This window comes from Ahaetulla prasina, chromosome 4 (genome assembly GCF_028640845.1).
Source record: "Ahaetulla prasina isolate Xishuangbanna chromosome 4, ASM2864084v1, whole genome shotgun sequence".
Lineage (NCBI taxonomy): Eukaryota > Metazoa > Chordata > Lepidosauria > Squamata > Colubridae > Ahaetulla > Ahaetulla prasina.
The window spans coordinates 51,709,696-51,998,053 of record NC_080542.1 but is presented as its reverse complement, the minus strand read 5'-3'; the positions used below and the strand labels follow the sequence as shown (position 1 = coordinate 51,998,053).

Sequence of the window (288,358 nt, the reverse complement as noted above, 5' to 3'; positions counted from 1 at the left end):
CGAATGGCGCTGGCGGTGTGTAGCCGGACATCGCTGCTTTCCGCCCTTGTTTTGCTGGGTTCGCGTCTTCCTGGTGAGTTCAGCTCTTTTCCTGGCGCTCTTAGCCTCGAGATCCCACCTTCGTCGCCAGTGTTAGATTCGGGCAATAACGAGGCAGGAGACCAGGATAGTGACAACAGCTCTTTACTATATGGTGAACCCAGCAGCCAGTGCTGGGGAAAACCTCTCTTTATATACAGTTTAACCGGGGGCTTCAACCAATCAGCAACGTGCTATTTTCCCGCCAAAACTTTTAAAGATACATTACAGGTTTGTCAAAAACAGATCATGCCAGATGATTTTTTAAACAAAATAATTAAATTAGTGGACCTGTGAAATGCTGCGGATCTAGTATACTTGGACTTCAGTAAGGCATTAGGCACACAACCTACTTCTTGGTAAAATAGAAACATGTGGGATAGACAGCACCAGCACCAGATGGATTCATAAATGACAGACCAGTTATGAACTGACTAGCTATCCCACACCTATAGGGAGAGAAGCATGCAGTGGGATACTCTTCAAAATCTTCATAAGCAATTTAGGCGAGGGAATGGAAGGTGAACCCATCAAGGACACCAAGCTGCGGGGAATGGATCTAGATCTATTGCAATGTCCTTCAATCACAACAATACAAGAGCAAACAATAGATTTAAACTTAATATTAACCACTTCAGTCTTGATTGCAGAAAATATGACTTCTGTAACAGAGTTATTAATACTTGGAACACACTACCTAACTCTGTGGTCTCTTTTCAAAATCCCCAAAACTTTAACCAAAAACTGTCTACTATTGACCTCACCCCATTCCTAAGAGGTCTGTGAGGGGCGTGCATAAGAGCACAAACATGCCTACCGTTCCTGTCCTATTGTTTCCTTTCATTATATCCAAATAATATAGTTATTACATACTTATGCTTATATATATGCTTATATATTATATAGTTATTTTCATGCTTATGCTTATATATACTGTTGTGACAAAATAAATAAATAAATAAAATAAAAATAAATCAGTGGTAGTCAACCTGGTCCCTATCGCCCACTAGTGGGCATTCCAGCTTTCCTGGTGGGCGGTAGGGGTTTTGTCCGATACCAAATCACTTTCCTTTTTTTTAATTTAATTGACTTTTTAAAAAATTTTCATAGCATTATTTAAAAACATTTTAAAAAATTCCCTGTGACAATTTAAATTTCTGAAAATATACTATTTGTATCACTCACGCTTAAGTTTAGTTCACGTAATAGTTCATAAGTGAAACTAAATGGTGCTATAGTGCGACTGCAAACAAAAGAGCCTCATCCCAGAATAGCTTGCGCATCTCCCCCCACACCACCCAGCTGTAACAGACAAGCAGAGCTGGTAGCCGGCGCCCCCCCGCCCTAATCCACAATGCGTGAGAAGCATGCACAGACACCGATACACGGCGCATTACTGTGGAACCGGTGGGCGGTTAGAAAATTTTACTACTAACAGAGATACAAAAGTGGGCGGTAGGTATAAAAAGGTTGACTACCCCTGATCTAGATGGACTAGAACACTGTGCCCTATCCAACAAATGCAATTCAGTGATGAGGAAAATGTGGTTCTACAATTAGGTAAGAAAAACCAAATGCTCAGGTATATAATAGGTGGTTGGTGGCTCAACAGCAGTAATTGTGAGAGGGATTAGAAATCTAATAGAAACCACTCTGTACTATAGCTGCCAAAAAAGGCTGCATCAACAGAGGAATAGTATCAAAGTCATAGTATCAGAGTTGTTACCACTTTATGCTGCTTTACTAAGACCACACTTGGAATACCATGTCCAGTTTTGGTCACCATGATATATATATAAAAAAAGATGCTACAGGAAGAGTACAGAGAAGAACAACAAAGATGTTTAGGTGGCCGGAGGCTAAAACATATAATGAACAGTGGCAGGAATTGGGTATATTTAGTCTAACAAAGTACTGGGATAACATGATAGCAATCTTCAAATATTTGAGGAGCTGTCACAGAAAAAAAAGTCAACCTATTTACCAAAGCACCTGTGGGCAGGACAAAAAGTAATGGATAGAAACTTATCAAGAAGAGATCCAACCTAGAAATAAGGAGAAATTTCCTGACAGTGAGAACAACTAATCAGTGGAATGCCCTGCCTTCAGAAATTGTTACATTACTAGAGGTTTTTCTGAAGAGATTGGACATCCAGTTGTCCAAATGGTATAGGTTCTTCTGCTTGAGCAGGTGGCTGGGCTAGAAGCCCTCCAAGGTCCCTTTCAACTATTATTATGTATTCCGATTACTATTCTATAAAGCATTGACTTTGTAGTCTCTGGCTCTAAGGAAACTATATTGTACCCTACAAAAAACTATATTTTACCTCAGTCTATCGGCTGAAATGACTGGGATGCAATCCTTTCCTCAAGCTCTTGGGTTTCAGGCCCTTCTTTGTCTTAGCTTCAAGTTGCAATTCAGAATCTGGTTGGGCCAGGTTGTTTTCCTAGGGCCTGATGGGGCAAGATAATGGAGTTGGAATGGGCCATTTAGAACATTGACTCCAGTACCTGGTTGGTGCACCTATCCATTTTAAGCAGAAGAGTGTCTATAGTCTTCTCCACTTGAACGTATCCAAGTCCATCAGCTTCTGGATAATTTTCTGACTTGCACTCTGGAGTTAAAACAGATCTTGACTTTTTTTTGCTAAACATTTTGAAGATTTTGGCAAGAACTAACACACACAAACACACACACACATATTATGTGCATAGTTATTCATGCCCTTGTCATCTCCCACTGGATTACTGCAAGTTGTTCTACATGGCGCTGCCCTTGAGGAGTATTCAGAAGCTACAACTAATACAGATTGCAGCAGCACTGACAGTTCTGCAGGCCCCTTAGGTGCCATATGTAAGTCTGTTGTTACATGAGCTTCACTGATTGCCAGTTTCTTCCAGATACAATTCAAGGTGTGGGTCATTGCCTTTAAAGGTCTTTTATGGTAAGGGTCCAGGGCATTTGAGGAATCGCCTTACCCTGATGTGACTAATCTGCCCCACTCATTCCAGTGGAAAGGGCCTACTTCAGATCCATTGGCCAAAGAATTTCAGCTGGCAGAGTCCAGGAGAAGAACGTTTTCTGCTGTGGCCCCCTTCCTCGGGAATATACTTCTATCAGGGATGAGGGCCATCCCTACATTCCAGAGCCTAAAAACTTGCTCTGCTACATGGAATGGGTTCTCAACAGGAGCCTGCTATATTGGGGGTGGCTGACATGATAGAGAAGATTCTCACCTCAGGTTGTCCATCATCTTGGTCCTTAGGTTTTAATATTTTTATTCTAATTTTAATTGTTTTTAGCATTGTTTTTAGCATCTTTTCATGAGACCAACAGCATAGAAATTTAATAAATAAAATAAATAATATATTCCCATAAGCTTTTCTCTAAGCTAAATGTACCCACTGGTCTCTCTCTACAGACTTTGGTCTTTTTGCTGTTCTCTCTGTTTATTCTAAATTTTCAGAATCCTTCTTAGAGGATATGTATTCCATTTGTAATCAATGCGAAACTGAAATTATAATTTCATAAATTAAAATAGTTGTACTTTAGATATCTGTACGCATCTGGAAATGTAGTTACCGTGTAATCTTCAACTTGTGTTATTTTGAAATCAATGCATTTTATTTTCATTCTCAAATTAACAAATTATGGGCCAGATCAAGAAAATCTTTTGGGTCTGGTTTGATTTGAGTATTTGGGAATGGGGGTGAAACTGACAATGGTTTTAGTAATTTTCCTTTCTAGTCTCAAAATAGCCCAACTGATCAGCATTTTACTTCATATTTCATATCTCACCTCATCAGTTCCTGTTTGGGAAATCTAGTTCTTGCTATCCTATTCTACATTGCCAAGCTAATTGCCCAGTCCTGACACAGATCTGCCTATCCCTTTTCTGAAACCATATCAACCTTAGTGTTTCCTCATGTTTTTGTTTTTAGTTCATTCTATTTTAGTTCAAGAGTTGCTCAAACGAGATAGGGAAGGAGAGTCTTCAGCTTTGAGAAGACTCCTCAGTTCAGAATGCCTCCTTCTCCACTGGTGAATGTTTTCTTCTATGATTAGGTGTGGAGAGTGAGCAGCAGCAAAACCAGGAGAGAAACACAGTCACCTGACTTATAATGACCAGCACATTCAAAGAATAGGCAACATCGTTAAACAGAGCAGATATAATAAAGTAGGAAAGGAACAACTGGCACCAACTTAAGGATGGACAATATGATGGCCAGCACTTTAATTCAATCATTGCTTTTCCAGTGGGACTAAATAATTAAAACTTAGAAGTGTCATTGCCGGGTGCATTGCCTGCTCTCAAAATGACTTGTTGGGACAGACTTAAATGGAGACTCATGCGAGTTATACAGTGCGTGTTAGGAATCACCTATCCAAAGAATATTATTTAGATAATGTATTTATTGCACATGTTAGGTTTCATTTTTCTCCAATCCAGTAGTTGCTGCACACAATATATTGTTTGTAAAATTGTGTTAGCCATACTAGGTAGACCAAATAGGAAATGGGATCAGATAAGTAATTCTGCTTTATTTTAAAGTTGCATTAACAGTATTTTGCAAGTCTGAAAATACAATTCTCCCACCATCTCCTTTACAGCTCAAGAAACTAGGGAGCCTCTTATGAGCCTCTTGTCCTACCAACTATGAAGTTGTGGCTTATGCAGTTTCTTTTGCAACTGTTCTGTAGCAGCATCTCTTGGCCTTGTCTCCGAAGGTCTTTTCACATACCACTATAGATGACTAGCTTAACCTGTGACACCTGCTTCATGTATGACCCAAAGAGCCATCTAATAATAAATATTTTGAAATACTATTCTTTGGACAAGTGTTAGTTTAATATTTCTTGTATGTCATAAAAAACCAAACAAGCTTATGTCTGCAAATTTACTTCCTGGCAAATATAGCTAATAGGGAAGTGTACTTGATTCATGAATTTAATTTCCAGCAACTCCTGTTTTATGCAAAACAGGGGAAGGGGAGAAACAGGTAATAAATATCAGATGCAGTGACTCCAAATAATATCTCATCATTGTTAATCTCCATGCATTTCCCTTTTGACAGTACATGCTTTTTAAAGTATCTCATAGTCCCATTTTTTTTGGGTAAAAACAAAACAAAGGAAATAATTTAAAACTGACTTCAATCTGTCAGAACACAAATAACATTCTTTTGAGGAAGGAGCCACTTTTCTCCATTTGATAAATTTATTCATATTCATGCACCTTTGATAAATCCTAAATTGCTCTAATTCCTGTCCAATAGCCAGCCACTAGCAACTCAGTGATATATTGCAACTTCCCCAAGGTGATTTTGCCCATTGCTCTGTCAGATAAGCAAAACCCTTAAAAAGAACTGTTATGTAAGTGAACTAAGCCACGTGCTATTCATAGGAAAAGGTGATTACATTAAATGATCAGAAAATCTTGGGATTTAAACTGCCCAAAACCTTTTACATAAGAGAGAAACATTTTCTTTCTTATCAGAGCCTCAGACAGGGTTCCCAGGATTTTGCAGGATTTTGGAGTTAAATGATTAGTTTATTAGTACACTCAATAATCTAAATTGTTTGGATCGACTGCAAAAATAGTTACTACATTGAGAGCAACAAAATATTAAAATATATTCACATGCAGCATAGAGGAATGAAGCAAGAAACTTCTACTATGAACCTGGTCTAGTAATAAAAGACTGTTTAGGGAGTACTTTACTAAGGCAGGGGTATCTGCAGGGGGAGTACAAAATAAATATTGAGATCGGGGATACAATGGATGATGATGATGATGATATCTGTGTAATCATGTCTAATGCCATATCTGATTCTACAGACCAGCTCTGTCCATGTTTTCTCATTTTCTCTGGCTTTTTTCAGTTGCTTTATGCTCTGGCTGGTTCAGAGCCACAATGTTTTTTGGGAATCTTTTATGACCTTTGAGTCATAAAAGTTCCAGGAATTTATAAATGTAAACCCACATCTAGAGCTCCAGGGAGAAGGAAACTGTTCTGGCAGGAGTTGGTAAATGTTTGTAAATTTCATCAACATGAAGAGGTGTAAGCATACTGTCCCAAAATGCTCCCACCCACAATGCCCCCCATCCCTGAAATGGTTATACATAGTATTCCACCTGTTAAATTTTCTTCAATACAGTAGAAAATTATTTCACCATTTAAAATAAAATAACAACAACAGAGTTGGAAGGGACCTTGGAGGCCTTCTAGTCCAACCTCTGTCCAGGCAGAAAACCCTAAACCATCTCAGACAGATGTTGGTTATCCAACATTTTCTTAAAAATTTCCAGTGTTGGAGCATTCACAACTTCTGCAGGCAATTCGTTCCACTTATTAATTGTTCTAACTGTCCAGAAATTTCTCCTTAGTTCTAAGTTGCTTCTCTCCTTGATTAGTTTCCACCCATTGCTTCTTGTTCTACCCTCAGGTGCTTTAGAGAACAGCCCGACTCCCTCTTCTTTGTGGCAACCCCTGAGATATTGGAACACTGCTATCATGTCTCCCCTAGTCCTTCTTTTTATTAAACTAGACATATCGAGTTCCTGCAACCGTTCTTCATATGTTTTAGCCTCCAGTCCGCTAATCATCTTTGTTGCTCTTCTCTGCACTCTTTCTAGAGTCTCAGCATCTTTTTTACATCGTGGCGACCAAAACTGAATGCAGTATTCCAAGTGTGGCCTTACCAAGGCATTATAAAGTGGCACTAACACTTCACGTGATCTTGATTCTATCCCTCTGTTTATGCAGCCCAGAACTGTGTTGGCTTTTTTAGCAGCTGCTGCATACTGCTGGCTCATATCTAAATGGTTGTCCACTAGGACTCCAAGATCCCTCTCACAGGTACTACTATTGAGCAAGGTACCACATATCCTGTACCTGTGCATTTTGTTTTTTTGGTCTAAATGTAGAACCTTACTTTTTTCACTGTTAAATTTCATTTTGTTAGATAGCACCCAATGTTCTAGTCTGTCAAAAACTTTCTGTATCTTGAGCCTGTCTTCTGGAGTGTTGGCTATTCCTGCCAGCTTGGTGTCATCTGCAAATTTGATGAATTCCCCATCTATTTATTATTTATTTATTTATTTATTTTATTAAATTTTTATACCGCCCTTCTCCCGAAGGACTCAGGGCGGTGTACAGCCAAAGTAAAAACAAAGATATATACAGTTTAAAACAACAATTAAAAAGAGCAAATTTTAAAGGCCAATTATTAAAATTTAAATTAAAAAGTTAAAAAATATTAAAACCCCAATTAAAATACATCACTAAATTATGCCAGTCCCGCTTTAATGAATAAATATGTTTTGAGCTCACGACGGAAGGTCCGAAGATCGGGCACTTGACGCAGACCGGGGGGAAGTTCATTCCAGAGCGTCACTGCCCCCACAGAGAAGGCCCTACTCCTGGGGCCGCCAGCCGACACTGTTTGGCGGCGGCACCTGAGGAGACCCTCTCTGTCTTGAGCGTCTGGTCGGTGGGAGGCAAAGGTAACAGCAGGCGGTCTCGTAAGTACCGGGTCCTAAGCCATGGGCGCTTTAAAGATAGTTACCAAAATCTTGAAGCGCACCGAAGACCACAGGAAGCCAGTGCAAGCTACGGAGCAGCGATGTCACGTGGGAGCCACGAGCGGCTCCGTTACTACTCGCGCAGCGCATTCTGGACTAACTGCAGCCTCCGGGTGCACCTCAAGGGCAGCCCCATGTAGAGAGCATTGCAATAATCCAGCCTAGACGTAACCAGAGCGTGAGTGACCGTGCATAAGGCATCCCGATCAAGGAAGGGACGCAACTGGCGAACCAGGCGAACCTGGTAAAAGGCCCTCCTGGCGGCGGCCAGGTGGTCATCAAAGACAGCCGTCCGTCCAGGAGGACACCCAAGTTGCGAACCGCCTCCTTTGGGGCCACTAACTCGCCCCCAACAGTCAGCTGCGGATGCAGCTGACTGTACCGGGATGCCGGCATCCACAGCCACTCCGTCTTGGAGGGATTGAGCTTGAGTCTGTTTCTCCCCATCCAGACCCGTACAGCTTCCAGGCACCGGGACAGCACTTCGACCGCTTCGTTGGGGTGGTCCGGGGTGGAAAAGTACAGCTGAGTATCATCAGCGTACAGATGGTAACTCACCCCGAAACCACTGATGACCTCACCCAGCGGCTTCATATAGATGTTGAACAGGGTGGGCGAGAGAATCGACCCCTGAGGCACCCCACAAGTGATCTATCCCCTTGTCCAAGTCATTGATGAAGATGTTGAAGAGTACTGGGCCTAAAACAGAGCCTTGGGGTACTCCACTGCATACTTCCCTCCATGTGGATGTAGTTCCATTGAGGACTAACGTTGAGTGCGGTTGGTCAGCCAGTTACAAATCCATCTGGTGATGGTGCTGCCTAACCCACATTTTTCTACTTTATCTAATAGTAGGTTATGTTCTACTTTATCAAATGCTTTACTGAAGTCCAAGTAAATTATATTGACAGCATTCCTCTGGTCTACTAATTTTGTCACTTTGTCAAAGAATGCAATTAGATTAGTCTGGCATGATCTGTTTTTGACAAACCCATGTTGGCTTTTGGTTATTACTTGGTTTACTTCTAGGTGTTCGGTGAGTCGTTGCTTGATTATCTTTTTCAGAATCTTTCCTGGTATTGAGGTCAGGCTGATAGGTCTGTAGCTTCCTGGATCTGTTGTTTTTTTCCTTTTTTGAAGATGGGAACTACATCAGCTCTTTTCCAGTCCTCTGGCAGCTCCTCTGTGCTCCAGGATCTTTGAAAGATATAGTTCAGTGGTTCTGAGATCTCGTCTGCCAGTTTCTTCAGAACCTTGGGATGTAATCCATCCGGTTCTTCTGATTTGAACTCATCTAGGGTAGACAGATGTTCTTTACCATTTTCTTGCCTATTTTAACTTGTGTTCCTAATCTGTTTTTTGTAGTGCTGTTTTTGATAGGTTGGATTGTTTTTTCCTTTTGTGTAAAGACAGATGCAAAATATGAGTTAAGTAGATCTGCTTTCTCCCTGTTGCTTGTCATCTTCTTGCCACTTTCTCCCAGCAATGGGCCAATTGTTTCCTTGACTTTTTTCTTGTTTTTAACATGTTGGAAGAAGCTTTTTTTGTTATTTTTTACTTTTGTCGCTAGCCTTTGTTCATTGTGAGCCTTAGCTTTCCTCACTTCATCTTTACAGGCTCGGGCTATTTGCTGATATTCTGCCTTAGTTATTTGCCTCTCTTTCCACTTTTTATATTTATATTTGTACTTTTTGTCTTTCAATTTGTCAGATAGTTTTTTATGCATCCATGCTGGTTTCTTTTGAGATCTATTATTTTTCTTCTTCATTGGTATTGTGCTAGACTGCACTTTTATAATCTCACTTTTCAAAATTTCCCAAGCTTCTTGAGTTGTTTTCCCCTTAAGTATTCTCATCCATGGAATCCTTCTCAAGCTCTCTCTAAGTTTATTGAAATTAGCTCTCTTAAAGTCCAAGACTTTAGTTTGACTTTGTTCTACTTGTATTTGTATTTGCTTAATGTCGATTTCCAATATTGGATGATCATTGCCCCCTTGGCTAGCTTGTGAAGGCAGGCAAGTATGGTAGGGCTGTGGGGAACTAGCAGCTTATTCCCTTCCCTGCAGCCCTGCCATGCTTGCCTGCCTTCCACGATGACTTTCCGGTGTCATGGTGGCCAGCTTGTGAAGGCAGGCAAGCGGAAGGCCATGTGGAAGGCAGGTAAGCATGACAGGGCTGTGGAGCTAGCAGCGTACTCCCTTCCTCACAGCCCTGCCATGCTTGCCTGCCTTCCATGCTGCCTTCTCGGCAGTCCCCCATGCTGCAGGGCTTGTCTTCTGAGGTCAGTGTCTAGCTAACCCTAACCCCACACAGCGGCTGCTACCTTTGCCTGAAATGCCTCTTGCATCTTTCGTAAGCAAGGTGGGAAAGGGAGAGAGCACCCAGCAAAGTCCAGGAAAATCCAGGAACCCCCTCCCTCCCTCCACTACCCCCCTTTCTCCAGTCTGGCTGGCAAGAAACAGGGCGTGGACAGCCACTGCTGTACTATTCTACCTACTCTGCAAAACTGCTTCACGGCTCCGCTCGCCTCCAGAGCCCCAATGCAATGCCCATGGCTTGTGTGGGGCAGACCATGGCAGCTGCAAGGCCAAGATGCTGCCTGTTCAAGGGGGGGGGAGAATGCAGGCATCACACCAAGCAGACCTCCTCCTCCTCCTCCTCCTCTTCTCCTTCGTCAGTTTCAAGGCTGGGCAGGGCTAAGAGGAGCAGCAGGAGGGAAGGCAAGGCGACTACGACTTTTACCTCCTCCTCTTTGCCGGGTTCATTGAGTTTGTTTTGTAAGCTCACCCGAGGTTTGCAACTTTACATGGCCTTTGGGGCTTTTGTCCAGCAAGCCCCCCTCTAATACGAGTTTTTAATTCAGGAGAAAGGAAGAGAAACCCTCCCCATCCCACCTGAGGACCGATTAGTTTTTCTTGTCACTCACAGCGGGAATCCAGCCTTTGCATGGGAGAGTGGCTTCCCACTGGCCCAATGGCCCTTGTGGGAAACACAACCATTGCACTGGGCCTGAGAGGGGCAGCGCCACCAGTGCTGAGCAGGGCCATTCACTTTCTTCTTCCTTCTCCCGCAGCAGCCGCTGCTCAGACCAGATGTGTGTGTATGTGCGTGTATGTGTGTATGTGTGTGTGTGAGAGAGAGAGAGAGAAAGAGAGAGAGAGAAGAAAGAAAGAAAGAAAGAAAGAAAGAAAGAAAGAAAGAAAGAAAGAAAGAAAGAAAGAGTGACATGAGTGATGTTATGTTGGCCATGCCCACCAAGCCACGCCCACAGAACCGGCGGTGAAAATTTTTAGATTTCACCACTGATTGTATGCCATACACCAAATAAATAAAAATGTTAGTGTATATAATTATGAGATTCAGGAAACCCACAAGACTTAAGAACAGTTTTCAAAATCCTTACTTGATAATATATAAATATTGTCATTTATATCCTACCAGGGATAGGAGCCACACGCAGTGTCCATGTTAGCATAAATCATAGATAAACAAAGTGGTATCTATGGGCCATAGAGGTCCATAGACATTTTTCTTGGAATTTTACAAATTGTATCACAGGGCTTAATTTTTTGAATATTGTTTTAATTCAGTCAAAATGGAATGAGAAATTATTTATTTATTTATTTATTCGATTTTTATACTGCCCTTCTCCCGAAGGACTCAGGGCGGTGTACAAATAAAACAACATAAACATGAAATTAAGCACCAGGTTCATATCATCTTTCTTTGCTCAAAATATCTTTTGGCCCTTATATGCCCAGTTGGTATTCTTAGAAAGTAAAAAATAGTTGATGCATCCCAATGCTTTCTTTGAAGTTTTCCCACTTGCCCAGAAGATAAAATATGAAATAGCCCATTGTTTGTTGAGAAGACATTTTGAGGAAGAAGATGATTAGATAAAAGCAAAGTACTGCTGATATGACAGAGGTTCTGAACCGGGGCATGATACTGTTGTTAAGTACCAAAAAGAGCGTGTATCAGTTATCATTTATTTTTCCATTTATGTATTAAGTATTTACAACAGAAGACAATCTGTTGTACTTGGAATACAACCAAGAAGTTCCACTGTTCCAAAAAAGCCTAAAAAAAACTATCTGCCAGTAGTGTTCCAAGTAGGGTCAGACTGAAGTCAGGCTGAAATCAGAGAAGGCCTATATACATGATTTATCTGAATTATATTTTTCCCCAAAAATGAATGACTCTGGTGATCTGAATGCTTAGTTCCACACAACTAGGATATGTTTTGCCTGAAGTATCTTAAAGACACTGAATACTATAGTGAGGAGTTTTACCTTATATCATTACAAACACATTTAAGCATTCCATCCAGCAACTCAAGTCATCCAATAAAGAATTCTTGGGAAAAGAATTTCAGACATATTGTGCAATCTTCCTTAAAGCCCTTGTTCCCAGCCATGTCAAACTACATTTCAAAGTCCTTAAACTGACATAAACATATGGCAGGATAATTTGCATTGCGCTGATTGCCAAGCACTAATCTGACTCAGTAATGAGGTATATGAATGGCCCTGTCTTTACAGCTTTACTGTAACAATCTGTATAAGAAGCAATTGGTAGATTGCTGAAAGATAAGTAAATTTAAATTCAAAAGGGTGGAGGTTGTTAAAAGGAGGAAGAGTGTAAGGAGAAGGTGGGGGGAATTTGTACAGGTAGACCTTGCCTTAAAACTATTTGTTTAGTGACTCTTCAAAGTTATAACTGCACTGAAAAGTTACTTTTTAACACCTACAACCATAGCAGCATTCTTGTGATGATATGATAAAAATTCATATGCTTGGCCATTGGCATGTATTTACAACACTTGCAGTATCCCGGAGTGATGTGATCATCTTTTGCAACTCTCTGACAAGCAAAGTAATTGGGGAAGCCAGACTTACTTAATAACTTTTTTACTAACTTAGCAACTGTAGCGATTTACTTAACAATTGTGGCAAGAAAAATAATAAAACACAGCAAAACTGATGTAACAACTGTTTCGCTTAGCAATGGAAATTTTGGGCTCAATTGTGGTCATAAGTCGAGCACTACCTGTACAGGAGATCCATCCCACTATATTAGAATAAGCAAAATGTCAATTCCCTTTCAAAGTAAGAACAGTAGAAAGCATGGCTTCTGTTTTGTTGAACAGAAGCAGTTGAATTCTGGCGATGCATCTACTTGGAACAGAAGTAGCAAAACAATTCTTCCCACTTTACAAAGTCTTCTTTTGGAAGACAATTCATATATGTTTAATCTTTGGTCTAATAGTCTTCCAAAGTACTGGTATGCACGTAAGACACCTACAGAATGCCCATGGTATTCACAATATATTCGCAATATTCAGGTCAGATACTATATAGGTTGCAGAAACCAAGGGTTGAGCCAAAAATGGACCATGGAAAGGATTACTAGTGAGGGAAAGTCCATTAGCAAATAGGAGTCTGGCAAATGCTAATCCCAGATCATCAAAATTTTATATCGGCACCATAAACACTACATTCAGAAAGAATTGTCAAAAGACAATGGATAAAACAACTTTAAAACCAGAGCAGCTGAGAATGAATTTAGATTGCCTGTGCTATGGTCTGGGAATGATAAATATAGGTAGTTACGGCTACTGCTAACATTAAACCAGCTGTTTAATTGTTGCGTCTTCAAGCCATGCCATTGCTAGGCACAACGCAGAAGCGTCTTCCATTGGCTAAGCCATGCCATTGCTAGGCACATCCGCAACAGCTCAGCTGGCGGGAAAATAAACGTGTTTTATTTAAACTGTTTGACAGCTGCTATATAAATAGCAGCTTCACAGAAAGTTGTCATTGCCGGTTCCGCATTACTTGTTGCATGTTAATTGTTATCCTATTAAATGGAATTTACCTTGAAAACCGCCTCCTCTCAGTTTCTAGCCACCCTTGTTCTCCCGAACAGAACACTAATGACCATTTTTAGTTATGATGCCTCATAAGATAGTTTTATAGCCCATAAAGCACTTCCAGCCATCATAAAACATCACACAGTGTTCCCCACCATCACATGATCACATTTCAGACATTTGGCAACCTGTTTCCATTTACAAGCAGTTGCCAAGCACCTTGTGATCACACTATTTGCAATCTTCTTTTCCTTAGAAAGTCATTGAGGAAACTGGCAGGGGAAATTGCAAACTGTTGCTTGCCCAGAGGATTTCCTTTCATCTCTGGGGGTTGGCTAAAAGATATGTCAAACAAAGGAAACCTCACATCCTTCTATGAGGTGCAGAAATTAAATTTATATCATGAAGATCTAAGCTCCACTTCTGCACCCCGCAGTAAGATATCACTCTCTTTCCTGCATAGAAGGGAATTCCTCTGGTAGAGTGCAGAAATGAATCTTAAATCATGAAGATGTAAGGTCCCTTTCTGCATCCGATTGAAGAGTTTCTTCTGTGCATGGAGAGAACTATAAAGCTACTTTTTTGAGGGGGCTCCGGAAGAGTTCCCTTTCATAAATAAAGGAAAGATGACATCCTTCTAGGGCAGGGGTGGCCAGGGGCCACTAAATTAATAATTTTAAATCCCACTAATATGATCTGCCTAATGACTGGCTGGGTGGGCGTGGCAAGGTGGCCATGTGACTGGGTGGGTATGGCCAACTCAATGTCACTCACGTCGAGGGGCACCTTGCCAGCCTCTACTCGCCACTCCTTGCCTGCCCACCTTGGCTCCTTAGGGCCCCAACAGGAAGCAGTTGTTGGAGCTAACCATGAGCCACCATGAGAAAGAGTTGGCAAAACAGCTCAGTTCAAATTGGATCTGACCAAGAAGGAGGCTCAGTAGAAACACCTCACTGAGGTCTACGAGCATGGGCTATCCAAACAGAGGAAAGACCTGCAGGAGTGCAAGGCCAGGTACTGATACCTGGAGGCTTAACGGGCTGAGATGGTCAGCCAGTTCCAGGCCATGATGCAATCCCATTGGAACAAGGCCCTCCGGCTCTTCACCACCAGCAGCACTTCCCCCAAAGCCCCACACCAGGAGGCTGAAGCAGACCCCTAGTCAGAATTTCTGCCCCCGTCCGACCCACATAAAAAGGCCCCAAAGGGGGAGTTTCTTTACAGCAACACAAATGTTCATTGCACATATCCGGCCCAGGGGCCGTAGATTGAGGACCCCTGATTTAGTGCAATATAAAAAATGCCAAAAAAATTCTGCAGACCACCAATATTTTCTCGTGGACTACCAGTGGTGGTGTTTTAGGGGGTGAAAAAAAAACTTATGTCTTGATAAATTAAGTTTTTGTTCTGTACACCACCTTCCATGTATGAAGGAAAGCCAACCTCTTTCCTTAGCATGCAGAAATGGACCTTATTCTCTTGCTCACTATGCCTAGAAGGGACAGGAGAATGGTGCTATCCTGCAGAATGGTACCACCTGACTATAACAACCTTGACTGAATAGGTGTGGAAGGAAAGTAGAACAATGTATATGCATTGGTGGGCCTTGTAGTTGGTCGAGGCCTCCTGGCCCATGGCAGCTTTGCATACTTCATTGAATCCTGTAGCCAACCAAGGGCTCCAGGGCCTGGTGGGCTGGGGAACAGGTTAAGGCCCCCCCGGGTCTCCCACAGGGGTGAAATACTCTTGGTTCGGACCGGATCACCCAATCAGGTAGCAATGGCAGCTAGTGGTTTGAAGAACCGGTAGCAAAAATCCCTGGCCCCGTCCCCTGCCCCTGCTAAGCCGCACCATTATCAGAGGGTTTTTTTTTTTACTTTTAAAAGTATTTTTACTTTTAAAAGTCTTCAGCCAAAAAAATGCTTTTAAAAGTAAAAAAAAGCCGAGCATGGCTCAGCTGGGATCATCAGAACCCTTTAAAAGTTTTTTTTTTAACAACCTCTTCGGCCAAAGAGGTTGTAAAAAAAAAGCTTTTAAAAGGCTCCTCTGGCATTCCCAGCTGAGCTGCCTGATCACAAGAACCTTTAAAAAACATGTTTTCTACAAGCTCTTACAACAGCCCCTGCCCCTGCCCACCCAATCGCCCCATCCACTTACCTAATTGCTGCTTGTTGCTAAGCCTTGCTTTGCTTCAGCTGCTGCAATCAGCTGCATCAGCTAGCAACTGAATCTGCCTGCCTGCAATCCATCTCCTCGGTGAGCGACTCAATTTGCCTGCCTCCAATTGGGTAAGTAAATGTGGGGGGGAGCTTTAAAAATAATTAATTGGGATTTTTTTTAAGGAGTTTTTTTTTTAGACAGCAATTTAAAGTTAAGGAAGTTTTAAATTTAGCTGTTTTTATCTTAAATTTAGCTGCTTTTATCTGGAGACAGGGGTCTTCAACCTTAGTAACTTTAAGGCTTGTGACTTCAACTCCCAGAGTTCTTCAGCCAGCTTTGCTTTGCTTTGCTTTGCTTTGCTTTGCTTTGCTTTGCTTTGCTTTGCTTTGCTTTGCTTTGCTTTGCTTTGCTTTGCTTTGCTTTGCTTTGCTTTGCTTTGCTTTGCTTTGCTTTGCTTTGCTTGCTGAGGAACTCTGGGAGTTGAAGTCCACAAACCTTAAAGTTACTAAGGTTGGAGACCCCTGATCTAAAAAATATAAATAAAATAAAATAATAAAATAAAAATTTGTGCAGCTTTTTGAGATTTGGGGTGTTTCTGTAGTGTCTCACTCTAACTACACAAAAGAAAAAAACAATCCAACCTATCAAAAACAGCACCACAAAAAACAGATTAGGAACACAAATTAAAATAGGGGAAAAAATGGTAAGTGAACATCTGTCTACCCTAGATGAGTTCAAATCACCAGGACCAGATGGATTACACCCCAGGGTTCTGAAAGAACTGGCAGACAAAATCTCAGAACCACTGAACTATATCTTTCAAAGATCCTGGAGCACAGGGGAACTGCCAGAGAACTGGGAAAGAGCTGATGTAGTTCCCATCTTCAAAAAAGGGAAAAAAAACAGATCCAGGAAGCTACAGACCTATCAGCCTGACCTCAATACCAGGGAAGATTCTGGAAAAGATAATCAAGCACCGAATCACCAAACACCTAGAAGCAAACCAAGTAATAACCAAAAGCCAACATGGGTTTGTCAAAAACAGATCATGCCAGACTAATCTAATTGCATTCTTTGACAAAGTGACAAAATTAGTGGAACAGAGGAATGCTGTCAATATAATTTACTTGGACTTCAATAAAGCATTTGACAAAGTAGACCATAACCTACTACTAGATAAAGTAGAAAAATGTGGGTTAGACAGCACCACCACCAGATGGATTCGTAACTGGCCGACCAATCGCACTCAACGTGTAGTCCTCAATGGAACTACATCCACATGGAGGGAAGTATGCAGTGGAGTACCCCAAGGCTCTGTTTTAGGCCCAGTACTCTTCAACATCTTCATCAATGACTTGGACAAGGGGATAGATGGGGAACTTATCAAATTTGCAGATGACACCAAGCTGGCAGGAATAGCCAACACTCCAGAAGATAGGCTCAAGATACAGAAAGATCTTGACAGACTAGAACATTGGGCGCTATCTAACAAAATGAAATTCAACAGTGAAAAAAGTAAGGTTTTACATTTAGGCCAAAAAAACAAAATGCACAGGTACCGGATATGTGGTACCTTGCTCAATAGTAGTAACTGGTAGTAGTAACTGGTGAGAGGGATCTTGGAGTCCTAGTGGACAACCATTTTGAGCCAGCAGTGTGCAGCAGCTGCTAAAAAAGCCAACACAGTTCTGGGCTGCATAAACAGAGGGATAGAATCAAAATCACGTGAAGTGTTAATACCACTTTATAATGCATTGGTAAGGCCACACTTGGAATATTGCATTCAGTTTTGGTCGCCACTTTATAAAAAAGATGTTTGTTTTTAATTAATTTTTTTATTACTTTTTTATAACGTTACACACACACAAAAAAAATACATTTATTCCACCTTTATGCTTATACATAAAAAAAAAAAAGGAAGATTTGGGTCTTCGGATATGTCCTCATAATTGTCAAAATCCACGTTTTCAAGGTACAGGTACCGAGGCGTCCAATTTTCCAAGCGCATAGTCCACAAATGGTTTCCAAATTTTCCAGAAGATATCTTCTTTATACACACCGCTTCTAATTAATACCACATATCATTTTATCATTTAAAGCTAATTTCCACATTTCAGAATTCCACTCTTCTATTCTAAAAATCACATCTAATTTCCAATATCTATCTATTATAATTCTAATCAATTCTTTTTCATATTTTGTTCAATATTATTACTTTCCCCATCATTTCAAATATCATTTTCTTCATATCTCCAATAATTTCTTTTTTTCTCAAAATTAAAATCTAAATCCACCATAATTTCTACATAATCAGAATCTTTAAAAATTTCCACATCTACCTTATCCACATTATTCAGCAACATCCACTACACTGTTTCGAAGCATCCACTTATTTAAAATCCCCATTTTATTTGCTCCTCCACAGCGAGTGGGGTTAATACTATCTATTTTATCTCTGATTAAGTTAAAATCCCCAGACAATTACTTTCCTTTTATTTTTTCAAAAAATTCTCTTTGTTTCTCATTCAATAAATATAAATTAACAAGTGTCACTTTTTCCTCACTAAAATTTCCCACAATTATTACATAACTTCCATCCTCATCCAAAATTACTTAATGTTTTTCGAAATACACCCTTTCTAATATCAATGTTACAACTCCTCTGGTTTTTAAAGTTCCAAATGCTTTCATATATTTGCATACCTTTTATATACATTTTGTTTGAATCTTCAGCTTTCTGATGGATTCCCTGTACCCTTCAAATTCCATAACATTATTTTTATGACTTTAAACTGTAAATTTTTCAATCCTATTCCCACCTCTCCCTTTCTATACCCAAGTCCCAACATTGAACTCCTAACAGACATTTAACATAAAAAAAAATAAGATAAAAAAATAAAAAAAGACAAAACAAACAATAAAAAACAAACAATCTTCTTCCCCCACATCCTCATCGGATCCGCCTCTATAAAGAGAATGGGGGAGAGGGGACGTGCCAATGCCCGGGTCACTTCTTTCGGGCTATCTATTTAAATTCGTCACTCAAATAAAAAGAAAGTGGTAACTCTCTCCCGCATTCAGCTTCGTTTCCAAGACTCTTATCTGCTTCTTCTCCTGCTGTATCCTCACGACTTTTCTTCTGTTCGACCAACACAGGTGAGATTTCTTTCCTCTTTAACCCTTTAGAGTCTTGCCCAATAGCCCCTTTTTCTTCTTCTGGAGTTGATATTTCCACATGTGTTCCACCCATCTTAAGCATTTGATCTTTTATCTCCATTAAATCCTCCTCCTTGATCAGTCCAAGTTTCTGTAAATATAATATTGCATCTATGTCTGGGGTAATTGTGCGCATCCTTCCTTTATAAAAAAATTTCAATTGTTGTGGTGGCCTCCAATTATATTTAATTCCATTATTTCTCAAAACCTTTGTAATTGGTTTTAAAAAAAATCTCCATGCCCTTTCTTCTCTTGATATATCCGGGAAGACTTGAATAGTCTTCCCTTCAAACTTCAAAGCATCTCCCATCTCTCTCACCTTGGCCATAACTTTCAGCTTATCACTAAGATTTGCAAACCTGACAAGCACATTCCTGTTAGAACCATTTTGCGATCTATATCCAATTCTAAAAACACTTGCCAGATCTGCTATTGTAAACGTAATTTGCATGTCGAGATCATTAATCCATTTTAAAACTCGCTGTTTCAAATTATCTACCTTTTCTTCTGGAATCCATCGAATAACCAAATTATATTTCCTCATCTCTTCTTCCAGGAGACAAATTCTCTTGTCTTGTTTCTCATTTTTGTAAAATATTTCACCAATTTGCCGATCCACTTTTGCCTCATGTACATGAATCTGCTCAAGTTCATCTTTAATAATTGTCATTTCCACTGTTTGCTTTGTAAAATTTTCATTCATTTCTTGTTTCATTTTTTTCATTTCCAATGTCATTTCCAATGTCATTTTATCCATACGCTCCGATAATCCTGATATTTTTTCCCCAATTTTGTTTAAAGCTGCAGCAACTTGCTGCATTTCTGAAAGTTGTTGAGTCATTTTAAAAAGTTTTAAAAAGTTTTCAAACTAGTGTTTCAAACCACTTTTGCAGAGGGTCTTAATGAAGATCAAGGGCTAGCAATTTTTTAATTGAAGCCGAAGCGGCTTATTTTGCACTCGAAAGTTTATCTCTTAACAGCTTGTGACTCATAGTCACTCCACAAAGAGCACAGATAACTTCACAGCTTTTAAACAATAATCAGCGCCATTTTTTCTCCACGTCAGCAAAGGAAAAAGAAAAAGAATTACTGCTTCATTCCAACTTAAACTTCAGAGAAAAATCCTTCTCCTTGACAAATTCAGCAGTAAAGCACAGAACACGATATTTATAATAACAAAGCAAAAGACAGCACTTTATTCCAGACTTAATCGTGTTTGCCGGCCGGCTGGTCACCCCCACGCTGTAAAAACTCCATAATTCAAGCAGTTTCAGATGACCTACCGGTTTTAAATTCAGTCTGCTGGGCTGTTAACCCTTTCACTTCACGATTTATTAACTTTCATCCATATCGGTGCATTCCAAACACATAAATCCTCATAAATCTTCATTAATAAGCCCTGTGAAGTGAAGGAAAGGTCCTTACCCCACCACGGTCATGGCCACGCCCCTATAAAAAAGATGTTGAGACTCTAGAAAGAGTGCAGAGAAGAGCGAAGAAGATGATTAGGGGACTGGAGGCTAAAACATATGAAGAACGGTTGCAGGAACTGGGTATGCCTAGTTTAATGAAAAGAAGGACTAGGGGAGACATGATAGCAGTGTTCCAATATCTCAGGGGTTGCCACACAGAAGAGGGAGTCGGGCTGTTCTCTAAAGCATCTGAGGGTAGAACAAGAAGTAATGGGTGGAAACTAATCAAGGAGAGAAGCAACTTAGAACTAAGGAGAAATTTCCTGACAGTTAGAACAATTAATAAGTGGAACAACTTGCCTGCAGAAATTGTAAATGCTCCAACACTGGAAATTTTAAAGAAAATGTTGGATAGCCATTTGTCTGAAATGATGTAGGGTTTCCTGCCTGGGTAGGGGGTTGGACTAGAAGACCTCCAAGGTCCCTTCCAACTCTGTTGTTATTACTATTATTATAAACACACAAAATCTCACAAAGCTGCATGTGGCATTTTGTGTGTGTGTGTGTGTGTGTGTGTGTAAAGTGTGAAAGTTGGTTTTTGAGCTTTTTGTGGCTGTGTGAGCTTCTTGCTTGTTGTAGGAGCCATTTTGGGTGAAGTGCAGCTGCTTTTACATTGTGTGTGAGTCAGTTGTGTTGTGTTGTGTGTGTGTAAAGTGTGAAAGTTGGTTTTTGGTACCACTTATTGTTTTGTATACTTTGTTTATTATTTTTATTATTTATTGTTATTGGCCACACCCACCCAGTCATCTGATCACCAAGCCATGCCCACCAATTAAGCCACGCCCACAGAACCAGTAGGAAAAATTTTTAGATTTCACGCCTGGCCTCCCCCATCCCTGAAGCATCCCTTTGTTCTGCTTAAGGACCTGCCTAATTATTTAACAACCAGAACTGGGAGAACCAGGGTTGCAGTCATTGATTGAAGCGGTCGTGTGTGTGTCTCCCTTAACCACCATTTTGTACAATGACTTAGATTCCAGTCCTAATTGTGGTTATAAGTGAGGACTACCTGAACCATAAAAACAATGCCATGGTTAATGGACTATGAGCATAAATTCAAAATGTGTATGAGGATATATATTTATTAAGTTCGATACAGACATTTGTATTTAAAATACAGTAGGTTATTGAATCAGTCACAAATAATTTAGCTCTCATTTAGTAAGGTATATAACATACATTTCAATTGATTTCAGTTGATTTTCTGCCTATCGAGGGGAAATGATGTAGATTAGGCCAAGGTTAGAAGTGATTCAATGATGGAAAACCCCCACCATCATTACCACCATCACCATCAAAACTGCTACAGTGAATGCATTGCTGCATCTTCATAAGGTTATCTAACAACACAATAATAAAACTTTTCAGTCATGAAAAGCGAAGTTAATCTTTCTCTTCTCTTCCTCTTTTCTTCATTTGCAATTGCTCCTACAGAGGAATGTAAAGGTAATTTATGATTCTGTTTTTCTGCGATTTTACATACCAAGTTGCCAGCCAGTCCACAAGTATATTTTTTTAATATATTTTAAAAGCAAAGGGGAAATAAATAAATATGCGGCACATTCAGAACTCAGCTTATACGGTAAAACAGTCACATGGTGGTATTGTGTTATCCCTTCCATCTACAGCAAGGCAGTGCCTCGCCCTTTTCAAGGGTGGTGCCTCACCCTTGAAAATATCATGAGAGCTGTTTTCAACGCTGACCTTGTGGTAAAGACACAGCCCCGCCCCCTTTCCTCACAGTTTCCACCCTAACTGCTTTTTCTGGAGAAAAGCTTTGATCTCTGGCTGAAAAGAGATAGGTAAGAGATCTACAGTTTTTTTTGGAAAAAAGGGTTAGGTTAGAGATTGTGTGGGGAAAGGGGGATGCGTCTGAACCTTGGGAGATGTGATAGGACTTGGAGATAAGGGGTTCAACCACATTAAGAACTTGCAGTCTGCAGAGCAAAACCTTCTAAAGGTGAGTCAGAACTGTGATCTGGATGTTACCCTTATCTGATCATAGTTAAGCAGAGCCATGTTGGCTTGTTACTATACATCACCCAATGCCAGTCTGCCACACTCAGATTTATGGGTGCATATCTGCCATAATGCTTTCTGGGTGTGGTAAGATTTTTAATATAACCAATTGAAGGTTCCATCTTGGAGAAGACTGATGTAGAACCACTTTCTTTTTAAAAATAATTTAAATCCAAATGGTCATCAGCTAATGACACGAGTACTGCTATTCTCTTAGTCTAAGAGAAAGGAAGCATGCCCTGTTTAACTAATTCTACTTTATAAGGTGTGCAGTGGTAAGGGCCGTGGTGGCTCAAGGCTATAAGAAGCCTGTTATTAAAACCAGCTGCCTGCAATTACTGCAGGTTCAAGCCCCACCAGGTCCAAGGTTGACTCAGCCTTACATCCTTTATAAGGTAGGTAAAATGAGGACCCAGATTGTTGGGGGGGGGCAATAAGTTGACTTTGTAAATATACAAATAGAATGAGACTATTGCCTTACACACTGTAAGCCGCCCTGAGTCTTCGGAGAAGGGCGGGATATAAATGTAAACAAAAAAAAAAATACTGCAGGCTACTTCAGCTAACTGCTAGCTGCAGTTCAGCAGATTGAATCTTTTTATTTTATTTATTTTATTTTATTTTGTCACAACAGTATACACAAGCGTCAACATAAAACAACAACACATCATAAGCATATATATAAGGAAAAGTATGCAATAACTATATTAATTTGATATAATGAAAGGAAACAATAGGACAGGAACGGTAGGCACTTTTGTGCTCTTATGCATGCCCCTTATAGTCCTCTTAGGAATGGGGTGAAGTCTATAGTAGACAGTTTTTGGTTGAAGTTTTTGGGATTTTGAGAAGAGACCACAGAGTCAGGTAGTATGTTCCAAGCATTAACAACTCTGTTACAAAAGTCATATTTTCTGCAATCAAGATTGAAGCGGTTAACATTAAGTTTAAATCTATTGTTTGCTCTTGTATTATTGCGATTGAAACTGAAGTAGTCTCTAACAGGAAGGATATTGCAATAGATGATTCTGTGTGTTAAACACAGGTCTTGTCGGAGTCGGCGGAGTTCTAAATTTTCTAATCCCAGGATTTCAAGTCTGGTGGTATAAGGTATTTTGTTGTTTTCAGAGGAGCGGAAAACTCTTCTTGTAAAATATTTCTGGATGCGTTCAATTGTATTAATGTCAGAGATGTGGTATGGGTTCCAGACAGGTGAGCTGTATTCAAAAATAGGTCTAGCAACTGTTTTTTATGCTCTGGTTAGTAGTGTAGAGTTTTTGGAAAAGAAGCTACGCAAAATTAGGTTTACAACTCTTAGAGCCTTTTTTGCTATGTAGTTGCAATAGGCTTTGGCACTTAGATCATTTGATATGAAAACTCCAAGGTTTTTAACAGGGTGGAGGTCATCTGTAAGGTAATGTCCATCAAGCTTGCACTTAGTGTTTGGGTTCTTTTTTCCAATATGTAAGACTGAGCATTTTCTGGTTGAGATTTGGAGTTGCCAAGTTTTAGACCAATCGGATACAAAGTCAAGGTCTTTTTGAAGGGTAGTAGTATTGTTGGTGGTGTTAAATAGTTTGACATAGTTGGCAAAGAGAACACAATAACTTGAGTTAAGGTCACAGCGATCATTAATGTATAATATGAAGAGCGTTGGTCCAAGAATGCTGCCTTGAGGAACGCCACTTTTGACAAGAACAGGATTTGATAGAGCATTGCCAATTTTGATCACTTGTTGTCTGTTTGACAGGAAAGCAGTTATCCAGTTGTGAAGAGGTCCTGAAATGCCATAGGATTTTAGTTTTAGGAGAAGTTTATCATGTTAGGGTATGAACTTAATAGCATAGGTTGTAGGCTTAACTTTTCAGAGGTTTTACCAGTACATAAGGAACAAAAAGGTAAAGGCCAGCGTGTAGTGGAGTTTAATGTGTGGCTAAAGGAGTGGTGTAAAAGGGAAGGCTTTGGTTTTATTAGTCATGATGTCTGCAACTGGTCCAATGAAAAATTGTACAAAAGAGATGGATTGCATCCATCAAAGAAAGGGACTGAGTTACTTAGCAATACATTCACAGATTTTCTGGATAAACATTTAAACCGAACAGTGGGGACAGAGAATTAACTGATATAGAAAATTTCTGTCCCCAGCAATCGAAAACTAAAAGGGTTATCAGTGCATGTAACATAGATGTCTGTATGGGTAAGACTATCAACCATGCTATCAAGCAAAACCAAGCATTTAACAGTGAGTGCCATACCATGTGCACTAAACCAACAGGTGGCATGAAAGTAGGGGCAGTCAACACAGGTTATGTAGACAGTAAACACAAGATCAATCCAAATGGACTCAAATGTCTATACACCAATGCACAGAGTATGAGGAATAAACAGGGTGAATTAGAAATCCAAGTAAATGAGGGTAGATATGATATTGTTGCCATTACGGAAACTTGGTGGGATGAAACTGACAAATGGAACATACAGCTAGAGGGATATAAATTATTTAAAAGAAATAGACCAAATAAAAGAGGAGGTGGAGTTGCACTATATATAAGAAATAACTACATCTCTACAGAAATAGAGCACAACAATGATGAAAATCATCTTGAATGTATTTGGGTCAATATAAAAGGGTGAAAACGATATTGCCATAGGTCTATACTATAGGCCACCCAACCAAACAGAGGAAGTAGATGAACTTTTTGCTAGTCAGCTAACTAAGGTATGTAGGAAGCACATCACAGTAGTAATGGGGGATTTTAACTACCCTGACATCAACTGGGAAACAAACTCTGCACCAAGTGGAAGATCCAACAGGTTCCTAACAAACCTAGCAGACAACTTTGTTTCCCAAAAAATAGAGAAGGTGACAAGGGGATCAGCCATATTGGACTTAATTCACACTAACAGAGATGAAATGATAGAAGGTGTTGAAGCTACAGGAACCTTGGGGGCAAGTGACCACGCAATATTGGAATTCAACATTAAGCAAATACAAGTAGTAGAACAAAGTCAAACTAGAGTCTTGGACTTTAAGAGAGCTAATTTCAATAAACTTAGAGAGATCTTGAGAAGGATTCAATGGATGAGAATCCTCAGGAAAAACAACTCAAGAAGCTTGGGAAATTTTGAAAAGTGAGATTATAAAAGCACAGTCTAACACAATACCAATGAAGAAGAAAATAGTAGATCACAAAAGAAACCAGCATGGATGCATAAAGAACTATCTGACAAATTGAAAGACAAAAGGACAAATATAAAAAGTGGAAAGAGGGCAAATAACTAAGGCAGAATATCAGCAAATAGCCGAGCCTGTAAAGATGAAGTGAGGAAAGCTAAGGCTCACAATGAACAAAGGCTAGCGACAAAAGTAAAAATAATTAAAAAGCTTCTTCCAACATGTTAAAAACAAGAAAAAGTCAAGGAAACAATTGGCCCATTGCTGGGAGAAAGTGGCAAGAAGATGACAAGCAACAGGGAGAAAGCAGATCTACTTAACTCATATTTTGCATCTGTCTTTACACAAAAGGAAAAACAATCCAACCTATCAAAACAGCACTACAAAAACAGATTAGAAACACAAGTTAAAATAGGGAAGAAAATGGTAAGTGAACACCTGTCTACCCTAGTCGAGTTCAAATCACCAGGACCGGATGGATTACACCCCAAGGTTCTGAAGGAACTGGCAGACGTGATCTCAGAACCACTGAACTATATCTTTCAAAGCTCCTGGAGCACAGGGGAGCTGCCAGAGGACTGGAAAAGAGCTGATGTAGTTCCCATCTTCAAAAAGGAAAAAACAGATCCAGGAAACTACAGACCTATCAGTCTGACCTCAATACCGGGAAGATTCAGGAAAAGATAATCAAGCAACGAATCACCGAACACCTAGAAGCAAACAAAGTAATAACCAAAAGCCAACATGGGTTTGTCAAAACAGATCATGCCAGACTAATCTTATCGCATTCTTTGACAAAATGACAAAATTAGTAGACCAGAGGAATGCTGTTGATATAATTTACTTGGACTTCAGTAAAGCATTTGATAAAGTAGACCATAACCTACTACTAGATAAAGTAGAAAAATGTGGGTTAGACAGCACCACCACCAGATGGATTCGTAACTGGCTGACCAACCGCACTCAACGTGTAGTCCTCAACGGAACTACATCCACATGGGGGGAAGTATGCAGTGGAGTACCCCAAGGCTCTGTTTTAGGCCCAGTACTCTTCAACATCTTCATCAATGACTTGGACGAGGGGATAGATGGGGAACTCATCAAATTTGCAGATGACACCAAGCTGGCAGGAATAGCCAACACTCCAGAAGATAGGCTCAAGTTACAGAAAGATCTTGACAGACTTGAACATTGGGCGCTATCTAACAAAATGAAATTCAACAGTGAAAAAAGTAAGGTTCTACATTTAGGCCAAAAAAAACCCAAAATGCACCAGTACCGTATATGTGGTACCTTGCTCAATAGTAGTACCTGTGAGAGGGATCTTGGAGTCCTAGTGGACACCCATTTAGATATGAGCCAGCAGTGTGCAGCAGCTGTTAAAAAAGCCAACACAGTTCTGGGCTGCATAAACAGAGGGATAGAATCAAGATCACGTGAAGTGCTAGTACCACTTTATAATGCCTTGGTAAGGCCACACTTGGAATATTGCATCCAGTTTTGGTCGCCACGATGTAAAAAAGATGTTGAGACTCTAGAAAGAGTGCAGAGAAGAGCAACAAAGATGATTAGGGGACTGGAGGATAAAACATATGAAGAACGGTTGCAGGAACTGGGTATGTCTAGTTTAACAAAAGAAGGACTAGGGAGACATGATAGCAGTGTTCCAATATCTCAGGGGCTGCCACAGAGAAGTGGGAGTTGGGCTGTTCTCCAGAGCACCTGAGGGTAGAACAAGAAGCAATGGGTGGAAACTGATCAAGGAAAGAAGCAACTTAGAACTAAGGAGAAATTTCCTGACAGTTAGAACAATTAATCAGTGGAACGACTTGCCTGCAGAAGTTGTGAATGCTCCAACACTGGAAATTTTTAAGAAAATGTTGGATAACCATCTGACTGAGATGGTGTAGGGTTTCCTGTCTGGGCAGGGGGTTGGACTAGAAGGCCTCCAAGGTCCCTTCCAACTCTGATGTTATGTTATGTTATGTTATGTACTACTGAGTCAAAAGCTTTGCAGAAGTCTCAGGCTCTTTCACCAGGCTCAGGCTTGACTCAGCCTTCCATCCTTCTGAGGTGGGTAAAATGAGGACCCAGATTGTTGGGAGCAATATGCTGACTCTGTAAACTGCTTAGAGAGGGCTGCAAAGCACTGTGAAGCAGTATATAAATCTAAGTGCTATTGCTATAAGGTTACATTCAAGAATTTTGCAATCTGAAAGTACTTCTCCCCTCCCCCACTTCCAATTCCCCATTATAGCCCCAGAGACTAAGGACGTCTCTTCTGAGACATTTGCCACATGCACATTTCTTCTGTGAGCTAAATTGTCTCTTATTTGACTTTTCCCCTGCTTGTGTCTCTTCCCCCTGTCTCCCAAGGTCATTCCCACATACCATTAAACATTACTAATCTTTGAAAAAAAAATCAGAATGTCTGTCAGTAGGCCTCAGATTTTGAGGGGGAAAAGCCATCCTTAGTGTTCATTAATCATCTTTACAGTACTGATTGGTTAAAAGAGCAACACACTTAGTGGATATGAAGCAGAGAATATAGAAGAACAGAGTTGGAAGGGACTTTGGATGTCTTCTAGTCTAATCCCTTGCTCAAGCAGGACTATTTTGGACAAATGGCTGTCCAATCTCTTCTTAAAAACCTCCAATGATGGAGAATCTGCAACTTCTGCAGGCAAGTTATTCCATTAATTGTAATTAACACTGTTAATTACTGTTAAATGTTTATAAATTATATGGGAATATACTATTTGTGGGTCACAATAAGTACATCGACATCCATTTCAGTTTCTTTTCTTAAAGCTGATCTTTAAGCATGTGCTGTTATCCACACAAATGAGGGAAGAATACATAAGTGTAGACATTCCCCTAAAATAATCAAAATCAATCAATATCTTCATTTTAGCCTTTAGGCAACAGAACATTATGACTAAAGTACATAAATAAATATATATACTTTTATTAATAATTATTAATAAAACTAAAAAGCCGATATGAACTACAATAAAATACATAAAATAAATTAATATTGTATCATTAATGCAAATATCAGTGGCAATCACTATGATTAGCAGTAATATTCAGTCATAGGTAGAATGAACTAAACAAATAGCAGGCACAAAATCAGGCCATATGAAAAGATAGATCTGAACCCTGGGTGGACAGAAAAAGTGAAAGACAAATGTGGTCTCTAGCAAGGAAGGTATTTAAAATGCGGTTTAGATATGTGTTCTAAGAATCTTGGTAAAATGAGCAATAAAAGAGCAGTACCTTAGGGTATACCACATACCCATAAATGCTGCTAAAGAAGGATATTTTTATAATGGTCCAATAGCATTGTGGAGGGTAATAGGTAGCTAAATCGAAGTATTCAGAATTCAGGAGAGATAAGATGGTGGTTTATTAGAGCTTAATTTACTTCATGCCAGGTCAGAGAAGACTGATTCTGTTCTCTATCCTCATGTTCCTTAAATTGGGTGTTGAAGCAAGAAGTAGATAGAGTTTGGTTTTGCTATTGTTTCTACCACTAGATTGAGTGGTTAGAAAGCCAGAATTAACAGTTGTTTAATCCTCCCCTCCCCACTGGGTTCAAACGGCATGCAGTGTAAAGGTTATAGTAATTTCCTTGATAACCTGCTTCAAAATAAAGTACAAGCCAGAACTGTAATGAAGACTCTTTGTTTTAATCACCATCTTAATTCAGATGATGTGAGAAGGCAATTATTTTACTGCCACCTAAAATCAATCTGAATTTTTAATCCTAGGTTTCTCTTTGTTGCCACCAAATTATTGTCTGGATTTTTGCAGACTAAAAAAGGTCACCCTGCCTAAACCTGATATGGTTAAATCAGATCTCTCTGTCTCTCCACCAACAAACATTATAATATTATTACATTTTTCAAAAGGATTCATAAATAAAACAATAGACTAGCATTGAAAACGTATTAATTAAAATATTAACATTAAGTAACTGTTTATATCTAACAAATATACTGATCACTGAAATTAATACTGAAATTATTTTTTCAGCTATTGCAATGTCTTATAATTTAAAGGACCACATTGTAAGATTTAACGTATAAAATTTCTTTCAGTTGGTAGCAATATAAATTATGTTGTAGTAAACGTCAAATTGAAAAGTCTTTTAATTTTTTCCTTATATCAGTTTAAGTAAAAATGTTCAATAAAATAGTTGTTAAGTTTGGGCAATGAAGAGGCAGGAGACGACACAAGTGACAACAGCTCTTTAGTTTATTGTGACCCAGTGAAAACCAACAGGCAAAAACCCCTCTTTAAATACTATTTTGGCTGAGACATCAGCCAATCAGCAATGTGCTTGTTCCCGCCCAAACTTCCCTCCTAAAGTTCAAATACATAACACTCCTCCCCTCCCAGAACGCATTGTACCACTTTTTTGCATAGAATTTACATGTTATTTTTCCATATAGTCACGCAGGTAGACAGGGTGTTTCCTAACTCTTTCTGACCTGCGCAATTCATTCCCTGGAAGTGAGTCGAGCTGGTCGGAGGGACTGTTTGTTCCTCCCAGCTCCTCCTCTGGGCCCTCCGGCCCTGGATTATTTGCAGAATCGTCCCTGCAGTCTTCTGGAGGAGCCGGTTGGTGTCGCTGGACTTCTTCAAACTCAGATAAGTCCTCCGATCGCCTCGGGGTTGAGTTAGCTGTTGGTTCAAATATTGGGTAGTCAGGGTCTGGCTGTTTGGTTCCTGGATTGTTTTGTACTCTTTTTTGTAATTGATCTATGTGGCGTCTCCACACTCAGCCATCCCCCATGTCCACTATATATGATTTTGGTCCTGTTACTCCTGTGATTGTTCCTTTTAGCCAAGCCGGGCCTTCACTATAGTTATGTGCCCATACTAAGTCACCCGTTGTCATTTCTCTGGTTTTTCCCTTTATACCTTGGTACCCGTCAGGGGAGTATGTTGGGTTTAAATGATCTAAGGGGCACCTGAGTTTCCTACCCATCAATAATTCTGATGGGCTGCGGCCTGTGGTTACACAGGGGGTTCTATGTTGTACCACTAGGAAGGTATCGATCTTGGCTTGCCAATCACCGGGGGTTATTCTAGATAGCGCTTCCTTGGCACTGCGAACGAATCGTTCTGCAAGTCCATTCGTCGCCGGGTGTAAAGGCACTGAGAGGACATGTCAGATGCCCTCTTCTGCTAAGTACCCCTCAAATTGGGTAGCCGTGAATTGCGGGTCATTGTCGGACACTAGGGTGTCGGGCAACCCATGTGTTACAAAGAGATGCCATAATGCTGTGATTACGGCTTCTGCTGTTGTGGATTTCATGAGCAGAATTTCTAGCCACTTCGAATAGGCATCTACCACGATTAAAAAGGTCTGCCCATGGAATGGCCCGGCAAAATCTATGTGGATTCTGGACCAAGGACCCTGGGGTTTCTCCCACTCCCTTATGGGGGCTGTCGGGGGTAGTGGCCTTGACTCTTGGCAGGCTTGGCATTTTCCTACCCTGTCGCTAATGTCTTTATCCATTTGTGGCCACCACACATAACTCCTCGCCAGGCTTTTCATCCTCACAATTCCCGGGTGGCCCACATGTAACAGTTCCAACACATGCTCTCGCAATTTCTCCGGGATAACCACTCTATCCCCCCATAACAGACAACCCCCTTGAACCGACAGTTCTGAATGTTTTTTTGTAAAGTCTTTGAATTGATCCCCTGGTGCAGCGGGCCATCCCCTCTGCATCCAACCGATTACAGTCCTTATGACAACGTCTTTGTAAGATGCCCTAGTCACTTCCGTAGACGTGACCGGGCCAGAGTCTAGAGAGTCAATTAGTAAGACAGGCGTCCCTGGGGTTGGGTCTTCGATAGTCTCTGGTAAGGGGCATCTACTTAGAGCGTCTGCATGTCCTAGATCCTTGCCCGGGCGGTGGGACAATTTGTACAAGTATGCTGCCAGGAATATAGTCCAACGGGTCAGCCTGGGTGATAGCGAAACCGGCGTTGGACGGTCCCCCGCCAGGAGTCCCAATAATGGTCTGTGGTCCGTTACTATTTTGAATTGTCGCCCAAATAGGTATTCATGGAATTTTTTAACTCCCGAAACTATGGCCAGGGCCTCTTTGTCTAGTTGGCTGTAGTTTCTTTCTGCTGCTGACATCGTGCGGGAGAAGTATGCTATGGGGGCTTCCGATCCGTTCAGCAACCTATGGCTGAGGACAGCCCCTACCCCGTAGGGCGATGCATCACAAACTAATACTAGTGATAATGTCCCATTGTACTGGATTAGTAGGCTATCGCTGGACAAGAGATTCTTAACGCCCTCGAATGCCCTAGCCTCAGCCTTGCCCCACGTCCAAACAGCTTTTTTCGCTAACAATTTATGAAGCGGTTCGGCTACTGTTGCCTTATTTCGCAAGAAAACCGCATAGAAGTTTACAAGCCCTAAAAATGCCTGTAACTCAGTCTTATTTTTTGGAGCCGGAGCCTTTCTAATGGCTCGCACTTTGCTCTCCGTGGGGTGGATGCCTTCTCTGTCTATCCGATACCCTAAGAATTCTACGGATTCGACTCCTATCTGGCATTTGTTAAGTTTAACCTTAAGTCCTGCAGACCTGAAAATGCCCAAAACCTTCTGTAGTTTGACCCCTAACTCATCTAAGTTCTCTGCTGACACTAGTACGTCGTCGAAATATGGCACGACCCCCGGTATTCCCTGTAGCAGACGTTCCATTAGGTTTTGGAATAACCCTGGGGCTAGACTGACTCCAAACTGGAGTCGGGTGCATTTAAAGGCACCTCGATGTGTTACAATCGTCTGCGCCTCGGCAGTGCCATTGTCTACGGGTAATTGTTGATAGGCTTGAGCCAAATCGAGTTTGGCGAAAACCTGTCCTTGTCCCAACGAGTGTAACAGATGTTGCACTACGGGAACGGGGTATGCACTCTTTTGCAATCCTTTGTTAAGCGTTGCCTTGTAATCAGCGCAAATCCAGACTGATCCGTCCGGTTTGACTGGAGTCACAATTGATGTCTCCCATTTTGCATGGTCGACGGGGACTAGTATGCCCTGGTTTACTAGTTTGTCTAATTCCTGGTCAATCTTGGGCTTAAGGGCGAAGGGGACCCTCCTAGCCTTTAACCTAATGGGGGTCACCTGGGGATCCAAATTAAACGAAATAGAGGTCCCCACGTACTTGCCCAGGCAGTCCTGGAAGACGTCCTCGAATTCTTTCAGCAATTCATCCTTCAGGCTGACTCCGCTCCTGTGAACCCCGGTCACTTCCATCCCCAAGGCCTGAACCAGTCCAGGCCTAGCAAGCTGGGTAGGTCTCCATCTATGATGGTGATCGGTAGGGTTTTCTTAAAATTCCCGGATCTCACTCTGACGGACGTGACTCCTCGGACAGGGATTCGGTTTCCCTGATAGTCTTGCATCTCAGCTTTTGGGTTTGCAGCTGGCGTTTCGTGACATCTGGCAGGTCCCTCACAACGGTGTCCCAGGACATGATCGTGATTGACGAGCCGGTGTCCACCTCCATTTTACACGGCACTCCTTCGATGTGTGTCCTGGTGAATATCTTCTCTTTTTTTTTTTGTTTACATTTATATCCCGCCCTTCTCCGAAGACTCAGGGCGGCTTACAGTGTAGAAGGCAATAGTCTCATTCTTTTGTATATATCTTTTTTTTACAAAGTCAACTTATTGCCCCCCCCAACAAACTGGGTCCTCATTTTACCTACCTTATAAAGGATGGAAGGCTGAGTCAACCTTGGGCCAGGTTTGAACCTGCAGTAATTGCAGGCTACTGTGTTCTAATAACAGGCTCTTAACAGCCTGAGCTATCCTGGCCCTTTTCTAGTCGCGTCAATGCGTGGCCCACTTTTATAGTGGTCTGGTTCAACTTCGCGCCTCTTTTGAATGGGCCAATCCCTGGCCGTTTCGTTGGTCCAGCGCTCTGCTGATTGGCCGGTTTGAATTTTGGGCGGGAAGGTTATGGGGCTTGGCAGGCCTGAGCGATGTGCCCTTTCTTTTCCATCGCCGGCAAATTGCGTCCTTGAATCTGCAATTTTGACGTTGGTGTTGGCTCCGCAGCTCACGCACTCATCCCGGTCGCCTCTCTCTGGCCTCCCGGTATGGAAAACCTCTTCTTCTTCCTCGCCCTCTGATTCGTCCTGGACTTCCTCGCTGTGGACTGGCATTGTTTTTGCGCCGGTATTCGGTGTGATCGGCTTTTGTAGGGTCTCTGCCGCTTTGGTGGACATCTCGTGCGCCCTGGCCTCATTCAGGGCTATTGCTAGGGTTAGGTTGCTTTTGGACAGCAACCGCCTCTGTAATCGAATGTCCCGGACCCCACAAATAAGTTGTTCTAGTAACGAGTCCTCCAAGTCTCTGTACTCACAGTGGTTCGCGGCTTTCCTCAACGCCGCCATGTACACGCTTATTGATTCGCCTTCTCTTTGAAGTCTCTGCCTCAGCTCGAAATGCTGAACAAACCTTGATGGCACCGGAGCGTAGTGTGCTCGTAGTGTCGTTTGCAGCATTTGCCATGGCACCGACTGTACCGGCGTTGGTTCCAACAGCGATTCGGCGGTATCGAAGACCTCTGGTCTGCAGTGGCTCAGGAAAGAAGCGCGCTTCCGATTATCCGAGACTCCTTGCAGTTCATTCGCTTCGAGGAAACACTCGAAACGAGCCATGTACGACCCCCATGTACGACCCTTGGCTGGGTCAAATGGCGCTGGCGGCGTATAGCTGGACATTGCTATCTCTCCGCTCCCGATACTGGCTGGGTTTGGGAATCCTTTACTCCTTCAGCTCTTTTCCTGGTCTCACTGCCTCAATATCCCACCTTCATCACCAATGTTAAGTTTGGGCAATGAAGAGGCAGGAGACGACACAAGTGACAACAGCTCTTTAGTTTATTGTGACCCAGCGAAAACCAACAGGCAAAAACCCCTCTTTAAATACTATTTTGGCTGAGACATCAGCCAATCAGCAACGTGCTTGTTCCCGCCCAAACTTCCCTCCTAAAGTTCAAATACATAACAATAGTCCTCCACTTTCAAAAGTTCACTTAATGACCATTCAAAGGTACAACGGCACTGAAAAAAGTGACTTATGACAGTTATGACCTTTCCAGCATCCCATGATCATGTGATCAAAATTCAGATGCTTGTCAACAGGTTTATATTTTCGAGCATTTTTGTTTCCCAAAATTATGTGATCACCTTTTGCAACTTTTTGACAAGAAAAGTAAATGGGGAAGCCAGATTCACTTAACAACCAGGTTACTAACTTATCAAATGCAGTAATTTCACTTAAAAACTGAGGCAAGCAAAGTTGTAAAATGGGGCAAAATTTACTTAACAAATGTCTCACTTAAATCTTTGGGCTCAATTGTGGTCATAAATTAAGGTCTACCTGTAAACATAAAGCAGGATTAGATGATACTTTGACACAGAGACCATTAGCAATTTCTTTACATATAATGTTCTGGAAATGTGCAATGACCAGGCATAGTTTAGTTACAAGGTTTGCCTTGTCAACAAATGCAGGAAATAGATCTCATATATACAAGCAGGATAGGGATAGACGGGCAGAAAATTTCATGCCATAATTATTTTCTCCTGGCTGAAGAACTGGGAGAGAGCAGTGGTAAACTCTTAACTCCTCACCTGATTGTAAATCATTTTGAAACAAAGAACTGATTTCCTGGTTTTGTAAATTATTAATCTGGACATTTCTGGAGAATTTGAATTTGAAAAAAAGGTGTGGTAAAGTGCGTAAAATGTATATTCTTGGCTTTTTTTTTAAAGGAAGTGAAGATATTAATCAAACATTGATTAAGTTACAACTTGATTTCACTGGAAACAAAGCAGTTCTTTCATTTCAAAATCAGTGCAAAAAAAAAAATCAGTGGCAAATGTATCAGGAGGAGCCAGCTTGAAGAAGAAAAGGGTTTTGATTTATATAAATGGAAGATAGCTTTCTGAAAAATGTAGCCTTTTTATATGGTTTTTATTTATATGGTTTTCAAAAATATTAAAAAGTAATCAAAGCAAATATAATGTAATGAAGGAAAAGAAGTCAAAGAGAAGACCCAAAGTGCAAAGAAAAAAGTTTTTTAAAAATTCAAAAATACAAAAAGTGGTTTCCAATATTCTTCACAAGTTATAAGTACAATTATAATCTAACCTTTCTGTACATTTATACATTTTATTTTATTCTGAACAAAGTTAAAATACAAAATACAAAACTAAATAAGTCCAAGAAGACGTAAAAGAAAAAACACAAAGCAACCAGAACATTAAAAAATGTGCATAAAAACTATAATAACAATGTATTATACAAATATTATACCCTCTAGTTGAATAGTGATTAATATATTACTACATTAGTTGTAAAACAGGCCCTTCCAAATTTTTAAACTACTAAATCTATTAACAACTTGTTGATCAGTCTTCTATATGTTATATTTGTGACAAAGTATTAAACAGGAAAAACATTAATATTAAAACAGAACAAAATTAAAATTTCAGAATTCTCTTGTCAACAAACTGTTATTATAATCCATTTGAGGGAAATTTACCAGAGCATCTTAACTATCCCAGATCCAAAAAGTTATAAATAGATTGTTCTGGGTCAAAAATTCAAATTTGTTTCGTAATATCCTCTCTTGTCATATATTATTTAATTAAATCTGAAGTGCATTTATACATGGAAAAAATATCTCCATCTCTCTCTTATACTTTTACTTTAGGTTGGTTTGCTGAACTGAGCACAAATAATGTATATCTAATATCTGAACTTCTGAATTGTTTTTATAGTAGGCTGCCTCTTCTGTATGAATTCCCTTCTCTGCTGGTTGTATTCCTAAAACTTTTATTTCCAAAAGATGTCAGAAAGTTAATTTAATACTTGGTGAAAAAAGACTGATGTTGTAAATTAAAGTTAATATTTCCTAATATAATTACTATCAGTATTTTCTTAGTAAAGTGCAGTATTGGGAATATTTTTCTTCTTTCCATGTCCAGTATTCAGCAAACGATTTGTCTAGATCTTTCTCCACATTGCACTGAAAAGTCAAGGAATTTATTGACTTGTATAGAGACAGATTATAGTCAATAGATTCACAAAACAGCCAAGCTTTCAGAATCAATTAACTGGATTGGGTGATGCCAACAATGTATTTTATTTATACATAACACTATAAATAACAGTGATTCTAAATATCCTTTATTCTATATAAATTGCATTATCTCCATGATTTGAACTGAACTGTACATGAACCATCAAAATCAAAAAGCATTATTACTGGAATTACTGGGGTGATGCCATTTACCAGTCCCATATCTTTTCCTCTGAAAATCTGTAATATTGCTCAAGTAAATATATTTGTTATATTGCTTAGTAATAGCAAAATAAATAAACAAATGTTTCCAAAGAACATTTGACTCATGTTAATTCAATTTTCATTGGCTTCAATATTGCTGGAACCAAACCTTCTTGGACTATTATCTCTGAAAGCTGTGGGGTCTACTTACTTCCTCCATCTTCTCATCAGAAGTTGAGTCTACTAGAGTCATAATGTTTAATAGAATATGTACTTTTCCTATTTTAACCTTTTAATATATCTTGCTATGCTACTATTAGTCATTCTGTGACAAGATCAATACAAGTTGATTGAATTAATTAATTAATTAATTAATTAATTAGCAATGGTAAGAAAAGATAACTCAGTAATGAAAATTTATTTATTTTATTTATTTAGTTTGTCAAACATGTACAAGATAACAGGTATAAGTATAAGCATGGACATGAACACAGGAAATGAGTACAAATAAATGGGGACAGTAAGACAGGGACAGTAGGCATGCTGGTGCGCTTATGTACGCCCTCTTTACGGACCTCTTAGGAATGGGGTGAGGTCCACGGTATACAATTTAAGGTTGAAACTGTGGGGGTTTGAGGATGTAACAATGGAGTCAAGTAGAGCATTCTAGGCACTGACTACTCTATTGCTGAAGTCGTATTTTCTGCAACCGAGTTTGGAGTGGTTTACCTTGAGTTTGTATCTATTGTTTCCCTGCGTATTATTGAAGTTGAAGCTGAAGTAGTTGTTGACAGGTAGGACATTGTAGCAGATAATTTTGTGTACTATGCTTAGGTCAGACCATAAGTGGTGTAGTTCCAGGTTGTCCAAGCCCAAAATTTCGAACCTGGTGGCATAAGGGATTCTATTGTGAGCAGAGGAGTGGAGTACTCTTCTCGTGAAATACCTCTGGACCCACTCAATTCTATTAATGTCCAATTTACAGTGTTGACTCCAGGCAGATAAGCTATATTCGAGAATTGGTCTGGCAAAGGTTTTGTATGCCCTAGTTTGGTAGTACAATATTACCAGAGAAAAAGCGTCACAAAATTAGGTTAACAACTCTTAATGCCTTTTTGGCAATGCTATTACAGTGAGCTCTGGTGCATAGATCATTTGAGATGAGTACTCCTAGGTCCCTGACAGAGTGAGGGTTGTCTACGAGGTCATATCTGCCCTCTGTGACAATCTGTGATGAATCTGTGACAAATCTGTGACAAGAACAATACAAGCTGATTCTAATATAAGTGGAATGTCCTAAAGCAATCATCCCCAACCTTTTTGGCACCAGGAATTGCTTTCACGGAAGATAATTTTTCCATGGAACAGGAGGGGGAGGCTTTCACTCATCAGCTACTAATCTCTAGCTCTATGGCCTGGTTCCTAACAGGTCACAGCTTATACCAGTCCATTACCTAGAGGTTGGGATCCCAGCCCTAAAGCATCACTTTATTTTTTAATAGATTTATATAGCTGCCCAATTCACACACAGGTGGCTCAAGTCCCAAGCCAGTTCACAAAACCATGCTTTGGTGGTTTTAATGCGATTTTAATTCAATTAAATAATAATGCAGTTTAAAAGACAAACTCTTCCATCCATATATTTTTGCAAATGCTAAAGGATTTTCTTGTTAGCCTTCAACTTTTTAACATTAAAGCAATTCTTATTCTTCTTTCTCAATCAGATCTTTATATATATATCAACTCCTAAGAATTGAAATAAAAATTCAATTTTTAAAGTCCCTTCATTTTAACCTGCCAACTGAGCCAGCAGAATCTATTGGCATTTCTTATGCTCTTTTTCCTCTCTTTTCTTCCTAAGAGAAATAAAGTAACTTTTTAACAATTGATTAATATTTTACTAATGTTAATTCCTAAGTATTTGAAAGATATCTCTTCATTTTAACTGGTATATCAAAGAATATTAGCTGACACTTCTAAAAATTCATTACTAAATTTGATATGTTCACCGATTTTTGCAGCTCCATTCCAATATGAACAGTGTCTGGGATTTGAATCATGTTGTCAGCAAGTAAGTTTAATTTATGTGCCAGCCAATAAAATAGCAAGCTGGATGCCTGCCATTGTTTGGAGACAGGTAAATTCAGGCAGAAGGCTTAGACACCTATTGCTAAAGACATCAACTGTAATGTAATCAAGCGTTGGCACAGATCAAGACCAGAAATCCAATAAAGAAGCAATAAATTGAAGGGAAGTTGAGTCCAGAATTAAAAGCACCACCCAAGTTAAATACAACAGAATCAAGGATTGAAACGTTATTGTTCACAGTAAGGAAGGCCAATAAACAAGTCCCACTATGCCATCACCAGAGGCACAGCAGAGGTACACTACTCCTTAGATTCTTCTCTCTTGTCAGCCTGCATTTATTTATTTTATTTATTTATTTGTTACAACAGTATATATAAGCATAAGCACGAAATAACTATACAATATATAAGCATATATATGAGCATAAGTATGTAATAACTATATTAATTGGATATAATGAAAGGGAACATTAGGACAGGAACGATAGGCACTCTTGTGCTCTTATGCATGCCCCTTACAGACCTCTTAAGAATGGGGTGAGGTCAATAGTAGACAGTTTTTGGTTAAAGCTTTGGGGATTTTGGGAAGAGACTACAGAGTCTGGTAGTGTATTCCAAGTATTAACAACTCTGTTACTGAAGTCATATTTTCTGCAATCAAGATTGGAGCGGTTCATATTAAGCTTAAATCTATTGTGTGCTCGTGTATTGTTGCGACTGAAGCTGAAGTAGTCCTCAACAGGAAGGACATTGTAATAGATGATTCTATGAGTTAAACTTAGGTCATGTCGTAGGCGGCGGAGCTCTAAGTTTTCTAAACCCAGGATTTCAAATCTGGTGGCATAAGGTATTTTGTTGTATTCAGAGGAGTGAAGAACTCTTCTTGTAAAATATTTCTGGACACGCTCAATAGTATTAATGTCTGAAATGAGGTATGGGTAACAAACAGGCGAGCTGTATTCAAGAATAGGTCTAGCAAATATTTTATATGCTCTGGTTAGTAGTGTAGTGTTTCTGGAGAAAAAGATACATAAGATTAGGTTTACAACTCTTAAAGCCTTTTTTGCAATGAAGTTGCAGTGGGTTTTGGCACTTAGATTATTTTATATGAAAACTCCAAGGTCTTTAACAGGGTGGGGGGTCATCTGTAAGGTAATGTCCATCAAGCTTGTATTTAGTGTTCAGATTCTTTTTTCCAATGTGTAAGATTGAGCATTTGCTGGTTGAAATTTGGAGTTGCCAAGTTTTTGACCATTCTGACACAAAGTCAAGGTCTTTTTGAAGGGTAGCTGTATTGTTGGTGGTGTTAAATAGTTTGACATCATCAGCAAAGAGAACACAATTACTTATAATATGGTCCCAGAGATCATTAATGTATAATATGAAGAGTGTTTGTCCAAAAACGCTGCCTTGGGGAACACCGCTATTGACAGGAACAGGATTTGATAGGGCACTGCCAATTTTGACCACTTGTTGTATTTGACAGGAATGCTGTTATCCAATTTTGGAGGGGTCCGGAGATGCCGTAGGATTTTAATTTAATTAGTTTTAGGAGAAGTTTATTATTTATGCATCTTGGCAGCCTATCTAACTGCAGAGTTCAGTCCTCTATATCTTTCAAGCACCCTTCTGATTGGGTTTGGGTGGATGAATCTCAGAGTTGGAGAGATTGTCTAGGGCTGCAGATAGGGAGTCCTAGGCACTGCTGGGCTTTCCTTAGTCAGCATGGTATGATTGGCTTCAACTTTGCTGAAATCAATCCCTCTAGGACCATTATCCCTAGAAGTTTTCGAGTCTGCTTCCTCATCATCATCATGAGAAGATGAGTCTACCAGAGCCATAATGTTTAACAGAATATATTCTCCTATTTTTAGCCATTTAATTTCCTTGTTATCAAGCTATGCAACCATTAGTGTTTCTGTGACAATACAACTTGATTAAATAAATAAATGACGTAGCAATGGTAATAAAAGATAACTTGATAATGAAAAATTGGTGGAACATATAGTTGAAATAGTAAAAAAAGGAGCAGGTTAAAATATTGTAGGATTTTCAAATACAAAGTAATAAAGTTTTAGCTCACAATACACCATTTAACTGTGGGTGAAATGGATAATTGATATGGAAATACCAAGAAACAGTGGAATAGAAGACAAAGAATTGGAGAAGACAGTATCAAGAACTGAAATCCAAAGATGAAAGATTATGGCATAAAGTAGCTGTGGAAATTCCAGTAGTTATCAACACACTGGGTGCCATACCAAATAATCTTGGATGGCACATAGAAACTGACCATGGACATGATTTCAATTTGTCCAATACAAAAGACCACACTGTTTGGATCTGCACACATACTGTGCCAAAACATTACAACATTCTAGGTTCTTGGGAAGAATTTGATGCATATGAAGGCCAACACCAGCTAAAGAATGATCAGGTGTGATTTCATACTTGTCAAATAATGGCCACCTATTTAGCAGCTGTAAGATTGTATCAACTGACTACAAACTACATGACAAAATAGCAAAATTATCAGCAAGAAATACTATTTTTCTGAAAGCAAAAATTGGTGGGACAACAAAATAGGCAAAGTAATAGAAAATTTAGAAGTTAAAGTGCTTTGGGACTTCAGAATTGAAAGAAACAAGCATGTAGCATGTAATACCCCAGACTTGACAATTGTTAATAAGTTGACAAAAACATTTGGATAATATATGGGTGGTACCTGGAGAAATGAAAGGTTATAAATCAAGAACTACCTGTATTAACATATAATCCAGGATAGGCATTTTTCAGGAGCCCCATAAGGGGAATTCTCCTTCGAAGTCATTGGATATTCAACCATTTAATATCTTTAAATCAATTTTTACTATTACTAACTATAGTAACTCCACCATTAGGTCTCCCAATAAAGGGAAGGAAATGAGGTATCAAATAGTTATAATAAAGCCACATTATTTGGCCCCTTTCTAGCATTAAAATTGCCAGCAGATAGCAAAGTAAAATCAACATAATTAAGCCACCAAGCCAAACTTCAAAACATTCCCAACTATTATTAATTTGGATCTTTTTGATGGAAAATATGTATTTATAAAAAATAAATTTAACTGAATTAGTTTAATTTAACTTGAAGTTGAAGGCTTGAAGCCTCTCTTTTATAAAGTAGATGGTTAAACGTTTGGGAAGAAATATTTAATATCTTTTCCCCATATTATTTCATCTAGCTCACAAATACATAATAATCATATCTTTCCCTTGATCTAAGCATTGACAAATGTTACAATAACAATCTGCCACTGCTGTATTCTTGTGAGCCTAGGATTATATATTCTATGGGTACACTCCACATTTTCTTCAGTAAATGGTATATTTTCCACAAGTCCATTAATTTTTGGAATAAGATACTTCAATACAGTAAGTCATTCTTCTCCATTTTCTACCAAATGTCTTCATTACTATCTTCTTTCTGTATTTATCTTTTATTATTTTATTTATTATTATTTATTATTATCCCTAGTGCCGTGTAATGGTATGAGCTCCTGCCCCAGCTTCTGCCAACCTAGCAGTTCAAAAGCATGTAAAAATACAAGTAGAAAAATAGAGACCACCTTGGTGGGAAGGTAACAGTGCTCCGTGTGCCTTCGACGTTTAGTCATGCCGGCCACATGACCAGGGAGACATCTTCGGACAGTGCTGGCTCTTCAGCTTAGAAACAGAGATGAGCACCATCATCTAGAGTCGGGAATGACTAGCATGTATGTGCGAGGGGAACCTTTATCTTTACTTTATTATTATTATTTATACAAAATGACAGTATACACAGCAAACGAGATAACTATGCTGGATTTCGTATCACAGATCACTAGTCAAACACTTCCCAAGCGTTTAGGACTGCATGATGTATTGGCTTCTTCTTCTTCTTCTTCTTCTTCTTCTTCTTCTTCTTCTTATTATTATTATTATTATTATTATTATTATTATTATTATTATTATTATTATTATTATTATTAAAAAGTGAATCCAGACTTGCAAGATTTTATTACTATAACTGTTCTGTCCCCCTCAACACTCCCAAGAAAATAAGCCAGTCAAAGTCCTTCTGCCAACAGTTTATTTACACTTGGCCGGGTTCCCTTTGGCACAGAAATGTTCTGGCCACATTTCCACACGGCCTGCCAAAATCTCTTATCTTGTAGAAGCGAGCTGAAAAACAGTCTGTTACCACCTCAACACTCCCAAGAAAATAAGCCAGTCAAAGGCCTTCTGCCAACAGTTTATTTACACTTGGCCGGGTTCCCTTTGGCACAGAAATGTTCTGGCCATGTTTCCCCATGCGCCTGCCAAATTCTCTTTTCACTGTTTGTGAAAAACAGTCTGTTACCGAAATAACCAAGAAATTACAGGGAAAGCAAAAGTCACTCACAAATAGATTCAGTCTTCAACAGATTGCCCGCGAAGTTTGCAGCTTTGTCCAACACAAAGAGCCACAGAGCTCCTCCTCCTGCTTTTATCTCCTGTGGGGTGTTGCTCCGTGACTCAGCACTCCCTGGGCCTGCCCCACTTCTTCCTCTGCTTTGCACGCCTTTCACATCTTCGCAGTCTCACATCGAGCCAGGATTGATCCTCAACAACTGGCTCTTGGAGCGTTGCCAAGTAGGAAGAGGGCCTGGGGAAATCAGGCCTTGTCAGCCCTTCCTCCTCCTCCTGGGGTGGTGCCAGGGAGGGAGAGGGCCCGGGGGAAGCAGGCCTTGCCAGCTCCTCCTCCTCCTCCTGGGGTGGTGCCAGGGAGGGAGAGGGCCCGGGGGAAGCAGGCCTTGCCAGCTCCTCCTCCTCCTCCTGGGGTGGTGCCAGGGAGGGAGAGGGCCTGGGGTAAGCAGGCCTTGCCAGCTCCTCCTCCTCTCTTTCTGAATCATCATCCTCCAGGAGGCCAAGCCTGGGGGCCTGGGTCACAACAATAACATTAAAGTAACAGTGGTATTAGCATGCATGACTTTGTTCCCTAGTCTGATCTATCTTAAAGGGATGACAATTCTGGACTCAATCAACATTCAGATCTTGGTCAGAATGTTGTTTTCTGTTGGCTTCTTCCTTTCAATTTCTTCTTTCTCAAAACTGCTTCAATTATCTCTTAAACTTCCTTATTCATCTTCTCATTGTGATGTTTCTTCCTGAACATTTCTGCTATTTTTTTTTAATCAGTCAGCAAAGGTTTTTAGCTAAATGTGACTGGCTAAGATTTGAATAGAACCTTTTCAAGAGAACAGCAATCTGTTCAACACAAAATCCTCCCCAATAGCTAGCCACTTTCCCTTTTATTAATTATAAATAAGGGAGCTATTGGAACTAGTTCACTGAGGCTAAGAGCCAGACCATTAGCTTTTTTATTCATAGAAGACAACCAATTAAAAATGTCAGATGAACACTCTGACCTAATAAATAATAGAGAGTAGTTTATGGTTCACAATCACATTGTTCAAATAGGGAAAATGGCATAGTTGAGATTTAACTTTCTCATCCAATTGCTAAAACAAAGTTTTAGAGTGGACCCTTTTAAAAACAGGCTTTTTTCTAAGCATTCTGTCATTGTACCATTTAGTACTCCTTGCTCATGGCCACCTGAACTGTTATGTGTGAAAGACTTTGCTGATAGTAATACAAACTAGAGTCTATCTGTAGGGGGCAGTTAAATCTGATAAAGTCATGCAGAGGGTTTCCCTGCTTGTTATGGGAAGAAATGCCACAAAATGACTGCCTTTCAGCTCTGTGCTGCTGATTCCCAGAGCTAAGTAATTTCAGGGAGTAGACCTAAGAGGTTGTCTGAGTTGTCCAGGTTAACTGGGTTTGGCAAACATAACAATAGAATCATAACTGGTTAGTGCACCAATATTTTCCTCCTTGCTCTCATTTTTTTAATTGTTTTTGCTTTTCTGGTGCTGGGTTCTGCTTATGTTGGTTATGAGTATAAGATATACTCAGAGCTACCAGTCAATTAAAATGTATTTATGTTCCAAAAGTAAACACAATAAAAAGATGGAAAATATAAAACAATAATTAGAAAAAGAAATTGTAAAAATTGTGAGAAAAGCCTAAAACTGTTAGTAAATAGTAATTAACAGCTTGAGGGAGGAACCAGATAATTTCTAGCAGCTAAACCTATTGAGTAGAATTTTGGAACCATCTTAGAAATTTCTGAATCAGTGGTGGGTTTAAAAAAATTTTACTACCGGTTCTGTGGGTGTTGCTTGGTGGGCGTGGCATGGCTTGATGGGTGTTGCTTGGTGAGCGTGGCAGGGGAAGATTACTGCAAAATCCCCATTTCCTCCAGATCAGCTGGGACTTGGGAGGCAGAGAATAGTTGGGGGTGGGGCCAGTCAGAATTTTTACTACCAGTTTTACTACCAGAACTACTCAAAATTTCCACTACCGGTTCTCCAGAACCTGCTGAAACCCACCTCTGTTGTGAATGTGTCATTGGCATGTAAGAAGAGTGGATTTTAATCTCTTAAAATTAAAATCCATGTTTTTCACTTTCATGCATAGCAAATACATTCAACTGGGAGCTGGAAACCTGAACAAAGAGAAGCAACCTAGAACTAAGGAGAAATTTCCTGGCAGTAAAAGCAATCAACCAGTGGAACAGCTTGCCTTCAGAAGTTGTGAATGCCACAACACTGGAGACTTTTAAGAGAGACTGGACACCACTTGTCTAAAATGGTATAAAGTCTCCTGCTTGAGCAGCAGCTTGGACAACTTTGTTATTCTGTTAAAGCAAAGACAACAAAACAGACTTTTGCACTGAATACAGTATATCTACCAACTAATGTCCTAATAGATAGTACCCTAGCTCAGGCTAAAGTAAATTGTCTTCTACATTTCTACAATTTAGCAGTTACAAGAGATATTTGGGGGCTTTTATGAGAAGCTCTAATTTGGGTTTATATAGAAAGATTGAAAATAGTCACCTAGATATTTAAAGGATTTTATCTGCTTGATGAATTTGCTGATGGTGATCCATCCAATTTCTGAGAGAATACCGATGCTTTTGTTTTAGACTATAAGCTTCCAAAATAGCAGAGAGGCATGTTACTATGCTGCTATATGCAGATGATGCAGTAATCTCTCAAGGACATCCATTGGATTCAAGAAAGTTTTGAACATCATTGTAGAATTATGGGATCATAGGGCTGGAAGAGAACTGAGAAGTCTTCAAGTCCAACCCTCTGCTCAAGGCAGGAGTCCTTACACCATCCTGGACAAATGATTGTGCAATATTTTCTTGAAAACCTCCAATGAAAAACTTCCATTATAAAGAGAGTAAGCTGAAAATCTAAAACTAAAATAATGGCATTCACAAATAGTCCAAAAAGCATTCCTGAAATATTAACAACAATGCAGGGGTGGCACAGTGGTTAGAATGTAGTATTGCAGGCTAATTCTACTGACTGCCAGAGGTTCAGTTCTCACTGGCTCAAGATTGACTCAGCCTTCCATCCTTCTGAGATTGGTATAATGAGGACCCAAATTGCTGGATGCAATATGCTGACTTTAACTTGCTTAAAGAGGATTGTAAAGCATTGTAAAGTATATAAATCTAAGTGCTATTACTATTGCTAATATGCCGTTTTTCTGATACCTATGGGTAATCTTCCAGGCTAATGCAAATAAAAGGGCCAATGCTAACTATGCTTCGCAAAATGCACATAGGAGTGTAGCAGTTATTTTAAGTTTTCATCATTCCAGAGAACATTAGTATATACCTGCAGCCATTAAGCTCTTTGAGACCAAGCCCCTAGCTCAGTTACTTTATGCTGCACACCTTGGGTACCCCATTCCCTTTCAGTCTTGTAGCACTGGAACGTGTTCAACTGAAAGTTTTAACAGCATTCTCCCAAGTTCCTTGCTGTGTCCCCAGTGCTCTACTAGGCATGGAAGTTGGAATGGTGAGAGTAGGGACTAGAACAGTGATGGTGAACCTTTTTGGCAGCAACTTCCGAAAAGGGAGCGTGCATGCATAGCACCAAGTTCCAAAAAGGGAACACTTTGCACTGGTCTGGGCCGCAACCTGGAAGAGGAGCTGCCCAGAGGGCATGCAAGCACCTGCAAATAAACTTCTGTTTTCCGGCATGTACACGTGCGCCAGCCAGCAAGTCTTCCGGTTACTGCTGCTCATGCGCACATGCTGAACAGCTGGCTAGTGCGCATGCTCACACCAGAAAATGGAAGACCAGCTCTTTCAGTTTCCAGTGCTGCCACACATGCAAAGGCCAGTTGATTGTCATGTGCGCATGCGTACCAGAGACCTGGAAGAGGAATGGGTATCGCTGCATGTGCCAGGCGACATGGCTTCGTGTGCCCCTTTGGGCATGTGTGCCATAGGTTTGCCGTCACGGGACTAGAATATAGCAAGTTGTATTTACTAGCTGAAGCTGACACTTTCCCCTATATGCTTAGTTCCACTAACATTAGTGAACACAGAATACAGATTTCAAAGAGGGTGGAAACCAATAGTTTACAACAAGTATTAGGCTTTCTCCCATTTACTTATATTTGGGGCTATAATAATAATAATAATTTAATTTTTATACCGCCCTTCTCCCGCAGGACTCAGGGCGGTTCACAGCCAAGTAAAAACCAGCAATAAATAAATACGATACAGATAAAACCAATGATTAAAAAACTTATTCCATTTGGCCCTAGTTAAAAATATATAAAACCATAAAACCCCATTAAAATTTAAAAAATCAATAATAAAAATTCTAAAAAATCCTATGCCATGCTATGCTATGAGCAACAAAGGCCAGATTTAATCAACATTTGTCTGACATCCTCAAATGGATGCTGGTAATACCATTCAGTTTCTCATGGTAGATATGCTGAGATTCAGTCTGGCAGCAGCCTTGTATATCATATAGCATAATATCCTAAATAAAGGGACGCGGTGGCTCAGGGCTAGGACGTTGAACTTGTTGATCGAAAGATCGGTAGCTCGGCGGTTCGAATCCCTAGTGCTGTCGTGTAATGGGGTGAGCTCCCGTTACTTGTCCCAGCTTCTGCCAACCTAGCAGTTCTGAAAGCACGTAAAAATGCAAGTAGAAAAAATAGGGACTACCTTTGGTTCCGTGCGCCTTTGGCGTTCCGTGCGCCTTTGGCGTTGAGTCATGCTGGCCACATGACCACGGAGACGTCTTTGGACAGCACTGGCTCTTCAGCTTTAAAACGGAGATGAGCACCGCCCCCTAGAGTCGGCAAAAACTAGCACGTATATACGAGGGGAACCTTTACCTTTACCTAATATCCTAAATCAGAGAAGGGCTTTCACCTTAGCCCAATATAATGCTTTCCTTCAACACTTTTGGCTGGAAGATTAAAAAGGATACCGTATGTATTACAGTTATGTCCTTATGACCTAGGACAGATTGAAACTATATTGTCAGCTTTTATACAGAATCTTGAAATCCCACCCTCTGGAACGAACTCCCCCCAGGACTTCGTCAACTTCCGGACCTCCGAACCTTTCGTCGCGAGCTTAAAACGCACTTATTCATCTGCGCGGGACTGGATTAGATTTTTAAAGTTATTGGTTTTAAGGGGTTTTTTATTATTTATATTGTTTTTAAATTAGGCAATAGAATAAGTTTTTTAATTGTTGTTTTTTAATTTGTATTTATATGTATTTTAACTGCCTGTGAACCGCCCTGAGTCCTTAGGGAGATAGGGCGGTATATAAATTTGAAAAATAAAATAAAATAAAAATAAAATAAATGTTCTAATTATTCCATCCCTGACCAGCAGAACAGGATTCATCAGTATAATCATTTTTCCATTTTGACATCAACCCTGAAACACATGAGGTTGTCAGGATTTGCAGGGCAGCATGGAAAATTAAAAATAAAAGGAATCCCTGCAGATTTTACTCTGCTAGTCATTGCCAATTATAGAGGGCAATGCTCATCTCCATTTCAAGATTCATTGAGCCAATGCTGTCTGATATTTCTATAGTCATGTGGCCATCATAACATCATGAAGCCCTGTTACCTTTCCACTGAAGTCCATTTGGGGCAGTGTGATGGCTCAGCTGGTTTAAAGACCCAAGTGTCACACAATGGGGTAAGCTCACATTCTCACCCTAACTCCTGCTTACCTAGCAGTTTGAAAGCATGCAACTGTGAGTAGATAAGTAGGAATGCAAAATTAGGCAGATAATAATTAAGACAATTGAACCTGCCTAAGTATAGATAGCCATAAATGCCCCAGCTTCAGCATTAAGGATGGATTACATTTTAACTTATTCTTTTATGCTTTAGGGTCTGAAAGAGAATTTGCCTTTTAGATAATTTATTGTTTTATCTACCAATATTCATTTTTAGATTTATATTGCTATATTAATGTTTATACTACTCAGATTGCTAAATTTACCCTTTTTTCTTTTGTCATACATGTGTAGTCTTATTGTTTTTTGAATTAAGATTGTCTTTTACACAAAATTCTTTGCTTGTTTCTACCTTTCCTAATTAACCTAATATTGTCAAATTAGTTTTTGATATTTCAGTACTAATCTCCTTGTGCTGGTGATTGATCACAATAAAGTTTCACTTTAATAAGGAGGAAGAATAACTGTTTCAAGAGACTTTGTTCTGTAGAAATAAGTCAATGTGTTTAGTCAGGAATCAGACATTTTATTTATTTTGCTGTATGTGTTTCAGAAGTTTTATTCTTTTTTATTCTGATTTCTCAGGGTAAGTAAGAGAATATATATCATGTCACTATAAATTGAAGATTTTTTCTTTATTATTTTTTTGGAAGCTCATAACATATATGAGGACATAACATATAACATATAACATAACATATATGAGGATTTGTGGGTTTTTCTGTGAGTTTAATTTCTATCCCAAGGGGGCAGGAGGATTAAAAAAAATTAGTTTCTGAAGGTTGAATCACACTTCTGTAAGCCAACTTTGCAAGAACATGGGAAATGATAGAGGAAAAGGAGAAATATCACCAATTATAAATGGGCTCAACATTCAAGGTATTTCTCTTGCTATAGAAGCCAAACACTACAATAAAATCTTCATGTGAATATTTGTGATGAAAGAGAAAGAAAACATATTGTACTGCTATCCTGCTTATCAATGAATTCTTTGAGCACAGGACACAAAACTAAATGGGGATGTCATCAACTGTTTAAAAGACTGTAGGAAGTTAGCACCTACCCATCTCCTAGTAAAATGAGATATTTTAGGAAATATTAAAAGGACAGAATATTTCCCCTAAAAGGGAGGCAGAAAAGGGAGTCTTTGCTCCATTTTGTTGGGCCCACAAAACTGAGTGAAGAAGAAAAAAAGAGAAAGAAGAAAATCCTTTGTTAAAATTCTTCCTTCCCTCTGTGTACCTTAAAGTACACAAGTACAAAGTAACAGCCCAAGTTTATGAGGGAGTGTTTTAAGTTCATTTACAGAAAATTTTAGTCTTGTGCTTACTGTATGTGTTTAAATGGTTTTACCTGTTCATCTCTTTCCTGAAGCATGTGAATTCAGCTCCCTTTTCTCATCTGTGATATACCCATATTGTTACCAGTTTATCTGGGACTTCTCAGGGTGCCGTCCGCCAAGCAATGTCGGCTGGCGGCCCCCAGGGGAAGGTCCTTCTCTGTGGGGGCTCCCACACTCTGGAACGAACTTCCCCCGGGTCTACGCCAAATACCTGACCTTCGGACCTTTCGCCGCGAACTGAAGACACATCTTTTTATTTGCGCGGGGCTGGCTTAAATTTTATGGATTTTATAGTTTTTATTATTAATTTTAAATGGGGTTTTATTTCTATATATTTTAAATTTTTAGGCAAATTATAATAAGTTTTTTAATGTTGTATTTTATAGAATATTGTCTTGTCTGTTTTTATTTGCCTGTACACCGCCCTGAGTCCTTCGGGAGAAGGGCGGTATAAAAATCAAATAAATGAAAATGAAATGAAATGAAATCTGTTTAGTAACTGCAATACCAAGGTGTTGTTTTTTTCTCAAACCCTGCCTGCAAGCTAACTACTACCACAACCAATCTCTAATCCTCCAACAATGCCTTTTGGAGGGGGGGGACCCTGTTCTCATGTCTCTCAGCCATGCACAGATGACTCTGCAACTTGTGGAAGCAGAGCACATGGATCCAATGCTTCCTCCAGAGGAGAGCTCCCATCCATTTGAGCCAGGAATTGTGTTTGGATCCAGCCCTCTGCTAGAAAGTCATCACAGCAACCAAAATGGAGCCCACCTTCCCAGCCTTACTGACCAACCTTATCCACAAGCATGTCACCCAGCAGACATGAAAGAAAGGACCCTGAGATGGACAAGTAAAGACCAAAAGACTCTTTTTAATCCCCAGAAGACAGCTGAAAAGACTATGGGGGAGGGTGGAAATTCATTGTAAGGTTTTCTTTCTTGTCTCATTTATATTGTAATCAGCTTAATGTACTCATGTAAGATTGTATTTGAGATGGTTGCCACAGCAAGTTCTGAACACTTTGGATTTCTGTCTGGTGGTAGGGAAATTTGTCTAGAATGTCTGTATTGCATACATACATACATACATACAGAGAGGGAGGGAGAGAGACCATTCAGAACTAGACTGAAACTATCCCCTTCACCTACCTCCTCACAAAACTTCTCCTTTTTGCTCTGTAGCACTAAGGCCCAAGCAGTCACTCCCTACTAATTCCATGGGGGGAGGGGCATCCCCTCAGACAATTCCCTCACTTGAAGAGATAGCAGAAAAAGTGATATCCAAAACCCAAGCCCTGACTACGACTCACAAATGATGCTGCCCAGCTGCCCAGCTGCCCAGCAAAGAAGGATATGTTGCACTGGTGGTCTCATGAGTAGGAGTCCCAGGGCTCATTTTGTGTAATTTTTAAAATACTAAACAGCCTGGATTGCACAATGGCTAACCTCAATTTGGACTCAGAAATCCTGGATGCACTAAAGTAAGAGCTAGGGCAGGTTCAAGAAACCATCCCTTGGAAATGGGCAGCTTGTAATTTAAAGGAAAACCATGGCTGTGAAGAATTTGGGGACTTTGTTTGCTTGAAACCTGACTGGAAGCTCACAGAAAATGATATCTGACATCTGAAATTAATTGGCATAAAAAACTGGATACTGTAAATTTATTTTCAGAACTTTTGCCGTGGCTGCTAGACCTCAGTGGTGTATTAACCATTAAACAGACTAAGCACATACTTAGGGCTCCAGGCCCAAACAGGGCACCACAAAGTTTTATATAGCCTAAGCTTGGCTTCGTTTGTACAGTATGTACAAGGAGGGGGGCACTAACAGTGCTCAGTGCTTAGGACACCAGTGAGCCTTAATCTGCCACTGCTAGACCTTCATGGTTGGAAGTTCTCCTTTTGGGACCCACTGGAAGAATCCTTTTCTGTTTTCTCTATCAATGCCTTGCCCTTTGCATCAGAAAAATTAAAAGCACTCATTGAGTCTCCCTGATCTGATCAATTTTTAATCTTTTGCCAAGAACACATCTGTCCCACTCAAATGTATTTTTGGGGGGGGAGGGGGAATTGTAGGAAGTTAGCACCCACTCCTCTCCTAGGAAAATATTTTAGGAAATATTAAAAGGGCAGAATATTTCTCCTAAAAGGGAGGCAGAAACTCAGCACCACCCCACCTTTGTCAATGGGCCGTTAAGGCCTGGGCCAGTCTATTCTACATAACAAAGATCTACCTCCTTCAGGCAGAGCCATAATAGGAATCCCAAAGCCCTTTCATTACATCATCACCCATCAAGAGTCAACCAAACTTGGGACTCAAAAATACAACCTACAAAGTTACCCCTGCATGGCCCCATGGGAGTCTGATAACCAATCAGAATACAAGCTCAAATTCAAAAGCCCAGAGAGGGTATAAAACTCAGGCACACACACACACACATCTCTTCCCTTTTTTCTCTTCACCCAAGATATTCAAGGCATGTAATCCTATCCACCATTAAAACCATCTTTCCAAGCAGCCACCATGTTTCTAGTGTCTTTTTCCCCACTTGGAACTGAACCCAGAAGGATATTTCTTCCAACAAGACAAAACTAAAATAATATTTCATCATTAAAATAATTTAATTAATTGCACATTGGTTGTACAAAAATATTTTAACAGTATTCAGTAATTGTTCAATAAATATATAAATAAATCTTAAATGATCATCTTATGGCTGTGAAAGTTCCAGATGTCTCTTCTGGGTAAAGAGTTTTTCACATAAAAATTCACTATAAACACTCTTTCAAATATCTGGTTCCCTCAACATAAACATTATAATTTTAAAATGCTCAGACACAAACATTTTCTAGTATAATAATAATAATAATTCTAGTATAATAATAAATAATACTTCACATATGCTTAGATTAATAAATAAGGTAGACACACTCTGAGAATAATACACATTTGTGAATATAGTGAGTTTCCATCAATGCTCAACACAAGATGTAAGATTCTCTGCCCTTTGGCCTCCAAACAATCCCGTAAGGGGACTAGATCAAGGCATTTCAGGAGTTTCATGGCCAAACTGGGCTTTCAACCTGGACCTCTTTAGATTGGCACTTTAAATTGATTCTCACAATAGACAGCCCAAGGCTGGCTTTGACTCATCCAAACTAGATATGCAAATCTATAGGTTGCTCTGTGCCTGAGGGTAACAGAAACTATTGCCAATCTGTTTTACTATCATGGCAATCTTATGTAACCACCATGGGGCTTCCATTTTAACTGCATTTAGTAATGTCTTTTGTTTTCCAAATCTTTACTCCCCATCTTATCTTTGCATTAGAACATTTCCTCTATGCATACGATAGATGCATTTCTGATGATTTTCTCTCAATGAAATTATACAATAAATAATTTTTCAAAATTCTTAATATAAAAGACTCTTCTTAAAATGTAGGTTGGTTGGAAGTGGCTCAGCTTCTTTTAAGGATGCCAACAGTGAGATAATTTGAAGCTTTTCTTATCACTGTGTCTCTGCATTATTCTTAGCCCTGGAGTAAAAGAAATGTAAGAAAAAATGAAGAGTTATATAAGCAATATTTCTATAAAAACAAATTTCCAGAAGAAAATACTGATATACAGTCATGCCACATCTCTGCTCTGGAATGTCCAATTCTAGAATCATTCCTTTATTTGTTTAAATAAATGAGGCTTATCTCTGGCCAGTTCAATGAACTAAGGAGAAATTTTCTGACTTGAAATAAATCAGTGGAACAACTTGCCTTCCAAAGTTATGAATGCCCCGTCACTGGGGGCTTTTAAGAAAAGATTGTCCAGAATGGTATAGAACAAAGATAGTGTTCTAAACACTATCTTTGATAAGACTTCTTTTGAATAAACACATTCAGAAAAAATTGTACTGTAAGATTTGTTTTTTAATTAAAAGCAAATAAGTACTTACTTTTCCAGAAGATTTGTGATGACTTTTTTCACCCAGATTGCAGTGGGGTCCAAGCACACTCGTCTGCCATCCTTAAGAGTTGCACTGCAACAAATGAAAATCATGATAATCAAGCACTGAGTTTGCAGAAGGTTATTTGTCTGTTTACTGGTTTAATATACAGGGCTTCTATGATTTTCCAATCAAATTTGGTTTTAATACACAAGAGCAAAGAATTTCTAGTACCACTAGCATCTAGTGATACTAACGGTCCATAAGAGGGAAAATTCAGATCTGTGCACAAGTTTTTCATGGGGCAGTTGGGCAGCAATGCTTCATGGTAGATTGTGCCTTAAAGTTAATGAGAAATATGAGGTAGCAAAAGTATACTTACATGACCTGAATGTTACTGCAATGTGGCCCACTTTTGATCAAGTTGACACTTGCAATGTGTCCACGGAGGCTGGGATTAGAATAGGTTTCTATACATTGACACCGAAGTTCAAGCCCTACACTGGCCAATGAAGCTCCTATTAAAAAAAAAGAAGTATAGAAAATAATTAAACTCTTTAATATATTTTAAACGTCTTTTCCAAAGGCTTGTTATAATGTGCTTTTCTTTAACCTGATTCAGTACCATTTATGAAAATCATTTCAATTATCCCTAAACTTGTTAAGTTAATTATTCCTATCAGTGCTCTCTTATGTATTATCTGTCAAATCTTATCTGTAAAAAAAAGAAGTAATAACATTTTGCAGATTACAGTAAAAATATTTGCATAGCTATTGCATTGCTAGTTGAGACTATAGATCTATCTATAGATTAGAATCAAACCTTTTGCTTTCATTGTAACAACCATGCAGATCATTAAAAAGTTGTGGTAAATACAACTATTCCCCATTAATATTTCCTAGGATCTAGTGCTCAAAGGTAGATTATTTTAGGATCTAGAAGTGTCATTTATTAATAACAACTTCTGAAAGATCTGTCATTTTAAATAAATTTATGCATAAGCTGCATTTAGTAAGTTTTACTTAAAAAGAGAAGAAAAACCACAAAAGTATATTTTCCTTTGGAAGTCAAAAGACCTCTGAGAATCTGTTTAGCATTTAATTATTAAATAACAGCTTTTTGCTGAAAATGATTTTTCCGTTACAAGCAATTATCCTCCTCCTGACAACAGTAAGCTTACCTTCCTCAGAAAATTGTTTATAACCTCTCATACAAATCATACAAACTCTGCCTACCTTCTGTCACTGTTGCAGAGATCAAGAAAAGAGCCAAAAATGCCGCCACAGTCTTGAAGTCCATGACAAGAGACGGAATTGTTTTCTTGGCTGGGATCCTGGAGACCAGAAGAGTGTTTGCTCAAGAAAGCCTGTGTTTGACTGAGCTCCACCACTTCGCTGGCTTATATACTAATGGACTTTGTCAGAGGAAATTCCCAGGGCTTGTAAGGCACTATCTTAAAATGAGTCATTAGGGAACCTGGAAGCAACTGCTTCCGACTACAATGATGACAGCCTATACTGGTTTATTTACTTCTACAGAAGGGTTTTCACACAAATTTTAACTTTGAATTCTTTTACTTTTCAAAATCAATATGTTTGCATTTTCTAAGAATAAGTGCATTGCCTGAAGAGCAATGCATCTCTCTGAACACATGGAAAGCATGTTTCACTAGGTTTGTTATCTACAAGAATCAATTGAGACTTCTGTACCCATGTTTCAAATATAAATTGTTTGGTTCTGGATTTTTGCATAGTTTTAAATTTTTAATTTGCATAGTTTTAAATTTTTAATTCTTTGCCAATATATCTCTTTATGATATGTAAGCAGCCCAGAGTCACCTTTTCAGGGAGTTGGGAGCATATTACTTTAATAAATGAATAAATAAAAATACGATAAAAATTAAAACTGCTGAATGGAAGAACATTTTTCTCCACTAGACATACGAACAATTAACCCAGACATCTGCACTTTTTAAGAATCAAATGAGATAATGTCATTTAATTCATGTCATTGAGAAAGTAATTCCTTAAACTTTTTTTCAAAATATAAAATCAATCCCTTTTACCCATACACACACACACACACACACACACACACACACACACACACACACACACACACATAGAGAGAGAGAGAGAGGACATCCAAGATTTCTATTAAAATTATGATGAGTTATTAATATGCTTATGTATCATATTCTTATAAGTTAACATACCATAAATATAAATGTAATCTGTTGCAGAAAACATACTTAAGGAATGGATTGGGTGAGTTCAACAGATTTTTGTTTTATGCACTTAATGAACAACTAGTCCTACTAATTTAAAAAAGGTATAATGCTAGGGATCAGGTTGTGAATAATTTGGGGCACAAATGGTTCCTAACCAGGCTACTGATAATGTGATAATTTTTTATTTATTTATTTATTTTTGTCACAACATTATATACATTGAAAGGAAACAATAGGACAGGAGCGATAGGCACTTTTGTGCCCTTATGCATGCCCCTTACAGTCCTCTTAGGAATGGGGTGAGGTCAATGGTAGACAGTTTTTGGTTGAAGCTTTTGGGAGTTTGAGAAGAGACCACAGAGTCAGGTAGTATATTCCAAGCATTGACAACTCTGTTACAAAAGTCATATTTTCTGTAATCAAGACTGAAGCGGTTAACATTAAGTTTGAATCTATTGTTTGCTCTTGTATTATTGCAATTGAAGCTGAAGTAGTCTGTAACAGGAAGGACATTGCAATAGATGATTCTGTGTGTTAAACACAGGTCTTGTCAGAGTCAGCGGAGTTCTAAGTTTTCTAATCCCAGGATTTCAAGTCTGGTGGTATAAGGTATTTCGTTGTTTACAGAGGAGCAGAGAACTCTTCTTGTAAAATATTTCTGGACTCATTCAATTGTATTAATGTCAGAGATGTGGTATGGGTTCCAGACAGGCAAGCTGTATTCAAGGATGGGTCTGGCAAATGTTTTGTATGCTCTAGTTAGTAGTGTAGAGTTTTTGGAAAAGAAGCTATGCAAAATTAGGTTTACAACTCTTAGAGCCTTTTTTGCTATGTAGTTGTGGGCTTTGGCACTTAGATCATTTGATATGAAAACTCCAAGGTCTTTAACAGGGTGGAGGTCATCTGTAAGGTAATGTCCATTAAGCTTGTACTTAGTGTACGTGGTTGCTAAAATACAGTTTTCCCACAAAACCTGGCAAAATATCAGGAGGGAAAGTGTACTATTTTGTATTTGGCAATAAAGCAAATAAAAATATGAAAGAAGAAAAAGTTGATATTAGCATGATTCTAAGTTCAATGTTTTCTTGTGAAACTGTGTCTGTGCATAAATTCTGCTTCTATTTTATACATCTATATACACCATGCTAAAGAATTACTCTAATCAACCAGTGATCCTTTCTTCTGTGTAAGCATGAAAGCATAGTAAATGTGAATTTCGTTGAGATATTGCCAAGAATCAATAAAGTTGGATTCCTCTTACACAAGAATGCACAAATTATAATTCCCAAAGTTTGCCACTGAAGTTTTAAAATGTGACATAATATAAATGCAATTAAATATGTGGAGATTTACTTTATGGTATTACAAAATTAATTTAATTTTTATTTTAAACTGTTTCTTTTTTCCTGGTTCAATCATACAATTGCTTCAATCATACAATTGCTTCCTTCAAGATGATGAATGACTCTTCATTCTCAGAAGAGTAATTATTACCTCTACTAATCAAGAAAGCAACATTTCTTCTGTGCTTTAATAACTAGATAGGACAGTGTATGTGTATGCTTCAAAAAGAGAAGATGGTAGTCATAACTTTGTGACTAAAGTAAAGTGACCAGATTTCAGCGATGGCAAAGCAGGACACTATTGAGGGGGGGGCTGCGCATGCGCGCTGAGTTTTGCCACCTGCCTGAAGGAGGAGGAGCGGCTGCTGCTTCTCCGCTCTTCCAGGTAGGCTCGGCTCTCCTCTCGGCTCTTTCAGGCAGGCTCGGCTCTCCTCAGCTCTCCTCTCGGCTCTTCTCTTCCACTCGGGTGAAGTCAAGCGGCGTCTCTCCTCCCTCTCGCGCCCCCTTCTCCGCCACTCCCCCTTCTCTGCCTCCTCCTCTTGCGTTGCCGCCTCCCATTTTCAGAATGGGAGTGAAACAAAAAAAAAATCGGGACTTTTTGGAATTGCCGCGGGACACGGGACAAATTATTAAAAAGCAGGACTGTCCCACCAAAAGTGGGACGTCTGGTCACTATAGACTAAAGGCTTGTGCCCTCTTTTTTAGAAATGTTGTATTTATGATGAATAAAAATGAGAGTAAGATTCTGATTGTCTCCCACATAAATGCTCTGAGTTAGAAAGTAGAAGGATCAATCTTATCAAGTGATGGAACCTAATTTCTTTAAGTAAACTATTCAAACTTTTTAGACCAAAAATATCCAAACTATTCATATATTGGGGATTGTTGAAACAATATATGTAGTGCCTAAGATAAAAATATAATTGAAGTTTGGACAGATGAGATCAGTTTGTTTTATCTAATATGTATGTAAGAGTTCATCTAATGAGAGTTTTGATTCATGGTGGTATATAAAACAGAACAATGCAAAAATTTGAACTCCAATCAAGCTGACCGAAAAAAGTATCTCATTTCTTAGAAAAGGTTTGCTGTTCACTGAAAGATACAAGGATGGTAAACCACAACCTAAACAAAATTATATTTTAAAATAATTTCTAGCCCATGTTTAATCAGGTTTGTAGAAATTTTGAAGAAAGGAGAAAAATCTCATAATCACTTCCTTTGAAAAGTTCAATAAAAGTTGGGAAACACAATTTCAGGTAAAGACAAGAGAGGAAACTTAATGGCTAAGTAATGAAAAGAAGATTTATTTGGACACCTGAAAGTAGCGTACTATCATAATTTCTCAATAGAATCATAAATAATTTGTCTTTTGTTTGGTTCTGCTAATATGTAATAATCTAAGAGACATGTTATGTTTTGTTCTATCATATTGTTTCTTGTGAACAAATGGTCACTCCATTGTTATTATTAACATCCTTTTACCTATTATTTCATTTTTAGGTATTTTTATAGTTTTAATGCTTTTAATTATCATTGTTATTATTTGTTTTATTTTATTTTTATTTTTTTGCTTTGTTGTCTGACAAAGTGTACCCAGAGACACTCGTTTTCTTTGCCTATATAAAGTTGAGGGAAAAAAATATTTTTTAAATTTTTTTATTTGATTTTATTCAGCACAAAGTTAAAATTCCAAACCTCAGTAAAAATCCAAAAAGACATAAAAGAAAAAAAAGAGCACAAAACACAGAACAGTCAGAACTAAAAAAGGGTGCATCTAAAAAACCCCCACCTTATACATATATTATGCTTTCTAATTGAATATTGATTAATATACTAGTACTAATTAGTTCCCATACCTTGTGAAACAGCCCCCCTCCCCCGATTTTTAAACTACTAAATCTGTTAGCAACTTGTTGAACTGTCTTCTATTTGTTATATTGGTGACAAAGTAGTTAGCAGGAAAAGCAATAATAGTAAAACAGAACAAAATTGAAGTTCCAAATCACTCTGTTAACAAACTGTTATTGTAATCCACTCATAGAAAATTACCATGGTATCTTAACTATCCTGGATCATTCCAAAAGTTATAAATAAATTGTCCTGAGTCAAAAATCCATGTCTGTTTCTTAATATCCTCTCTTGTCAATTGTTATTTAAGTGTAATACATTCAGTTTCCAGAATATGTCTATCTTCCAGTCAGAATGCAAGCAAGAGGAGTTACCAGTTAACCATAACAAATCCATCCAGTTTCCCTCTGTCTTTGTAGAGGAAAGGAATTTCTCTCCCTCTCTTCCAGCTGAAGCCATGATATTGGAGAAATATACAGACTTAAATGTAAACATCTGAACAATAAATGAAATCCACTTCATTGTTTCTTCTGAAACTGGATCAAAGTCCTTTGGTGTATCTTTATCCAAAGATAAAGCTGCAGGTTGTACCGTATTTCCCTGAAAATAAGACCCTGTTTTATATATTTTTTTGAACCCTGAAATAAGTACTTGGCCTTATTGCCGTGTGCTCAAAAGCCCGATTGGGCTTATTATCAGGGATAATATAATTATAAGGGATGTCTTATTTTGGGGAAAATAGGGTAACACTTTTTGAAGATTCATTATAGTTTGATCAAGTTTATGTAAGTGAAAACCAGCTAGAGCAGTGGTTCTCAACCTGTGGGTCGGGACCCAGTTGGGGGTTGAATGACGATTTGCCAGGGGTCGCCTAAGACCATCGGAAATATGGGAAGTATACTTGCGAGTTGAAGAATCACGCTCCAATGGTTGACTCCACAAGCCAGCTGCAGGCTCTTCAAATTGCTAGCCGAATTCGGCTTCAGGCGCGATGAATTAAAAAAGAGAGAAATCTTTGCTCTGATGTTTCCCTCTCAAGCCAGCTGCAATCACTCCCAATCGCTAGCCTAATCTGGCTTCAGGCGCGATAAACTTAATAGGGGAGGAGTCTCCGCTTTAATGCCTCCGTCCTCAAGGCAATCGCAAGCAGTTCAGATCGCTAGCCAATACGACTTCAGGCACGATAAATTCAAAACAAAAATAATTTTATGGTTGGGGTCGCCACATCGTGGGGAATTGTATTAAAGGGGTCTGAGCTAGAAGCTGCATATTTTCCCATCCCTCTTTCTTATATTTCAGACACTGTTCAGTCATTTTAATCTGTGGAACTTAATCAGGGTACAAAAAAATAATATTTTTTTCTATATTTCAATCTAAAATTATAAGAAAAATTCAATAGAAATAAACTCTAGGTATTTTGCAAATTCAAAAAAATACAGAATCCAGTGGTGAGAGTTTACTTCACCAGCTCCCCAAACATTGCCATGCTTGCTGTATGGAAGGGATAAATGTTATCCAGGACAACATATATCAGAAAGAAAAGAGCAAAAAAGCAAATAGAGCCTAGCAAGAATTGAAATAAATCAGCATTCAACCACTGATCAACTTTTAAAGAAAGGAATAAGTCAAAAAGTGAAAGTTAAAATTCCGGCATGCTTAGAAAACGAAACGTTTAACAGGAAGGTGGATTCACCCAGTGACTTTTCTATCCCTTCAAGGGGGAATTGGAATCTTCAAGGCCCACTTTTCCCAGTGGGTCCATGATTGTCCAAAAGTCATCTTGCGTCATTCCTAAGTGCTCCCATACAAAACCAGCAGCACTGTCAAAGAACCAGCTTTAGCAGCGAAATCAGATGATCAGTAAGAGAAAAAAGAAAACCCTACCAAGCAGCAGCCATCTTGAAAGAAGGGGGATAAATACATAAAATTATTGTCTTAATATTTTTTAATTACTTTTGATTTGCCAGAACTGCTTTTAAGTCCCAGTTCAAATTCCAGAATAGTAACTGGCTGAAATCTATAGCAAACTGAATTCTATGCTTAGACAATATGTTTCGTAATTGAGAATGTAAATGTCCTCTGAAGACAAAATCCCCATTTAATCTTACTTCCCATAAAATGTCACATTTTTAAAAAACATCTTTGATTAAGGGATCAGCTTAGCTCCAATTTCTTTCATTGAAAGAAAGTCTAAGTTAGATTTATTTCTTCTTATTTATTTATTTCTTCTTATTCCTCTCTTTTTAGTTTTCTCTTTTTTTTAGTTTTGATCTTTTAAACTAAAAGCTTGATAAGAATTAAACTAACTATGGATGAGTTAACTTGATTCCTACTAAGTGAACCAGTGGTGGGTTGCTACCGGTTCGCCCCGATTTGGACAAACCGGTAGCAGCAGCAGCAGGAGGCTCCACCCACCCACCCAGACATCATCAAATACAGTCTGCACAGGCACAGAAGTTTCTGTGCATACACAAGCTAAGCAAGTGTGCGAGCAAACCAGTAGCAAAGCTAAATATGGTTAAGAGAAGTAGAAATTGGTGAATGAAATCACAGTAGGAGCATAGCTGTGCCCCTCCCTCTGCACCTAATTGTCATTATCATTTTTTTTTAAAAAAAATTGTGCCCTAGGTGCTTTTCTTTCTGGTAATCTTATTTTTAACTTTTGCTTCCATTCAAAAATTTCCCCTTTCATGGATGCCTTTTCTATTGCCTTTGCTTTGCTTTGCACGAAATAGCATTCAATCTCAAGTTGACACATAGGTCTGCTATTGTCATGTTGAAGTTCTCAGTTTTTTCATATTTTTTCAGTTTCCTCCCCCCACCCCCTTTTGGGGAAAGGACATTTTTCTAAGTAAGCTGTCAGGTACACAGTGGCTGACAAGGAATGACTGTATTTTTCTCCCTGAATCAGAAATACTTCCTTCCCTAAGGCAGTTCTTTCCTAATCTCAAAGCTTCCCAAAGTTTCATTAGTAACATCGAGACTTAGCTCTGAGCTCCAGCAGAAGAAGGAAAAGAACAACCTGGATGAAAAGGTGTGTCAATTTTCAGAGCCTCAGACTAGGCACTCCTTAATTTTTATTATGGGTGTGCCAGCCTTTCCTCAAATTTCAGGTGCATTGGCCAACATTAATAGAACGAAGCAAAGGAACTCCTAAAACCTACATCCCTGTTTGATTACCTACAGAATCAGATCATGTTTCTTAAATTCCCGATCAACATGATAATATAAATGAAGTTGTTACTAATTAAGATGCCATGCACATTGGTGTTCTACCATTATTTTTATTTTCTGCAAGTTTACTTTTAGCATATTTAAACAATTTTACAAATACATCTGGTTGAAACTAGGAAAATTTATCCCAAATTTAAAAATAAATAAACAATTGACTAGCCTTTTGGAGCCATTGGGCACAATTAACATATTTGGAAAGCACTTTGTTGGTAACTTTAAGGAAGTAGCTGCTCTAGGTGAAGGTTTGTCCATTCACTCAATGACTTACAGAGTGAATGCGCCTAGTTGCAAAATACCCATTTACCAGAAGTCAAGGAGGTGGCTCCTAAAACTATCTATGAAGTGTATGTGAAATCCAGAGGTATGCATGGGAATAAGAAAGAAGGCTAGTGCTTTGCTGGTAATGTGCCAGCTTCATTTTAATATTTTGACATTAAAATAATATCTAAAATATATGTAAAGTAGGTGGCAAAGAGCCTATTAAATATAAGGTCTGCAGGAATCAAATTGGGAATACTAGCAGTATAAAATATTGATTTATATGATGAGACAGCATGACAGAAAATTATGTTCAGAATATGTTTTCTTTCTATTTATGCCAACTTCTGAAACTCCAACCTACTATATGACATCTTTCTTTTTCACTCTTTAATGTGCGACAAAGCTATTTGTTGTTTCATAGGAAAGAATGGTAACAAGTATTTAATTATTAATATTAAGAATTGTTGTATCCTCTTGTTCAATTGGTTGGATGGGGTCATCAACACAATGAACCTGAAACTCTGGGAGATAGTGGAAGACAGGGGGGCCTGGCATACTGTGGTCCATGGAGTTGCAAAGAGTCAGACACAAGTTAGCAACTAAACAACAAAGGCAATTGTTTAATGCTTGTATTTTCATATGAGAGGTAACACTGACAGTTATTGCATGAAAGCTGCCTACTTGCCTTGACTATGTGTGAACAAAATGTTCTGAAAACTCATGCCTTCTCTTTATCATTTAAAGCATTTAAAGATATGCATAATTGGATAACCTCCCCAATGATTTTGTCAAATAATGATGAAACCATTGGTTTTGGTATTGCATGTGGAGGGTCAGGAAAACACGTTGCAACCTAGAACAGAAGCATGGCTTGGGAACTGCAGGCAGAAGGCTTCATAAAAGGTTCAGGCCACGAGCAGGGGTGGGTTGCTGTTTGGGAGAACCTCTAGCTAATATTCTGTGCAGTTTGGAGATCCCCCAAATCTCACTCCTGGCTGGTCCTGCCCACCCTGCCCTGCCCCTCCCAGGAGACCCCACATGACCAGTTTTAGATGCAGGTAAGTGCAGGGCATATGCGGCGGCTTGAGGAGGGCAAAAAACGGGCCTACCAGAAGTTCAGGAAGAAGGGTCTCTGGAGCCTGTGGTTTTTGCCCTTCCGGAGGTTCGAGGAAAGCCTCTGGAGCCCAGGGAAGGTAAAAATGTCTCCCTGCATTGGTGCAGGAGGCTGACTAGGCCATGCCTACCATGGCCATGGCCACCCAGCAACTGGGCAGAGAACCCCTTGCTAAAAAATTTTAAGCCCACTCCTGGCTACGAGGACACTTTTCCTTCTAGAACCTCTCCTTTTTGCTTCAGATTCACAACTGTCAGCCTTGATTCTGAGCACTGTCCTTCAGGCAAGTTTCAATTTACTCGATAAAGCAATGTTTTGCTATACAGTATTTCTTTTCCCTCATCTTCCTCAGTCCACCTGTATTATATTTTAAGGACGTTTTTCTCAGCCATAACAAAATATGGGGACTTCATTCAAGAATTCTGAGAACTGAAGTCCAGAGATTTTAAAGCTGCTAAGATTGAGAGGCCGTTCTTTAAGGAATGAACTCTTTTTTTTTTAACACCCTTTTCAAATTTCCTTTTAATAGGAGTGTGGAAGAGGGTTAATGGGTCAATTCTTTCTTCTTCCCCATCCTCTCCTTCAACAGATACATTATTAACTATAACACCCAATATGACACATATGAAACTCTTTTTTGAATATTTGGAAAATTTTCCTGTTTGAATTAATGAAATAATTTTATTATGCAAATCCAGAGAATCCCATAGTTATACTGCAATCACTCTTTTGTTAGGTCAGCCAAAATTCGCTGACCTAACTAATGGATAAAAGACCATCAAGTTTCGCATGAGGAAGGGAATTGCTATTGATGATAACTACTCACAGTCAATGATACAGTATATATTCATAGCCACTCTATATTCAAATTTATTCTGTAACATAATTCTCAGACATTTGGTATGTGTAGTAGATAAAAATACACGTGAGCCATAATTGCAAGTTTATGTATCATCTTAAGCAATTCCCTTTTCAATATAATAATGTTTGATTTCCAACATGATTCAGGATATGTCTAATTGTGGTTTTTATAGCCATCAAAAATGTTGGACACTGAGACTTCCTCAAGAATCGCAAAAAAGAATTTCTGGAAGAAAATATTTTACCTATTCTCCTATAGAAAGGTCTATATACAGAAACATGTGAGAACATGTCAGTATTCTGTGTGAGAATCCTGACTTTTTTCCACCCAAGTTATAAGAATAGAATAGAATAGAATAGAATAGAATAGAATAGAATAGAATAGAATAGAATAGAATAGAATAGAATTTTTTATTGGTCAAATGTGATTGGACACACAAGGAATTTGTCTTGGTGCATATTAATTATAACCAATCTTCATTTCTTTAATCTAAAGAAACGTATGAGAAAAATGAACCTTCCTTTGATTTAATGAATTAGCTACAAAATTCTTTCAATCATGCCAATATATTAAAATATTTATCTTCATAATGTTTAAAACATTTCTTTCTATTTAATCCCACACTAAAAGGAACATAAATTGTGGAATAGATTGCCACCCTGTAGATATTTTTTAGGTGACATGAACTTTAACAGGAACATGCAGACAAATTTGCTCTGCATCTGTCCAACAAAATTGCTTGGATTTGCTTGCAAATGGATGCTCGCCTTGTTGCAAGTATGAAGAAGATGTCTAGGATGTAATCTTTCCCAGTTATCTGGGAATGGTCTGTACTTGTTGGACATGATGAAATGGACAGGGTCCTTAGTACTATGAACTTTTTGATTTTCATATCCATATCCACCCTGGTTTGTGAAAGTTGTCCAGGGTGTGTTTGTGTCAGGTGAGTTTGCTCTAGCCATGATTAGTTCTTCTTTGAATGAACGAGTTCTTCCTTTATCTCTTTAGGAGGCCCTGGTTCACCCTCTCCTCAAGAAGCTATCACTAGAATCCTCAATACTGGATAACTTTTGCCCAGTACTCACCCCACCCACTCCACCCCCGCTTTTTTGGGAGGGAGTTAAGAACTCCTAAAAGTAGTTAAGAAGATGTTTGCACAATAGCTTCAGAAAACCCCGGAGAAAGCAAATTAGATCCTTTTCAGTCACGTTTCAGACTTGGGTATGGAGTAGAAATGGCACTGATTGTGCTTTTGGATGATCTCTAGTGTAGGGAGGACATTGATGGTATGTCCACCCATGTTTTACCTGACTTCTAAGTGGCTTTTGATGCCATTGACCATGGAATACTTCTGGACTGACTCAGAAGATTGGGAGTGAGTGGTGTCGTATTGATTTACTTCCTTTCTTTGGAGTTAATTCCAATAAGTGGTGATTGGGAAAGAAATATCCCACCCTCAGCTGCTCCAAGGTCGGGTGTCGTTATGTTATTAAAAAAGATTTATGAAAAGACTAAATAATAATTTAAATTTGGCACTGATTCTTACTAATCTCAGTGTCATGAGCCACATATATTATTTAAAATTCTCTTTTCTTCGCTATATTAACAACTCTATTTTGTTAAGAATTGCAAGATCTTCATTCAACAATAGCATGCTGATTTCCTTTCTTTTTAGAGCATCCAGAAAATGATTTACATTTGAATGAAAAGTGATAACCCTCGGACTATTGATTTAAAAAAAAAAAAACTATAACATAATTTGCTCTGGAAAATTCTAAGAGCATTGAAGATTGGATTGGAGTTCCAAAAATGTTTTAACTGCTGAATGGCTAAACATGACTGAGGGTCTGGCTTGGTTTCAAAACTAATGTCACTCTACTGTAGAGATCAATATTCTGCTCAGTTTGTGGCTTTGCTTTAAAAAAATTAATCATATTTTTAACATTACCATAACATTACCATATTTAAAATTCTATCAAGTCTTCCTACTGGAGTTTGGACAGTTGAGACACACATACCTCCCACTTCCTGAAGCCTTAAACTGTCTGATAGTTCCACATAAGGGGAACAATCACCTCATTTCATAATGATGGATACTTTTCAGATAGTATCTGAGGTTTGGCTTGAGGCGAGTGCATTTCAGAAGGCAGGCTGTGCAGTGTTTACTAAACAATTGGAACAGAACAAGCAATCTTAGATAATTGAGAAGAGGCTGCTGGGCATAACTTTTTTTACCAGCTTTTGCTCAGTGAAACTTTATATATGTACACACACACACACACACACACACACACACACTACCATGTTTCTCCTTCCAGTGCCAAGTATTTCCCAAGGTTACCCAACAAACTCATTTATTTTATATTTGACATATCTGGAAATTCAGGATTGCGTCCTCCTATCTGAATTGATCTATTCTTCCATGTGATCATTCCCTACTTTTGGGGAATAGAAGCCAGGAGCCCCTGTCACTCAGCTGCTATTCAGGCCTTATGGAATACTTCCCCTTTAGAATTCAGGGCTATTCCTTCTAACGCCTTCCGAAAGCTGCTGAAGCAGAACTTTTTCCAATCTATCTAGGTTCAATGTATTAAGTTTTGCTTTGTTATCTTGATTTTTTTTAATTTACTGTAAAGTATTTCTCATGTTTTAGATGAGATATATCTTTTCTCTTATTTGTTATATTCTTATTTATATATCTGAAAGTATACAGTTTAATTTTAAAATAATAATTAGTTATATTGTTAATTACTTATTTATATACATGACTTTTTTTAGAGAAATGTTAATTATAATCTGCTTCAAGCTTCAATTAAAAATGTAAATAAAAATAAGTTTTTCAAAAAGCATCTACTGAAATAATTTTTTTCTTGACAACTTTATTTCACTTTGAATTCTCATTTTGTTTTAACAAAATATTGATATTTTTAGTTTTGTTACAATTATTTAAAAAAAAACCATTACCACTGTATATTCTTGTCTTGTTCTAACTTAGACTAGCTGTTGGTTGTTTAAATGGAAGTTAAAGCTTACCATGGAATTTTTAGCAAGATTATTATATGGCCAAAGATGGAAAGACTCTGAAATATCTACAATACAGGAATGATTGATGAAGAAATTTACATTTACAGAAATTTGCAGAAAACAGCTTTCTTATTTAAAGAAAGACAGCTACATTTGCCAGTGGATTGAAAGTCTGTATGGGCTTTTTGCTGAAAATGTCAAAAAAATGAAGTTGTGATTTATGGGTTTGATTATCATAAAGGAAATAGTTATTTCATGCTTATACTTATATATACTGTTGTGACAAATAAATAAAATAAAATAAATAAATAAACCCAAAAGAGGTGTGTCTGAACTACTATTTTGCTCGTTTTAGAAAAGACGGCGCTAATGGTTCTATTTAACTGAAACTGTTGCTGCTATGTATTGATGATTTCATGGTTTTGTATGATTTTGTATATAATGTTGGAAGAAATGTCCATCCGGGTTCAGTTCCAAGTGGGGAAAAAGACACTGGAAACATGGAAACTGCTTGGAAAGATTCCTTGTGTGTCCAATCACACTTGGCCAATAAAATTCTATTCTATAAAATTCTATTCTATTCTATTTTAAACTGCATCATCCTCTCTTGACAATGGAGGCTGGACTCATATGGCAAAAGACAAGTACCTAACTAAATTATAGGCCACTTGTGAGAATAATTTAATGGTGGACAGGTTCACATGGTTTGAGTTCCTGAACAGAAAAGGGGCAAGATACTGAGTATGCCTTGGTTTTATGCTTTCTCTGAGCTTTGAACTTCCAGGGCCACGAGAAGAGTATCCTGATTGGTTGTCAGACTCCCAGGGGGTGGGGGTCTTAGCTAGCCTTCCTGGCTGATGTAATCTTCTCAGGTGCCATGTGGTGAGTTTCTGTTGCTAGATGGGTCCTATTGTGTTGCAGATGATGGTCCATTGACAAAGGTGGGGAGAATGTGTTTCAGCCTCTGGCCCATTGACAAAGGTGGAGGGGGGAGACAGGAAGCTGCAGGGAGCTGCTTTGTCCTTAAAACATGTTTCTCCATTTCTCATCCAGGGAAATATAATATTCTGCCCTTTTTAATATTTTCTAAAATATTTCATTCTTCTAGGAGAGGGATGGATGCTAACTTCCTACAATACTTTATATTAAATGGTATCTTCTGTTGTTTCTAAGCTGCAAAGCAGCTAAGGCTCTTCTCCACAGTAAATAAGTAATAAACGCGAGCATAACCTTCTCCCTGGTTTATTGTGTGTGCTGCTAAAGCACAGGAAATGATGTCCCACAAGGCAATGATTGCACAGAACTTCACAAGAAATGCTCTGCAGAGTAATGCTTATGACGCACGTGGTCTAGAAACGCTTCAAGACGCTGAGCTTGTCAACCCTAAGCTGATGACAAGACAGGAAGATAAAAGGTGATTCAGCAAATTATCTTCAGATTGCCAATGTGGTTTTTTTCTTTCAAAACATGTGTTTTCAAGATTTCTGCTCTGTATTTTGAAACTGATCACTTTGTCATTTTCTTTTTGACACTACATATTTCATTCAGTCCCAGGTTGCTTTTTGGATATTTCCTTCCCATATAAGGCACCTAGTATCATTACCCTACTTGGGAGAAGAAGAAGGGCAACATGAAGGAGAAATAGGGAGGCTTCTTAACAGTTCCTCTTCATGCCATTTTCCATTTGAAAATCAACCCTAAATTGCCTCTATAATGAAAAAAAAAAAATTGGTGCCTTCAGAAGGGCACTTTTCTTTCCCTATGTGGAGTTTTTGTAATTAAACAAATCATTAAAGGCTCCAGTAAAACTAAGAATAGTATTTTATAATTGGGAGTATAATTGTAAGGCCATCCAGTGACACATAAGTGAGACGGGCAACTATATAAATTTAAATAAATAAATGTTTGTGGGGGGAAAAATCAGTTTAAGATTATCTGCACTACTATTATTCCATATGAGCTTTGGAAGATGAATTATTCTCACAAGTGGCCTATAATTTAGTTAGGTACTTGTCTTTTGCCATATGAGTCCAGCCTCCATTGTCAAGAGAGGATGATGCAGTTTAAAATAGAATAGAATAGAATTTTATAGAATAGAATTTTATTGGCCAAGTGTGATTGGACACACAAGGAATTTGTCTTGGTGCATATGCTCTCAGTGTACATAAAAGAAAAGATACGTTCATCAAGGTACAACATTTACAACACAATTGATGATCAATATATCTATATAAATCATAAGGATTGCCAGCAACAAGTTATAGTCATACAGTCATAAGTGGAAAGAGATTGGTGATGGGAACTATGAAACGATTAATAGTAGTGCAGATTCAGTAAATAGTCTGACAGTGTTGAGGGAATTATTTGTTTAGCAGAGTGATGGCCTTCGGGAAAAAACTGTTCTTGTGTCTAGTTGTTCTGGTGTGCAGTGCTCTATAGCGTCGTTTTGAGGGTAGGAGTTGAAACAGTTTATGTCCAGGATGCGAGGGATCTGCAAATATTTTCACGGCCCTCTTCTTGATTCGTGCAGTATACAGGTCCTCAATGGAAGGCAAGTTGGTAGCAATTATTTTTCTGCAGTTCTAATTATCCTCTGAAGTCTGTGTTTTTCTTGTTGGGTTGCAGAACCGAACCAGACAGTTATAGAGGTGCAAATGACAGACTCAATAATTCCTCTGTAGAATTGGATCAGCAGCTCCTTGGGCAGTTTGAGCTTACTGAGTTGGCGCAGAAAGAACATTCTTTGTTGTCCTTTTTAATGATGTTTTGATGTTAGCTGTCCATTTGAGATCTTGCGATATGATAGAACCCAGAAATTTGAAGGTTTCTACTGTTGATACTGTGTTGTCAAGTATTGTGAGAGGTGGAAGTATGGAAGGGTTTTTCCTAAAGTCTACCACCATTTCTACGGTTTTGAGTGTGTTCAGTTCCAGATTGTTTTGGTTGCACCACAAGGCTAGTCGTTCGACCTCTCGTCTATATGCGGATTCGTCATTGTCTCGAATGAGACCAATCACTGTTGTGTCATCTGCGAACTTCAGTAGCTTAACAAATGGATCATTGGAGATGCAGTCATTGGTATACAGAGAGAAGAGAAGTGGGGAGAGCACACAGCCTTGGGGGGCCCCTGTGCTAATTGTACAGGTATTTGATGTGATCTTGCTTAGCTTCACCTGCTGCTTCCTGTTTGTTAGGAAGCTTGTGATCCACTTACAAGTCTGTTCCGGTACCTGTAGCTGGTTTAGCTTAGTTAGAAGAATGTCTGGAATGATGGTATTGAATGCTGAACTAAAGTCTACAAAAAGGTCTTTGGAGACTCAAGATGTTGTAGGATGTAGTGCAGAGCCATATTAACAGCATCATCTGTTGATCTATTTGCTTGGTATGCAAATTGCAAAGGGTCTAAGAGCGGATTCGTGATGGTTTTCAGGTAGGAAAGCACTAGCCTTTCAAAGGTTTTCATGACTACAGATGTTAGAGCAACTGGTCTGTAGTCATTCAGTTCCTTGATGGTGGGCTTCTTGGCACTGGGATGATGGTAGAGCGTTTGAAGCAAGAAGGAACATAGCACATCTCTAGTGATTTATTGAAAATATGGGTGAAGATGGGGCCAATTGGTCAGCACAGACTTTTAAGCAAGAAGGAGTTATCTTGTCTGGGCCTGGAGCTTTTCCTGGCTTTTGTCTGTGAAATAGGTCCTGCACTTCCTTTTCTGTGATCACTAGGGGTTGTGAACCCAATGAAATGGGGTCAGTTGTAGGAGGTTTGGCTGTTGTTGGTGTGTCTGAGATGGGGGTTGTGGAGATAGGTGGCTGTAGTTTCCTTTCAAACCTGCAGTAAAACTCATTCAGGTCATCTGCCAGTTGTTGATTACCTTCAGCCTGGGAAGGAGGTTTGCCATAGCCGGTGATATTTTTAAGAGTTTTCCACATGTTTGCTGGTTCATTTGCTGAAAATTGATTCTTTAGCTTTTCAGAGTAGCTTCTTTTTGCTGTTCTGATCTCCCTTGTTTAGTGCATTTCTGGCCTGATTGTACAGCATTTTATCACCTTTTCTGTAGGCTTCCTCTTTGGAATGTTGTAGCTGCTTAAGTTTAGGTGTAAACCAAGGTTTGTTATTACTGTGTATTCGCAAGTTCCTTGTAGGTACACATAGGTCTTCACAGAAGCTGATATATGATGTTACAGTATCTGTGAGTTCATCCAGGTCTGCAGAGGTATCTTTAAAAATATTCCAATCAGTGCAGTCAAAGCATGCCTGTAGCTTTAATTCTGATTCCTCCGTCCAGGTTTTCACTGATTTAATTATTGGTTTTATGGCTTTAAGTCTTTGCCTGTAAGCAGGTACAAGGTGAATCATGCAATGATCAGAGTGTCCTACAGCTAATATTCTAGGCAATTAGGATATTACAAAGAAAAGGGGAAACTTGCAGGATTTTAGTGTCAAGTGTCCAAGAGTTATTATAAGTGCTCAGTAATTCAAACTAAGGCATTGCTCACAAAGGGGGGGAAATGAGCTTTCATTTGAAAAAGAGGACCCATCAAAAGATAATTTGCTGAGATTTATTTATCAGGTATTGCTTGGACTATTTAATGCTGTTCTGATCAAGGATGCTTAGATACGTTGTGTTTTTTCATAAGGTCAGAGCACTTCTCTTTTTCTTTTTCTTTTTTGTTATGTAGATGTTATATTTATCATATTTTTCTGCTACTACTTTTCCTACTAATAGTTTTAAGTATTGCGACATAAATTCCATGACCAAGACTGAAGATCATCAGAACAATGGCCTTGCCTGCGTATTTCTTTTTGACTCAGCAGTGATTATAGGAAAACCAGCCTGCAGTGAGATCCTGAAAGAGGGAGTAAATAAATTAAAATTACTTTAATTCTAAGAATTTTAAATTAAATTCTTTAATTTAAAGAACCTGACCTTGATTGGCTAGGAGGTGATGAGAGTTTCCACTTCCTTTCTGAGGTTAATATTAGTCATAATATTAACCTCAAGGAGGAAGTGAAAACTCTCCTCAGCCTTGGGCAATTAGTACATTCCTCATGCAATCTAGATGGGAGGAAGAATTCCATTTTTACCAAAGCTGAGGTTCTGATGGAGCTATGATTTTATGAAAAAGAAAAGCGTCCAAGGCATGTTCATGAAATAGCCATCACATCTAATTTGCCCCAGTGCAAATTTCTACTAGAAAAATTGAATTTCGAGTCTGTTATGAAGTCTTTTAAATAACAAAAATAACTAAGGCTAGTAGGATTAGCTGTGGTATTTAAATACCAAATATATATGTTATCTTATCAAAATAAATCAAAATTATAAAAGTTATTTTCCAAATATACTCTTTAAGGCTCCTTTAAAAAGTTGGCTTGTTGTGAAGCCTATTAAAATCAATTTAGTTGCAAGGGGAATTCACTTATTTGAACAGCTATTACATTTTGAAATATATAGCCTCTCACACCAAAAAGCAAGAAAGTCTAAACTCAGTGACCTTGATTATCATAGTTCATTTCAACATCTGCAGCTAAAATTGGTTAATCTTTTTTGTCCAAGGAACTGCACTTTCAAAAACATCTCAAATGTGTGTTTTTTTCCCCCTTCTTCAAAAGGAAACTGGACTGTTTTTTCCTTGAGGAGGAAAAAGGAAACATTTCATTTCTCATCCAAGAAGCTTAATCAGTTCTGATAGTGGGAGGATGGAAGAATGGCTATTGGCACTTGAGACTGGATGGTGTGAGAGGATAGAAGGATAAGTTCTGATAGAATGAAGGGAGAGGGAAGGAAAAGATGGATGGTGGGAGGGTGAATGGAAAGTCATCTGGTCATTAGACTCTCCCAGAGAGCTCTTGAGGCCATTTGGGGGTTTATCTGTGCCCTCAGGGTCACCTGAATCAGAGTGCAATTTATTTATTTATTTATTTATTTATTTATTTTTTCAAATTTATATACCGCCCTATCTCCCTAAGGACTCAGGGCGGTTCACAGGCAGTTAAAATACATATAAATACAAATTAAAAAACAACAATTAAAAAACTTATTCTATTGCCTAATTTAAAAACAATATAAATAATAAAAAACCCCTTAAAACCAATAACTTTAAAATCTAATCCAGTCCCGCGCAGATGAATAAGTGCGTTTTAAGCTCGCGACGAAAGGTTCGGAGGTCCGGAAGTTGACGAAGTCCTGGGGGGAGTTCGTTCCAGAGGGTGGGAGCCCCCACAGAGAAGGCCCTTCCCCTGGGTGTCGCCAGACGGCACTGCCTAGCTGACGGCACCCTGAGGAGGCCCTCTCTGTGGGAGCGCACGGGTCGGTGAGAGGTATTTGGAAGCAGTAGGCGGTCCCGTAAATAGCCCGGCCCTATGCCATGGAGCGCTTTAAAGATTGTCACCAACACCTTGAAGCGCACCCGGAAGGCCACAGGTAGCCAGTGCAGTCTGCGCAGGATAGGTGTAACACGGGAGCCCCGAGGGGCTCCCTCTATCACCCGCGCAGCCGCGTTCTGGACCAACTGAAGCCTCCGGATGCCCCTCAAGGGGAGCCCCATGTAGAGAGCATTGCAGTAATCCAGGCGAGACGTCACGAGGGCGTGAGTGACCGTGCATAAGGCATCCCGGTCTAGAAAGGGGCGCAACTGGCGCACCAGGCGAACCTGGTGAAAAGCTCTCCTGGAGACGGCCGTCAAATGGTCTTCAAAGGACAGCCGTTCATCCAGGAGAACGCCCAGATTGCGCACCCTCTCCATCGGGGCCAATGACTCGCCCCCAACAGTCAGCCGAGGACTCAGCTGACTGTACCGGGATGCCGGCATCCACAGCCACTCAGTCTTGGAGGGATTGAGCTTGAGCCTGTTTCTCCCCATCCAGACCCGTCGGCCTCCAAACACCGGGACAGCACTTGATAGCTTCATTGGGGTGGCCCGGTGTGGAAAAGTACAGCTGGGTGTCATCAGCGTACAGCTGGTACCTCACACGAAGCCACTGATGATCTCACCCAGCGGCTTCATATAGATGTTGAACAGAAGGCGAGAGAATCGACCCTCGGCACCCACAAGTGAGGCGCCTCGGGGCCGACCTCTGCCCCTGTCAACACCGTCTGCGACGGTCGGAGAGATAGGAGGAGAACCACCGATAAACGGTGCCTCCCACTCCCAATCCCCCAACCGCGCAGCAAGATACCATGGTCGATGGTATCGAAAGCCGCTGAGAGGTCTAATAGGACCAGGGCAGAGGAACAACCCCTATCCCTGGCCTCCAGAGATCATCCACCAACGCGACCAAAGCCGTCTCCGTGCTGTAACCGGGCGGAAACCGGACTGGAACGGGTCTAGATAGACAGTTTCATCCAGGTGCAGAGGAAACTGATATGCCACCATACTCTCTACAACCTTCGCCGCGAAGCGAAGGTTGGAGACCGGACGATAATTACCTAAGACAGCCGGGTCCAGGGAGGGCTTCTTGAGGAGGGGCCTCACCACCGCCTCTTTCAAGGCGGCCGGAAAGACTCCCTCCAACAAGGAGGCACTCGTAATCGCCTGGAGCCAGCCTCGTGTCACCTCCTGAGTGGCCAGCACCAGCCAGGAGGGTCCGGTCCAGTAAACACGTGGTGGCATTCAGCCTACCCAACAACCTGTCCATGTCCTCGGGAGCCACAGGGTCAAACTCATCCCAACAAATGTCACCAAGACCACCCTCAGACGCCTCATCTGAATCGCCGCAATTTTGGTCTAGACCGTCTCGGAGCTGAACGATTTTATCGTATAGATAACCGTTAAACTCCTCAGCACGTCCCTGCAACGGGTCATCCCGCTCCCCCTGGTGAAGGAGGGAACGGGTCACCCGAAAAAGGGCGGCTGGGCGGTTATCTGCCGACGCAATGAGGGAGGGGGCGTAGCAACGCCTCGCTTCCCTCAGTGCCACTAGGTAGGTCCTAGTATAGGACCTAACTAGTGTCCGATCAGCTTCTAAACGGCTAGACCTCCAGGAGCTCTCTAGGCGTCTTCTCCGGCGTTTCATCCCCCTCAGCTCCTCGGAGAACCAAGGAGCCGGTTGGGATCTGCGCCGGGTCAGAGGCCGCAGAGGCACGACACGGTCTAAAGCCCCAGTCGCAGCCCGTTGCGGAATCACAGCAAAGACTGTGTTGTAAACTAGAGATAGGTAGTGTCTTATCCCCCCTTCTCTATTGAAGGAGGGTGTTGAATTCTAACATAGATGGTTTCTTTTACTCCTCTTTTAAAATAATGGTCCTATTTCAAAATGTGGAGTTTGCTATCTTCAAAAGAGTGACCTTTGCCTTTCAAATACAGATGGGCTGCTGAATCTTGTCTTGATGGATTTGATCTCTTATGTTGTGTCATGTGCTTGTGAAGTGGTTGTTTTGTTGCACATGTTTCTCTGCGTAGTATTGCGTATATTATATTACTCAGTTTGTATCTGGTGTTTTATCCTTTGGGTGGACAAGCTTGTGCCATAGTATATTTTTGGGTTTAAAATATACATGTATGTTGTGTTGGTTGAAAATAATCCTGAGTTTTTCAGCTTTTTCTGGCAGGAATATCTGAAAAGCTCAAGAGGATTTTCAACCAAGAAATTCTGCCTTAGTGTATTTTTGGATTTAAAGTGTACATGTATGTTTGGTTGGTCTCAACTGTCGGTACCTATTCTTCCATCCTCTCACCATCAGAAATGGTGATGAGAAACGAAAGATTTTCTTCTTCTTCCTCAAGGAAGAAACAGTCCAGTTGCCTTTTGAAGAAAAAACACACAACTATGACCTGGGTGACTAAGAATCTACACAGACTTCAAAAGGAGAAAAAAATAAATATGATTTAAGGTTCATATGCATGGGGTGAAATGTAAAATTTGTTACTACCGGTTCTGTGGGCGTGGCTTGGTGGTGGTAGGGTAATGTGACTAGTTGGGCATGGCCAACTTTTTTTTTTAAGTTTTAAAAGCTTTTTTTCTACAACCTCTTCAGACGAAGAGGTTGTAAAAAAATGCTTTTAAAAGCCTGTGATGATCAGGCAACTCAGCTGGGATTGTCAGAGAAAAAAAGCTTTTAAAGGGTTCTGACAATCCCAGCTGAATTGCCTGATCGCCAGAACCTTTTAAAAACATTTTTTCTACAATTTCTTCGGTAGAAGAGCTTGTAGAAAACGTGCTTTTAAAGAGTTCTGATGATCCCAGCTGAGCCATGCAATCATCTGAGGCTTTTTTTTACTTTTAAAAGCATTTTTTCAGCTGGGCAGGGATTTTTGCTACCGGTTCTCCAAACCACCCACCGCCATCGCTACCAGATAGGGCGATCCGGTCTGAACCGGGAGCATTTCACCTCTGGTCTTATGGATATATATCTAATAATTGAAGCAAAATAGTTTAATCCGTTTGGTTTGTGAAATTGACAAACCTTTACAGTTTTTTTCTTTTTCAGAAAATTATTATTTTCTGTTTATTTAAATAGTTAGCTTTAGTAAAAGTCCATAATAGAAAGATGACAATTTTGCTACTGAGTTTCAGCTGGATAATTTTACAGAGTTTCATATACCATATATTTGGTTATCCATCCAATTTGCATTAAGATCTTCAGGTGAGAACAATTTTAAACTTCATAGTCTCCCTCCCTTCCTCATTCTCTCATGCCATCATTAAACAAAGGAAGTTGATATGGGGGGTTTTTTTGGTCAGGATCAAAGATCATTTATTTTGAGAGATACGGACTTTCCCCCTTTATTCTGCCCTGGGTCCCATTAATTTTGCCTTCATCTGCAGGCCTTAATTAATTAAGACTGAGAGAATCTTAATTGATCTTAATGCCAGTTTTACTTTTCTCAAGATGACAGCAATCATTAACAGGTAAAAAAGGAAGGACAAGTTTGGCCTTCATGTAGTTTAGGGTATCAAATTCGATTCCATTGAGAGCTGCATCAGGGTTGTGTTTGACCTCAGGGGGAGGGGAGAGGGTGTGGCCAGGGTGGGTGGCTAGCTCAACGTCACTCGTGTCGGTGCCTGTGGTGGCACGAACGCTCTGCCAGTAAAAATGGGCTCCTGAGCTCCGTTTTCAGCTGAGACGGCCTCCTGCAACCCTCTGCCAGTGAAAACATTTTTCACTGGCAGAGGGTTGCAGGAGGCCTTCGCAACTGGAAATGGAGCTCAGGAGCCATTTTGCTAGCAGAAGTACTGCAGGCTGGTCCTTCCCTGTTTCCAGGCCTTGAGTCTGACATCCCTGATATATAGATGGTGGCACATTCAGCTGACCCACAGGAGCTGGATAAACCCATTACTTATTGATCGCACTCTTTTCCTTGAGGTTTAAGGCAGTCTCCTTACACACACACCTCACTCCACTTTTTTTAAAAAAATTGTAGAGGGAGGAAAAGCAGGGCACAGCTATTGGTTACTTCATACCAATAAAGAATTTGTTCCTGAAACAGGATATTCATTACTATAACAATCTTATGGTTTGCATTGCCCAGCGTTGCTTCAAAATAACTCTCCAAATTGCAGATTGGGATGGAAATGCAGTGCCTAGTAAAGACTAGTGTAAACACTTTATCACAGACAAGAAGGAAGCCACATCCATAGCTGATTGTCCATTGCCTGAGAAAAGATATGCATGACTTTTATACACATTGATGTTTTGTTTGTCCCACCTTACTGAATCAGATGTCACAATATGATAAAACTTGATAGTTTTGTATTTACCTAACAGCAGTTGGGAACCGTTGGAGCCACGGTGGCACAGTGGTTAGAGTGCAGCAGGCTACTTCTGCTGACTGCCGCTACCTGCAATTTGGCAATTCAAATCTCACCAGCCTCAAGGTTGATTTAGCCTTCCATCCTTCCGAGGTGGGTAAAATGAGGACCCAGATTGTTGGGGGCAATATGCTGACTCTGTAAACTGCTTAGAGAGGGCTGTAAAGCAGTATATAAGTCTAAGTGCTATTGCTATTGCTGGATCACTTCTCAATCATCAGATCACCCATTTTGCATATCAACCATATATGTGTTGGGGTGAGAGCGCTGCCAGTAAAGCAAGACATGTTGCTTCACTGTAGTTTTCTCAGCAGGTTGTCTGAATCTTTGATTTACTGATCCTCCATTTGTTTAATTTCAATCATTTGGTAAATATTTGTGACCTTGAATACAATGAGCTTCCAGACCGTAACAGCTGACTCCTTTTTGTAATTCTAACCAAATGGGAAAGAAGAAGAGGAAGGGGTTTTAAAGATAAAAATTTAACTCTGGTCTGACAAGCCTGAAAAAAAGGCATAGACACTCTAGAAAATGGAGACTTTTTTGTTTTTACCAAAAATTTATCAAATAATTTTTGTTGTTTAAATAATGAATCTGAGATATTAATAGAATCCAGTCAGATAAACAACAAATACTATTCTTAGCCTATAGTTCCAACTCAAGTTTAGCAAATTTCAGAAGACAAAGAAATCAGGTGAAGTCACTGTTAAGATATCTAATGAGCATGGCAAGCCAGTGTCTTCATTACAAAAACAGTGGCTTCGATATTCCATATTTTGCTGGTTATTACTGAGAAACCATAGCAAATTCTAATCTGTACTTGTGCCCACCAAAATGTTGAGAGTTTTATCCATCAGTTGGTAGAAAATAATGTCTCAGAATATTTTGGACATTGAACTTAAATCAACAAAAATGCTAAAACTATTACTTTTACAAATATAGCTAGCACAGGATTCTTACGTTGCAAATGTTGTGCTAGTTTTCTGCTGGCTCAAGGGAATTGAGCTTTTAAATCTGATAAAAATTCTGCATTCATCTAAATTCTGATCTCAATCATCTCTAAATCTATTTCTGTCATGTAAATATAAAATAATTTTTCAAAATCATCAAAAATGGTCTGCCTTTAGTCTAGACCCATGATGAACCCATGGCACGTGTGTCACAAATGAAATGCAGCACCCTCTCTGTGGGCACCTGAGCCATCACCCCAGTTCAGTTCCACCACGCATGTGTTCATGGCTCCTGCCAGCCAGTTGGTCGTTGGGTCTCTGCCGTGCATGTGGCGTGTGAGAAGGCTGTGTGTGCATGCACGGTGGCCATGACACGTGCAGGGGCTGCATGCACAAGGGCGGGGGGGGCCCATGCACGCGGCCACACAAGCATTGTATTTTGGAGGTTCAGGCCCACGCACACATTTGCACACTCGGTCCAGAAAAGATTAGCCATCACTGGTCTAGACCAAATGATGAAAGTTCAGCTTAGATTGTCATGGATAATGTCTATATATGCAGTCTTTGGAGTTGAACATGACTTGATGGCATATAATCAATCAATCAATCAATCAATCAAAACATAGATGGCTATCCCTAAAGCAGTGATTTTCTCCTTAAGTCAATTACTTCACATTCACTTCGTGTTTACTTCATCAGTCTAAGCACTAAAAAAGCAATTTTTCAAATGTTTAAGCAATAATTCACACATTTTTTTAAAACATAGACTGTAGTACATATTGTTATTACAGACAAGCAGAGATTTGTTTCAAAGGGGCATTGTTTAATCTTGAAAAGGAGAGCAGCATTTGAGGGACAGCTTGGCACAAAATGGCACACGTAAAATAGTTCTTGGTAACTTCAACTGAAAACCAATCTGTTCTTTTAGAAATCACCTTGATCCAAATTTTGAAGTGGTATAGAAGATTAATATTAAAACACTGAATCATAGCAAAAGCAAACTTGCCATCCGACTCATATTAGAGAAAGAAAAGAAGAGCAGAGAGAGTGGCTTTACCTTTCTGGAGTGCAAAACTACAGTGGGAAAACCATGATAATGAGGGGTATAAAGATACTCTCAATAGAATAAATTTGAATAGAATAGAATAACAAAGTTAGAAGGGACCTTGGAGGTCTTCTAGTCCAATCTCTGGCTTAGGTTAGGAAACCTTATAATATTTCAGACAAATAGTTATCCAACAACTAGACACAAGAACAGTTTTTTCCCGAAGGCCATCACTCTGCTAAACAAATAATTTCCTCAACACTGTCAGACTATTTACTGAATCTGCACTACTATTAATCGTTTCATAGTTCCCATCGCCAATCTCTTTCCACTTATGACTGTATGACTATAACTTGTTGCTGGCAATCCTTATGATTTATATTGATATATTGATCATCAGTTGTGTTGTAAATGTTGTACCTTGATGAACGTATCTTTTCTTTTATGTACACTGAGAGCATATGCACCAAGACAAATTCCTTGTGTGTCCAATCACACTTGGCCAATAAAAAAAATTCTATTCAATCTCTTCTTTAAAACTTCCAGTGTTGAAGCATTTACAACTTTTGCAGGCAAATTGTTCCACTGATTAATTGTTCTATCAGGAAATTTCTCCTTAATTCTAGGTTGCTTCTTTCCTTGATTAGTTTCCAGCCATTGCTTCTTGTCCTGCCTTCAGATGCTTTGGAGAATAGCGTGACTCCCTCTTCTTTATGGCATCCCCTGAGATATTGGAACACTGCTAGCATGTCAACCCTAGTCCTTCTTTTCATTAAACTAGATTTACCCAATTCCAGCAACCATTCTTTATATGTTTTAGCTTCCAGTTCCCTAGTCATTTTTGTTGCTCTTCTCTGCACTCTTTCCAGAGTCTCAACATCTTTTTTACATCATAGCAACCAAAACTGAATGCAATATTCCAAGTGTGGCCTTACCAAGGAATTATGAAGTGGTATTAACACTTCATATGATCATGATTCTATCCCTCTGTTAATGCAGCCTAGAACTGTGTTGGCTTTTTTGGCAGCTGCAGCATATTGCTGGCTCATATTTAAATGATTGTTCACTAGAAATCCAAGATCCTTCTCATAGTTACTACTGTTGAGTGAGGTACCACATATACTGTACCTGTGCATTTTGTTTTTCTTGCCTAAATGTGGAACCTTACTTTTTTCACCATGGAGTTTCATTTTGTTAGTTAGCTCCCAATGTTCAAGTCTGTTAAGATCCTTCTGTATCTTAAGCCTATCTTCTGGAGTGAAGAAACATCTAGTTTCTTCTACTGGATGATTATGATATGTTCATGTACAACGTGTTTTTTTCTCCTCAAAAACTAGACTATTAAAATTTCCTAATTTTATTTTAATATAATTCATTATTGTTGGGGGTGTGATGACTCAGTGGTTGAAGAGCTTGTCAGCTGAAAAGATGATAGCCCAGGTTTGAGACCCAAGTGCTGTACAACAGGGTGAACCCTCATTATTTGCCCCGGCTCAGGACCAAGATTAAGGGTAATCTGGGGTCACAACCAAGGTTGTGGACTGTTGAGCAGAGTACCCTACACATGAAAATGACTATGACTGGTTGTATACAATAACAGTCACTTGCAGACAAACTGGGGTTTGATATTTCTTTACTTTTAGGGAAAAGGCAAAGACATAGTCCAAAAACAATTCCAGGTCATACACATATAAATTCAGTCAGTCAGGGATGTTACAAATATCAGGTCTTCTTACCAACGTGGACTTGCAAAAGAAACAAGGTCTTCTTTCAGTTCGGCAAAACACAATTCAATTCACAACAGTCAGTATCTTGAGGAATCAGTAACTAGCCATGATCAAACAACAATCATAAAGCTCAAATTTACAGTTGCAGCATGTCATCAGATTACAATGCTGTAGCATCCCTGTAGATTTCCCACAAGCCTTTTATACATTGCACGGCTTGCAGTGTTTGACCTCTGCGCTCTACATAAGCGTTATGTTGTGGTCTATACCTTCCTCCTACAACATGTTCTCTAATCTAAGATTAGTAAACTCAGTACCATTGTCTGTTACTAAGCAAACGACCTTATGTTTCCTCTTGACAAATTTCAGCCAGTTTGCCATATGCTGAAATGTTTCAGACTTTGTTTTCATTAAGTAACAGAAACCATACCTAGAGAAATGATCAACTAAGCTCAGTATACAGCAGGCTGCCCCTAAACTGGGTTTTTAAGGTCCAATTAGGTCTGCAAATACTACCTCTAGTGATCGTTTAGCTTTGAATCCATTCAATCGGTTTGCTGGGGTTACTTTGCTTTTTTCTTGATTGCAAGCATTACAATTGAGGAACTTAGTATATGGTTTCAACCTTATTTCCTCAGATAATGCTACTGTTTTTTTCAATGCTTTGAAATTTGTATGGCCTAAGCATCAATGAAGTAGATGAATACATTCATCATGTGGCTTCTTATTATCATAAACTGAGTTAGCATTAGCCACTACAGTTGGATTCTCCTTCAGTATGAATAAATCCTTTTCTAATTTTGTGGTAACACATTTACCTTCCTTTTCTATTAGGCATTTATCTCCCCTAAAGGTTATTACAAATCCAGCTTGTGCTAAGGCTTTAACAGATAATAAATTATATTTTAGTTTCGGTATATATAACATTGGCAACTGCTCATTGATAAATGGGCAATGTGCAATATCTTCACCAGCCACTTTCATTTTCCACCCATTTGCTAATGTTACATATTGTTTGCTATTATTCAGTTTAACAAACCTTTCTTTTCTCCTAGTAATTGATTGGGATGCTCCACTATCAACTACCCATAAATCATTGTTTCCAGGAGCAGACCCTGATATAACTAGAGTAATGTCATTTTTAGACGTTCTTTGGGTACGAGTAGGCATTTTCTTACCCCTATTGCAGTATTTGGCTATATGACCCTTAGCCCCAGAAGAAAAACATTTTCTAACAATATAAACAAATGAAGACAGTTTTTCTTCCTGTGGTTGTTTCTCTCTTAATTGTTCTCTTTCTTGCCTTCTTCTGGACTCTTCCAGCAATCTTCCAGTTATGCCAGACAATGTTAGTTCATCTGTGGTCAAAACTTCCAGTGAAGAAACATAGTTGTCATAACTTTCATCCAAAGAGGAAAGAATAATGTACAGCTGTTGTAATTCAGAAAAAATGAGTTCCTTCTCATGTAGCTCTTGGAAGGTTTTTGTCATAAACTCCAAATGAGCCAACATATCTCCTTTCAGAAGCCGAGTTTGAAATAGTTTATGTGTAAGATGTATGTGTGCACCTACACTATCTCGAACATAAATCCTCTTCAAATTGTTCCAACATCTAGCAGCAGACTCTTCACCACGAATATGGACAAGCTGCTGGTCATTCAGTGTCAGCCCAATTAGGCAGTCCGTTCGTTATCCCTGTTGAATTTGGCTATTTTCTTTTCATCTTCCTCATCGTTTGGATCCCATTCATTTACATCTGGTGGATTAGTAACCACGCCCCATAGTCCTTCCTTGTGTAGAAGTAAGTTACACTTCACAGACCAGGATGCATAGTTTGTTCCATCCAACCGGGTTATCATGGATATGCTGGACAACTGTTCTTGTGCCATCTTTACCTGGACTAGTTGTATCAAACACAGCTGTCTGAGTTATATTACTGTATAGTCACAGCCACTCTCAGTGTTCTGAGCCCATAACCAATGTTAAGGGTAATCTGGGTTCACAACCAAGGTTGTGGACTGTTGAGCAAAGTACCCTCCGCATGAAAACGACTGAGACTGGTTGTATACAGTCAGGTGCTTTGGAGAATAGTTTGACTCCCTCTTCTTTGTGGCAACCCCTGAGATATTGGAACACTGCTATCATGTCTCCCCTAGTCCTTCTTTTCATTAAACTAGGCATACTCAGTTCTTGCAACCGTTCTTCATATGTTTTAGCCTCCAGTCCCCTAATCATCTTTGTTGCTCTTCTCTGCAATCTTTCTAGAGTCTCAACATCTTTTTTACATCGTGGCAACCAAAACTGAATGCAGTATTCCAAGTGTGGCCTTACCAAGGCATTATAAAGTGGTATTAACACTTCACGTGATCTTGAGTCTATTGCTCTGTTTATACAGCCCAGAACTGTGTTGGCTTTTTTGGCAGCTGCTACACATTGCTGGCTCATATCTAAATGGTTGTCCACTAGGACTCCAAGATCCCTCTCACAGTTACTACTATTGAGCAAGGTACCACATATCCGGTACCTGTGCATTTTGTTTTTTTGGCCTAAATGTAGAACCTTACTTTTTTCACTGTTGAATTTCATTATGTTAGATAGCGCCCAATGTTCTAGTCTATCAAGATCTTTCTGTATCTTGAGCCTATCTGAAGTGTTGGCTATTCCTGCCAACATGGTGTCATCTGCAAATTTGATGAGTTCCCCATCTATCCCCTTGTCCAAGTCATTGATGAAAATGTTGAAGAGTACTGGGCCTAAAACAGAGCCTTGGGGTACTCCAATGCATAATTATCTCTTAGTAATAAATTTCTTTACATTTTTGAAAAATTCAGCTGGCAAGATATGAAGTCCAACAATAATAGCAAATAATGCCTGAGTCATGAGTTCTATTAATAACTCTATTCTATTCTATTCTATTCTATTTAGTATTCTATTATTAAATAGAATAACTATTCTGTTTAATAACTTACACTTTTGGCTTTTATATCATAGCCTGAATAAGACATAAATATCTGTTAAGTCTTAACACACATTAATTTTATAAGGAACCAAATCATTGTGACAGAACTTGGATGTTAAACAATTTTAAATGTCACAGATTCTGTCTTCTAGACACGCTTCCTGAACATGAAAAAAATATTCTTGATAATTTCGCTAGAAAAACAATTATAGCAAAACATCCGTTTTCTGCAGAACTGAAGTATTTAATGGAATACAGATGTTAAAACAAGATTAAACATGTCTGTAAATGTAAATTAGTAAAGAATAGAGTTCATGACCGAGGTTTTATTTGTTTAAGAACCACGGTGGTGCAGTGGTTAGAATGCAGGCTACTTTTGCTGACTACCAGCTGGCTGCAATTTGGCAAGTTCAAATCTCACTAGGCTGAAGGTTAGCTGAGCCTTCCATCCTTCCGAGGTGGATAAAATGAGGACCCAGATTCTTGGGGGCAATATGCTGAACTCTGAAACCATTTAGAGTGGATTATAAAGTACTGTGAAGCTGTATGTAAGTTTAAGTGCGATTGCTAAATGCTTGGTTCCTCTTGTGAAATTAAATAACAATAAGTATAAATGATTTGGGATCATGATTCTATTTTCAAAATAATTGTATTGATCTGATATTGGTTGATTCTAGAAGTTCCAACACAAATTTTCTAATTGTGTCCTTGCCTATCTATTGAACTAAGCAATGAGGTCACGATTTTCCTGAACACATCTGCAGTTAACATATTTCGGAAAGCACCATGAAAGCATAAGCAAAGGATAACAGTTACAAATACCTAGGCATATTGGAAGCAGATAACATATTGAATGGAAAAGTCAAAGAGTCAATGTGAAAGGAATATATTAGGAAGGTCCGCAAAATATTAAAATCAAAACTGAATGCTGGAAACATAATTAAAGCCATTAATACATGGGCAATTCCAGTGATACGCTACCCAGCTGAAATCATCAACTGGACTGTGGCTGAACTGGAAAACACATAAATTTTTGAATATATACCACGCTTTACATCCACAAAATGACACTGACAGGTTGTACCTGCAAAAAGAATAGGGGGCAGAGGGCTATTGTAAATCCATCAAACTGTAGAAGAAGAAAACGAAGTTTGAATGATTACGTGAACCAAAGCATAGAAAGATTGCTGCAAATTGTGAAAACCAAGAACATTATAAAAACAACAAATAAAAAGGCAAAATATAAGGAAAAACAGTTGGATGACAGATTAAATGAATGGCAAACCAAAGCTCTGCATGGGCAGCACTTGAAAAACACTGAAGGAAAATATGATAACTCAAAAAGAGAAGATTATTTACTCTCTCAGGTATCCTTGCTTCAGAGGTGAAATCCAGCAAGTTCTGACAGGTTCTGGAGAACTGGTAGCAAAATTTTGAGTAGTTCTGAGAACCGGCAAATACCACCTCTGGCTGGTGGTCAGGCAAGAAATAAACCAATGAAAGAATGGACCAACCCCAGTATTTTAAGAGCTGCAGTGTTGCAATTAGCTTTCCTCTAATTTCAGAAAAACTGGCACTGAATCAAGGAAAAAATTATGAAGAAATCAAGATTCAGTATAACCTAGCTTAAAAATAAGGCTGCCTATTAGTTTTGAGAGAGCTGAATGTTTGACTACGGTAGTTATTTTACGAGAAGCTAGGTATTTTACGAGAAGAGTTCTCCACTCCTCCGAAACCAATAAAATACCTTATTCCACCAGACTTGATATCCTGGGTCTAGAAAACTTGGAACTTCGTCGCCTTCGACAGGACCTGGGTTTAGCTCATAAAATCATCCGTTGTAATGTCCTTCCTGTCAATGACTTCTTCAGTTTCAATAACAATAACACAAGAGCTACCAACAGATTTAAACTCAATGTCAACCACTCCAGTTTAGATTGCAGAAAACACGATTTCTGTAACAGAATTATATATGCTTTGAATGCATTACCTGACTCTGTGGTTTCTTCTCATAACCCCAAAAGCTTTACTCAAAATCTATCCACGGTTGACCTTACCACATTCCTAAGGGGACTCTAAGGGGCGTGCATAAGAGCACAAACGTGCCTACCGTTCCTGTCCTATTGTTTCTTCCCCTATATATATATATGTTTATATTACCTTGTTTCTCATATATATGTTTATATATTATATAATCCTTTATGTAATGCTTGTATATATTGTTACGACAAATAAATAAATAAATAATAAATAGTTCTAACAATAATAGTTCTGAAAACCACATCCTAGACTGCTGAGTTGTGCCTCCATAATGCTCAACTGATGAACAATATTTGTAAATAAATTCAAGCACATTGTCAATTTCCTCAAATAAATTGAACCCGGGAAAGCACTAGGTCTGTGAAGCAAGTGATTGTGGCAACATATAATTTTATTGGGATTGGTTCAATCCCTGGTTAACAAGATGGGTACATCATAGATTTGCATGATTTTATCTTGGCAGATAATAATAGACAGTTTTATTTTTAGTCACATATATAAACCTGGCTTGGCGTTCACTTTTGAAAATCTATTTTAAGTACAAGTCAACAATTGCAAATTGGCACATCATATGCAAATTCTAAGCTTTATGTATCACAGGTACTTTTTGTATGATCAAAAGGTTATTATAGTTGGTTGTAAATTCAGGAATGAAAGATGTTGCTGCGGGGGCGGGATTTCCAGTATGGACGTGGACTTTTTATTTTATTGTTCTAATTCTATGTGACTACTACAGTAGAATAGAATGGAATGGAATGGAATGGAATAGAATAGAATAGAAATTTTTTATTGGCCAGGTGTGATTGGACACACAAGGAATTTGTCACAAGGAATATGTTCACATCTTTAGCCCATTGACTAGTTTTCAGTGATACGTTTATACATGATTTTCATTGTAATAAATTCTCAGGAAAATTCTGAGATGCAGAGCAAGAAACATTTCTGCTAAACTCATCCATCTTTTCAGTTTCATTTTCTCAATTTGGGTTGCTGAAATAGAAGACCTCCAAGATTCCTTCCAACTCCATTATTCTGTTCTATGTGGTTACTTGTTTTTAATATTACATTTTTAATGATACCTCAGTCTTTTTAACTGTACTGTTTCATTAGTTTAATTTTATTCTAATTGCCAGTTGTCTTGAGTGCTATTTGTTAATAAATAAATAGCTAAATATTCAGACATTCCAAGCAAAATCTGTACGCAGGGAACAGTCTAAGATATTCACCTGTTGATTGTTGACATTTGATTGTGTATTGTTTTTATTGTCCTGTGAACTGCCCAGAGTTGTGATTATGATATAGGCAGGTATACAAATCTTTTAAAATTAATTCAATAAATAAATACGTTTAAAATGCTATTTTAACATAAATCTTATAGCTCCTAGTCTGCCATCTGCAAAATTGTAATTTGCCCACAGATGAAAACTTTCTGAAACCATCACAGGGTAGCCTATTCTGCCTTATAGGGGCTCTCTACTTCTGAACGTATCCTAGCAAGCTCCGTGGGATTCTATGAAGCTCAGCCAGAAAAAAAGAAGGAAATGGTAACTAGAATGCCAATGGAAGAAAATTCTGCTCTTTTGAGAACTTAAATTCTGCTTCACATACATTCTAAATGTGGGTTGTGTGGGTTGTGTGAGGGGCTGTGTAGTTATCTTCTTACATATGTTCTCCTAGCTTAAATGTTTGTATAGTATGAAGATGTATGTTTGTATGAAGATGTATATGAGCATACTCCAGAAACACTTGGATTTCTGGAAATATTTTATTGCTAATGGTGTAGTGTACAGAATCTTGAGAGTCTGCCAAAATAATTATCTGCACAACTTATATCTGGTATAATTAAAACTGGAATGACTTTCCCACGACTCAAGAATCTTGCTTCCTTTTTTCTGTCTTGCTACCTCTTCTGTGTTCCCAAGGTTTGTTAGTTATTCCATCACATGCCACTGGAATGGCGTTAGAGAAAACCATACACCCTGCACAGGATCCAAGAACACAGCTGTTGCCTTTTGATCACACAGATAGCTCTTTCCTGAAATGCTGCCTTGTATGGTGAACTGGTTGGGTTGAAAGCAAACTTTAGTACCAGCATCTCTGAAGTAGAATGTGTATTGCACCAAGTGGGTTGGACGCATCTAATTCCCAACTGCCATTCCAAGCTCTATATTGTTTGTGTATAAACCACAAACTTGGATTTCCATCAATTAACTACAAAGAATGTGATTTCCTTTCTAGTATGATTTTTAATCTTTCTAGATAAAAATCTAGAAAGAATGTGATTTCCTTTCTAGTATGATTTTTAATCTTTCTAGATAAAAATCTAGAAAGAATGTGATTTCCTTTCTAGTATGATTTTTAATCTTTCTAGATAAAAATCAGCATAATTCAGCAATGTTAGAAAGCATTGTAACCAGTGGTGGGATTCAGCCAGTTTGCACCACTTCAGGAGAACCGGTTGTTAACTTTCTGAGCAGTTTGGTGAACTGGTTGTTGGAAGAAATCATTAGGGCAGAGAACCGGTTGTTAAATTATTTGAATCCCACTACTGATTTTAACTACTATAAGGCTTTAGTTCTCAAAATTCTCAGAAATGGCCATGCTGGCTCTGGGATTTGAAAAGAGAAAAGAGATGAACAAGGGTTCGAACATTTGAGGATAGAATGGAACAATAACAGCTGTTTTATGTTTGCTTCTTTTTATATTTTAGAATCAGTTTTGACTCCTGGCAACTACCTGGAGAAGTTCCTGAAGTTTTCTTGCAAGATTTTTTGGAAGTTGCTTACCATTGCCTGCTTCCTTGGGCTGAGAGAAACCGAATGACCAAAGGTCATCCAGCTATGTCTAAGGTGGTGCTAGAAAGTTACAATCTCCCATTTTGTAGCCTGATGCCTTGAACTGCTATACCAAACTAACTTTTGGCAAGGGCTATTTAGTTTATGGGGGAAAGAGGGGAATAGTTACAAGGAATCATTAAGATTCCTTGTAATGGAAGATTAAGATTTACAGAATTGTGCTTGATAAATAAAGTGTAAATTGTAAGCAGTTTTTCTCCATTTCCCGTAATATTTAAACTAAAGGCCACCCAACAAATGTTAAACTAGTAAGAGAAACTATTTCCTCATTCAGTATGTCAACAGTTCAGTAGAATATGCTGCCAAAAGAAGTGATGTGGATTGCTGGTTTTAATGAACTGGAACTAAACAAACTCCTAAAGTCTGTCAGTGGTTACTGATTATTGATGTTTCTTGCAGACATGGGGAAAATCTACTGTAACTTTCCATACTAGGTGCATAGGAACTTCTATGAGTGAAGACCTAACTTAATCTATTTGTGGGCTTCCTGATGCATCTGCTGACTGCTAGCTAAATGGGCCTAAGCAATGTTTTTAGGACACATCTAAATCAATGGGCCTTAAGCTAATTATGATTAAGTTTTCAAATCAATCATTGTTTTCCTTATTTGGCTGTATGGGGACATTTTGCTTGTCCTTATAAGTAATAGATAAAATATCTGGTTCACTAGATGGTTAGCATCCATCAAATATAATTGGATCTGATATTCCTGAATCTCAACATTCAAGGGAATTTCTAATGTTAAAAACTCATGGTTAGAAAGCTGGATGCTCAGCGATATTCTCCTTCAGTGGTCTTGAATGCAGGATATTTTCCACTAATGGTATTTTGTAAAAAGGAGATAACCGAAGGGTTCTGTTATATATTACAAGATGGTTTTACGTTGCTGGATCAACAACTACAAGGCAAGAAGTAAAACCAAACCAAACATGGAACTATAGCCTGGAAAACAATTCTTTTCTGACCTCAAGGAAGGAGATCTCATTAGAATGTTTTACATCCAACACACTGGATAATAATAATAATGTTTGTATGAGGTGTGGCCAGCGTTGCGGGTGAGACGGTCGCAAACCCCGGTGTGTCCGGGGTATGCACCGAAATCCCCCCTGATATGGGGGTCCATCCATTCTCAGGATCAGACCATAGCTGCCTCGAAGGGGCAGCGAAGAATGGGGGAGCCACCGGAGTGAACGGGGAGATTGCAAACTCCCCACAGCTCTGGATATCTTTCCCCCGACCCAGCGGGGGAATGCAACCACCATCACCAGCTGCAACAAAGCTGTAGTGGCCACAAGTTTGGGCAGGAGGATTAAATACCAAGGCAACAGATTGTTGAAGTCAGGTGAGTCACTATCTCACAAAGAAACTTCATTTTAAATTCGGCACAAGCCTCGGAGGAAAAAAAACCCTAAGACTGGCGGCTAAATTGTACGGGAAGTGAAAGTGGAAGGAATCAATTTAAAGAATACACATTCTGGAAAGTGAATGAATTTGGATGGGGCTTGGAATGGAAGTCAAGAGCCCTAATTAAATAAGAAAATAAAACAAATCTTTTAATTAAGCATTGGTTTTGAGATCCCTGGAAGTTTTAATGGACTATTCAGGAAAGAAAAGAAATAAGAGAAAAGAGTTAAAAAGAATATTGTGCTGACTTTAATGGAACATCTCAAATCCCTCTATCCTCCAATTTTTGGAAACTTAAACTATCAAAAGGAGACAAAATTTTGGATAAAGACAAATAAGCTGGGACAAAGGGAAGGTGTGGCTTACTTTTATAGAAATAAAATGGACACTGTGCCAATTGAGATCATAATTCAAAAGAAGATGATTAAAGACAGAAGAAAAATGAAAGAAAGAAAAATTTCTCCGGGTTTAAAGTATCTATAATGTGATTTTATGATACTGTTAAGGAAAAAATGTTGGAAAATTGACCTCCATGAACTAAAACATCTAAGAACAAAGAAATTTAAGCTGTCACTAAAATGGCTATTTGTTACTTGTGGCTTGCAATTGTATCAAAGAGTGACATCTAGAGGCAGAGGAAGATTGCAAGAGTCGAATAGCTTTGTAATGAATATTCCCATGAGGATTGGTGTCAATGTGATTATGCAACAGTTTTAAAAAAGGGTCCTTGGATGGCTGCCTTTGGACTACAGAACTAAGTGAAAAATTTGTTATTTAAGCAAAATATGAGGGATGAATATGGAACAAAAGAAAACATCTTAAATAAGAAGAAACCTAATTGTGTTTTAAAATGTCCAATTTATTATTTGCGATTTGTAATTGTATTAAAGAAAGATTTCCAGAGGCAGAGGAAGAATGTAAGAATGGAATAGTGGACTATTCCCACGAAGATGGTTCTGTTGATTTGATTACATGACATATTTTTAGAAAGGATTTAATAGCCGCTCTCAGAATTATGTTAAGAATTTAAGTAGAGAATGTTAACATTTATGTAAAAATACAAGTGACAATTACGCAAAAATTAATAATGATGTTTTGGGGAATGGAGGGAAAGATTGTAAAATAAACTGGGATAAGAGGGAAATGAGTGTAATTATGCAGAGGAAAAAGTTACTTTTTTTGCTTTTAAGAATAAGTAAGGTAATAAAAATGATTGGTGATAAAAATGTCTAAGGAAACAAATACAATGGAGGAATAATTGGGGAAACAAGTAGTAATTACTCTTTTAAAATGTTGATTTTTTTGTTTTGTATCAAAATTGATTAGATGGAATTTTTTAAATATATATATATTATTTAGAGCCAGAGGAAGATGATAAGAGGGAATGGTCTTTGTGAGTTCAGGACTATCCCTAAGTAAGAAAAAAATTGTCTATGTGATCACTGGCAGTTTTAAGAAAGAGTTGTTAGATGGTCTGACCTCTGATTAAGTAATATAGATATAAGGTTCAGATTTGTGAAATTAAGAAGTTAATAAAAGATTCATTAATGATGTTTTGGGGAATTAAATATGGGGATTAGACTTCATTTAAATATCCTTCAGAATCGGATGGAATTGATTTTTCTTTTTTATTAAATATGTGCAAATAATAATTAAATTTAAGGAGAAGAAAATATATTGTATTAAACCATAATGGGGAGTGAAAATTAATATGCTCAAGGATGTACCTGACCAATAATCTGTTCACAATGATTTTTTTATGATGTTTATAAAAAATAAAAAAATAATAATAATGTTTATATATGAACACATCTAGAAGTTACTACATTGACAAAGTTTGGCTTAGACTATCATTTATTTCTTGATACATAGAAAAGTTTGGCTATAAGAATTTCAGAAATTTCACAAAAAATATAAAACTAAATGGTAAACGTTGAGATAAGCTCAATAGCTTTTTGGTTTGGAAATTAAATATGTTAGAAGCTGTTAAAATATAACAGAAGTAGCTTACACTCCAAAGCAGATGACATCTGAAATATATTTGCTGAATATTATTTAATATTACAGCATTCACATCCCCATTCCCAGTTTTAAAAGTTATTCACTTTATATGGTTAAGTTACTCATTTGAGATTATAAGAGATGTTCAGATGACATGGCAATGAAAAGCAACTAGGGCAACGGTTCTCAACCTGTGGGTCGGGACCCTGTTGGGGGTTGAATGACGATTTGCCAGGGGTCGCCTAAGACCATCGGAAATATGGGAAGTATACTTGCGAGTTGAAGAATCACGCTCCAATGGTTGACTCCACAAGCCAGCTGCAGGCTCTTCAAATCGCTAGCCGAATTCGGCTTCAAGCGCAATGAATTAAAAAAGAGAGAAATCTTTGCTCTGATGTCTCCCTCTCAAGCCAACTGCAACCACTTCCAATCACTAGCCTAATCTGGCTTAATACGGGAGGAGTCTCCGCTTTAATGCCTCCGTCCTCAAGGCAATCGCAAGCAGTTCAGATCGCTAGCCAATATGGCTTCAGGTGCAATAAATTCAAAACAAAAATAATTTTATGGTTGGGGTCGCCATCGTGGGGAATTGTATTAAAGGGGTCGCCACATTGTGGGGAATTGTATTAAAGGGGTTGCTGCACTATAAAAGTTGAGAACCACTGAACTAGGGAGTGAGAAAAACTCTACAGATGAAGATACATGGCTTTATTGGCAGTTTTTATTTTGAATGAACTAGAGAATCTTTTTTTCCCATTCCTTTATTGTGACTGCACATTGCAAGAAAATATTAGCAGTCCTTCAGAGAAGCTCATCCCTCAGCTATGCTATGTAGTGAAACAGATTGGACGCATGCAATTTTTATCTGGCAAGGGAAATTCCAGAGGCACTGATAAATTGTTAGAGGTCAGGGACTGGGATTTTCCTTTCTTTCTTATCTTATTCCTTGGAAAGAATTTACATTCTCTCTACTGCCCTCAAGAGGAAACAATAAAGGGAAATGTGTAGCAACAATTGCATGTTGTTTCATATTCAACTTCCTTAATAACTCTCCATCACTTTGTGACTCTCATCGCATTTGGAGGCCAACTTCCTAGAAACTTCACCTGACTCAAGCAATTACTGTATAATAAAGCTAGATTCTTATCTCCTTCACCATCAAAGCTTGAAACTGCCAACTATCCCAGTTTGGCTGAATACGGAGGAGTCTCCGCTTTAATGCCTCCGTCCTCAAGGCAATCGCAAGCAGTTCAGATCGCTAGCCAATATGGCTTCAGGCGCAATAAATTCAAAACAAAAATAATTTTACGGTTGGGGTCGCCACATCGTGGGGAATTGTATTAAAGGGGTCGCCACATTGTGGGGAATTGTATTAAAGGGGTTGCTGCACTATAAAAGTTGAGAACCACTGAACTAGGGAGTGAGAAAAACTCTACAGATGAAGATACATGGCTTTATTGGCAGTTTTTATTTTGAATGAACTAGAGAATCTTTTTTCCCATTCCTTTATTGTGACTGCACATTGCAAGAAAATATTAGCAGTCCTTCAGAGAAGCTCATCCATCAGCTATGCTATGTAGTGAAACAGATTGGACGCATGCAATTTTTATCTGGCAAGGGAAATTCCAGAGGCACTGATAAATTGTTAGAGGTCAGGGACTGGGATTTTCCTTTCTTTCTTATCTTATTCCTTGGAAAGAATTTACATTCTCTCTACTGCCCTCAAGAGGAAACAATAAAGGGAAATGTGTAGCAACAATTGCATGTTGTTTCATATTCAACTTCCTTAATAACTCTCCATCACTTTGTGACTCTCATCGCATTTGGAGGCCAACTTCCTAGAAACTTCGCCTGACTCAAGCAATTACTGTATAATAAAGCTAGATTCTTATCTCCTTCACCATCAAAGCTTGAAACTGCCAACTATCCCAGTTTGGCTGATATTCTGCCTAGGAAACAAGCTTTGACCATTGCTATCACGCTGGTATAGCCCTGCCCCTCCTGCTATGATGTGCCGCATTTGGTTATTTCAAAAAAGTGATTTTTGCTCTTGTGATATGATTCTCCTGCCTCTATCATTATGTATGCGTCAGAGATAGGAGAAACAGCCCTTCTGTTTGTCACATGCCAAGATTTGTTGGAGAAAAAATGATGGGAATGACCGCCATATCTACGTATAAAGTTACTGGCTACTTCTTTCCAGAAGATGATGACAGTCTTGGATTAATCATTAAGCATAGGACATCAAGGGAGAGGGCCCTTGAGTTTTTTTCTTTAGCTATCAAGTTCTTGGCTCCTTCACTGCTCCATTCAACTTTAGTTTTCAGCACTCGGTGAATAGAGTAAATGTTTTCTCTAGGCAATATTGTTCCCAGAACATTATTATTTTATTTTCAAAAACTATCGCTTATATGTTCAAATCAAGGTTATGTTATTTTGCAAATTTATTTCAGAGATGAAATAAAAGTGGTTTCCTTATTCAGAACAAAACTGTGTTTCTAAACTCTTATTCTTGGAGTATGCTGAGACAAAACATAATGTAGATAAAAACGTAAACTACATTCACTCATGAATATTTTTCATGAAGCCATCCAGAAAAGGAACTACTGGTACATACGACTTTTGTCAAACGTGCTGATAGCTTGATGTTGTAACTTGCAGTGTAAAAGGCTATACAGTATAGGATAGGTAAAGAAAGTCAAAGTCACAATGTACAAAGCAGAGAACATATTGGTTATGACTGATGGCTATCTGCTATAACATTGGTATCGAGTCTTAGTGGCCACTTGGTGATCTGTCCTGAGTCTGGCCACTTTTGGAAACTGAATCAATCCGTCTTGCTGATAGTCATCCTCTCCTCTCTCCTTCCTCTTTTCCCACCATATAGACTTCTCAAGAGAAGTAGATCTTCATATGATGTTTCCAAAATACAGTTAACCTGAATCTGGTAATTTATGCTTCAGGTGAAAAATTGGAGTTTCTTGCTTCTATGATCTATTTCTTTGTTTTCTTAATTACCTATAGTGGAGAAAAACAATATGGAAGAAAGGGAGGGAGGGAGGGAGGGAGGGAGAGAGGGAGGAAAGAAGGAAGGAAGGAAGGAAGGAAGGAAGGAAGGAAGGAAGGAAGGAAGGAAGGAAGGAAGGAAGGAAGGAAGGAAGGAAGGCTGGCTTCCAGAGGAATAGTATGAATAGACTAGTTCTTCACAATGTCTCCAGAGAAGAAAAAGATGAGAGATCACACACATTCACTCTGAACATTAGCTCTTTGTGAGGAGATCATAGGACAGTGATCGCTGACATATTTTGAATACTAGGTGATGATGGGAATAACCATGTTGCTGACATGGTTGGCACCTATCACAGGATACTAAGTTTGCAAACTTCATTTTCTAATCATATTTGGAAATTGCTTGTTAACGATTGGAAGTCACTTCTTTCTGTATGTCTTTTCTTTCTTTACTATATTACTTTTTCCCTCCATTTCCTGATTCTTCCTTTCCTTTGCACCTTTCACTCTTTTCTATTTTTCTTTCTTTTCTTCTATGTTAAATTTTATTAATGTAATTAAAATCATTTGTACACACACCAGACACACACACATGCCAACAAGATGATGAGGATACAAGAAAGCTTTATTACTCAAGTATCCAATTATAATTGGGGCATTTCCTTAATAGAACAGGTGGCTTAAACTATGATGGTTAAGTTTATATAGGATTTCCATACACATATTCATTAGTTAGTTAACAAGCATAATTTAACAGTTTATATTTAAGACATCCACATAGTTGAGTAACTTGGGTGTTTCTTACCAAAGCATAGTATTTGTACACTCTCCCTTTTCAACTGATTACAACTAATATTGTGGTTTAGACATCTATGTTCTTGATGTTAAATAAAGTTTGGGACACCCCTGTACAGACTGGGATAGATAGCTTATTCTATCCAAGTATGTGGTTTAGTTTATAGAGGGGTTTTTCCCATGTTTAAGGTAAAGGTAAAGGTTCCCCTTGCACATACGTGCTAGTCGTTCCCGACTCTAGGGGGCCGTGCTCATCTCCATTTCAAAGCCAAAACATCTCCGTGGTCATGTGGCCGGCATGACTCAATGCTAAAGGTGCACAGAATGTTGTTACCTTCCCACCAAAGATGGTCCCTATTTTTTTACTTGCATTTTTTACGTGCTGTCGAACTGCTAGGTTGGCAGAAGCTGAGACAAGTAACAGGAGCTCACCCCGTTACAAGGCAGCACTAGGGATTCGAACCGCTGAACTGCTGACTTTTCGATCGACAAGCTCAGCATCTTAGCTCCTGAGCCACCGCATCCCTAACTTTCCATGTTCACTAAAAGCCTACATTTACCAAAAGCTTACAAAATTTCCCTCACAAATGGTATTCTCAGGAGTCTTCTCAAACACAAAATCTCTCCTGGAATAATGTTATTGTTAATATTTAATTCTTTACTATAAATCTTTAGCAAATTGCTCTCCAGAGGAATCCACCATTAGTTTTGTGTATCCCTAATATTATGCACTTGAAAATGATAAAGATCAAAAGCATTTTTGTATGAAAAATCTTTGTTTCCATCTGACTCTGTTTGGGGACTTGTGATTAGGCAAACTTATATTTTTAAAAAGTGCAAAACCACAAATTCTTCAAGAATAAAATAATTCATTGCTGCCTCCATACTACACAGCATGAAATTATCACAGTCTTATAGAGAAAACCTGATGATATTTCCAAAGAATTAGATAAGTTGATGAAACAGTTTGAATATCACTTATCATGAAATTCAGCTGCAATTTTGGGGGTTTTTTTGGAGTAGACTTTCCAATCCATAACCTCTGGATATGTTGAATCTGGATTCTAGAATTCTTTGGCAGTGTAAATCACATATAATAGTTAATTTGAAACTTTAAAAATTGCAATTCCAACAAATCTGTCAGTAAGGGGGAAAATTTATAATAGTTTGACATTTTATAATTAGAAGAAACAAACACAATTTTACATCATATTTAAGCAGAAATGAGAAACAAATATTCTCAGTTATGTTATTAATGCTTTCTGTAAAAGATTAGCTTTATAGAGCATATATTTTTAAATAACTCCTAGTTTTAATCTTCTAAATATTCTTCCTGTTAACTAAAGTTTGGGACACCCTGTACAGACTGGGATAGATAGCTTATTCTATCCAAGTATGTGGTTTAGTTTATAGAGGGGTTTTTCCCATGTTTAAGGTAAAGGTAAAGGTTCCCCTTGCACATACGTGCTAGTCGTTCCCGACTCTAGGGGGCCGTGCTCATCTCCATTTCAAAGCCAAAACATCTCCGTGGTCATGTGGCCGGCATGACTCAATGCTAAAGGTGCACAGAATGTTGTTACCTTCCCACCAAAGATGGTCCCTATTTTTTTACTTGCATTTTTTACGTGCTGTCGAACTGCTAGGTTGGCAGAAGCTGAGACAAGTAACAGGAGCTCACCCCGTTACAAGGCAGCACTAGGGATTCGAACCGCTGAACTGCTGACTTTTCGATCGACAAGCTCAGCATCTTAGCTCCTGAGCCACCGCATCCCTAACTTTCCATGTTCACTAAAAGCCTACATTTACCAAAAGCTTACAAAATTTCCCTCACAAATGGTATTCTCAGGAGTCTTCTCAAACACAAAATCTCTCCTGGAATAATGTTATTGTTAATATTTAATTCTTTTTACTATAAATCTTTAGCAAATTGCTCTCCAGAGGAATCCACCATTAGTTTTGTGTATCCCTAATATTATGCACTTGAAAATGATAAAGATCAAAAGCATTTTTGTATGAAAAATCTTTGTTTCCATCTGACTCTGTTTGGGGACTTGTGATTAGGCAAACTTATATTTTTAAAAAGTGCAAAACCACAAATTCTTCAAGAATAAAATAATTCATTGCTGCCTCCATACTACACAGCATGAAATTATCACAGTCTTATAGAGAAAACCTGATGATATTTCCAAAGAATTAGATAAGTTGATGAAACAGTTTGAATATCACTTATCATGAAATTCAGCTGCAATTTTGGGGGTTTTTTTGGAGTAGACTTTCCAATCCATAACCTCTGGATATGTTGAATCTGGATTCTAGAATTCTTTGGCAGTGTAAATCACATATAATAGTTAATTTGAAACTTTAAAAATTGCAATTCCAACAAATCTGTCAGTAAGGGGGAAAATTTATAATAGTTTGACATTTTATAATTAGAAGAAACAAACACAATTTTACATCATATTTAAGCAGAAATGAGAAACAAATATTCTCAGTTATGTTATTAATGCTTTCTGTAAAAGATTAGCTTTATAGAGCATATATTTTTAAATAACTCCTAGTTTTAATCTTCTAAATATTCTTCCTGTTAACTTTTGAAATGTTCACTGCATTAATGATTGTATTGAAATAGTTGATCAATATAATCATTTTTTTAAAAAAATCCCCTTTAGACTAAGTTTAAAGTATTGATTTATTACCATGACAACTTATTTCAGTGATCTAAAATAATACTAACATCAAATTGAGTTCTAAAAATTATCTTTGAATTCTTCTGTTGAGTATTGAATACGATTTTAAATTTTTTGGTATGTGTGTGATATCTCAAAGGTGCTTTTTCAAAAGGCAATCAAACTTTATTTTATTTTATTTTTTGAAGATGTTTTGCCTCTCATCCAAGAAACTTCCTCATTTCTGACTTGTGTGTGATAGTTTCAGTAACATTTGGCGTAACTGCAGGCTTTTAAACAGCTTTCTACTATAAGACGATTCAGCTTTGGGTAGAAAAGGAGGAGCATTTTACAGCTGTGTCATAGGAGATGGAGCAACTTGATTTCTTTTTATTTCAGGAATATCAGTGACTATAAAGTAACAGCCTTTCATTCCTGCATTCAGCTTTCAGATAAACTGGCGCCTCCATGTGGCGCAGGGCAGCAAATGAAACTCCTGGACTTGTAGGAAACAATATTTTTAGACAGTTTTTTATTTCTTTTTGAAAATTTTTGCCCTATAACCCACAAGCTGTTGTGATCACATTTATATGAACCGCCCTGAGTCCTTCGGGAGAAGGGCGGTATAAAAATTTAAATAATAAATAAATAAATAAATAAATAAATAAATATCTAATAAAATTCAAATTAGCTTCTAAAAACCTAAAAATCTATAAAATTGTCAGTTCTGAGAAAACATTTAAGGAGGCCTATCTTATTGTATCTTGACTTTGCTCATCAAAAAGCAAAATTCAGGATAACTGATTTTATTATAACATATAAGCTTTTGTGAACTACAGCTTGCTTCATCAGATGCCTGGAATATCTATACTTATGTAGGATTTGAAAGTCTCAAAAGGCCACACTGTACTTGGAAGGGCGTTTTAATCCACGTGAGCAAAGTTTGAGATTTCTGGAAGGTTGGGTTTCTGTTTGTGGTTGTAAGCAGGCAGTTTTATAAATCTGAACTATATAAATTCAGGTCTTATGCTATTGTTTCCCTCCTCAAAATGGCACAATCCTATGCTGTCATTTCCAGCAACTGTGCCACCAAACATTTAAGGGAATGCTGGGCTAAACAAAAGGATTTTTGAACTACAAATGGTCAGCTTCCTCTTAAAACAAATGTGAAAATATGTTCTTCTATTGGAACTTATAACTTACCTTAATTTCATCTGTGTGAAAAAGCATTCTGGAAGTTAAAAAGGGGGGCGGGATTTTGCAATTCTGCTCCCATTCTGTAGAACAAAAGGTACAATAAAGCACCTCAGTTATTTTTTGTCTGCATAACAAATATGCACATAATAATTGGCTCAATTTAATGTAGGTGTGTTCACCTCTTATCAGAATTCTTTTTTGCTCTCTACAATATGGCCATCTGCTGGATCATGGTAAGTAGTGTAATTCCACAAAAACAAATCTGTTTGTTAGATCAGGTCAGATTCTTTTCACTCCGGTAGCTGTATTTCACAGAGGCTGCCTAGCTGCATTTAGTCCACAAATACGGATAGGTAGGGGAATGATCTTCTTCCACTATTGTAATCTGACATCTGGCATTTAAAGTAAACTGCTTATGTTTCAGGAGAAGAAAAAAACCCTCAACCTTTAGGGCTGAAATCCAGCAGGTTCTGACAGGTTTTGGAGAACCAGTAGCAGAAATTTTGAGTAGTTCGGAGAACTGGCAAATACCACCTCTGGCTGGCCCCAGAGTGGGGTGGGAATGCAGATTTTGCAATATCCTTCCCCCTGGAGTGGGGTGGGAATAGAGAATTTTGCAGTATCCTTTCCCTGTCATGCCTGCCAAGCCACGCCCACAGAACCGGTAGTAAAAAAATTGAATTTTACCACTGCCTTTAGGGCTATAGCCATTCATATCCCAGTTCTCTTTTAAACTGACAAAGTAAGTAACAGATTTGGGTTTTTACCAATATGACATGTAAAAGTGCTTCCATTTATTAGACCAAATAACTAGATGAATAGATATTGTTGATCATTTCACAATGGCAGTCACTCACTGTTGACTGAGAATCTCCACCTCCTCACCAATCTTTTCCTGTTACTTGTCAGAAGTAGTATCTTCAGACCTGTGCTGGCTAGTGGTACTGTCCAGTTCATCTGCTGAATTTCATTTTGCTGTAGACAAACCCTTATACTCCAATTGGCTATTATAAACTGTTGGTAGGAATACATCTTCCATTGATTCCTGTCTTTCATTTTTTAAAAATCTAGTTCATCAAAATAATTATCCAAAAGGTTTTTTTAAAAAATCTGGTTCAATAATGGAACAATAAAATGGTAGAATTTTCCCCCCATGGCAACATTTACAAAATCTCTATGATATTCCCCTTTCAGTCAGTGTAAGAATGGTTAAAAAAAAAAAGTAAAAAAACACATGTATTCTGATGCATACACTAGATAGGAAGGTGTCATGACAAGGCACTTAAGCTGGCTCATTCAAAAGTATATCAACGGAAACCTCATGTCCTCAAAGTCCTTTCACCTTCTGTGAAAGTAAAGCAGCAGGTATTCGCTATGTGAACACAGATGAGACAGTTAAAGAAGCAAGAGAACCCATCCATTGGGGCTGTGATAAATATAGTTCAAATTAAACTTCATTGTGGCTGGAAGGGAATGCAAGTGCTAGGATCCAGAAAGGAGTTCCTTAAGCCAGCTACATTTCCAGCTGGTTTACTTGCAGGAGTTGAGAATCTTAAGGCTGCTAAGAAAATCCCTTAATTTTTGTGGATCGGATACAATTTTCACCCTTTCATGATTTTAGAGTTCTCTATCATATCTCTCTTTATCTCTTGTGCTCTTTGCAAAACAAAACAAATACATTACATATTGGGATTTTTCCTTATAGTGACACTGCTCTGATCTTCTAATAATTTGACTGTATTCCAGATGTGTAAACTACTTTAAAAGTATCAGTCCCAGGACCAATCATTGGAAGTCCCACATTCTACATTTTGGGAGGGGAAAACCATGGAGAACTCACCATCACTACAGAATAGATAAATTGCACAGGCTTATTCAATCACTTTGAATACAGTTGTCTTAAGCCCAGCACACCTGATTAAAGAGACATATAACTGATCAGACTGATTTTTCCAAATAATATAAGTAGAGAGGTTATATAAAGTAAAATCACCTGGTTACCAAAAGATGTTTGCAGTTTGCTAATTCACGTAGAATTCCCAATGTAGAAAATAGCAAGAGAAGTAGCATTTAAAAAGCAGTAAATAAAATAGCTGGCTATGGAATAGAGAAGCTCATACATACACACCTTTACTTCCATCTTACAAGGGTCCTCTTGTCTCCTATTAACTTACAAATGTTGGATTCTAAACATCTGGTTTTCATGAGTTTTGCAGTATGAAAGCCATTTCAGCTTTAAAAGACAATTTTGAGAAATCTTAATCATAGTTTGTTTCTTGAATCTGAATATTTTTATTCATTAGTTACACTTTGATATTCTCATAACAGTTTTAAACCATCCCAAAGCTGCTTTTTCAAGAGGCAACTGGATTTTCTGATTTTTCTTTGAACACATTTTGCTTCTCATCCAAGAAACTTCTTCAGCTCTGAGATGAGAAGCAAAATATCTTCAAAGAAAACCAGAAGGTCCAGTTGCCTCTTGAAAGAGCATCTCTGGGACAACCATGACTTTGATGACTGAGAATCTCCACAGATGTTCAGTTTTAATGCATGCACTTCTCCATTTAGATGGGTGTACCAGATCTCATTAGACTGAATTTTCAATTAAATTACTGGCAGAAGAGTAAGTATAGTTATAGGCTGCTTCCTGGTGGTCACCAAATGTGTAAAACCAAAAGGAACAATGAATTTGCTCCCTAATAACCTATCTACAGGAAATTGTTGACTTATGACCACATGAATACTATTACAACAACTATCCTGTCACATATATACCCTTCCACAATGTTTCTTCTAGTTGTCTGGAAACCCAGAGGATACAGATATAACAGGGTTTTCCAAGTTTCCTATAGAAAAGAAGGGGTACTGCTCAGTTGACCAAAGAAGAAACCAAAAGCTACAGGCCTAATGTAAAATATTCTGGGAAAAAGAACAAGGAGAAATTGAGAGGTAAAGTCTGGCAGAACAATATGGCTTCTAGCTAGTGTCAACTGTTGACATTTTACTGTTTTCAGAAGAGCTATGGAGAAAATTTTTGAAGTGCTCATAAGTGGACAATGGTCCAATAATACACTGAAGGAAGAAAAGGCCTGTTATGCCAGGCAAAGTAATTAACCATCTTACTTATCTCTGATTATAAAGTAGAGGTTGCATGTAGAAATAGCATATTCAGCTAATACTAGACTACCCACATACTCACTTGCACTTAGATTTATATATCGCTTTACAGTGCTTTACAGCCCTCTCTAAGCGATTTACAAAGTCATCATATTGGCCCCCAACAATCTGGGTCCTCATTTTACCGATCTCGGAAGGATGGAAGGCTGAGTCAACCTTGAGCCTGGTGAGATTCGAATTGCCAAATAGCAGGCATAGGTCAATCTTCAGTAGTAGTTTGAAAACAGCAGTAGTTCATTCTTGGTGTTTCTGTGATTACAATTTTATTTTAGAATGTCTGGCTTAGTTCAGTACAACACTTGTTTTGCAGCTGTCTTTCGTGGTACTCTTTTTACATTGTCCTATTTGTAAGCAGATTGCTAGTCTACATGGACAGATTCTTATCTAGAGTCTTTAGTCTGTGCTCTCCAGGCTAAAATTAGGTGTTCAACTCAATAGTTCTGTTCTATTGTGTTGCCCCGCTCTCAGCCCTCTACCATAAAGATCCTGCAGGAGAAGGGCAATATAATCATCTGTGGGATCTGGCATAGTGAGAGCTGTGAACCATAAACACTAAGCTTTTGTATGTTCCTGCATACCAAATACAGTGCCCTTGTTGAACTTAATAAGGATACTAAGGTGGCAGGTCCAGCTGTTTGCAATGATGATGAAGACTCAGCTGAGCAGAAGATTGTGATCTATGAAGAAGAAGTGGTTTTGGATAAGGAAACGTGTGAATTAAGTATTGCAAATCAGTCATGTGAGGTATCTAAAAATAGAAGTCACTTCCTGGTTGGTGATTCAATTGTAAAATGTCAATTTAGGAAAAGAGGTGAAGCTATGAAAGAGATGAGGTGCTACTGCAGAAAAGAGGTGCATTGTTAAGATAGTTGAGAATACTAACAAAAACTGAAGATGATGTTGCACATGTTGGAACTAATGACTTGTCTAAAAAAAGATGTAATTTATGTGCACGAATGATTTCCAAAACTTGAAGGAGGAACTTAGCCGAATAGGCTGTAGTCTTACTTTTTCAGAATTTTTACCTGTATATAAAGAGCAAAAAGGAAAAGGCCAGTGTATAATAGAGTTCAATGCGTGGCTAAAGGAATGGAATAAATGGTCATGTTAGCCATGATATTTGCAGCTGATTTGATGAAATAGATGGTTTGTATCATCAAAGAAAGGGACTAACTTACTTAGTACTAAGGTTTTCAGGAGAAATATTTAAACAACATAATGGGGACAGAGAGCTAATTAATACAGAACATTTCAGTTCCCAGCAATCTAAAACTAATAGGGTTATCAGTGTTTCTAACATGGATGTTTGTGCCATTAAAAATATTAACCTTGCTATCAAGAAAAATCAAACTTTTGATAGTATGTACTATACCATGTGCACTAATTAAAGTGGTAGTAAGGGGAACTCAGGCACAAAACAGGTTGTGTAGAAAGCAAACACAGGGTCAGTGAAAAAGGACTCAAATATCTATACCACCAACACACAGAGTATGAGGAATAAACAGGGTGAACTAGAAATTCAAATACATGAGGGCAGGTATGATATTGTTACTATTATGGAAACTTGACGAGATGAATGGAATATACAACTAGAGGGATTTAAATTATTTAAAAGAAACAGCCCAACAGAACAAAGAGGAGGTGGAATTGTGCTATATATAAGAAATAACTGCAGCTCTACAGAAATACAGCAGAACAATGATGAAAGCCATCTTGAATGCATTTGGATCAATATAAAAGGAAAAGAGAATGACATTGCCATAGGTGTACACTATAGGCCACCCAACTAAACAACTAAAGGAAATAGATGAACTCTTTGCTAGTCTTAACATATGTAGGAAGCACATCACAATAGTATTGGCAGACTTTAATTACCCTGACATTAACTGGGAGACAAACTGCACCAGGTGGAAGATCAAACAGATTCCTGACAACATAGCAGACAACTTTGTCTCCCAAAAACCAGAAAAGGGAACTAGAGGATCAGCCATATTGGACTTAACTCTCACTATCAGAGATGAAATGATAGATGGTGTTGAAGTTACAGAAAAGTTGGAAAGGGGTTGATCATGCAAAAAAAGAATTCAATATTATGTAAGCACAAGCAATAGAACAAAGTCAAACTAGAGCCTTGGACTTTAAGAGAGCTAATTTCAATAAACTTAGAGAGAGCTTGGGAAGAATTCCTTGGACAACTCAAGAAGCTTGAGAAATTTTAAAAAGTGAGATTATAAAAGCTCAGTCTAGCACAATTCCAATGAAGAAAAAAAATAAGAACTCTAAAAAAAAAAGCACTCAGCAGGGCTGCATAAAGAAGTCTCTGATAAACTGAAAGATAAAAAGGACAAGTATAAAGAGTGGAAAGAGGGGTACATAACTAAGGCAAATAGCTTGAACCTGCAAAGATGAAGTCAAGAAAGCTAAGTATCAAAATGAACTAAGGCTTGTGATAAAAGTAAAAAATTTAAAAAGCTTCTTTCAACATGTAAAAAACAAGAAAAAGGACAAGGAAACGATTTATCCATTAATGGGAGAAAATGTCAAGGAGGTGACAAACAACAGGGAGAAAGCAAAAATGTTTAACTCATTTTCTGCATCTGTCTTTATACAAAAGGAAAAACCAGTCCAAGCTATCAAAAATAATACTGTAAAAAACAGATTAGAACCACAAGTTAAAATAAGGAAGAAAACGGTAAGTGAGCACCTGTCTACCCTAGACAAGTTCAAATCACCAGGACCAGATAGATTACATCCTAAGGTTCTGAAAGAACTGGCAGCTGTGATCTCAGAACAACTGAATCATATCTTTTAAAGATCCTCTAGTACTTTTGAACTACCAAAGGACTGTAAAATGGCTGATGTAATTCCCATCTTTAAAAAAAAGGGAGGGGGAAACAAATTCAGGAAACTACAGATCTACCAGCTTGACATCAATACCTGAGAAGATTCTGGAAAAAATAAACAAACAATGAATCTATGAACAGCTAAAGATAAACAAAGTGATAACCAGAAGCCAATACGGGTTTGTCAAAAACAGATCATGCCAGACAAACTTTATTGTATTCTTTGACAAAATGACGAAATCAGTGGACCAGTGAAATACTGTGGATATAATTTACTTGGATTACAGTAAGGCATTTGATAAAGTAGACCACAATCTACTACTTGATAAGACAGAAAATGTGAGGTAGAAGCATTACCACCAGACAGATTCGTAACTGGCTTACCAAGAACATTCAAGGTGCAATCCTTAATGGAACAACATCTACATGGAGAGAAGTATGCAGTGAGGTACCCCAAAGCTCTGTTTTAGGCTCAGTACTCTTCAATATCTTCATCAGTGATTTAAAAGAGGGGATAGATAGGAAATTCATTAAATTTGCAGATGACACCAAGCTGGCAGTCAATGTTTCAGAAGATAGGCATAAGATACAGAAGGATCTTGACAGACTTGAACATTGGGCCCTATCTACCAAAATGACGTTCAGTTATGAAAAAAGTAAGATTATAAATTTAGACAAGAAAAACCAAATGCACAGGTGTGGTACTTGGTTTAACAGTAGTAACTGTGGGAGGGATCTTGGAATCCCAGTGGACAATCATTTAAATGTGAGCCAGCAGTGGGAACATAGAAAAAACAGTTTCAGGAAATGGGTATGTCTAATTTAATGAAAAAAAGGACTACAGGTGACACAATAGCAGCATTCCAATATCTAAGGGGCTGCCACAAAGAAAAGAGGGTCAACCTATTTTCCAAAGAACCTGAAGGCAGGACAAGAAGCAATGGATGGAAATTAATCAAGGAAAGCAGCAACCTAAAACTATGAAGAAATTTTCCTGACATTTAGAACAATTAATCAGTGGAACAATTTGCCTCCGGGAGTTGTGGGGTTTTAACACTGGAGGTTTTTAAGAAGAGATTGGATAACATTTGCCTGAAATGGTATTGGGTTTCCTGCCTGAGCAAGGGATTGGACTAGAAGACCTCCAAGTCCTTCCAACTCTGTTATTCTGTTATTGGCAATTTTGGAAATTAATTTTATTTGTAAAAGTATCATAATGAATTATTCCAATCAACAATGTCAGTTTCAGTCTTCATATACACATTAAAGAAAGCAGTCATCCCAAAAGCAAATCGCACCCATATTTTAGCATTGCTCATTTACATCATTTACATTCAATACTGAACACTCTCAGTACAGTAGCTTTTGACCACAACCAAATTGAGTTTCAACCAAAAACTTCACAATCCCCCCCAACCCCCCGTAGCAGATTTCCCCTTCCACACCTTTTTTTTGTGTGTGTAAGAGACAAATTTTCAAAATTAGGTTCAGGTCACGACCAAATCTGTTTGCGACCAAAATTATGGAACAAATTATGGTTATTACCAGTTCTACTGTATTCAGTATTTTCATGGCATAACTTTTTAAATCCACTTTGTTCAGGCAGGTTAACATTTATAGCACTTTTAGTTCCATTCTTCAACATACCATTATTCTTCCCATACAAATATTTACAATCAAAATTTGTTTAATCACTTTTATTTTGAATTTGATTTATACTGATGAAGATTTCTTGTTTATTCCTTTTAGCCACTTCCAGACCAATTTTATTTACATCAAAATTACTCTGAATTTTCTCTACCTCTTCCAAGCTTGCTTTTTTTAAAGATTTATTTTAAATTCCATCTTTGTTATTTTTACCAATAACTCAAGTATTTGGCAAATATACCAAATACTGCTTCCTCCTCCTATTTTCCCCACAACCACTATCCTGTGAAATAGGTTGGGCTGAGAGAGAATGACTGGCCCAAAGTCATCCAGCTAATTTTTCATGCCTAAGGCAGGACTAAAATTCACAATCTTATCTATCCTTTTCCCTGTATACGTATTATACAATATCTTTCCCTCATCCTAATTTTTTGTTGCAATAATTCTTTTATGCATTTTTTCTTCCACAGACTCCCATTCTTTCCTGTAGTCATTCTATTTTTATTCTTGTTTCACTTCTTTCTTTTCTCCCGTATCCATTTTCCTTACCACTGAATATCTCACTCTTTTATCATAACGCAATCATATCAATTATGCTTTTAGATTTATACACAGTCCTTTGCCATACATGTATGTTTACACTTTAGGTTAAGCCATGTATTTAAAACAGACTTTACAATATTGAAGAATGTTTTTAACAACTTTTATCTTGTTCTTCCACTAATACCATGGAATGTGACCAAATAGATCCCTGCTTTATACACTATATACACAATTATTAGTTTAGTTTAGTTTAGTCTATTGTCATTGCACATGGTACAATGAAATTAAATGCCATCTTCAGTGTACATTGTAACTATAAAAATAAAAACACAGACATACATCCTTTACATTCTATATAATTGAAATTGAAAACCCGATATTGCACTAAACCGTGCAAAAAAACAGAAGCTGTTTTTCAGCCTATTTGTCCTTGTTTTTATTATCATGTATGAGGCAAGTATTTTGACCATATCATCATTTTAACTCATATTTTCCAATTCTAAGCTGTATAAACTTGAATGCTTAGTGGATATAAGCATTTCAGGTGATGTGTATCTGTGTAATGAGGGAGGGTGTGGTCTAAGTAGATCAACACCCGATATCTAGGTGTGCATAATGATTAGGCAGCGTTGGAAGAAATATCCACCTGGTTCAGTTCCAAACTGGGAGAAAAACAATGGAAACATGGAGGCTAATTGGAAAGATAGGTTTATTGATGAAGCAGAACCACATGTGATTCTGGGCAGCTGACAAAATGGAGTTGAGAGTGGGTGAGTTTTTATACCTTCTGGGCTTTGTTCCTGTGCAAGAGCATGTCCTTTAATATACTATTGGCTGTTGTCAGATTCCTATGAGGGTAATGTAAAGGTCATAGCTGGCTCTACAGGCAAAAGGGGAAATGCAAATCCTAGGTGCTTGTCTGAGCTAATCTGGTCAACTTCTGGCTTATTGTTTATCTGAGCTCCCAGGTTTCTGTGACTTTGAAGTTTGGACTGCTTTGGAGGTGGTGCAATGAAGGGGCTTGTGTTCTGAAATGATGATGGGCAATTCCTATTGTAGCTAATGGCTTTCATCATGTGTTGGATCTTGGGTGAGGGGCTGCTTCTAATCCTGTAACTCTGCTTTTGTTAGCTGTCAAATTTTACTGCAAGCAATTTTGAAATATCCTGTCTTGAATGGATTTCTGCCTGCAGTGTTTGTTTCGCTTATGAATAGAGCCATCAGGAGAGCTGGCTTCTTCTTTCAAAAAGCTCTTTATCTCTTATGTGTTGGCATCTGCTGTGGGCTATTAATAAAGACTTGGGGGCAGCTTCCTGCTTCTAAAAAACATATTTCTTCATTTCTCATTTAGGCAAATATTATATTCTGACTTTTTTAATATTTCTCAAAATATTTCATTCTTCTAGGGGGCTTCCCACAGCAGCTTCTCTTCCTCAAGCAAAATGGGCCAAAAAAGAGATTGAATTGACTCTGAAAAGTCAAAAAATTTAAAAAGTCTTTCAGAGGGATGCAACACCCTTGAAATTGCTAAGATGTTGGGGCTTGGTCACAGAACCATCAAACGTTTTGTTGCAAATAGTCAACAGGTTCCCAAGAAATGTTGAGAAAAAGACGCACGTTAACTGCCAAAGATTTGAAAAGAATCAAATGTGAAGCTACCAGGAACCCATTATCCTCCAATGCTGTCATATTCCAGAACTGCAACCTACCCAGAGTGCCCAGAAGTAGAAGATATTCAGTACTCAGAGACATGGCCATGGTAAGAAAGATTAAAACCCGACTACCACTGAACAAGACACATAAATTGAAATGGTAAGACTGGGCCAAATCTTGCTGACAACAGATGACAGATTTTTCAAAGGATTTATGGACTGATGAGATGACTCTTGACGGACCAGATGAATGGGCCTATGGCTGAATCAGTAACAGGCACAGAGCTCTACTTTGACTCAGACACCAGCAAGATGGAGGTGGGATACTGGTATCTCCTGGAATTATTAATGATGAGCTAGTTGGATCTTTTCAGGTTGAAGATAGACTCAAAATCAACTCCCAAACTTACTGCCTGTTTTTAGAAGACACTTTCTTCAAGCAGTGGTACAAGAAAAAGTCTGCATCTTTCAAGAAGACCATGATTTTTTTGCAGGACAATGCTCCATTACAGACATCGAAGTATCCAACTGAGTGGCTAGTCAGTAAAGGCCTTAAAGATGAAAGAATAATCGGATGGCCTCCTTCCTCACTTGACCTAAACCCTGTTGAGAACTTGTGGGCCCTTAACTTATTGTTAAGTTGTTGTTGTGGACTGTAACTTGTTGCTGGCAATCCTTGTGATTTATATTAATATACTGACCATCAATTGTGTTGTAAATGTTGTACCTTGATGAACATATCTTTTCTTTTATGTACACTGAGAGCATATGCACCAAGACAAATTCCTTGTTTGTCCAATCACACTTGGCCAATAAAAATTCTATTCTATTCTATTCTATTCTATTCTATTCTATTCTATTCTATTCTATTCTATTCTATTAAACGGGAGATTTATGGTGAAGGAAAACAGTACACCTCTCTGAACGGTGTCTGGGAGGCTGTGGTTGCTGTTGCACAAAAAGTTGATTGTTAACAGATCAAGAAACTGACAAACACCAAAATGTGTAAGACAGAAGAAGGGGAAGGAGAATGTTTAATTCTATTATATATGATTATGATTAATTTTTGTAAATGATTTATTTTGGATATAAAGGTGTAATTTTAGGGGTACTATTTGATATATTTCAGGTATAAAGGAATAGGAAGATGGAATATTGTTTAACTTTGGAGGATAGATAGTAAAATTTAGGAATTTGGATTAAATATTATATTTAAGAGATGGATGTAATGTTGTTATATGGCTAATTAGAATTTAATTGTTATAATAGATATATTTTGGATAAGTTATAGGTGTAATTTTAATAATGTTATTTGATATAAGCAAGGTAAAGTGAAGATTTTAATTATTATAATTGATATATTGGATATTTGTAATATTATTTGATGTATATAAATGTCAAATGTGAAAAGATGGACTATTGTTTACCCTTGAAGGTTGGACAGAAAAATTTAAGAAATTAAGTTGGAAATATGAACTATTTTTGAGAGACTGCTTAAGGAAGAAAGACATTTTAGAAGAACCCTTGGTGAATATTGGAAGATGGAACGTTGTTTTGATATTGATTGATGAAGGTTGGATATTAAAACTATGTACTTTATTCAAGAACAAACACTAACTCAATCGGAAATTTCTGAGAACTCTAGGAGTGGAATGGTCTGATATATAATGGATTGGAAGAAATGTATTTTCTTTGTTTCTGGAAGGAGTTGAGGTTTTAAGGAGTGACTATGGATTATGATTTGTGTTATATTTTAATTTTGTTGTTAGTTTTATACCCTGTATTCGGTTCTGGGAAGTCCTGGGGTGGGGGAGGAAGGGGAAGGGGAGGGAGGGGGATGAGGGTAGAAAATGGATTGATGGTTAATGTACAAAGATGATTGAAGAAGTATAATTAATGTAAGATCGGAGCTGCCTGGCTACCACTTCAGAATGACGGGAAAGAAGGAAGTAGAAGAGAGAAGGAGGTAGGAAAGAGAAGAGGAGGAAGAGGAAAGGAAGGAAGAGGGATAGAAGAGGGAGAAGAAAGCAGTAGGGAGGAAGGAGGAGAGGATGTAGATAAGAGAGGGGGAGGATGGTTGTGGAAAGTAGAAGAAGGTAGAGAAGGGAAGAGAGTTAAAGGAAGGGGGTGGTGACCGGGCAGGTCCGATTAATTGTATATGATGGTACATTAAATATGTTATTGGATATGAATGTTAAAATAAAACTTTTTAAAAAAAGAAAAAAGAAAAAAGAAACTGACAAACACCATGAATAGGAGCTTATGACTGTTATTGAAAAGAAAGGTGGCTATATTGGTCACTGATTTTTTTTAATGTCAGAAATGTTTATTTGTACCTTTTGAGTTGTTTGTTTATTATTCTCACTTTAACAGATGAAAATAAATCAGTGAGTTGGGAAATTTTTCATTTAGTTGCATAGTTCTGGACACTAATAGTTGTCCAATAATTGTGCACACATAGATATTCTCCTAAGAAAGCCAAAATCTTCGCTTTTACTTTCTTAAATATTTAGATTTGAGATTTACTAACATTTTGAATTGACCAAGAGCACGGTAGTTGTTCAATAATAAAATTAATCTTCAAAAATACAACTTGCCTAATAATTGTGCATATACCGCATACATCCTAAGCATATTAAATGATACCAATTCATACTTTCTGTCTTACATTTTAATCTGTTTATTCATAATTAACCTTCACTGCCTGCATGTAATTATATCTCCACAGTTAAACGATATTCAGATCTTTATCCAGATCTATTTTACCCCCTTTTCTCTTAATTTCACAAACATAGCATATATTTTTCTTTCATTCTTTAATCTATGCTTTAAAAAATAGTTATTTATTTAAAATATTTAAAAAGAACAGGATTATTAATACCTTGCTTCTCTTAAGATTGTTTAAACTCACGGTCTTTACCATTTGCTTCCAAATCATAATTTTCCCTATGCCATTGATGTCATCAGATAGACAATAACAATATTAACCTCCAATGCCTACCATGACTTTGGTCAATTGAGGCTTTCATGCAATGTTTTTAGTAAAATAGAGGAGTGCCAAGATTTAGTTATACACAAGCCATTTATAATACTCCATAATGGTAAGAACACTACTAATTAGCTTTAACACATTTTAACCCGTTTGTCCACAATTTCAACCAAACCTAGTTTTATCCAAAACATGGTCACTATTTTTACGTAAACTTGAGTTTCTATCCTAGAAATTATATTTACATATATGTAACTTTTATTGGCCTTTTATTGGTACAATCACAATGATAAAAATTATATAATCTAAAAGACATAAATAAGTTAATACAAAAAGCCAAGCACTGCAGCTCAATTAAAAGATAGGGTGGACAAGAACAGGGTGGTGGTGGGATCTTTTGTTAATCGATCAACTACCTGTACTGTGATGCTTCCCCATTGGAGCCTCAAGCTAAGTAGCAGACCCAGGTTTTTAGGCTCTTCTGAAAGGTCAGGAGGGTCAGGGCTGACCTCACACTGGGGGGGGCAGATATTTCACAAGACAAGTGCAATAGCAGAAATGGCCTTTCCCTTAGACCAGGGGTGTCAAATTCAAGACCGGATCCCCATGCCCCGTTTTGGCCAGCAAAGTGCTGCAAAGTGCTGGCCAGCGAAGGCCAAGAATGGGCCACAGGGAGTCGCACGAGGCCATCCTACTCCCCATGTTGGCTGGCAAAATGCTGCAGGAGGCCATCCAGGCCAAGAACAGGGCACGGGGGGGGGGGGGGGCTTGTGAAGTCTCCACACACACCATTTTGGCTGGCAAAGTGCTGCAGGAGACCGTGTAGGCTGAGAATGGGGCACTGGGGGTCATGTGAGGCTCCCCGCACCGTTTTGGGCAGCAAGGTGCTGCAGGAGGCATTGCAAGGAATGTTGCAAGAGATGTTGGGGTTTAAATCAACCACAAAGCTCACAAAATGGATAAAACAGGGAAACCTTTGGAATAAGGATGCAACACAAATGTAATTACTTAGGATTTTTTAAAAAACACACGTGAAAAAGAGTTGACAATTTTTTTTTATTATTTGCATTTATATCCCGCCCTTCTCCGAAGACTCAGGGCGGCTTACACTATGTCAAGCAATAGTCTTCATCCATTTGTATATTATATACAAAGTCAACTTATTGCCCCCAACAATCTGGGTCCTCATTTTACCTACCTTATAAAGGATGGAAGGCTGAGTCAACCTTGGGCCTGGTGGGACTTGAACCTGCAGTAATTGCAAGCAACTGCTGTTAATAACAGACTGTCTTAGCAGTCTGAGCCACCAGAGGCCCTTCCGGGTACCTTTTCCAAGGCTCTGCAGGTAGTCATCCTCAAAAGTATTCAAGTAACTGGAAAGACAGTTAACTGCACTCAAGTATTTCAGACAAGTTCATCACAATATACCTCAGCATTTCTTAGGGACATTTTTTTAATACTACTGCAGTAACCATGTTGAGTAATAGCTTAATTAAGAAAAAAAAATAACATAAGCAACTAGCTGAACTAGAACGTTTCCTTTGCCTAAACATGCATTGCCACCTTCAAAATGCCATGTTTCTAGTCCTACCCAAGTAATTGGAGAAGTATAGCAAGGTGGAACTTGCCATGGCATGCCTGCTTTTTACTATGTCTCTCTTGCCTTGTGGCATTATCAGGAGTTATACACATATGGTAAGTAGAAATATTTACATGGTTGCAAATAAATAAAAGGCATGGCCTTATTACTACTATCTCCTTTTTCATTCATAGAAGTTGAGCTAAATACTTTTCATTTAAGTATTTTCAATGCCTATTTCTTGTCAGCTTGATTGTGCCTCTTCTCTTTAGGAAATGAATTATTATAATCTCATGTTACCAAACCCATAATCCCTTGTAATATCAATCCCACTGAATTTCAAATCTGTTCGCAAGATTCAATTATATTATTTTACAGCACTTATAATTGCCTCCCATTTCGAGGAAGGAAAAAAAGAAAGAAAATTCATAATAGCCCTCTCCTTGGCTGGGGGGGGGGGAACCAGATAAAACCCAGGATAGGCACCCACAGTCAATAAACTGGGGCCAAAGGCTTGTTGAAACTAAAATAGCAATTAATTAAAGACTGCGTATGCTGTACATCTGAAGAAAAGTATTCTTCAGAAGAAGCAATCAGCATTATCTTATTTTAGTTTAAGGATTTACCAACCCTAAGACAAAAGAAAACAAGTGAAACATTTGTTATCCCCATTCGCATTCTCAATCCCTATCCTACCTCTTCTGGTTTATTTCCAGATGTCCAGATTTTGCTGAATATAAAACAAAACCAATGGTTTAACCCTTTGGCTTTGCAGTCCTTCCTCTTTCCTTATGTCATCAACCAGCAGAAAACATTAATGTGGTAGGCAGATGGTTTTGACAAACAACTACAGCAGGGGTGTCCAAACTACGGCCCGCGGGCCAACTGCGGCCCGCGGGTCAGTTTTTATTGGCCTGCAGCAAATTCTGAAAATATAATTGAATATGGCCCGCACATGGCGCTTGAGCTCAACTCTGTAAAACCCCGTTAGCATCCCCTGAACACACTGGCCAGCCCTGCCCCCCCTTCCCCAAGCAGGGCAAGGTCAGGGCAGGGGCCCCACTCCCCTGTGCAGGATCCCCGGACCCCGCAAGCTCCTTACACAACCGCTCGGCCTGGGTTGGGTCTGCGCGCGGGGCGGGCGATTGGCATTCCCACGCGGGCTCCACATGCTCGCTGGCTGGCTGGCTGGCGCGGCCCCCACCCACCCACCTACCCGCCCCCACCCCACCCCACTCGGGCGGGCGGGCGTGCTTCAGCCGCCCGCATTATGCTCCGTTACAGCCTGGCAACTCCCTCCCTGCGCAAAGCCGGAGCGGCTGCCAACAGCTCCATTAGCCGCGAAGCAGCAGTGAAGGCGAGCCGGTGTCGACCGCGGCTGAGTACCTGGCATCCCGCCTGCCTCCCGCGGGCCGCCCCCTCGCCCTTCGCCGGTGCCGGATGGGCAGAGGATGAGGAGAGATGGGCCAAGCTTGCGGGTACTCCATCCTCTGCCGGAGCCAGCAGTACCAGCCCACCGCATCTGACCTGTGAGTTCAGCCACGGGCATCCCTGCGCGGAGTTGGGAGACTTCGGGGGAATTGGAGGAAGGGGCAGAGGAGGAGGAGGAGGAGGAAGGGACACCCGCAGGACCAAGACTGGGAGCAGCCTCGTCCGGAGGGGGTGGGTGGGAGCCGGCAGGGAGGAAGGGAGGCGGGTCGGAGCCTCCGCGAGCGAGGCGACTTAAGCAAGGCAAGGAAGGAGTTGGGGAGACGCGGCGTGGAAGAACAAAAGGATTTGCCGGAAGTGGGGATGGGGACTGAAGGGGGCTGGGCAGCGAGCAGCCCGCGCCGCTTTTCCCCGCCAGTCAAGAACGCGCCGCGCAAGAGGCAGCAAGGAAAAAAAGTTTTCCCGTAGGCAAAAAGATGACACGGGACGCGGATTGCCACCCGGAGCTGTCACGTGGCCCAGGTGGCCAGGGACGCCTTCCCACGCAGACCAGGGTCGCTCTAAAGCGGCTTGGAGAGACCCACTTGCCATGTCAAGAAAATCAAGAAAAAAAGTATTGTACGTTACTTCCTTTATCAATCACCTTGCTGACATTTGCAAAGAAAAGTATAATCAAAAAGTATAAAACAGTAGTCCGTAGTGCAATTTTGTGACTGGATCAATTGAGGTGCCACTGAAGGTGTCTTCTTACTCTTGGTCTACAGGAGCCACCTTCTGAGGTCACACCAGGTCTCTGAACATGGGTTTTGTAAGGCTGACACAGGGCTGATAGCGGGAAAACTCAGGCAAAATTGTCTTTGCGTGGTAAGCGGTTGTGTGACTGCAGAAAGTAACCCCCCCCATTTCATATTCCTGTAAAACACAACGTCCGCAGCTTGCAACAGGGTGGACGTAAAAGCCCGTCTTGACTCAGACACAGCAAATTGAGGATGTAGTTTGGCATCAGACTACATCAGACTGTGTTTGGTCCTACACAGAGTTCTTGATCTCTGTTAGAAATACACACAGTAATCATGTGTCAATATGTCACCTCTTGTGTGTGGCCCGGGCCACACATGAATTTACTAGGCTTATATACTGTTTGTTGTCCAGCCGCATGCCTTTCTGAATAATTATATTTAAAAATATTACATTAAAAATCAACATAACACAAACACACACGTACACAAACATAGAGATACACACGCACATATATATAACTCACACACATATAGTATACTTAAGCCTAAACTGTGCATAGGGACTACCCAGACGGCTGAAAAAAGTGATTTCTGACAGGTTCTCACACTTTTGACCAGTCCTCACACTTATGACCGGTCATCATTTATGCCTGTTGCAGCATTTTGTGCATAAGGACTACTCAGAGGGCTGAAAAAGTTATTTTTGACCTGTCCTCACACTTTTGACTGGTCCTCACACCTACAACTATCTTTACATTTTGCACCCTATCTTGTAACCGTGGTGAAGAGAAGCAGTTGTGAAATGAGTGATATGGTTGTTAAAAATGCTGCAATGGGCATAAATGTGAGGATGGTCATAAGTGTGAGGACTGGTCAAAAATTACTTTTTTTAGCCCTCTGAGTAGTTTCTATGCCCATAGCCACATCCACTCAGTCACATGAGCAGTTAGCCACGCCCACCAGTCACATGACCACCAAGCCACACCCCAAAATAAGCCACGCCCACAGAACTGGTACGAAAAAAATTACCACCACCACCGCCCCCCCCCCCCGTTCAATGGTGTGGCCCGGGCCTTTGCTTATTTTTCTGTATTTGGCCCTCACCAAAAAAACTTTGGATACCCCTGAACTACAGCCATCTATCAAAGCTGATTATCTTCAGAAGCCATTGGATAATTGATTCATGCCAGCATGCCTTATAAATGGAAACGGCTCCTGGCTTTTCTAAACAATCCCCCCCCCCCATCAAACTGATGTCCTGCTCAATACTCTAAGGTAAGTCTCTCCAAAAATTACAAATACATTTTATTGGAAATCTATTAACATGGGAAATCTATTAACAGTAACTTAATTTTGAATACCTGAGTGTTTTCCCTCCCTCCCCATTTTTCCAAAGGGCAAATTTAGAAACAATATAAGTTTCTAATGTTATTTTTCCAACTTGGGCTTAAATCATGTTTTGCTAACTGCTGCCACATATTTTCTTCAAAGTAAGCTCTATGGTTCTCTATAGATGTTTAGTGGGCTTGCTTCGATGCAGGTCTATTGTAAGAATGTTAATCCTACCCTCAAAGCAAGCTCCCATAGCAGCTAGTTTGTACCATGGAGGAGGCTGCATGTCAAAGGAAAAAGGAATGGGCTTTACTTGAAAACAAACCATGTATGAACATGGTGGGGCTGCAAACAAAGTGTTTTGTTTTTATTAAGTAGCCCGTACTGTGTTAATCAACAAGATGTTTCTGCATGGGTTTTAACAGTCTTCTGAAAGAATAATGAATGTGTACTCCAAATAAGCTACCCTAAAAAAGAATCTTTACTAAGCAGATCTCGCATACCACTCAATTATTTGTTTTTTGATCTTTTTGACTGTATATCTCTCTTAACCTGCTGATCAGATGCTTAGTCATGAGGAATAACCAGCAGACCATATTCTGACAATCCAGGAATTTTTTTTAAAAAAGGGGGGGATTTAGGCAAAGCATTGTTCTTCCTAGGACCATGCTATGCATCAGCTCAAAGTGACTGTTGGAAGGAAAATCTATCTGGTTCAGTTCCAAACTGGGAGAAAGGTGATGGATAATAGAATGGAGGCTGGAAGCGGATTGGAAAGTAGGTCCGTTTATTGATGAACAGAACCACACACAGAGAGAGTGCAGTTCTGAGTCAGATGAACAATTAGCTAGATGAGTGCCAGGATATATATACAAGTCCTGAAATGCTAATGCTGATGCTTATTGGTGCAATGAAGGGGCTGGTGTTCTGAAAGGGTGTTGGGCAATTCCTGTTGGGGCTAATGGCTTTCATCCTGTGCTAGATCTTGGGTGAGGGGATGCTGTACTAATTCTACCATTCTGCTTTTGTTAGCTGTCAAACTTTGCCACAGGGAGTTTCGAAATATCCTGTCTTGAATGGGTTTTTGCTGGCAGTATTTGCTTTGCTCTTGAATGGTGCCATCTAGATAGCTGTCTTCCTCTTTCAATAAGCTCTTTATCTCCTTAAGTGCTGGCATCTGCTGTGGGCTATTAAGAAAGACTGGGGGATGCTTTCTGCCTCTAAAAATATGTTTCTCAATTTCTCCTTTAGGAGAAATATAATCTACCTTTTCAATATTTCCCAAAATATTTCATTTTTTGGAGGGGGGCTTCCCACATGACTAAAAGATGATAACATCTCAGATCTGGGATGTTATCATCTTTTGATCATGGGGGAAGCCCCCCCCCTCAAGAATGAAATATTTAACATCCTTAAAACGTTGCTGATTGTTTAGCTTTAAGGGAGAAATATGACCCTCAAACACTATTCTGAAACAATTAATAATTATTTAAGTCTATATTATCACAATCTGCTCTAACGATGTTTGCTTTTTTTCTTAGGACCTTCCCTCACTTGCAGTTAATTATGGTATGAATATTCCCCGGTGTTGTGTATGTTACTGTCGGTGGGTATTCCTGGCGGGAAAACATTCAAATCCTATTGGCTAACACCTGGCCAGATGTGTATAAAAGGAAGACCCTCTGCCTGTATCTTTGCTAAAGTCTCACTCTAAATAAAAGAGCTGTTGTCACTGGTGTGGTCTCGTATGTCCTCCATCACCCAATTTAACACCTGGCAAGTTCTCGTATTTATTTTTCATCTTTTCGTCAGGATTTCAAGATGATATGCAAAGTATTCTCTCCATGACAATCTGCCTTTAAGCTGATCTTTCAGGTGACTGGGTTCAATAATGTACTTAATCAGGGTTTCTTGAATAAGTCACAACAGCTTAATTCACTATGCTTAATCATATGCCATGGTTTTAAGACACCAATGGATAGTTCACATACGAATCTTAACACAATACATTGATTTTCAGCAGCTTGAAAATCTCAGTGAAAAGAGGTTAATAAGTGACAGCTACCTACCGATACTATATATCTGTATTATCTACCACAGTTTTATGTCATCATTCCTGCAGCAATCCCACAAAACAGCTACATAGTAGACGAACAGTGAAATTATTGAAGTTCCTATGAAGATTTATGGGATTTGAATTGATCAGACTAAGACAATTAATCTGAAAGTTGGTTTACCTAGAGGAGGGGTGTCAAACTCGATTTCATTGAGGGCCGCATCAGGGTTGTGTTTGACCTTGGGGGGCCAGGGTGGGCGTGACCAAGGTGGATGTGGCCAGCTCAACATTAGTCATGTCAGGGGTTCCTGTGGTGGCCCAAGCACTCTGCCAGCAAAAACGGGCTTCCGAGCTCCGTTTTCGGCTCTGATGGCCTCCTGCAACCCTCTGCCAGTGAAAACAGAGCTCAGGAGGGCTGCATGCAGCCCTCCTGAGATTTTATTTATTTATTTATTTATTTTTCACATTTATATACCGCCCTATCTCCCTAGGGACTCAGGGCGGTTCACAGGCACATAAAAATACATATAAATACAAACTAAAATAACAAATAAAAAACTTATTCCACATAGCCGAATTGTTAAAAACAATATAAATAATAAAACCCAATTAAAACCAGTAAATTTAAAATCTAATCCAGTCCTGCGCAAATGAATAAGTGTGTTTTAAGCTCGCGACGGAAGGTTCGGAGGTCCGGAAGTTGACGAAGTCCTGGAGGGAGTTCGTTCCAGAGGGTGGGAGCCCCCACAGAGAAGGCCCTTCCCCTGGGTGTCGACAGACGGCACTGCCTAGCTGACGGCACCCTGAGGAGTCCCTCTCTGTGAGAGCGCACGGGTCGGTGAGAGGTATTCGGTAGCAGTAGGCGGTCCCGTAAATAGCCCGGCCCTATGCCATGGAGCGCTTTAAAGATTGTTACCAAAACCTTGAAGCGCACCCGGAAGGCCACAGGTAGCCAGTGCAGTCTGCGCAGGATAGGTGTCACACGGGAGCCACGAGGGGCTCCCTCCATCACCCGCGCAGCCGCGTTCTGGACTAACTGAAGCCTCCGGATGCCCCTCAAGGGGAGCCCCATGTAGAGAGCATTGCAGTAATCCAGACGAGACGTCACGAGGGCGTGAGTGACCGTGCATAAGGCATCCCGGTCTAGAAAGATCTGCTTTTGCTGGCAGAGGCACCATGGACCGGTCCTTCACTGTTTCCAGGGTGGCCCCATGGACTAGGTCTAATCACCCCACAGGCTGGCTCTGGGGTCTTGAGTTTGACACCCCTGACCTAGAGCTAGCATATTAGAATTACAAATACCTACTAGGCAATAGCAAAGATTTAGAAATCTTTATGCGTTCTGGGCTGCATAAACAGAGGGATAGAATCAAGATCACGTGAAGTGTTAGTGCCACTTTATAATGCCTTGGTAAGGCCACACTTGGAATATTGCATCCAATTTTGGTCACCACTATGTAAAAAAGATGTTGAGACTCTAGAAAGAGTGCAGAGAAGAGCAACAAAGATGATTAGGGGACTGGAGGCTAAAACATATGAAGAACGGTTGCAGGAACTTGGTATGTCTAGTTTAATAAAAAGAAGGACTGGGGAGACATGATAACAGTGTTCCAATATCTCAGGGGTTGCTACAAAGAAGAGGGAGTCAGGCTGTTCTCCAAAGCACCTGAGGGTAGAACAAGAAACAATGGGTGGAAACTGATCAAAGAAAGAAGCAACTTAGAACTAAGGTATAGTGATCAGATTTTAACATTGGTAAAGTGGGACACCATTGACGGGGGGGGGCAAGGGGGGGTTCTAATTTTTTACTACGGTTCTGTGGGTGTGGCTTGTTTGGTGGGTGTGGCTTGGTGGTCATGTGACTGGGTGGGTGTGGCCAACTTGATGTCACTCACGTCAAAGGTTAGGGTGCCTGGCCTCTCCTCGCCTCAATTTGTATCCATCCATCCATCCATCCATCCATCCATCCATCCATCCATCCATCCATCTTCTATCTGTCTGTGTGTGTCTGTATCTGTCTGTCTGTCTATCAGTCTGTCTATCTATCTATCTATCTATCTATCTATCTATCTATCTATCTATCTATCTAATGTCTGTCTATCAATCATCTATCTATCTATCTATCTATTTAGCTATCCATCTATCATCTATCCTCCTATCTATCTTTCTATTTTTCTATCTATTATCTATCATCTATCTTTCTATCTTTCTTTCTAGTATCTATCTATCTATATCTATCTATCTATCTATCTATCTATCTATCTATCTATCTATCTATCTATCTATCTATCTTTTTATCTATCATATGTCTGCCTAACAATCATCTATCTATCTCTCTTTCTATCATCTATCCATTCATCTTCTTTGTCTGTCTCTGTCTATCTATCTTTCTATCATCTATCTATCTATCCATCCATCCATCTTCTGTCTGTCTGTCTGTCTGTCTGTCTCTCTCTAATCTGTCAAATTTGTCATCTGTCAATCTTATCATCTGTCAGTATCTGTCTGTCAGTCAGTCAGTCTGTCAGTCTGTCTGTCTACCAATCCTTCCTTCCTTCCATCCACCCACCCACCCACCCACCCATCATCCATCATCTGGTAGCCTTAAAGCTAAATACATGTATATGTATGTGATCCCAAGAGTTGGCCCTCGAAACTTCTCCTTAAATCTGAACTGCCTAACTATGCTTGACGGTCCCTTTACAGCAGCGCCCAGTTCTCCCCGCCCCGCCCCGCCCCGCCCCGCAAAACGCAAAGTCCTTCCTTGTTCCACAAGTTGACGACGACCAAAAAACAAAACAAAACCCAAGAACGTGCTGACGTTGTTGCAGTCTAATAAACTTTTCGCGGCTTTGCCTCCCTTCCCTTCTACAGCGCAGGGATCAAAGGCGGAGTAAGACAAGTGCGGCCACACTCAACCTCCCCCCTCCCAAAAAAAGATCTCTCTCTCAGAGTGAGACGCTGCCTCCCTTCTGCCGGCTCCTTCCTCTTGCAAGAGGGGGACTCTCCAGGTTGCCCTCCTCCCTCCATCCCTCGGAGCCCTCTTCCCTTGGCTCCCGGCTGCTTCCTTGAGGAAGGTGCCTTTTCCCTGGGCAGAGTTGGCTTTGCAGAGCCGGCCTCCGGGCGAGCCCTCCGGAGGGTTCAGCTGGAGTGGCTGGAACGGGGGAGGGGGCGGCGGCGGCTGGAGAAACAGTCCTGACGTGCTCCCCACCTGCCCTGGCGGGGGTGGGGACTTCACACGCATCCTGCCCGCCCTTCCCCTCCTTTCTTCCAACTCCTCGCCGCTCCCTTGGAAGGAATATCCTGTCTTGGGGGCTCCTCTGCCTCCCCGTCTGCCCCAGGTTTGCCAAGGCAGCGTCGGAAGAGGCAAAGTGGAGCCCAAATTGACCGCGTGAAAACTCTGCCTCCTGGTCAGCCAAGGACCCTCGCTCGCTCTCGCTCTCCTGGGTGGGGGGAGATTCGGCTCTGCCTAAAATGAACGGATGCCGCAAAATGCACCCTCACCTCTTTGGCGCCTCCTCAGGAAGTCTCAATCCGGACTTTTTCAGAACGCCGCAGGACGGGGGACAAATTTTAAAAAAACGGGACTGTCCCGCCAAAAGCTGGACGTCTGGTCACTATAAACTAAGGAGAAATTTCCTGACAGTTAGAACAATTAATAAGTGGAACGACTTGCCTGCAGAAGTTGTGAATGCTCCAACACTGGAAATTTTTAAGAAAATGTTGGATAACCATCTGACTGAGATGGTGTAGGGTTTCCTGCCTGGGCAGGGGGTTGGACTAGAAGGCCTCCAAGGTCCCTTCCAACTCTGTTGTTATATTATATTATTATAAAATTCTAGATCATCTAGAATCTTAACTGGATAACCCTAGATTTATCTCTGATAACTTTGATTTTGTGGTGATAGAAACACATCACAAATTAATGCATAGTTTAAGTGCAATACATGACCCCAGTAAATTGCAGTTTATTCAATAAAGCATAGTTTTATAACTGAAAAAGAACAACATATAAGTAAAATTATACAAATAATTCTCAAAGAAAAAAGAAACAGAAACATCCTACTGAATTTTAAATGTTTGCAAGAATTGTTATTTTACAGTACTTATAAGTGCATAAAGAACATAAAAGTGCTTTAAAAGAAAAAACACAAAATGTAATATTTCATAAGAGTTAAGTTATAATTATAAACATAATTAAAATTAATATTACTCAACTACACATATATTTATTTCCAATATACTTATATAAGTGTCATTCTTTTTAATCTACTGTACTTTATAAAAATGAGTTCCATATTTCACTATACTTGTCCATATAAAGTCTATATCTATATGCAATCCACCAATAGGTGGCAAGTTTAATTAGGTGTCAATCGATTGAGTAAATCATACATTTGTCCATTCAATGTTGAACATTAGTCTTTCAGCCATAGTAAGGGCATGGAGAAGCCATTTATATTCTCCATTTGTCAAATTCTATGTAATATTCCAATATAATATTAGCAGATTCTAAATAAGACACAATCAGGCTTGTCCAACCATCAAATTTCAAAGATAAAAGTCTCTGTATCTGAAGGATTATCAAACCTGTGAATCTGGTTTTGGAGATTAATGCAGAATACGTTAATCTGGGGAACACATGAAATACTGAAGTTGTATTGGTTTGACAAGACTTCAAAATTTTGCAAAAAATTTCTCTTTAGAAATACATCCATAATTACAAAAACTTTTGAAAAGTTCAGTGTTGGCCCACCTGAAAACCATCACAGATCTGTTGCTAGATCCCTTGCAATTTGCAAATAGATCAGCAGATGTTGCTATTAATATGGCATTGCACTACAACTTAAAACATCTTGCATCCCCAAAGACCTATGCAAAGGTCCCTTTTGTAGACTTCAGCTCGATATTTAACACCATCATTACTGAAATCCTCCCCTTTAAACTGACTCAACTAGCTGTGCTTGACCATACTTGAAGATGGATTATAAGCTTTTTAACTAATAGAAAGCAGCAGGTGAAGCTAGGTAAAATCAGATTGAATATCCATCCAATTAGCACAGGAGTGCCCCCTCCCCAGCCTCTCCATTACTCTTCTCTCCATACCTCAATGACTGCATCTCAAAGGATCCTTCTGTTAAAATACAGAAGTTTACAAATGATACAACAGTCATTGGTCTCACTTGAGATGATGATGAGTCTGCATATAGCAGGGGCGTCAAACTCAATACCCATGGGCTGGATCCGGCCCATGGGGTGCTTAAATCTGGCTTGCAAGGCTGGCCTGGAAATATCAAAGGACCAGCCCATGGTGCCTCTGCTGGCCAAAACGAGCCGCGCTGAGGCCTCCCAGTAGATCAACTGGCCCTGTGGTCCAGCCAGAACAATTTGCCACCCAATAGACATGAAAGAAAGGACCGTGAGATGGACAAGTAGATACCAATCTACTACATTTCAATCCCCAGAAGACAGCTGGAAAGACAATAGGGGAGGGTGGAAATTCATTGTAGTTTTCTTTCTTGACTCATTTATGTTATATCCAGTTAAATGGACTCTGGGGGATTGTATTTGGGAATGATTGCCACAACAAGTTCTGAACACTTTGCATTTCTGTCTGGTGGGAGAGAAATTTGTCCAGCATGTTTGCATTGCCTGTATTCTAGAAGTAGCTATACCAGCATACACAGAGACACCCCATTCAGAATTAGACTGAGGTTATCCCCTTCACCCATTTCCACAAGAAGCTGCTTCTAGGTTGATTTTTGCTCTTTGACACTAAGGCCCAAGCAGTCATATCTCCCTGCTAATTCCATGGGGGAGTGGCATCCCCCTCAGGCAATTCCCTCACTTGAAGAAATAGCAGAAAAGAGATTTCCAAACCCCAAGCCCTGATTATGACTCATAAATGATGCTGCCCAGCTACCCAGTAAAAGCAGGATATGTTGCATCGGTGGTCCCATGAGTGGGAGTCCCAGGGCTCATTGTGTGTAATTTTAAAAATACTAAATAGCCTGGATTGCACACTGGCTAACTTCAGTTTGGCCTCACAAATCCTGGATGCACTAAAGTAAGAGCTAGGGCAGGTTCAAGAACCATCTCTTGGAAATGGGCAGCCTGTAGTTATTTAATGGAAAACCATGGCTGTGAAGAGTTTTGGGGCTTGTGCTTGTTTCAAACCTGTGGAAGCTCACAGAAAGTGACATCAAACATCTGAAAATAACTGGCACAGGAAAATTGGATACTGTAAATTTCTTTCCAGAATTTTTTGTCTTGGTTGTAGACCTTCATGGTTGAAAGCTTTCCTTTTGGGAGCCAAGGGATACTTTTCTACTGCCTCTGCCACTGTATCCCCCTCCCATGCATGAGCTGCCTTAAGACCTGCAGGCCTACCCCTCCAAAACACAATGAAAAAGGAAACCAGCTTGTTTTAATGATGGTTCAAATTGACCATGAGTATCAAGTATACTTGGACACTATCCTGGATTGTTCTGAGGGTAAAATAATTGGCAAAAATTATTTGCCCTAGCACAGAGATGGCTAATCTTTGGGGATTTTTAAATAGATTTTTAAATAAGGGTTTTTTAAGGGGGGGAGGGATATGACGGGTGGGGGAGAAAACCCGTCGGGGAGGGAGCCAGTCCCCGGGCTTGGTTGCGGCATTACGACATCTGGTCTGAAGGCAGAGGGGGAGGGGTTCATTTCAGGTTTAGAGGGTCGTTCAATCTGTATGGCAAGTGGGAGAGGCAGATATGGCGGAGGGGGGGGCTCCGCATCGAGTGTTGGGAGCACGCGCTCGCTGCTTGAAAGCGATCACGTGCTCCGGCCCCTCAGTCCCTACCCGTTCCTCGGGCGGCCGTGATCCTCAGAGCTTGGATCTTCGGTTGATGTTATGTAATGCCCGGTCCGTGGTTAATAAAGCTCCCCTGCTTTGTGATCTTATTCAGGGGGAGTCCGCGGACCTTATGGGCATTATGGAGACCTAGTTGGGCCCAGAGGGGGTTCCCCTTGTTGAGCTGTGCCTCCAGGTTTCCGAGCATTTCATCAACCGAGGCCCAAGGTAGGGGTGGGGGGGTGGCGGTTGTCATTAAGGAGGATCTAGAGCCGAGGGAGGCCACTGTTCCTCAGATTGCCGGCTGTGAATCCCTCTATGTGAGGTGGGGCCATAGGAATCAGTTGGGCTTGTTGATCGCGTACCTGGCTCCTTGCTGCGTGAACACAGCCCTGCCCGAGCTGTTGGAGGTACTTGCCGGTGTGGCGGTTGAGACCCCCAGACTTATGGTTATGGGGGATTTCAACCTGCCATCAGCTGGCTTGTCATCGACTGCAGCTCGGGAGTTCCAGGCTTCCATGACGGCCTTGGACCTGATTCGAGTAAATGATGGCCCTACACACATGGGAGGAGGCACGCTGGATCTAATTTATATCTCTGGACAGTGGTTAAATGATCTGGAATTAGATGATTTAGTAACAGAACCGTTGTCATGGACAGATCATTTTCTCCTTCGCCTGGACCTCCGAACCGCCACCCACCATCGCAGGGAGACGGAACCTATCGTTGGTTCCGTCCCAGGCGCCTGATGGACCCTGAGAGGTTCCTGGCGGAGCTTGGGCCATTCCTGAGGATCTGGCCCACGGCTCGACTGAGGAACTAGTTGCGGCCTGGGAACAGGCGCGGCTGGGGCCTTGGACCGTGTCGTGCCTTTGCGGCCTCTGACCCGGCGCAGATCTCGTCCGGCCCTTGGTTCTCCGAGGGGCTGAGGAGATGAAACGCCGGAGAAGATGCCTAGAGAGCACCTGGAGGTCCAGTCGTTCGAAGCTGATCGGACACTAGTTGGGTCCTATTCTAGGACCTACCTAGTGGCAATGAGGAGGCGGCGTTCTCGCCTCCACCCTCATTGCGTCGGCAGATAACTGCCCGGCCGCCCTGTTTCGGGTGACCCGCTCCCTCCTTCATCAGGAGGTGCGGGATGACCCTCTGCAGGGACGTGCCGAGGAGTTTAGTGGTTATCTATACGATAAAATCGCTCAGCTCCGGGATGGTCTGGACCGAAATTGGGATGATCCAAGCGAGGGAGAGGAGGCACGTCTTGTTGAGTCTGTTTGGCATGAGTTTGACCCTGTGGCTCCCGAGGACGTGGACAGGTTGTTGGAGAGGCTTCACGCCACTACATGTATACTGGACCCGTGTCCTTCCTGGCTGGTACTGGCCACTCAGGAGGTGACACGAGGCTGGCTCCAGGGGATTATCAACGCTTCTTTGTTGGAGGGGGTTTTCCCTGCCGCCTTGAAAGAGGCGGTGGTGAGACCCCTCCTCAAGAAGCCCTCCCTGGACCCAGCTATTTTGGGTAATTATCGTCCAGTCTCCAACCTTCGCTTCGTTGCGAAGGTTGTAGAGAGTGCTGTGGCGTGACAGCTACCCCAATACCTGGATGAAGCCATCTATCTAAACCCGTTCCAGTCCGGCTTCCGACCCGGATACAGCACGGAGACAGCTTTGGTCGCATTGGTGGATGATCTCTGGAGGGCCAGGGACAGGGGATATTCCTCTGCCCTGGTCCTATTAGACCTCTCAGCGGCTTTTGATACCATCGACCATGGTATCTTGCTGCGCCGGTTGGAGGGATTGGGAGTGGGAGGCACCGTGTATCGGTGGTTCTCCTCCTATCTCTCTGACCGTTCGCAGACGGTGTTGGCAGGGGGGCAGAGGTCGGCTGCGAGGTGCCTCACTTGTGGGGTGCCGCAGGGGTCGATCCTCTCGCCCCTTCTGTTCAACATCTATATGAAACCGTTGGGTGAGATCATCAGTGGCTTTGGGGTGAGATACCAGCTGTACGCTGATGACACCCAGCTGTACTTTTCCACCCCGGGCCACCCCAATGAAGCTGTTGAAGTGCTGTCCCGGTGTTTGGAAGCCGTACGGGTCTGGATGGGGAGAAACAGGCTCAAGCTTAATCCCTCCAAGACGGAGTGGCTGTGGATGCCGGCACCCCGATTCAGTCAGCTGCAGCCGCAGCTGACTGTTGGAGGCGAGTTATTGGCCCCAAAGGATAGGGTGCGCAACTTAGGTGTCCTCCTGGATGAACGGCTGTCGTTTGAAGATCATTTGACGGCCGTCTCCAGGAGGGCCTTCCACCAGGTTCGCCTGGTTCGGCAGTTGCGCCCCTTCCTTGATCGGGATGCCTTGTGCACAGTCACTCATGCACTCGTTACCTCTCGCTTGGATTATTGTAATGCTCTCTACATGGGGCTCCCCTTGAGGTGCACCCGGAGGCTTCAGTTAGTCCAGAATGCAGCTGCGCGGGTGATAGAGGGAGCTTCGCGTAGCTCCCGCGTAACACCGCTCCTGCGCAGACTGCACTGGCTACCTGTGGCCTTTCGGGTGCACTTTAAGGTTTTGGTCACTACCTTTAAAGCGCTCCATGGCTTAGGGCCTGGGTACTTACGGGACCGCCTGCTGTTACCGCATGCCTCCCACCGACCCGTACGCTCTCACAGAGAGGGACTTCTCAGGGTGCCGTCCGCCAAGCAATGTCGGCTGGCGGCCCCAGGAAGGTCCTTCTCTGTGGGGCTCCACACTCTGGAGCAGGCTTCCCCGGGTTTACGCCAAATACCTGACCTTCGGACCTTCCGCCGCGAACTGAAGACACATCTTTTCATTCGCGCGGGGCTGGCTTAAATTTTATTGATTTTAAATTTTCTATTATTAATTTTAAGGGGTTCTATTTATTTATTTATTTATTTATTTGATTTCTATACCGCCCTTCTCCCGAAGGACTCAGGGCGGTGTACAGGTAAAATAAAACAGACAGTACAATATATAATTTAAAATGCAATTAAAAAACTTAAATTTAAAATTGGCCTGAAAATTAAAATATACAGTGAGCTAAAACCCCATTTAAAATTAGTTAATAAAAATTTTAAAATTTGATAAAATTCAATTTAAGACAGCCCCGCGCAAATAAAAAGATGCGTCTTCAGTTCGCGACGGAATGTCCGAAGGTCAGGTATTTGGCGTAAACCCGGGGGAAGTTCATTCCAGAGTGTTTTATATATTTTATATATTTCTAGTTTTATATATTTTAAAGTTTTTAGGCCAATTATAAAATAAGTTTTTTAATTTGTATTTTAATTGTATATTGTATTGTCTGTTTTTACTTTTGGCTGTACACCGCCCTGAGTCCTTCGGGAGAAGGGCGGTATAAAAATTGAATAAATCATCATCATCATCATCATCATCATCATCATCATCATCATCTTTTTGGCATTGCGTGCCAAAAGTCTGAGCACACGAGCGCTCCCGCGCTCCCGCATGCCCACATCCATAATGCAATGCGCACCCCCCAAAAAATGCCCCTTTTTCCAAGAGGGCTGACATACCTCTTACTGGAGGACAACTAGGTACCGGCCCGTTCCCTGGCGAAACAGCCATTCCCCAGCTAGCACATAGCACTGCCGAGATGTCAGGGCTGAGAGCACTGCCGGAGAAGCTCTGAACATGCAGTTTTGCTGGGCTCCTCCCTGCTGGGAGCCACCCTTCCCTGGCTGATGGCTGCTCTCTCAGCCCCGCCGGGGAAGCTATGAACCCGCATCTTGCCTGGGCTCCTTTCTGCTGGAAGCTGCAGGCTGAGTAGGTGCAGCTGGTGGCGGACCAGCAGCTGGTGAGTTCCGAACGCACAGCTTGCCTGGCCTCCTTCCCCCCTGAGAACCATTGTTCCCTGGCTCAGCTCGGCATGGCATGGCATCCCCACCCGACCCCCACCACTACACTGCCTGCAGTTGGGTCCGTCACCTGACCCCTGCCACACCCACCGCTGCACCGTCGGCCGAGCCAATCCCAGGGAAGGAGCGGCAGGTGGGACAGCCAGCTGCCCAGCCAGCAAATGCAGCCCCGTGTACCTGAGCCAGTTGCTCTTGCCCTTCCCCATGAAGCCTGTGGCTCCCAGCAGAGAGGAGCCCAAGCAAGCCATGTGTTTGGAGCTTCCCTGTTGGGGCCGAGAGCACTTCTGCTGTATGCCGCCATCCCTTCTCCGGAGAAGAAGCGAGCTGCCAAAGGAGCAGGAAGCTGGTTGGGCAGTCTCCTCCGACCCAGCTGGTCTGCTCTCCACAATGCTGGCGACAGCGGCGGCTTGCTTTCCTGCCCCAAATGCGGCGCACAAACTTTCCCCAATGCTTCCCAAACTTTGGTGCAGGGCCGAGGGCAGGCTGTAGGCCAATGGTTTCAACCTTTATAGTGCTGTGACCCCTTTAATACAATTCCCCATGATGTGGCGACCCCTTTAAAAGAATTCCCCACGATGTGGCGACCCCAACCATAAAATTATTTTCGTTTTGAATTTATCGCGCCTGAAGCCATATTGGCTAGCAATCTGAACTGCTTGTGATTGCCTTGAGGACGGAGGCATTAAAGCGGAGACTCCTCCCCTATTAAGTTCATCATGCCTGAAGTCAGATTAGGCTAGCGATTGGGAGTGATTGCAGCTGGCTTGAGAGGGAGACATCAGAGCAAAGATTTCTCTCTTTTTTAATTCATCGCGCCTGAAGCCGAATTTGGCTAGCGATTTGAAGAGCCTGCAGCTGGCTTGTGACGTCAACCATTGGAGCGCGATTCTTCAACTCGCAAGTATACTTCCCATATTTCTGATGGTCTTAGGCAACCCCTGGCAAATCGTCATTCGACCCCCAACAGGGTCCCGACCCACAGGTTAAGAACCGCTGCTGTAGGCAGAGAGGGAGGAGCAGCTGCTATGCGTCAGGGCTCTGGGAAGAGGCGGCCAAAAGCTCCATGCAGAGGTTGCCAATCACGAGTCCTTGGGATGCCTGCTTCCAAGGCTTGACTACTTTGAAGCAAGTGGCCGGGAAGCTTTCTCGCCGAGACAAGCAAATGGACGCTGTATGCGCTCTCGCCTCATTTGCTCACTTGCGCTGTGTGCGGGTAAACTGGGAGCTCCGCTTCAGGTGCCAATTGAAAACAGTGCTGAGCTGCGCAGAGTGGCAAACTCTGAAGCTGAAAGAGGCTGAGGAGCGGCAGACCTGGTATCGGAGTCAGGAAAAAGGGGGGTACCTGATGGCAGTTCCCCCTACAAGCGCAGCGTCCATTTGCCTGTCTCGGTGAGGAAACTTTCCGGCCGCTCGCTGCAAAGTAGCTGAGCTGTTCCCTTGGAAGAAGGTGCCCCCGGGGCTCGTGATTGGTAGCCTCCGCATGGAGCTTTCGGCTGCCTCTCTGGGAAGCTTCCTCACCGAGACAGGCAGCTGGATGCTGCGCGCACTCTTGCCTCCCATGCACTGCGTGCAGGGAAACTGGGACCTCGCTTCAGGTACCAATTGAAAACAGCACTGAGTTGTGCAGAGTGGCAAACTCCAAAGCTGAAAGAGGCTGAGGAGCGGCAGGACTGGTATTGGAGTCAGCCAGAGAGGAAAGGGGGGTAGTTGGTACCAGTCCCCCCTACAAGTGCAGTGTCCATTTGCCTGTATCAGTGAGGACGCTTCCCAGCCACTCGCTTCAAAGTAACTAAGCCATTCCCTTGGAAGCAGGTGCTCCCAGGGCTCCGTGATTGGCAGCCTCTGCATGGAGCTTTCGGCCACCTCTCCCCACAGCCCCGATGCATAGGAGCTGCCTGCTCCTCCCTCTCTGCCTTTTTTAAAAATTTGCATTTATATCCCACCCTTCTCCGAAGACTCAGGGCGGCTTACACTATGTTAGCAATACCGCCTGCCCTCAGCCCTGTGCCTAAATTTGGGAAGCATTGGGGAAAGTTTGTGCGCCGCATTTGGGGCAGGAAAGCAAGCTGCCGCTGTCGCCAGAATCGTGGAGAGCAGGCCAGCCGGGTCAGAGGAGACTGCCCAACCAGCTTCCTGCTCCTCCGGCAGCTCGCTTCTTCCCCAGAGAAGGAATGGTGGCATACAGCAGAAGTGCTCTTGGCCCCAACAGGGAAGCTCTGAACACGAGGCTTGCTTGGGCTCCTCTCTGCTGGGAGCTGCAGGCTACAGGGGGAAGGGCAAGAGCAACCGGCTCAGGCACATGGGGCAGCATTTATTTATTTATGTATTCGAATTTTTATACCGCCCTATCTCCCGAAGGACTCAAGGCGGTTCCCAGCCAGATAAAAACATGCAAATAATACAGGTAAAAACAACAATTAAAAAACTTATTAATTAGGCCAAATTAAAAATATCACTAGATATTTTTAAAATAATATAAAACCCCATTAAAAACTAAATTTAAAAACTAAAACCCTAGGCTAGCCCTGCGCAAATAAATAGATGTGTCTTAAGCTCGCGGCGGAAGGTTCGGAGGTCAGGAAGTTGATGAAGCCCTGGGGGAAGCTCATTCCAGAGGGTGGGAGCCCCCACAGAGAAAGCCCTTCCCCTGGGTGTCGCCAGTCGGCACTGCCTGGCAGACGGCACCCTAAGGAGTCCCTCTCTGTGAGAGCGTACGGGTCGGTGGGAGGCAATTGGTGGCAGTAGGCGGTCCCGTAAATAACCCGGCCCTATGCCATGGAGCGCTTTAAAGATGATAACCAAGACTTTGAAGCGCACCCGAAAGGCCACAGGTAGCCAGTGCAGTCTGCGCAGGAGTGGTGTAACATGGGAGCCACGAGGGGCTCCCTCTATCACCCGCGCAGCTGCATTCTGAACCAACTGAAGCCTCCGGATGCCCTTCAAGGGGAGCCCCATGTAGAGAGCGTTGCAGTAATCCAAGCGAGATGTCACGAGTGCATGAGTGACCGTGCATAAGGCATCCCGGTCTAGGAAGGGGCGCAACTGGCGGACCAGGCGAACCTGGTAAAAAGCTCTCCTGGAGACGGCCGTCAAATGATCTTCAAAAGACAGCCGTCCATCCAGGAGAACGCCCAAGTTGTGCACCCTTTCCATCGGGGCCAATAACTCACCCCCAACAGTCAGCCGTGGATGCGATTTGCTGGCTGGGCGGCTGGGTGCCCCCCCTGCTGCTCCTTCCCCAACATTGGCTTGGCTGGCAGCGCAGCAGCGGGTTTGGTGAAGATCAGGTGACGGGCCCAACCACAAGCAGTGTAGTGGTGGGGGTCAGGTTGGGGTGCTGTGCCAAGCCAGGGAATGACAGTTCCCAGCGGGGAAGGAGGCCAGGTATTTGCCAGCCGTGCGTTTGGAGGTCACTGGCTGCTAGTCCGCCAAAGCCCCACCAGCTGCACCTGCTCAGCCTACAGCTCCCAGCAGGGAGGAGCCCAGGCAAGCTGGGCGTTCATCGCTTCCCCGGTGGATCCAAGAGAGCAGCCATCAGCCAGGGAAGGGCAGCTCCCAGCGGGGAGGAGACCAGGCCACGGGTCATCTGCTCAGGCAGCCTACCACCACCACCCCACCTTCATTGGCTGCTGGTCCAGACTACCTGGGGCTGCGCAAAAAGCCTGCATGGGCAGGCAGGGAGGGAAGCCCCGGCTTACCTTGCTCTGCTCCCTTTGGATTGACTGCCAGGATCTCCTCTCCGCATCTTTTGGCATGCACCTGTTGCTGGTTTTTGCACCTGCATGCGTGCCAGAAACCAGACCAGCTGGCCGGTGTGCATGCGCACTCTGGAAACAGGAAGATCATCTTCCTGGAGGGAGCATGGTTTTCAATCTGCCGGAACCCGGAAGAGCAACTGGTGAGGGCTCACTGTGCCACTTCCGGCACGCGTGCCATAGGTTCGCCAACACGGCCCTAGCACAAAATGGGGGATTGTGGGAAGTGCCAGAGACCTCCTAGCACCAGAAATCTCAAAAAACAGTGCCAAATGATTCAAGCCAGCCCTTGCCCTTTTAAGAAAACAAAGAAGCACCAGCTGAAAGAAAAACACAGAGTAGTCCTGCTAAGAGAGCTGACCATAGAAATACTTAAGTAGAACCATTAAAATTTATTTATTTATTGTATTTACTTGTCAAACACAACAGTATAAGCATGAAATAACCATACGAATTGGATATAATCAAAGGGAACATTAGGACAGGAACGCTAGGCACGCTGGTGCTCTTATGTATGCCCCTTACAGACCTCTTAGGAATGGGGTGAGGTCAATAGTAGATAGTCTTTGGTTAAAGCTTTGGGGATTTTGGGAATCAGGATAAAAATTGCTTACCTAGAACTCCCCTTTTCCTCTTTCCTGGCAGAATTAACCCTCAGGATAGGAAAGACAAAGCCTCAGGAACAGGATTAACCCATTAAGGCAAGAAGACAGAATCCAGGACAATCACTTTAACTCAGTGGTTCTCAACCTTTATAGTGCTGCGACCCCTTTAATACAATTCCTGATGATGTGGCGACCCCTTTAATACAATTCCCCACGATGTGGCGACCCCAACCATAAAATTATTTTCATTTTGAATTTATCGCACCTGAAGCCGTATTGGCTAGCAATCTGAACTGCTTGTGATTGCCTTGAGGACGGAGGCATTAAAGCGGAGACTCCTCCCGTATTAAGCCAGATTAGGCTAGTGATTGGGAGTGGTTGCAGCTGGCTTGAGAGGGAGACATCAGAGCAAAGATTTCTCTCTTTTTTAATTCATTGCGCCTGAAGCCGAATTCGGCTAGCGATCTGAAGAGCCTGCAGCTGGCTTGTAGAGTCAACCATTAGAGCGCGATTCTTCGACTCGCAAGTATACTTCCCATATTTCCAATGGTCTTAGGCGACTCCTGGCAAATCGTCATTCGACCCCCAACAGGTTGAGAACCGCTGCTTTAACTAGAGGCACATAAATAAACCCATCAAACTGCAGGAGCTTCAAAGACTATTTTTTTAAAATTTGCATTTATATTCCGCCCTTCTCCGAAGACTCAGGGCAGCTTACACTATGTCAAGCAATAGTCTTCATTCATTTGTATATTATATACAAAGTCAACTTATTGCCCCCAACAATCTGGGTCCTAATTAAGAATAAAAGGCTCAGAGTCACACTTCCAAGTTTGCTTTCAAGCCAGGAGCTGTGTCACTATTTTTCTTGACTTCCTGAATTAAAGGATCCCTTTTCTGGCAACTGCTTCCATGTCTATTTCTTCTCAGCATCGGTGACTACTTCCCAGCTGGGAACAAACCAGGAAAATTTCTTCCAACAAAAGAATGCTCTTCTTGCGTCAACTCAGAAAGCTCAGGCTGCCCAAGAATCTGCTGATACTGTTCTACAGAGGAATTACTGAATCTGTTGTTTGTTCCTCCATAACGGTCTAGTTTGGCACAGCAACCAAACAGGACAGATACAGACTTCTAACAGATAGGTAGCGCTGTAGAAAAAACAATTGGAACCAGCCTGCCTTCCATTGAAGATCTGTAAACTGCACCAACCAGAAAGAAGGCTGAGAATATATCTACAGACCCGTCACATCCTGGACATAATCTGTTCCAACTTCTCCCCTCAGAAAGCCTCTAGAGAAATTGCATACAAAAGGAATTAGATACAAATATAGTTTTTTCCCCCCTGTGCCATTATTCTGGTGAATACTTAATTTCCAAAGCACTAATTTCTCATCTTTTCTCATCTCATCTCATATTATCTTCTATTGATTTATGATTTATCAACTCGCTTGTAACTTATTAATAATTGTAACAATGATTTATTATCTATGATCTATTACTTGCTGTTTATATGCACAAAGTGAGTTTATGCACTGGAGAAAAATTTCTTGTGTGTTCAATCACCCTTGGCCAATAAAGAATTCTATTCTATTCTTATTCTATTCTAAATCAGTTTCTTACTTTAGCTAGAAGACAAACTTTACTGATTCCTGGTGGAAGATATGTAAAATCTCATCTCTTGTAGCAATATAAAAGAATTGCACAATGGTAGTTTTGGAACTGGTTCCAGTCTTGTCTTACAAAAGGAATTTAGTCACACGTTCTATCTTGACTCCATGCTCTGTTCCCAAAGGGAACTTGCTGAAAACATCCTTCATAAATTCAGTCAGGTTTGGTAGACTTGGGGGTGTTTTCAATGCCAATAACATGGGATTTTTTTCCCGCATGACTGTGACATTAAATAATTTATTTATCCAAATTACTATGACTAGTTTTTGTGACAGTCTTATGAGCTGCTTAGCTGGTCTTCACTGACAGCCATTTTTTCTTGCATCTACTTTAAATCAAGGGTGAAATCCAGCAGGTTCTGACAGGTTCTGAAGAACTGGCAGCGGAAATTTTGAGTAGTTCGGAGAACAGGCAAATACCACCTCTGGCTGGCCCCAGAGTGGAGAGGGAATGGGGATATTGCAGTATCCTTCCCTGGAGTGGGGAGGGAATGGGGATTTTGCAGTATCCTTCCCTGGAGTGGGGAGGGAATGGGGATTTTGCAGTATCCTTCCCCTGCCATACCCAAGCCACGCCCACAAAACCAGTAGTAAAAAAAATTGGATTTCACCACTGCTTTAAATAAGTTTTAGCCAAATCTTGTTGTGTTGGCGTCAAGACTTGCATCTGAGCCTCTGCAGGATCTCATTTAGCAAATTCATTGAAGATTTCTCCTCCTCCATCAATTTCCCTGGACCCATTAAAATTATAATAATAATGGCGCATCTGACATTAAGCCAACTGTTGATCGTTTGAATCTTGTTGCCATTTCAACAGTTCATAGAAGGAAAATAAAATATTAAAAAAATTTCATTTAGCCGACGAGCGAAGTCTCTGTTTATACAGTCTGGTGATCTAGAACAGGAGTCTCCAATCTTGGCAACTTTAAGCCTGGCGGACTTCAACTCCCAGAATTCCCCAGCCAGCAAAGTCCGCCAGGCTTAAAGTTGCCAAGGTTGGAGACCCTTGATCTAGAAGCCTGAAAATATCTGATCGGGAGAATGGCGAGACATGCACTCACAGCGACCTCCCAAGACGCAAGTTTCCAATAAAGCACATTTAGGAAAGCTGACCCGGTTGTTACTATTTCCAAGTTCTGAACCCCCACCCTTTTTTAACCCCCACCCCAACCCCCACCCCGCTTTCCTTCGGGCCCAGAGATATTCCCACCAAAGAAAAGCAAGCGACTTTAAAAGCTGAGGTGAGAGGCACGTGCCGCCTTCCCAAGTTTTGAAGAACGTCGGCTGCCCCACTGCGAGAGGGCGCACCGCGATGACGCACGCTCCGAACGCGGAAGCCCGAAGCCCAGAGCGTGCGCAGACAACCAGCCCCCAAAAAACCGGAGTGGCTGCTTTTCCGGCTGCGGTAAAGCGTGGCTGCGCTTGCGCGAAAAGAACGGCGAGGCTGACGAAAAGCCTGGGCGGGGCAGAAGGCAGCGCAGGACGGTGGTGGCGGCGGCGGCAGCAGCAAAGCAAGCCGGGTCGGGCCCCGCTGACTTTTCCCATCTCGCGAGAATTCCTGACTCCGCGACGGCCCTGGAGGTGACCGGCGGCGAGAGCAGAGAAGCCAGCGGTGGCGCGAGCAGTCATGGAGCCGCCTTCTCCTGCCCGGGCGGAGGTGAAGGGCAGCGGTGGACTTGAGGGAAACTCCAGTTCTTCTCCGTGCTCGGCCGAGGGGCTCGCCAGGGTGTGCGATCTCCTCCTGAAGAGCGACCCGTCACAGCAGCAACCCCCGCCGTTGTCATCGTCGTTAACGCCGCCGCCGCCGCCGCCTTCCCAGCCGCCGCCAAAGCGAAGCTGGACTCGGCGGCGGCGGCGGCGGCAATCGGGGGTGGAAAGCAGTGGCACCAACTGCAGCAGCAGCAGCGAAAGCAGCTGCGGTGCCAGCGACGAAGAAGAGGACGTCGAGGAGGAGGAGGAGGACGAGGAGGAGGAGGAAGAAGAAGAGGAGGAGGAGGAGGAGGAAGAAGAAGACGAGGAAGAAGAAGAAGAGGAGGAAGAGGAGGAGGAAGAGGAAGAAGAGGAGGAAGTATCGGAGGTAGGTGACGGGCTCGCCGGGGGTCACCTCTCTTTTTGTCCCGGGGTCTTTGCGGGACGGAAGGAAGCGAGAGTCTCCGGAGTTATGGGTCGGATCTGGTTTCATAACACCGTCCTTGTGGCGACGGCGCTAGAAACCGCAGCAGGGGCAGGCGCGCAACGCTGCGCCGGGGAAAAAGAAGATCGCGCGGCACCCAGAGCCCCCCGACGGGCGGCACCTGGGCTAGACCTGCCTGCCTGCCTGCCTGCTCGCCCGCCCGAAGCTGGACCAGGAGGTGGAGAAGAGACCACGAGGGCATTAACCTGGCCAGTGGGGAACGGAACACAGGGCGATTCGACTCCTCCCGCCTGGTCTTGTTCCCAGGAGGGTATGTGGACTTAGAGACTGCCGCTAAATTTGTTTCTGTAGACGTCTCGATGGAAAGGGGGTCAAGTAAACTATCGACCTGGGATGGTCTTTATTTCCTATTTCTTAGAGCTTGTCCTGTGCTTTTAAGAATTGTAAGGGAATTTCGACTTTTATTTTTTTTAAGTATTGCAATCAGATAGTCTGCTTCTTCTTCCTACTGGTATCCTGGCAAACAGTATTGGAGCGGATCCTGACAAATTTTGAACTTTGGGATAGGATGAAAAAGAAGAAGGAAACTTAGACGCTTCATAAAAAAAATAATGGGAAGGGTTGCATATTTGGAAAATTAATTTAGCCCTGTACTAAGTGTATATATTTAGAGACATTTGAGATTAGTGATGTGTGCTTTCAATTATGTCTTCATTTGTTGCCTTAGATCTGAGCTGCTCTAGGGTTTGGGTATATAACATCTTTCATAACCTTTCACATTTTGAAGCACTTTAATGAGGCCCTAGCCAATTTACTTTGTTGTAATCACAATCATTTTAACATGCATCGTCAACTTTTGAGCTCTATTAAAAAGTTTGCAGTGGTTAAGACAACATATAGTTTCTGTGATTTTGGCCGAAGCATTGTGGTTTATTTATGTTTTATGTGATTTCTCCCTTGGTAACTATTTTGTGAGAGTACCCCAAAACGGTTTCAAAATGTTAAATATGCCCCCAAAAGACAAGCTAACCCAAATTTAAAGCACATGCAAGCAACATATTGGGCATTATCAACATTTTAGAATCAAGGTGGAAATCATCTACATATAAGTATAGATGTTAACAGCAAATATAATGTAAATAATATTAAGAAATGGGTTACTGATATATCAGTTTTTCTTTCAGAAGCCCAAGGATTCTGCAGGAGTGTTTAAAACTTGTTTAAATGAGAGTGAATGAAGAGCATGTTGCTAAGGATGGGGTTCAGTGTCATTGCAATATGAATCTCTCTCACATTTAATACTGAATAGCCCTTCTGAACTGTTATCTATGCATGATAATGGCTATGGGGTAAGTAAACAAAATTAGAGGAATCCAGATAAAGCAGAGGTACTATTGGAGAATAGAAGAGCTGGACAAGGAGTGGAGATAAGCCAAATTCTGAGTAGAGGTTCCTTCTACTTGAAAGATCAACTCTGCAAATTTGGAATGTTTTTGAATTGAGCTATGTTATCCATAGGTGGTAGCTATGTACAACTTCAACCATAACTCCCTATGTAAAACCAGTCATTATCACCTCACATCTGGTAATATCTGCTTTTAAAATGCATTTAAAAAATGGTGGTTGGACTGATCAATTTATTCTAATTGACTTCAAAATATGTTTTTTAATAAAAAGGATACTATTTTCCCATACTAAGTGCACTCAGCAACACAGGTCTTGCATTGCATTTCATGATTGTAACACAAGCTTAATTTGCTAGGAGATGTTCTATTATATCATTTGGTTTATAAAGGTCCCTCCCTTTTAAGCTTTAGGTAAGCTGTTAATGTTTAGCTTGTAAATATCTCTTCTGATAATATTTTGCTTTTATAACAAAATTAAGAACATATTCTTACTTTTGACACATAGGTGTAAAACCAACTACCTCAGATAGGAATAGCCTTTAAAATATTCTTAGAAATGTTGAGACACTAAGAAAACTTTTACTTCTGTGTTTTGTTTTGTTTTATTTTGCTTAAAAATGCCCCAGACAGTCCATATTTTTTAAAATAAGGTATTTTAGATTCAAAACATTTTGTACAATGTTTCGGATGTATTATTTAGTTGCAGATTTGATAGATAAATAGATTGTTGTTACCCAGTGTCAACTCTCTAATAGATTTTGTTCAGGACAATCTGTTCTCAAAATTATCTTTCAGATCTTCCAATGGTGTTCTCACCGCAACCGTAATTGAATCTGTCTGTCTGTCTTTCTTTATACACACACACACACACACACACACACACACACACACACACACACAAAATAAGGTTTGCCAAATAAAAGGGAGTAGCGAAAAACATTTTATTGAGAGTAAGATGTAAAGTATAAAATAAGCATATGCTATATAGTGAGCAATGAAGATTGATTTAATATTCACTTTTTATCAGGATTTTGATTTCCTAAACTCTATAAACCCTATAGTCATCAGTAAGAAATTGTGATTTGGCAGAAGCCCACATTTAGATTATAGTAGATGAGAAGAAAGGAGTAAACATCTCACCTTTTGTTTTATATGTTGGTATAGTTATTAAGTTATTAACTGCCCCCCTAGCAGTTCGAAACCATGCAAATATGAGTAGATTAATAGGTATCACTTAGGTGGGAAGGTAACAGCCTTCATTTACCTTTGGCATATAGCCATGCTCACCACATGAGAATGGAAATTGTCTTCTGACAATGTTGGCTCCTTCAGCCAAGAAATGGAGACAAGCATTGGGCTCTAGAGTCAGATACAACTAAAAGGGAAATCTTTACCTTTATAGTTATTAAGGTATTCGATTGGAAAGGCTCAGCTTAAAGTCCCCCTTGACTATGGTGCAGATAGTGAGTTTGTGCCAGTTAAGTTTCTCTTTAGCCGATATACTTCATAGGAAATAAAATGAGGAGACATTTTTGTTTCAGAGAAAATGTAGGCCATAAATACAATGAAGAAGTAAAATTGTATTTGATATGTGAAGAATGCTACACCTGACTCTAATTTTGTTGATAATTAATATAGGGAATAAGTCATGGATTTGGTAGACAAAGTACAAGCTGTTAACCAATTGTTTCAATAAGCCAACAAATCTATATATACTTGATAGCCATTGTGGTCTTAAACAGAGAAACTAGTCATTGATGGATTTCTGAGTTTAATTATATACAAATAATAATTGTTCTCCATTTACAAGGCAGGTTGGTACGACAACTATCACACTATATCAGATATGTCCTTTTTTAAAACTTGTGTCACTTAGCATTTTGAGACCATGTTAGAAATACTGTATTGTTCGGAATTTAAGATGCTCCGGACTATAAGACACACCTTCCTTTTTTGGTGAGGAAAACAAGAAAAAGAAATCTGCCTCTGCCTCCCAGCAATTTTGCCTCGTTGCAGCAAACAGCAAATAGCCTGCTTTAATTTCATTTTTGTTTTCAGCATAGCTTGATTAGCACAAGAAAAAAAGATCTGCTCCCAGCAATTTACCTCCTTGCAGCAAGCAGCAGAGGCCCGCGCAGCAATAAGCAATGGTGATCCCTGCAGCCTGAAACAACTGAGAGTCGGGAGGCTGATGCAGTGGACAGTCAACTTGTGCTAATTAGGCTGTGCTAAAGCTGAAATGGTCTGTTTCTTCTTGCTGCAAGGAGGTAAATTGCTGGGAGGCAGAGGCCAAAGGGTAGGTGCCAGTGGTTGAGTGGGGCTACATTCGGTGTATAAGACGCACCCAAATTTTCACCCCCTTTTTATAAAATAAAAAAATATTTTTAAATATCTCGTGGCTCCCATGTAACACCTCTCCTGCGCAGACTGCACTGGCTACCTGTGGTTTTCCGGGTGCGCTTCAAGGTTTTGGTAATGATCTTTAAAGCGCTCCATGGCATAGGGCCGGGTTACTTATGGGACCGTCTGCTGCCACCGAATGCCTCCCACCAACCCGTGCGCTCCCACAGGGAGGGACTCCTCAGGGTGCCGTCAGCTAGGCAGTGCCGACTGGCAACGCCCAGGGGAAGGGCCTTTTCTGTGGGGGCTCCCACCCTCTGGAACGAGCTTCCCCCAGGACTTCGTCAACTTCCTGACCTTCGGACCTTCCGCCGCGAGCTTAAGACACATCTATTTATTTGCGCAGGACTGGACTAGATTCTTAAATTTTAATTGTTTAAATTTTAGATTTGGTTTTAACTTGGGGTTTTATTATTTATGTCTATTTTAAATATTCGGCCTATTTAATAAGTTTTTTAGATTAATGTTTTACTGTGTATATTTATGTTGCTTTTAGATGGCTGTACACCGCCCTGAGTCCCTAGGGAGATAGGGCGGTATAAAAATATGAATAAATAAATAAATAAATAAATAAATAAATAAAATATATCTTATAAAAATTTACTATTTAGGTTTATTTTGTAGTTATATAGCCAAACAAAACAATAGGCTGCCACCAACCTCCAATATTTATTTTCTAGAAATGACTTTGTGGTCTAAATAGGATCCAAGGACACTTTACAATGATGCTTTGCACCATTTTAGTTTTCCATTTATTTTTCTTTAAAATACCCATATAAATTTTCAGTTGAAACAAGGAATCCAATGGATGGCAAGGGAAGTACCAGCCAGCATGTAAATGTCATGTAGAGGACCTAAATATTTTTAATTTGACTTGCTTAAATAGACAGTATTATATAGGCATGATACTTGGCCTTGTAAACTGTGTGTTTGTCTAGTGTGTTATGGTTTATTCAGTAAAGGGGACTGAATGATGACTTAATGTGAAATATGAACCTGCTTATTTTGTGTCCAGAAAACACTGTCTCCTATAAATTAAGTCAACATTACTATGGTTAGGTATAAATTGCTTTTTGTATACCTAGGATAGTAGGCTATTTTATTTTTTAAAATAGTATGCATTTCTTACTCATTTAAGTTCTGTTTCTTCAAGAAAATTAGAACATTTCAACCTTACCTTTACGTATGAAAAAGGGTAAATTGGGAAGCAATGATTGCCCAAAGTCTCCAACCAATTGAATGAACATTCACTTCTGTAGTAGAAAAACATAATGTACTCAAAGATCTACTGTAAATCTAAATTACTGATGTGGGTAAATCATAACTATTAGTGCTGTGTGTTTTTTTCTTTGTTAGTCTCATTGAAGATTTAACATCATGAATAATTCATTTCTTTCTGTATTCAATCTATGGGAAGCCTATAATTCTACATTATATTGCTTTGTTAATATTTTAAAATGATAAAATATTGAATACTTAAATACAAAATCTGTGCAGTTAAACTATTTGGAAAATATGAGCCTATTTGTGTACCTAAGTTTGTTTTGTTGTTATTCACAGACAGAAATTTAAAAACTTAGATATATTCTGTAAACCCCCTATTTTAATTACAGGGGATCTGCTTCAGAAAAGAAGGTGACAAAAATCATTTAACTAATTAACTTGATAATACTGTGCAAAACATTCAAAATAGGGTTATGACAAACAATGTTGCTGTGAATAGAGTTCATCTTCTTGAAGCATTAAAGCAGTCACATCCTCAGGAAGGCTTGACAACAACTGAAGACTGAAGATTCTTTCCTCTGTGACGTCCATACATAGCCACTTCACTTTGCTGACAGTATGGGTATGTCAGTATGCTTTGTGAAACACTCGTTTCAAATGCTTTGCACAACCTTAGTGTTTTAATTTGTAGTTTACAATGTGGCTAATTTTAAATAAACCTTACCTTGTTGATGGAGAATGATCATTTTCCTATTTCTGAATTCAGGCAATCTGTATATTTAGTAGATTTTTAAATGAACATGCAGATTAAATAACGTTGGGTTAATTCCCATATTTTATCATTTTTGTTGTTGTTAGTTGCGTGTCCAACCCATTGCGACCCCATGGACAACATTCCTCCCGGCCTTCCTGTCCCCTACAATCCCCTGGAGACCATTTAAGTTCATGCCTGCTGCTTCAGTGACTCCATCCAGCCACCTCATTCTCTGTTGTCCCGTTCTTCTTTTGTCCTCAATGTTTCCCAGCATTAGGCTCTTCTCCAGTGAGTCCTTCCTTCTCATTAGGTGGCCAAAATATTTGAGATTTTATCATTTTACTCAATAATTATTCATCAATAATGTTTTCTAGTGTTTTTCTATTAGTAGTTATCCTTGTTTTATGTTTCTAAAACTGTAACTACTGGCAAATAGAGGATTCCATTATTGTTTTTCCTTTTAATTGTGCACAGTTTCATAGCTGTTGCTAATAGATACAATCATATATATTTGTTTTCATAGGTTTTCACGGGTATAGGTATGTAGGTCTTGGCGTATTTGGGTCTTTGAAGGTTGAGAGTATCTTGGCGACATTTCAATGAAGTCTCACTCGTCATCTTCAGGCTGGTGCTTACGGCTTCGGGCTTGTGCGAGCAAAGCGTGGTTGAAGCTGCCATCTGTCTATAAATACTGGTGGGGAGGTGTGCAGTGTTGGCTTTGTTGCTGTAAGTAGGTTGGTTGGCTGTGTGGTTGCATCTTGATTGGTAGGTGGGACCAACTAGGACCACACTCACACAGGATGCTACGAACCAGCCGACTAATCTGCAAACATCCACTCCACCTACCAATCAAGATGCAACCACACAGCCAACCAACCTGTTTACAGCAACAAAGCCAACACTCCCCACCAGTATTTATAGAGAGATGGCAGCTCCGACCGCACTTTGCTCGCACAAGCATGAAGCCGTAAGCACCAGCCTGAAATAACAAGTGAGACCTCTTCGAAACATCGCCAAGATACTCTCAACCTTACACGGAAAAAGACCCAAATATGCCAAGACCTACAATCACATATATATATCTTTTTTACATTACATTCTGCTTATTAATAGTTCTTAGGTTTTCTGTAGTGTTTATTCTATAACTGGTTCTTTTGGTAAACTATTATCACATAGTCAGAATACTGATTTTAATCTACAAGAATTTTAATTATACAGTTTCTCTTACATTTGTTATGTTTGTATACAATTTATAATTGTATAATTATTACGGATGTATTTTTGTTATAGATATTTTACTTTTATTATGTTGATATTTATTAGGAAAATTTATATGGCCATCAGACTGGCTCACAGTGACTGCATTTACAGAAATAAAAGCCCAATACAAAACCCCAATAGACTAGCACTAGCACTTAGACATATATACCGCTCCACAATGCTTTACAGCCCTCTCTAAGCAGTGTACTGAGTCAGCATATTGCCCCCAACAATCTGGGTCCTCATTTTACCTACCTCGGAAGGATGGAAGACTGAGTCAACCTTGAGCCTGGTGAGATTCAATCTGCCAAATTGCAGTCAGCCGGCAGTCGGCAGAAGTAGCCTATAGTACTGCACTCTTAACTACACGGCTCATACCCCCATATGCAAGACTCAGAAAAATTACTGATTATTGTAGCAGGTATTTATCGTATCTGTATATACAGGCTTTTGAAAGGAGCCCCCAGCTTTCTAATGTTTTCAAATTTGAGGAGTTATTGATAATAGAAATACTATTTTTTATATGAACTATTTCTAGAATCAAATTTTAGTTTCTGATTGCAGTTGATAACAATATGTGTGAACCATCAAACCCTGACGTAGTATTGTAACATATGTTGACAAAGCTTCTAAAATCTGTTTAATATTTATGCCACAGTTTTATTTTAGAATTATATTTTAGTAGAATGTACAGTATTTTCTTTCAGTTCTTGATATTACTGTTTTCTTTTTTGTATCTTCAAGAAAGACTGATAAAACCATCAGGTCTTTAGATGTGTTCTGTTATTCAAATAGGTCAGTCAGTTTGTGGTTTCCAATATATAGGAATACATGGACGGCTGCCTATTCCATTGCTCCTCCAATCTTTTGAGAGCTAGTCAGGCTGGCAGGGTAGGATGATCTCCCAATCTCTGTGAAAATGAGTAAGAATCCTTATTTCTTTGGGAGTTAAGCGGCAGCACCCTGTTAGGCTGAAATGTATTTTGTCCTTGCAAGTTACTATGTAATAATTATAATGATTTTGTGTAAAATAGGCTTCCTTGGGAGATTGGGGTGGAGGTTTCAATATACAAAATACCATACATTTTTTATTTATAATTCAGAAAGATATTTCATAACATTTCATTCAAAAGACAAAATTTAGGATCTTCAGGAGAGGAGAGTATAATAATAATTTATCTCCAAAATCTCCACATTTTCTGAGACTTTCATTTATGACTTAATTATTTATATTAGGGTTACATTTGCTTTGATTGAAAGGATAGCATTGCATTTGTAATACATTACTAATATAAGAATAAGATGTTGAGGGCAAGAAAATTATAAAACTATTTTGCAGTGTAGAGTTCTACTTTAATTTGACAGTCTAATAATTTGATTTGGTAATTTTTTTTTAAAAAAATGACAGTTCATGGTCTTGAAGATGTGCCAAATTGGCTAGCAGGAACAGTTTATATCTAATACAAAAGTATTATGTATTTTTGTACAAATTATTTTTTGTTGCTAACTAATTTGAATTTTGAGAGAGCAGTGGATGGTGAATGCCAAAACAAAATGCAGTTCAATCTGAGGCGAAGATATTTCTTACTCAGCCAACCCTTAGGTACCTCTGAATCCAAATATGGTGCTTATTTCTGAGTTTAGGCTTTTTGATCGCTTAGTACCCAATGAAGCTTCTGCTTCCTGGTACAGGATGTCTTAGTCTAGAATTGCATTATTCTATTGTTTTGTATATCACTTATTTGGATCCAGAGCTGCTGTTTGTCAGATTTGCTGCTACCACACATACTTACTTGAATAAATTTTACAGCAGGAATAGAAAATGTCTATCTATTGGCATGGGCCAATCCATCATTCTTACAGTGCCTTAAGATCTCATTTTTATCCCAAATGTGTGTCACCCACAGATCCTAAATTCCTCCTGTCGGTTGTACAAAAAGAGTGCACTTGCAGGCATGAAAAGCAACCCTTACGTCTGTCTGCCAAAGTTTATATAAAGATTGCTCACTTTCCCATCAATCCCAGTACCCTCCTGCATGCCTGGAAAGGTATTAATCTGCATAAGCATAATCAAATAGATGAGCCTGTAATTAACCACGTTTCCTCCTTCTGATCTTTCATTTACCCAATATTTTAAAGCTCAAATAATATTAGCAATTTGCAAAAGCAATTAAAACCCAAGAAAAAACTAATTGTAAGCAGGCCAGAATTGTTAAGAAATCAGAAAACCTTAAAGTTAAATAAAAAATAATATATTCAGTCAGTAGGAGAAAATACATTAATTAAGACAAAACTGCCTAAACAAGAAAATCTTGACATGGCAATGGAAAAACATTAAGGAAAGAGCTAAAAGAACTGAAGAAAGACTGTTTCTTTTATTCCAGACACAACTGTCAGTGCCTGTGAAATTGATTGGATACAAGTAAGAATCTTTTCAGAGGATCTTTAAGGCCTGGCAAATTATAAGGTAGAACTTTGGATGATCTGTTCCAAACTATTTAGGGCTTTTGTGTATGACATTGTGCTGAGATCAGAAGGAGGCTGGGAACCAGTGAAATTTTAATGAAGTATTCATTTATCCCAGTGACTGTTTTGGCTGGATAATTTTAGACAGTAGAAATTTCCGAACACGGAAAAAGCCAATTTACATTAAGGATTAGGTATGACTTCAGATGAAATCTGCTGCCTACTGTGAGTCAGGCTTGTTTGTGTTTTTTTCTATATCATCTATAAACATGGATAACGTAGTTAATGCTGAAATCTACCTTGAAAAAAGTTAGAAGTATAGATTTGCTCTTTTTTTCTTCTAATTTCTCTTAAGATGGAATAGTGAAGAACGATGTAACTGAGAAAAATGCTATGTTCAGAATGAATTATGTTCATTATGAACATAATTATGAACATAGGGACTATGTTCAGCCATAGTCCCTTTAAATATTTATTTTTTTTCTATGTAGAACGTTAGGAAATATTGATTATTCCTTCTATTTAAGGAAGGTGGTGTTAAGGTGTCTACTTAAGGAAGGTGGTGTTATTAACCAATAACACTAAGAATAGAATTAGTAAGTCTGAGGATGTTCAGTTTCCCAAATTTGTTCAGTGTGGGACAAGAATGTACAGTAGAAATTTAGGGAGCAAGAGAACAAATGGATTGATGAATAAATGAATAGGGAGACAAACAGACATAGCTTTTCAGTAGATTTGTTAGAACATTTAGCCTTTTTAGAATATCTATTCTCTCTCCTCAAAATAATTTAATTATTACAGTTTAAAAGAAATAGAAATGCATTTAATCACACAGAATAACAGAATTGGAAGAGATCTTGGAGGTCTTCTAGTCTCACCTACTCAAGTAGGAAACTCTACCATCAGATCACTGAAGTGATATTTTAAGTCATTTTAAATATTGTCTAGCAAAGAGAATTATCTTGGATCATTTTTGTGCTAACATTTGGTTTTCACTTTATTAATGAGTTACATATTCCTATATACTTCAGAATATTCACCAACTGATAACTTTTTTTACCTTGCTTAAAGATGGTATATTTCTCAATTCCTTCAATTTTCCAAATCCCAGATACATCATTCATTATACATATTATATATTATATATCATTACAATGTATATTTTTCAATTAGTTATAGCTTTTAGGATTTAAATACTTTTATTTTGCTCCCCATCCCTTACTCTGTCATGGGAAAAGTTCAAATTTTTAACATTGTCTACAAAAGTAATGACCAGAGAGAACTTATTTGTTACTTAGTAAATGATGTATGATATTTTCCTGATACCAAGCCAGACTGTCTATAACCACACACTTGGCTGAAATATGTGAAAAATTATTTAGTTGGAAGAAAGTAAGTTTTATTTTTCTCTCTTCTATACTTAAATAGCTAATGCAAAAAATATAGTCTGTCCTTGAGCAAATTCCATAGTTTTTTGTCCCTTCTCTGCATCAGATTACAGCTTCTATACTTTCTAGTCAATATTGCCAAATTCTGGGTGGTCTGGTCATGAATTAGAAAGGCTGCTTCAACAGTTCTTGAATTTAAGTCCTTGACCAGCTACAGTATTATGGAGACTAATCCCCCTTTCTACATTTCATAGGGTTTTTAAACAACAGCTTACTGCAAATATACAGGTAATTCTCGATTTACGACCACAATTGGGATCAGAATTTTTGCTGTTAAGTGAGTGTCAGTGCTCCTAGATAAACCAAACAGAAAACACAACAAGATGAATTAATTCTACTAAATTGTAAGACTGTCTTAACAGAATCTTACAATCTGACAGCACCAGCTTTCTACTTTTAACTACTTCAGCCATATGACGGGTTTTTATTAGTTTCTTTCTCTGACTATTAAGCGATTATGGGCTGCTCCTGCTCTTGTCTGATTGTTTCCTAGATATCATCTTCTCTTTTTCCCCAAGGTCATTCATACATTCCATTATATCACCTCCCCTTTAGACGTATCCTCCCCTTCCAAGTTCCCAGGTAGAATAGGTTGTGAGTTATGAGAACAAAATGCCTATGTCACTCTTTTCTTCTTCTGACAACTCCCTGCAACCACCTAAGGCATCCCATAATTCTTCTGCTCCAGTTGAGGGGTTGAGAAGCAAAGAGTTGCCTTATTTCTTAAATATCGCTTCCTCGTGGCATGACCAGAAGAATTGCCAACATTTTCTCAGGACCTATGATAGTAGTTTTGCAAATTTGACAAAATTAGGGATGAATTTTCTGTGGAGATTAGCAAAGCCTAGAAAATGATGCACATTGTTTGCATAATTGGGGTTGTGTGGTAGGTGCCATAATAGAATAGACTGCCCCTTTGTGGATCTGTCCATCTGTTTTTGGATATTATATAGTTCAGTTGAATAAATTTAAATGCACATTTTTTTTTCTGATTTAGCAGTAATTGTCCTGTAATTTTTGCAAAACATTTTTTGATGTAGCTTGCATGCAAGAAGGTTCTTTGGAATAAACCAAGATATCATCTGGAATAAACCAAAATATCACTCAGAAAAACAATATCACATTTATCTTAAAATATTTGCAAAAAATATTCATGGATATAGAAAAAACAGCCTTGCTGTGAATAGAATAGAATAGAATAGAATAGAAATTTTATTGGCCAAGTGTGATTGGACACACAAGGAATTTGTCTTGGTGCATATGCTCTCAGTGTACATAAAAGAAAAGATACCTTCATCAAGGTACAACATTTACAACACAAATGATGGTCATAGGGTACAAATTTAACACTTAATGATACAACACTTAATGATAATCATAGGGTACAAATAAGCAGTCAGGAACAATCAATATCAATATAAATCATAGGGATTACCAGCAGCAAAGTTACAGTCACAGTCATAAGTGGAAAGAGATTGGTGATGGGAACGATGAGAAGATTAATAGTAGTGCAGATTTAGTAAATTGTTTGACAGTGTTGAGGGAATTATTTGTTTAGCAGTGTGATGGCCTTCGGGAAAAAATTCTTCTTGTGTCTAGCTGTTCTGGTGTGCAGTGCTCTATAGTGTCGTTTTGAGGGTAGGAGTTGGAACAGTTTATGTCCAGGATGTGAGGGATCTGTAAATATTTTCACGGCCCTCTTCTTGATTTGTGCAGTATACAGGTCCTCAGTGGAAGGCAGGTTGGTAGCAATTATTTCTTCTGCAGTTGTAATTATCCTCTGAAGTCTGTGTCTTTCTTGTTGGGTTGCAGAACCAAACCAGACAGTTATAGAGGTGCAAATGACAGACTCAATAATCCCTCTGCAGAACTGGATCAGCAGCTCCTTGGGCAGTTTGAGCTTTCTGAGTTGGCGCAGAAAGAACATTCTTTGTTGTCCTTTTTTGATGATGTTTTTGATGTTAGCTGTCCATTTTAGATCTTGTGATATGATAGAACCTAGAAATTTGAAGGTTTCTACTGTTGATACTGTGTTGTCTAGTATTGTGAGAGGTGGAAGTACGGCAGAGTTTCTCCTAAAATCTACCACCATTTCTACGGTTTTGAGTGTGTTCAGTTCCAGATTGTTTCAGTCGCACCACAAGGCTAGTCGTTCGATCTCTCGTCTATATGCGGATTCGTCATTGCCTCGAATGAGACTAATCACTGTTGTGTCATCTGCGAACTTCAGTAGTTTAACAGTTGGATCGTTGGAGATGCAGTCATTGGTATAAAGAGAGAAGTGGAGAGAGCACACAACCTTGGGGGGCTCCTGTGCTAATTGTACAGGTATCTGATATGATCCTGCTTAGCTTCACCTGTTTGTTAGGAAGCTTGTGATCTACTTACAAGTGTGTTCAGGTACCTGTAGCTGGTTTAGCTTAGTTAGAAGAGTGTCTGAAATGATGGTATTGAATGCTGAACTAAAGTCTACAAAGAGGACTCTTGCATAGGTCTTTGGAGATTCAAGATGTTGTAGGGTGTAGTGCAGAGCCATATTAACAGCATCATCTGTTGATCTGTTTGCTCGGTATGCAAATTGTGCTATAGCATCTTGCTACTATTGTAATAGAGTGGCTCTCAGGTACTTAGTGGTCGGTGTGTTATACCTGTTTTTGAATGAATGAATGAGTTTATGTGTATTTATGTATGTGGGTATATGCTGTATGTATGCATGCATGCATGAATGATGGTATGGCTACAGTTGTAGGGATGTACTTGAGAAATGTTAAAATATGGAAATAGTTTACTTATGGAATGAGGGATTAGTTTGTTTAACTAAAACCACATCTGTATCATGGAATCCTGAGACTGCATTATTCTCTTATGCAAAAGAAAAAGTATGAATAAAGAAACTTTAAGTAATGTTTTTACAATTGAGTGAGTAACTTTCCTCCCAGTTAAACTTATTTGGTTGTTTCTACATATCTGTTTGCCTCTTAATATCTAATTTTAATTATATTTTGGAGGAGATGATCAAGCGGAGGCCAAAGGCAGGGGTCAAAAAACCTTAATTCAACCCCCCTTGAATTCTATTGACTCTTATCAAGTGCCAATTTCTCTTGACCCCTAGTGGATTAGATTCTTATGTATAGGTACCATATAATAAACGTTTAGAGTTTTGAACTTCTGTTCCTGGTTACTTAACCCTGACATTAGATGACATCTGCTTGGATATTGATGTTTACCATCTCTATTTTGTGATGTAGCTTTTATGACCAATGCTTTTCCAATCCTGATTGATCTGATTTTCAAAGCCTAGTAATACTTCTATATTTGTTATGTTTGCATTCTATGGAAAATCCACTTTATTTTTTTTTCTTTTGTTCAGTAGTATCTGATTCTTGGAGACTATTTGGATAAGTGCCTGAAATTTTCTTGGCAAGGTTTTTCAGAAACGATTTGCCATTGCCTACTTCTTAATAATGTAATTGCTCCCCAAATTTATTTTGTATGCACTTTTTGTTTTATCATTATTAAAAAGCAACAGGTCGTCAAAAAAAGGAACGTTAAAGAACAAAAGAAAATGCATGATTTGATTACTAGTTATGATTTTTCTGCACTACTTTCCTTGAAAGTGAATAATGTGATAATGTGTATGCATGTATTCTTTGGGCCAAAGAAAAACTATTTGTGGCTGAATATGACTTATTCCTTTTTATAGTTTTATGAAGAAAACCTTATAAAAGTAAACTTTATTTGTCTGAATGCTTTTCTTCAGATTGATTCTCAAAATGCATTAGTAAATCTAAATGGAATGTTATTCTCACATTTTAGGTATATACATAAGATTTAGGAAGGCTTACTTTTCCAAAAGTTTTCAAACTATGGATTTGTTTGTGCTGGACTAGGAAGCTAAATTTGAGGGGCAGGCATACATTGTTTTAGGTTTGCATACACAAAGCAGGATTGCTATCAGAGCTTGCTTCTGCTCTACGTGAACATGTCAGCAACCATTTTGTCTACTTAGAGTGAGCAAGACTGAATTCTGACAAGCAAGTTCTCTGTCAGAACTTGTTTCTTACTCTTACTGCAAATTGGCAGCTGACTTGTCAAAGCAAAGTCTAGAATAAGTTCACTCCGGCTTTGATTTTATACTCAAAGTTGATCATAGTATAAACCTTATAGTCAAGGCTAATCATGTCAAAATTTATTCCCGTTTTGCCTGGATAAACCACAGCAACGTCAAAATTTTATACAGTTGCTACTTTACAGACTAGCTATTAATCTAGAATAAATGTATACATTTTTCACATTTTTGAACAACCTATCTCCCTCAGGGGCTCTGGAAGATCTATAATAAAACGTTAAAATATTAAAAGGGATACAAATGTTAAAAATTTCAAGAGTCAGCGATGATTAGATACTGTTAAAATTAATTGTAAGGTGAAGGGAGGGCTTTCAGGGCACTAGTCAGCCCCATGGTGTGTGGTTCTCTGTATTCTCCACACGGGCTGCAGAGCCATGTTTTGATTCCTTTTCGGAAGGCCAGGAGAGTAGTTGCTTCCCTCACCTCTGGAGTGGGGGGGGGGGAAATATTCCACAGGGTGGGCACAATGGCAGAGAAGTCTCTCTTCCTGGACCTTACCAGTCAAAGTTCTTTAACTGATGGGGTCTGGAGCATATCTCCCCTGTCAGACTGGATGGGACAGATTGATATAATGGGATGAAAACAGTTCTATAGATAGCTGGCTCTATGCCAAGAAGTGTTTTCTAAGTATAACCAACACTTTGAATCTAACCTGGAAGCAAACTGACATCTAATGCAGTGTGTGGAGCAAAAGTTTACATGCACCTTTCTTTAGGCACTCAAAATTGCTCATGCTGCCACATTCTGTAACAGCTGAAGCTTCCAGGTACTTTTCAAGAGTTAGTCCCAGATAGAGCATGTTGCAATAGTCCAATTATGCAAAGGTAAGCAACTCCTTCCTTTTTATTCAAAAAGTGGTTTGAATTAATTTTTAACTGATTTTAGATTTTAAAAAATGCAAAGTTCTATCATTGCTTTAATTAGTATAGATTAAAGCAAAACTCAAAAATAAATACTATCTTTCTTGTGCATACTAATTTATTTATTGCAAAAGGAAATCATTGTTCCCCCTTCCCGCCCCACCCAGAAATTAGTTATCACAAACTTTAGCATAGCAAAATTTGAATACTCTTGTCTTTGTCCATTTAATCTATTCTCTATTGAATGAGTATATTGATTTTAATTTGTCTTTGTGCAATTTGTATTAATTTTTGAATTCCTCCTGCAGTTAAGAAGTTCTATATAGATTTTGTTTTGTAGAGTGGTATACTGAATGAGCGGGTATCCCACGCTTTAAAAATTAAAAAAAAAACAGAGAAGAAACTGCTAAGTAGGAACAGCAATTGAGCATGATTTTGGAGATGCTATATGGCATCTTAGCTCTGTAATTTTATTTTATCAATCAGATAGATTTCAAATTTCATGTTGCTGTACTGCTGGACATAATGCTTAAATATTGCAGTTAAATTTGATGGCCAAGTTGTTTTTAGTCATTTTTCCAACCACTTGCAAGCAATAGAGACTTGAGGATTAAGGAAGGAGGGAAGAAATAATGACCTTGATGGGTATCCTTTTACTTAACTGCAAACCTTCAGAGGAAATATTATGTTAATATGGCTTATAATGTTTCTTATAAGTAGTTTTTAAAAATTGATTGATACTAATTTTATTTTTTAGATTATAGACGTGCAAGTGACAGCAAATTAAAATTATCGTATTTTTATAAGACACAGCTTTGTTTTTGGGGAGGAAAAAAGGGGAAAAAAATCTGCCTACCAGGTATTCATCTGGCTAGCGCCCTTAATTTGGTCAGCTTCAGCACATTAGTTCACTGGCTTTGAGCGCACATGTGCTTTTTATCCCCTGCTTGGGGATAAAAAGCAGCTTTTAAAGCACAGCTGAGAGGGAGCAGCAATGAGAAAAGCAGGCAAAGCTCAGTGGCTTCACTCGCTAGTGCCTCGTTAGGGCTGAAAAAAGGCTTTGGAAAAGCTATATTTGGAGTATAAGATGCACTCAAATTTTCAGCCTCTTTTTTGGGGGCGGGTGTCTTATACTCAGAAAAATACGGTAATAATGGAAAAATCAGACAATTCAACATTTTATGTAATTATACATGGCTACCTTATAAATAATAGTTAATATTTATGTATAATAGATAAATATAAATAATAGTTAATATTTATGTATAATAGAATTGCATTAGTTTACAGTGTCTAAGATTAAATTCTGACTGTTAAATATCAGGATTTTTTTTTCTTGAAAGAAATACATAGTAAATTGATATTTAAGATGGTTTCCCCTTCAAACAGAAGGACATTGTTACTGGTAAGATTCAAAACTGGTGGAGAGATAGTTTAGTAACACCCCCTAGCCAGATGCTACTGCATATTCTCCTATGTAGCCACTGAAACAATAATTTATGGCTTGTGGCCTATGCATTGCCCAAAATTCAACAACAGGTGATCCATATTATAGTGTCCATTCTTTGTTGGACATAGGGACTGGTCTGTACCCTGAGTCTCTGCTAGTATCTACTAAAAAACATTTCTACTGAAATTTCTGAAAAAGTTGCTAAATTATTTTCTATCACAGTTCCCATTAAAGCCAATAGGCTTAACATGTTCCTAACTAGATTGGTTGACTGCTGTTTTAGTGGGCTAAAACAGTAAACGTTCATAGCTATTGTTTTACTGTTTACAGTATTAATACATCACTATTTGAAAATCTATACACACATCTCTGACCATAATAAAATAAACACATAGTTTAAATGTCTGGAATGCTGGACTTATAAACGTGCATTCTGCCATAGACATGTTGGTGTTTTATTATAAATTAACGATATTTCATTGCATTTGCTTTACCAAAAAACATGTTTTGTTCAAATTGATACTATTAAAGTATCTGGAATGTTATTTTTTAAAAAAACGATGTCAGTGGTAATTACACAGTGGTAATCTCACTAAAAACAGTTGGATATAGAAGATTCTAACCTCTTCAATGAATTTAAGATTGAGTGGATTATGGCATTGAAAAATATGGTAAACTAAGAATGCCATGCAAAATCACATATCTTTTATTACTACTCACATAGTAATAAGAGGTATAATGATAGTCTTGATAGTTATACATGTATTTGTGTTTGCATTTTATGCCTTTTTGTGAATCCCCATATTTCTGTTCAAGTGTGTAAGACTTTAAAGCACATAATCAACAGGAAAAACTTAAAACAGAAAAAAGGCAAGACCCAGAACTCTATCCCACCCATTATAATTTCTTTTACTCTTGATAATAGAGAAATATTTCTATTTATTATGTACAGGATTAACATATATAGAGAGGTATGGATGAAAATTAGAACGATATGAATTTTCATGACCATATTATGATAAAAATACAATACAGAAGAAGCTTTGCAAAAAGAAAACTGTTTTTAGATATAAAATGCAAAATAGAATCAAATGAAATTGTTCTTTAAAAAAACTGCAAGCAAAAGGTCAAATTGTTCTTTAAAAAAACTGCAAGCAAAAAGTCAAATATTCCTTGTCAAATTGGAAATATTTTATATATGGAAATAATTAAGTATTAGTATATTTTAGAAATTGAAACTGAGAAAAGATTAGACAATTCAGTAAGGTGCTGGTTGAATGCATATTATTAAAGATGAAATACTTAACAGTGGGGGGGGGGAGATAAGGTCTTTGTAATTGCCTTTGCAGTTCTTGCACTGGAATATTACTGAAAATAGAAAGGAGAGCTTCAACATGCAGCTTGTTGAAAGAATTTAAGAATATTTTAGTACTAAAAGAATTTTGCAATAAAGAGTGAAAGAACACAAAGACTCTTTGGAAATAACAACAAATATTTCTGCCCAAGGAGGGTTTGCAGAGAGGGTGTACAAAATTTATGCCTGTCTTACAGCTTTTTTTTTTTTTAAAAAGAATCTATAAGCTACTGCACAGAAATAGTAAATATACTTCCAAAATAGCTGAAAGATGTTGTGTTTGTATCTTACAGCAATTATGTCAGCTTCAGCTCACTCTGGAATTCATCGAAGCATACTTATAGTCTCAGGTACATACATTTTTGCATAATTTTGTACAGTATATGACTGTCAAAGAAAACAAAAACATGCATCTGTCCATCCCTATCTTGAATCAAATGTTTGCTATTTAGAGATATTGTTTGGAACAAGAGTCAGTATATGCACTTCCTATTTGAAGTATATGTACGTCTTTTGTACTTTAAAAAATTGATTATTTCATCTCAATAATTATTAGAGCCAATGCACATGTAGGGACGATTTTTCTCATTATATTTCTAAACACAGAAGGAAGGAAATTATCTTTTTTTGATAGGCTGTAAATACCTTTAATAAGCATTTTAGCATCTGCTAGTAATCATATCCTTGACTCTTCAACCAGGCAATGTTCTTGACAGGCTTGAGCCATTTCTTATAAATTCTACATTTCTCATGGAGAGCTTCCTTTGTTAGTTCAAAGACATCCTAATCTTCTAGTAACATTAATCAAAGAACTTCCTAGTTAGTGAAAACTTTAATAAAACTTTAATAAAAGATGCCTCCTTTTGCTGCTGCCATCAATCTTGAAGGTACCTCAGTGCCAGGCTACAAAATCTTTAAAGATTAAAACCCTTTGAAGTGTATCTGGCAATCTATTTACAGGCAGTACAGGACAAAATTGTTGCAGCATTGCATTCTGGAATGCTTGTAATTACTTAATAATCCTGAAAGGCAGTCCCGTATGAAGTGCAATACAGTAGTTCAAACAAGAGGCGATGGGAGCTTGAATTACTGTAGCTAGGTCATTCTGCTCTAAACAGAGGCTGCAACTACCACATTAACAAAGTTGAGCAAAGAATCATCAATCCATGGACCCACCTGTGTCCTTAGCAGTAACCATGTGTCAAAGAGAAACAACGATGACAGTAAAGTATTGAATTTATCTTTCCATCGGACTCTAGTGGCCCCAACCTTTTGGGTACCAGGGACCAGTTCCGTGGAGAAAGTTTTTTTTTGCAGACCAGAGGGAGCATTGTGCCTGCATCCTGTGGATGGGGCTTTGCTTGTTTGCGTACCCCAGTTGCTGGTCTGCCATGGATGGTGCAAGTCTATGGACCGGGGATTGGGGACCCCTGCTGTAGGTAATTTACAAATTATTAAAACTACTTCAAAACAAGAAAACAGTAAAATATAAAATAAATAAGAAATAAGAAAATTGGGTAGGGAAAAATGAAAAAGGGGTTTTCACTTAGTCAAAGGCCTAGGTGTTGAAGGCCCTTTGAAACGCAGTCAGGGCAGAGGAAGATTTTCACAATATCTCTGGCCACAACCAGGGTAACAAATATAATGGAATGTCAGAATATTGATAGGTATACTGACATTATAAGGCCTGATAGGTATTTGGTATTATCAGGACAAGATTTCCTGAACTAATCTTATCCTGAACTGCCAGATTATCTTTTCCAGGAGCTTGATGTACATGTTAAATAGCATGGAGGAGAGAACCACAGTTTGGAATGCCTTTCTTGTATAGGGCCACTCTCTATTTCCACCAGCTAGAACATTTGCTTGAAAAGGAGCAGAACTGCTGCAAAACAGCATCTCCAATTCCCAGTCCTTGCATGCAATCCCAAAGGAGGTTGTGGCTAATGGTAACAAAGGCTTCTGAAAAGACTAGGAGCAGTGCATTAGTTCTATTCCCAGGCAAACATTGTATGTCAATGCCATTTTAGTCCCATATCCAGGCTCGAATCCTGACTAGAAAGGGCACTTTGCAAATCACCATAATTTGTTCAACAGCCTTCCTTAATAAGAAGTTTGGAGACTGGGAAATAGTTTTTAAAATCTGCTGGATACAGGGAAGACCTCTTATCTAGCAAGTAAACCATAGTGTCTTTATGGGCAACAGATGAAGGATTGACAATTTCTTAGATCCAGGTCCTCATATGTCTGTGGCTTCTGGCTGTGATAGGAGCCAGAAGAGACATGGATTAAGCTCATAGAGGTCACACTGGATAAGCCAAAATAAGTCCCACATAACATTACTGTACAAAACATTGCCCCAGTCACTGTATGGATCAAGACTTCAGTGAACCTAAGTGACTTTTTTAGCAAATTCTGAACAAGGCAGGCACTGTAGCCAGGCAGAAGGTCTACCTATATAATATCCCTCTCTAGAAGGGAGTTATGTAAATAAGGCAACTGATTGACAATCAGTTTCATAAAGATGGAAAATAACATCAATTCACCTCTTTATCATTGCAATGTAGACTCTAACTTGAGCAGATAGCTATGCTTTGTTGGAACCGATTTTGACTTTCTTTATCAATTCTCAAGGCATTGTTTCTGCTACTACTTTTCCTTAGTAAACCATGAAGAATCCAGCCGAAGAGGCTGTAAAAAAAAGTGCTTTTAAAGGGTTCTGGCGATCAGGCAAGTCAGCTGGGATCACCAGAACCCTTTAAAAACATTTTTTCTACAACCTCTTCGGCTGAAGAGGCTATAAAAATGCTTTTAAAGGGTTCTGGCAATTAGGCAACTCAGCTGGAATCACCAGAACCCTTTAAAAGCAATTTTTTTACAGCCTCTTCGGCCGAAGAGGTTGTAGAAAAAAAGTGCTTTTAAAGGTTCTGGAGATCAGGCAACTCAACAGATCGTCAGAACTCTTTAAAAATGTTTTTTCTACAACCTCTTCGGCTGAAGAGGCTGTTAAAAAATGCTTTTAAAGAGTTCTGGTAATCAGGCAACTCAGCTGGGATAGTCAGAACCTTTAAAAACATTTTTAAAGGGTAAAAAAAATGCTTTTAAAAGTAAAAAAAAAAAGTTGGCCACGCCCACCCAGTCACATTACCCCTTCATGAAGCCCACAGAACCGGTAGTAACAAATTTTACATTTCACCCCTGAGCTGAACCCTTTCAGTCTGGAATCAAGCCAGGTACTTTGTTTGGTTTATTGCAATGCGCTTTATATAGGGCTGTGCTTGAGCATCGTTGGTCCAGAACAGGGGCCCCCAACCATGGGCCGTGGCCCACTATTGGACCTTGAGGCGTTTGGAACTGGGCCGTTAAGCAGTGGGTGAGTGCATCTGTGCGCATGCATCCTGACTTGCATGAACAGCAGGCAAGTGCCTGCACCCACACTCCATTTGCGCAAGTGGTGAGTGCATGTGCTGACTGCCCCCACAAATGGAGGGGAACCATCCCCCCTTTCCTCAAAGCCGAAAAGCTTGAGGTACCTGGCATATGCCATTAATTGTGTGAATCTTCACTTGCTCCAAATTTGTTTTGATCCCACTTTAAGTTGATAATGTTAATTTATGATGGGATGATCTCATGACTTGGAATCACAAAATTTGCTTTCTTCTAAATATTCCTATTTCTCCTCAAATTATCTTCAGAAGCCTATGTGTGCCAAACATGCAGAGGTGAGTTCCTTTCAGGGTGTTTTCAAGTATGACTTAAAGCTGCTGATGGTTTTTAAATCATTTGATATAGTTACATGTTTTGTTCATTACAACATATTCCCTATGATTTAAAATGCATTTTTGTGAAAACATTCACAACAGAAACGGACAGAAATCTTTCTTATATTTTTATAGGCCTTTGGGGTGGGGGTAAATCCCCTACTTCTGTTAAGCAGTGAACTTATTCTGTAACTTTATTAAGTACATATAAGAGGTAAGTGGAAGAATGCCATATTGGAATTTTTAAATTTTTATTATTTATTGTTTTATTATAGAAAATAATATAAAAACAGACAAAATGAACAGAACTAAAGCATACATTCAACCTCAACAACAACAACAAAGAAAAAAAATAGTGTACAAAAATAAGAAAAAAGTGTGTGTGTGTGTGTGTAGGGAGGAAAATTTACTGCTCTATGTGTGTGTGTAAGTAAAAGGGGAGGAAAATTTACTGCTTTTTTTCTTTTCACACAGGCATATGTAAAAGGGGAGGAAAGTTTACTGCTTCGTGTGTGTGTGTGTGTGTGTGTGTGTGTGTGTGTGTGTGTGTGTACGTGTACATATATACCGTATTTTTTGGAGTATAAGACGCACCTTTTTCCCCCAAAAAAGAGGGTGAAAATCTGGGTGCGTCTTATACTCCGAATCAGGGGTGAAATGCTCCCAGTTCAGACCTGATCGCGCGATCCGGTAGCGAAGGAGGAGGGTAGTTCGGAGAATTGGTAGCAAAAATTCCTGCCCCCCCCCCCCACTGCCCATGCCTTGCTGTTCCTCTTCTCTGTCCCTGAAGCTCTCAGTGGTGATATAGCTGCAAACGGCCTTAAATGACTGCCGCAGTGCTTCAAAGGGTTGCACTATAGCTGATCAGCGCTGTAGGCGACTAATAGACCGATGCCTCTATTTTTAAAAAAGGTAGACCGGTGTGCTCCCAAAAAAAGGCAAGTAGACGGGTATGGCTCCGCTAGACTAAAAGCAAATCTGGTAGACCGATATGTTTCCTGATTAGAAAAAAGAAAATTTTTGGTCAAAAAACTCAGTGACTCTGAAAGATCGAACAGAAATGGGCTGGAAGCCAGATCTGCTAGAGATATTTCTCTCAGGCTGACTCAGGCCACCCAATCGCCAGGTTCCCACTTGCCTACTTGTTGCTTCTTTTGGGCTAGCTCCTGCCTTGCTTTGCTTTTGCTGCTGGAATCAATTGCATCAGCTAGCAACTGAATCTACCTGCCTTGTCCCTTGAATAGGGTAAGTAACTGTGGGGGGAGGAGCTTAAAAAAATAGTTAATTGGATTTTTTTAAAAAATTGGGGGTTTTTTTGCTATTTTTTTAGACATAGCAATTAACTTTAAATTGCTACGTCTTTTAAAAGGAAGTTTTAAATGTAACTGCTTTTATCTAAAAATATAAATAAAATAAAATAATGAAATATTTGTGCAGCTTTCTGAGATTTCTGTGTTTCTGTAGTGTTTCACTCTACACAAAATATCACAAAGCTGTATGTGGCATTTTTTGTGTGTGTGTGAGTCAGTTGTGTTGTGCGTGTGTGTGTAAAGTGTGAAAGTTAATTTTTGAGCTTTTTGTGGCTGTGTGAGGTTCCTGCTTTTTGCAAGGGCCATTTTGGGTCAAGTGCAGCTGCTTTTACATTGTGTGTGAGTCTGTTGTGTTGTGTTGTGTATGTGTAAAGTTTGAAAGTTGGTTTTTGGTACTTCTTATTGTTATTATTATTATTGTTATTATTATTTTATTATTTATTGTTATTGACTCACACAGTCATCTGACCACCAAGCCACACTCACCAATTAAGCCACACCCATAGAACCGGTAGGGAAATTTTTTAGATTTCACCCCTGCTCCGAATGTAGCCCCACCCAGCTTCTCAAACGGAGGTTTCAGGGGCTGAAAAAAGCATCAGAAACGGAGCTTCAGAGAAGAAGCCCCCAAATAGAGCTTCAGAAAAGAAGCCCTCAAACAGAGCTTCAGAGACTTTTTTTCTGAAGTTCTGTTTTGGAGGCTTTCAGAGGCAGAAAAAAGTTTTTTCTGAAACAGAGTTTCAGAGGCAGGGAAAAAAAGCCAAAAAAAGCAAGGCACAATGCTCACAACCAAGGAACCTGTTGCTAAAATTTACCTCTGGGAACAGCTGATTGGGGGTATTCTGGGAGGCCAATCCACCTGCCAATCAGCTTTTTTCTTATTTTCCTCCCCAAAATCTAAGGTGCATCTTATAATCCGGTGTGTCTTACACTCTGAAAAATACGGTACATATAATACTTATATATAAAAAAGAAGAAAAAGAGGTTGAGCTAAACATAACATTAATTTTCAAATCCCCCTTTTAACCATCTGTTATTATATTTAAGCACGTAGAAAGTCCACAAAAGCTATCTAGTCCATTATTTCTAATCAAAGTAATTAATTTCGCCATCTCTGCTAAGATTTCAAAATCCATTCTCCAACAGTTGGCATCCCTTTTTCTTTCCAGTGTTTGACAATCCTCACAGCCGGCAGTATGTGAAGGAATAGCACCCAAAATCGTTTTTCAGTTGGATTGTCCATCATACCTAAAAAAAAAAAAGCTTTAGGTTTCATTAATATCTGTGTCTTAAATATTTTTTGCATTGTCATTGTTGTGTTTATCACATATTTTCAAGACCATCACAGATGATAAAATGAACCTGGATTTTGACTACATTTCTAGCACATTAGAAATCCCTTTATTCATTTTTGCTACCATAGTTTTACTTGGGGTAAACTACCAACAATACATTATATTATAAAAGTTTTATTTCAAACTATAATTTAATGTAAATTTTAGTCCATTCGTCCATACATTCTCCCATTTATCTAGCATTATATTATACTCAATTTTTTTGTTATATTCTTTAACATATTCATCTTCTAGATTCATCTTGAGTGATATTTTATATACTTTAGGAATCCAAGTGGTCATCTCCAGAATATAAATTAACATCCAGTTCAGATTTAGTTCTTATGAAAAAAAAACCTTTTAAAATCAAATTTAAATCTTTCAAAAATTCTCTAATAATTAATCCAATCAAAGCAAACTCTTCACTTACATATTAGGATTTTTTTTTTATCAGTGACATTGTGTTACTTTTTAATCATCCTGACATGCAAAGCAATCTGACTAATTAGAGTGATAAATATTAGGCTGGGTAGTGCTTGAAAAAGGTGCTTGAAAATGCACAGAAGCAGATATTCTTAGCAACTCTTCAAAGCAACTGCATCTTTTCCCTAGATCCCTGTTAGGTTTGGGCAGTAACGAGGCAGGAGACCAGGGTAGTGACAACAGCTCTTTAATATATGATGAACCCAGCAACCGGGCTGGGGAAAAACCTCTCCTTAAATACAGTTTAGCCGGCGGCTTCAACCAATCAGCAACGTGCTTGTTTCCCGCCAAAACATTTAAAGATACATTACACTCCTTCCCTCCCAGAAAACACTTTACCAATATTTACATGATATTTACATATTATTTTTCAACGTAATCACGCAAATAGACTGGGCGTCTCCTGACTCTTTCGGACCTGCGCAATTCATTCCCTGGGAGTGGGTCGAGCTGACCGGAGGAGCTGTTTGCTCCTCTCAGCTCCTCCTCTAGGCCATCCGGCCCTGGATTATTTGCCAAGTCGTCCCTGCTGTTTTCTAATGGAACCTGTTGGCGTCGCTGGACCTCCTGGAACTCAGATAAGTCCTGCGATTTTCCCGGGTTTGAGTCAGCTGTGGATTCAAACATTGTATAGTCAGGGCCTGTTTCGTCTAATTCGGATTGTTCGGCTATGCGTTTCCTTATTTGGTCTATGTGGCGCCTCCATACCCGGCCGTCTTTTATCTCCACCAAGTATGATTTTGGACCTGTTGTGTTTAGGATTTTTCCTGCTACCCAGGTCGGGCCTTCCCCATAGTTGTGTGCCCACACTCGGTCGCCTATGTCCATCCCTCTTGTTTTTTCGAGTCCCCCCTTGTAACCCTCCGGTGTATAGTTTGGATTTAAACGGTCTAGTGGGCACCTGAGCTTTCGGCCCATTAATAATTCTGCTGGGCTTCTGCCGGTTGTGACACAGGGGGTTCTGTGTTGGACGGCCAGGAAAACATCGATTTTTGTTTGCCAGTCGCCTGGCTTGAGTCTGGACAATGCCTCTTTTGCGCTCCGGACGAAACGCTCTGCAAGGCCATTCGTCGCAGGGTGGAAAGGCGCCGAGAGGGCATGCCGGATGCCCTCTTCTGCCAAGTACTCCTCAAACTGGGTTGCCGTGAATTGCGGGCCGTTATCGGATACTAACGTGTCGGGCAACCCATGGGTTACAAATAGGTGTCGTAGGACTGAGATCACGGCCTCGGCTGTCATGGATCTCATGAGAATGATTTCCAGCCATTTGGAGTAGGCATCGACTACTACTAGAAAGGTTTGGCCGTGGAAGGGGCCGGCAAATGTGGATTCTAGACCAGGGGCCTTGGGGTCTCTCCCATTCCCGAACTGGGGCCGTTGGGGGTAGCGGTCTGGACTCCTGGCAGGCCTGGCATTTCCCTACCCTTTCAGCAATTTCCGAGTCCATTAAAGGCCACCAGACATAGCTTCTCGCTAGACCCTTCATCCTCACGATCCCTGGGTGACCCTCGTGGAGGAGATCCAACACCCTTTTCCTCAATTTCTCTGGGATCACCACTCGATCCCCCCATAGCAGGCACCCCCCTTGAGCCGAAAGTTCTCCACGTTTCTTTACATACTCTTTAAAACGCTCGCCCAGCGCAGCGGGCCACCCTCTTTGTACCCAACCAAGTACAGTTCTCAAAATAATGTCCCGGTATGACGCCCGAGCCACCTCCTTAGACATGACTGGGCCAGAGTCCAGAGAGTCAATTAACAGTATGGGCGTCCCCGGAGTGGGGTCCTCGATCGCCCCTGGCAGTGGGCATCTGCTTAACGCGTCTGCATGCCCCAACTCTTTTCCTGGCCGATGCCGCAGTTTGTAGGAGTAGGCGGCTAAGAAGATAGTCCATCGGGTCAATCTGGGCGAAAGCGCCACAGGCGTTGGGCAATCGCCAGCCAGTAACCCTAACAGTGGTCTGTGGTCTGTAACAATTTCAAAGTCTCTACCAAAAACGTATTCGTGAAACTTTTTTACCCCTGATACTATAGCTAGAGCTTCCTTATCCAACTGACTATAGTTCCTCTCTGTCGAGGACATCGTTCTGGAGTAGAAGGCTATTGGGGCTTCTGTGCCATTTGGAAGCCTGTGGCTGAGCACAGCACCCACCCCGTAAGGGGAAGCATCGCAAACTAATACCAATGGCATTGTGCTATGATACTGGATCAGTAAGCTATCGCTCGAAAGTAGGTTTTTTACTGCTTCGAAAGCCCTAGCTTCCGTCTTTCCCCAAGACCAAACAGTATTCTTTCCCAGTAACTTATGTAGCGGTTCGGCAACGGTTGCCTTATTTTTCAAAAAGACCGCGTAAAAGTTCACTAGACCCAGGAATGCCTGTAGCTCTGTTTTGTTTTTGGGCGCTGGAGCCTTTCTTATTGCCTTGACCTTGCTCTCAGTGGGGTGGATTCCTTCCTTGTCTATTCTGTAGCCCAAGAACTCTACGGATTCTACCCCTATTTGGCATTTGTTCACTTTGACCTTTAGACCGGCAGACCGGAAAATGCCCAAAACTTTTCTCAACCGCTCCCCCAATTCTTCTAAATTTTCGGCTGATACCAATACATCATCAAAATAGGGGACTACCCCCGGGAGCCCTTGCAGAAGTCGCTCCATTAAATTTTGAAATAGACCAGGTGCCACACTCACCCCAAACTGTAACCGGGTACACTTGAAAGCACCTCTGTGAGTCACAATTGTCTGGGCTTCGGCTGTGTTGGCGTCTACAGGCAGTTGTTGATAGGCTTGGGCCAAATCTAATTTGGCAAAAACGTGCCCTTGCCCCAGCGAGTGCAGCAAGTGTTGCACCACGGGGACCGGGTAAGCGCTTTTTTGCAAGGCTTTGTTTAACGTTGCCTTGTAGTCAGCGCAGATTCTAACTGACCCATCTGGTTTCACTGGGGTGACGATTGGCGTCTCCCACTTTGCGTGATCGACTGGCACTAGTATCCCCTGACTGATGAGTTTGTCTATCTCCCTGTCAATCTTGGGTTTAAGGGCAAAAGGGACCCTCCTTGCTTTTAACCGTATGGGGGCTACCTGGGGGTCTAAATTGAAAGAGATAGGGGTCCCCTTGTACTTGCCCAGGCAGTCCTTGAAAACATCTTCGAATTCGTCCATGAGTGTGTCCTTTAGGTTAAAGTCATTTCGGTAGATGCCAGTCACTCCCATGCCCAACGCACGGAACCAGTCTAGTCCCAACAAACTTGGCAGGGTCCCTTCGACTATCGTGATGGGCAGGGTCTTCTTGTGTGGTCCGTACTCGACGCGGACGGAGGTTGTCCCTCGAACAGGGATGCGATTCCCTTGGTAGTCTTGAACTTTTAGCCGCTGTGTTTGCAGTTTGCGTTTGGCGATTTTCGGCATAGTTTTCGCAAAAGTGTCCCAGGACATGATTGTGATCGCTGACCCTGTGTCCACTTCCAGTCGGCACGGCACTCCTTCGATTTTCGGTTTTGTGAAGATTTTCTTCTCTACGCGGGTTGCTGCACGACCTATTATCACGGTCGTTCGATTTGACTTCGCGCCCTTTTTGTATTGACCAATCACGGGTCGCCTTGCCGATCCCGCGCTCTGATTGGTTGGTTTGAATTTTCGGCGGGAAGGTTGGGGTGCTCGACAGACTTGAGCCAGGTGCCCCTTCTTCTCGCACCGCCGACATGTAGCGTCCTTGAACTTGCATTGTTGACGCTGGTGTTGCCCTCCGCAACTTCCGCATTCATCCCTGTCTTCTTTGCTCATTCTCCCGGTGTGGAAAACTCCTTCCTCATCCTCGCCGTCTGATTCGGTCTGGATTTCTTCGTTGTGGACCGGGGTTGATTTCGCGCTCGCCATTGGTGTGAGTGGCTTTTGTAGGGTTTCCGCTGCTTGGGTGGACATCTCATGAGCTCTGGCTTCGTCCAGAGCGTTTGCCAGCGTTAGATTGCTCTTGGATAGCAGTCGCCTCCGCAAACGAATGTCCCTGACCCCACGGATGAGTTGCTCCAACAGTTCCTCATCCAAGTCTCGGTACCCACAATATTTAGAGGCTTTTCTTAGGGCGGCCATGTATTCGCTGATGGACTCGCCCTCTTGCTGTCTGCGCTCTCCAAATTCAAATCGTTGCACGTATTTGGATGGTGTTGGCGCGAAATGGTTCTTCAATAGGTTCTGCAGAGTTTGCCACGATACCGATTGTACCGGCGTTGGCTCTGCCAGGGCTTCTGCGATGTCGATGACCTCGGGACCGCAGTGGCTCAGGAAATATGCCCTTTTTCTGTTATCTGGAACTCCTTGCAGTTCGTTCGCCTCCAGGAAGCTCTCGAAACGGGTCATGTACGTTCCCCATTTCTCCTTGGATGGGTCAAACGGCGCGGGCGGTGTGTAGCTGGCCATCGCTGCGTTTCCGCCCTGAATTTGCTGGGTTCGGTTCTTTCGTGCGTTCAGCTCGTTCCTGGTGCTTTCAGCCTCGAAATCCCACCTTCGTCGCCAGTGTTAGGTTTGGGCAGTAACAAGGCAGGAGACCAGGGTAGTGACAACAGCTCTTTAATATATGATGAACCCAGCAACCGGGCTGGAGAAAAACCTCTCCTTAAATACAGTTTAGCCGGCGGCTTCAACCAATCAGCAACGTGCTTGTTTCCCGCCAAAACATTTAAAGATACATTACAATCCCTGATTACTTTACACAGCTACTGCAAGGGAAAAGACTAGTTGATTTAATAGTTGATTTAATGAGTTGAAGACAACCGCTGCATACATGCCTATGCATGTTTCTGAGAACATGATTTTCTCCAATGGAAATGGTGTATTGTTTTAATAAAGCATATTTGAATTCAAAATGTATAGCAATAAACTTGTTTCATTTAAACTAGAGCACTCCTTTTTTGTTAAAAGAAATGAAAAGATTTCACTATAGGCAAAAGGCAATAGTTGGGATATTTGTTCTTACGCACAGAATATTTAAACCCTATCACACAAATACATTGATTTGGGATTGATTTATTAATAGTTCAGTTTATCTATGTTTCAGGCAAGCAATGATTATGGACTGCTTCTATAAATTATATTTGTGTATTGAATGGCAAAAGTTTAAAACTAATCAAGTACATCTTTTATGTAAGTGGAATTACATTTCAGAGTTGATAATATGGAGTTTTCCAGTTTTGGAGGGAAATACTTCGGAATTTTTTTAAAATACTTTTTACCTTCCTTCTTATTGATAGACATATATATAAGTTTATTTAATAAAAAAATAGATAAGGAAAAGATAGAATACTAAGGAAAATAATTGCCCTAATAATTTATAACCGACTTGGAGTAAAGTTGGAATCAGTTGAAATCACTGGAATTCATAAACAAAGAGTTTTGAAAATCTAGCTCTTGGTTCCTCCCAAAGATTTTTAAGTTATTTTACAAATGTTTCTGCTGCTAAGGCTTTTCAGTTGTTTCTATTGCTAATTATTGCTTCAGTTGCACCTTGGCCAGGTGCAGATAATACAACTTTTCATGTTATATGAATTTGCATTATTTGGACATAAAGCTTTGCACTGTGGATTATATATATAGCTCTGCATTTAGGCGCTTTTTTTTGGAAACTGCAACATTGTATTATGTAATTCTGACTTGTTAGTTTTAGGTATTAGTAATTTGTATTGAACAATGGTTCAATAAACAGAAGCTGTCAAAAAATGAGAAAATAATAATGGCAAATAATTGAATGTACACACACACACAGTACTATGCAAAGATTTTAGGCAATTGTGCAAAAATGCTGTGAATTAAGAAAGCTTTCAGTAGAAGAAATACTAATAATTTATTTTTATCAATTAACAAAATGGAAAGTAAATAAATAGAAGAGAAATCCATATCAAATAATATTTGGTGTGACCACCCTTTGCCTCCAAAACAGCATCAATTCTTCTACGTACATTTGCACAGTTTTTGAAGGAATTTGGCAGGTAGCTTGTTCCAAACATCTTGTAGAACTAACCACAGACCTTCTGTGGATGTAGGCTTCCTCAAATCTTTTGTCTGTTTATGTAATCCCAAACAGACTCGATGACGTTGAGATTAGGGCTCTATGGAGGCCAAACCATTACTTCCAGGACTTCTTGTTGTTCTTTATGCTGAAGATATTTCTTAATGCCATTGGTTGCATGTTTGGGGCTATTGCCTTGCTGCAGAATAAATTTAGGACCAATCACATGCCTCCCTGATGGTATGGCATGATGGATAAGTATCTGCCTTCTCAGCTTTGAGAACACCATTGATCCTGACCAAATCTTCAATTCCATTTGCAGAAATATTGCCCCAAACTTGCAAGGAACCTCCACCATACTTCACTGTTGCCTGCAGACAGCCCTTCGGCAACCAAATTGCCTTCTGCTCCATCCAAATATTTCAAATTTTGACTCAACAAGTGCAGAGCACCTGCTGCCATTTTCCTGTATCCCAGTTCTTATGTTTTGTACATAGTTGAGTTGCTTAGCCTTGTTTCCACAACGGAGGTATGCTTTTTGGTTGCAATACTTTCATGAAGACCACTTCTGGCCAGACTTCTCTGGACAGTAAATAGGTTTACCTGGGTCCCACTAGTTTCTGCCTATTCTGCTGATGGCACTGCTAGACATCTTCCAATGTCAAAAGGAAGGGAACATGATCTGTTTGTCGTCTGCTGCATTAAGCTTCCTTGGCTGACAACTACCACAGGGTCCTTGACATTGCCCATTTTTTTGTGCTGCTTCAAAAGAGCTTGAAGAGCACATCTTGAAACCCCAGTCTGCTTTGAAATCTTTGCCTGGGAGAGGCCTTACTGATCCAGTATAACTACCTTTTGTTCCTGTGCTCAGCTTTATCATGATGTATCTATGACCTGTGATATGAAACTGTCTTACACAACCTCACCTTAGTAGCAGAGTTTGGCTGTTCCTCACCCAGTTTTAAACTTCCTACACAACTGTTTCTGTTTCAGTTCATGACTGTATTTCAACCTACATATAAAATTGAAGATCATTAGCATCTGCTTGGTATAATTGGTTAATCATATACCTAACTCTACTCCTACAAAATCTCTGACTTTGTGCAAGTGTACAACTGTAAGAATTAATGCTGGTTTGAAGCCAAAGGGCAGTCACATCAAATACTGATTTGATTTGGATTTCTCCTCTGTTCATTCACTTTGCATTTTGTAAATTGATAAAAATAAACTATTAACACTTCTATTTCTGAAAGCATTCTTAATTTACAGCATTTTTGCATGACTGCCTAAATCTTTTGCACAGTACTGTATATATTCTATTTTGATAATCTGAATGTTTAATGCAAATTACTAACACCTAAAAGTCAGACTTATATAGAGAAAAAGACTGCGTCAGTGTTTATTCCTGGTAACTATCTGACAAGTCCCTGTAGTTCACTCTGCAAAATTTGCCATAGCTTGCTTTCTAGGGCTCACAGTGAATGACTGGCCCTAAGTCAGCCAACTAGTTTCCCAGTTTCAATCCTGGTGTGTTAATCATTGCACCAAACTGATTCTAATCAAAACTTAAAACAAGATTTTTTTTTGCGTTATAGGAATAATTCTGGACTTTGCTAATTCCGGATAAAAAGTTTATAAATACAATTTCACTAACACAGATTTAACTCAGTGTGAGTTGGTATAGAGCCAGTTGAATATCTGTACAGCAAAGTACATGTGCTCAAAGGTTTAGCACAAATAAATTGCAATTTAGTTAGAAATGATCACCCAGAATTTTTTGAAAAAGAATTTGTTTATAATTCAGATTAAAAAACATTTTTCAATATTGAAAATTGAATATTGCAAAATACAATTGTGTCTACAGTACCTTGTGTCCTTGAAAAGTGCAGCTGTGCCTTTAAAAAAAATATGCAGTGAGTCACCCCCTGTTCTGTTGGTAGATCCTTAGTTTGCCAGCAGTAAAGCTGCTTGAAGGATATAATAGAACATTCCATTTCCTGTTCCCTTGCTGACAGAGGAGTGTTCCTACTGACAGTGATCTAATCAGAGTGCAGCAAGAATCATGGCAATTTGATAAAACATGATGGAGACAGCAGCTGAAATGGAAGCATATGTTTTAGAAGACATTCTTGAGGTAGGAATTGGATTTTATAATAATGCAGGGTACAAGGAAGATCCAAAAAAAATGTAAAGTCCCTTTAGAAGGAAAGCCTGTGCATCTAGAGCTTGTTACGTGTTTGATGTGCCAATATTGATTTGCAGTGCAGTTAAATCAGTTGAGAATCAAACATTATTGTAATACCCTGGTTATAAATTATGGAGTAGATGCAGAAGGAGGGAGGAAAGAAATGCTTTGGATTTTGGATTTTGGATTTCATATCGTGTCTGCCTGCTTATGACCTTTAGAATAACTCATTAGAAAGGTAACTGCAAATCATGAGTATATAATGTTTTGTACAGTAGAATTAGATTCTAGCATACTGTTTTATAATAAAAAGATTAAAAGTGTTTTCCATGCAAAATAATTATTTCATGTCAGCATTTACATAGTTCCACTTAAGAGATAACTGGAACAGTAAATTACTGAATGAGTACATACTGTATTCCACATAGAGAAGTTAAATATATTAAGACTTCTGACTTACGGTAATATCTTGTAGCCTGATTCATAATCAGGTTATTATTTTGATATCTGGTGAGAGAATTATATTAGTATGCAGATTATTAGAATACCCGGTTAACAGTAATGCTGATTTTGGGGGAAGAGATGCAGTAGAGAAGATGGACTTTTCAGTAAATAAAGTGTTGCATGATCAATGAACATTTTTCTAATGTCTGTGTGAAAGAATGATAGAAAAGTTAAGTGTGATGGGGATGATACTTCAGAGACAGGTTTATGATTCTGGAATTTGGAGAACATACGCTTAAATTCTGATTATTATAAAGTCTATTTTCTATGCAATGTTATTCTATGTTATTCAGTACATCTGAATATGTTATTCAGTACAAGTATCATTAGCTAGCTGCATTTTAGGTTTAGGAATACCTCTGAAGAGTTTACTTATAGCTGCTTCCCCAAACATTCTTTGAAAAAAAAAATACAGTTAAAAGTGAAAGTAAGGAGTATGTAAATATAATTCGTCTTTTTTTTACTAAGTTCTCTACTGTGTTCTGTTTTGAACCTCGTGTATTTTCCAAGTAGCATTTTGATTTTGTGAATACTCTTCATAAAGATGGCATCATGTATTGTTTATGAGGCTAGATTAAAAGTTGCTTTCTGAAACCTTTTTTTCTTAGTCTATTTTAAATTGAAGAAATTTAAGTAATTATGAAATGAACACATAGTATAATCTTAAGCAGTAGTATAACCAATACTTAAGAATTATCAAGTAATTGTTAAATAATCAACAAAAATATGTAGAACTGTCAAGACACTCTGAAACTATCGGACTGCCTCCATTGGGACCTCTTTGCAAACAAGTGCAAAACATTGGTAGTTGTATCAGCTGCCTTGTGGGAAAAGTACAGGTGAAAAAGCAATTATGGTAAGAATCTGTTCTATGTAATTTACTTCATTGGTAATCATTGACAGACTTACACTTATGAACAAGAGTTTTTTTCCTCAAACTATAATTAACTTTGCAACATTTGGTGGATTAATTGAATGTAAGAAACAAGAAACCCAATTTTCTTGTTTTGTCTAATAAATGGAATGTGAATGAAATTCAGACACTTAATGTTTGGATGTTTGCAAGCCAAGGATATAGCTAGACTGTTTGGCAAAGATGTGCTTTAGGACAATTTACAATGTTAAAATTATTTCCATAAGGAAAAGTAACATATATATGTTCTCAGCATTATGAAAATAGTATTAATAACGCCAGTTGTGGGTTGACAAATAACATGCACACTGTTGAGATTCCAGGGATTTAAAGTCACAGATGATTAAGTTTTTTTATGTTTTTAAAGGGTGGGAAATACTTGTTATTTTATGTTATTTATGAGTACTGTTTAAATTTTATATGCCACCTTTCATTCACTATTTCAAGGCTGCATACATAACACTTCCTCCTCCCATTTATCTTGAAAGCAACACTTGATGAGGCAAATTGAATTGAGAGAGAATGACTGGCCTAAAATCAGTGAGCTTTTGTGGTTTAGCTGGATTTGAACTTGGGACTCCTCAATACTATATCAGTTTAGGATTGCCAGATATTTGAACAGGCAAAAGAAGAAATAGACAGTTGGAAAGGAATAGAATAGGAAAGGCAAAACACACTATTTAATATCTGAGTTGTACCTTCATTGGAGAGAAAGTGATTTCAAGTGAGTAAGCAGACACCCAGTGGGGAATACACATTGAAATGTGCTAATGACATTGAAAACAAGCCAAGCCTTTAGCCTGTTACTGGTTATTTGCCTGCCTGTTGATTTTAGGTAGAATTTGTTAAATTGCACTTAGTGCTTCTTAGGGGAGTATTATATTGGGAGAAAAGCTACTCAGATACTCAACTGCCAGACAATAAATATGCCTGCCACACAGAGGACAAAGGGGAGGAAGTCTTCTTTTAGTCAAATCTCTGGTAACTATTCCAGCCAATACCTTAATTGTTATGGGTCCCACATTCTGATTTTGATGTTAAAATTGAATATTGGAATCAATTAGCCTATTAAGTAAATAATCAGATGTACTTAATTTTTCATACAGTTTAGCTTTCTTAATTCACATACAATATGCTTATCCAGTATTGTAAATGTTTACATTTTTAGGTCCACAACCCATTTTTAACAAATTTTGTTATTTTATATGCATTTCTCCCCGAATTACATTAATCAGTTATTTCAGTTTACAAAACTAGTTTGCTTAAGCAGATTCTTATTTATTCCAGGTGTAATCCTTTGTATGAACTATTAACTATAGCTAACATTTTTGTAAATGGAAAAGTAAAGTACTTGATGGCATCTTTCATACAGATCAAATGCTAATTGTGCATTTAAAGATTAAAAAGACTTTGCAATTTTTTTTAAAAAAATATAGAAATTCCATTTTTATTAGAATATTATTTATTAGAACAAAAATAAATGCTTTCATGCTAGCTCTGTACATAGAATTCATTTGTAAAATTAAACATATTTGTAATGAGAAATGTTTAGGATGCCATGCATTTGAAAAAAAATTCTATTCGGGAGGGTTTTTTTGGGTGGGTGGTAGTAGCCTTGAAATCAATTAATGTTGTATCTTAGATAAAACTGAATTATATATACACACACACATAAATACTATTTTTAATATCTGAATTTTTATAGCAGTTCAAAAGGAGGCTTCTTATTGATACCTTGCTGTATTGCACAAGTAAAAGTGTGTTGCATATTTGCAGAAAATCATTATTTGAATTGATGAATTTGTCAGCTTTGGAAGCCATATTAGATCGGACAATTTCTGATATGGAGCTAAACTATGACTTTGCTTTTGCAGCATGCCAGTTTCCTCATCTACGAAAAAGGGAATCTGCTGTACTGTAAATAAAACATTTCCTATTGAAAACTTTGTTTCTTTAGTGCATTATAATAATATTGCAATCCTACAATACTTTCTTCAGAAATAAGTTGTATTGAAAATAATATTGCTGTCTTCATCGATAATTTATAAACATAAACTTACTGGCTCACCATTAAATTATTCTAGTTAGCATAGTTAAAGTGATGGAGCAAGTAGCTTGGTTTCTTTCATCTCCACACTTTCAGATGCTAATCCTTATAACCAATGGTAATTTTAAAAACAGCCAAGCTAGGGCCTTCAGTTTTTGTTGATTAAGTTGCATTTGAGTTTGATTTCCATAATTTATAGTTCACCATAGTCAACCTTGTACAACTTTTAGGAGCAACTGATTAAATGCATTATTGATCCTTATTATTACCATCGTAAGTGGAAAATAATGAAAGGAAATATGACAAAATAGAAAATCATAGTTGTTTTATTCCTAACAAGTTCATTTCTGTTATTGGTTTGACTTAATTTGTCTTATTCATTAAAATGATTAGCTTGTATGTTAAACATGTGGCGTCCTTGATGCTCTCTGAGCTTGGTTGATTGCTTGCAGATTTTTTTTTTTTTTGTTTACATTTATATCCCGCCCTTCTCCGAAGACTCAGGGCGGCTTACAGTGTATAAGGCAATAGTCTCATTCTATTTGTATATTTTTACAAAGTCAACTTATTGCCCCCCCAACAATCTGGGTCCTCATTTTACCTACCTTATAAAGGATGGAAGGCTGAGTCAACCTTGGGCCGGGCTCGAACCTGCAGTAATTGCAGGCTACTGTGTTCTTAATAACAGGCTTTACCAGTGTGAGCTAAACTATTATTAGTTTCATTATCCAACTAATAATGTCAAGGACTTCGTATTTAAAGTTTGAGCTACACATATTCTCTTCCATTAGGATATTAAATTGTGTTCTAAACATTGTCATTATTACAATTTCTATTATATTTGTTTGAATATTTTTTTTAAAAATATCCTAAAAAAACTGTACTAAAGTGGTGTACTGTACTGTACTAAAATCTATACTTAAAAGATTTGTGAAGTTTTTGAATTTTCAATATTTCTGCATAGACATGAGCTAAAATGTGATCTGTTTCCCATACTAGTCCTAAAATTAAATAAGGAGAACCTAGTCGAGTAAAAAACATTAAGTTTTTTCATTTATTTGAAGAAAGTAATCCAAAACTATCTATTGGTGTGTGGCAAAAGTAGATGAACCTCTAGGATCGTTAGTTCATTTGAAGGATAAATTAGAGTCATTTTAATCAATAGGTTGATAATCAGATATCAATATGGGAGGCCTGGTTTTATTTAAAAAAACATTATCTATATTTACTGTCAAAACTTGAGTTTTGTAATGCAGATATGTAGAAGTATATTATGGCTCAAAATGAAGATGATTTTTCAGCACCAGAAAAATATAGTAAATACTCACTAGGGTGGAAAAGGTTACAAAACAAAGAGTTTGGACTTTACCAGTCCACTGTAAAGCATATGCAAATTGAGGCAATTTAACCCCAGGAGCGGTTGATGAACAAAACTCAGACCAAGATAAAGGTATATAATACTTTGGGAGCTCTTAAAGGTCCCAGGGTAATGTGTAAAACTAAATGCTCTCTTGCATTGAAGAATGTTGGTGTTGATTAGGCCAGCATCAGAAGATGATCAAACAACAATGGTGTGTATGGCAGGTTTGCAAGAAAAACTACTGTCCCAAAATAATGGATCTATGTCAAATTTCAGCATAAAAATCTTATCGAATATATGAAACGTGATGGTGACAATGTCATGGCTTTGGGTCTTCTTTGATGCTTCTAATCTAGGCTTGCAATAATTGATTGTACTAGCAAATTCTACAGGAAAATATCTGGGCGTCTGTTTAAACTGTGGATCATGCAATGAGACAATGGTTCAAAACAGACCATTCTGATCAAAGAATGGTTAAAGCAGAAAGAGGTTAATGCTTTTCAATGGCCAAATGAAAGTTTGGATCTTAATCCTATAAGCAATGTTGTGGAAGATGTGAAGTGGGTAGTTCACTGAGGAAGCTTGCCATCAATCCTGAGTTGAAATTCTTCTGTAAGAAGGAATGGCTGAAATTCCTCAAAGTTGATGTGCAAGACTGATCCACACGTATTAGAAATATAAGTTGCATTATATTGCTGCATAATAATTGAAAGCAAAGTTTCACATACTTCTGTCTCACACAAAAAGGTAGATATCGATCATTTCCCTCAGTAAATAAAAACAAATATAATGTTTTTGTTTAATTGAATTCTATTTATCTAATTTTAGGACATAGAGAAAGAACAGATAAGTTGTGCTTATGCAAAAATACTGAACATTCAAAAAATTTCACAAACTTTTAAGCACCGCTGTATATAAGGGGAAGGTCCTTCTCTGTGGGGGCTCCCACCCTCTGGAACGAACTTCCCCCGGGTTTACGCCAAATACCTGACCTTCGGACATTCCGTCGCGAACTGAAGACACATCTTTTTATTCGCGCGGGGCTGGCTTAAATTGATTTTAACAAATTTTTAAATTCTTAGAAATTAATTTTAAATGGGGTTTTTTAGCTTATTATATATTTTACTTCTCAGGCCAATTTTAAAATAAGTTTTTTAACTGCATTTTAAATTTGTATATTGTACCGTCTGTTTTATTCTTGCCTGTACACCGCCCTGAGTCCTTCGGGAGAAGGGCGGTATAGAAATCAAATAAATAAATAAATAAATAAATAAATATAATATATAGATACGTAGCTTTTAACACTCTACGAGGTAAGGTACATTTGTTTTTCTAATGGTGATGGCTTTGAAAACCCAGTGGTTTGTGGGTTCTAAAAATAATTTAACTGGACAAATAGTACAAAATTTGTACCTCTTTATTTTTAAAAAAATATATTTTATTAAACTTTTTTTACATTAAAAACATAGAAAAAAAAGGAAAAGGTTATATTGCTTAATAGCTATTTGTGGTGTTTTTCTTATAACAATAATCCGTGCAATGATTATAAACATTAAATTGTATGTATTTGTGTTCTTCTTTTATCTATTGTTTATACTTAGTAACTAAATATCCTTATCTATCTCCTTTCTATCCATTTATACCACTGTTCCCATATATTATAAAAAATTGGTACTGCTTTAAATCACATACAATTGTGAAATAGTTGTAATAGAATAGAATAGAATAGAATAGAATTTTATTGGCCAAGTGTGATTGGACACACAAGGAATTTGTCTTGGTGCATATGCTCTCAGTGTACATAAAAGAAAAGATACGTTCATCAAGGTACAACATTTACAACACAATTGATGATCAATAATAATAATAATAATAATTAGGAATTATTAGGAATAAATAATAATTAGGAATTATTAGAGAGACAAGAATCAAGAAACAAAATTTATGAAAATATATTTTAAAAAAGTAATAGGGTATAACAATAGCAATTACAAAGTCAGCCTATTGCCCCCAACAATCTGGGTCCTCATTTTACCAATCCCGGAAGGATGGAAGGCTGAGTCAACCTTGAGCCAGTGAGAATTGAACTGCTTAATTGCAGTCAGCTAGCAATCAGCAGAAGTAGTCTGCAGTACTGCATTCTAACCACTGTGCCACCAAAATTCTTATTCCAATTAGACAAATGCTTCTCCCTAATATTACATTGCTATTGCGAGAGCTTTAGAGTTGCTACATTTATTTATACAATACAAAGTGAATATTGTTTTCTAAAGCAAATGTAAAATTTGTTATGAGAATTAAGTGTGTGCTTATATTTTGAGAAGTAACGGGCTGGGAATTTGTATGTTCGATTCTACTCTCCTTTTAATAGCAACCATTAGAGGTTCTGCTTATAGGCTGAAGAATCATATCTGCATGCTCTACCTGGCACTACTCTTGAAGAGCATTCAGAAGCTTCAACTTAGGCAGAATGTGGTGGCAAAGGCAGTTCTTGGGGCCCCTAGAATGGACCACTGCTCTATGAGCTGCACTGGATGCCAGTTTATTTCGGGTGCAATTCAGGGTGCTGGTTATTACCTATAAAGTCCTGCATGGCATGGGCCCAGGTTACTTGAGGAACCGTCCCACCTACTGGGAGGGACCCACCACACCCAAACTGGCAGCTGGCAGGTTCCAGGAGAAGGGCCTTCACTGCTGTGATTTTTGCAATTCAGAACATCTTATCTCTCAAGGTGAGATCAGCCCTGTTTCTTCCCTCTCCATCTTTTAACTATAATTTTGTTTTGATTGTAATGTCCATTTTTATTGTTTTTGAAATATTTATCTTTCATGATTTTAATGTTGTATGCTTTTAATATTGTAAGCTACCCAAAATGTAGTAGTCATTTTTGAAACCTGCAATTTGATTTCTTAAGTTTAAGAACATTTTATCTGAAAAATGAAAACTTATTTCAGAAATTAGAATAAATCTTCCAACTTTTATCTGCATGTGGCAAAAATTTACTAAATAAATAAAAATCTATAGCCTTCGGAGGTAGTTACACTAGCTCAGATGCTAATGGGTTTCTTAATATTTGAGCAAGTTATAAATAGATAAAGGTTAAAGATTTACTCTAATTTCCGAAATAATTTGTCAATTACCAGGTAAAATGCTAAGCTTAGGAAATCAGATTCCTGTTTTTAAAGATGCTTACTATTAACACACACTGAAGATAAATGCCAGCATTATCCTAGGATACAAACCAGAATGTAGTAATGTGAAATTCAACATAAGGACATATTCCTATTAATTGATTGAGGTCAGCAGCCTTGTGAAAAGATTATACATCTGAACTGTCTCTAACATTGCAAACCCCCTAACTAGAAATGCTTAATGCTTCCTGTATATGCAACTGTCACCAGACTGCCACTTGCCAGGATTATACATCAATATAAATCAGATTATACTTAAGGCAGGTACTTCACATGTTTTGTAGTGTGTTACTTTCCATTCATTCAGCTGGATAGAGAGGTAAATTTTGGAAAGCAAAATTAGATAGGTCATGGAGCTTGGCATGCCCACTAAAGTATTTATTGGCATGCCCATTGAAGTATTTAGGGGGCATATTTTTACCCACCATGCACTAAATTAGGAACCAGAGTTCTGAAGTCACTCCATTTTGCAGAGTCTGTCTGGGCCATTAATGTTGAAACCATATTCAGAAGCGGGAACAGCTTGCAGTACCTTTGGGAACTAATCGAACATCATTTCTCTGAGCAGAAAAACATCTAGTTCTGTCTTGTTTTTGTCAGTATATAAGGGTTCATGAACTGGAATAGACATGGTAACAGGTCAGTCAATGGGGACTGTTTGGTGACCCAGATGGCTCGGAGCCTGGGCATGGCTTAGATTTACTAATCTGTATATATATATATATATGAGTGCTTCTGTGATTCTATAGCTTCTGTGATTATATAGATTCTATACTTCTGGATTCTGACTTCTGGTTCTGGCTTCTGCTATATGGTATTGTATATAAAGAAGTTTCTTACATAAATGAATCCTGCTGAATTGTTTACTTGTGTGCTGGTTGGATTGTTGCGAACTCTTAACAGTTTTTAACTGTTTTAATTTATCGGTTGTCAGCAAGTTTATTAATTATGCCAAGCAACTGTTTTAAGCATTTCTTTCTGAATCACCCAAATTTGGATAAAGACAGCTATGCCTTATTGGCATATATGAGTGGCTTTGTTTAAATGACTTTCTATTGATTTTGCGTAGATACAGTAGTGGCCAAAATTGTGGAAACCTTTTTAGAAAAGTGTATTTTTGAGGTGTGATGGCTTTTTTTTTTGGAGTAGTACCATAAAATTATATACAGTATCAATGGAAAGATAATTTAATCAAAAATGTAATGCAAGTTTGGTCAATTATCTGTATTCTATGAAAAGTTATATCCAAATAACCAGAAAAAGGAAGCACACAATTTGCTTAGGTTGATATCAGGTAGCTTTCCTTCATCTGATTGTAGCCAATGAGCATGAGTGTTTAGAGAGCCAATCAGGTGTCATCTTGTTTTGGCAATGAGCCAATCAGATCACAGGATTCATGTATCACTATCATATATTGGAGGTGAGAGGAGGACATTTGTCAGTGTATTATGTGATCGCTATCAAGTTGGTTGGGTTTTTTTGTGTTCTTTCATTTAGTGAGCTTGTAAAATGTAATAAAATTAAAATAATGGTGCAAAGAGTTACTGGTCGCATAGAAAGTGATGTAAAATAGTACTATTAAGTGAACAAGAGTACTGTTATGAAGAAATTAGAAGAAAAATTGGTGGAAACGTAACCAAAGTTGGCATTTCTAAGTTTTTGAAGAGATTTAAGGAGATACAATCATTACAAAACCACACTGGTAAAGGCAAGAAAAGATGCACAACAGCAAGTGATGATAGAAGAATTAAGAGACTGTTCCTACGTGACAAGAAAATCATTTGGGTGTAAACAAGATGAAATGGTGCAATGCAATATGAAGTTGAATGCAAGGACTGTTCTACTGCAGACTGCAGGAATTTGGCTCAAAATCTAGAATTCCACGAAAAAAGCCACTTTTATCTCTCAAACAAAGGTTGAAAAGCATTATATTCTTGATTAAATTATCTTTCTATTGATATATAATTTTATGGTACGACTCCCCAAAAAAGTGGTGTTATTAGCCATCAAACTTCAAAAATACACTTTTTCCAAAAGATTTCCACAATTTTGGCCATTACTGTATATTAGCTTAGGTCCAGGGAGGAGCCAAAAATAATCCCCATTAACATTAAAAACTCCACTTAAATGATTATTAACTTTATACTGAATTGTCCGTTTAAATGCCATTGTCTGAAAACTGTGCTATAAATTCAGTCATGGCCAGTCTGAATTTCCATAGTATTGTCATCATTATTATTATTTCTTGTACATTTAAAAATTATCTATGAGATGAAGACAGTGGTGGGATTCAGCCAGTTCTATTCGTTTCGGGTGAACCGGTAGTTGCAATTGCGGGAGGCTCTGCCCAACCACCCGGATATAATGCATGAGCAATGCGCCTGCGCGGAAGGCCATTCACATGCACAGAACGCTCACATTTGCGAACCGGTATGGAATGTAAGTGAATCCCACCGCTGGATGAAGAGGAGAATACAATTAGGATTTTCTTTCTTTTATATTGGATTTAAAATATAACATGTTCAAGGTTGGAAGCAAGGCTTAATTGTTAAAATATCTATACTATAGAATGTTAGATATCTTTTGCATTCCAGATACAAGGGTAATATTCTTATTTAAAAAACAGCTGTATTTTTCCTTGCAATAATAGGATGTTCTCTTTCCAAGGACCACAAAAAAATCTAATGCTCTAAGAATTTCGTTAGAAAATAAACACCAATTTTGAAATTATACAGAATTAGCTCGTAATTTCAAGATGCAACATAGTATGAGACTGGCAACTTGGTTCTTAAGTGAAGAACCAAGTGAAACCACAATTGTAAGTTCAATGTTACTTCAGTTTTCAATTGTTTTACGGACCTGTGAAGGTTTTAAATGCAAGGATTGGTCATAAAGTTACTTTTTCATCACTGAGAATACCAATAGCACGTAGACTTATACACTGCTTCACAGTGCTTTCCAGCCCTCTAAGCAGTTTACAGAATCAGCATATTGCCCCCAACAATCTGGGTCCTCATTTTACTGACCTTGGAAGGATGGAAGGCTGAATCAACATTGAGCCAGTGAGACTCGAACTGCTAAACTGCAGTCAGCTGGCAGTCACCAGAAGTAGCCTGTAATACTGCATTCTAACCTGTGTGCCACTATGGCTCTTAATAAGTTATTAGGTTTCCTAATTTAGGAATTCTGTTCTGTTCCTAATCCTAATCCTTATTCTGTTCTGTTCTGTTCTGTTCTGTTCTGTTCTGTTCTGTTCCCAGAAGCAAACTCATGTAACCAGTTCAGCTCTATAGCAGAGATGTTATATGCATAACCTTAGGGGATGTCGAAAACTGCACCATTGCATTCTGCACCAGCTGCAGCTTCTGATACTCTTTATTTATTCATTTTATTAAATTTGTATGCTGCCCATCTCATGGTTTGAGCTGACTCTAAGTAGCCTTTTCAAGGAACAGTCCAATGTAAAGGGCATGTCAGTAGTCAATACTGAAGATGACACGAGTGACTAAAAAAGGGTCTTTTGAAACAGGAAGTTGAGCAGAGCCTCTCCTATTCCACAATTGCTTCCTTCTATTTGATACTCTCAGATTACGCATTGAGTCCATCTGGGGCAGTGCAACCCCATCTAGAACCCAAGATGGTAAACCTTCAGATATCAGAGATACATTTTGGGGTTAGTAGAAGTCCTTAAATAGTCATATAATAATTGCTTTAAAGTCATAATTCTGATTTTTACCCCAATAATATTCCAATAAAAATTTTTACCACATGTTCTCAAAGTAGCATTTTTTCTCAAAAAGAGCTAAGTGTTCATGAACGATATTATCAGAACCCTTCAAGGCTATGACTGGGTTGAAAGACATTCTCTCCTCTCTTGTTTCTATCTATCCCAGGTGTCAGCAACCGGCACCTCCAGAGCCGCATGTGGCTCTTTTGTCCCCCTGCCGTGGCTCCCTGTTGGCAGAACCCATCACTGGCTGGCCTTGCCCTCCGCTGCCCGTCACTCCTCGCCTGGCCTGAGAAGGTAAGGGTGACGGTGGGGGATGGACACTCGCTCCATATTTCAAAGCGGGAGTGAAGTGTCCCTGTACTTGTCCTCATCTCGTGGGTGCTTCTTCTGGCCTGCTTCTTCTGGCCTTCTTCTTCTGGTTGATGCTGCGCGCACCGTGGTCTCTTGCGGCGACTCACAACTTGCTCTCTGCCCCAAGATACTGGTGTGACCCGGCTGCGGCCAACACCGCTGCTTTTGCCACCTCTATGGCCTGCCCATTGCTCTCATAGTGCCTTGAGCAGCAATTAAATTTAGCGTGCTTCACAATGTGGGAGAAGGCATCCCCTCCTCCTCCTGGGGCCCATTATGATGTGGAGCATTGTCCGCAGCTGGCCGGGCCAGTGTCTCCGAGCAGAGAGCAAGTCTCGCATCTCCATGAGCGGCCAAGGTGTGCACAGCACCAACAAGGGCCAGAAGAAGCACCCATGTGATGAGTCAAGTACAGGGGTGCTTCGCTCCCATTCTGGAATATGGAGCAAGTCTCCATCCCCCACCATCACCCTTACCTTCTCAGGCCAGGTGAGGAGTGACTGGGAGGCCAGGGCCAGGGCCAACCAGTGGTGGGTTCAGCCAACAGGGAGCCACAGCAGGGGGAGCTTCATTTATCTGGGAACCTGAAATGACTCTTGATTTAAATCATATGGTAAAAAGCACCCAAAGAAGAAGGAAGAACATCAGCAAAAAAAACCACCAACCCTCGCCTGTTTTTGGAAATGATTCAAGAGGGAATACACACACACACACACACACACACACACACACACACACACGAGAGAGGGGGAGAGAGAAAGAGAGATACTTGTTTCCCACAGAAAAGAAAACACTGGGAGCCACAAAACCTGGGAAGGCATGGCTGGGGTGTCATGCCATGTGATTGGGTGGGAGTGAGTGATGCCAAGTTGGCCATGCCCACCTGAGTTTTGTGGCTCCTGGTGTTTTCTGTGGGAAACTGGTTCGAATGGCTCTTTTGAGTGTTTAAGGTTGCAGACCCCTGATCTGTCTGATCTGATCAGACAGGATAGGCATGTTTCTGGTCCCATCATCTACAGAATACTAGTTGACAAGGTGACCATATAAATTAAATGAATGAATGAATAAATGCTTTGAGTAAACCGTGTGTGTGTGTGCATACATATACATATTATATTGAAAATTTCCAAAATAAAAAAGTGAAATGAGATTAGTAAAAGTATATAGAAATATATATTGTGTGTTTTAGTTCTTCCCTCCAGTCACATTTCTTTCTGTAACTTTGAAATTTCTGAAAATTTTATATGGTTGGCATTATGACTAGTATATTATAATCCCTCTGATCCTTTCTGTTTGGTTGTATCTATGAGATATTATTTAATATAAAGTATATTGGGTTATATATGTTTTTTGTTTTTAAAATTTATATAAATTTAAGGTAATCTCAGTCAATAGAAAGTCACCCTCAGGGACTGAATTAGAACTTTTTCTTGAATAGGTTGGAGTCTTAAAGTTCAGGTTTGTTGATTGGGTTTGCCCTTTGATCCTGTGTTGTCCTCTGATTCCAAGAGGAAATGTAGACAAGAAATGTGTCAAATTTAATGTGTCATGTGCAAGTATTTCTGGTTGTCCGATTAATAATTAAACATACATTGATATCATTGGAATTAGGCCACTGCAATGAATTCTGCTTAAACACCTAATTTGGTTCATAGTGCAGCAACTAGCTGATCAGCATACTTTATGGTGATCATCATGGTATTATTGGAACTTTTATTAATTTTCTGAGTTTAGATCAATGAATCAAAACTCCAAGACATAATGAAATCTCCAAGACATAATGAAATCATTGTAACAAATTTTGCTGCATTTACCAATAATATTTTCTGGACAACTGCATAATATTTTTGGATGACTTTCCAATTCTTGATTTATTTGCTGTCTTTTAAAAAACAATTTTCATTTTTGCTTAATTAGGAATACAATCAGAATGTAAACTACTATAGTTCAGTGTTGGTCATGGTAAATTTCATTCCTGTGCAAACATTTTTCTGAAATAATTCAAGTGCTGTTGGAATTCAAGTGCTGTTCACAGATTTTACCCTATAGAATTCAGGATAAATGAACTATCTTTCTAATGCAAGAGTAAAATAGTAAAACAATTTTGGTTGTTTAACAATCCATGCAAAATAATTATCTCTCAAGAATCTAAATGGAATCTTTTTTAAAAATCTTTAAAAAGAGGTGTGTCTATCTCATCTCCTTTACTTAGGAATTCTATCACATTTTGACATAAAGTGGCATAGGAAGTAATATTAAGAGTTTAGTTAGATTTAAAAATAGAAGAAATGATAACAATAATTAGAAAAGATAATAATTAGAAATCACTAGAAAAGAAAAGAAATGATTATAGTTCTTAGATGATAAATTAGAAAAAAGAAGTAGTTAGAAAAGAGAAGAAACGATTATAATTCTGAAATTTCATAAAATTGGCCAGTAGATGGTTTTGAAAGAAATCAATATAGTTAAATTTTCTTATATGTAGAGACCCTTACTTCAGTATAAACATATGCATTAAAATTCATTTTTCCTCTTAGGTGGAGTCATTTATTTTGGATCAGGATGATTTGGAGAATCCAATGCTTGAGACAGCTTCAAAATTGCTATTATCAAGTACTGCTGATGGTCCTGATCTCAGAACAGTAGATCCAGAAACCCAAGCTCGATTAGAAGCTTTACTAGAAGCTGCAGGTAAATACACATCACGATTTTGAAAAACAATTTACAGAATATTTATAAGATAAAATTGAATTTTTAAATATGTTAAGTATTATTAAATTTATTTATTATCTTTATGTGTGTTTTGAACATCTTGATTCAATTAGTATAATACAGCCGCTTCCTTTTTAGCAATTGCAATCTGTTCCATCAATTTTGTCATTAAGTGGTTACTAAGGAAAAAGAGAGCAAAAGAGAGAGAGAGAGAGATGCTGTGAAGATCACTGGTTACTATCATCTCATTCAGATAAAATAAACTCTATAGTTTCCTCTGCCTAACTTTTTTCAGGGAGGGTTTAACACCCTTACACTGCTTAAACAAAGCATCTCTTCCTGAGCTTTTTCTCTGCAGTGCAGACAGTGATATCCTCAAGATAGTAAGTTACTAACCTCAAGTTAGTAGGCTCCGCTTTGTGATCTTCATTAGTTGATTAGACCCATTGTCCACCTGCCTCACTGCTGCCTAAAATTTATCAGCCATTAGTGAGTTGCATATTAATAACTTTTGTTATTAATGCACAAAATTTGATTGTAAATTTGTGCATTGGTTGGAAAATGAATTATTTATTACCGTCATATCTGCAAATGGCTGCCAATCAGTATAGTTGCTAATTGAGAAGTGTCTGTATGTGGTTTCTGGAGTGACTTTTAAAGACTGTAAATTTTTATTGATACGTAACAAAGGTTCTGTGTTGAAATTGCTGCTCACCATTATTTAATACGGAAATGCCTCCATCACATTCCTGTAAAGGAGTTTTACTTCATTGTATGACTATAAGCTAGTTATCTAGCTTATAGAATTGCCTTTGCTTATATAAACTTGCCCAGACATTTTGATGTTCATTTGAGATCTTGGTGGTCCCTGTTATCAGTGGGCCAATGTAATTTTAATAGTTTTTTATTTATGAATAATATTCTAAAAGTCTACTTTTGACAAATTTTAGTATCAGATAATTTTTTTATTTAAACCCTTTTGGAATTTTCAGTCTTTAGCAAATAATAAGTATATTTTATCTGCAATGCATTGATTTGATTTCAGTAGTCCATTTTAAATATTAAATGATGTTGATTTGCTAGCTATATTTTAAATTTTAAAATGATCAAGTTTTAGTTTATTACAGCCATAGGCCAGAACAAATAAAAAACACTCAGTAAATATACAGTTAAAAGTTCAAGAATAAAATACTACATAACAGATAAAATCAATGATAAAATCCAGTTATCTGTTATGTAACTTAAAATTGAAATACTACTAACATCAATTGTGTATAATACCATTCCTATAATTAAAATACATGATCTCAACCAATAGGGTCACTTCCTAATTTACTTGCATGGAGAGCTGTCAAGTATGTGAGTAAATGTTATTATTTATATAACATTTACTCACATATATATATATATAAATATATATATATATATATATATATATATATATATATATATATATATATATATATATATCTCCAAATATATACCACTTCCAGAAAAATAATATTACCCAGTTAGCTTTTTTCCTCTGCTAGTTGAATGTGATTTTTTTTTTGTAGAATGTTACCAAGTTATGAAGAATATAATAATAATCGTATTGCCTCTTCTCCAAGTCTGTTACCATTTTATCTGTGCTTGCCTAAGAATTATGCTATTAGTAGTGTGAATGGTATTTTGTTAATTGTGTTTATTTTTCTCTTTCTGGGTATAAAACATCTGATCTGTTATCTAAACCAAAAGGAATAGGTAAGTTATCCACAGCTGATGGTAAAGCCTTTGCAGATCCTGAGGTGCTTCGCAGACTAACTTCTTCAGTCAGCTGCGCATTGGATGAAGCTGCTGCTGCACTTACCCGAATGAGAGCTGAAAGCACAGCAAACTCAGGGCAGATGGACAAGTAAATATTTATCTTGTTTCTTATATTTCTACTGTAAAGATCAATTATACATATATACAGATTTCAGAAAATATTTCTTCTTTAAATTGTTATGTACTACAGATCATTAGCTTAGACGGGATTATTCAGTTCTGTCTCTTCTATGCAGGAAATTCAGTGCAGGGAATATTTGTGTGATCATCTGAAAGTGTCAACATAGAGTGAGGAAGATCATCACTAGCAACTGAATTTGTAGTCAAAATTATAAGCTTAAAGAATTCAGTTCATGAACTCTTCCTTAACCAATTTTTCTATATATGAAGTTGCATATTGTGGTGCATGGCAAAACCACAGCAGGCGTTTTTCACATGACAAAAATGTGCCTGCTATTTTTGTAATTTTTGTATAAAGATTTTAGTATAATTTTGGGACTGACTGTGTTGTTTCAAATTTAATTTTGCAAGATTTCAATCCTTAGGTTAAATACTGCTCTGGTATAAAATATGCACTTTCGGTGAATCAAGGACTGCTACAGATTCTACAGGGCTTCAATTTATAGAAGGATGAGTCCACAAAATTTAGGGCAAACTAGGTTAAGTGTCAATCCTACACATGGTACATTGAGTGATCCCTATCCCCTCACATTTTGATTGATTCCTAAGTTTAAAATTAAATTATGTATGAGTATATAAATATAGATTGTGCTCACTTAACAATTGTAATCGGGACTGGCAACACTATCACTAAGCAACATGGTCACAAAACACATGTGATTATGATAGTTGTGGCAGGTCCAGTTGCTGTTGTTGGCAGAATTCTGCATAATTGCAGATCCCATAATTATGTAATCATTTGTGACCTTCTGCCTTCTTCTCAATTAACTTTGCTTGTTGGAATTTAGCAATGAAGTTTGCAAATAACAATCATGTGACTCTGGGCTGGTGCAATATAATTTCAAGCCAGTTACTAAGTGCCTAAATTGTGTTGACTGTGGGGATGTTGCAATAGCTGCAACTGTGAGGATCTATCATAAGTCACCCTTATCCAGTACCTTTGTAACTTTGAATGGTTGCTGAACAAATAGTCATTCAGCGAGGACTCTTTGTCCTTACCTAAATGCATACACATGCTGATATTTTCACAAGCAAGAGCCTCCTGTACAAAATCAAACCATGACTTGAGTGAGAGGCAGCAGAGTAAGGTTTTGTTACTAGTGGGTAGCAAAGTATTGACAATCTAGGGCTTACTCCTAATCATTAGTAGGCTGAATGTCACTCAAATTTACTGTAGTAAATTTACCTCTGTTGGAAAGCAACGATTTTCTAAAGAACAAATAAATTGAATGCTATCGATATAATTTACTTGGACTTCAGCAAAGCATTTGATAAAGTAGACCATAACCTACTACTAGATAAAGTAGAAAAATGTGGGTTAGACAGCACCACCACCAGATGGATTCGTAACTGGCTGATCAACTGCACTCAACGTATAGTCCTCAATGGAACTATATCCACATGGAGGGAAGTATGCAGTGGAGTACACCAAGGCTCTGTTTTAGGCCCAGTACTCTTCAACATCTTCATCGATGACTTGGACAAGGGGATAGATGGGCAACTCATCATTTGCAGATGACACCAAGTTGGCAGGAATAGCCAACACTCCAGGAGATAGGCTCAAGATACAGAAGGATCTTGACAGACTTGAACATTGGGCGCTAACTAACAAAATGAAATTCAACAATGAAAAAAGTAAGGTTCTACATTTAGGCAAAAAAAACCAAAATGCACAGGTACTGTATATGTGGTACCTTGCTCAATAGTAGTAACTGTGAGAGGGATCTTGGAGTCTTAGTGGACAAACATTTAGATATGAGCCAGCAGTGTGCATGCAGCAGCTGCCAAAAAAGCCAACACAGTTCTGGGCTGAATAAACAGAAGGATAAAATCAAGATCACGTGAAATGTTAATACCACTTTATAATGCCTTGGTAAGGCCACACTTGGAATATTGCATTCGGTTTTGGTCGCCACAATGTAAAAAAGATGTTGAGATTCTAGAAAGAGTGCAGAGAAGAGCAACAATGATGATTAAGGGAATGGAGGCTAAAACATATGAAGAACGGTTGCAGGAACTGGGTATGTCTACTTTAATGAAAAGAAGAACTAGGGGAGACATGATAGCAGTGTTCCAATATCTCAGAGTTTGCCACAAAGAAGAGGGAGTCAAACTATTCTCCAAAGCACCTGAGGGTAGAACAAGAAGCAATGGGTGGAAACTAATCAAGGAGAGAAGCAACTTAGAACTGAGGAGAAATTTCCTGACAGAACAATCAATAAGTGGAACAACTTGCCTGCAGAAGTTGTGAATGCTTCAACACTGGAAATGTTTAAGAAAATGTTGGATAGCCATTTGTCTGAAATGATGTAGAGTTTCCTGCCTGGGCAGGGGGTTGGACTAGAAGACCTCCAAGGTCCCACTCTGTTATTATGTTATGTTATGAATGGCACATTAAATACATAAACATGCCTACATTTTATGGATTGGCTGCAAGTCATTTGTTTACATTAATAAATATTTAAATAGATCTGGTTGGAAGAAAGAAGGATTATAAGAAAATAAAATACAAAAGGTACAGACAGAATAACTATGAATAATTAACAATATTGTTCACATAATTAGTGAGACAAACATTATTTCATCCATTTTTGTGAATATGCATAAATTTCACTGATGTGTCTTCAGAGCTCATCTTGGTTTTTCCTTTTTGATTCCCTGTATATGATATCATTTTATGATCAGAAAATAAGTCAAGATTTCATTCACACTATGTAACTGCTGTGATAAGATGGGCAGTCAATAAACTTTATAAATATATAAATCCAGTAAACACATTACTTTTGGAAAAAAAAATTCACATTTGTTTCATATCTTTTGTGTATATAATTGTCATTATAAACTAAAAGGTACTATATATACTAAAGATACTAAAATGTCTGTAAAAAAGTTCAGTAAAATTTTGACAGATATCACAGTATTGTTATAAAGTCTTTGACTTCATATTACATAAAGGTTAGTTTTGCTTAATCAGTCTTTATATGATTTATAGTAATTTGCTACTTTGGTTATAGGATGTTGCATCACAAGCTCTCATATTTTCTCATTTTCACGTTAAGCCTACAAAACTAGCTCATTGAGGATGTTTGATGTACCTCCAAAATTAGGAAATGCAAAAATTAGAATGCTACATTGAAAAGGATTATTTCAGAGAATTACCACATAGATTCTGTTTTTTGGCAATTGTACAAGTTTGTCTTCCTCAAAAAAATCTTTACATAAAAATATTCTGAATATTGGTAGCTTTGCGGGTGCACGGCGCATCTATGCATTTTTGATAACGTATGGGCAGGCTTCCCTCCACCACCGCTATCAGTTCGCCCGAACTTGGGCGAACTGGGAGCAACCCACCTCTGAACTGGGAGCATCTGGCTTTTAAAAAATTGTTAGGCTTATATAGAAAGTGGAAGTGTTTACAAAATCCATTCTCAATACTTCTCCCTTTGCTATGCCTGCATAAGTCTGGAATAGGCAATTGTGATACTGCAAAGTTAGCGAATTCCCTAGCTTTAATATATTTATTTATTATTTATTTATTTAATTAAACTTTTATACTGCCCTTCTCCCAAAGGACTCAGGGCGGTGTACAGCCTACATTAAAACAATTAATATACACACTAAAATAACAATTAAAAAACTTATTCAATAAAGGCCGAAATTAAAACCGTCCAATTGACCATATAAAATACCCAATAAAATATTAAAAATTAAAAAATCTTAAAATTTAAAAATTTAAAAATCAGGCCAGTCCCGCTTGGATAAATAAATAAGTTTTCAGTTCCCGGCGAAAGGTCCGAAGGTCAGGCAATTGGCGTAAACCAGGGGGAAGTTCGTTCCAGAGAGTAGGTGCTCCCACAGAGAAGGCCCTTCCCCTGGGAGCCGCCAGCCAACACTGCTTGGCGGATGGCACCCTGAGAAGACCCTCTTTGTGAGAGCGCACGGGTCAGTGGGAGGCATGTGGTAACAGCAGGCGGTCCCGTAAGTACCCGGGCCCTAAGCCATGGAGCGCTTTAAAGGTGGTAACCAAAACCTTGAAGCGCACCCGGAAGACCACAGGTAGCCAGTGCAAACTGCGCAGGAGTGGTGTTACTCGGGAGCAATGTGGTACTCCCTCAATCACCCACGCAGCTGCATTCTGGACTAGCTGGAGTCTCCGAGTGCACTTTAGGGGTAGCCCCATGTAGAGAGCATTGCAATAATCCAGACGAGAAGTGACGAGAGCATGAGTGACCGTGCATAAGGCATCCCGGTCAAGAAAGGGGCGCAACTGGCGGACCAGGCGAACCTGGTAAAAAGCTCTCCTGGAGACGGCCGCCAAGTGATCTTCAAACGACAGCCGTCCATCCAAGAGAACGCCCAAGTTGCGCACCCTTTCCATTGGGGCCAATGACTCGCCCCCAACAGTCAGCCGCAGTTGCAGCTGACTGTACCGGGATGCTGGCATCCACAGCCACTCCGTCTTGGATGGATTGAGTCTGAGTCTGTTTCTCCCCATCCAGACCCATACGGCTTCCAGGCAATGGGACAGCACTTCGACAGCTTCGTTGGGGTGGCCCGGGGTGGAAAAGTACAGCTGAGTATCATCAGCGTACAGTTGATAACTCACCCCAAAGCCACTGATGACCTCGCCCAACAGCTTCATGTAGATATTGAACAGGAGAGGCGAGAGAATCGACCCCTGAGGCACCCCACAAGTGAGGCGCCTCGCGTCCAATCTCTGCCCCCCGTCAACACCGTCTGCGACCGGTCGGAGAGGTAGGAGGAGAACCACCGATAAACGGTGCCTCCCATTCCCAACCCCTCCAACCGGCGCAGCAGGATACCATGGTCGATGGTATCAAAAGCCGATGAGAGATCTAACAGGACCAGGCAGAGGAGCAACCCCTATCCCTGGCCCTCCAGAGGTTATCCACCAACGCGACCAAAGCTGTCTCCGTGCTATACCCGGACCGGAAACCGGACTGGAACGGGTCTAGATAGACAGCTTCCTCCAGGTACTGGGGGAACTGCCATGCCACCACACTCTCTACAACCTTCGCCACAAAGCGAAGGTTGGAGACTGGACGGTAATTACCCAAAAGAGCTGGGTCCAGGGAAGGCTTCTTGAGGAGGGGTCTCACCACCGCCTCTTTCAAGGCGGCGGGAAAGATCCCCTCCATCAGAGAAGCATTTATAATTCCCCGGAGCCAGCCTCGTGTCACCTCCTGAGTGGCCAGCACCAGCCAGGAGGGGCACGGGTCCAGTAAACATGTAGTGGCATGCAGCCTCCCCAGCAACCTGTCCACGTCCTCGAGAGCCACAGAATCAAACTCATCCCAAACAACATCAACAAGACGCGCCTCAGTCATCTCATCCGGATCATCGCAATCTTGGTCCAAGCTATCCCGGAGCTGAGCGATTTTATCGTATAGATAACCGCTAAACTCCTCGGCACGTCCCTGTAAGGGGTCATCCCGTCCCCCCTGGTGTAGGAGGGAACGGGTCACCCGAAACAGGGCGGCCGGGCGGTTATCTGCCGACGCAATGAGGGAGGAAGCGTAGGAACGCTTCGCCACCCTCAGTGCCACTAGGTAGGTCTTTGAAAAAGACCTAACTAGTGTCCGATCAGCTTCGGAACGGCTGGACCTCCAGGCACTCTCTAGGCGTCTTCTCCGGCGTTTCATCTCTCTCAGCTCCTCAGAGAACCAAGGAGCTAATTGAGATCTGCGCCGGGTCAGAGGCCGCAAAGGCACGACACGGTCCAAAGCCCCAGCCGCGGCCTGTTCCCAGGCCGCCACTAGTTCTTCGGTCGTGCCGTGGGCAAGATCCTCAGGGAACAGCCCAAGCTCCGTCTGGAACCTCTCGGGGTCCATCAGGCGCCTGGGACGGAACCAACGCATTGGTTCCGTCTCCCTGCGGTGGTGGGTAGCGGTCTGAAAGTCTAGGCAGAGGAGATCTGACCATGACACCGGTATCATCACTAAATCTCTTAATACCAGATCATTAAACCACCGTCCAGAGATATAAATCAAGTCCAGTGCGGATCCCCCCGTGTGTGTAGGGCCATCAGTTACTTGAATCAGGTCCAAGGCCGTCATGGAAGCCTGGAACTCCTGAACCACTGTTGACGACAAGCCGGCCGATGGCAAGTTGAAATCACCCATGACCAAAAGTCTGGGGATCTCAACAGCCACCCCGGCAAGCACCTCCAGCAGCTCAGGCAGGGTTGTAGTCACGTAGCAAAGAGCCAGGTACGCGATCAACAGACCCATCTGATTCTTATGGCCCCACTTCACAAGAAGGGATTCACAGCCGGCTATCTGAGGAACAGTGGTCTCTCTCGGCTCCAGACCCTCTTTCATTACAACCGCCACCCCTCCACCCCTACCCTGGGCCCTCGGTTGATGGAATGCTTGGAAACCTGGAGGGCACAGTTCAACTAGGGGCACCCCCCCCCTTCTGTGCCCAGCCAGGTCTCCGTAATGCCCATAAAGTCCGTGGACTCCCCCTGAATAAGATCACAAATCAGGGGGGCCTTATTAACCACGGACCGGGCATTACACAACATCAACCGGAGGCCCGGGCTCTGAGGATCCTGACCTTCCGGGGAACGGGGAAAGACTGGGGGGCCGGAGCACGTGATCGCTTTTAAACAGCGAACACGTGCTCCCAAAAAATGATACGGCCCCTTGCTTCCGCCATATCTGCCCCTCCCACTTACCGTACAGATGGAACCAACTTCCACATCTGGAATGTACCCCTCACCCCCCTCCCTCGGACCAGGTAAAATAACGCCGTGAACAAATCCTGGGACTGGACCTACCCTCCCCGACAGGTTCTTCCCCCCACCCGTCACTTCCCTCCCCCCTTTAAAAAACCCTTTTTAAAAAACCTATGTACAAAACCCCATAAATTCTTCTTCCTCGCATGCCACCTCTCCGGGTCCCAAGACCCCTCGTTAAGGCAGGCCCTCGATAACCCAGAGGGCCATTCCTGCGAGGCGGGGGAACCTCGCAGTCGAAGAAGTTCAGCAGACGTATATTTCATGCATAGAGTTATAAATAACAGCGGGGAAAAAGGAATTCCCTGGTCGCTAGATGGTATCGCAGCCGGCGGGCAGAACCAGGACAGTCACAAGCCACGGCCGAATGGCCAGCAGTCAGATGGAATAGAAGATGGAAGTTGGGCTGATGGATTCTGCCCATAATGCCGCCTGTCAGCTAAAGTCGAAGTTCCGCCTGCCAAAGCTGTCCATGTCCAACACCGGTGGTAACAGTGCCGCTAGAAATAATGCGGCAAACCGTCCAGCCGCCCGCCATTGATGACAAGTACGGTCATAGCGCGGCCATAGCGCGACCCAACGATCCAGATGTTACCGATGGTACAATGATGATGACAAAACGGCAAACAGTCAAGCAGTAAAACCGCAGTCCGGCCGAGCCCTTTCCAATGGGCGCCACTCCATACCACTCCGCGCCCCTCCAGAATATATATATTATATATATAACATATATATTTTAATATATAGATTAAAACTTAATAATTTAAAGTAAATTTATATTTTGACCAGCTATAATTCAGTGAAAACTTTAGTTTCATTCATAGAAGTTGCACAAATTGTCACACAAGGTCATGATGCTACAAAATTTGACAACTCCTACATTAAATTTTTAAAAAATAATGACCTAAAACAGATTCATCTAAATTTGGAAAGATAACAAACTAAGCACTACTTAATTTCCAGTTGAGAGGATGTTTGGAAGGATGGAGAGATTACTTTTAGATAGCTACTTGCTGCCTGTAAATTATTGGTGAATAGGGCATGGAAGATATTTTGAAATGTTTCAAATATAAAATTGCACATCCCCCTGAAGCACAGAATGCGATATTTTTCATATTACTGAACTATGTTGATCTTGAAGTAGTAGCTTTGTTCAGATTAGAGCACTTCCAAAGTGCTCAGAATACTTTGAATGAAAATTTCATTCTCAGAATATTTAAAAGTAAGAAGCCAATTCTCTTAATAAATGGTGGGCTATAATTTGGACTTTTTCACACTGCAGCTTCATAATTGTTCATTTCCAGTAATCATAATATGTTTCACTATATATTCATGACATGTTGAAGTCTATATTCTATGGTAATATAGTATCTCTGTGAAATATTAATATATTCATGCTACAAATAACTTCATCTGTGTCTCGGTAGCCGCAGTTTGGCTGAAGCTTGTTCAGAAGGAGACGTAAATGCTGTGCGGAAGTTGCTTATTGAAGGACGGAGTGTGAACGAGCACACTGAAGAAGGAGAAAGTCTCCTTTGTTTAGCCTGTTCAGCTGGATATTATGAACTTGCTCAGGTGTGTCTTTTTACGTTGTAATAGAGAAATTAGACCTTTTATTTATAACACATTCTGAACACGACATACAATTCAGTTTGTTAATATTTACTTTGGATCAAATCCATTGTCATGTGGACTGGTTCAAGCTGAGACTTTGGTAGATCTTCTGCCCTCTATCAAATTTCTGTAGCAAAATTTGATAGAGGGAAATTAGCCAGACGAGATTTTAAAGATATCAAGGGGAAAGGTAATTTTCTTTCCATTCCAAATTTCATTGAATTAAGCAATTAATCAGTAGGAGTGCTTTGGGTACAATTTTGTTCTCTTAAACTATATGCAACAGAAATTTGCCATTAACCCTGTAAACTATATGCATTGGAAGAGACAATTCTAAGCCTGTTTTTTTGTATTAGAAGGAAGGATTGCTACATAGAGAGATTTCAACAGTGTTTCATGTCCCTTGTCTAAAATCATCTTCCCGTCTTAGCATTGTTTTAATTTTTGTGCAAATGTAAACTCTGTCCAGAATGTGGTCTGGACAGAGACAACCAGTAGTTTGAAAGAGTGGTCAAAGAGGCCATCTACATTAAAATTAAATAGGCCCTCAACAGAGGGCCTGGGTTATGATGCCATCTATCTCCTGTTTACAATACAGTCCTTTCAGCAGTTCCAATAACTGCTGAAGTAAATAGGGGTTCACTCCTATTTACACTCTTCAGGTGACCCTGAGGGCACAGATAAACTTCCAAGTGGTCTCAACCTCTCAGAGACAGTGCTAACAAAGGAATATATTCCCTCTGAATATAAAAAAATATATATTTATATTCAAGAAATATAAATTGTTCCACTTGCCACCATTCAGTCAGAACAGAAGCAGCTTCTTTGATGAGAAGCAGAACATCTCAAAGAAAAATGAAGCCCAATTGCCTTTTGAAAAAGCATCTTGGGGTCTTCGCCTGCAAATGTATGATGGTGTGGCTTATGATTTCCAGCAATGCTTGCATTCTTCCTCTGCAAGTCATAGCTAGTTATTGGGGTAATGGGAAGAAGGTAGGCCCTAGTGGTTTTTCATTAAATGCTAGGGTGTAACAACTGCCTCAGAAAAGAGCATGCAAAAGTATATTGGCTGGAAGTCACAAAATTCTCTATGGTAGACAGAGCATCTATCTAGCTTTTGCTTCATAAATGCTTGAGCAGTATGTACATGCTTTCCAACATTTTCAAACTTAGGAAAACTTTGTATTGAATTATTGAGTTAGTTACTTTATTAAATGCATTATGACATATCTCTAAATATTGTACACTACAGCCAATGCACATTAAACATGAAAAAGTGATATAAATAAAAGCACTTATCAGGAGCTCAACTTCTATGAAACTTTTGTTTTTTTGTAACTGAAGATGGACATGAATTCTGAAGCTAAGCACAACTATGACCTGTTTCTATATAGTGACAGATATAAAGCATTTTATAGCTCCTGCATCACTGTTGCTTCTACATCTTCTTTATGCTCTGAACAATTACTTCAATTCTTGACTGTCAGTAAGTCAGCTTGGAAATGACTGGATTCTATATTCCAGAAAGATCTATGAGACAAGTCCAAGTAACAGAGAATATGCTTTCAGTCTTTTTCTGTGGTAAAAGATGCACATGAAGATTTAATCTATAGTAGTACTTACAATCACAATTGGGGCCAGAATTTTCATTGCTAACCAGAATTTCCATCAAGAAGCAAGGTGGTTGTAAAGCACATTACTTAGCAGCTGCAATCCAGGTATTCCCTATTGCTGTCATTAACCAAATTCTACTAATCATTAGCTGAAGCCGATTCGAAGTCATTCCAGGCCTGATCTCTCCCAGCCTCAAGTCTCAGTAATGGAGCATATGGGGCTTGAACAAATAGGGTTTGAAATTAAATGTTTTGTGTTTTAATAGTAAACTGGAAATTCCAATTTTCACATAGTGCTAAACAAAAACTAAAGATAAAAGTTCCCTGATTGAGTCATGCTGATAAGTGCAGTGTGGTAGCATAGAGCAGAACATGTTCATTCAAAATAAACTAGATTTTGAAGGACTTTGCATTATTATTGCATGTTGCATTTGTTATTCCCATGGAAGTTATAAATTCTGTTTTCTCCCATTGATTTGGGTTGTTGCCAGTCCCTTGGAAAGTTCAAAAATTATGATTCTGTGATTCTGAGACATTCTAATCATCATAAATACATGCTGGTTGCCAAGCACCCAAATTTTGATCACAGGACTGCAGGATGCTGCAAAGAGTATAAGAATGAAGCCATTGTAATTTGAATGGTTATTAAAAGAAACGGTTGTAAGTCAATCACTTACATGTATTAATTTTAAATTTTGTTTTCAACATTCTGGATTTTTTTTTTAAAAAAACACACCTTTAGTTCCCTTGAGTGCTTACATACATAAAAAGATGGGGTAACTTGACTAATTAAATAACAGCTTTGACTCCTGAGGTCACAAATTGTGACTGGGGTTCTGCACATACAGTATATTTACTATGATACTAAGTTCTCTAATTAAACTGTTATTTGACATTCTTCTCTCATGATGCTAGTGCATAAGGCAAATTTCTTATGATTCTACTTTGAATCATAATTTTATATACATTTTTTATTTTTTAAAAATGGTGTAGCAAAAGCAGAGTCACCTTGCTTTTGCTACACCAAGGTGATACTCTAATTATAGTCATAATTCATTTTACAGAGTACTGCCTTTTTAATCTATATAATCCAATAAATAGGTAATTTCAGATTGTATTTGCGACATCAACTTTAATTGAGAAAAACATATGGTGATGTGAATAGGTGGAAAAAACCTTGCACTTTTAGAAACCTTGTGGGGGAGAGAAGATATTTCTGTCTCCTTTCTTCAGTTGTAATATCCACAACAATCTGCTGCAGCCTACATATAAAATGGAAATTTCTGTCGTATTTGCTTAAAAAGACCCAAAAAGACAAAAACAAAGCTTTTAAAGTTTAAAAATCCTATATATTTATTAAACCAATTTAAGAGTTAGCCTTTCTCACTAGCAAGCAACTCTAGGCAGCATAAAACAGAGATATTGCCAAGCTTCCCATGTACAACAAATACTTTCTAGCTTTCCTATCTTGTCACCAGGTTTTACATCTATATCTGGAACCCAGTCCTGGAGATGTGTTCCCTAACAAATGCATTATATATCTATGTAGGGGATATGTATGTATGTATGTATATAGGATAGATTCTAATATTTTCTTTTTGTATTGCAAAAATACTAATGCAGCTGATATAATATGATATTGATAGATCAGGCTAAGAAACAGATGCCATGCAGATCTAAACTCCTGTCCTTCAATCTACTACAATGTAATTGAATGATTATTGAGGGATGTTATCTGTAAAATAAGGTGCCCTAATTGAACATACACACAGACATATACACAGAAGAAAAGAGTGTTCAGAAATGTGGCATAGCAAGCATAAATGTATGCATTTTCTATTGTAAAAAACAATTCAGTATGTTGTTCTCAGTGTTGAGTTATATGCTAGAAATATAGTTGTTTAAGCTAATTTACTTTTTTCTCTAAATGGAAAGGGAATGTTTTGATGAATGACATTTGAACTAAAACCATGTAGTTTGACTCACTGAAATTTCTAGATAAGTAAGTTTAGGAATCATAGTCCTGTTCAGTCAGCTTAATGATTTAAATTTCTTCTTGGTGTCCTCCTGGTATAGAGGGTGAGTTTGTCCAGTGAGCTCTCTTTTTATCCATGGAGGACCCTGATTTTCCAAAAAAAAAGAGAAAACCTCCATGGATAAAGGAGAGACTGTATTTCAGAGATGGATGGATTTAGTGGATTCTGATAAGAGAAAGATAGGTTCAGCATGCTTTTCCCAATTTCCTTTGCATTTCTCAGGCACTTCCTATGCGTAACAATTTTTTAGGGTGCCTCTCACTATTAACCAGTAATTAAGGACAATTTTTTTTTCCATTTCTAGTAAATACAGTAATTCCCTTTCTACTCTTATAATGGCCCACCTTATGCATACATAAAAGAAGCAGAGTTGGCATACTCTGAATAGAATCTGAATTTTTGCCTGGCAGAACTAAAAAAGAAATGAATCAGTTAAGGGTTAAAAATTTAAATAATAATAATAATAATAATAATAATAATAATAATAATAATAATAATAATAATAATAATAATAATAATAAGGTTAGTTAGTCAAATCATGGAATAAACAATAACATTTCATATGTTGTTTTCAAATAAAGTATTTCTATTTGTTTTGTATTGTTGTGCCTGAGAAGTAAAACATGAAACTGCAGTTTTTACAGTCTTGGAACATGTTTTGGGTTATGTAATGTTGGCTAAATAATGCATAATTAAAAATGCAGTCATAATTATGATAGTGTTGCTACATTATGCTTAGAAGTATTTTAAGTTACAAGACAGAGCAAGCAACAAGGATCGCATAGCTACACAACAGATTTACTCTCTCTTCATACTAATTATCAGTTTTTGTTTTCTATGTCAACAGGTCCTCCTAGCAATGCATGCAAATGTTGAAGACAGAGGTATCAAGGGAGATATAACACCTTTAATGGCTGCTGCTAATGGAGGCCATGTCAAAATTGTTAAGTTGCTGCTAGCTCATGGTGCTGATGTCAATGCACAATCTTCAACAGGTAAATATAAATATGTAGAGTAGGGCTGTCAAATTTCTGGCCCATGGGCTGGATGTGTCATGCGCTAGCCCCGCCCACACCCAGTTTAACGAGGGGGGGAAAGTCCTGATACATCATGTGTCGCTGCTGTGATGACATGAGTTTGACACCCCTGATGTAGAGAGAATGTAGACAGCTTGGAATTCTGTTGCATTCTTAATATATAGAAGAATTTGTATGCAAATTTATGTAATACCAGTTTGGAAAAATATGAATTTTTGCAGAGATTAACATGTAGGGAAGTGAAAACAACTGAAATGTTGATATAATTAAGCAAGGATAGTTTATAATTCACTTAAATAAGTTTTCTTTGTGAATATTATATAAAGATCTTGTCTGATTCTTTAAAATGTTGCCAAGAGTTTCATATTTTTTAAATATAAGCTATTATAATTTGCTAACATTTAGAACATTTGTGTGATCTGACAAAAGTATATTGTTTCTGTGCAATGCTTTGGATTCAATTCAAAAATTGAGATGTTAGTATGTAGTTGGAGCAGCTCCTAACTCCTAAGAACAGCTGTGTTTTGGGAGGTGCACAGCTGCAGGTGCTGGATCATCCTTGAAAAAGACAACTGACCTTAGGAGTTGCAGGCAGGGCTATATATATGCTCATGGACACTTTAAAGAACCATTTTGGGATCAGATTCTAATTATTTGATCCTTGAATTTGAAACTACATTGGTTTGTGTCACCTCCACCTATAAAGATGACAACAAAAAGAATTGCGTCACTCTCTCCATTTTTATTTTTTCACTATCAGTCCCAGTATGATCATCTATATCAGGGGTGGGCAATTAATTTTTATCAGGGGCCGCATGAGAAGCCTGAATTGTGTCAGAGGGCCACCAACTTTCTTTCATTGTAAAATACTTAAATTAAATATTTTGAATAGCTGGTACTGATAATCAGAAGAATAAAGCACTCTGTAAATATGTATATTAGGTTATGTGAAACTGTGGTCTATTGGTTAAATAAGAAAAACAATTATTGAACCAGTGCAATTTATAAAAGTTAAAAAAAAAGTTTAATTTATGGTGTTTATGATTGGCCTCACGCGGGCCGGACAGGGACGTACAAAGGGCCGGATGTGGCCCGCGGGCCTTAATTTGCCCAGGTCTGATCTATATTATCCTCACCAATTTCTTTTCCAGCATTATATCTCACAATTTCCTCATCTTCTCTTTTTTTATTTTTAAGCCACAATTCTGCTTGTTTGTTTCCATTAATAGACTCTCGGACCATCAAAAGCATCTGCCATAATTCCTCCCAATTCTCCATATTTTCAATACAAGGAGAAATACTTTTTTAAATTTATGTATCTTAAGTTGTGTATAGTCTAAATTCCAATTTATTACTTTAACTTAACCCAAGTTCAAATTTAAGTCCATATATTTCTTTTCTTCATTTCTTCTTTATTTCTGGAAGAGTCCAATTCCAATATATTTAAACTGTTTCAGTTTAACTCTTTATCGGTTCCACTCCCCCTTTTTCTTTTACAATCTCACAACAGCTGTTAAAACAACACTCCTTCCTGATTTTCCCAGGTTGATCTGAATGATGTGATACTTTCTTTCCTCCAGCAGATGTCTCTTTCCAATTCACAAATGCTTCAGCAACAAAATGTCCCTTGTTAATCTACAAAGTTTATTATTTCATGTCTTAGTTCTTTTGTTAGCAAACGATGTTTTCCTTCAATTTTCTGTCCCTTTTAGTATTTGATCTCTTCCAAAGCCAAGTTAAAATTCAGATGGAAAGTCCTTTTGGGGGCTTTAATTTCAAAGTTCCGTTTTACTTTTGTTTTCTTCTGTTTGTACTTCCACATGCCAGTTTAGCCGCTGATTTCAAATTGAAGACTTCTTTTAGGCTTTAATAAATTTTCTTCTTACCTATGCGTTGGCAAATCACTTTTCCGGTAAGAATACTTCGTTCAATTACCTCTCCTGCTCCAATCTTTTTGTGTGGCTGCCCCAGCTTGTGACAGCTCTAATGGCTGTCTTCCCATGCTGCATAGTTGGAGGCTAATGTTGGCGCTCCAGGGAATTTGCCACTTCCCTGTTTGCACTGATCTGTGCCTCCCTTCTTCGCTGTCTCTCCAAGACAGCTATGGTCCATAAAGGAACCCCAAAACGGCTGGGATATCGGCGTTCCTCTGGAGCCCCAGGGAATCACTGTCCCGCAGCGATGTTGGCCACGTCGGGGGTGAGGTGGGGAGAATAAAAAAGAAAAGATTGAGAAAGAAAATTAAGAAAATGAAAAAAACAGTGAAAAAAAACAGATGATTACACTGGGATTAGCAGTGAAAGATTAAAGAGAAGAGGAGGGAATAGAGAAAAATTGAGGGGGGACATCAAAAGAGTAAAAGTCCAAGAAAAATGGAAAAGAGGAAATAAGAAAGGGAGAAAGAAGAAAATGAAAAAAGGGAAGAAAGGGAGAAAAATATTAAGAGATGGGATCTGGGAGACACTGAAAGAAAATGGTTAGAAGTAGGAGAAAAATGAATAAAAGAAAAGTAATTAAAGTAGTGATATGTTTGCTCCTTTTTTTCTTTTTTTATGTTGGACAATGCATGGAATGGGAAAAAATTAAAGTTGATGATTAAGAAACAAATTTTAAATTTATAAAAGAATGGAAAATCCAGCAGAGGAAATTTGGAATGGAATGGTTTATAAATGAAGATGATTGAAATTTAAGATGTAAAAGGGAATAAAATTGAAATGTTAGTAAATGATGTACATTGTTGGACAAAAATAATAAGTATTGAATTTTGAATAGAAATTTTAAGAAAATAAGAGGTGGAAAGTTGTATCAATTGACCGTACGATATAAATGGAATAAGATGAAGACAATGTTAAGGTTTAAAATATAGGAGAGGAGGTTTCAAAAATATGTGAAATAAATAAGAGAATTGGGGAAGTCTGGACATTAGAGATAGTGAAAATAGATACAGCAATGGAGAGAGATAAGAAGAAGGAGAGATGGAAGGGAGAGAGAGGGAGAGAGAAAGAAGAAAGGGAAGAGGAGAGGAGGTAAGATAAGGGAAATAAGTGTAGGAGAGAAGGTTAGATAGGGAGGAAGTAGGGTGGAGGAGGAGAAGGGAAAGGGAAGTAGAGAAGGAGGAGGAGAGGAGAGGAGAAGAAAGTAGGTACGAAGAAAGGAGGAAGGGAAAGGAATGAAAGGAAAAGAAAAGATTGCTGTGGAAAGGAAATGGAGGAAAGACAACTCCGAAAATATTCAAAGAATAAAAATTGAAATAGTTAAAAAAAAAGGAATGAATGGGAATGAATATGAATAAAAATGGAGAAATTAGAAAATGAAGCACAAAAAAGATGTGATTCAATAAAATGAGCACGGAAATATTAGGAGAGGAATAAAAAACTATGAAAAAAATATTTTGGCAAAGATTGTAACTAAGAAAAATATATTTGAATATTTTGAATTGTATAAGATAAGATAATGTCAATACTCTGTTCATGAATTGTGTCTGTGTGGAGGGGGGAATTTAAAAATCAATAAAAACTTGTATAAAAAAAAGAATTGTGTCATTTCCTAGCATAAAGCTTTTCATGACCATGAATTTAAGTCACTTCTCACAGGGCTATTAATTGAAAAGAACATACCGTATTTTTCGGAGTATAAGACGCACCTTAGTTTTTGGGGAGGAAATTAAGAAAAAAGCTGATTAGCAGGTGGATTGGCCTCCCGGAGTACTCCCAATCAGCTGTTTCCAGAGGTGAATTTTAGCAACAGGTTCCTTGGTTGTGAGCTCTGTGCCTTGCTTTTTTTGGCTTTTTTTCCCTGCTTCTGAAACTCCATTTCAGAAAAAACTTTTTTCTGCCTCTGAAAGCCTCCAAAACAGAACTTCAGAAAAAAAGCCTCTGAAGCTCTGTTTGGGGGCTTCTTTTCTGAAGCTCTGTTTGGGGCTTTTTTTCTAAGCTCCTTGAAGCTCGATTTGGGGTTTTTTTTCTGAAGCTCCTTTTCTGATGCTTTTTTCAGAGTCTGAAACCTCCATTTGAGAAGCTGGGCGGGGATACATTCAGAGTATAAGACACACTCAGATTTTGTGGGAAAAGGTGCATCTTATACTCTGAAAAATACGGTAAGTTCAATACTTTCCCAGATAGAAAATAAAAGATGTCTATCTATCCATCCATCCATCCATGATAAAGTCTCTGATTATTCTCCAGTTACCTTGAGAATATAATTCAGAACCAAGAAACCACTAAGCTAGCATTCCCCTTTTTAATAAATCTATAATGACTAGTTGTTTAATTAAGCAATTCTTCCAGATTTTGGGGAGGGCCATTGCCGTCTTCATTTTCGTTGAAGAAAAATATTTAATTTTGTACTCTTTTTTTTTTTTTTTTGACCAATTCTCAAGGACAACAGGCAGCAAAGAGGGAAAGAACTAGAAGCACTCAGGCATTGGCTTTGACCTTAATTGTATTGTCAACCTTCCTTTAAAAAGCTATAGGTGTATATAGTATGGCACAGGGGTCAACCCATGGCTGGCTGTGTCACAACCAAGCTCCACCAAGGGAAAAAACATTGCGAAACGTCACGTGATGGCAACATAATGCCGCGAGTTTGATACCCATGTGCTATGGTCTTCTGAAGTCATCTTAGTATTTTTCAATATGCTTCTTTTTATTATCACCTATGACCCTATCTTTCTTTGTTAATATTGCTAGTTGCCATCGTTTTTCTCCACCTGTCTCTATTTGTAATATGGATTGATTTTCTAGAAGATTATTTAACTATAATAACAAGCTCAGCTTTACCCTCTGGCTTGTTTATGCACATAATGATTGAATTAAAAGTTGAAAGGAGTTCAGTTTTCAGTACTTGGCAAGTTTGGTAGTCATGACTCGGTATTTTAATCTCTGAGGAAACAATTACAGAAACAGCAACCATATTATTATAATTATTGAAACATTTACACCACTTCTCTGGGAGCTCAGAATATCTTCTGGTATAAGTGAAATCACCAATAGTGAAATAAGTATGCAGTAAAAATGAAATCTCATTACAAGACTAGTGCAACAGGCTTGCTTAAAAATAGCAAGTTTAAAACATGTTCTGAATATTTCAAGCTGGTCTTTCTTGGCAGAGTTTTTTTGCAACAATTAGGTGATTTATCAAGGAAGTATATGTCCAGGTGAAACTTAATTCAGGGTTTCTTTGACCATGCTCAGAGGCTCCCCACTGAATCAGTTTTAAAAAGGCATGGAATCATTGACATAGTTGTGTAGTTTTCTTGGCAACAATATAGAAATGATCTACTATTGTCTTTTCCCTCATTTTTTTTACTTTCTAGTTTAACATATAATTTAGGATATTGTGGTAGCCTTCCATCCAGAATCTAATTAGAATTAAAGCTTAGGATTTAAGATCACTCCAGTTGAGTTAGATGCTCTTCAGACCACGGTCACAGATATTATATTTTTTTAATGTGTATGACTTGGGTTCTTTTTACTCAGTTTGACTGAGTCAAACTCATAAGACAATTGGATATTTATACCTCCCTATAAGTATTGGGAAGATATTTTATTTTGAAAGACATATCTAAGATACAAAAGTGAAACATACAAATATATCTGTGCGAGTTCTTTGTATGTCTTTTTTCTTACACTACATACTACCATATTTTTCGGAGTATAAGATGCTCTGTAGTATAAGACACACATTAGTTTTTGGGGAGGAAAATCTGCCTCTGCCTACCAGCATCCATCGGTATTCATCTAGTTGGCGTCTTTGCAGCAAATAGCCTAATCAGCTTCAGGATGTTATTGCAGCCTGATTCAGCATGAGCAGCTGATTGGCAGTTGGATCGGCCTCCCGGAATACCGCCAATCAGCTGTTCCAAGTTGTGGGAATCGCCACAGCTGATCACTGCCTCTGTGTGTCACATTTTTTGCCTTTATGCGTCGTGTTTTCGGCCTCTATGCATCACATTTTTGGCCGGTTCCAGGAGGCGGGGATCGGCGGTGGTGCCTCCTGGAACGGGCTGAAAATGTGACACATGGAGGCCAAAAATGGGGCGTCTGGAGACTGAAAACATGATGCCCGGAGGCTGAAAATGCGATATGTGGCCATGGCAATCGGCGATGTGCTGTGGCAATCCCCGCAGCCTGGAACAGGTCTAAAATGGAGTGTATGATGCGCGGAGGCCGAAAATGACCAGCGGGTGGGTAGGGCTTCAGCAACATTCAGTTATAAAATGCACTGCAATTTTCACCCACTTTTGGGGGGCGGAGAGTACATAATCTGAAAAGTATGGTATTTGTATTACCATTTGTATACAGTGTTCTCTATACTACTGTATTTTTCGCTCCATAAGACACTCCTGACCATAAGACGCACTTAGGTTTAGAGGAGGAAAACAAGAAAAATAATATCTCCCAGCATCCATCTGGTATTCATGTGGCTAGCGTCCTTGCAGCAAACAGCCTGCCTCCTCAGTGTCTGCTGCCTCTGCCGGGGAACACTGGAGCCTTCGCCTCTTAGCAGCTGATCTCTGGTTGGATCCACCTCCCAGAATACCATTGATCAGCGGTTCCAGGTGGCGGAGATTGCTGCCGCTGTTCACCGCTGCTGCCTGTCACCCATATTCACTCCATAAGACACACAGACTTTTCTACCCACTTTTGGGAGGAAGAAAAGTGTGTCTTATGGAGCAAAAAATATGGTATATACCTGGCAGCCTGCTCTTCCCCAGTGTACATCCAGTTTTGTCCCATATGCATCAGTGAGCTTGACATAGTTTTTCTGGGTTAGGCTTTAAAAAAGTCTCATTATACTTTTTGTGATGAGTACCATTTTATGATACTGTCAGCATAAAATGGGTACCATTTTATAATAATGTCATCATAACCTGGACTTTAAGAGTATAGTACAATAATGCTAATGTTTTTATTTTAAAATTTTTGATAAACCTTTTATTACTGTGATTAAGACAAGGTTGGTAATAATGGTAACTCTAAAAACAATATTTTAAAAACAGCAATTTAAAAAAAGATTATTTAGGTAAGAGGTGTGTGTGTGCATACATATACATTTAATAATCATACATATATATGTATATATGTTTGTGTGTATTTGTGTGTGTATATATGTGCATGTGTACACATATTCTTTTAATTATTTATTAAACTTATATGCTACTCTTACTATCAAACAATCTGGGCAGCTTCGAAGTTCCTTTAGTTTGTTCCTCAAGTTCATTGAAGACCTAGTCCCCATATTTATAATAGTTATTTAAGTCAGCTCACTTTGCTAAAATCTCTCTGGATGATGTCATTGGCTCATTTTAAAGGACTCCATTTGACAATTTCCTGAGGCAGGTACATAATGTTACTATATTCCGAGAAACTGACATGTGACTCAGGAGCCATTAGAACAATGTCCCATATTTTTTGCTATTATAAGGATATTCATTGAGAGTAGTTTCACTTTCAAATAAAAAACTAAGATCAATATGACTTATATTTGTAAATCAGACCAGTTGGATTGGTGTACATGGTATCTGCAGTGTTGGGACCTTTTCCTGTCTTTTCTGTCAAAATTGCTCCCAAGCAGATCAAAAGGCTTCTCATACAAACGTTTGTAATCCAAATGATGATCCAATGTGGTTTAATCATGAAGCTGTTGGACTAGTACTGGGAAAAATAGATTCAAGTGGCTTTGGGTTCATCTAACTCAGACAATTTCACAGAGATTATTGATGTAGGAAGGGGAGAAAGAGTTATGCATAGTTTGGAACTTCTAAAGGAAATACCCAGGATGTACATCTTTCAAATAAATGCACTTAAGGGAAGTAATAATCCTTTTGTATTGTACATGCAAGCTAAATATTGTGAGCTTATTGTGAGCTTATTGCTAAGAATTGTGAGATTCTGAGCCCAGAGTAAAGAATTACAGAATAACGTTGTTGGACATGATCTTAGAGGTCTTTTAGTTCAACTCCCAACTCAGACAGGAGACCTTGTTCTATTCTGAATGAATGGCTGGCAATCACTTCTTAAAACCTTTAGTGATGGAGCATTCATAACTTCTGAAGGCAAGCCATGCTACTGATTAATTGTTCTAACTGTCAGGAAAGTTCTACTTAGTTCTAGGTTGGCTCTCTGTTTGATAAGTTTCACTCTGTTACTTTTTGTTCTGCCTTCAGGTGCTTTGGGAAATAGGTTGACCTTCTGTTCTTGGTGACAACCCCTCAAATATTGGAAGACTGCTATCCTATCCCCACTAGTCCTTCTGTTCATTAGACTAAACGTACTCAGTTCCCAGTTATTGACCACTTTTTGTTTCAATTGCTGAAGGCTTTGACAGAGACAAAAATTGAATTTAGGATTTTTTATATTGTACTAGATAACATATATGTGTATTTAAATGTTTGAAGTATAAATGGATATCTGAATAAATATTTTTTTTTCTAAATAGGCAATACAGCACTCACCTACGCTTGTGCTGGAGGCTATGTAGATGTTGTCAAGGGCCTATTAGAATCAGGTGCTAGTATCGAGGACCATAATGAAAATGGCCACACTCCTCTTATGGAGGCAGGGAGTGCTGGACATGTCGAGGTTGCCAGAGTTCTATTAGAAAATGGAGCTGGAATCAATACGCATTCCAATGAATTTAAGGAGAGTGCGCTTACACTGGCTTGCTATAAAGGTAAAATATTGTAATCTATTGGTAATTAATCATATTCTTCAATAGAAGTTTGTAAAGAAATTGCATGTCCTGCTAAATACTTTATTTATTAGAATTGAAGTTGATTATTTGTTCTGTTTTTCTTCCAATTCTTAAATTGAATAATATTGTACTTATAATTTTTAATTTAAATAATATTAAATATGATTAATACTTAGCTCTACATATATTTATCTTCGTTGGGGTGGTATTATTCTAATGCTTATGGAAAGAATACTTAAATTTCAAACATTCAGTAATAGAAAATGTAGCAAAATAAAATATAAGGAAACTTTTATTGAATGTATTTTACTGGATAGAGATGGTATCCAATGTATATACATTGCTTTCAGCTGTGAATGTGATTTGCATTTCCCAGAACTAGAAATGTACTGAAACAATGAAAGATTTACAAAATCAATTACAATTACTTGATCAAGGTTTGCTGTTGAAAGCTATAACATATCACAGTGGAAAAAGTTTTTTTTCTTAAACACTGTCCAGCATTCTGTTCTTTAGAGAAAAAAATGAAACTCAAAGAACCCTCTTGGATTCTTGAACCACTTTTATTATTATCTTGAGAATTTTTTACTTCTATTTTTTCTAATTTTCATATTCAACTTGAAAGTCAGTGTCTTTGTATTTTCTCATCATGAGGAAATGTTTCTGGATTATCTGTTTTCTAGAGCCCTATAAGAGTTTGTATCTGAGAGCATACGTTAAAATAGCTGTGCCTTTTCAAGAGCTCTGCTTTTCTCCTCCATTGGAGATCCAGATTAAAACTTTTTGTTTTATTCTATGGTCTTCCAAATAAAAGAGTTTCAGTTGTTGATGCTAATGAAATAACTAAAATAGATTTTCCATACAGGTTTTAAGAATTGTTCATTTTTTGGTTATTTAGATAGTATCTTTGGCATCTTTAAGAATATGCGATTATGAGCTGAAATTTTGAGTGAATTCTGATCTTCAGGATTCATTTTTTCTCTTCTAGGCCATTTAGAAATGGTGAGGTTTTTGCTGGAAGCTGGTGCTGATCAGGAACATAAAACAGATGAAATGCATACTGCATTAATGGAGGCATGCATGGTAAGAGTCATCAAAAGTAAGGCAAATATATCAAGTTTGGTTTAAGTTCCTTGGTAGTTTTACAATTTTAAAAAGCAATGCAACAATTTACTTGGTGAAAAGGCGACCAAGTTGCATGTAATCCTCTGAGCTACGCTGGAAGCAAAATTTACCCTCTCTTTTAAACAGTTGGAATGGCGTTTAAAAGAATAAAATGAAGTCATTAAACCATAAGGCAGACATTTTTCCCAATTAAAAGTTTAAAAACTCACTTATTTTCATTGGGGTTGGCTTTTTTAAGAGATAAAATGAGTCTCTTTGCAGAGATTTAAGACACTAATTCATTTCTTTAAAAATAAAATAAATTGGACCAATTTTTCAGTTTTTCTTCAAACAATCTTGAGTATCATAATAAAATTCCCCATCTGTTTACTAGAAAAACATAGTCTTTCTTTCTTCCTATGTCTACCTCAAACATGCTAAAGCAGGGGTGTCAAACCCAATTTCATTGAGGGCTGCATCAGGGTTGTGTTTAACCTCAAGGGGCTGGGGTGGGTGTAGGCAACTCAACATCACTCATGTTGGGGGCGCCCGGGGGGGGGGGGCGAACACTTTGCCAGTGAAAACGGGCTCCCAAGCTCTGTTTTCAGCTGCGATGGCCTCCTGCAACCTTCTGCCAGCAAAAACAGAGCTTGCACAGCCCTCCCAAGCTCCATTTTTGCTGGCAGAGGCACTGTGGGCCGGTCCTTCATTGTTTCCAGGGTGGCACTGTGGGCCAGGTATAAGCACCCCACAGGCCTTGATCTTAACACTCCTGTGTTAAAGGGTTTTGTTAGTGTCTAGAATAAATGTGAGATGCAAAAAAAAAAAAAGTCCCTTCAGACAAATGAAAATGTATTTCATTTTAACCCACAAATTATTTTCTGGAGCAGCATTTTTATCCAGCTTTTATATATTTATTTTACTTAGGGCCGGTTTAGCTCACACTGGTAAAAGCCTGTTATTAAGGCTTATTAAGAACACAGTAGCCTGCAATTACTGCAGGTTCGAGCCCGGCCCAAGGTTGACTCAGCCTTCCATCCTTTATAAGGTAGGTAAAATGAGGACCCAGATTGTTGGGGGGGCAATAAGTTGACTTTGTAAAAATATACAAATAGAATGAGACTATTGCCTTATACACTGTAAGCCGCCCTGAGTCTTCGGAGAAGGGCGGGGTATAAATGTAAACCAAAAAAAACAAAACTTGGGATCAGTGCCTAGTAACCTTGGTGGTACCATGACTTCTGAAGGCCATCTGAGAGAAAGTTAGTAAGCTTGGTTGCTTGGCTACTGTGAGAACAGACTGCTGTACTAGATAAGCCAGGGTCTGATCCAACAGACTACTTTCTATATTCATACATACTTTTATTTTTGCTTTCTAGGATGGACATGTAGAAGTTGCTCGTTTACTCCTTGATAGTGGGGCTCAAGTGAACATGCCTGCTGATTCCTTTGAATCTCCATTGACTTTAGCAGCCTGTGGTGGACATGTAGAGCTGGCTGCGTTATTAATTGAGAGGGGGGCAAACTTAGAGGAAGTAAATGATGAAGGATATACACCATTAATGGAAGCTGCCCGAGAGGGTCACGAAGAGATGGTAGCGTTGCTTCTTGGTCAAGGTAAAAGTATAACTGTATCAATTGTATAGCTGTATGTCTCAGCCTGTGGTGAGTTAAGCGATTCCATGACCTCCCTGTTGCAGTGCCTGAAAGTGGGTAGGGGCTGGATGGGGAGCAATGGGTTGAAACTGAACCCTGGCAAGATCAAGTGGCTCTGGGTTTGGGATACTTTGACCCATGGAGAATTGCCAGAATTTGGTCTTGGCTGGGGTGGCACTGCCTCAAACAGACCCTGTGTGTAATCTGGAGGTTCTCGAAGTGCAGGTGGCAGTCGTGGCCAGAAGAGCTTTTGCACAGCTGCGGGCTGTGCGCCAGTTACGCCCTTTGATGGACCAACAATCCTTTCTTACGGTCATTCATGCCCTAGTCACCTCCCATCTTGACTATTGCAACACGCTCTACATGGGGCTCCCCATGAAGTGCATCCAGAAGCTTCAGTTGGTGCAAAATGCAGTGGCCTGTTTGGTTTGGTGCAGACCTCAATGTGCACATGTTTCACCTCTCCTGTGGAACTGCATTGGTTGCCAGTTTGCTTCTGGATGCAATTCAATGTGCTGGTTGTCACCTTTAAAGCCCTTCATGACTTGGGTCCAGGTTATCTGAGGGATTATTTCTTGCCAGTCACATCTACCCAATCCAGGGGAAGGTAAGGAATGTTGCAGGTCCGATTACCTAGGGCCTTGATGGCGAACCTATGGCAGGTGTGCCAGAGGTGGCATGCAGAGCCCTCTCTATGGGCAGGTGTGCCATCGGCAGCTACTCTTCTGGTTTCCGGCATGCGCATGCTAACCAGTCAGCTGGTCTTCAAGCGCCCCGGAGCACTGGAAACCCGAAGACCAGCTGGCCGGTGAGTGCATGTGCATTGGACATCTGGCCTTCAGGTTTTTGGCGCTCCAGCGCACACACACTTTCCTGTTTGGGCACACGGTGCCAAAAATGTTCGCCATCACTGAGCTAGGGGGATACATCTGGCGGGACCAGAGAAGGGCCTTCTTCGTGGTTGCTTCCTCTCTCTGGAACATAATTTCCCCAGAGATTAGATTGACCCCCACTCTTCTGGAAGGCGCTGAAAACTTGGTTCTGCCAGTGGGCCTGGGGAACCCAGAGCAGGATGGAGTCCATTAAATGGCATGTATGAATATATGTTGTTGCCAGGATGGGGTGGGTGGGGGGCTACTATTTTATTAATTTATTATTTTTTATTATTTTTTTATTTTTATATGATGTTTTTATATTTGTGTAAGCTGCCTTGAGTCACCATGGGCAAGTAGACAGCAACATAAATTTTCTAAAATAAAATAATAAAATAAAATAAAATTGCATGGCTAAATATTTCTGAATTACTTGAATGTTTTTGTAATTAAAAAACTAATTAATCCAAAATAAATTTCAAGAAATTCAAAAATGAAGATCTTATTTGTTCATTATATAATATGTGATATCAAATATTAAAATATTTTACATGAAAATACTTTGGGTATTCTGATTATTTTAAATAATACAACAGTAATAGGAAATACATACTTAGAAAGTTGTCAGTCAGAAAAGTAAATTTATATCCTTGTGGGTCCACTTGACTAATTTTAATTCTCTATACAGATAGTCCCCGATTTACAATCACAATTGAGCCCAAAATTTCCATTGCTTTGCCCTATTTTATAACCTTTCTTGTCACATTGTTAAGTGAATCACTATACTTGTTAGTAACATGGTTGTGCAGTGAATCACATGGCTTCCCTGTTGACTTCCCTTATCAGAAAGTCACAAAAAGGGATCACCTGACCCTGGGATACTGCAACCATCCTAAATATGAGTCAGTTGCCAAGCATCTGGATTTTGATCAGATGACCATGACGATTGTAAAAATGGTCATAAGTCATTTTGTGCCATTATAATTTTGAATGGTCCTTAGACAAATTGCTGTAAGTCAAGGACTATCTGTAGTGATAAAAAATTATGTCTGTTGATTTTAATTAGTATTAATACTAATGCTAATTGTAAACTGTGTTAGATCTAATTATTGTAACTTTTAAAAAATGCAACAGTATATCCATGCTAGTTTAAACAACTGTTTTGAAATCTTAATTTATACTTACATATTTCCGTTTTCAAGGAGCTAACATCAATGCTCAGACAGAAGAGACCCAAGAAACTGCCTTAACTTTAGCATGCTGTGGTGGTTTTTTGGAAGTAGCTGACTTCCTAATCAAAGCAGGAGCTGATATAGAACTTGGCTGTTCAACACCTTTAATGGAAGCTGCTCAGGAGGGTCACTTGGAGTTGGTTAAATATTTATTAGCTGCAGGTATGGCATTATTCTCTTTATTTATTGTTTCAGATTCAAACTAAAAATTTTAATAAAGCCTTGCTATCCTTGAGTAGTTTTGCCTGTTGGGTATACCATTTCCATATATGCCACTGAACCCGAGCAGTTTGGTTACTTGCTTATATTTTTGGGAAATATCTATGCAATAACAGATTTTTTTTCAATAATAATTGGGCATTGCATTATTTGAATATTTACAATAAGATGTTTGTAAACTGTCCTAATAGAGAACATTGAGATTCATTATTTTTTTTAAGAATGATGTTATTTGTATTACATTAGGAGCTAATGTGCATGCAACAACAGCCACAGGTGACACAGCACTAACTTATGCCTGTGAAAATGGTCATACCGATGTTGCAGATGTGCTGCTTCAAGCAGATGCTGATTTGGTAAGCTACCTAAAGAAAATTTGTACTCTCTTACTACGTTTGATACTGAGTTTATTCTTACTTGACCTTGCTCAATAGTAAGAGAGGGGTCCTGTGACAGGGATCTTGGAGTTCTAGTGGACAACCATTTAGATAGGAGCCAGCAGTGTGCAGCAGCTACCAAAAAAGCCAACACAGTTCTGGGCTGCATAAACAGAGGGAAAGAATCAAGAACACATGAAGTGTTAATACCACTTTATAATGCCTTGGTAAGGCCACACTTGGAATATTGCATTCCGTTTTGGTTGCCACGATGTAAAAAAAGATGTTGAGACTCTAGAAAGAGTGCAGAGAAGAGCAACAAAGATGATTAAGGGACTGGAGGCTAAAACATATGAAGAACGGTTGCAGGAACTCGGTATGCCTAGTTTAATGAAAAGAAGGACTAGGTGAGACAAGATAGCAGTGTTCCAATATCTCAGGGGTTGCCACAAAGAAGAGGGAGTCAAACTATTCTCCAAAGCACCTGAGGGTAGAACTAGAAGCAATGGGTGGAAACTAATCAAGGAGAGAAGCAACTTAGAACTAAGGAGAAATTTCCTGACAGTTAGAACAATCAATAAGTGGAACAACTTGCCTGCAGAAGTTGTAAATGCTCCAACACTGGAAATTTTTAAGAAAATGTTGGATAACCATTTGTCTGAAATGGTGTAGGGTTTCCTGCCTGGGCAGGGGGTTGGACTAGAAGACCTCCAAGGTCCCTTCCAACTCTGTTATTATTATTATCATTATTTTTATCATTATTATTATGATGGCGAACCTATGGCACGCGTGCTGGAAGTGGCACGCAGAGCCATCACCTGTTGCTGTTCCCAGTTCCGGTACACCAGCCAGCTGGTTGTCAGGTACACAGGAGCGCCATAAACCAAAAGAGCAATTGTCCAGTGTGCATGCGTGTGCCGGGAAGATGATCTCTGGGTTCTGGAGCAGGCATGCGCGCTGGCCACCTGGCATTCTTGTTTCTGGTGCACGTGAAGCCTTCCCCCGCACATGCATGCAAAGAACAACTCGGTGCCCAAGGATGCGGAAATAGGAATCTGGCGGTCGATTCCTAGGGGAGAGAGCTGTCGGCTAGGACAGGCGGGCCAAGGATTCCCTCCCTCCCCCCCCTTCAGTGGGCTTCTTGTGCGGCTCCAGTCCACGGCAATGCACATCCGTGGTCCGGAGCACCAGGCCAGCTCAGGTACCCGAGAAGAGCAGCAGCAGCAGCATTGCTTGTTCTCGGTGGTGGGTGAGGAGGGGGCGGTAGTTCTCCTCCAGAATCCCAACCACAAGTGGCACGTTGAGAACTGCTGTGCAGCCCCAGGAAAGTAACAGGGGGAATTCTGCTTGTTCTTGGTGGTGGCATTCCCCCTGCTACTTTCCTGGGGCTGTGCAGCAGTTCTCAACCTGCCACTTGTGGCTTGGATTCTGGAGGAGAATCGCCACCCCCCCCCCCCTCCCCCGCCACCGGGGAAAAAGTAGCATTCCCCCTGCTACTTTCTTGGGGCTGCGCAGCGGTTCTCAACTTGCCGCTTGTGGCTGGGATTCTGGAGGAGAATCGCCGCCACCCACTTTCCAGCCACCGGGGAAAAAACCAGCACTGTCAAAGGAATGTCTGTCCAGCACCAGGATAAGAGATGCATCAGCTGGGAAGCAGGTGCGCTAACTTGGCAAAAGGGGGGGGGGGCAGAGCTGGCTTGTTCTTGGTGGCAGTCTGGGAGAGGCAATTCACTGACACACTTGCGGGTTCCAGCGGTGCCCCCTGCAGCTCTTTTTGGTCCCAGAAGGCTTCAGGGAAGCTTGCCAGACCCAAAACAAGCAGTATGGGGTGTGGCACGCCTGCATGGGGGGAGTGGGGGGGTCACGTGCGCATGTGCAGGGGGGCGGGCCATGTGGGGGCATTGCATTATGGATGCGGGCACGCGTGCACAAGACTCCCCCATGCTACCACTGCTTTTGGCACACGACAGGAAAAAGGTTAGCCATCACTATTATAAGGTGTTGAATATTAGCAGGATTATTTTTTACTGGGACATAAAGCTATACTATGAGATGAGAACTTACAGTCTTCTGGTTTTTAGTCAGGTGCCTTAACCACTATACCAAACTGCCTCTCATTATACTGAACAAATATAGAATGATTTAAACATACTAGATACTTTCTAGTACTAGCATTACTTTTGACATACATTTGCAGTTTCATGCAACTTTGTCAGGGTAATGATGATTTAAAACTGACCATCCCTTTAAGACTAAGTATGAGTCAGTAGGGTTATTGCCCCTTAAGAAGCTGCCTATATAAAGGAGGCCATGAGAGGGAGTATTTCCCTCTTTGCGTAGCATTCATTCTCCTCGTATATCTGCGTTGCTCTCATTATAGAGTTGAATGTTTGTTTTGATGGTATGTGCCTACCACATGTATGTATTTATGAATGTATGTATATGTATGTATGTATATGTATGTATGTATGTATGTATGTATGTATGTATGTATATATATATTGTAGATAAACCACTGTTTGTAAGACAAACCTCTGTGTATTATATTTTGCTCCTGGCTTGTCTCAAAATAGTAGTCATGCTGTGCACACAATGATAAGTTATGAGCCCAGTCCAGAGAGAAGGCAATAGTAACTAGAGAGACCAGAGAGAAAAGAAACCCAGGGTGAGTTTGCAGCAGAGCCAGAGGGGTTGTGCAACATGGTTTGATAGTTGTTAGTGGCTTGTGAAAGAAAGCAGGCAGCATGGTCTCAGTTAGAGTAATGGGAGGAGGTGTTTTGGTGTCTCGGCTGAATGAGGCAAACTATCTCTCCTGGAATGTGCATCCTTTTTTTCTTCTGGAGGCTTTTGCCAGGTGCTCCCCCTTTTCTTTTAGTGTAAGTTTTGGATTTGAAAACCATAATGCATGACTCTTTTGTAAGTTCACACTTTTTCATATAGTTTAGCCAGGCTTCAGAAATGGAAGGAGATAGATAGATAGATAGATAGATAGATAGATAGATAGATAGATAGATAGATAGATAGATAGATAGATAGTAGTAATAAAGAATAAAAAACAAAGAGTTCTGGTGAGAATATGAATGTATTGTCTGAGAGTATAAGTTAATTGTAAATTATAAAGCATATCCAATTTAAATTAACCAGTGGCAATTACAAGGTTAAAGGGACAGAGTAAGAATGCAGTTGTATATAATGCAAAATGACTGAATTTTTTTTTTTCATCAGCCAAACTCTATCCCAGAGGTAATTAGATATCAAAGTCTGTTTCTGGAGTTGGTTTCTGCTGACAGAAAATGTTGGAATTCCTGAGGCTTTTAGTCCTGGCTGATTTCAGCTTCTATGCCTGGGTCCAGTGTGGCTTGCAATTTCATGACTCCTGTGGCAATTATGAGCTTAGACAAGTAACTGTGACACTAATCCACTTCATAGATTGACTTGTTCTTTATATCAGAATAATTAAGATTTGATTTGAATATGGGAATATTAAAATTAGTCTTTTAATAGAATAACAGGTTTGGAAGGGACCTTGGAGATCTAGTCCACCCCTCTGCTCAAGCAGGAGACTCAGGGGTGAAATGTTCCCAGTTCAGACCGGATCAAGTGATCCGGTAGCAGTGGCAGTGGGTGGGTTGGAGAACCGGTAAAAAAAATCCTTGCCCCCCCCCCATGCCCAGCTGAGCTGCGCAATCATCAGAGGTTTTTGTTTTGTTTTTGTTTTGTTCTTTTTACTTTTAAAAGCATTTTTAAAAGGTAAAAAACTGAAGCTTGCTAGGCAAAAAATGGGGGTGGTAGGCAAAAAATGTAGGGGTAGGGGGTTCATTTGAGAGAGAGGGAGGGAGGGAGGGAGGGAAGGAAGGAAGGAAGGAAGGAAGGAAGGAAGGAAGGAAGGAAGGAAGGAAGGAAGGAAGGAAGGAAAGAGAGAGAGAGAGAGAGGGAGGGAGGAAAAAGGAGAGGAAGGAAGGACTACAAACCTGGCACTAAATGCAGCTTCAGAGGATAATCCATGGCTGGAAGGGACCTGGAGGTCATCTAGTCCAATGCTGCTCCAGCAGGACATTGTTAGTGAGTTTCTGTCTTTTGATCCCCCAGTCACATACTCATGCCTATCCAGTCACATGACACCCCCACCAAGCCATGCCCACAGAACCAGTAGGAAAGAAATTTAGATTTCACCACTGAGGAGACCTTATACCATTTCAGACAAATGGTTGTCCAATCTCTTCTTAAAAACCTCCATGCTGGAGCACCACAACTTCTGAAGTCAAGCTATTCCACTGGTTAATTGTTCTCACTGTTAGGAAATTTTTCCTTAGTTCTAGGTAACTTCTCTCCTTGATTAATTTCCATCTGTTATTTTTTGCCTTGCTCTCTGGTGCTTTGGAATATGCATTGAAACCCCCCCCCCTTTTCTTTGTGGTAGCCCCTCAAATATTGGAACACTACTATCATGTCACCCCTAGTTCTTATTTTCATTAGATTAGACATATCCAATTTCTGCACCCATTCTTTATATGTCTTATCTTTCAGCCCCCTAATCATCTTCGTTGTACCTTTTGGCACTTTTTCCAGAGCCTCTACATCTTTTTTATACTATAGTGACCAAAACTTGGATTCATATTCAAAGTGTGGTCTTACTAAGGTTTTATAAAATAGTACTAATACTTCTATCCTTATTTTAATGTGACCTAGGATTTCACTGTCTTTTTTGGCTACTGCCGCATAATACTGTCTCATAGTTAAGTGATTGTGCACTAGGACTCCAAGATACCTCTCACAGTTACTGCTATTGATCCAGGTTACATCTAATCTGTATCTGTACATAGGTTTGGTGTCCAAGTGTAAAACCTTACGTTCCTCTAGATTTAATTTCATTTTGTTAGATAGGGCCAAGTGTTCACGTCTTTTGAGATCCTTTTGGATCTTGAGCCTAGCTTCTGGGGTGTTGGTTACCAGTTTAGTGTTGTCTGCAAATTTGATGAATTCACTTCTATTCCCTCATCTAAATAGTTTATGAAGATGTTGAAGGGTACAGTGATGAAGCATTACTTCTTTATCAAGCTTTACTTCATGGGACCTGGATTTTTGCCCAGACTCTTTAGATTAGTCTACTCTAACCACTTGACAGATTTGAAAAGTTTTCAGACACTAGAGTTTTGTAGCAATTCTGTCTTATGCCTGGTCAATATGTAGAACTACATGGTGGTGGGGAATGGGCTAAGTATCATGCCATAACTTAATTTTCTGAGCAGCCATAATATGAAGGTCCTTTAGGCAATACACAATAACAAATATTACCATGACAAAAAAAGCCAGCATTACAATAAATTTAAGTGATAGTTAAAATCAAAGATAGGTATCTAAAATCACAAAGTGGAGTTTTAATAGGACAACTTTATTAATATTTATTAAGAATACTTAAGAAAAATAGATCTTGAACTTTTTTTGTTGCTATCCATTAATTTAGGGAGACATATAGGTTGTGGTTGCTTTCTTAGTTGACTGTTAGAATAGGATAGAATTTATTGGCCAAGTGTGATTGGACACACAAGGAATTTGTTTTGGTGCATATGCTCTCAGTGTACATAAAAGAAAAAAAAAAGAAAAAGAAAGAAAAAAAAATACCTTCATCAAAGGTACAAACATTTACAACACAAATGATGGTTATAGGTTGCAATTTAACCCTTAGTGATAGCAACAAAAAGTTACAATCATACAGTCATAAGTGGAAAGAGATGGTGATGAAAACGATGAGAAGATTAATAGTAGTGTAGATTTAGTAAATAGTTTGACATTGTTGAGGGAATTATTTGTTTAGCAGAGTGATGGCCTTCGCGAAAAAACTGTTCTTGTGTCTAGTTGTTCTGGTGTGCAATGCTCTATAGCGTCGTTTTGATGGTAGGAGTTGAAACAGTTTATGTCCAGGATGTGAGGGATCTCTAAATATTTTCACAGCCCTCTTCTTGATTCGTGCAGTTTACAGGTCTTCAATGGAAGGCAGGTTGGTAGCAATTATTTTTTCTGCAGTTGTAATTATCCTCAAGTCTGTGTCTTTCTTGTTGGGTTGCAGAACCAAACCAGACAGTTATAGAGGTGCAAATGACAGACTCAATAATTCCTGTGTAGAACTGGATCAGTAGCTCCTTGGGTAGTTTGAGCTTTCTGAGTTGGCGCAGAAAGAACATTCTTCATTGTCCTTTTTTGATGATGTTTTTGATGTTAGCTGTCCATTTTAGATCTCGTGATATGATAGAACCTAGAAATTTGAAGGTTTCTACTGTTGATACTGTGTTGTCAAGTATTATGAGAGGTGGAAGTATGGAAGGGTTTCTCCTAAAGTCTACCACCATTTCGACAGTTTTGAGTGTGTTCAGTTCCAGATTGTTACGGTCGCACTACAAGGCTAGTCGTTCGACCTCACGTCTATATGCAGATTCGTCATTATCTCAAATGAGACCAATCACTGTTGTGTCATCTGCGAAGTTCAGTAGTTTAACAGATGGATCGTTGGAGATGCAGTCATTTTACAGAGAGAAGAGAAGAGGGGAGAGCACACAGCCTTGGGGGGGCCCCTGTGCTAATTGTACAGGTATCTGAAGTGATCCCGCTTAGCTTTACTTACTGCTTCCTGTTTGTTAGGAAGCTTGTGATCCACTTACAAGTCTGTTCAGGTACCTGTAGCTAGTTTAGTTTAGTTTAGTTAGAAGAGTGTCTGGAATGATGGTATTGAATGCTGAACTAAAGTCTACAAAGAGGACCCTTACATAGGTCTTTGGAGATTCAAGATGTTGTAAGATGTAGTGCAGAGCCACATTAACAGCATCATCTGTTGATCTATTTGCTCGGTATGCAAATTGCAAGGGGTCTAACAGCGGATCTGTGATGGTTTTCAAGTAGGAAAGCATTAGCCTTTCAAAGGTTTTCATGACTACAGATGTTAAAGCAACTGGTCTGTAGTCATTCAGTTCCTTGATAGTGGGCTTCTTCGGCACTGGGATGATGGTAGAGTGTTTGAAGCAAGAAGGAACATAGCACATTTCTAGTGATTTATTGAAGATATGGGTGAAGATGGGGGCCAATTGGTCAGCACAGACTTTTAAGCAAGAAGGAGTTATCTTGTCTGGACCTGGAGCTTTTCCTGGCTTTTGTCTGTGAAATAGGTCCTACACTGCCTTTTCTGTAATCACTAGAGGTTGTGAACCCAATGGGATGGGGTCAGTTGTAGGAGGCTTGGCTGTTGTTGGTGTGTCTGAGATGGGGGTTATGGAGATAGGTGGCTGTAGTTTCCTTTCAAACCTGCAGTAAAACACATTCAGGTCATCTGCCAGTTGTTGTTGTCCTTCAGCCTGGGGGGGAGGTTTGCCATAGCCAGTGATATTTTTAAGAGTTTTCCACATGTTTGCTGGTTCATTTACTGAAAACTGATTCTTTAGCTTTTCAGAGTAGCTTCTTTTTGCTGCTCTGATCTCCCTTGTTAGTACATTTCTGGCCTGATTGTACAGCATTTTATCACCTTTCCTGTAGGCTTCCTCTTTGGAATGACGTAGCTGCTTAAGTTTAGGTATGAACCAAGGTTTGTTGTTACTGTATATTCGCAAGTTCTTTGTCGGTATACATAGGTCTTCACAGAAGCTGACATATGATGTTACAGTATCTGTGACTTCATCCAGGTCTGCAGAGGTATCTTCAAAATGTTCCAATCAGTGCAGTCAGAGCAGGCCTGCAGCTTTAATTTTGACTCCTCTGTCCAGATCTTTTCGCGGGTATTTGTATGTAGGTCTTTGGTTATTCGGGATTTCTCCCGCGTAAAATTAGAAGTGTCTTGGTGACGTTTCGACAATATCCCATTCATCATCTTCAGGCTAGGTGTTTACAGCTTCGTGTTTCTAGGAGAAATGTGTGATCGCAGCTGTTTCTTCCTTTTGACTGCTAGTGGAGGTTTGAACTGATTGGTTGGGAGCTTGGCTGTGCTCTGATTGGATGGGGGTTTTTTTGTGCTCTGATTGTCTGGGGGGGTGTCCTGTTTGGGTGGGGGCTTGGTTGTGCTCAGATTAGTCTGAGTTGCAGGGGGATTTAAGCTGGTGAGCTGCATTGCTGTTGTTTGGCTTCGTGGTCGTGGTCGTGCTACATCTTCATAGTGAGTGTCAGTCTGCTGCATGTATGGATTGGAGGGGTTTGAAATGGCTAATGTTGCAGCTGTGGTCTGGCTTCTGGTCCTTGATCGTGCTTCATGATCAGTGTGGGTTTGGGTCTGCTTTCTGGGTGGATGTGTGGTGGTGACATCCTGTGTGGACCTCGTGAGTGTGGGTCTGGTGTCATTCCTCGTGTTAGGGACTCGTTTGTCAATAAGGGCGGGTTTCCAAAAGGCTGGTAGGCGGAAGGTATCATCTCGTTTATTCATGCTGTGTGGGCGTTTTTCTATCTCGATGGCTTCTCTGATTATTCTGTTGTTAAAGTGTTCAGTTTTGGCGATAGTTCTGGTATTTTTAAAATCAATTTTATGTCCTGTGGCTTTAAGGTGTTGGACCAGGGAAGAAGTTGGTTCCTCTTTTTTGATTGAGTTCTTATGTTCTTCAATGCGTGCACTTATTCTTCTGTTGGTTTGTCCGATTTAGTTATATATACCTATATAACTAGAGTCACTTCAGGCACTTTGACCAAAAAGCAACTAAGGATACCCTGGATACCCTGATACTGCATTTTTCCTCTCATAACCTAATTGCAATAAATTCATTTGATCACCACATTGCTGCAGCACTTTCTAGTTTCATCATCTTTCTAAATCTCAAACAACATGCTCTTCAAAATAGTGGACAAAAGACTATAGAGACTTTATTAAGAAGGTCCTTTTCAGGCCTATTATTTAATCCCATAGTGATTTATCTCTATGATACATGTAGTCCTCAACTCACAACCACAATCAAGACCAAAATTTCTGTTGCTAAAGTGAGACAGTTGTTAAATGGTTTACACCAATTGCCTGATCTTCGGACCTTTCGCCGTGAGCTGAAAACACATTTATTTATTCAAGCGGGAGTGGCTTAAAAGTTTTATTAAATTTTTAAATTGGGGGTTTTATGTATCTTAGGGTTTTAAATTGTTTTAAATCAGGGGTGTCCAAACTTGGTCCCTTTAAGACTTTTGGACTTCAACTCCCAGAGTCCCTCAGCCAGCAAAGCTGGCTGAGGAACTCTGGGAGTTGAAGTCCAAAAGTCTTAAAGGGACCAAGTTTGGACACCCCTGTTTTAAATTTTGGCCATTTAAGTTATATGCTCGGTTTTAAGTTTTGTTTTAATGTATATATTGTGGGGTTTTTACTATTTTGGCTGTACACCGCCCTGAGTCCTTCGGGAGAAGGGCGGTATAAAAATCTAATAAAAATAAAAATAAATAAATAAATAAATGATTTTCGCCACATTTTATGACCATTTTTGCCATATTTGTTAATGTTCACAACTGCAGGTGTTAAATTAGATACACAATGGTTAAGTGAGTCTGGCTTCCCCACTGACTTGTCAGAAGGTTGCCAAAGGTGATCGCATGACTCCAGGACACTGCAACCATCATAAATATGAGTCAGTTGCCAAGCATCTGAATTTTGATCAAATCATCATGGAAATGCTGCAATGGTCATAAGTGAGAAAAATGGTCACGAGTTACTTTTTTCAGTACCATTATAACTTTGAACAGTCATTAAATGAATGGACGTATCTTTTCTTTTATGTACAATGAGAGCATATGCACCAAGACAAATTACTTGTGTGTCCAATCACGTTTGGCCAATAACATTTTTTATTTCATCCTATTCCATTCCACTCCACTCCACTCCACTCTACTCTGCTCTATTCTATTCATTAAATGAACTGCTATGAGAACAACTTTCCGCAACATGCTGCCTTTGATGCAGTTTTTAAAAAAAAATATGAATGCATTTTTCAAAGTTTGGAAATTTTCCATCATAATTATATAAGGATGAGTTGAGTAACAGATTATGGTGTTATGTATGTTTTGCTCAGTTTGCAAAAAATGAAAATTAAAAAAAAAATAGAAGCTATCTGAAAATTGTATTTTTCAAGTTGTTTTCCTCAATGTTTTTGTTTTTATAGGAGCATGAATCTGAAGGGGGAAGAACTCCATTGATGAAAGCTGCAAGAGCAGGACATGTTTGTACTGTCCAGTTCTTAATTAGTAAAGGTAGGGTTTACAGACAGTAAGTCATTTCTGTCCATGTTTTAATGACCTTTTCTTTTTTAATAGTAATGTTATTAAATATTACAATCACATCAATAAAAACTAATACCATCAAAAAAATAAAAGCATAATAAGAAAAACAGAAATTGTAGAAAAGGAAAAATAGAGAAGAAAGAAAATAAGAATATAATAAAGGAAAAGAAAATACATAGACGTGATTTCATCACAAGTATAAACAATTTTAATTGCTTATCACCTTCTATTAAAATATAACAAATAATGTTCTCTTCCCATACTCCATCTTTTATCAATAAACCCATAAAACATCATTTTAATCCTGATGTCGAACAAATGTCCATTAAAGATAACCAGAGATAACATACCTATTTTAACCTTGATCAAATAAACAAACTTTATATTTTTCCTTTTACTTCTAACGGTCTTGAATTAGTCTCTTCAAATAATGTCGTAAAACTTTGTTTCTTTTCAATTTTCCTTTGTCTCGTCTCACAAAATTCTTGAAAACTTTTAGCAAGTGTATTTTGTAAATCCAAATGACGAAAATTATCCAGATTACACCCTTGGTTTATTTCTGTATTATATATTAAAGATTAAACTATCAGCCAGTTTCTTTTATATATCCAGCATAACATTCTTTTTTCCATGTCATTCTTGTAACCTGTTATTTTATCCCCTTTCAAATTAGTCTCAATCTTGTGTCAGGTAGAATTTAAACATAATCTGTCGATAGAAATGAAGATTCTTAAAATTAACTTTTGGTTCATTGTTCAAGAATATCCTCCATTATGTCCAATGTTAAAATATTTTGCTTCATTCTGTAATTGTAAGTCAAGTTTAAGTGTTCTGTTTTAATGGTAATCTTCAGTTTTCTCTAGTATCCAGTTTTTAAAGTCTTACTAAGTTTTTAAATTAAAAAACAAAAGCATTTTTCCATGCAAAATTTCTTTATAATTTATTCAAAAATCTTATTTCAAATTTATCTGGATACTTAAACCATTTTTGATTTTATAAAATCAAAATTTTAATCACTGTTTTCTTGTTAATGCTCTCCCTCATTTTTTAAAGTTCTTAAACTTGTAGTTAAAACTCCTTTTGCTAAGAATTGAAGAAAACTCTGGGGCTTTAAAACCTGTCCATCCAAAGGTACCTGGTAGTTGAAAAGCAGTTAACAGTTTAGAAAAGGAAGTGTGTGAAATCAGAATCCTTTCAAAGTTACTGTCTATGAGTAAGTTGGCTATTTCATCATCTCCCAGAACTCTAAACCTGCCACAGTTGTAGTTTTGTAAGGAGCAGCTATCAGGAGAACTTGTAGATATTCTTAAATCCTCTCTTTCTCCAGAGTGGAATTCCAATCTAGTCACCAGCTCTTTGTTCCACACATTTGGAAGTTCAGTTTTCTTAGAGCCATTTCAGTCTGCCATTTCTTTCCCAAAAGTACTTTAATGGGCTTTTCTAGTTCGTTAGATATTTTAAGTTTTTCATGTTTTGATTTAAGAAAAAAATCACCACCTTGAGGTTTCTCATTACGTGACAGATGTCTGTTAACTCTGAGTATCTGAAAAGTGAGCAGTTATATACTGTATGATATAACTTCAGCTGGCAAAGATACTAATGAGCAACTGAATCCACTTGTATGTAAAGCATAATACAAGAAACCTATTTCTAGAAAACTTGTAAGTTCTAAGAATTTCCTCCAGCCCCAAATAACAGTTGATAAAAAAGGATAGAAATGGTTCCCCTTTTCCAAAGAAAACATCTCATTCGTTGTCTATATGAAAACTGCCAGAATCACCTTTAAGTAAACTTTTAAATCTTGCTCATATTTTTGAGAAAAAAAATAAGTAGAGTTAAGTATCATATTATGACTGGATTACAGGATTGTAACCTCAAGTAGCAAAGGATAAAAGTAGTAATTGTTTTTATTATGTAAGAATAACTGAGAGACATTGAAGAGTTAAAAATATTTTAACTGGAAAGGTGGAAGTTCTGGAATCAATTTTGAAACATTTCTCTCCTATTTTATATATGAGAAAAAGAAGAGTTACAGGCAGAGAGCTTTGAATGGCTTTTGTTTTCCCCAATGCATTAATAACAGGAGCAAATGTGAACAGGACCACTGCTAACAATGATCATACAGTATTATCGCTTGCCTGTGCTGGAGGCCACCTGGCTGTTGTGGAATTGTTATTAGCTCATGGAGCTGATCCTACACACAGACTAAAAGTACGTGTTGGTTTTTTTTCCTTCATTTAATTACCTATTGTTTAAATATTTCCTTGAGGACAGATTTTAGAAGTTTATCGTCAGGAACCAAAACATAATAATGTATCATTTAAGCATTTTTCAGTTGTAAATGTGGTTTTACATTTTCAAGGAGTTCTTACATGAAATGTCTTTATAAATTAGTGTACATTGTGCTCAATCTCCAGGTGAAAAGGCAAAAAAAGAAATCCCTTAAAAATAAATTGCCAGTTTAAACTACTGTTCAACTATTGAGAAATATTCTGAATAACATTCATGTTGGTTAAGTTTTTGTCAAAAGAGATGCAAAGTATACTGTTTTTATTCCATTATTTCTTTATAGGATGGCTCAACTATGCTAATTGAAGCTGCTAAGGGTGGTCATACAAGTGTAGTTTGTTATCTGTTGGATTATCCTAACAACTTACTTTCTGCTCCTCCACCTGAATCTACGCAGTTGACTCCTCCATCTCATGATTTAAATAGGGTATGATTGCTTATGTGTATCTTCTGGTTTTTATTATGCTTCATTTTTTCATATGCTAAAACTACATCCATTAATTTGAAAGCAGACATTATGTTCAATAGATTTGTAGATGGCTTGGTAAATTATGATCAGCAACTACTATTATTAAAAGGAATAACCTTTTCATGAGTTTCTTTTAATGACTTCTGCTTCCAAAGAAAATTTATTGTAGGAAAATTTTGATCAGGGTTTATTTTTTTCAATTTTTCTTACTGTTAGTTGTTTTTTTAATCATACTATGCCTATATTATTAAAATGTCTTATAGTTGGATACTTTGTTAAATACTTCTGTTAGTGCCAAGAATGTAAACTATGAACTGATAGGATATTTAAACATGTAATAATTAAAGCTTTTGCGAAATATTTATGCATGCTTTTCTCTTCTGATACAGTGTTTTGACCATGCAGAACAAGGAAAATAATTTTAATGTCCTGTGTTTTAGGCTCCTCGTGTACCAGTGCAGGCACTTCCCATGGTAGTTCCACCTCAAGAGCCTGACAAACCACCTTCCAATTTTACCACCACCCTTCCCATCAGAAACAAAGGTTAGTTAGTTGTGCCTCATATATTATTGTTATAATGTATTTTTAGTAGGATATTGAATACATTATTGGGATTTTTTAAAAAAATACTAAGCTATGTTCATTTTAAAGAAAGAAACCTTCCTTTGTATATGATCAGTTGTGTTTCCAACTTCTATTATTTTAATAAATCATATACTGTACAGTAGAAAAATTGGGGAAACACTATGGTATTTTTAAAAAATATTTTTTGCCCAAATACAATTAATATTCAATTTCAACATTCACATTTGAATTTTGAAATGTGTAACTTTTAGTCCATCTTTTCTGTAAAATATTAAAAATTGCTTGCTCTTTATGAAAAAAATATTTTAAAATATGCTAGAGGATAAAATATTTCCATGTTAAATAATAGAACATTGCCATTCACTTTAATAATTTTACTTTTTGTTTATTGTTTTATACTAAACCTTTGTCCCAAATAGAACATAAAGCTCCTAAAAATATTTGTAATTTTACAAATATTACAAATACAAAAATATTTGTAATTTTAATCAAACATATTTTGATGCAAGAAGACAAAAATATTTGCTTCTCTCACCAAGATAATTGATGATTAATCAATTAATCAGTATAAAGCTATTGTCAGCTCTGGCATGCTCAGCTCAGAGCTGCCATTCGGAGTTGGGGAGAAAAGACCATGTTTTGTAGATAAACATTCCCTCTTTTTTCAAAGAGCTCACGATGGCATACATAGTGTTTCCCCATTCAGCTTTTCTCATAAGAATTATGGTAGGGATAACTTGAACTCAGTGAACTTGCATGGCTTACATAATATTTACTTGCATTGAGATACATTTATAGATTTCATCTTGATTTTATATTTATTTCATTATCATTCTTGGACAATTAGTTTGATATTTTTCCTCTCTCTACAAACCTTGTGAACATTATTTATATATTGATATCCATATGTCTTGAATCTTGAATCTGGCCTGGGTTATTACTTGAGTTATTTAGTTGCATCTTAAATGCTTGCTTAATCTTTTGAATAAAATTTGTATGGTAGGACTACATTATTACTGAAGAAAATAACTAGCTTGTAAAATACTTCATTGCAATATAGGTTTTTGTTGGTAGTAAAGAATTCTATTCTCCAGCAACTAAGCAATTTAGAATTGTAGTTTATTTCTTAACAAAATATTCAGATATTAGGCATATCCTTTTCCCCTAGTCTTTACATCTCTGGGAGGTGTCATCTTTGTGTGCTTGATTGATCAGTAGATCTGTAATAAGAATGCTGTTCATTTAGACTTCCACTTGGTTCTGAGGGAGTGTCTCTTTCATACAGCCACTTCCAAACAAAAGTCCAGCAGCCATTTGCAGCCCTCCAATCCAGACGTACAAGGTTACATGGCTAATCAGTCTCCAGAAAGCATTGTTGAGGAGGCTCAGGGAAAGCTGACTGAATTAGAGCAAAGAATAAAAGAAGCCATAGAAAAGAATGCACAACTTCAGTCTTTGGAATTGGCACATGCTGACCAGCTCACTAAGGAAAAGATTGAGGAGCTGAACAAAACTAGAGAAGAACAAATTCAGAAGAAGCAAAAGATCTTAGAAGAGTTGCAAAAAGTAGAGCGGGAACTGCAACTGAAAACACAACAGCAACTGAAAAAACAGTATCTGGAAGTTAAAGCGCAGAGAATTCAGTTGCAGCAGCAACAACAAACTTGTCAGCATTTGGGAATATTAACACCTATTGAGATAGAAGACCAGCTTACTGAAGAAGATTATGCCCGTATACGACAGGTGGACCCATACTTACTCACTGAGGAGCCTATGCCAGCTGTAAACCAGATGGGTTTTGCTCCAATACAGCCTCTGGCAATACCGCAAGCTTTGCCTCTGTCTCCAAATTCTTTACCACCAGGTTCTATGGCAAATCTTTCAGAACTCCAAAGTGTCATAGTTGGACAGCCAGTACTGGGCCAAGCACAACTTACAGGGCTGGGACAAGGAATTCTGGCAGATGCACAGCAAGGGTTAATGGTTGCCAGCCCTGCCCAAACCCTCAATGATACACTGGATGACATCATGGCAGGTTTGTATGAATTATTAAATGCAGATAAAATATCAGTGCTGAAAACTTTTGAATATATCTACATCTTTATTTTGTTTCAGTGTCACAAAGACTGGATTATTTTAGCTTGTTCTTAATTACAATTTAAAACTGATGTCTCTATTTCTAGTGTTGTATAGCTAGTTTGTTAAAATAGACCCGTGCTATTTGGAAAATGGCATAAATGAACAGCTTTGAAATAGTGCAAGAACAACAATAGTGTTTCTGGCCATGTTCAATATCACCAGCAGAAGTGATTGGTAGTCACATGAAGTGAGTAAAAAAGCATTTCCACTGTCAAATGTATTGTCCCTTGTGTCCCAGGCCCTAAACCATATATTTTTGCCTTGGTAATATTCCTGATTCCTTGTTTTCCCAAGCACCCATGAATGAATTTCACTTTTCTATAAGCCTTGCAGCATTTACACTTTCTAAAAATACATATGAAAAAACACATTTATCAAGTTTCCCTGTGAATTAAACAAAAATAAAAATGGAAAGACAGAGTACATTGCTTCCTTCTTAACTCAACTGAAACAGTCTAAAATATAATAACCCGGATATAGTAAATTCCAGTGCATAGCTGTGTGTTGCTGATACTATTTCTTGCCCCTTAGCCTCATTGCTTAGAAAACTGAATAGGGAAGTTCTTGTAATGCAACTCAGTAGAGTTAAATGGAATTGCTAAACTTATCCAAAGTCAAGGAGTTTTCTTTTGTTTGACAAAATAGCAATAGCACTTAGACTTATATACTACTTTACAGTGCTTTATAACCCTCTCTAAAAAGATTTACAGAGGCAGCATATTGCCGCCAACAATCTGGGTCCTCATTTTACTGACCTTGGAAGAATAGAAGGCTTGACCTAGGCAGGATCAAACTCCTGGCAGTGGACAGACTTAACCCAGAATACTGCATTCTAACCACTGCACTATCACGGCTCTCTAGATTCAAAATAAGTCAGACTTTCTATTGTTTCTAGAAGATACCATTACCATAGTTCTAAGTTAGCTTGCATATAACATGGTCAGCATCTAATCTAAATCTAAATCAGAAAATTCTGAAACAACTAAGAATAGTTGATGAGATAAATTAATTGTAATTAGATGTAAACAAGAAAACTTAGGGTTCTTCAGAAATGTATGCTGTATCTGATTCACCTTTATTTATTTTCTAATGTAAAGAAGATTTCCTTATTGCTATTAACTGTGTCAAGTAAGAGTTTGAGTAATTACTGATTATTTCTTCATAGTCATTACCACATTATAATTTTAAGGCATAACGACTTGCAATATGCTTTAGCTTTTTGTTAAGATTGCTCAGATAGTAATTTTAGAATTCAAAGTTTTCCATAATCTTTAGAAAAAAATATTGTTTCACTGTTAACTAGTATAATTTTAAAAAGTAAAGATAACATAAGAGTTCTGTCTCTGAAATTTTTGTTTCCTTAAGTAAAGTTTTCAGATTATGATTTTATTCTCCCCAGTTAGCATTTTTGGAAGAAAAACATATCAGAGGTCCTCTAAACATTTAACTAAACTAAATTAAAATATCCTAAAATGGATAAAATATTCTGCCTATATTAAGGAATTTCTATGACTGCTTTCACTAATATTCTAACTCCTTCCAATTTAATTGCAACTATGATTTTGTTGGTATTATGTTGGTTATTACATTAATATGCAGGAAAAGTAGCAACTCTTATTAGAGATTATGGAAAATTCCAATGAATAATTAAATTGGTATAAACTGCTTTTAGGAACATTCTCATTACATTAAATCAAGTTGCTTCCTTCTCAGCTGTATTTTCAGAAGGATGGGAAAATATTGCAGGCAGTTGTTCCTGGCTATAAATAATTCTTAGAGAAAACCCATTTATAACTGTTTGATATATTCTGATTTCTCTCTGCTTGTTGTCATTTAAAGAAATTCTGGGACATCCAAGGATAGTTAGTTATCATGTTAATAAACCAAGTTATTCTCTTTAATAGCAGTGAGTGGAAGAGCATCTGCCGTCTCAAATACCCCTACCCACAGCATTGCAACCTGTGTTTCCCAACCTCAGACACCTGTTCCTAGTTCTATCATTTCTCCTTCAACCATGCTACCAGTTTATCCTGCCATTGATATTGATGCACAGGTAAGTCTAAAATAAAAGTTCTTCTCCTTTGAAATGAAACACAAATTAAAAGAAAGGATAATAAAAATTCTGCTTATTTGCAAAATGGACCTAAGAAAAAGAATTTGTTTTGAAAAGTATGAATTTGCTTTGAAAGATTGAATATTTCTGTAATCATTCTTTGAACTTCAGATAAGCATGATATTTGATAAATGTGTGAAAAGAATGATTACAGAGGAGTGGTAGTTAGGTTTTGATTATTTGTTGTATTCAGTTCAAATTTTTTTCATGCTTGTGTGGAATGCAAGTATCTTCCCTTTTGTTTTCACAAAACTAAACCCAAGAAAAAATTATATTTTAGTGCTATCAAGAATGTTCAGACCTAATTAAATGTCTAGAGATGAGAAAGTACGTGATACGACCTTAAGTACTCATGATTTCCTTTGCTATGTTGAACATGGGAACCAGTTTGAATTGGATTATTTTTTATAAAAGATAATCCAGAATTAAGCTGTGGTTTCATATATTTGCTTGTTAATGAAATGCTAGAAAATACAAGCACTTTAATGACTGTTTTTTTTTAAGACTGAAAGTAACCATGACACAGCACTGACTCTTGCTTGTGCTGGCGGACATGAAGAACTAGTACAAACACTTTTAGAGAGGGGAGCTAATATTGAACACAGGGACAAAAAGGGTGAGTATCTGCTGATACGGTATCAGTCAAGTTGTAGATTCCATATGCATGTGTGGTTGTGTATTCCAACAGAAGTAAATTCAGGGGAGACTGGCATTGGAGTAAAACAACCCAAAGTAAGATACAATATTCTGCAATATTTTTATTCAAATGTAAAGTTAATTTTGTATCAAATGTTTTGTATTAAGTTTTGGTACTCTTGTTAAAGTCACTTTTTTCCCACAGTAGAGAAGGATATTCTTCACTTGGTTGCTTCTCATATTTGCTCTGGTAAGCATAAACGAATTTGCCCAATGTATCTTTGGGAAAAAGCAGTCTCCACTGTAGTTCCATCCTTTGCCTCACTCTGTCTAGATCTAGGATCACAACATCGCATCATTCTTTATTTAGGCTACAGTGGTAGATTTTTAAAGAAAAGTAGCCCAGCTTTAGACCCGGCATAATTCATATGAAACTTTGGATCATAGAACCAAAATTCTTCTGTTCTAGGCAGTTCAGGTTCCATGAGGAATTAATCATTCATTTGACTAACTTCCCATTTTTCTCATACCCGTTTCTGGTGACATCAATTCAAATGGTTTCACCTGGTAATCATCCCTCCAATTTGAGGGGGTGGAAACTAAGCTTGAGCAAAGTGTCTGACTCTGCCTGTGACCATCAGCATGAAGTTGTCACTAGAGTAACAGGTAACATTGCCTAAAATAGTTCAAATTTATAGAATTTTTCTTGCCACAGAAAAAGCAGATGTGCAGGATTTTGAAATGTGGCTTCATATCAGATAGGATTTGGAGAATGACAATCCTGTCAAACCTTACTAAATGAGCCCATACCATTGGAGAAAGGTTTATGGCAAATCAAGACAAAATATTAAAGCTCAGAGACATCATACTGACTAGGACATTTATTGTCCTAGTCACAGTTGTAATACATGACTATGAAAGCTGGAGGATCCAGAAAGGCTAAATGAGGAATAATGGATGCCTTTTAAGCGTGAGACTGAAAAAAACAAGTGAAAATGTTTGGATCAAAAGAAAAATCACTCAATATTAAATGAAAGAGGAAAGCAGGCAAATGATAAAAAGCATTAATAATGAAGCTAAATATTTCAGATATATAATATGAGGGCAAGACTTATTTGGTAAAAACTGATGCATAGAAAAATCAATAAGAGGCCAGCATGAGACAAGTAACTATATTTTGTATTTCTAATGACCAATTTTAAAAATTGAACTGACAGAAGCATGAATTTACAGAAACTGAAAGCAATTACAAATTGTTCTGGAAAAATAAAGTCTATCAAATCACAAAGATTTGGAAGCAGCTACATAACAGAATATGAACAATTAAATCTATTATTATATACTCTGGAGCAATGAAGAAAAGGTCTTGATCATGTGACATAGCCATAAAAAGATTGATAATACTAAATACTCCCATTTTTTCTCTCTCTCTCTTCAGAGCTTAGCCTTGACTTTCGCTGGACCTATTCCATTTGTTTGAAACCATTTTTAAAAGATTGGTTTCTTGATCTGAATACAATATTTAAAATAGGTCTGTCCTAAGCAGAATACAAAGAACTTTTAATATTGTGATTTGGAAATTGTACTGCTGATGCATGTAAAATTGCATTTGTTTTTTACAGACTCATCACGTAGTCAGCTTTTACCCAGTTTATAATCAACTCCTAGTTCCTAGAACTTTTTCACAAGTATTGTTGCCAAGTCATGTATCTGTTTGATTTCTCTTTCCTAAATAAAGACTTTTGCATTTATTTCTTAAATTTCATTTTGTTACCTTTCAGTCTGCTTGTCTAGCAGACAAGATCATTTTGAATTTTATTCTGTTTTCTAGGGTATTAGCTACCTATCAAATTTGCTAATGACTTCCATATTCAAACTATTAATAATGATATTGAAAAGTATAAGGCTCAGAACCAAACCATGTGGTATCTCATTTAATGCCTTTATCTAATACAATGAGACATCTTTGCTAAAAATTCTGAATATGATTTTTGAGTCAGTTATATTTCAGTTTAATTATCATTGCCATCTAAGCTACATCATGTGGTATTTTGTCAATGAAATTTCTGGCATTCCCATAGTCAGAAGCCTGTACAATACCTCAAAAGTCTTGTAAATAGAATAGCAGCTTTCTTATTTGCAGAAGTTATCAAAGATCTCTACAAATTGACGGCTGACTGGCTTATGTTGAGTGGACCTGAATCAGAGAAAATGATGCTTTCATTAGTGGGCTTTTAGTCTGTCAGATAGTTCAAATGCCAATATTGAAACTGTTTGCCCCTCCAGTCACCACAGAGATTTGTTTCTGAATTTCCTACCTAAGGCGCTAAATGATTATATGTTATGCTCTTTCATGGAATTCATCGGGTCTGAGTTGATTGGGTGCTACACAAGGCTGTGTTGAAAAAAAGTGAAATTGATCGAGGTGTTGTGTTTTTTACTAGCCCAGAAGACCTGGATAATCAGTTGTCAATAAATTCATCTTTGCCAGTGTTTTTGAATATCATTTCCCAATCCTTGCACTTGATTCCAGGGGGTTGACATCTTTATGAAGAAGCTATTTCAACTATTTCAAATTCTTACATGACTTCTTCTCATAAATTTTTTTGAAAGATTTGGAAGGTTCAGGGAATCAGAGAAACAAATGTAGCCTGCAAAAGTTCTGGCCTTTTATCAATGAGGTCTGAATAAATATTCTTGAGCAAACCTAATTAGTTCTCTGGTCTGTTGCCAATTCGTTTGGTCAATAATTTATCATCATTATATTTACACCCTCAGTAGGATCAAGATTTATCTTATTTATGTTTGTTTTGTGCAAGAATCTGAAAGACAAAGAGTTTTATAAGCGGAATATTGAATATGCAAGAACTACTTGATTAGAGCTGAAGAATCCCAGAGTTCAGAGCATTTCTGCATTTCCCTTGTGCAAGGGTCTCTTCTTTATAGCCAAGGGGCCTGAAGGAGTGCCTCACTTAGTTCATGAACCTCAGCTGACTTTTTGCTCTAGTGGAGTCATGGCTCCTTCCGTTAAGACCACCGCTACTTCTTTGGCATTCACTACTAATGAACCTTTGGAGAATATTTATACTGCACCTGTATAATCTTACTTCTCTGCATTATTACTGAGTGGATATGTACTCATTAGCCAAAATGGCCTTGGTCAGCAGTCTCATCAGTAGGTGGTGCCATTGTCCTGAGAGGTTTCTCCCTCAAGGCTATAACAGGGGTGCGTGGCAGTGAGAATCCCTTTTACTACTATGAAAAAACGATATGCTGGTACTTAACTGCGAAAGGTCATTTTCAATAGTGGCTGGAAGAAATTCAGCTCTCCCTCAAATGAGTTGGCTTGCAGACAGGGAATTGGATATCAATAGGAATTAGCTGTTACATGTTTTTCCCCTATTTTTGAAGTCTATAAATGAAGGGAGGGGGTGCCTTCCTCCCATAGATATATTGGGCAAAGCAATTCAGAAAACAGTACTCGTCATCCACTTTGGAAAATAAATGTTATGGTAAGTACTTATATACCAATTTGAACACTGATACAGATTTTAAAATGAAACATTTTAAGTGGTATCTACTCTTTTTCCCCCCAGGGTTTACTCCACTTATTCTGGCTGCTACTGCAGGTCATGTTGGTGTTGTAGAGATTTTGTTAGATAATGGTGCCGATATTGAAGCTCAGTCAGAAAGGACCAAGGACACACCATTATCTCTAGCTTGCTCTGGAGGAAGACAAGAGGTAAAAATTAAAAATGGTTGTATCTTTTTCCTGTAAAGGTGAAGTTACAGTTCAGATCCCCAAACATAACCATATTCTCCAGAAGCTATTTTAGCAAAAACCAAGGGATATTTTGTAGATATTGGTATTAATAATGTTTATGCATGCTTGAGAAATTCCATAGAAGCAATAGGACATTTCCTTTTAAATATTTTGATTACTTACTTACTTATCTTTTTACTTATTTATTTATAAAATGTATTGACTGCCCATCTCACCACAGGGTAACTCTGGGTAGCTTATGTTTTCTAATAATCATGTTTTTATTGCAGTATTTAATATTATAACTTGCATTTCCTTTTATTTCATATATGGTGCTAACTCATAATTTGTTCAAACAAGGTTCAAATACTTTTCTATATTCCTGGTTTGTATCATAGCCACAGTTCTTTGGTTCAAGCTTGCTAATAGAGTACTTTGATTAGCTTCAAAAATCAGTGTTCCTAAGAGTCACTTTCTGAGTAAGCCAGAGGAATAGTAGAGAATTCTAAGCTCATATATGTCAATATTGAATGTAGTGCTGTATCCACACCATATTATTTATATTATAATTGCATTGAACTTGTAATATTTAATCGATACTTTATTTTTCTTTACCTTGGTTAAACACTAACTGAAGACTATAATGAGACACATGCTGAGCAAGACCAGTACTTATCTACTCTGGTATTCTATCCAATAGCAAACCAGAAAACTTTTAGGCTTTACTTACCTCAATTCCTGAGAAACCTCTTTGAATAATAAAAGTATTATAAAACCATCATAATCAGAAGCCTTTTCGAATCTAGTCTTATTTTAGTATCTGCTTTCCAAAATCTGATCTAATAAGCTGGACTCTGATAAGTTAAAGTCCACTTTATTAAGTGTGATCTATTTACTCCAATTTTCAGCAGTAGCTTAAAATAGTGTGGCTACAATCCAGAAGTGTCTTCCCCATACAATGGATTCAGTAGATGCATGAACTTTCACACTCCAGATATTTCAGCAATGATCACACATCTTCAATAAAGTTTATTTATGTGGTTTGTTTATTTTTCAGATTTGTACCCTCAGACTCCTGGCAAAGCCAGGTAGCAGTGGTTAATAACATTGAACAACAATAAAACTACACTAAAATGAATAAACCTGTCAATAAATATCAATAAACTAATCATATAATTAAAAAGTAGTAAAGAAGATATTTATTCACGTGTGATAGATGATAAACTTGCATGTTTATTTCTGATTGTTGCAGGAATAAAATTCCATTTAGGGAGGAAAATATATCCAAGTCCTACTTCATTATTAAATCTTTTCCTAGATTCTGGTCGTCCTCCCTCCCTCTCAATGAAACTTGAATACACTGCCCCAATTTATATCTTGTTTGAAATGTCTGTCACACTGCTGCATTCATTATAGTGAATAGTTGTGTATATACATTTGTTATAAGATTGATATGTTAAACTACACAAATACAAATATTTTGATTGATAATGTATATAAAAATTGTTCAATGTTGCTAATTAGGATTTTTATATATATATAAGTTTCATGTTTAGAATTGGAACAGTAATCACTTCTTAAAGTAACTTTCTATATGACGCTTCAGGTGGTGGAGCTTCTGTTAGCACGAGGTGCAAACAAAGAGCACAGAAATGTTTCCGATTATACACCTTTAAGTTTAGCTGCTTCTGGTGGGTATGTGAACATCATCAAAATACTATTGAACGCTGGTGCAGAGATCAATTCAAGGCAAGTTCGCTTTTTAACTTTTTACTTCTGTAGGAAAACCATTTTTTTCATTGTAGAAGCTGGCAGTATGATCAAGGAGAGCCACTAAAATGTGTTATTTAAAGTTTTGGACTTCAGCTATGGAGATTCATTTGGAGTCTCCACTGCACTCCTGAAGTTTACAAACTGACTTTAGGTTACTCACTCTGTTTGGTCACGACTCCCCAGATATGTATATTTATAAAAAATGATTATAAAAAAGTAAAAAAAACACCCTACTTTAAAATTAATAACTGAAATAGATAAATGGGTAATATAAAGCTAGATATCTCTTCCAATATTAAAGGTCTTCCAATATCTTCAGGTTAAACTGGATTTCTGGTAATTTCATGGAAATGTCTATATTGTTTTTTGGCAGTTATATGGGAACACTTTGCCATTATCTTTCAGAATATTCTTTTAACTACCAGGTTTGTCTTGCAGCCCTGGTATTTATTGTGGTGTCCCAATTTGAGTATTAACCAGATCTAACCCTGGTTAGCATTTCAAAATTGGCTAAGGTTGGTCACGTCCTATCACGTAGTAAGTCTTCCCAATAGTATATCTATATAAAATATGAGTACAGGTAATCTCTTAGCGAATGTTTGAAGTTACGTGTTAAACGCCCCCTAGTGTTTACGAAAAGTCCCGAAATCATGAATGTTGCAGCACCACGGTAGTTGTTTGCCCTTACGAATGGCCGCAGAGGCTCTGCAACATTTGCTCTGCCTATTTCCCCCCCCCACACACACACACACATACACACCCCAGATCTCTAGACTCTAGAGCAAAGATCTAGAGAGCCTTCCCTTTCTTGGCATGTTTTGGCACGTAAGGCCTTCCTGAACATGCTGTCCAGGGGATGCATTCTCTTCAGCAAAGGCCTTTCCTCAAAAAAATGTAGCCCCAGATGCTCCCTCTGGGGGCTCTGTTTTCTTTGGCAAAGATCTCCTCAAGCCCTTTGGGGTTCTTTGAAGCAGCATCCCATAGGCACATAAACACTTTTCGGCCACAGGCCGAAAGCTTTCAAAGGCCATGATTTTTTGTGACTTCAGGCACCCATCCACTTTTGCAGAGAAGGGATGCCTGAAGTCTAATGAGATTAGGGCATCTAGAAGCTTCCAGTCTGCACGAAAAGTGTTTGCACGCCAACAGGAAGCTTGAAGCAATGTGATTTCATTGCCCCAAACCTCCCTTCGGTGTGCAAACACTTTTCCCTGCCAACTTGGAAGCCATTGGAGGAGACTCATTGAGACTGCCCGTCGCTCCAGGAATGGCAGGCAGCCTTGGTGAGTCAGGAGCCGAGCAGGGCGCAGTCAAAGAAACAGACGCTAGAGAGAAAACAGATCTTCACAAGGCAAGTGACCCAGCGCAGCAGGATGATGAGAATTATGGGGACCCCAGGGGAGGGAGAATGAGGTAACTCAGTGGGTCAGGGGAGGCCTTGGGTGATCTGAAGTAGGTGGCCTGTTCCATCACTAGGCCTTCATTATGGCCTTCCCCACCCTGAGATATTCCATGTGCATTTAACAAGCCACACATTCGATTAGCAAGTGCATGGGAGAAAGGAGAAAGTGATCAAATTCAAGTTAATGCAATTCACTCCTACGAATCCTCAGGTTACGAATGGAATGGGCAGTCTCTATCGCATTTGTAACTCGAGGACTATCTGTAGTTACTTAGCTACTTCTGAACCCCTATTGAAAGCTTTGCATTGGAGGAGGTTCCATGCATATATCTTCATTACAGAAATAGATCAATATTATAGAAAAGTCATTATATTTGCAATACTAAAATGTGACATATATTATTTTTAGAACTGGAAGCAAGCTGGGCATCTCTCCATTAATGTTGGCAGCCATGAATGGCCATACCGCAGCTGTGAAGTTGCTCTTAGACATGGGTTCTGATATTAATGCACAGATAGAGACCAATAGAAATACTGCCTTGACACTAGCGTGTTTCCAAGGAAGAACGGAAGTGGTTAGTCTTCTCCTTGATAGAAAAGCTAATGTTGAGCATAGAGCTAAGGTAAGGAATAACTTTTTGGTTTGGTTTTGTTAACTTGTACACTTAGGTAGTCCTCGACTTATGACCATTTGAAGTTACAACAGCTGCCAAAAAATGTGATTTACGAGTTCTCACAGCATCCCCATGGTCACAAGATCAAAATTCAGGTGTTTGGCAATCAGCATGCATTTACAATGATTGCAGCCTTCTGGGATCACATGATTGCTATTTGTGACCTTCCCAGGGGATTTCTGACAAGTAAACTCAATGGAGGAAGCAAGATTCATTTAATGACCATGTTATTTGCTTAACAACCACAGCAAAACAAAGTTGTAAAATTGGACGTAACTCATTTAACAATCACATTGCTTAGTGATAGGACTTCCCATATTGTCATAATTGGAGGACAACATGTATCTAAAGTATATTAAAAATGTTTTGCTTTTTTACTGATTTCAATTATCCCTAAATATATAGCAGAAACTGATTCCTTGTACATAATTTCTGTACCACATGCATAGATTTTATGGCTGTACAAAAGATTATTCAAAATGCTAAGTAACTAAACATTTAGCATTCCGCTATCCCAAAGGACATACTTTTTGTCAATTTTCACAGTAGCATTTTCTTCTTCTTCTTCTTCTTCTTCTTCTTCTTCTTCTTCTTCTTCTTCTTCTTCTTCTTCTTCTTCTTCTTCTTCTTCTTCTTCTTCTCCTCCTCCTCCTCCTCCTCCTCCTCCTCCTCCTCCTCCTCCTCCTCCTCCTCTCCTCCTCCTCCTCCTCCTCCTCCTTCTTGCTCCTCCTCTCAGAGTCTCTTTCTCTCTCACTGTCTCTCACTGTCTCCCTCCCTCTCTCTCCCCCTCCCTCTCTCCTTGCAAAACAACAGAAATAACTAATAATACTAAATGTGTGCAACCAATAGAAGGGGGTAACAAGAGGTAATTACCATATGTTGTTACTGACAGAAGTATTTAGTAGAGTGATAGCAAGAAGAAGAAAACTATCTCTTTCTTTAGTTGTCTTGTCCCCAAAACGCCATCCTAGGGCGTTGAAACAGTTTGTGTCCAGGATGTGAGGAATCTGCAGATGCCTTTTCAGCCTTTCTTCTGACCCACACAATGTATAAGTCTTCTATGAAAGGAAGGCTGGTTATTTTTTCTGCAGTCTTAACTATCCGTTGGAATCTTACCTGTCTTGTTTGGTTGCTGTACCAAACCAGATAGTTATAGAAGTACAAATGACAGACTTAGATTGTAACATCAGCTTCTAGAGCAGTTTGAACTTCCTGAGTTGATGCAGGAAGAACATTCTTTGTTGTGCCTTTTTAACGATGGTTCTAATGCAACACGTCCATTTCAAGTCTTAGATTTCAAAGTTATATTACTTTCTTTAAAGATTATTCTGAAGGCTCCTTTTTGAAATGTATGTAGTACAGCAGTAAATTTTCCCTTTCTGGTAGACAGACTGACATTTATTTAATCTAGTAGTTTTTCTAACATAATGAAAGCAAATGCTGTTTTGTTTTAGTTTTTGGTAGTTGTTTTGTTGGTGCCAGCGTTCAGTACTACAGATTTTTATAAAAGGTAGAACTTAGCCATCTGTGTGGTTTATTGAATAACAACAACAACAACAAAAGGTTTATTCATAGGAATGTGCAAAGTGGTTTTTGCCTGGAATAGCTGGATTTATATGCTCCGTTCTCAAATTGAAACACACGTTTCAGAGGATTCATTTTATTCATGGACTGAAATGTGGATGTTTTGTTTCAGATTTATATTAAAACCTAGTTTTTCCTGTACAAAAATGTTTGGGGGGGCTTAGAAAAGGAGCGAAAAACATACACTGCACGCTGCGTTATTTATTATCACAATAAGGAACAGCTGCATAGACTAATGCACTGGTGATGGCAGCAACTGAAGAGAGGGCAGGAAGAGAAAATGCAGAAGTTAAGAGAATTGTTGGCCCAGTATAGGTAGTCCTCAACTTACAACCATTCATTTAGTGATTGTTTGAAGTTACAACGGCACTGAGAAAAGTGACTTACGACTGGTTTTTGACATTTTTCACACCTACGACCATTGTAGCATCCCCATTGTCACATGATCAAAATTCAGACACTTGGCAGCTGACTCCTATTTATGATAGTTGCAGTGTCCTGGGGTCATGTCCTTTTGTGACCTTCTGACAAGCAATGGGGAAACCAGATTCACTTAACAATCGCGTTCCTTCCTTAACAACTGTGGGAAGAAAGGTTGTAAAATTCACTTAACAATTGTCTCACTTAGCAACAGAAATTTTGGGCTCAATTGTGGCCTTAAATCAAGAACTGTCTGTAGAATATATTATTGTGTGACATTATAATGATGGGGAAGGGGAAGGGAAAGAGGAGCTAGGAAGGCCACAGAGGCTGACCAGACGGTAAGATATGTTTTCCTGTGGAGTTTCTGAGAGTTGACATGCATCAACTTTTCCTTAAATGTCCCATAAAATAACTCTGAGATCCTCTGAATCTAAAGCTCTGAACAGCAAACAATATCCCAGGCTTACATTTTGCTAAACCAAGGAAAAATTAACACACCTTCCAGAATCTGATGGTTTGCTCTGAATTCAAAACAATACATGTTTTTTCATTTCATGCATACTTATATTTACTTGCTGCTTCATAAAGCAAAGTATTCTGAATCATGGAGACTATTTCATTAGTATTTGAGCTTGTACCTTTGGATTTGTGTGAGGCCTTATGTGCTCCTTCCATAATTGATGTTTCTTTCTGCATACTATTTATCACAAATAAACAAAGCAGAGACCTCTGTGGGAATGAGTGGCAAAGAGGAAGCAAATGACAAAAGCAACATTTTGCTGAAATCCTTCAGTTCTGCTGATACCCTGGAAAGGCTACAACCTGGTCTCAACATTTCCTGTTAGTTCCACATAACTGATTGAATGCCAGATCATATGCCACTGTTGAGTGAACTATATTTAACAAGTAAAAGAAAAAAGAGTCCCTGCGGATTTTACTCCGCTAGTTGTTGCGACTATAGGGGGCAGTACTCATCTCTGTTTCAAGGCCATTGAGCCAGCGCTGTCTGAAGACATTTCTGCGGTCATGTGGCTAGCATGACATCATGGAGCGCTGTTACCATCTCACCAAAGTGGTACCTATTTATCTACTTGCATTTGTGTGCTTTTGAGCTGCTAGGTTGGCAGGAGCAGGGTGAGGACAGAGCTCATCCTGTCACATGGAGCTCGGGTCTCGATATTTAACAAGGAGTGGATTTGTGAGAGGGAAAATACCTCTCTCTTCATCTAGAAGGGAGGTGTAGTTTACTCTGTAGTTTACAGTTTTGTCCAAATTTTGTCAAGAAACAAAAAAAAACCCATATCCTTTCAAATGGGTTGAATGCTCTCAGAGGAGAAAATTAGGGTATGTCTTCCCATGTTGTCTTTTTTTTTTCTGTCACCAATTATCCACAGCTTTGCAGTCTCTTCAGTTTGAAGTGTCTTCCTGCACTCCCTGTAATAAATACCTGGGATTACATCATCCTTCACCTTGGTTCCCTCACCTGCTCCTTCTTGTCCTTTTCCTAGCTTACTTTAGCCATTATCTGTGGAGGATATTGAAGCTCTTCAAAGCCAAACTTTATCTCTGTTCCTGAGCCGATATGGTGCAAGATCTTCTCATACCCCATATAGAGTGGCAATTGGAGCATCTAGAGCCCTCCTGCCTTCTGAGTCTGAACCTGCCAGTAAAGCCAACATGGCTGGAAGGTAAAAGCTGCACTTCATTGGGGTTTTAATGCCTCACTTATGCTGCTCAAAGCCTCTTCTGTGGCCTTCATTAAGGTGATAAATTGGACGAGGATACTAGAAATTTGTTGAAGAAAAATTTTCCATGGCTGAACTGACACCGGATTCTTTACAACCAATTAATGGATTGCTGATTGACACTGGATTCTTTAACAACCAAATTAATGGATTGCATATGATCATCAAAAGAAGCCTCAGGCTGTGAAAGAAGGATATAGATATAATTCGGTACAGCAATCTTTGAAACAGACTTTTCCCCCCCTTTTTTTTCCTTTCCTTTTGTTTTTTCTTTTTTTGACAATGCAGTAGAAGCAATGAAGGAAACAAAAATTCTCTCCAACTCTCCAGAATGAGAAGAAAAGAAATCTTCCAAACAGTCAAAGGCTTTTCATTCCTCTTACTTTTTCAAGCAGTCTTTAAGGATTCAGTCTTAGATAAGCAACAACTTAAAATTCCAAACTAATTTAGCAATCTAGTAAGAAACTTTAGTTCTGCGTGGTTATCTTCAGAAATTTACAGGTAGCATATAATATGAATGGCTTTTCTACTGCAGCACCAAAATTTTTAATGAGTTTTAGAAACAATCAACAAGATTCTATTATACAATAGAAATCAAGCTGATAATGTTTTTTCCAGCTCTTACTCCCAAGGCTACATTCCTATCAGAAGATACTGTCATCATACAGACAGATGATCAGGCTGATTACTTGGTGGTCATTGTAGCACCAAAAAAGGGAGAGTTCAGGACAACAGTGGATCAAACATACCAATTTGTTTATAAACTATTTGTAACTTCCAGATAAAAAGATTGTCAGCCCTGACATGTCTCAACAAGGAGATGTTATTGAATATAATAACTTCAATAAACTTCACCACAATCTTTCTCCTGAATGGAAATGTCATCGTTTTTTTTCCTGTTTCTGCTATGTGAAGGAACGACGTATATACTGCCTTGAACTTTTGAAGAAAGGTGATATAATGGATAAATACTAGTTTAGATTTTCCCCTTCAGGTTTATATCCTCTTTCATCAGGTGACTATTATCATATTAGCTTTGTCTGCAGTTCTTACCTAGACATTTGTCTCTTGTATAGATATTCTCTAGTGGACAAGTTTTCATTTCAGTCATTTTTGTTCAGGGTCAGGTTACCAAGAACCATTAATGATTTAAAAGCAAATCCTCTTGAATTAGATGCCTGCCATAAAGTCTTATGGGTCAAGAATTTCTGTTTATTTTTTTCACCAGATTAAAACCCATGAATATAAATCTTTTGGGTCTCTGGGAGATCATGCTACTCTCAACCTACTTTTAAATAGAAAATTCAATGAATCCATGTTTTTATTAGAAGAGATAGTATGGTAACAAGATGTATATCAACTGAAAAAAGGGTTTACAGATCTAAACTTTTTCAAGAAATCTCTTTCTTATTCTCTTGGGTAATATTGTGACTGCTGCTCAATCAAAGCAGAACATCTAAAAATATTCTCTGCATACAAAGATTAATCCAAATCAATGAAGGTTTAGCAGAATGTTATCTAAACTATTTTAAAAATTTGGAGTTCCCATTCTGGCCATCTTCTTTTCTCCAGAGAATAGAAATTTTTCAAAAAAGCTTTCTGGAAAAAAGATTTTAGAGAGAGAATGAAGCTAGTATAAACCATAATAGTTTTGTCTTTTCTTTCACTTACCAATAGTACAGAAAGGTAGATAGCAGCAGAAAATAATAATCATCATCCCTGATTTGAGATTTGGTTCAAGACCTTATTTCTTTACCAATATATAAATCTTTATAGCAGGTTTACATTTTAAGATGCTGAAGCTCACTGGAGATATTTGAACGATATGGTCAATTCTCAAAGGAGAGAAGACATGCCTAATATCCAGATACTTTATGAACATCATAACAGTCCTGAAAAGATCCTTTATATGGCATAGCAGTATAAAGGTACCATTTGTGCTTACCATGGTGGCCCTTAATAAGCTGGTCTCTCTTGATTTTGAGCTCCACCACAGATTAGTCTCAGCAATGATATTGTGTGTGATTTTGCTTCCATCTGCCCAGAGTGTATTTTCAGACACCTAGAGGTTCATAAACGTTCTTGGTGATCAATCTAGCAGTAATTGATTACATTCTGTTTGGATGGTTAACTACATTCTTTGCAAATGGGTAGTCTTTTCGAATCTTTAAAATTATCTTCTTTGAAGATATTCATCTTCAAGATGTTTTTATTTACTATATTGATTTAAGTGCTTTAGGATTATATTCCTCAAAGATTTTTGTTCTTCAGACATTATTAATTCATGGTTATACAATTTAGAGTATTGAAAAGCAGAACCTTTTCAGCCAAGCAAGTTGATTGCGTTGGTTGGTATAGTAAAGTTATCTTCCACTAGGATCCTCTTTGATTAGTAATGTATTTTCAGTCATCTAAAAAAAGAATTGTGATTTAGCTATCATGAATATGTAGATTACATCCAGACATGTGTTTCTTTGTGCTCTAGTGAAGAACAAGTTCTAAGATCATTAATAGGCTGAATGAGAGTTAAAAAATAGGATGAGCAATCTATTCTGACTTGGGTTATGTTCCCTCTGAAGAATAAGTCTTAGAAATCTGCTTTGTTAGTTCTCACATGACTTTTCTTAAAAGTCTTATTTCATATGATAGTTGTAATTCATTCTTTGTATATAACTAGGTATTTTGGTCAAAATATTTTGCAGCTTTTAATACCTTTTATATGAGGATGCCTCTGAAAACTTGAAAAAAGTAGATCTGGTTCGAATTATAGCAAGTGGCTTAATCAATGCACTGATATAATTTTTAAAGACACAAATTGTCTGGGTTCAATTTTTCCTATATATTTGTCTCCCTTTTCTTCCTCTTGAAATTATTAGAACCTTCATTTGCTGTCTGAAAAGAAAGTCTAATAAGATTCCTTTTCCAATTAAAGTAAATTTCTTTTGTTCCTTTATAACCCCAGATAATTCAAGTTTTTGAACTTTTTCCATGCATGTTCTTTCTCGGGCATTAGGTTATCTTCTATTTGAAAAGGCTACATACGCAGTTTTAAGTATGCCTTTGATTGAAAATTTTACTGAGTAGGACATCTGAACATAAAATCTGAATGTTTCATAACACATACTGTACATTCTAATGGTGTAAAGTACCGGAATCTGAAGAAGCAAAGTTGCTTTAAATATGGCATAAGCAAACATATTTTTCCTAACTGCAGCTCCATAAAGGAGATGCATTTTTAGCTGCTGTGCAAGCTCAGGTACAGGCATGTATCTTTTAAAGTTACCAACTGAGTAGCAAGCATGGCCATTACTAGATCCAGTTCAAGATCTTTGCCCATTTCAGATCCAAATTTCTTTCTCTTGTACATGTTATTCTACAGTATAAAGTGTTCTTATTTGTGATCATTTGTGTAAAGAAAAATCTAATAAAGAGTTAAACATTTTGCCCTCATTGTACTTTTCACCAAATAGGAAAAATTAAGATTTTAAAACTATTTAATAATCCATACAAAATCTATTTATTTTCTTGATATTTTCTTGTTGATGTTATTCAGTTTTAGTATCATTCTGTAGTAGATATCCTGCCATTTATTTGTGATGCAAAGCCTTCCCTGCCCCCAATCATTCCTGTGAATTATTTCAAACATTAATAATCAAACCAATCAGGAGTCAGTCTTCTTCCTTTTTTATTTCTTTTACAGAGAACCACCATAAAAGTTAATAATGCTTGTCTATATTATAGTAAAACTATATTGATTGTTCTTTTTTTTAACTGTTGTTTTAATTTTTTACATATTTCATCTGAGAAAATATATTTAATGTTATTATTGTCCATCTAGACTGGACTGACACCATTAATGGAAGCTGCTTCTGGTGGCTATGCTGAAGTAGGCAAAGTTCTTCTCGACAAAGGTGCTGATGTAAATGCACCACCAGTCCCTTCTTCAAGAGATACCGCTTTAACCATTGCAGCTGACAAAGGACACTACAAATTCTGTGAACTGCTTATTAGCAGGTATTATAGTTTATCTTCTCCTGAACAGTCTGATTTTTTTAATTGGTCGCGGAGCCATGACCTCTTGGTTCTATTACCAGTTAAAAGGTCTATGGGCGACTATTAATTCCATAAAACATTGAATATATAGTGGATTGTGAAGTAGTACATGGAAGACAGATTCCACTTCCAAATCTAAGCCCAAGCGACTATATAGCATTCACATAGGAGTCTTAAATAGCTGTCCAGAACCATCCTAATGGGTAGTATATTAATTTGTGATTGTATAAAAAATATCCTGTGTGGGGCATTCAAAATATTATAAACATACCTGGGGGTTGTACAAGGAAGAAGAAGAATGGCAATGTAATATACACTGGCTACATCTCTTCAGGGGTTTACCTGAAGCTATGCTGCCTCAAACTAAATAGATTCTACAGGGATCTTGTCTTCTCCACCTTACCATGTTGGATTGGTACAATTTAATCTTTGAGCAATCAGATCAGACTGTCTTTACGTCCCAAAAATACTTACTGTGGGCTTGATAAAACCTTGGCTGAATGTAAGCTGAGAATTTGGGATCAAAACACACATACAGAGTGTGCATATATAGTGAATGTTTGTAAAAACCAGAACATTGTTAATGCTAAAAGAATAGTGAATATTTGACAGAATTGTGAAAATTCACACTAACATTAGATTATTATCCTTTAATACTTTACTATTATGCTCATTCAGAATAATAAGAATGCATTTTGAATATGGGACTGAATACAGTGTCTCAGCTGTTCAACCTTCAACCCTCAGTGACTATTATTAACAGAAATTCATCCTTTTTTTTTTTTTCATATTTCAAAACAGTTCATATTTCAAAACAGGCCTGTTTCATTGTTATTTATATTATTTTATTTGTAACATTTCCCATTTTTTTGTAATTCAAAACAGTTCCAAACTAAATTTTGAGTTTTGTAACATGAAATAAAAAGTAGTGCTTTCTGTAAAGGAAAGAAGATCTGTTACTATACTAACTATTTAAGGAGCTATTATTTTATTCCTAGTTATGTCACAAGGGATTGCAAGCAAATGATAATTTAATTGGGTGGCTCAATTGTTTATCATCTGGTGCTCTCAATTATCTTTTTGTAATAACAATTTTTGTACATTTTGAATTCTTCTAAAATTGTTTTTTTACAGTTGTTTGAATGTCTCATAGAATCACATTACAGAGATAGATGGACATATAAATATGATCAATAAATTGATTAATAAGTAAACTATAGCGGTCTTTGGAACAGAGTTTTTGAGGAGGGAATTATGTTTTTCTTGTTGATTATTCAAGCTTTTTTATTTTTTGATAGGGGAGCTCACATTGATGTTCGTAACAAGAAAGGAAATACTCCATTATGGCTTTCTGCAAATGGTGGTCATTTAGACGTTGTCCAATTATTAGTACAAGCAGGAGCAGATGTAGATGCAGCTGATAATAGGAAAATAACTCCTCTAATGGCAGCCTTTCGAAAGGTAAACATTTTTTATCTTTATTTAACTGAATACAGGAAGTCCTTGACTTACAACAGTTTGTTTAGTGACCATTTGAAGTTACAACAGCAGTGAAAAAAGTGAAATGGCTGTTTTTCACACTTATAATCCTTGTAGCATCCCCATGGTCACATGATCAAAATTTAGATGCTTGGCAACTGACTTATATTTATGATAGTTGCAGTGTCCTGAGGTCATGCAATCCCCTTTTTTGATTTTCTGACAAGCAAAGTCAATGGGGAAAGCAGATTCATTTAACAATTCAGTTAACAACTGTGGCAAGAAAGGTTGTAAAGTAGGGCAAAACTGACTTAAATGTTTTGCTTAGCAACAAAAATTTTGGGCTCAATTGTGGTCATAAATTGATGGCTACCCATACAATGATTTCAGTATGGCAATATCATCTGTTACTATCTATTGGCAAGCTTGTATGAATCCCATATATAATTGTTATGGGATTAGCTCTATCCCTTTTGATTTTCCAAAAGACCTGTCATGTAATCAGATTTGGGGGCTCTCAGGATATAGGAGACCTACTGAGATGGCTCTGCTGTAGAGATAACCATTTTTATTCCTCTCATCACCTATGATTTGTGTCATAGATTTTTATAATACTTACTAATACAGATTTTTACATTTTATATCTGTGATTTTACATTGTTATTTTATCTCGTGTGCTGATGAGATTGGCATTTATATAAATTTGATAAATACTGAAAAGGAGCAAGTTTGTTGAGGTATAAATTTAAAAAATAGGAGGCATTGCCAATATAATCTTAACTGTTAACCTTTGAGTTAATTGCACTTATTTTATAAACTGCTTATATGTTTCCAAATAAAAGCATTTAAGCCTGGTTTATTATTTTGAAACAATAATACTTGAAACTTAAGATATATTTTAGTTGGATGGATACAGTTCAGAGTTGCCATCACTTTACAATTTTAAGAAACAATGTATTTCAGCAGATGAATGTCTCAATCCATATTCTGCTGATAAAAATTCCCATAGTTGTCACCATCAGTATTCCTATACTGGCAATCTCTAATTATGCCAGGGTTTCATTCCAGGAAGTTTGCTTTGGTTTACAATTTTAAAAATACCAGTAATTGTAGATGTTAAACCTATTTCATTTTTTCCTGTTCCATGTGTCTGGAAAGGTAAGTACTGTTGTATTTTCTTTGAAGCTAAATTCCAAACCTTTATTTTTGCTTTAGATTTAGAATACTTTATTGTCACTTTGAATGTACACTAATTGGCATACATTAAAATGAAATTACATTGCATGCAGCTCTCAAAGGGTCTCCATCTCTAATATAAACATAAACATGACAAGATAAATAAATACATACATACAGAATTATGCATGTGCCCACATATATTATATGACACATAGAAACAACACAGTCTATTGTATTAATTGAATAAAAATGATCCAGGAAAAGAGATCCTGTTGGTTTTATGAATTTGCATGCATATATATTCCTCCTTACACTGGGTAAATGAGTTTCCAGCAGGAAGATGTTTTAGTGAACTGTCATATAATTTTGAAATTCATTTTTCATATCTTTAAATATTCATCAGTGTTGTTGAAAATTTGTTTCTTAGGGACATGTGAAAGTTGTACGCTATCTAGTAAAAGAAGTCAACCAATTTCCATCAGATTCCGAATGTATGCGATACATAGCAACAGTTACTGATAAGGTAAGTTATTTTTTCTTTCATATTCTTTAGAATATTAGACAAAAATATATTTCACTATGGTATCTGAAAACTCTGCTCAGCTCAGTCCTAGCATTTATTTAGATTTTCTGTGGTCTTAGCGTTCTAATTCATCTATAGTTGAATGAAGAATGTAAATAATAAGTAAAATAAATAACAGTAAATAATCATTAAATGTTGAATACACAAAATATAAGGATGTGGTATCTTGCCAAGTTCTGTTTCATATTTGCCAACCTATAGCATGTCTAGTGAAATATCTGAAATATCTGGTCTAGCACCGATGATGTTATCTACCGTATTTTTCAGAGTATAATTCGCATCTTTCCCCCATAAAAAAGAGTGTGAAAATCTGGATGTGTCTTATCCTCCGAATGTAGTTCCACCCAGCTTCTCAAATTGAGGTTTCAGAAGCTGAAAAAAAGCATCAGAAACGAAGCTTCAGAAAAGAAGCTTCCAAACAGAGCTTCAGAGGCTTTTTTTCTGAAGCTGTTTCGGAGGCTTTCAGAGGCAGAAAAAAGTTTTTTCTGAAACAAGAGTTTCAGAAGTTTCAGAGGCAGAAAAAAAAGCAAGGCACAGAGCTCACAACTGAAGGAAACTGTTGCTAAAATTCACCTCTGGGAACAGCTGATTGGGGGTATTCTGGGAGGCAGATCCACCTGCCAATCAGCTTTTTTCTTATTTTCCTCCCCCAAAACTAAAGTGCCTCTTATACTCTGGTGCGTCTTATACTCTGAAAAATATGGTAGTTAGGCTTAGAAAATAAGCAAGCTCAGAGAGCACCAAGGACCCATCAATGAAATATCTGCATATGTTCTTTATCTTATAAAGACTACCTAAAAATTATATCATCAGTTACAGTACTAAATTAACTTCTTTTCATTGGTTAGTTGAATATTTTAACTTTCCCAAATCTTTGGAAAGCTTGAGCCATGACCTTATTCCACTTCATGTCATCGTGTGCTGTATTGGTCAAATCATTGGTGCTCATTTCTCCTCTTTCTCCTTCTCCTTTGCTATTTTAGGAAATGTTGAAAAAGTGCCATCTATGTATAGAATCGATTGTTCAAGCCAAAGACAGACAGGCTGCAGAAGCAAACAAAAATGCAAGCATTCTTTTGGAAGAGTTGGATCTGGAAAAGGTAAGTAAACCCTTTTCTGAAAACTTTGTATTTAGATTTGGAATAACAAACAGTGATAGAAACATAGAAACTGATGGCAGAAAATGATCCAGTGGTCCACTTAGTTTGCCCTTTGAGTTTTTGTTTGTTTTTGTTTATTTTTTTGTTTTTTTCTTATTATGTATTTTTAATTTTTGTCATAAGACAGACATATATTTATCCCAAGCATGTTTAAACTCAGTAACTGATGATTGACCCACTATCCTCTCTGGAAGTTGGTTCCAAGCTTCCACTATTCTTTGTGTGAAGCAATATTTTCTTTACTTTGCATTACTTTATATTACTTTTGAACTGTCCTTCTGTCACTTTGATGGTATGCCCCATGTTCTTGACTTTTGCTTAATATTGAAAATACTACCTTCTAAAACAGCGGTCACCAACTAGTGGTCTGTGAGAAAATTTTGGTGGTCCGCAGAAAAATTATTTGCATTTTTTATGTTGCACTAAATCAGGGATCCTCAAACTACGCCCCTTGGGCTGGATACATGCGATGAATGCTTGTGTTGCTGCAGAGAGTCGGGGCGTAGTGTGGGTCAGAGGGGGAGAGAAGTTCTGACTTGGGATCTGCTTCAGCCTCCTGGTGCGGGGCTTTGGGCGAAGGCTGGAGGGAAGCACCGCTGGTGGCAAAAAACCAGAGGGCCTTGTTCCAGTGGGACTGCATCATGGCCTGGAACTGGCTGACCATCTCAGTCTGCTGAGTCTCCAGGCACTGGTACTTGGCCTTGTACTCCCGCAGGTATTCCCTCTGCTTGGAAAGCCTATGCTCGTAGTCCTCAGTGAGGTGCTTCTTCTGAGCCTCCTTCATGGTCAGATCCAATTTGAGCTGAGCAAGCTGTTTTGCAAACTCTTTATCTTTCTCATGGTGGCTGCTTAGCTCCAGCAACTGCTTCCTGTTGGGGTCCTAAGGAGCCCAGGCAGGTAGGAGAGGAGTGTGTGGGAGGGGTGAGTAGAGGCTGGCGAGGTGCCCCTTGACGTGAGTGACATTGAGTTGGCCATGCCCACCCAGTCACATGACCACCTAGCCATGCCTACCCAGCCAGTCATTAGGCAAATCATATTAGTGGTCCACGGAATTTAAAATTATGAATTTAGTGGTCCCTGAGGTCCGAAAGGTTGGTGACCCATTCTAGAACCTTATTCGCATCCTTAATATATTAAAGGTTTCAGTCATGTCCCCCCCTCCGCTTTTCCTTCTGTCCTCCAGCTGTACATCTTCAGTTCTTCCAGACTCCTGATACATTTTTTCCTCTTGACCTTGCACCATTTTTGTTGTCCATCTCTGGACTCACTCAGTTTTATCAATATCTTTTTTAAGGGAGGTCTTCAGAATTGGAAATGGCATTCCAAATGGAGTCTAACTATATCCCTATGTAGCAGGATCAGGACCTCCTCCTTCCTGCTGCTGATCCCTCTAGTGATGCATCCCAGAATTGTGTTTGCCTTCACAACTGCCTGGCCACACTGTTAAACTCATTTTGCACACTTGAGCTATGAGCACACCTGAACCCTTTTCTTCTTTTGTTCTGTCTAACACTGTATTGGGGGTACAGAACGGAGGATTCTTTTTCTCCAAATGCATCATCTTACACTTAGAAACAGTGAACTGCAGTCTCCATATTTTGACCGATTTTTCAGCAATACCAAATCGTTTCCACGTTTGAAATATCCTCAGGAAGGTCAACTCTATTATTCAACTTTATAATCATTTTAGCATCCCTATTAAGTTTAGCAGGGACACTATAATTACTTTGCAGGGACATATCAAAAGCATCCTGTTTATGGTCCATAGCTCTCACCCTGCCAGATCGCACAATTGTCCATACTGCCTTACTTCTGCATGGTCTTTGTAGATGCAGGTAGCTCAATTGAATCATCAGTTTGCAATCCATAGCTTAGCAGAAGGGCAGCCATGACATATGACACACCAGTTGAGTCGGACACCTAATTTCAGCCAGAATAGCACAAACTAAAGACTCTAGATAAGCAATCTGTCCATGTAAACTAGCAACCTACTGTTCTGACCTAGGCTTCCTTAACAAGCAGGAGGCAGGAATTACTGGCAAAACCTCTTTTATTTACACAACTGAATTACATTCATTCACAGTCAGCAAGGCTTGTCCAAAAAGTTTTTCAGAGGAATATTTCTCAACATACCATATCTCGTTTCGCAAGCTGCCATGTAAATTGTCTCCAACTGCAGTACAAGGCAAAACTTGGAACAGAATCTCTCAGAGTCACGGAATGAACAAATTGTTTCCTGTTTCTTCCTCTTTTTATTTCCTATGGGAGGGGCCATTATGGGAGGTATGGCCTTACTCCCGAGTCAACTGCTTTCTTAGTTGTTCTTGTCTTCTGGCAGCTCTGTGCAAGCGCACACTGGGAATGGGCTCCAGCTGTTCCTCTCCCTCTCTGCCTTTGACGCAGAGCCCTCATCCGACCTTTCCCCAGACCCCAGCACTGGCTCAAGTTCCTCCCCAACCTTCTCACTATCCGACTCTGCTGCCAGTTCTGCTGGCCGCCGGGTGGGCCACAACATCTGCATACAAATAGGATAGTATCCTATTTGTGCACCTGGATAGTATCCAAACTTAAGTACCACAAAAAATAGCTGCAAAACAAGTATTGCACTGAATTTAGAACCAGACATTCTAAAAATAAAATTGAAACCTCACAAGCACTTATCAAGGATGAACTACTTCTTTTTCAAACTACTGATGTTTTTGAAACTAGACTTTTACTCACAAAGTAAACTCAAGAGTTCCTTATATATCCGTATATCCTTATATACATACTGGCTAGGATTTCACACAGCTATTTCCTATTACCTAGGTTAATTGAGACACTCTCAACCAGAGGTGGTATTCAGCCAGTTTGCACCAGTTAGGCGAACCAGTAGCGGAGATCATGGGTGCCTCAGCTCTATCCCATCCTATTTAGGCACGGTTTTGAGGCTGGGTGCATGCGCGGAAGATGCATGTACGAGCAAGGTGCATGCGTGGAATGCCAGGTGCATGCGTGGAAGGTGCGCATGCACACAAAGCGAGCTTGCACGCGCAGGGCGAACCAGTGGCAACAAAATGTGAAACCGACCACTGGTCTCAACCCTGGCCAATAAACAATTGACCTGGCCTAGAACAACTACCAGCAATCCCAACCATTAAACAATATAGAGTTAAGTTAAAGAAATCAGGAATACTTTCTAACTTACCTTGTCCTGCTATTGATGTTTAAAACTATTCTTGCTCAGATGTGCACTTCTGGTCAGATGCTCTCACAGTAAGTAATGGTATGTGGGCCAGTAGCTTGTTCTGTTGGATGAAGTTCCAGTTCTCTGTAGCTCATGGTGAGCAACTCCTTGCTCTCCCAGCAACCCCCAGGGCTCTGCAAATACAACCAGTGATTTAACTTGGCAGGCACTCTTAAAAATGTTACAGAAAAAAATGAATTTCTATCAGCAAATATCAGGGTGCTGCCACCCAATCTAACTGTACCCTCTGACATTAATTATTTCCATTTCAGTTCTTTTTTCTGAAGACTTTTTTGCATATTAGTATGATTTTTTATAAATTATATGAATATTCTTAGAGAATAATACTGCCAGATATAATACCACCTTTTCCATCTGTATAGTCAATCTAAAAATTGCCGGTTTTATTTAGATTTGGTGATGCCCGTATTTGTGCCAGAATACTGCAGTTTTAAATTCTAAAGCTTTTAAATGTCTTTTTCTTGGCATTATTTGAAAAAGGAGCCCACTGATGACCAATAAGAAGTCCTGGCTCACAAGAAAATAATTGGATTAGAGTTTGAAATTCCTCTTTTAAAACACTTGCATCCTATCTTGGGGTTGTTAAAGTTGATTTTACATACAAATCAATTTTACATTGAAATAAATTTTGTTCACAGCTTTCTGACTGTAAATAGTTTGTGAATCCTTTTCACAAAAATTTTCAATATTTCTGCACAAGTATGACCTAAAGTTTGATCTATTCTCCACACAAATCCTAAAACTAGAGGACCCAATTATAAAGAAGGGTCATCCTGTATCATAAATCAATCACCTTAAGAGAAACTTCTATTTTTTCAGTTTATCTATCTTTCTCAGCATACACACACCTAATTTGAATATAAGGGACTACATAATTAATCTATATTGATAATAATTGAAAGCTATTGAAATGAGTATACATCTGTATGTTTCTTACTATCTCTGTTTCAAGCTCTGAACCAGTACTATCTGTTCAAGATAGCAATTCTCTTTTTCGACAGTTCTTCTGATCACCTTTCTAATCTTAATTTGTAGTTAAGGGAAGAAAGTAGACGGCTGGCACTAGCTGCTAAAAGAGAGAAAAGGAAAGAAAAAAGAAGAAAGAAAAAAGAGGAGCAGAGGAGAAAGTTAGAAGAAATTGAGGCAAAAAACAAAGAAAATGTTGAACTACAAGCTGCTCAAGAAAAGGACAAAAAGCTAAAAGCTGAAGGTATGTATTACAACATTGCTCATGACTATTGTTGGATTTGCCTGGTATGGATGCCACATAAAGTTAGTTTGAAACAGCCAGGAAATCATCAGATTCCACAGGGTTTTTTTTTACTTTTCCATCCCAAAATCTTGCAAGCTTTATGAAGAATCTCATGAGATTTGTCAATATCCATCTGCAGGAGTCTTCACAGACTACAGTGCTTATAGGCACTTTGAGGCTTAAAAGCTTTAGAGGATGAAGAAGAAGATTTAGTGATCTGTATAAAGGAAGAAGGTGGTAACTGTAGCATTAGAGTTACCATGCCTTTTGACTCAAAGCCCTTTATTCTTTTCAAAATATTTGACATCACTCTTAAGCATCAGTTAAGTAACAAATTGCTTATTTTAAATCATAATTAAATCCTATGATCCCCATTAAATTAAATCAGTATTATTAATTAATAAAGCTATTCAATTAAAGCAAACTCCATACTATAAATTTATAGAAATCTGATCTATATTCTTACCCTGCAACTTTTAAGTTTGTGTTTATAAATCATAAATCTGTTATATGCATTTCTATTTTTAATAATTGAAAATATTAAAGTGATTTTTGCAAAGAACTGATGTTCAAAATGAAGAAAATCACTTTTTGGGATTGTTCTTGAGATTAATATTAATAAAATCTAAAAACCTACTTGATAAATTAAGTGCATTTTTAAAATTCTCATGCACTTTTTAAAGAGATTTTGTTTGTTAAATAGGACATTTTGTAGAGTATTATAAAGGAAGTTTGTCCATCAGTTCTCTAAATTCAGTTGTTTCCTCTGTAATTTGTAAATTAGGTTTGTGTTTAAATCCTCAGCTTCTAGAAGTGGAACTATTACATTTATATGTTTACACATCAACCTACTTATTAATAAGTAGGCATTAGGAAACAAGATACTCTAATAGGATCTAAGTTCTTCATAAGTGATTTGCATAGAAATATCTGGACCAGTACTATGATAAATACTTCAGGAATGCTTGGGCTTCAGTCATGTTCTTTTGTTTCTCAATTAGAAGAGCCAGAAGTCCCAACAGAACCCCCCAGTGCTACCACCACCACTACTATAGGTATATCTGCAACATGGGCAACTTTGGCAAGTTCCCATGGGAAAAGGAATAATAATGTTACTACAAGCAATTCTAAGAGAAAAAGCAGGAAAAATAAAATCAATCAAGATACAGTTCAGATAATGTTTGATGATCAGCTTCCAATCTCTTACTCTGAACCAGAGAAAATAAATGGTGAATCGAAAAGCAGCAGTACAAGTGAAAGTGGTGACAGTGACAACATGAGGATTTCCAGCTGTAGTGATGAAAGCAGCAATAGTAATAACAGCCACAAAAGTGATAGCAATTCATCCGCAGCAGTCAGTAATGATCAGAACAGCAAGAAGCAGCCAGCGGTGCTTGTTACAGTCCCAAAAGAAGAGCGAAAACCAATATCTAACAAATCTCCACTCAAGTAAGATTTTTTATTGCCAAAACGATTGATAAATCTTAATCATGCTCTAACCTCTCTGAACTTTTTATTGGCTTGTATTTTCTTTTCTTTTTGTTCCTTTATTGATTGATAATGTGCAGTGTTTATTAAAATGTTTCTGCTGCCTTTCTACCAAATAAACTATTTAAGGATAGTGTAAGTGCATTCTCAGAATCCTAGAAAGAAGAAATGGTTTTCAACTTGGCAAACAAGGGCCAGATGACATTTTAACCTTCAGTGAAGTATCAGACAAACTATTAGGAAATTTGAGAGGTTCAAACAGCTCACAATGACCCAGTATTAGTGTGCTCATTAACAAAGGAGCGATAGTTATAATTAAAACTGATTAGCGAGACTGCGTATGAACCCATCTTCCTTGAATGGATGATCAGTTAATGTAGAAGAAACATATGGTAATTAAGGATATAAAAACGTTACAAAGTGCTCATTGTTCTATTCTAAAATAGCCCCATGGGCTTCCCTTTGTCAGCATAAAAACAAAAATTATCCTGATAAATAGAGGCTAAGTTACAAGTAGGTTAAAGCAGTGTTTGGATTCTAGCTTTTATTTCATGTATATATCCATTTCAGGATTTCTGAGAGGAACCTTAAAGGAGCATATTTTCTAACAAATAATATCTTAATTCTAAAAGTAGAGTAAACAAGATACCTGCTGGGCTATCTTCGAGAGAAAAGTAGTGTAATGTGATGTGATCAGAATGAATATTATTTAGACTATATATATATTTTTACTCCAATATCCCATGATCATCTAATAAGAGAATATGTCATAACTAGAAAAATCATTATAGTAGCCAACTTTTATAATAAGTGTTTGCTTATGTAAGTAGATATAACCATAGGTGGGCAAATAAGCAGTGAGAAGAGTAGTGACTTCCTGCTGCTTTTCCCATTGATTTTGCTTGTGGGATGAGAGATTTAGTGGTATATAAATTGTGCATCTCATTAAATGGAAATTATTGGATTTGTTTTGACCCTTGAGTGCAAGGCATATTTCAATTTGTAGGAAGCCTTAAACAGAAAAACTTAAAAGTTGTTTATATTTTGTTTGCTGTTTTACCTTAGCCATAATATTCATTTGTTGTATTTTGCTATATATCTGAGGTATGGAAACATTTGATTATCAAATGTTTTAATTGCTGTTAAATAAATATGTGTTTTGTAACTGAAAATCAGTCATTTTAATATGTCATAGATTTAAAGGGTTTGGATCCCAACATAATTAGAGCACACCTCTGGATATCAGTAGGATATTTTATTATCTTTTATTATTTCTCTTTAATATTTATATGATGGAGATTAACACTGAGATGCTTTTCTCTCTCTCTCTCTCTCTCTCTCCTATGTCTTTCTCCCATTTTACTTGAAAGGTTATCAGAGGTTATTGGTGAAGCACCTGCTAATTCATTATCTACTTGCACAAAGTCTTGTCCATCACCTCTCTCTTCTTCTAATGGAAAAATCAGCATAGCTAGTCCTAAACGTGGTCAAAAGAGAGAAGAAGGGTGGAAAGAAGTTGTAAGAAGGCAAGCTATGTTTTATATTACAGCAAATTCCTTTAGAGTCCACTTTAGAAAATGTATTTCAACCTTGCTTAATCCTACTAGCTAAATTAGAGAATATATAGTAGATGAAATCCTTATACTAATTTTAACAGTTTCTCATAAGGATTGCTGTAAAATATATTCACAATCTGAGAAACAAAATGCAAATTCATTTTCTGTAATGACACTTTCTCTGTCAAACTAAATCACTTTCATACCTAAAAAAAAATCTAATAAAACAATTTATTACTTCATTTAATTTGAAGTTTGCTAACACTTATGTATTCTTTTAATGATGAAAAATGCCATATAGATTTTATCAATATGTAATAAAGACTTCCTGAGTATGTGTCATGCCCTGCATATACTTTCTAGTTGATGAGATGCTGGTAACAGTATATTGGCTTGCAGGGTTATTTCTTAATGAAAGGCCTAACTTGCATAGAATAACCTGATAATGCCCAGAATAAGTTTGGTAAAATGCCCCAAACTGAGCAGAATGTGCTGTATATGCTATGAATATGATTAAGTCCTTAACCTTAGCTGAAGACTAAATGATTTGCAATAAATGCTAGGTTATGTGATATACAGTATTGGCCAAAATTTTGGAAACCTTGAGGTTTGATGGCTAATAACAATATTTTTGGGAGTAGTAAGATAATTTAATCAAGAATGTAATGCAACGAAGTTTGGTCAATTATCTGTATTCTATGAAAAGTTGTAGCCAAATAACCAGAAAAAGAAAGCACAACTTGCTTAGGTTGATATCAGGTAGCTTTCATTCATCTGATTGTAGCCAATGAGCATGAGTGTTGAGTATTTAGAGAGCCAATCAAGTGTCATCTTGTTTTGGCAATGAGCCAATCAGATCACAGTAGGATTCAGTAATTGATGTCATGTATTGAAGGTGAGAGGAGGGTGTGTAATGTGATCGCTATCAAGTTGGTTTGGTGTTTTTTGTGTTCTTTCATTTAGTGAGCTTGTAAAACATAATAAAATTAAAGTAATGGTGCAAAGAGTTGACTGGTCACCCAGAAAGTAATGTAAAATAGTATTAAGAGAACAAGGCTACAGTTATAAAGAAATTAGAAGAAAAATTGGTGGAAACTTAACCAAAGATGGCATTTTTAAGTTTTTGAAGACGTATAAAGAGACTCACTACAAAACCACACTGGTAAAGGCAGGAAAAAGTGCGCAACAGCAAGTGATGATAGAAGAATTAAGAGACTGTGCCTATGTGACAGAAGAAAATCATCTGGGTGTATACAAGATGAAATGACGCAATGCAATGTGAAGTTGAATGCAAGGACTGTTCAGTGCAGACTGTAGTAATTTGGCCTAAAATCTAGAATTCCATGAAAAAGCCACTTTTGTCTCTCAAACAAAGGTTGAAAAGCATTACATTCTTGATTAAATTATCTTTCCATTGTTATATAATTTTATGGTACTACTCCCCAAAAAAGTGGTGTTACTAGCCATTAAACCTCAAAAATACAGTTTTCCCAAAAAATTTCCACAATTTTGGCCACTACTGTAATGAAGAGCATAGAATTGAAAATTAATATATCAAAGACCAAAAAAACAATTTGACTTGAAATTTGACTAAACATTTCCACACTATTCATAAATGGTGAAAAACTAGAGCAAGTAGATGAACCTATGTAGCTTGATAGAATATTTAAGAAAACTGGGGAAGTGGCTAAACAATTTGTAATATTCTAATGCTTGTAGATGATGCAATGGTGAGTTATGTGTGAGCTATTGCAAAAAAATGATTGTTGAAACCAGCAAAATAATTTCACATAAGACCATGATTTTGCTCATATTGTTTTATGAAAACAATGGAATGTTAGGAAAAATATAACATGATTTTTTATTTTTTTTTACATTTATATCCCGCCCTTCTCCGAAGACTCAGGGCGGTTTACAATGTGTAGGGCAATAGTCTCATTCTATTTGTATATTTTTACAAAGTCAACTTATTGCCCCCCCAACAATCTGGGTCCTCATTTTACCTACCTTATAAAGGATGGAAGGCTGAGTCAACCTTGGGCCGGGCTCGAACCTGCAGTAATTGCAGGCTCTGTGTTCTAATAACAGGCTTCTCTGCAGCCTGAGCTATCCCGGCCCTGCCAAGCCTCTTGAATGCCAAGAGGGTTAAATAAATCATTTTTTGCTCTGTTTCAGTGTGCTTTTCTTACATCATGTCTTTAATTTTTTGGATGTTTCTTATTCCTTTCCTGCATTCAGCACAATGTTTATAGGAGTTCTCAGTCATCCAGGTCATAGTTATTCTAAAGGTGCTTTTTCACAAGGCAACTAGACTTTCTTGTTTTTCTTTGAAGACATTTCGCCTCTCATCCAAGAAGCTCTGACTGGATGGTGAGGAATGGAAGGATTTCTATTCCTTGCAGACAGTTTTAGCTACTCTGCTGACTCTGATGACACAGATAAACTTCCAGGTGGCCTCACTGACTCTCTAAAATAATGCAAATGACCTACTGTCAGCAAGGAGTATAAATCCTTCCATTCCACACCATCCAGTCAGAGCTGAAGAAGCTTCTTGGATGAGAAGCAAAACATAGAAATATAAGAAAGTCCAGTTGCTTCTTGAAAAAGCACCTTTGGGACGTTCAGCACAATGTTGCTGACTCAGTAAGGAAATAGTGAAAAGACTATTCAAGTAATTTATCATGAAATACATTCTCAGTATTAAGGGAATAGCATGGAATATCTTTGCACTTAGGAGCTAACCAGAAATTCTGTAGTGTAAAAATGCCTTTCCAATCTTCTAAATAATCATCTTTGACTTAAAATATTGGTTAATTTTATACCATGGCCTTCATGTCAGAGTACAGTTTTTTGAAAAACAAAACAATCCTGCTTTATAGTATTTTAAATTTGCTGTTGTAATTACTTTTCTTATTCATTTGTTTTTAGATCAAAGAAGGTTTCTGTTCCATCAACTGTTATTTCCAGAGTAATTGGAAGAGGTGGTTGTAACATCAATGCTATCAGAGAATTTACAGGAGCACACATAGATATTGATAAACAGAAAGATAAAACAGGAGACAGAATCATAACAATAAGGTAAACCAAGGCACTACTTATTTCATTTCTAATAATTTACTTGATCTTATTTCTGTACTTAGTTGTTAAAAGCCTCAGGTGGGCACTTGTTAAGGGACAGATTTTAGCCAAAAAATGTTACAATGCATTCTTACCTTCTTATTGGAAACCTCCTGTCAAGAATTCTAATTTGACAGATAGCTGTGCTTTCTTGTAAGATATGAGAGATTTAGGGAGCACATTTCATTCCCACGTTTCAGTTTTTCCTTAAATTTAGCTTTTCATTTTTCCCTGTGTTTTTCTGAGATTAAGCACCTTTTTTTGTATTGTACTTCGCTGTACCTAGGATTTATCTGTACATAATTTTATTTATAATTGATTTTTTTTTGAGGGGGGGGCGTTCAAGCCTGGTTGGCATTCAAACATTTGAATTCACAAATTTAAAGTAATTAAATTTCCTTTCCTTAAATATCTAATTTTTTTAAAAAAACCTGTCCTCATGCATTTGTTATAGGGGAGGCACAGAATCAACACGACAAGCAACACAACTTATAAATGCTCTGATTAAAGATCCAGATAAAGAAATTGATGAGCTCATTCCAAAGAATCGTTTGAAAAATTCTGCAGCCTATCCCAAAACAGGAACATCATCACATGCCACCACTACAACAGTTCACAGTTCTGCAGCTGGGAACAAAGTCACCACTGTAGCAGTATCATCATCATCATCATCTCAGATTGCTACAGCAGTCTCTGTGCCTGCAGTTTCATCAACATGTACCCATAAAACAGTGAAGAATCCTATGAACAGTGTTAGGCCTGGATTTCCAGTTTCTCTACCATTAGCCTATCCTCCTCCCCAATTTGCACATGCATTGCTTGCTGCTCAGACTTTCCAACAGATTCGCCCACCAAGGTTGCCCATGACTCATTTCGGAGGAACTTTCCCACCAGCTCAATCCACTTGGGGTCCTTTCCCTGTTAGACCTCTGAGCCCTGCAAGAGCAACTAACTCACCTAAATCTCACACCGTGCCTCGCCATAACAATCAAAACAGCAATGGTTGTCAAGGGAATTCTGTGGGTTCCTTGACTTCTGGTTCAACAGCTACCACAAGCTCGGTGGTGTCTACTGTGCCTGTTTCTTCTGCAAATGGCAGTCCCAGTTCTCCCTCAGTGAGAAGGCAGCTGTTTGTCACTGTGGTGAAAACATCCAGCACTACCACAACAATTTCAACCACAGCAAGCAACAACAGCACAACAACAACAAATGCCATATATCCTTTTCCTACAGCCAAAGAGCAATACCCAGGTTCATCCACTTCTTCCCCTTCACCACCAGCCCAGTCAGCAAAGATTTCTAGAAATAGTCCTTCAGAATGTACAAGAAATTCTCCAAGCAAAAGGGTGTTATCTTCCGATCAGGAAATAGGTAGTTCGCCAGTTGTGGAAACTGTAAATTTGGCCAATAACAGGCAGTCAAAAAGTAATTCTGTTGGCATTCCTTCAGAACATCTGGGCCAGCCACAGTCTCTTGGGCCTCTTTCTCAAGAAGCAAGATCACCTTTACAGCCTCAGGTTCCAATACAAGATCCTCGTATGGTTGTACTTCCAAATTTAACAGCAGTGAGTTCTTCTGCCCAGATAGTTACTCCTGCTAATGTTTCAGTAAACTCTCCAGCAAACTATATTTTGCCTCAGGCATCAGTAGGATCTATTCAGTCTTCTGCTCCAGTTAAAATAGAAAATGTCTCTGTCAGGCTACCTTCCCATGGAACCAATCCTGTGCATAAGAATTCAGCTCCTCTTCCAAATTCTACAGTTCCACTTAATATCAGCCGCATAAAAAGACCTCACAGTGTTCCTTCTTCAGTGCAGATTCCTTCTACTTTAACTACTCAGAGTGTTTCTCAAAATTCAGTCCATCTCACAAATAAATCCATGGCCACTAATTTCAGTGCTGCTTTACCATTTGGACCATTTAGCACACTATTTGAGAATAACCCTCCCTCCACTCATGCATTCTGGGGTGGTTCTGTCTTGTCATCTCAGGCAACACCGGAATCTATTATGTCTGGAAAGTCTTCATTTTTGTCAAGTTCAGATCCATTACATCAGTTAGATACTTCCAAAGCCCTAGGGTTTAGACCCCCGCTGCAGAGACCAGCTCCAAATCCCTCAGGTAAATATAAGATCCACCTCTTTCTCATTTCATATGCGCAGTATTACTCTAATGTTTTATTATTGGATGTCAAGGACTGCAGTCTGATTGGTGTAAAGTCTTATCTATCTGCTGAATAATAGGATCATATTCTAGCTATGCATGCAAATAAGCAAGCTCATTTTCTAAAAGGTTTAGCTATAACACGGAGCATGACATAAATGCAACTGCAAAAGGGTTTTATCTGTTCACTCATCCTAGATTGATTATAATATGCTAATCTTAAAAAAGTGAATTATTATTGATCACTAAGTTATATTTTTTGAATATGTTTATTTTCCCAGAAATATTTCACCTAACAGTCACACTGTTTTTAACAGCCAAAATACATGAATAATATTGTAAATCTCTTTAGCTAAAGGTTTATTTATTTAATAAAGTTCAATTTGTAAATTAACATTATGCTGTTAACTTCAAAATAGATATAGGGAAAATCAGTAGAAAGTAAGATACAGTACTTATAATCAGATTTATGAAAAATGCAGTTTGAAACATTTGAGATCACACAGCTGTACAGGGAATTTGGAAGAAAAAACCCTTACTGAAATTGGCAAGGTATTATGGATAATATAGATTAATCTCACTTGTTTGGATCAATAGATCAGTCCACCCCAGGGAACTAATGATCCTGATGGATTCAGAGGGAACCTGAAGTTTTTCCTGGGGATTTGGTGGGCCATTTGACTGAGACCTTAGCTCTACCTGTCAGTGAACATTGCTGGGGAAGAAAGGCCCATGTGAACATCTACTTTAGGAATGTGCTAGACACCTGATAAATAAAATCACTTGGCGTACTGAATTAGATTTGGACTGTGCATGTGTAGTTAAGTTGACTGAGGCACAGTGTTGCCTGTCTTATTAACTGTAAATGGTTTGATCCTCTGACTATTAAGGAAGTTCACAGGGTCCATAGGATTGTTAACCAAGCTACCAGTTTGTTAGATCCATATCCTTCCTGGCTGGTAGTGAAATCATCCTTGAGGGAGGAAATGGTTCCATTTGCCTTAAAGAGGCAATAGTGTACCTCATCTCAAGAAGCCATTACCAATGGCTATTTTGGACAATTTACATCTAAGTCTCTGACTTTACCTTTTTAAGAAAAGTGATTGAGAAGGTGGCATAGTTGTAGCTTCAGATGACCTCAGAAGAAGTAGATGATCTGGATCCATTTAAACTAGTTTCAGATCAGGGTGTTGTACAGGGGTGGCATTGATTGCACTGTGGCAGAGTGAATAGTGCAGATATCCTGGTTCACCTTGATTTCTCAGCAGCCTTTGATACTATCATTTTTAACTTTCTCAGCCAGAAAGTTAACCAGAAACCATTTTCAAATAATGGAGGTTGAAAATGATAGACATGGTCCTGCATTTCTCCTTTCTCCATGTCGGGGAGAACAGGTCAAGCCTGAAGTGCCTGGTTGATGGATTGCCATCCGTTCTGTTTAACATCTATATGAGACTGCTGAGTGAGGTCATCTTCCATTACAGGAATAGGCATCATCATTATATGAATGATACTGAGTTTTTATAACCCAACTTCTGGTTAAAAAAACTGAAAGCAAAGGATTTATGGTCCTCTACTGTTGGGTATTTATTATCTTTAATTAAAGGTATTTTTTTAAAAAAATTAGGTGCTTCTAACCTTGTCTGTATAACAGTGTTAAGAAAAGTGGCAGCTGAACTCTCCAAACAATGGGGGTGTGATGAACACCTCAGAAAGGACAGGCAGTGCTTTGCTTCTACCATAAGCACACACATCCTACAATCTTTCAGAATTGCCTGCCTTTTAATCCTTTTCAGCAGCTGGGTAGAGGGGGAAGGAGCCGATTCCGATGGGCCACATGGCTTTTTGCCTCATCGCAGATAGAACTACCGGCCCTCCCTGGATCAGCTGATCCATGGACCATGTTTAAGGGGCTGATGTGACCGGGGAAGGGAAGGGCTGTTTCATGGGCTGGCCACGCCCATCCCTTTGCTAGGGCTTATTTTTGGGGTAGGCCTTATATTAGGTCCACCCCAAAAAAATTCAGGAGGGCTTATTTTCTGGGTCAATTGTATTTTGGGGAAAACACTGTAGTTTGGTATCAAAGTTGTATTGATTCTAGTGATGATGTTCTTGATGATTGAATTACATGTTTCAGGGGGATGTTAGTAGAGTCATGGCCAAAATTATTGGTAACCCTCAAAAGAATTCCAATTTGCCAGGAAGTAAGTTGAAATTGACACAAATAAATTGCATCCACAATTCCTTATTCCATTGTTATGGTATGTAGGAATGACCTTGGAAGATGGAAGAAAAGTCACATCTCAAACAATTAAAACCAGGAAGTAATGACACCAGGCGGCTTCGCTCCGCCATTGCTACCAGTTTGCCGAACCAGCGGCCACGATCACTACCGGATCACGCAATCTGGTCCAAACCGGGAGCATTTCAGCCCTGATAGAAAGGGTTTCAGAAATGACCCTTCCTAGAGAGAAGGGGAATAATACTTTCAATCAGTCTTGCAAATTTCTGTGTAATGTAACATTATAATAAAGATAGTGCTGATGTTCCTTGTTGTGCTTCTTGTCTGAACTAATTTGAAGAGTTAACATCCATAGCACAGAAACCTTGTTTTTGATGTATAATTTAACATATTCTTGTATACAATAAAACAAATAAAAATGGCATAGATGTTTAAAAATGCAAGTAAATTTGTTTGGCAGCAGTAGCAGCAAAAACAAAAGCCTAACACTACTAAATATTCAACAGTATGATCAGACATCATCCAGAATATAAACATAATAAAATTCATTTCAATAATAATGTTTTGGGAAATTTGAGAAAATTTAGGTTTTTGCTAATGCTAAATTCTATCTAAACCAGCAAATATTCACTTGCAAAACATTTTCTACGTTCCTAGTCCCAATTTAACAACTAAAACTAACACTGTTCTGTTCTATGATACATCAGTTTGCAAGGAAAATATATATTTGCTTAGACGTTTTACAAAGTGAAATCTGGTTGATGTGTTGATTACTGACATATTTTGATAGGCAAGTAGAAAGATCATGTGATCTTCCTCTTGATACAGGTGGATAAACTGATTTATTGGTATACATAAAATTGGTATATATGTATATTGGTATATATAAAATTCAAAGTAAAAAATTCATATAACAATATATTAGTTACTATTAACATTATTGAATAAGCAGCTTATGTTTTATGCCAATACCAGCATTCATGCACCATTGTTCCTCTTGGAAAGTAATGTTGTGCACATAATTTTCCAGGAATTGTTGGTCTGGATTCACCTTATGGTTCTGTTACACCTCCTTCTGCACATTTGGGTAACTTTGCCTCAAATCTTTCAAGTGGCCAAGTATATGCATCAGGAACTGCTCTTGGTGGAGCACCAACAGCTGCTAATTTTAATAGACAGCATTTTTCTCCACTCAACTTACTGCCTCCATGTTCCTCTGCATCAAACGGTGAGAGTTTTGTGATATTTAATAGCTAATCAAATATATTAAGGTTCCTGGCAGATTTCTTATCTTAGAGAAGAATAGAATAAAGCTAATTGATAATAGCTGCAGTTAAGTTTTAATAACAACCCAAGAAATATTTTTAGTTATTTTATTCAAGTAAGTTGAATTCTAGAATCATGACTGTACAGTTTGCAAAACTGTACTGTGACAGAAGTCTCTCCAATGATTACTTCTGTGTATATTTGCCCTAGATAGCATATTATAAATATTACAAGCTGTTACTTCAGAGTTCTATCAAGTCTCTGGTATCAGAATTTATCTGTTTGCAACTGTTATTATTTAATGTTTAATTCATGTTACTCATTTTATTGAGTCTGGGATAAAAACAAGTATTGGGAAGAAAGGTCGTTGTCTTATAATATTCACAGCAAATTCACTCTTCATATGTATTTGTTTTTAGAACCATCTGCTCAACCAATGACTGCTGGAGTGAGAGCACCATCTCCAACCCCTTCAGCTGTTTCAATCGGATCAGAAAAGCCCAGCAGTATGTCTCAAGACAGGAAGGTTCCTGTTCCAATTGGAACTGAGCGTTCTGCACGTATTAGGCAAACTGGAACATCTACACCTGCTGTTATAGGGAGTAACTTAGCTGCTCCAGTTGGTCATAGTGGTATATGGTCTTTTGAAGGCCTAGGAGGAAATCAAAGTGGTATGTATTGTCTTCTACTCATCTTCCAGTAATGTATTATTGAAACAAAATGTAGAAAAGGTATAATTTAAATGTTAAAATAGAAGCTTCTCCCAGTATCTCCATATTAAATAGCTAATTAATGCCATTAAAGGTTTATTAGAATAAAATAGAATTCTTTATTGGCCAAGTGTGATTGGACAAACAAGGAATTTGTCTCTGGTGCATAAGCTCTCAGTGTACATACAAATAACACAGTAATAAATCATAGATCATAAATCATAAGATACGAGATAAATCCTAAAATACCAATAGGAGAAGGTAGTAGGAAAGATAGGAAGGATGGGAAGATGGGAAGATGGGAAGAATAACCATATATCCTACTACTGCGATGGTGAACCTATGACATGTGTGTCACAGGTGGCACGCGGCGCTATCTGTGCTGGCACGTGACCCGTTGCCCTAGGTCAGCTCCACCATGCATCTGCATGCACCAGCCAACTGAGGCTGCCTGGAAGTCCAGAAACAGGTTGTTTCCAACCTATGAAGGGCCTCCGGAGGACCAGGGGTTGCCGTTTTCGCCCTCCCGGAGGCTACAGGAAAACCTCCAGAGCCTGGGGAAGACAAAAAACAGGCCTACTGGAAGTCTAGAAACAGGCTGTTTCTGGCCTCTGGAGGCTTCAGGGAGGCCTGCTAGGCCCAAAACGGGGCCCAGGGGTGTCACACACAGATGTGCCGGGGGGGCATGGGGAGGCATCACATTATGGGTGTGCGCAATAATGCGTGCGTGCCTTTAGCATCCAAGTAAAAAAAAGGTTAGTCATCACTGGCCTAATAGTTATATCTACTAATATCTTTAGGCATAAGAGAATGCTGTGGGAAGTAGGTGTTTAGAAGAATGATGGCATGGAAGGTGGGAGGAGGTCATCCTGAGGGGAAAAGTTGAAACAGTTTATGTACAGTACGTGAGCAGTCTGTAGATGTTTTCTGGCCCTCTTTCCGGTTCATGCAATATATAGGTCTTGGTGGAAGGCATGTAGGTTGGAGTTGTTTTTTCTGCAGTCCTAACTATCCATTGAAGTCTTACTTGTCCTGCTTGGTGGCTGTTGCCAAACCAGACAGTTATAGAGGTTCAGATGAGACTCAGTTGAAGCAGAAAGAGCATTCTTTGTTAAGCCTTCTGTCAGTGTTCCATGTAACACATCCATCAAAAGCAGAACTTGGAGGCAGGTAGATTCCTCAAATAACACATTTACACCTTCTTAATGATGGTTTAATATTAGGTGTCCATTGCAAATCCTGGGAGATTATAGAACCCAGAAACTTGAAGATCTCTACTGTTGATACTGTGTGGCCTAATATTTTAAGAAGTTGTAGAATAGGAGAGCTTCTCCTAAAATCTCCTATTATCTCTACAGTTTTAAGAGTGTTTAGCTCCAGATTGCTCCAGCTGCACCACAGGGCCAATTGTTCTATCTCCCATCTACATACAAACTCATTATTGTCTTGAGGAGACCAATGACACACTTCAGTACTTTAACAGAGAGATCCTTCTAGATTCAGTATTGGTATATAGAGAAAAGAGAGAACACAGAGCCCCGGGGAGGGGTGGGAGCTCCAATGCTAATTGAATGGGGATTTTGATGCAGGTGAAGATGCGGGCCAGTTGAAGAGACTTTTAGGCAAGGAGTTACCCTGTCTGGGCCTGGTGCTTTTCCAGACTTTTGTCTGTGAATAGACCTCATACCTTTTTTTCTAGGATCACCACAGGTGAGGGACCCATAGGGATGGAGTCAGGTGTAGGAAACCTGGTTGTTGTTGGCATATCTGCGATGGAGAAGGTAGTGATGGTTGACAGTGGTCTCCTCTCACAGTTATGTCCTGCTTTAAAAACTTAATTTTTAAACCTTATTGTGACATTATTTGAGGCTAAATGAGAAGAGTGCCTTTTTCTTTAGTTTTTAGATAACGGTATAGATTATATTAGAAAGTGATAAGATAAATAAGAATATATATAAGAATATATTAATAGTTATACTCTTCTTTTCTTCCTAGATAAAGTAGATTGGTGTCACAGTGGAATGGGAAACCATATGATTCACAGGCCGATGTCTGATCCAGGAGTATTCTCACATCAAGCAATGGAGAGAGAGAGCACAGGAATTGTAACTCCTTCTGGTACATTCCATCAGCACGTTCCTGCAGGATACATGGACTTCCCTAAAGTTGGGGTAACCTAACATTTAGATGATTGGCCAGGTTTTTGTTGTTTAAATGGTTTTTCCTGTTTAAGCGTTGTTTAAATCCTAAATAGCTAGGAAATGAGTATATACCAATCACTTTGTTAATATTTAAATCTTTCTTACATGTATCAAGAAGTAATTTTATAAAATATTTTCACATATGGATATATCTATTTTTAATTTTTGTATATACTGCCCCAGTTGCAAAATTGAGAGACATTAACTTAGGAATTCCCATGTTTTTAGATCATTAGATTGCAGACAATTTATAATACAAACTTCTCTTGAAATATGCATATATCTAAAACCAGGAATACAATAGCTTTTTTTGGCTCTGTGAAGACCTGAATAAAATAATCCATTATTCTATTCTTGACAGGGCATGCCCTTTTCAGTGTATGGGAATGCAATGATTCCGCCTGTTGCACCCATAGCAGATGGTACCGGTGGGCCCATATTCAATGGGCCTCATGCTGGTGACCCAACTTGGAATTCGTTGATAAAGATGGTTTCAAATTCTGCAGAGAGTAATGGACCCCAGACAGTAAGTATCAAGGATATTTTAATTAGTATTTATGGACAAATGTCCCCTTTCAGTACTGGAAAAAAGGGAAGCTTTATTATTCTCTTTGTCTATAATGTGTCTCAGCATTACTTTTAGTTTTCTTAATTCCTATAGTTAGAATAGAATAGAATAGAATTTTATTGGCCAAGTATGATTGGACACACAAGGAATTTGTCTTGGTGCATATGCTCTCAGTGTACATAAAAGAAAAGATACGTTCATCAAGGTACAACATTTACAACACAATTGATGATCAATATATCAATATAAATCATAAGGATTGCCAGCAACAAGTTATAGTCATACAGTCATAAGTGGAAAGAGATTGGCGATGGGAACTATGAAACGATTAATAGTAGTGCAGATTCAGTAAATAGTCTGACAGTGTTGAGGGAATTATTTGTTTAGCAGAGTGATGGCCTTCGGGAAAAAACTGCTCTTGTGTCTAGTTGTTCTGGTGTGCAGTGCTCTATAGCGTCGTTTTGAGGGTAGGAGTTGAAACAGTTTATGTCCAGGATGCGAGGGATCTGCAAATATTTTCACGGCCCTCTTCTTGATTCGTGCAGTATACAGGTCCTCAATGGAAGGCAAGTTGATAGCAATTATTTTTTCTGCAGTTCTAATTATCCTCTGAAGTCTGTGTTTTTCTTGTTGGGTTGCAGAACCAAACCAGACAGTTATAGAGGTGCAAATGACAGACTCAATAATTCCTCTGTAGAATTGGATCAGCAGCTCCTTGGGCAGTTTGAGCTTACTGAGTTGGCGCAGAAAGAACATTCTTTGTTGTCCTTTTTTAATGATGTTTTTGATGTTAGCTGTCCATTTGAGATCTTGCGATATGATAGAACCCAGAAATTTGAAGGTTTCTACTGTTGATACTGTGTTGTCAAGTATTGTGAGAGGTGGAAGTATGGAAGGGTTTTTCCTAAAGTCTACCACCATTTCTACGGTTTTGAGTGTGTTCAGTTCCAGATTGTTTTGGTTGCACCACAAGGCTAGTCGTTTGACCTCTCGTCTATATGCGGATTCGTCATTGTCTCGAATGAGACCAATCACTGTTGTGTCATCTGCGAACTTCAGTAGCTTAACTGATGGATCATTGGAGATGCAGTCATTGGTATACAGAGAGAAGAGAAGTGGGGAGAGCACACAGCCTTGGGGGGCCCCTGTGCTAATTGTACAGGTATTTGATGTGATCTTGCTTAGCTTCACCTGCTGCTTCCTGTTTGTTAGGAAGCTTGTAAATAGTATTCCAATAACAGATTTTGGATGACATTTGTATGTTGCATATATATTGCCCAAACAATATTTATATAATTGTACCAACAATCTAAAAATTGAGGAAATTTAGTTTGAGCTAATAATGCAGTTTCATCAGGCCATTTTGTACAAGTGGGTAAAAAGATCATAGAAGAATGGATATTTAGGTGAGAAGGGAATAGGATATTCTAAGGGCATAAAAACCTTGTCATTTTATTCTTAATGTTCAATATTTCTTGATTTTGGAAACCTTTGTAAGTAGCAGATTTAGCCCAAAGGTTAATTTTTTATTGATAATGAATAATGAGTTTAACAGATAAAGTGGTAGTAATATTTCACACAATGATATATAAGTAGCATGCACATTATTTTCAAAATGGATAAACATTCCATATGTTTATATTTTAAAGAGTAACCAATTGAGATAATTTACATATGTTAAGTGGGAATTAATGACAATTCTATTTATTTGTTTATTTTACAATTAAAGCTCTGCATAGCTTAAAAGATCTATTCTCCTCCCTAGGTTTGGACAGGAACATGGGCACCACATATGAGCAGTGTGCATATGAACCAGCTTGGTTGAATCCAGATTACCTTCGATAGCCTGAAGATTTCTTTTTGGTTTATAGGAGATACAGATGGCAAAAGCAGTTCTCCTCAACTTTCAGATTATTCTTCCGTTGTATTGGACTGAAGTGTGTAGGCTTTTCAGAAGAACATACTGACACTTTTCTGTGAACATTATGACTGCCCATTCCATCATATGGTTCATCTTAGCCTCTTTTAGTTTCATTTTCTTTCACCCTTGATTATTATTAATTTTGGACATAACTTTTTTTTTTGAGGCTGCTCTTTGGCTGGTTGGTTTTTAGTACCGTAAACTGCTTTTGGGCAAAATTATGTAAACTTGATCCTGTTTTAGAATGGCAGATAAATGTACAATTGTTTACATAACAGAAATGGCTAGCAGAAGGTAAATCTTTCCAGTATGTCAGTATAGAGGCTCAACTTTAATGTGACAGATGTATCTTCATATACAGAAGTCTGGATGTTTTCTTCATACATTAAAATATTAATAAGCATTACTTTTCTAGTTGTGTAATTTTAAGTATGCATAAAATGGGCATTATTTTTTATTTTCTTTCATAACCTTATAGTATGTTTATATAATGAGATTTGGTATTTATTCATTATAAATTTAATTTTATAAATAGAATACATTTATGCAAAATTCTTCCTCTATAGCTACTCTATAAATGTTGAACAAGACAAAAATACAAATACAGATCCTTAATCATTATATTTAGGCACTTCCAAATTTCCCCCTTCAATATTAATACATTTCAATATTAAGATAGCCTAACCAGATTACTACAAAGATGGGTTAATAAAATTACTGTCTGCAACTAGTTTGAAAATATTCCACCTTAGCTTTCTATTGTCTATCAGTTACTGGCAAGTTTTTTGTTTTTTTTTAAATTAGTCAGAATTAATTGGCCCTTGTTTTCTGCTAAGAACTTTTATTGATAAAAATGGCTTAAATTTCGAAGATACTGAATTATCATACCAAGGGAATAATCTATTCTGAAATGAAAATTGATTAGGTTTATTTGCAAGATTCCATATCAAAATGTATAATGTGACTCTGGATTACTTCCACTGCCTAAAATAAAAAATTGGGAAAGAATCTATTTCAATCTAGAAGATTTTAGAAGTGAGTACTTGTGGCAAATAGTAACAACTAATTATAATTGTTACCACCTGTCTCATGTACTTCTAAAATCTAAATAACAGATACATTTGTGCATATGTGGTATTTTTCAATTTTATAAGCTGTTCTACTCATAGCAAGTATTTCATATGAGAATACAAAGAGGCCAATGTCTATTCTTTGCTAGTTGGAAGAAATGAACTCAGTTACAGTAGCAGTTGTTTCTTATATGGAGTTACACTACAAGCTTCTACCTATCGTTTCAGAAGTAAGTGCCATTGAATTTAGTGGGGCTTACTACTACAGAAATAGTGTTAGTGGTTCAACACAAGGTTTATACAAGTGAAATTAAGATTACTTAGACCAGCTCAATTTTTAGTAAATTCTAAAATGCTGTTTCCGGTGTAAAGCCAGCAAGAAAAATGACTTTCCCAAAGAATCCTGCAGCCTTGTTAATGCACATTTAGAAATGTTGAGACTCATGAATAAATAAGTTTGTCTGTGTACATGCCCTCTATTGGTGCTCTTCAAATAACCTTTCCATTGTCTTTTACTATACCTAATGAAATATTTGAAATTGGTTGTAGCAAAAAGAATGTCTAACCAAATAGCTGTTGATGGAAAGGAGAAAAACATACCAACCTAATTTTCAGCACTTTAATGGGTGGGGGAATAATGCTGTTTAACTATTTTATATAATATTTGCAACTATCTTTAGTTTATGCTTACTACAGCTAATTAGGATTATTTTTGCTTCTTTAAAATATTCCTTCAGCAGAGTAGTTGCTGCTTAGTATTTATTACAATAAAATATATTGTCAGGTTCAGCTAAGTTTCCTAGGATGTGGTTTCTTATTAAAGCAATCTGTATTTTGTTGACTTGAAAGCAAAAATATTAATAGGACAGATTGAAACACTTCATGTCTTGTTTATGAAATAAGCCTTGTCAAATTAAAATCCTGGGCGGGTGGATGCTAGAAGTCTGTATTAGGAACATTTTTGAAATACTTTTTATATTTCAAATGTAATGCATACTTGACCAATAAAGACAAGGAACATGTTCTTTTTTCTGAGACCTTCTAGGTCTTTATTTTGAAACACAGCCACAACTTTTGCAATATAAATATAGGTAGGTATATATTTATTTAAGTAATGAAATAATTCATGGAAACCTGGATAGCTCAATGCATAATTCACAGGATTTTAAATTTGGAAAAACCAACTTATCCCATTCATGTAGTCTTATCTGAAGTTCAGTTCTGGTTATCAAAAATACTTTTATAAGTAATGGGTAAACCACAAGACATGAGTGTAATTAATCATAGTTGCATACAGAAGCAAAATATTTAATTTTTTAACATTAATTAAATCCTCATATGATAATCACAGCTTTCTTAATAGAAGTAGCTTAAAGATCTTTTTTTACAACTTTTGGACAAGCCCCTTTCTAGGGCTTTCCTTTATTATACTACTCATAATCTTCCGTATTATATAGATGCAATTGTACTTGTTATACAGCTTTTAAATAGTATTTTCCTCAAAAATTCTGGTTGGTAATTTCTTTTCCTCAGCTCTTGAACTTGTGCAGCATAAACATTTGAAAGCTGATCTTCTCCATAATTCCATACACATAGAGTAACACCACCAAGATTTAGTTTATAAAAAAAGCAAAGTATTCCGTCTCTATTGAAACCAAGAAAGAAAATAATAAATCTTTAAAAATATAGTAAAAGTAATATCCTGCCATAGCCAAAATACTGTGGGCTTTCTAATTCCAAGTTAAACTCCTGACCTGTTCTGCTTGAGGCCTCATGTACAATATGTGCTTTTCCTATGTGCTTTCCATACATACTGATGTTGTGATATGCGTGTCAATGACACATCCCATTATAGCATGTGGATGCTATAATGAAAAACTATTGTACTGCACAAAATTGAACTAAATCACTTTTTGCAATTTGACATTCTAACCATATGTCCACATGTTGACATACCCCTAGGCTGCTGGAAGAGGCTATTCTGTCCATTCTGATATAAACTAAACTAATAAACTATAAAAGCTATAAACTAATCTATACTGAGCCCCCCTGCATCAAATTGTCCAATATATTAGAAAGAATATATTTCTTATATGCTTACAAAATGCTAACACAGACCACACAGATATATCCCCCGTTTCCCCCAAAATAAGACATCCCCTGATAATAAGCCCAATTGGGCTTTTGAGTGCATGGCAGTAAGGCCAAGTGCTTATTTCATGGTTCAAAAAAATATAAGACAGGATCTTTTTTTCTGGGAAACACGGTATTAGAAGGAACACAACTAGAAATGCATGAGATCAAGACATGTTTTAGATTGTTGAACAAGGCGGGATGGGATTTAATAATCTAAATAGTTCCTTCCTATTCTGTACTTCGAAGAGCATGAAAAATATTTAAGTTGTATAGATAAAGCTTCATTATTTTAAGGATTCTACATTATAACTGTTACTATTATTCATCTTTAGGCAGTTTGATTAAATTTAAAATAACCCACTGTCAATTGGATAGACAGCAGAGCATAGTTTTGTTATAAAGAATTCCGATTGTTGGGCTCCAGAAGAAGAGCCTTCTCTGCCGCAGCACCTGTTCTTTGGAACAGGTGCTGTTCAGGTTACCTCTCTAGGGTAAGAACTACCCTCAATCGCCTATCCTTCCATAGGAGCCTAAAGATCTGGCTCTGAAAGTTGGCCTCCGGATCTAATGGGAGAGTTCAACTCTGGAGGTAGCTGCTAGATTGACAGCAGACTCCACCTCCCCACATGCCATTTTTTACTAGTCATATTGATGCATTTTCTTTTTATTATATTTTTTATTTTATTGTTCTATTCTCTTTATGTCCACTTTATTTTTATTGTACACCACCTAGAGTGGCCCTATAGTGACATAGGTGGTAAATAAATTTAATAATAAAAACAGAAAAGTGGCATCGGAAGATAAAATATTACATGGCTGGTACATTAAAAAAAAAAAGAAGAGAACAAGACCTGGAAATGGCCAAATGCAGGAAGGTTAAAGAAAGAGACAGGGAGGCTAATTCTGGCTGCACAAGACCAAGCCTTAACAAATGCAGACAAAGCCAGGTAGCAACAGATAGCAAGTGCCACCTTTGCAAAGAAGCTGAAATAAAAGCTTCTGCAAGAAGCTTCTGCAAAAGCTGATGCAAGAAGATTGCACAGACTGACTACAAACAATGGTATGACAAAGGAGCAACAATGGTTCATTGGAAGATCAGAAAGAACTAGTGGGACCATAAAATAGAGAAAGTCATAGAAAATGAAGCTAAATTGCTTTGGGACTTTCAAATTCAAACAGTTAATTCCTGCATAACACTCTAGTCTTAACAATTGTCAATAAGAAAGACAAAAAAAAATCTGGATAGTGCAAATGGCAACACATGGACACAGCAGAAGAGAAGGAACTGGAAAAAATAACAAAATACAAAGACTTGCAAACAGAAATAGAAAGATTGTGGCAAAAGAAAACTAAGATACCAACAATAATATCTACTCAGTAATTTTTCGGTACAATCCCAAAAATAAGGAGCACCATTTGAATACTATCAGCTTTGACAAATTCACCATTAGTCAATTGCAAAATTCACCATTAGTCAATTGCTATTTCAAGTAAAATTGAAATAGCAATTTTACTTGAAATAGCTTACATCCTGCCACAATATCTGTAATGCCAATATTCACAGCTGCTTATCTATGTCTTTGGGAAGGATTTGATAGGCAGTTAAACATGCCAAAACCAGTTTGAACTCCTGACTGATTCTGTGATGGACCATAATAATCTCCCAAATGAAAGAAACCAGCTATATCCTCCAAAGATGAACCACGGACCAGCTTTAATCATTTGTCATGTTGCTGGAAATGCAGACTGTTCAACCTCTGGTACTCTGTGTGTCATTTGCTAATCTAAGAAACAATAACAGTAATTAACAATGTTTTTTTTTAATGGAGGGATTTTATTTCCCAAATATCATGTCATAATTATGGCTCTCATAGTTATGAACTATCACTATTACCTACCTTGTGGGTGTTAATAACTGATTAAATTAGTCAAGGAAGTTTTCATCTCAACAATCATCCTGAACTTTTCTCCATCTGGAAATTATATCTTCCTCTAACTTCCTGCTTTAGCTATCAAAAAAACATTCTTCTCTGAACAGGGCTGATTCCATATATATAACCTGACTTCATAGCCTCTAATGAAGAAACAAAGTCTACAGTATGCAGTGGAGTACCCCAAGGCTCTGTTTTAGGCCCAGTACTCTTCAACATCTTCATCAATGACTTGGACGAGGGGATAGATGGGGAACTCATCAAATTTGCACCAAGCTGGCAGGAATAGCCAACACTCCAGAAGATAGGCTCAAGATACAGAAAGATCTTGACAGACTTGAACATTGAGCATTATCTAAGAAAATGAAATTCAACAGTGAAAAAAGTAAGGTTCTACATTTAGGCCAAAAAAACAAAATGCACAGCTACTGGATATGTGGTACCTTGCTCAATAGTAGTAACTGTGAGAGGGATCTTGGAGTCCTAGTGGACAACCATTTAGATATGAGCCAGCAGTGTGCAGCAGCTGCCAAAAAAGCCAACACAATTCTGGGCTGCCTAAACAGAGGGATAGAATCAAGATCATGTAAAGTGTTAATACCACTTTATAATGCCTTGGTAAGGCCACACTTGGAATATTGCATTCAGTTTTGGTCGCCACGTTGTAAAAAGGATGTTGAGACTAGAAAGAGTGCAGAGAAGAGCGACGAAGATGATTAGGGGACTGGAGGCTAAAACATATGAAGAACGGTTGCAGGAACTGGGTATGCCTAGTTTAATGAAAAGAAGGACTAGGGGAGACATGAAAACAGTGTTCCAATATCTCAGGGGTTGCCACAAAGAAGAGGGAGTCAAGCTATTCTCTAAAGCACCTGAGGGTAGAACAAGAAGCAATGGGTGGAAACTAATCAAGGAGAAAAGCAACTTAGAACTAAGGAGAAATTTCCTGACAGAACAATTAATCAGTGGAACAATTTGCCTGCAGAAGTTTTAAATGCTCCAACACTGGATTTTTTAAAAAAAATGTTGGATAGCCATTTGTCTGAAATGGTGTAGGGTTTCCTGCCTGGGAAGGGGGTTGGACTAGAAGACCTCCAAGGTCCCTTCCAACTCTGGTATTATTATTATTAATTCCATCCACTCAATTTAAAATATTTGTTTTCTTTATTGTTAAATTTATTTTCTACTTACCATGGGACTACTCTCGAGAGTTTGCAACAATAAAATGAAAAAAAAGTACTTAAAAGAAGTAAAAATAACAATAGTAAATTTTAACTTTAGTTGTCACTTCGACAGTAGGGAAAAAGTTCAATTCTCAGGGTATATTGTCACTACTGATTTCAAAATGTCATCCTTAAAAAATTAAATTCTCCTTCAAGTCACCACAGCTAATGGAGATTTGATTTGTGATCCTGTAATTTTTGGCAGTAATGCAGAATACTATAATCCAGGAGCATCTTCCTGGGTTTTGTTTTGATTGGAGCCACAATCTTTTCTGATATACTCACTGTCAGCCCTGGAGGCCATCTTTAACTTTGGATATTCAGGGCTGCCACACTCGTTGGATAGGGGAGTGGATGGAGACAATATGGGATGTATAGCCATAACATTTTTTCCCTGAGAGTCACTGAACGTTCAGCCTGTACCTGCAGAGGTATGACTGGGAATCAACTACAGTTGGGACAGTGACCTGATTGGACCATGTGATGCCCATGTGGATGCAGGGGAAGGGACTTTGACTTTACTTTGGGTGGGGAAAACCTGGGGGCTTTCATTTTCGGGTTTTCCCAGATGTGCCAATATGACATCTCTAATAAAATTAAGCTTTGAGGAAAATGCCTGTCTCGGACTTTTACTTCTGTTGGGGGTGTTACTTGGAACCCTGACACCCACTTTTAAATAATAATCAGGGTAGATGCTGTTTAGCTCTTGAAATTCTACCACTAAGTAAAAGAGCAATTTCATCATGAAATGCCTATATCTCTTATATATAAGATCTTGTTCCATTTTATGTTTAATATATAAAATATGAAATTTTCTTACCACTTTACAAGTGTTAATTTCATCCCTGAAATAATGCTCTTACAAATAAATTTTTTGTCTCTAATCTTTATTCCTTTTTCTCCCAATAACTGATATCTCGGCACACCCTAAAATACTATTCCTCAAGACAAAACTCCAATATCTGATAAAGCAGAGTGCAATTCAGATAATGTTATATGTTATTGTATAATGCAATGGTTCTCAATCTTTTCTTCACCATGAACCCCCTTTAAATACCTTTTGTGGCCCTGTACCATGGGGCTGACCATGGCGCTGACTCCCAAGACTTAAGATTTAAATTGTAACATTGTAACATTTCTTCAAACTTTCACAGACCTCCTGTGACAACATCGCAACCCCCCATGGATCCGCAGACCATAGGTTGAGAATCATTCTTATATTAAATTATATAATACATTGAATAAATGCTAACATCTTCATGATTATTTAATGTTATACTCTAAAAGACTATGTTCATATTATACCTTGAAATAAAGGACATAGTACCTACAAAAAATTTGAAGGATATACTAAAATATTCTGCAACTATTATGCATAATCTTCCTTTTTGCAGGTTTGCATCAATTACTATATAATGTATCTTCAATATCTAATAAAGCACTCAAAAGATAAATAAAATTGTTTTTCCATTACCTGCTCTGCTGAAATGATCATCATCATTGACTAACTTATGATGCTACAATTTGCCTTTCCTTTTTGGGTTATTCATCAATATAATTTTCTTTCAGTATCTGCACCAATTCATATTATTTCAGTGCAGACAAGATTTGCAAAAGAAATGTAACTATTTATGATGACAAATTTAAATAATAAATCCTTCATATTTTAAAAAGATTCTTTCATTTGTTCTTTTTTTTTTCTAAGCCAGATTCATGGGGTTTTTTTATCGCATGCATTTTTAAACTCATAACGATATTTTAAAATTATTATTAAATTAAATATTTCATACTTTCATTTTAAATGATGTAGAAAATTCTAGTAATGATAGTAGAATAAAAATTGTTTGAAGGTAAAGAAATCAATTACTAAAATAACTTATCTGGGGTTTTTTTAATACTTGGGACAAATCTAATAGCTATAATGGATCAGTTAATTATCAAAACAATTTCACAATATTGCAATAAACAAAAATGTTTACATATGCTCAGCTCTACAGATGACCATATCACTGACTGTTTGCATTGATACTGAAATTGCTAATTTAGTTCAGTACTGACTGAATTTGTGTAAATAATAGAATTAAATTTGAATTTGGAAATAGAATAGAATAGAATTTTATTGGCCAAGTGTGATTGGACACACAAGGAATTTGTTTTGGTGCATATGCTCTCAGTGTACATTAAAGAAAGAGAAAAAAGAAAAAAAGTACATCAAAAGTACAACATTTACAACACAAATGACGGTCATAGGTTGCAATTTAACCCTTAATGATAGCAACAAAAAGTTACAGTCATACATTCATAAGTGGATAGAGATTGGTGATGAAAATGATGAGATTAATAGTAGTGTAGATTTAGTAAATAGTTTGTCAGTGTTGAGGGAATTATTTGTTTAGCAGAGTGATGGCCTTAGGGGGAAAAACTGTTCTTGTGTCTAGTTGCTCTGGTGTGCAATGCTCTGTAGTGTCATTTTGAAGGTATTTCACTCTAAAAAAAAATAAGTCAAGGTATTTATTTTGTTTTCAAAAATCGAACACATGCCATTGTTGGAAGAAATATCCATCTGGGTTCAGTTCCAAGTGGGGATAAAGACACTGGAAACATGGAGGCTGCTTGGAAAGATGGTTTAATGGTGGCCAGGATCACATGGCTTGAGTTCCTGAACAGAAAAGGGCTGAGATCCTGTGTGCTCCTGGTTTTATGATTTTTCTGAGCTTTGACCTTTCTGGGGCACAGGAAGAGTATCCTGATTGGTTGTCAGACTCCCAGGGGGTGGGGGTCTTAGCTAGCCTTGCTGGCTGTCTCTCAAGCTTGCTTGAGCCTTGCCATGTGGTGAGTTTCAGTTGTATTGTGTTGCAAATCATGGGGGGATTGAGTGAGCTTGGTTGAAGCCTTAATTGCCCATTGACAAAGGTGGGGGGAATGAGTGAGTTTAGCTGAGGCTTTTAATGGCCCATTGACAAAGGTGGGGGGGAGTCAGGAAGTTGCAGGGAGCTCCTTTGTCTTTAAAATATGTTTCTCCATTTCTCATCCAGGAAGGTATAATATTCTGCTTTTTAAAATATTTCCTAGAATATTTCATTCTTCTAGGAGGGGGGTGGGTGCTAAATTCCTACAATCCCTACTTTTTTTTTTTTTCAAAACGTGAGTTTTGAAACATGCTCTTGGCAAAAATTAAAATTGATCAAATCAGTGGGTGCTTTTAATTTTCCTGATGCAAAGGAAGCCATTGATAGAGACAACAGAAAAAAAGATTCCTTCAGTGGCTCCCAAAAGCTTTCAACCATGAAGGTCTAGCAGCCAGGGGAAAAGTTCTGGTAAGAATTTTACAGTATCCAATTTTCTATGCCAATTAATTTCAGCTGTTAGATATCACTTTCTGAGAGCTTCCAGTCAGGTCAAGCAAGCACACATCCCAAAATTTTCACAGCCATGGTTTTCCTTTAAATTACAGGCTGCTCATTTCCAAGGGTTGGTTACTGAACCTGCCCTAGCTCTTACTTTAGTCTATCCAAGATTATTTTCCAGTCCAAATTGAGGTTAATC

At 38.6% G+C, this 288,358-nt stretch overlaps 2 protein-coding genes across 7 annotated transcripts; one reads left to right on the top strand and one right to left on the bottom strand.

The window, feature by feature from the left end:
- Nucleotides 1-53,098: 53,098 nt before the first annotated feature.
- LOC131197718 (interleukin-8-like) lies at nt 53,099-56,306 on the bottom strand. Its single transcript, XM_058182109.1, has 4 exons — nt 55,673-56,306; nt 54,819-54,954; nt 54,446-54,529; nt 53,099-54,035 (listed from the first exon to the last, which is right to left on the bottom strand). Exons 1-4 carry the CDS (start codon nt 55,734-55,736, stop codon nt 54,008-54,010), a joined length of 312 nt encoding a protein of 103 aa, XP_058038092.1. The 5' UTR covers nt 55,737-56,306; the 3' UTR covers nt 53,099-54,007.
- Nucleotides 56,307-139,935: 83,629 nt separating this feature from the next.
- On the top strand, nt 139,936-280,557 carry ANKRD17 (ankyrin repeat domain 17). Of its 6 annotated transcripts, none has more exons than XM_058181840.1 (34): nt 139,936-140,565; nt 189,077-189,230; nt 190,989-191,145; nt 199,425-199,572; nt 204,108-204,255; nt 212,737-212,970; nt 213,980-214,074; nt 215,475-215,712; nt 217,826-218,017; nt 218,321-218,430; nt 228,555-228,642; nt 230,756-230,883; nt 231,245-231,388; nt 231,871-231,973; nt 233,301-234,050; nt 236,059-236,207; nt 236,772-236,883; nt 240,500-240,645; nt 242,273-242,415; nt 244,251-244,464; nt 252,106-252,281; nt 253,619-253,781; nt 255,406-255,501; nt 256,545-256,661; nt 261,004-261,178; nt 262,438-262,669; nt 264,079-264,234; nt 267,193-267,342; nt 267,836-269,502; nt 272,817-273,014; nt 273,472-273,723; nt 275,758-275,933; nt 276,325-276,489; nt 278,297-280,557. In XM_058181840.1, the coding sequence occupies exons 1-34, from the start codon at nt 140,116-140,118 to the stop codon at nt 278,354-278,356; spliced, it is 7,686 nt and encodes a 2,561-aa protein (XP_058037823.1). In that variant the 5' UTR covers nt 139,936-140,115; the 3' UTR covers nt 278,357-280,557. The 6 variants fall into 6 exon arrangements, with proteins under 6 accessions (XP_058037823.1, XP_058037822.1, XP_058037821.1 ...); XM_058181839.1 differs by having other exon boundaries at nt 139,937-140,565; nt 236,062-236,207; nt 262,222-262,669; XM_058181838.1 differs by having other exon boundaries at nt 139,937-140,565; nt 262,222-262,669.
- Nucleotides 280,558-288,358: the final 7,801 nt, after the last annotated feature.

Bases quoted from the DNA above. Each gene is read 5' to 3' on its own strand.
- ANKRD17 (XM_058181838.1), top strand. From the start codon at position 140,116: ATGGAGCCGCCTTCTCCTGCCCGGGCGGAGGTGAAGGGCAGCGGTGGA. The intron at 252,282-253,618 runs GTATTATAGTTT...ATTTTTTGATAG, and splicing joins TGTGAACTGCTTATTAGCAG to GGGAGCTCACATTGATGTTC. The intron at 264,235-267,192 runs GCAAGCTATGTT...ATTTGTTTTTAG, and splicing joins TGGAAAGAAGTTGTAAGAAG to ATCAAAGAAGGTTTCTGTTC.
- LOC131197718 (XM_058182109.1), bottom strand. From the start codon at position 55,736: ATGGACTTCAAGACTGTGGCGGCATTTTTGGCTCTTTTCTTGATCTCT. The intron at 54,955-55,672 runs GTAGGCAGAGTT...TTTTTTTAATAG, and splicing joins CTCTGCAACAGTGACAGAAG to GAGCTTCATTGGCCAGTGTA. The intron at 54,036-54,445 runs GTAAGTACTTAT...CTTTTACTCCAG, and splicing joins ATCACAAATCTTCTGGAAAA to GGCTAAGAATAATGCAGAGA.